General features: G+C 41.2%; 8 protein-coding genes across 16 annotated transcripts in view; 6 read left to right on the top strand and 2 right to left on the bottom strand.

Annotated features, from left to right (window-relative positions):
- Nucleotides 1-7,462, top strand: part of cntn3a.2 (contactin 3a, tandem duplicate 2) — a 34,569-nt gene extending 27,107 nt beyond the window's left edge. Inside the window, exons 20-23 of the mRNA XM_056385437.1 lie at nucleotides 459-645; nucleotides 931-1,043; nucleotides 1,224-1,392; nucleotides 2,691-7,462. Of these exons, the coding sequence (XP_056241412.1) occupies nucleotides 459-645; nucleotides 931-1,043; nucleotides 1,224-1,392; nucleotides 2,691-2,788 (567 nt within the window). The 3' untranslated portion in view covers nucleotides 2,789-7,462. The remainder of the gene's footprint in view (nucleotides 1-458; nucleotides 646-930; nucleotides 1,044-1,223; nucleotides 1,393-2,690) is intronic.
- A 1,343-nt stretch (nucleotides 7,463-8,805) lies between these two features.
- exosc10 (exosome component 10) lies at nucleotides 8,806-19,174 on the top strand. The gene is made up of 25 exons (XM_056384162.1): nucleotides 8,806-8,979; nucleotides 9,654-9,790; nucleotides 10,266-10,389; nucleotides 10,478-10,582; nucleotides 11,134-11,293; nucleotides 11,391-11,499; nucleotides 11,584-11,659; nucleotides 11,743-11,853; nucleotides 12,058-12,201; nucleotides 13,085-13,275; nucleotides 13,461-13,617; nucleotides 13,806-13,954; nucleotides 14,149-14,199; nucleotides 14,306-14,417; nucleotides 14,524-14,571; nucleotides 14,675-14,750; nucleotides 14,830-14,939; nucleotides 15,029-15,121; nucleotides 15,214-15,282; nucleotides 15,374-15,479; nucleotides 15,559-15,632; nucleotides 18,300-18,480; nucleotides 18,599-18,663; nucleotides 18,743-18,819; nucleotides 18,924-19,174. The coding sequence occupies exons 1-25, from the start codon at nucleotides 8,857-8,859 to the stop codon at nucleotides 18,952-18,954; spliced, it is 2,679 nt and encodes an 892-aa protein (XP_056240137.1). The 5' UTR covers nucleotides 8,806-8,856; the 3' UTR covers nucleotides 18,955-19,174.
- Nucleotides 19,175-27,163: 7,989 nt separating this feature from the next.
- Nucleotides 27,164-30,691, top strand: srm (spermidine synthase). Its single transcript, XM_056384170.1, has 8 exons — nucleotides 27,164-27,372; nucleotides 27,953-28,073; nucleotides 28,185-28,277; nucleotides 28,394-28,547; nucleotides 28,633-28,716; nucleotides 28,995-29,140; nucleotides 29,306-29,428; nucleotides 29,547-30,691. Exons 1-8 carry the CDS (start codon nucleotides 27,242-27,244, stop codon nucleotides 29,562-29,564), a joined length of 870 nt encoding a protein of 289 aa, XP_056240145.1. The 5' UTR covers nucleotides 27,164-27,241; the 3' UTR covers nucleotides 29,565-30,691.
- Nucleotides 30,692-33,350: 2,659 nt separating this feature from the next.
- Nucleotides 33,351-34,528, top strand: sst7 (somatostatin family member 7). The gene is made up of 2 exons (XM_056384171.1): nucleotides 33,351-33,712; nucleotides 34,049-34,528. The coding sequence occupies exons 1-2, from the start codon at nucleotides 33,608-33,610 to the stop codon at nucleotides 34,274-34,276; spliced, it is 333 nt and encodes a 110-aa protein (XP_056240146.1). The 5' UTR covers nucleotides 33,351-33,607; the 3' UTR covers nucleotides 34,277-34,528.
- A 15,624-nt stretch (nucleotides 34,529-50,152) lies between these two features.
- Nucleotides 50,153-53,687, top strand: masp2 (MBL associated serine protease 2). 2 transcript variants are annotated; one of them, XM_056384169.1, is made up of 6 exons: nucleotides 50,153-50,262; nucleotides 50,336-50,558; nucleotides 50,642-50,819; nucleotides 51,492-51,623; nucleotides 52,897-53,093; nucleotides 53,345-53,687. In XM_056384169.1, exons 1-6 carry the CDS (start codon nucleotides 50,255-50,257, stop codon nucleotides 53,516-53,518), a joined length of 912 nt encoding a protein of 303 aa, XP_056240144.1. In that variant the 5' UTR covers nucleotides 50,153-50,254; the 3' UTR covers nucleotides 53,519-53,687. The 2 variants fall into 2 exon arrangements, with proteins under 2 accessions (XP_056240144.1, XP_056240142.1); XM_056384167.1 differs by lacking the exon at nucleotides 50,153-50,262 and having other exon boundaries at nucleotides 50,277-50,558.
- Nucleotides 53,688-54,820: 1,133 nt separating this feature from the next.
- On the bottom strand, nucleotides 54,821-61,696 carry dffa (DNA fragmentation factor, alpha polypeptide). The gene is made up of 6 exons (XM_056384166.1): nucleotides 61,502-61,696; nucleotides 60,142-60,300; nucleotides 59,893-60,047; nucleotides 59,309-59,513; nucleotides 58,128-58,255; nucleotides 54,821-57,669 (listed from the first exon to the last, which is right to left on the bottom strand). Exons 1-6 carry the CDS (start codon nucleotides 61,593-61,595, stop codon nucleotides 57,466-57,468), a joined length of 945 nt encoding a protein of 314 aa, XP_056240141.1. The 5' UTR covers nucleotides 61,596-61,696; the 3' UTR covers nucleotides 54,821-57,465.
- Nucleotides 61,697-63,149: 1,453 nt separating this feature from the next.
- On the top strand, nucleotides 63,150-108,452 carry pex14 (peroxisomal biogenesis factor 14). 3 transcript variants are annotated; one of them, XM_056384163.1, is made up of 10 exons: nucleotides 63,150-63,278; nucleotides 64,460-64,510; nucleotides 82,039-82,123; nucleotides 88,464-88,589; nucleotides 90,664-90,749; nucleotides 92,880-92,982; nucleotides 96,835-96,932; nucleotides 103,202-103,293; nucleotides 105,184-105,661; nucleotides 107,044-108,452. In XM_056384163.1, exons 1-10 carry the CDS (start codon nucleotides 63,243-63,245, stop codon nucleotides 107,065-107,067), a joined length of 1,179 nt encoding a protein of 392 aa, XP_056240138.1. In that variant the 5' UTR covers nucleotides 63,150-63,242; the 3' UTR covers nucleotides 107,068-108,452. The 3 variants fall into 3 exon arrangements, with proteins under 3 accessions (XP_056240138.1, XP_056240139.1, XP_056240140.1); XM_056384164.1 differs by having other exon boundaries at nucleotides 105,184-105,656; XM_056384165.1 differs by having other exon boundaries at nucleotides 105,184-105,616.
- A 16,313-nt stretch (nucleotides 108,453-124,765) lies between these two features.
- On the bottom strand, nucleotides 124,766-199,924 carry casz1 (castor zinc finger 1). 6 transcript variants are annotated; one of them, XM_056384157.1, is made up of 19 exons: nucleotides 199,425-199,924; nucleotides 155,948-156,508; nucleotides 149,354-150,251; nucleotides 147,142-147,207; nucleotides 144,346-144,442; nucleotides 141,640-141,804; nucleotides 139,920-140,092; nucleotides 138,382-139,247; nucleotides 134,928-135,054; nucleotides 134,433-134,496; nucleotides 133,269-133,432; nucleotides 132,814-132,936; nucleotides 132,386-132,706; nucleotides 132,076-132,274; nucleotides 131,064-131,235; nucleotides 129,336-129,484; nucleotides 128,226-128,460; nucleotides 127,023-127,376; nucleotides 124,766-126,241 (listed from the first exon to the last, which is right to left on the bottom strand). In XM_056384157.1, exons 1-19 carry the CDS (start codon nucleotides 199,471-199,473, stop codon nucleotides 124,983-124,985), a joined length of 6,042 nt encoding a protein of 2,013 aa, XP_056240132.1. In that variant the 5' UTR covers nucleotides 199,474-199,924; the 3' UTR covers nucleotides 124,766-124,982. The 6 variants fall into 6 exon arrangements, with proteins under 6 accessions (XP_056240132.1, XP_056240131.1, XP_056240130.1 ...); XM_056384156.1 differs by lacking the exon at nucleotides 199,425-199,924 and adding an exon at nucleotides 170,791-170,946 and having other exon boundaries at nucleotides 144,352-144,442; XM_056384155.1 differs by lacking the exon at nucleotides 199,425-199,924 and adding an exon at nucleotides 170,791-170,946.
- Nucleotides 199,925-288,358: the final 88,434 nt, after the last annotated feature.

The following is a 288,358-nucleotide window of genomic DNA, read 5'->3' on the forward strand; positions in this document are numbered from 1 at the left end:
TCATATGTGAGCATTTTGTATTATGTATTATTGCAAGACCTTTTGTATTATTTTAATGATTAATTGATTAATCAAAAAGCAGATAAGTCAGTAGGGTAAATAATGCTTGACTTCCGCCCAGTCGTGCCTCTCTTGTGGTCGTACCTGAGTAATAGTGGAATATTCACAGGAGTTGTAAAAGTACATTCAGTCTTTGTAATGTCAGATTCACTATCCCGCTGGAAAGTTAAAGGAAAGACTGTGATCTCTCTTCAGACGATCCACCCAGAGGCGATGATTTCACAACACCACGTTTCTCTCAAGGCATCAAAAACAACCACAAATACTGCATGCGATAAAATACATGTTGTCAACATACACGTTTTGCTCCAATCCAAAGCCTCATGACAGTTAAATCCACAGTGACATGCTCTCTCTCTCGCTCTCTCTCTCTCTCTCTCTCTCCCGCTCTCAAACAGGTGGTTTACTGGGAAGACGACACTAAACCAGAGACCATGGGGAAGGTTAGGGTGCCTTGGAACCAAACCTCGGTCACGGTGAGCGGCCTGGCGGGAAACACGCAGTATTTCCTAACAGTCAGCGCCTTCAACACAGCGGGCACCGGCCCCTTCCTCCCTGCAATCAATGTTACCACAAAAAAGCCACGTAAGTAGCAGCATCAAGACGCCCCGCTGCTCAGGGGTCTGATTTTATATCCACACTGATTATAATTCAGAGGTGGAAACTCTGAATGGTCTGAATCAAGTCCTTCCTGTGTTGAGGCGTGTTTGCCTCCTCACATCACAGACGTCAGATGGACAGTAGAGACAATATTTATTTCTAATCTCTTATTTCTGCCATAAGAGAAATATGATGATTCCAGTATAATGATGTGACAGTAATATGTTTCTGTGCTGACATATAGAAATGAATTATTTTTATATCATGCAGCACCAGCCCAACCTCCGCTCAATGTTGAATGGACCCTAATTGGCTCTCAACTGTCTCTTTACTGGGAGCCTGTGGTGGCAATGGAATCAGAGTCTGAAGTTACAGGCTACCAAGTGAGTTTTTCTCTCTGCGTGTGCTTCAGAGTCGCATGATTATTCCTGTTATGTATCAGACTGAGTGAAAGCATGGACCTTAACTGTGTGGTGACTCACTCTAAGCTGTCAGGCTCTAGGGATACATATTAACAATGTGTCGACCATCTTGCCCACCCCCCCACCCCACTCCCCTTTTAGCTGTCATACAGGAGACAGAGACACAAAGACGTAAACATACTCACAACAGCCAATTCAACAGCGGAGCTGACCCTCCCCGACGACGACGACGACTACATCATCCACATTCAGACGCTGAGTGAAGGAGGGCTGGGCCCGGCCTCGGATCCCATACGAATCCACCAATTAAGTAAGCTTGTTGTTGAGGGTTCATCAAGTTCAGGCCCTTACAATAAATAAGAATAATATAAATAATAGAATAATAATAAGCAATAGAAAGTTGAAGTAATATTTTCTCTTAAGTTTGGCTGGCTCATCTGGAAAATAAAAGACACAATGACTGCATGTTTCCTGTCTTCAGCTGTCGCAGTGAAATGTGTGGGTGCCGCCATATTCCAGAGGACCGGAGACGAATTGCAAAATTTAAGATAAAGATTCAGCCGGGCCTCAATCTTTCAGGGCATCTATTTCTTTATTATTTGCCCACTCTTGTGAATGAAGTCACTTAACACTTTCTAAACCTGACAGGGACATTTTGTCCTCTGTTGACTCACCGTTACTTGTGTCCCCAGCCACCCCTGTTGGGTTCTTCCAGCCTTACGTTTTGCTGAAATATGCAGCACAATCCATCTCTGTCGCAGAGGTTGACTTCCTCTTTTACTAGATGCTATTACTGTCCTGTGGGAAACCAGCGGGGTGGGGGGGGGGGGTGGTCTTCTTCTGCTCTAAATGCTAATTTGCATTGTTGATATTCTGTGTTGAATCCCTGAAAACAGCAGTTGAGAGAGATAGATTTCCATGCTGGCTTTTCTTTTAAATTTCATTTGAAAAATAGGCTCCTTTTTTCTCCCAGAGATTCTTTGGATATTGCAAACAAAAATATGTGGGCAAAGCACATTAGCAGGCAAAAGAGAGTGCTTTGTTTACAGACACTAGTTGCTGGGAAACATCAGAAGTGGTTAGGAGGTTTCTTATGCATCAGTAATATATATTTTTATGCAGGAAATGGTTTAATATGGATTTTATGTCATTACAGGAAAGCAGTCAGAGATCTCTAAAGAGCTAATTGACTCACTTAAATCATACATGAGAAACTAATGATCAGAGCAAACTGCATTAGGTTTCTGGTCCCCTTACATCCAGCTCCCTTAATACATTTTTTACTTACAATCACAGAGACAAGCCAGGGCTTAAATGAGTTTTTAAGTACCCCTGTGAAACATAAGTTTTATGTTTTGGAAAGCCAAGTATCTCATTTTCAGCAAATCTGTTTTCACTTGTATCCACAGGTAACAGGGTGCTGAAAGTTTAAGATAAGAGTATTTCAGATGGATGTCCCAAAGTGTTGGTGCTGCTGCCTCCAGCAGGTTTCAACATCAGTTTATCATGTTTTTTTTTGTTGTTTGGTTTTTTTGTGTGTTTTGCTTGTGTGTGTGTGTGTGTGTGTGTGTGTGTGTGTGTGTGTGTGTGTGTGTGTGTGTGTTCCAGGTATGAGTGCCCGCGGCTCGAGAGCCTGGAGTGTGGACATCTCCCCCCTCTCCCTGCTCCTCGCCATTGCAGTATCAACATTGAGGTCAACGTCGTGACACAGTGACAGACTCAACGTTCAGTATTGGTATTTTTTTTATTTTTTTTTTAATTCGTGAAAATTGCCAACTTTTTTTTCTCTCTCTTTTTTTGGAGGTGACACCGTACAATTCTGCAGTGTTAGTTTGCAGGTAGGAAACAGCACAAGAATGGAGCGTGCTGTCAGATACTTGCTTAACAGTAAATGCTTGAGCTTTTTTCTTTTTTTCTTTTTTTTTCTTTTTTTTTCTTTTTTTTTTTTTACATGGGTCTGTTTTGACATTTTTGCTGGTTGGGAACAATGCTCCATTTCAAGTCTTTTTTTTTTTTTGGACTAGAATGATACAGATGCCTTACTTCCATTCATGTGCCAAAGTAGTTTCAGCCTTCTTGTTGTTATTGCAAAGATAGCTACATGCTTTCCTCAACATTTTACTCCTCACAGTTTCTTATTATTGCAGCTCTCAGTGTACCGTGCAGAGGGCCGTGATAAGAAGTTGTATTTTGTATTTTTGAATATTTTCAGTTTAACTCTCTACATCTGAATTGGCGAGCAGGAACATGTTCATTCGCCCGTGCCCGTGCCTTTGGAGATTCTTGTAACGGCGCCACTTATTGACTCTAGCCAATGATACTTAGTGTTTCAGGACATACTGCAGCCATCCTCATCTTTACGTGCTCCATTAAAAGTTGGTTGTGCCCCAGATGAAACTCATAAAATAGCCCACAGTGCCAGTGTTAGCCATTTACCTTCTATCATTTGATTGTGGAAAGCTGAATGTACCACGAGGGTTCCTGAAGGTTTTAAAGCCTCAGAGCAGTTATTGTGATAGCCCGCTGATTGATGGATTGGACTTTACTCTGCATTTACAAAGATTACATTTGCCTGTATACAGCAGTAGTGGGAGCGGTATACAGCAGCAAGTGCATTTCCTTCAACGCTAGTGCTGAAACAATCAACAGAAAATAATCAGCAGCAATCATTTAAGTCATTTATCAAAGAAAGATTGCCAAACATTCACTGGTTCCAGCTTCTCAAATATGTGCATTTGCTTCTTTTCTCTGTTTTAAACATAGGGTATTAAAACCCAGCAAGGTGCACGTTCCATTACAATCTATTTGCCCCCACAGGATCCGACTTGGAGGGTATTATCCCGCTTTATACCATAGCCACTTTCCAAAAAACTGCTATATGTCATCAAAATAAAAATATCAGTCATTCAATTACTTACATAACATCTGAGTTTTCTGCTGTTACAGTGATATCATGAAACACAGAGTAATACCTGTATCTTAAAACTGCTGCTGCAGCTAAGCAGCACACAGCTGATAGCAGGCAGAGAGCACTTTTCACAAAGCTGGGCTAAAGTGTTTGAGCCTGGTTCCACACATTCTCTGGCATGAAGTGAAACAAAATCCTAATTCATATTACATCATGTAATATCAGGCTATAGTCGAGTTCAAATCTTTACTAACTCTGAAATCACATTTAGAGTTAGATGAGAAGATCAATAACACTCTCACATCTGCCCGATAACTATGGCGGTAAAGCCAGGAGTCGATTAGCTTAGCATAGCATAAAGACTGGAGGCAGCTAGCCTGGCTTTGTCCAATGTTCACAAATACGCCTACCAGCACCTACGAAGCTCTACTAATTAACACGCTGTTTCTTCGTTTGTTGAATCAGTTAGGGGCCAGCATACTTCATCAGAACTGCTTGTGGGATTGTCGGCTCCACAGTTAATGCAGAGACATGAGAGTGGTATTGATTTCCTCGCCCGACTCCCAGCAGGAAAGCGAATAAGGACATTTCCCAAAATGTTGAACCATTTCTTTAAAGAGTAATTTCAGTGAATGCACCCAAATCACAAAATAGCACAGTGAAAATACGAGAACGGGGAATAGCAGGTTCAGTTTTTGAATGTGTGAGTCCATTCTTGACGTCTGGAAAAATTAACCTCAACTCAAGATCCACTTACTAGTTTTATCCAGAGCTTTCAACCATACACTATAAAAGCAAATTAGGTGTTTGCTCAGTTGTCAGGGATTATCATGAGACCCAAGTTCCTTACTTCAGTCACCTGACTGTGGTTATGTCAGCTGGACCAACTCTATGAGCAAACTCAACATTTGCTGATGAAGACTGTGAGATGTGGTTGAAAGCACAGCTTCAAATGGACTTTGAGTTAAGATTATTTTGTCAAACCAGCCAAACATTAGTGCATTCATTTATAATACCAAACAATTAGGTGCCAAAAGTGTCTGGTAATGGTTATCAAGCGTAAAGAGACACCTGCCCAGCCAATCAGAATCCAGAATCCTCAGTGGTCATGGTATATAGTCAGTCTTTTAGTTTTAGACTTGCTATAGCCATTGGTTGTATATAAAGATGGACAACACGTCTCCACTTCCTCCCACTTTACAAAAATGAAGCCAAAATACCCCAGACACTGGCGCCGCCATCTTGCACTGGTGATGTCATTTGGAGCCAGAGTCTGCGCAGTAGTGATCAGGATCCCACCCACCAACTCAATCGAGGGTCAATCACACCGTCAATCATTACATCACACCCCTTTTTATAGCGTCAAATAACTAATTCAAACCAAACTGAGGAGAGAAATGACCACTTGAACATAGAAATACCTAAAATGATAAAAAAACAAAACAAAACAAGCAATTTGAAAACGTCACCTTGGCCACTGGGAAGTAGTGATGCACATTTCTCACTCTTTTGAGACATTTTAGAGACTGAACTATAAATAGGAAATACAACTGTCTGATCCATCAATAATGAAAATAATCATTAGTGGCAGCCTTAGACTGCATCCATCTGGGCAGTGCACAGCTAGTGCCAGTCAACGTGTATCATCAGTCATTACAGTCAAGACAAGAGGTTTAAAGTGCTGCCGATTGTGCCAGTCTGATAATTGAAATCTAGCCACCAGCTTAGGCGTTACTTGGCAAAATGTATGGTCAGCTGTGTTTTAATAGTTTGTGATTCTGTTCTTTGTTGTCAGTTGTATTGGGCTTTTTTTTATGTGGTATATGTTGTCATTGTTCATTTATGTATTTAAGCGTAACCTCACTGCTCAGGTATTCAGACCTGCTTCACCCTATCTTTCAATCGCTGTAAAATGGCTGGAGCAGATAGATCAGAAATCTGTCAGCACAGAAAACAAAGCTCTATTTAACAGTGTGACTTGACAAATGGAAAGCCTGACATGTGCCATGATTTAGCAGACATTAAACCATCTTAATAAATTAAAGCAGGCCTGAGGGGCTTCTATGGGAGAAGGCATAGGAGTAATGGTACTAATGACACCCACACAAGACTAATATATCAGGATTTAGGGAGGACTAAATCAGGACAATCCCATCAGGATGAAACGAGAAAGATTCAAGTGTGTGTGTGTGTGTGTGTGTGTGTGTGTGTGTGTTTTGTTTGTTTCTGAGCATGCATGTGCGTGGTTATTCCCTAACCCACGGTGTCATGGGGAAGTGTTTTCAAGAAGACCGTACAGCTAAAAAAAGAAAAAAAATGTTTTATGTGCTTAGCCGTAGTTCAGGGCTTTGAGCAACTGAAAGCTTTGCGGACATTCAAATAGAGTAATACGAGGTCAGTATGGGAGGTTGAAATGTCGGTTTTTCTATCAAATTGCAAAGGATTGCCGGTGCAAAAGAGCAAGTGGGAAAAAAGCTCCACAAAACCAAGGCCAGGTCAGGTGCACCTTGCGAGATAAAATTTGTATTACATGTGAAGACAAAAGGTTTTCTTCCCCGATGAGTGTTAATACCTTTCTGAAAGCAGTCTTTGAATCCTGTTATGTTGTTCTTGTGGCTTTACGTGTGGTTAATCTGTATCCATTCTTTCATCACAGAATGTCATTGTTAAGCTAACAGGTGTTTACACAGGAAATGCATCTTTCCAGCTGATTTATTGATTATATAAACTGAAAAAAGACAACATTACACAGTTTATGAACTTGTGTCTTGGGAAGCATTGCCAGCCTCTTTGTTTTGTAACGTATCAGTACTGTGGAGATGTTTTAACTTTGATTTTCTCTCTTTTTTAATGTTTGCTATGGTTCCTGATTGTTTAATTCATTTTTTCTTCCGACAATTCTGCACAAAGGTCAAGTGTTGATTTAAAATAACAATTAAGAGCCCCCAACTCGGAGACCAAATTGTGGTGTCACACTTCCAATTCTAATTCTCAGTCAAACCCAGAATTTGAAAAAAGAAAAGAAGAAAAAAAAAAGGAAAACAGGAGCTGCTTTCACACACAGCCTTTTGGTGCAGTGACACAAACGCTGCCTGTTACAAGGTAGTCAGCCAGTGCACAGTTTGTCTTTTTATACCAATGCAACTTTACAATTTTCTTGCTACTTTCAGGATTAGAAAAGACAGAATTGATCATAAAATAAAAAATAAAAAAAAGAGTTACCTATAATTTGTAATTCCATAAGGATTATTGATAAAATACAATTACAGCTCTGGGTGACAACGCTTGGCCTTTCTGTTATGACTCCTCAGTATTTTGATGTCCAGGTGATCTCCGTGAGATCGTGGCATAAACGTTTTCACATTGAAAAGACATCAGCTGATCTTGATATGCTGAAGCTGTGCATGTATGATATCGTTTGGTGCATTTGTGTTTTCTAAAATGAGGGAGTTAATAAAAACAATTCACTGAGGATTTTGTCTTGGATTCATTTTTTTTAATTATGTGTGTCATTTTCAGCATCAGCAGTTTTAGTGTCTTCTACTGCAGAAGGAATTTGAGTGGTGCCTTGGGGCACCATCAAAGCTATAAAATGCATAATATTTCTGAAAAAGCATAAAAATGAGCATAAATGGCAACGGTAATGTCCTCTTCAGTGGATAAAGAACACATTTGCAAAGGCTTTTGCTGCATATTCTAATTGTTTTATAATAAGGACTATCATCACAGAGAATCAAATGTTTTGAATACTAACATCATGTGAAATACCTTAAAGAACACATAGTCTAAAACTAACATCAAGCAATTGGCTTTGAGCTGCAGCTTTTGCAAAGAATACTGATTCGTTTCCTCCGATTATTAGAGCATGTATCTGCTGAACTTCAGATACTTTCCACTAAAACAAAGGAATGACATGGAAAGCTACTGTGAAATATTGATTGAGCCAGTGTTGCAGAGATGCTTTTAAGATAATAAGAGGGAGAGGACCCTGTGAAGGGATCAATAGGAAGGGGAAGTGAAGAAAAGAGAGGTTTCTCCCTACACACCACAGATCATCCATAATGAGCTGGTGTGTCAATACTTCGGCAATGCCTCTTCACATGCTATTGACCACTGGATCACAACAGTAGCCCACTCTAACTTCTTTTACACCGGACACCAAAGGAAGTATCTTCATGTATGATTAGTATACCCACAGTATCACCTCAATTGCTGAGATATGGTTTAGATTGCTCTTACAGAGATATTAGTTAAGACATGGATTCTCCTCATATCCCCCCACCCCAACGCAGTGCACGTGCTGTAGCTTTGTTGCGGCACATTGCAAATGTCAATACCGCCCCCTGACGGTACCAGCGTCCTGGTGCAACACGTTGGTCAGGTTGGATGGGTGAGGCAACTCAGGGGGAGGTAAGGCTGTGTCTGCAGTGTTGCTGCAATGAATGGGTGCACTGACGACCACAATAAAGGAAGATGAAGATTAACAAGTAACATAAACAGTCTTGATTTGGATCTCACGCTGAGCGGTAGTCAACATATAGCTTTTTAAATCTATTTGATTTAATTGTCAGCTTTCTTTGTCCTTATGAACTGCACTAACCTGTATGAAATGTGCTATATGATTGATTGATTGATTGATTGATTGATTGATTGATTGATTGATTGATTGATTGATTGATTGATTGATTGATTGATTGATTGATTGATTGATTGATTAAATTGTAGAAAATAAACTCCGCGCATTTACTCCAGGCCGTCAGGTGGCGCTGTCTCTACCTCAGCGTCCCCTCTGTGTCGCTCGGGGGAAAACAGTGAGAACAGAAGCTGCTTCCTGCGGCTCACATGTACACAGTACCAGCCTGAACGATGGCTACTTCAAAGAGTAATGATTCCACAAACAGTGGCCCTCAAAACAGCACTTCAGACACTAACGACGAGGAAAAAGCCGAGCTGTGTCCAGGTTTTAAAGACGTGGACGCCTTCGTTAAAGTGAGTCAACTAACCAAACCGGAGACAGAGTTTCAGGGCTAGCAGTCAGTGTCAGTGTGGCAACGTGGAAGCTCTTGTTGGCTACGAGCTGTAGTCACATTATAAGTTAGGTGCTGGTAGAAAACATGTACAGTTAACTGTTGAGACAGGATCTTGTTTGATGTTTGTACTCGTAGGTTTCAACGCAGCGGTCGATATTAGAATTATGCCCTATTTAGTGTGCTAATTAGTTAGCCTGATAGTACGTCTAACACGGGCTAAATGTTTATCTCACGTGGGAGTACAAGTACATTTGCATATTTGACGAATCAGTCGATTTAAAATTATTGACAGCTTTTAAATTGCACACTTAGAACCAGCTTTCGCAAAACTCAAACCAATTTAACTTAGTTTAAGTTAGCTAGCTAAAGTGGTGGCTATTAAATGGAGCAAGCTAATATCCAAATATAAGAAGCAGATATTTGACGTCTGTACAAGATTCATATCTACTGCATAGGAACAACATTCTTGTTTTGAAAACCCCAACAGGACATGAAACATCAAACTATAAAGCAGAAAAAAACATCTAATTTCAGTGTTTTCCTGCTTTGCGTTTTTAGTTGTACTACATTTGATCATATTGAAACATTTACAAAAGGTACCCATTAACAGCTCAGCCTGTCTCTCCTCTGCAGTATGGATTGGGTGCCGTATTATCAGCCACCAAAGCATCTGCCGGGTTACCTCAAGCAGGAGATGAATATGATTTCTATCGGAGCTTCCCAGGCTTCCAGGAGTTCTGTGAAAGTCAAGGAGATAAGCTCCTGCACTGGTGAGTATATGGTATGCTGCTGCTTCCTTTCAGTCAGACTTTCATCTGTCTGCCAATATTTGCTCCACCTGTCGCTCATAAGACTCAAACCCCCTGCCACTGACGAAGAAAACTTATACTCTTGTCTTGTCAGTAGCTGTGGTGTTGTCCTAACGTGTCTTGACTTTTAAGACTGAGGAAAGATGGATTCTAGCAGTTTGAGGAATATTACACTACCTGACTACACACTGCGACAATACTTTCCTGATGATTTCACAGTCTATGATTGCTCTGCTCAATGTTTCCTGATTACATTTGTCGGACCCATGACATCACATCCTGTTTCAATGCTGAGGATCTGGCAATTTTATTGGCCTGAAAGCAGGTCTGACTGAGCCTTAGACATGCAAACAGAAGAGTGGGTTTGATGAGTAACCTGCCGAGTGCTGGTTTTCAATAAAAGATATTAATTCTTTTCCCTGTTTCCCTGTATCAGCATGAGTCAGATAATGCAGCACCACGGCTGCAGATCACATATGAGAGAGCGGAACAAGCTGACGGGGCTGGAGGAGAGATTTGACTTGGTTGTGGACTCCAATGATGTCATCCTTGAAAGAGCGGTATGACCTGCAGCTCTGGTGTTTTCTGGTGGTGTTTCTTCATGGAAAGTATCTGCAAACCAACCCAGTTCTTGTATCTGATTTCCAGGGGATTCTTCTTGATGAAGCTGACGGGGTGAACAGGAGCCAGCAGCCTGTTATGCCTGCAGGGTTTCAGCCTCCCAAGATTGTCGTTTCCAGCTGGAATCGCAAGGTTGGCTAATTAACCTCTTAGCTCCTCTACTGCAGATCCCAGTCTCTGTTTTGGACTGCGTTCGAGCTGAAACATTATGTGCCAGTTCTGGCATTCAAGCACTTAACTAGTGCTTTAAATGCTTGTTTATGTTTATTTTCTTAATTATTTTTTGGGAGCACTTGATAAACATTCATAAAGGGATGTCACAAGATCCAATACTTTGGTATCAAGTCGACACTGAAATTCTAAAAACATGGTGGTACTTATTTTTTGATAGAAGCGAGGGGCCATGAATATTGTAGGTACTGGAGATAATAAAAAAAATGCAAACTGTGTCACAGAGCATTTCAAATGAAAGGGGGAATACCTCAAGCCTATCTCTGCACCTCAAAGACAGGCGTCCGGATCTGGGCACAGCATTCAGGCTGATAAGAGCAGCATGTTATCAAAATGTTAATGTTATTTTCAACAGTATAATGGTACCAACTTCCAAATTTCTGGACTTGTGACATCTCTATATTCATACTGGTGCTTCAGCCCTTTTGGTAAACAATGCTTTTATTGATCAGAGTTCAGGCTCTGGCAGTCGTTCTGAGATGTTCCGACTGCTCCACGCCAAGAACGTTGCAAGGCCTCAGCTGAAATTCAAGGAAAAAGTTGACAACAGCAACACACCATTTGTTCCCAAGATCTTCATCAAGCCCAATGCAATAAAGTCTCTTCCTTCTTGTAAGACTTACTTCTCACTTTAATTTTCTTCCCATTAGTTTTTTTTCCATAACATTAATTTAACTTAAAATCGAAACTCTCTGCTTTGCAATCATAGATTTTACCAACAAACAAATCCGTAAAGAGAGACCAGAGGACCTGGATGTCCCGGCTGCCCTGGCTGACTTCATTCACCAACAGAGAACTCAGGAACATGTTGAAGACATGTAAGAGTTGTCGGTTGTGTTATATTAACATTCTGTATTTAATCATCTCTTATTCATCTAAACCAAAGCTTTTGATCCGTGTAGGTTTGCACATCCATACCAATATGAATTGGACCATCTGGCAATACCAGAAAGCCTCCTGTCTAAGCCAGAACCACAGGCAAGTTACAGTGATCCTGTAATATGATCCTCTCGTTGTTGGTGAGGCCTCTATCTAATCTGTTATGTGTGGATTATTTTTAGATGTACAAACCAATCGCTGAGACCAAGTGCTCCTTCATTGACGCCCTGGAGGATCTGGTGGCTCTGAATGAGAAGCTGTGCAGATTAACCGAATTTGCAGTGGACCTTGAGGTACAACGGTCACTTACATGATTTGATGCCAAACAACATATGGTACATTTGTGAGGCGTATAATGTTAAACCTTTGTGTCAGGAAGGATCATGCAGCCTCGGTAAATTTAGTTTGCTGTTGTTTGGGCTGCTGCACAGCTGTCCTTTCGTAGTGTAGCAGATGGATGAGGACACATTTTGTTAACACTCTGTTCTCTGTCGCAGCACCATTCCTACAGGAGTTTTCTCGGCCTCACCTGTCTGATGCAGATTTCCACCAGAGAGGAGGACTTCATCATCGACACCTTGGAGCTCCGCAGCGAGATGTACATCCTGAATGAGTCGTTCACTGACCCGACTATTGTCAAGGTAGGAAGTCTTCCACAAATTGTTTGTCCCTGTATCGTTTTCTATGACTTTAACCGCCCCTAAAGGAAAGATGAGATTACACGGCTCATTAGATTTGTTTTGAAAATGAGCAATTGCAAGGTCTGTGTGGCTGTTTTCCACTGATTTTTTTTTTTTTTCTTTCTTTTATATTGTTGTTCAGTTTTTGCAAACATTCCTATTCAGCAGCTTAATCATCTGTGGATGTGAAATCTGAGGACATGGCATCTGTGCTCAACACAGTTTAACAACAGAATGCAAAGAGTAACCACACTTGAAAGATATTATATTATATAGAAGAGATATTTCTGGTGCTGTACCTTTTTGGTTTTACTTCTAAATAGGTGGTTTAGAAAATTAAACTGAGGATATAAATATTTCTTTTATGATGACCTGGAGAATATATTTTTTTGATGACGGCCCAGACTACCTTCCAAGCATGTGAACAGTTTAATCATCCTTTTGACATTAGACAGGAAACCTGGAGAAGAAAATCTCTAAGTTTGTAATGATTTAATCTTGGCACCTCTGAGTCTGAACTTCTTTGAGGCGTCTCGGAGCCCCATTGTCTTCAAACATGTTTAATAAAGTTGGCGAGTGTCCTGTGGTGCGTGGGAGCCACCATGACTCACACACTGCGGGGCACCTGTGAGAAAGTGCGGTGCGTGGGATTGATCTACAGAAAGATGATGTGAAAATAAGCCAAATGAAAAAAATGTCACATGGTGTGTCCCCAGTTTTTAATATATTTTTGGTTGGAATATTTTCTTTATCTAAGCAGTAAAATATACATGTTTTTTTTTTAAATAAGCTGGCGCCTCATTAGATTGGCTTCAGCTGAATGAGCTTTCTTTCCTGTTCTCAGGTGTTTCATGGCGCTGACTCTGACATGGAGTGGCTCCAGAGGGACTTCGGCTTGTATGTCGTCAACCTTTTTGACACGCATCAGGCCAGCCGAGCTTTGAACCTGGCCAGACATTCCCTCGACCACCTGCTCAAACACTTCTGCAACGTGGACTCAGACAAACGCTACCAGCTGGCCGACTGGAGGATTCGGTATGGAGAAGCCATTTGACGCTTAATTTTTTTTTTTTGCCATATCTGTGGCATGTAGTTTCTTTTTAACAGGAAAATACATCATGCATTTCAGGTTGTTTGTAACATTTGCCATAAAAGAAGTAGAATTATTATTCACTTGCGGCAGTTGAAAAAATAAATTGTCCCATAACTTGGCTTTGCAGCCCTTTGCCAGATGAGATGGTGCAGTACGCGCGCACAGACACACACTACCTCCTTTACATCTACGACTCTGTGAGGGCGCAGCTCTTGGACTTCAACCACGGGCAGACTGGCCTGCTGCAGTGTGTCTGGAACAAGAGCAAGGATATTTCCCTAAAGGTGTCCACAAATCACACTTCATACACAACCAAGATTAAACTGACACTCCTATACCAATATTCTCTATCCAGTAGTTGCACAGTTTCTTTATTGCTTTCATATTTTTGAATTTCCACACTATAATCTCCTACAATTTCTGACATTTGTCATGATTCACTCTATTCCCCCCACCCTCCACTTCCATACAGAAATACTTGAAGCCTATATACACAGAGGAGTCGTATTTGGAGCTGCAGAGGAAGCAGAAAAAGTCTTTTAACACCCAGCAGCTCACTGCCTTCAGACTGCTGTTTGCCTGGAGGGACAAGCTGGCCAGGCAGGAAGATGAAAGCACCGGGTAGGCTGTTTGGAAATGGATGGACTTGCTGTTCTGGAAATCTGCACAAGCTTTTTTTCTTATATTTATAGTTTGTGCCCAGCCAGATTTTTGCAACCCCCATGACTTTGTGACAATCCCCCAGCTTTTAGAAGAATTCATAGTCTTTCCACATCTTCCTTCACGTGTTTTAATGTAGTTATTTGTGTGTTTAGATATGTCCTGCCCACTCACATGATGAGCAAGATATCTGAAGAGCTGCCCAAGTAAGTTGATTAGATGTACCACTAAATGTTTTATTCATTCACAGGGTAATATTCTTTTAGTGTTTTTATTCATAACCTCCAGCACAGTTTGTCTTTATTTACCCAGAGAGCCTCAGGGCATCATTGCCTGCTGTAACCCTGTACCCCCACTGGTGAGGCAGCAGGTCAATGAGCTCCATTTGTTAGTGCAGCAAGGAAGAGAAATGCCTCTTCTTAAGGTGAGAAAAGATGGGTGTCAGCAGTGGGTATATGATGTTTTGTCTGTGATGCCATTTCAGTGTTTGTGTGTGTGCATCTAGTCATGGTTTTCTGCACTTCACACAGGCTGAGATTGCAGCTCAAAAGAAGAAGGGACTTACACCCATAAAAAAGGTTGGTTATAAATGATTAAACCAGATGGAATCATTATCACATACATTTTGGATTCAGTTTTCGTTGAAGCCGCAACTTGATGTGATCTTGTATCATTTTCCAGCCAGAGGTCACATTGTTTGGTCCTCATGACACCTCCAGGGTCTCTGTGAGCGATCTCCCCCAGTTTCCTCCCGATGGTAATTCATCTTGTATATTATCCTGGTTGATTTTAATATTTTAACCTGACTGGCCTTAAGCAAATGTATTTCCTTTCAGAGCTGCCTGTTAAACAAGGAATGCTTTTCTCAGAAGATGAGCACAAAATGGACGTTGATCTACAGAAAACAATTGGTCTCATAGCACCACCTAAAATCACACTGTTTGAGGTAGACGTCAACTTTCAGTTTACTTTATTCAGTCTGTTGGTTCATACGAAACTGGGAGCTAATGTGAGGACTCTGCTTCCTTTTTGAAGGAACTGGAAACAAAAAATGACCAAGAGTCCCTTTCTGTTGCTCACATGAAAGCCAGACGTATCATCGAGTCTTTTGAAAACCCTTTCAGAATGGTAAGATATGACCAGTGACTCATCTTCAGTATTATTTGTGTTTTATTCAACCAGACACACAGTATTTAATTATCTTCTTTTTGGATTTTTAGTATTTGCCCGCCCCTGATGTGCACATCAACAAGAATGCCAAATTTGACCCATCTTCAAAAATATTTGAGGTAATCAAACAGCTCCATACATACTCCGTTCATTGATGTCCAGGCGTGTTTGTGTTTGAACGTTGATCACTGTACCGTCTCACGTTTACAGATCAGTAAAAGATGGAAACTGCAGAGTAGTGAACAGCAACAGAAGGAGTTAGAGGCCAAGAGGAAAGCCAAGCAAGAAGCAAAGGAACAGGCGAAGAAAGAGACAGGTAATGTGCTCTAACTCAACCTAAATGTACACTTTTTAAAGTAATGTTCCTCACTGTGTTTTAATGCTGATTTCCGCAGAGGAAAGAAACAAGGCTAAACAGAGCTACCAGGAGTCTCTCCAGGACGTTGCTACTGTTCGCCAGCAAGCAGCGGTGAGTCATTTTGCATTCTCGTCCTTCCATCTCCTCCTTTCCACCTCAGATAGGCCTTGCACTCTTGTCAACTTCACTGTTGAGGTCCCTGTTGGGGAAAGTACAAATCCATGAAAAACACGAGTTACATTTACCCATGAGTCTGGCACAGCATATTAAAGATAGAGCTTTAATAGCCAGTCTCACCCTCTGCAATGCCCCCCATTTTCTTAAGACGTGGCTGGTATTTCTGCACATAAATATGGTGACTCACAAGCCAGTCAACATCTGCTGCCAGTCTGCAGCACCCAGCATGTTATTGGCTTTTTAGTATTTATATCTATCCCCTGATGTGTCTGGGGAAGAGGAACGTGCATCTTGGGATTGGAGCATTAGAGACATGTCCTCCACTCATCAAATGCTCTTCTTTCCCCCTGGGGAACAACAATAGCTGCTTTTTCGCCAAAAGCCCACTTCTTGTTAGCTCTGTCTCTCTGGAGGGTTGCTTGGCTCCCTCCGGCTTGGTCGCTCATACACATTCTTGCCACCATATGGTGTTTCCTCTCAGAAAAAAAAAAGTCTCAGTACTTCATCTTCTGTTCCACCGTGCAGGAGAACAGAAAAGAACGGTTCCCACCATTTGATCCTTGTTTCTGTCTCTGCCGGGGGCATCGCTTCCCTTCAGCCTTTCAATGTGTAAAGCCCTGAGCCGTCAATCGCTAGCGCACACAGTAATGGTATGCACCACAGTAATCCATTGTGTGATGATGGCTCAAGTGAAAAGTAGGTTTTAGGGCGCTCCCTGCCGAAACGGCTCCTTCAAATAAGCGCGTCGGCATGCATCATAGTCAGAGGCGTTGGCAGTAGCACTTGAAAGTAACACTCGTCAACCTGCCAACTGCAGGCAAATATTGGCTGTGCGAGCTGACTGTCAGTTTCAGCCAGCACGTTGGCAGTGAAGATTTCTTGTCTAATTTCAGTTTGAAAGAAAGCTTTGTGGTTTTCCAAAGCTTTGGAAACTGCACTGATATTATGATTGATGGTAAGAAGGGTGTGTGCTGTGATCAGGCTCTAGCATCAATGGCATTCTGTTCGCCTGTAATATTTTTTAATTGGAATAAGTGATGTCAGTAAAAATCATTGACATCCTCTTATCAAACTCATAAATAAGGCTGATGAATGCTGTTGTGGAAAAAATGTCTTGGCAGATTTGTATGTCATGAAGGTGTAACCTCCGAGGTGACACTGGCGTCGTCATTAACACCTTATGCTGCTGTTGTAGTCAATACCGTGAAGCCACGCGGAAAGCCTTCCCTCGTGGATTAAAAAACAGACTGTCTTATGTGAACAGAGGGAAGCAGAGTCACAACAACATGATCAGATGAGACCCTAAAGAAGTCGTCGTTTAAAGTGAAAAATGAATGGTAGATTCTGGGATATTAGCATCAAGCTTCAGCCACTAACCTGCTGGTTTCAGAACTACAACTGTCGAACTCAACAATTTACCTTCACTAACCACAGAGTTGAATATTTTTTAAATGTACCTGCATAAAAGTGGAACATTTTAGTTACTTTATCATTATATACAATTATTTAATTATGATGTGTTTCTTCTTCATCTTAAGCCACACAACAGCCACCCTCTGTCTTCTGTGCATGTCTGACAACCCCTCACAGTGTGGTGTGTTTGCCTCATCAATAGAAATTTAACAAATCAGTTTTTTAGAGCAGAGTGAGGATTTTGACCTGTAGATGGCGGCAGATCAGGGTTTTTCAACTTGATACTGTGTCAATATAATGTTGACTTGAGGAAGTTACTGTAATACACAAGGAACATATGCACTTTTGTTTTTACTCCCATTTTGTTGAGTTGAAATAAAAGATCTAAGATTTTGTCCTACAGACAGAGGGTTTATTTTTCTTACATCTTGTTCACTAATGTGTTCAAATCTGTGTTGGTGAGCACTTCTTTGCCAAGAGAATGCATCCACCTGACAAGTGTTGCACATCCAGATGCTGATTAATGCACAGCATGGTTGGGCTGGTCACAATAAAAGGCCATTATGTAATGTGCAGCTTTGATTTGATAATGGGCGTTTGTTAGGCACTGAACTATGGGTTTGACGTCACTTGAGCTACATATGTGCATTTTTTGGGGGGGCAGGGTTTTGGCTCAGAAAACGAGTCGGTATCTGATGTGACTCATTTGTCTCATTTAGTGCGAAACATTTGATCAGGTTTTTGATTGAGGCCTGTGAAATCTTGGAAAACTCATGAAAAATGGGAGTAAAAACAAAAGTGTTGCATGTATATTTTTGTTAAGTATAATTCTTTCACTCAGAGGCCCATATGGTAGAAATTCTTAACTGTGCTTTGTTGTTAAGTATATTTAGCAAATGATGCCAGTTACTGTCAGTCTTTTTATAATTCCATTTATTTCCTTAAAGATTCCCTTTATCTGTGGGCTTCATCTGCTTGGAAAAATCAAACCCAGATCATTAAAGAAAATCATAATGAGAGCTCTGTCTGATTACTTGTACAACAAAACTACTTGTCCCATAGCTGGGAACAGTCATCCAACACTGTTCATTATCCCGTTAGTTTAATAAAGTACATACATTTAAGAATACATAAAAAAAAAAGTTTATTCTAAGTACAGAATATAATGTTGCTGATCAATTTCATTAGGAATCGGCAAAAGGAGGCGGGAAGAAAAGGGAGAGGGTTGCCAGCGAGGTTGGAGAGTCAACTCCCAAACCGAGTAAGAAGCTGATGAAATCAGCAGTGAAGCCCCAGATGACTGAACCACCTCCCCAAGACAGCTTCACACCCTTCGACTACAGTCAGTCAGACCTCAATGTCTTTGCTGGTAAGCATATGTGATATTTTTTCACCTAACTGAATAAATCACTACTTACTGTATATTCAGTTAGATTTGCTGTACATTAAACATTCAGTCACATCACTGCACCTTCTTTGTTTTACAGATACCAAATCTAAGGACAACGCACAGTTTGATCCAAACCGGAAAGGCCATGATTTTAAGAAAAAGGTAGAGGTTTGTTAATTAATTTGTTTATTCAACTGCATATATTTTATTAGTGATTGATGAATTTAAATCTTTTGCCCAGAAAAATCCCAAGGGACAAAAATCCAACTTTGGAGCCGGAAACCGAAGTATGTCGTACCTGGCTGGAAAATCTGATAGGTAAACATATACAATATACAGTCTAAGAGTTGTTTTTTTTGCCTCTGCAAATTCAGACATTTCAGTTTGGTTTGTTAACCATTCTCTCTGTTTATTTACTACAGGGGATTCCGGCACAACTGGCCCAAAAGATAGACTCTCCTCTGTATTATTTTCTGTCTTATTTTAAAACGTTTCTCTTCCTGCAGAAACAATGACCTCCTTTTTTGCCTTCCTGCAAATGAAATTCAGTATTTCAATGTTTAATGAATTTCAAAGTGTATTTTTTTCATCTGTGGAACAGTTTACCATGTAAATATGTGGAAGCACAGACCTCTCCATTAAAGATGATTTTAGAGGAAAAAGCTTTTGTCTACATTTTTGAGCTTGAATTACCACAAGTCACACAGGGAACTATAAGTTTTAACACATATTTGAAGAGCATGACAGTACATGACTCCATGAGACATGAGGCATTTGAATTGTACATATCTGCTGCTGCTACAACAACTTCTTCTGGAGAGGCTTTCCACAAGATTTTGAAACCTGGCTGCAGGGATTTGATGCCATTCAGCAATCCCAATCTGTCCCAAAGGAGGGATCTGTGCAGACCCAGTCAAGTTTTTTTTTAACACCAAACTCTGAAAACCATCTGGACATCAGTTTGTGCATGGGAGCACTGCCACAAAGTTGAAAGAACACTATTCTTTTCAATATCATTATGTGCTGTAACATTAAGATTTGCTTAAAAACAAAAGGGTTCCAGCCCTGTACCCCAGAAAAACAGCCACAGACAGAACGTGCAAGTGTGGATAAGGGTATCCACATACCTTTGGCCATATTGTGTAAAACATGGGATTAAAAAGGGCTTTCATTCAAATTGTGCAGCAGGTTTACTAACCGCAATACCAACAATTGTTTCTTTTCTGTAATGTTCAAAGTTACATCAGTATTGTATAAAAGATTATCGCCGCCGATATTCAGCATTTTGACGCATATCGGCATCGGCCTTTTTTAAAATTCGACAGCCGATAGGAGATCAATTTAAAACTGGGTTATTTTGGCTCTGATGCAGCCGCGTCTCTCTGTCTGCTGTCACTACTCTGTTGCCAGCATTGTCCCACCCACAGCACCATCTGATTGGTTACAAGCAGAGCCACGGTAACAGCCAATCAGCAGTGTAAGCGGTGCATGAACAGTCCTTACACACACGGTGGAGAAGGTCCGGAGAGCAAATACTTGTTTTGAAGGTAAGTTAAGGCAGCAGAGTTTCCCGAAATTGTAATAAAAATCCCAGTCCTCTACAACTCACAACTACTAGTAAGATTACTGTGAGCCCATTAACGTTATATAAACATAAGCGGCAGCTCTGCTGCTCGCAGTCCCTCCAGACGTGCCTGTTAATCACTTGAAACAAGGTTGCTGATAATATCGATATGTCCGGTTTTATTGCAGGGAAGCCCGTCGAGGTGAAGGCTGGTTAGCTTTTAGCGTAACGTTAACCCATCGGTCCGCGGCTCTAGATGCTCAGCAGACTGTAGCAATGGGGAGAAAGTCTGTTATGGTAGAGAATAGTGTGTGTTTGTGTGGAAGTCACATGAGAAACTCTACAACTCACGACTACTAACGTTACTGTGAGGCCCAATACGTTGGCGGCAGCTGTCTGTTCCTACGATAAACACTGATTATTAAAGTGAAGATGCTTTAGGCTATTTAGTGTTTAATCCCTTGAAACAAGGTTACTGATAACATTGATACTGAAATAGTTATAAAAGTAAGAAGTGTGTGTGAGAAAGAGAGACACAGAGAGAGAGAGAGATTGCAGGGAAGCACGTTGAGGGGATGGCTAGTGAATAGTGTGTGTGTGTTGTGTGTGTGTGTGTGTGTGTTGTGTGTGTGTGTGTGTGTGTGTTTGTGTAAGCCACATGAGAAGCTGCAGAAACTGACAGCAAGTACCGTCTGTCTGAGAGAAAACTGTAGGGCAATAATGGCTGTTTAACTACCAAGTACTTTACCTTTTTCTGTGTTGATTGAGAGATCCCAAGCAGCAGAAAATGACATATTGTTAGATGAAGTGTGTCCTGAAGCTGTCTTTGATAGTTTCTTGTAGAGAGGAGCAGGATATTGCTGTTCAAGACTTAAGACATAATGTAACTGCATCATAAAGCCTACATGAACTGCATTCTTCAAACTGCAAACTTCAGGGAACTATTTATTTATTTATTTATTTAAATTTTCAGTTAACTTTATAAGAGATGCTGCTGACCCTGGGAACTCCTTGCACTTTTTGTTTTTGTTTGAACTTAAAACAAAGATAAGTGAAAGATTAACATTTCAGTTATATTGAAATTTTGGAAAACTTTATTTACTGTGGAAAACTTTAGTGAGCTATTTATTTGTTTAAGTTTTCATTTAACTTTATAAGACATGCTGCTGAGCCTGGGAGCTCCCTGCATTTTTTGTTAGAATTTTAAAACAAAGATATCTATTGTCTAAGAAAAAAAAAACTTTAACATGTTGCAAATCTGAAAAGCTGTTAAATAAACATATGATTAAAGGCATTTGAACAAAGTTAAGTGGAATTTTTCCATTATTCAAAATTTTCACGCCAATATTTTCCCTTTTATTGCAAATAAATATCGGCTCCAAATATCGGTTATCGGCCTCCTTGACTACTAATAATCGGTATCGGTATCGGCCCTGAAAAAACCATATCGGTCGATCTCTAGTGCAGACCCAGTCAAGTTTTTTTTTAACACCAAACTCTGAAAACCATCTGGACATCAGTTTGTGCATGGGAGCACTGCCACAAAGTTGAAAGAACACTATTCTTTTCAATATCATTATGTGCTGTAACATTAAGATTTGCTTAAAAACAAAGGGTTCCAGCCCTGTACCCCAGAAAAACAGCCACAGACAGAACGTGCAAGTGTGGATAAGGGTATCCACATACCTTTGGCCATATTGTGTAAAACATGGGATTAAAAAGGGCTTTCATTCAAATTGTGCAGCAGGTTACGTTGCCATGGATACAGTAAGGTTACCGTGGGCTTCAACTTGAGCCCTGTTTTTTTTTTGGTAGCCCGTGTTTATTTACGTTTTGGAAAATGAAGTGTGCTGAATGAGCTATTTTAAGTTCCTGTTTGTTATGCACCATTGACAATTATGACTGGATTACTTACTCAGGAGCTTCTTTTTTCTTTTAAGCAGATTTATGGACGTTTATTAACAATGGTGTTATATCTGTGTGTGTGAGTCATGACTTTTTCACATATAACTTGACACTGAAGTAAGTTTCAGATGTTTTTGGAACAAAATGTGAGTGTTAGATATTAAAAAGTTGAGGCTCAAACTGCAGCTAAAGTTCAGATCTTTGCCTAAATTTGCTTAGCTTGCCCTGACAACGTTTGACCAATTTGCATTACTTTGGTTTACTTTATCCCCGGGATGTAACGTTCTAGCATCGGGCCAGCCTTACGTAAACAGACAAACAAAAGCAAACGTTTCACATTTAAATGAAATAAATAACGGCTCAATTCAACGTCAAACGCCAGAGGCCTGTAGCCTACTGCGAATGAAGAGCTGATCATAGCAGGATAACTTCAGGTTTAAACCCGGGTTTTCAGTCCTACGACGTTGGTTAACGGTTTATTCATGTAAATCACCATGGTAACATGAACGCTTAACCCTCTGGCAGCAGAGGCCTATCGTGTACTACGAAGCAGAATTTGAGGTTAGTCAGCTCGGTAACTTCAGGTTTAACCCTGGGATTTCAGTCCAGATGACGGTCGTTCACGTTTTATCGGTGTAAATCACCATGGTAACCGAACTCCGAACCCTCTGCAGTAGGTTAACTTCAGAGGATCAGATTAAAACCATGATTAAAACCTGTAAACGGCCAAACTATTGACCAATCATATCACTGGAAAAACAAATTCATAATTCCTACAGGAAGAAAAGAGTTTACAATAATGTGACTAATAATAACGAGCAATAGCCTTGACGTTTATATAAATCAGTTGAATGGTTTTGCTGTTCCACACCTTGCATGCGTCCAGTTTTAAAACAGGGCTTCTAACAAACAGATGGAGAGTTTATCACATTAAATAAACATAATAACTACTATTGCCTCGTTTTAACTGAACAAAGATTATTTAATCCCAAGAGGATTCCTGACAGTGTTGATGCTTTTACTCTCTTCTTCATCACTGCAGCTCAGAATAACATGATGAGACTTTGTAATGATGACTGAAATAAAATCTTAACCATCTGATGTCTTTTATGAGGAAAATAAAAACCGGTGTGCAATAAAACCTAGCACTTGTTATGGTTGAACTGTTATTGAGGTTGTTTGATTAAACTGAAAATTTTGCTTTGGTTTGTCTGTTAACCCAAGGCTGGCCCCGATGCTGATATAACTGGGAACACTATATCCCCGGGATAAAGTAAACCAAAAGTTAAGCAAATAGGTCATACTAGTCAAGTCGAGCCAAGAAGAATTCATTATTATATCTTGTATAGCGACACACGATATTGCAGAGTGACAGATGCAACATACTCAGTTAAAATTGGTTGGTAATCAACCATGATGATCAGATTTTGAGCAGACTTTGCTTTTATTCATTTTAATGGGTTGTAATATTTACTTCTGTTAGGCATACGATGTAAATGTAACCCTCAACAGACACTGCTAGTATCCTTTTCAAGTATACATGAAGAACATGACATGACTGGACCTTCATGATGATGATGATGATGATGATGATGATAATGATTTATCATGATAGCTTCCAATTTATATTTGGTTTCATCCATGTACTTCATACATTATTTGCCTATCTCAGCTGTAGCAGTGAGAGTGACAACAATTACTGATCAAACAGAAAGGAGAGAGTTTCTCTGCAGGAAGACAACACACCACTACATATGTGCAGTCAAATCCTGATTCATTTTCATAGTCAAATTTACATTTGTAGAGATATTGAAGGTCCAGTCATGTTATGTTATTCATGTATACTTTACAAAAATAACTATTGTACTCAAAGCTGTCTCTGTTGTAGGTTGCATTTAGCCTACCTATAACAGGTTAATAATACAACCCATTAAAATGAATAAAAGCAAAGTCTGCTCAAAATCTGATCATCATGTTTGATTACCAACCAGTTTTAACTGAGTATGTTGCATCTGTCACTCTGCAATATCATGTGTTGCTATATAACATCAGAAAAGCCGGGGCTTATCTGACTGAGTGCGCCGCTCAGCTCAGTAGGCCACAGACACTGGTCATCTCTCGCCATGACAACAGTATCACTGGTCTGACAGGGCTGTCAGCATGCACAGTTAAACTTCTGCAAATGGTCCAAATACAGTATGGGACCGGGGATGGTTGTAACATGGGTCAGTTACAAGTTCTCTTATCAGGAACAGGTTACGAATCACCTGAATCACTCTATACATGCTCATTTAATGCTTGTTATTTTATTTTTGCTAATGTTTTAGCTGTTAGCTGTAAGTTAAGCTACTACATGGCTACAAGAGTCTGGGTTAGTTGTAACAGCAATACACATACACTGACACACATAGACACACATAGACACACACAAATGTGCAATTGTTGAAGCTGGTGACCATTTGCACATTTTGTTTTATTTTTATGTTCAAACGTCTTATCACTACTATGACTGACAATAACAAACATACCTGGCTCACACACACACACACACCAGTTATGTTGAAAAGTAATTTAAGTGTTGAATAAAAAGCTTTCAATATAAAGTTTTTGTCATAATCCTTATGTCATAATGTTACATTTCCCCCCTGTGTATGTTACAACTAACCCGGACTATGAGGTGAATTACAACATTTCACTCCTTGTGTTTGAGACTAAACCATACAATTTCTGTTTGTGTTGCAGAGATAACAGCTACAGCATTAATAGCACACACATGTAACTAGTTTGTATCACATTTCTAACACACTGGCTTAGAAGACTTCCAAGATACAGACAGAAATGTCAAAAGTATAACAACCATCCCTGGTCTCTCCCTACATAAACTGCTATCAGCTGAACAGTAACTTAACAGTAGACCCCCAAAAAAAAGCCTATTTTAAAAAAAATAATAATAATTTCTGGAGCTTTTGACCATATGACATTATCTTCTTCAGTAATTGGAGTTTGCCATGTTGTCATGGATTTGTAGATGTTCAAATTAAAAATGTTCTGAGCTCTTTTAGAGACTTCTTGTCCATGTTGGCTTAGAAGTTGAGGCTGAAATTGCAGCAAGGTTGTGATCTTTGCCTATATTCTTCTTGGCTTGTCTTGACACGTTTCACCTGTTTGCATAACATTACCGGTTATATTAGTATTGGTGCCAGCCTCGAGTAAACAGACAAACAAAAGCAAACTTTTCAGAGCTTAATCAAACAGCCTCAAAAATAACGTGATTGTTTGACAACATTTACATTTGTAGAGATAGTGAAGGTCCAGTCATGTCATGTTATTCATGTATACTTGAAAAGGATACTAGCAGTGTCTGTTGAGGGTTACCTTTACATAGTAAACAACAGAAGTAAATATTAGAACCCATTAGAAATTAATAAAAGCAAAGTCTGCTCAAAATCTGATCATCATGTTTGATGACCAACCAGTTTTAACTGAGTATGTTGCATCTGTCACTCTGCAATATCGTGTGTCGCTATATAACATCAGAAAAGCCGGGGCTTATCTGACTGAGTGCGCCGCTCAGCTCAGTAGGCTACAGACACTGGTCATCTCTCGCCATGACAACAGTATCACTGGTCTGACAGGGCTGTCAGCATGCACAGTTAAACTTCTGCAAATGGTCCAAATACAGTATGTGGCAGAAAGTCTTGTTTTCAACCAGCCACAAACAGCTCATCAATCCACTTTTCATTACCCTCTGTTGGTCCTTGGTTTGCCCTGACAAGTTTGACCTGTTTGTTTAACTTTTGGTTTACTTTATCCCCAGGATATAACGCTCCCGGTTACATTAGCATTGGGGAAAGCCTTGAGTAAACACACAAGCAAACTCTAAATTTTCAGTTTTATCAAACAGCCTCAATAACAGTTTCATCGTAACAAGTGCCAGGCTGTTTATACACTGAAAGCTGTTTTCATAGTTAAAGAAGGAGTTAACTTGTTTCTTGGTCTTCATGATGGAACACAAAACTGAGTGAGGCATTTATTCTCAAAGGCTTCTCCATCTCCTCTGGTTCAGATTGTATTGGATTTGTATATCTCTTTGGAGAAATGAATAAATAAATGTTAATGTATACATTTCAAGAATTACTAATGAAACGCTATCACATCAGATAAAATGGAAAAGTGGCACATACAGTGGCACCATGGGACTGTTTCCCACATGGTCTATGTATATCCTCAGGATGCCTTGCCAAACATTAGAATAGAATAGTTTAATGCGTAAAGAGGTTTGTGTAGTTACTTTGCTGACCATCATGGCTGCAGAATTAACATGCTCTGTACATACTGTTGTGCTGCAGAGAGCAAGAAAATATGAAACAATGTTGTTGAACTAAGATTGTTGCTGGTCTGCAAGTGGACAATTAAAGTTCTGTGAAAATAACTGAAAACTGTAGCTTTCAGGACATAATGCAATAATGCAATAATGATGATAATAGATTATGCTGATGTGTTTATTGTGCCTCTACTTGCAACTGTGATTATATTTTTGAGATATTATTAAGTATCACAAGTACTGAATGTAAAAAATGTAAATGTAAAAAAGAAGGCATTGCTGGAAAATTGTGGGCAGATTTTGAAACAGTTATGACTCAGAGAATTGAAAATAAAAGACTTATAATTTTACCTAAAAAAAACAGTGAAAAATTAAGTTCTGTTATTTTTTCAATTGCTTCCACAAACATTAACTTGAAATTAGTGTCTACCAATAGTTTGCATGTGTGCAGACATCTGTAAATCGTAGCATTTGCCTATAATCTGTGTTGGGGCTGGGGTGGGGTTCTTCAATGGGCTTCTTTGCCTGAGGCCCCCTAGAGTCACATATGAGGCCCCCAACACACATATGATTGCCAGCCCCACCCCACCCCCGCCCGCTCTGTTGCCTCCAGGCCAGGGCAGGCGCAGTGGTACGCCGCTGCGATTTGTCTTCACGTGGGCGCTCCATGGATCCATGGGGCACTCTCTGTTCCTCGCTACAGGGCGGGGCCATAGGCGGTGCTGGTGGTGAGAAGTCAAACAAACTATATACGAACCGGTTCATGCTGCCATCCCATTGGCTGACACAACGGTACGTTATCTACGTCAGCAGCGTTCCATTCGTTATATGGACGAGGCAGCACGTTTAGCTGTCAGAGCACGACCAAGCGTCATCCTTGTCGTAACGTACTCACATTGCCACTCAGACAAACACGTTAGTACTACTTGTGGCTGTAGGCAGCTGTCATGGACCACATTAAAGATGGTTGGTTTACTGAATTGGGCACACTGTGGCCGGGACAAGCAATGAGCCTTCAAGTGGAAGAGGTCCTCTACAACAAGAAATCCAAATTTCAAGATGTTATGGTCTTCAAGAGGTGAGTACTTTTAGCTTAACTTGGCTAACGTCGCTAGCTGTTAGCTTCTACTAGAATGAGCAGCCTGAAGCTCATGGGGTTGTGATAAGTTTCTTCAGGTGGTAGGTACCTGGTGATGTCGGTGAGTTTTTCACTTTGCCTCAAGTTTTAGTTAAAAACAGACTAGCTAGGTAGCAAACGAGCTGTGACTTACAGGTTAACAACAATTACAGTAGCAGTCTTTTATTTATTGATTGATAGATTTCTGATTGAGAAATCTGCCCCCTATTTAGGATTAGCTCAAGGGGTCGACACACTCATCATAAATACTGGTGTCTTTTCTTCATTACAACTCCTTCAAAGAAGAGAAATCATTCATTCATTCATTCATTCATTCATTCTTTCTCCCTGCACATGTAGTGTCACACATCACAGTCTTGTATATGGCTTTGGGGATGGCCCTTGTAGCAATCAAATGCTAGACATCTGCAATTGCCTCCTGCTCGAGTTGTGTAAACATTTGGAAATAGTCCGTTTAGCTTCACGGTGTTTTAAGCTTTCAAATGTAACTCTCATACTTTGCTTTAACATCACTTTTCAGTAAAACCTATGGCAATGTCTTGGTGCTGGATGGAGTGATCCAGTGCACAGAGAGAGATGAGTTTGCCTATCAAGAGATGATTGCCAACCTTCCACTGTGCAGCCATCCTTGCCCCAAGAAGGTAAAACTCAGATTTATTGTTGGGAAATTCATGAAGCTGACATCCAGGTGTAATCTGGATGAGTTATGTTTCCTGTCATGACAGTTAAACGGCACATTTCCTGTGTTATAGGTGCTGATTATTGGCGGTGGAGATGGCGGTGTGCTAAGAGAAGTGGTGAAGAATCCGCTGGTGGAATCGGTGGTTCTGTGTGAGATAGATGAGGTGGGAGCAGCAACACTGACAAGGATTCTAGCTTCTCTCCGGAGACTTGCACTGTCTACCAAGTTTTCCCGCCTAAGCGTGTGCTCATATCAGTGTTGATGTTGTCTCCTGTGCAGGATGTCATTAATGTGTCGAAGAAGTTCCTCCCAGGGATGGCCAAAGGGTTTTTCAGTCCCAAGCTCACCCTCCATGTTGGAGACGGTTTTGAATTCATGAAGCAGAACCAGGATGCCTTCGATGTCATTATAACTGATTCCTCAGACCCAGTCGGTAAGTGCCACTTTATAAGTGTTGTAACATTGATTGTCAGCTTTTATAGGAGACAGTCCTATCCTGACTTCTGACTCTGTTGCAGGGCCTGCTGAGAGTTTGTTCAAGGAGTCTTACTATCAACTGATGAAGGCAGCATTGCGAAATGGTGGAATTCTTTGTTCCCAGGGTAAGTATATTTCAATACAATTTTCTGTTAAAAATCAGAAAGGCTCATGAGTAATTTTAGTTAGGTGCTCACTTGAATAGAAGTTTTTGTTCCCGTTTTTTATATATATATATATATATATATATATATATATATATATATATATATATATATATATATATATATATATATATATATATATATATATATATATCGACTACATCAAGATAGAACGATACGAAAAAAGGCAGACAGGAAATTAATATGCCCTCTCTTCTGCTCTTGTGTCACTTTCACAGGAGAGTGTCAGTGGCTCCATTTGGAGCTGATAAAGGAGATGTGGACGTTCTGCAGGACCCTATTCCCTGTGGTGGACTATGCTTACAGCACCATCCCAACTTATCCCAGTGGCCAAATTGGATTCATGCTCTGCGGAAAAGATCCTGTAAGTGTGCTTGTCATTCTCCATTTGTAATTTACAACACACCCAACACACCCGACTCCTATACCAACTGCCACTGAGAACAACCATTCTGTTGCATAATAACTTGTCTGCTATTTCTCTGCATTCCATCAAATGACTAACGTCCCCTCTTCCCTTTTCATTCAGGAAACAAATTTCAAGGAACCAGTGAAAGCTCTTGCAAAAGAAGACATAGAAAATATGAACCTTAAATATTACAACCCTGAAATTCACAAAGCATCATTCGTCCTCCCCGAGTTCGCAAGAAAGGTACGTTGTTCAAATAATTTTTCATATTTGACTTACATGCAATGAGTACTTGCGTGCAAGTTCAGAACTGTTGACACATTTGCTGCCTCTCACTCAGTGTCTCTTTGACCGTCAACAGGTACTCAGTGACGCATGACCAGCAACAACTGATCACCATGCTCATCCTCTACCTGGCCCTCAGACCACAGTTAAGCGACCTTATTGTACTGCTTCTCCACCTCCTCAACACACTTCAGCGCCACTGAAACGGCCACATAAAGATTTTATGTGTGGTGGTAACTAATAATCAGTGGGTGGCAACAAGCTGATTTACACAGAGAAAGTGTTAGTTCGTTCCTTTCCTTCCAGTCTTACATTCTCTTGGTGTTTTATTTATTTTTCTCGTGTATTTGGGTTTTCATTTTTACTCTGTAATTATCAGCATTTTGTGAAGAATTATTTGATGGGCTGGGCTGAAAGGGAAGCCATCAAAACTGACCTCACTCTGAAACATGGTATTGTTTATTGGATTCACTGCACCGACACATTATGCAATATGTTACATACCATATAGAGTATGTAGCTGTAATGTTTGATATCGGTTTGTTCTCATAGGATAATGCACAGTTGCCATCTGTCATTACTGTTTATTCAGAATACTAATGTGTCCTCTACACATGATCCCTATAGTGCCTGAAATTGGTTGTTTGTTGTTGAAAAAGGATTTTTTTGTTTCTGTTGTAATCGTAGTGTACCAGGCATATAGTGTCCTAGATAAAAGCTCACATGTCAAGAATTGAGAAAATTGTCCCTTTAAAATATCATCAATTTAAGATCAGGTTAATGTAATTGATGCTCAGCTTTGACCATCAGTTTGACATGGAAGACTTTAATGTTACGGTGTTGGAATGCAAATTAAGTAAAAAAAAATTAAGAAAAAAAGAAAAAAAAGTGGTATTGAAGCTTTGCAATGCAAGAAATGTCTTTTTAAGATGTGAATTCATACCGCAATTATAAGTTGCAGTATTGGGTATTGACCACTGGGAGTGAGCTTGTACTGTAGTAAGCCTGTATGCTGAGTCTTACACCAGGATGCTGTTCATTTCTCTCTCAATGGAAATCTAATGTCTCAGTGTGGTTTATTTGTTTGTGGATCTAACGTCAAACATCTTAAGTTACTATCCACATTGAATACTTGTTGAGAAATAGTGTCATACCCAAGCAACGAATTTGTGTTTTTATAAGAATTATGAACTGTAATAAATTGATAACATAAAATGGAAATTTGATGTCTGTGTTCATTCATTCATTCATTCATCCATAGGTACACATATGTGGCTTTACTTTGCAAAACATGACAACTAGACACAGGACTACATTTTAGTTGACTTAAAAACGTGATATCTTTAAAAGGTGTGGTATTTTGGATAAGGACAGTGGAAAAATTTGTTCCTGGTTTCTACCCAGTAATCCAAAACTTGTCTTACAGTTTTGAGCTAATCTTCACCAGCTCCACCATCACTCTTCAACCACATGCAGGTTAATATGTGATGTTCTGTTTCAGCTGCTCTTCATTGCAAATGTGTAACCCTAAACATAGTCTTGAAAGTTCTGGTACAAACTGTGCGGTGCCACTCTTAAGGTTTAAGTGCAGTTGCAGCATTTAGCCACAAGATGGCATCCTTTAATCTGTTAATGTATGGGCCAGTTTCATTTATTGTAGAGGTATAAAGGAATGTATTTAAATTTTGCTGTTCAAATTCACCAAATACATATTCAGAGGATATAACTTTATATTTCAGATTTCCTTTGAATTGGAACGTAATGCCCTTTGGCTCAATTAAATTGCTCAGATGAGTTGGTGTTTTGCAATGTGAAGTGTGACTGTTGCCCCCAGTTGCATCAATTCTAGTTATTGTTGTGTAAGACCACAGTCCTCTCTGGTTTTCTAGTGAATGCAACCAGCCTGAAACTATGCAGTACATTATTGTCATACTGCCTTTATAGTGCGTTACTGCGTTACAGTGGCTGGACTAGTGTTCATGAGTGTTCACGTACTGTAATAAAAGAAATAAAACGTATATCCACTGTCTTGCATTAAGATCACTGAAGGAGGACCTTTGACTTTTATCTGCCTTGAAGATGCATATTGAAATGGAACTGCAGTAACACAACTTTGGAGACAAGGTATTACTTGTCTTTTTACATTAATATGCAAGTCAAATTGAAATGTTTCCATTGCGGTTACACAGACAGATTTACCCACATGTACGCATTCACCGGTTTAATAGATAACGCTCAGCACAAGATCCTCAGATGATTTTGGAGTCCGTTTTCCTTTGTGATCTCTTTGAGAGAGTTGTCGAGCCGGTGCTGAGGGCCACAAGGGTCTACAAGTAGATGTAGTGAAACTTCCACGCACATTAATAACATATGGGAGCACCTACATAGCGGTCGTCATGCTGACGTTTCCCACTGTTTGAAGTCTCTTGCTGGGAAGGCCATTGTTGTAGATTCTTCAAACACGCACTGAATGGCCAATATAGCCATTTCCACAGTCAGCTAATCTTTGGATTGGCTGCGGGCCTTCTTCTGCTCAGCAGCGTATGAAGAAAACACCTTAAAAACAGTTTTGAAAGCACAACAAATCCATTTGAACATATCAACCAAGGCGTACTGAAATATAAGTACTGTATGTTCTCTGCCGGTAGCATTATCTAAAGACGTCAGAACAGCAAACTCTGTTAATTGTGCTATTTCAGTGATACATCCTAGAGGTTGCGGTCAGCTTCTCAAACACTTGAAACCATTTTCTCTCAGACCGGAATATATTTTATGCTGTAATCAGCTCCCCTTAATGAGTTTTGGCGAGAAGTTTACGTAATGCAGACCAGTATAATTGGGCTTTGCAGTAGTTTAGGAGAACTGCACACAAATCTTTTCTTTTATAAGCCAGAAACTACATTTAGTGATGTTGTGTAGCCATATACAGGGGTCATAATATTTGGAATATGACACATAAATCAGTCTATGTAAGCTGCAACATATCATTTTGAATAACCCGTCAGGCAAGCCAATCAGGTGGACTGGTGCCCGCAAACATTTTCTCACTCTAAACAGCTTAGTCTATAGTGTGAATTTAAAGTCTACAAAATATCTAACTAGAATATATTTCACTCTCACAGTCATTGTTGCTTTGCTTTAATTCAAGAAAGCAAATAAGATTCACTCTGCCAAATTGCCAGTGTAGAAACAAAGTTAACCTTCTTTTTTCCCTTTCCTTTCCTTTTCTTTCTCTTTTTTAACAACTCTGTTTACTCCACTAGATTGGTGATGTGCATTTCCTGAAGACACTTCCCCCGGTCATAGTGAGTGTCAGACCGTTCAATTGTAATCTGCAGGTGTCAGAGATGCACATAGAAGCACTGTGACAAGAATCAGATGTTGACAGCAGAGCGGGAAACACCGGGATGTGTAAGTGATCAACGATTGTGTTGACTTTTTTGATTGCGGCTGCAGGGAGCCGTTTTATCTGGGCGTTAAACAGGGTTAGAGGACACCTGATGATATCACACAGTCGATGAGCTGCGGAATTGCCCGTCCACCTGCCTGAAGAGGTCTTGTTTGAGACTGTCTGCCAATACATTAGTTAAATGTTGATATCAACACCTGGTTTTAGCCCAGTGATGTCATCTGCTGCAGATGTTCCCTCTGAGAATTACATGAACACAGCCACCTCACAAAGGTTAGCTGTTCAGTGGTTCCATTTGTTCTCTCCTGACCCCTTCATCTCCCCTCCTCTTCCACACTCATGTACCCCCCCCCCCCCCTCAAAAAAGTGCTCGCACACATACACCCTCCACGCTACCGTCATACACCCACCACCTTCTACGTCAGTGGCAGACAGGGGGAGGCGTATAAAAGAGTGAGGGACTTTGGAGGGAGAGCAGGAGAAACATCAGTGGTTTTCCAAATCTTGTGACCAGCAGCTGCCTCCAACTGCACTGCACTTTCTCCATCACTCTCCTCTGGATCTCTGGCTGGTCTGAGCTGCTCAGACCCTTCCTCTCAAAACACATACACACACACACATACACACACACACACTCTCTCTCTCTCTCACACTCACTCACACACTCCTGTGAGCCTCTTGCTCCTGTGACTGTAGCTCTGGTCCGTCACCTGCACTCTTGTCACAGCATGCAGCTCCTCGTGATGTTAGCAGCTCTCATGGGTGTTCTGTTCAGTGTTAGAGCAGCCGCCGTGCTTCCTGTGGAGGACAGGAGCCCCATCCACGTGAACAGGGTAAGGAGATTACTGTTGTTCATGGGAACATTTACCTAAATTTCTTTTTGCTTTTATTATGGATAGATTGATCTAGTTTGTTTTGTTTTTTGTGGGGAAAAAATTGTTTTAAAAAGAATATCTGAACTTACAATCAAAACTGCTTACGAAATCAACATAATAAATAGTGTGTGATATTTGTAATTTGCATTTGAAAGAATTTTCAATTCTTCCCATTGAATGGGAAAATTCAGCTTGTGCCCCTCAGTAAGATAACTACAAGATATTAAATTTTCACATTTTCCATGATCTCGTCTCCTTAATAATAAGTTCTCTTCTTTTCTGATTTTTGGTCAGGAGCTGAGCAAAGAGCGCAAAGAGCTGATCCTGAAGCTGGTGTCCGGCTTGTTGGACGGAGCTCTGGACACCAACATGCTGCCGGGGGAAGCGGCACCTGTGGATCTTGAGGAGCCGCTGGAGTCTCGTCTGGAGGAGAGGGCTGTCTACAACAGGCTATCACTGCCTCAGCGCGACCGCAAAGCCCCCTGTAAAAACTTCTTCTGGAAAACTTTCACCTCCTGCTAACAGAGCCCAAAACCTCCCGGCTCTGCCCGCCTACTGCTCTCCTTCCCTCCCAGCTCCACATGAACTGTAGTTGACCTCAGCTGTACATATCATCTACACCTGTCAGACATGCACCATCGATGGACTTCACTGAGACAGTGTGTCTGTTTGAATATTACTTATTTATGTATCTATTTATGTATACAATGTATGTATTTATGTATGTAACAGTTTCTTTCAGGGTCAACAATAAAGCATGGATATGATATTTGAGATGGTAATAACTGTCAATTGCTTTTGCAAATTGTTCAGCGAAAAAGAAAAGGTCATATTTTCCACCTGCTTTTTACAATATAAATGCAAAGTCAGATTTCATGCAAAAGTTATGGCTGCGGTTTTATTATGATCACAACGGTTACTGCACTAAAATGTAGATGCAAACGGTACACAGAAAATACAGATAAAGTTTTTCGATTTCTTTGTTGAAATTCAGTCAATTTTTCACTGTTGCTCTTCTGTTAACAAAAGAATACATTTAATATCCCAGGTAAAAAGAAAGAAAGAAAAATAAAAATAAAAATTCCACAATTACTGAATAAAATCCTAATAATGATGTTGTGCCTAAATGCTTTATTATATAAATATATAACAAAATATTTTAACCCCGACTCAAAAAGAAAGAAGTGTCCCTGTCTTTGTATATGTTTTATTAGTCAGAGTTAGTTAACTCCTGGTCACAGGTTGGGGGAGATGCGTCATTGACTTCACAGGTCGTTAAACATGTCAGAGGGAAGAGAAGAAAGCTAATAAATTAGGAGCTTCCCCGTATTTAGTTGATGCTGCCCTTTGACAGCAGTTAAAGGACATGTAGTCTGATTGTGAGGGCACAGACCAGGTTGATGCTCCATGTTGAGAGATAATGATGTGTTCTCACGTGCGACCCGGTGTTCGATTCTTGAGGCAAACAAGACCCTGCGTTGGCCAGCAGTGGCTCACTTCTCAATCAGTCATGACACAATTATCACAGGCTTTCATAGCCTTCCTGTCATGTACGGCCGCTGTGATACGTGCGGTTTTTAACCACTTAGTGAGTAGAGTTAGAGCACGGACTAGGTGCACTGGCTGCAATCAAATATTGACTTTCAAGGCGGGTCCATAGTCCCTTTTAATGAGCTGATGGATTTCATGTGATAAATTACATGCAGATGAAATATATCACTGTATGAGGCAGTGAAAATAAGTAGTGCTTTTTAATAGTTTAATCAAAAATTAACAAACAAACCAAACCTAGAACAGCATTAAATAAAGGACTGCTGAAAAATGGCTAACAATAATAAAAGCAATTTCCCAACTATTATTTAAGTTTGTGCTGTGAAACAATATATGACAAAATGTTCTCACACTTCTTTCTTACACACGATCCCCTTTACTGGCTCTTCGTGTTGAAATAAAAAGCGGCATTTTGTTGATTAGGTGAAGGTGTGTGTGAAAAAACTTGGCAATGCAGAATCTAATCCATTGCTTAGCAGCTGTTTGGAGGGGTATAATCAAGTAAAATATTTCCAGTGAAATCTGTGAATTCTTGAATAATCCACCATAGAAATCCTACACAGCCAAAGGCAAAGCTCAGAGTAGTTTCCACAGGCTTTCTTCAGCTGGGTTACTGTCTCATCATCTTCCCGAACAGGATGAATAGCTGGTAATGACTCATAAACGCACTTGTGTTCCTGGTGCTGAAAAGACATGAGTTAACAGAAGTTCACAGTTTCGATTCAATTACAAGTGGAACAGTAAAAGCCATGATGATGACATTTCTTCCCTTTTATTGTCGTTGTGTTCGTGTCTGAAACAAGTTGGAGAGAAAAGCTCTTTAATGATACATGCTAGTTTTTATTGAAAAAGACAATGAAAAATCCCCTGAAAACCGCACTTGATGGTGAGTTACAGTTCCACAAATTTCAAAGCAATGTAATTACATGGTTCTCACAACCGCTGGGAACTCCGCGCCGTCGCTGCCTTTAACGATGCTTGATAAACAAAGGCTCCTATGGGCTTACTTGATTGCAGTTCATCTCACACCATCTTTCATCGGTGAGATAAAAAGAACTGTATCAAAATCACACATTTCCTGTTTTACAACTCACGAGGAGAATATCTAAGTTGTGCTGCGCCAGAGTAAAAGAAACATTTTGAAGAATAAAGAAAAATGTGAAAAAAGTATTTTTATTCAAGTGCAGCACCTAATAATAATCAGTATCTCTGGGGTTGAGATAACACAAAACAATTTGATGTCAGTAGAGGTGCTGTCCACTCCTGACTTTATGCCACTGGGCTCAAATGAGCATGCAGAGGAGCAACATCAAAGCTGATGCCTGCAAGCAAAGCATTTTATTGGCTTTCCTTTTGATCTGAAGGAGGAGGGAAGGGAGTGCTCAGGCCTAACTGTGTAATTCAAATTTAAATGTGACTTCATATGTGCCGGTGTTTAAAAATAACAAAGACTTAGGTTTTGTTGGTGCTCCTCACAGGAGGAAAAAAACAACTTCAAAGTGAACCCACCATGGTTACATAAATGCAGAGGAAAGTGGTAAACTTTGTGGGATGTGACTGTATATTATTATTTAGCCTGGTGGCACATCGTGATATATGGCTCATTTATGGTTATTTCATGTTGGATCATTTTAGCCCTCTGTGTGAAAAGAGTGACCATAAGTCAAGGGAAGGACTTCTGCTGATCAAAATTAGACCAGTAAATATGCATATAAATACATTTTAACATACTGTATGAAAAGGATTGGTAGTAATATTTTCAAAGCATCTTAGGTTACTAATTAGACAATATGTAAAAATCCTGCTTTTAATCAAATCACTACACGTAATGTAATAGGGACCAGATAACCATAGAGAATTATCATAAAACTCTGCTCCTTTTTGGCCTATTTTAGCTGATTGTTTTGGTTTTCTGAACCACAAATTCATTCTAACGTTCACTCTCACCATTTTATTAACCATGTGTGCAGCTGAAAACAGACTCTAAACCGTCTGTACACCTGCCACCAAACAGCAGACATATTTAGCAACAAACCAGCAAAGAAATATTTTTCTGTGGGCTTAATGTTGATCATGAGAATGAACATGGGATTTGTTTTTTTCACGTTGCCAGAAACTCCAAATGAAAACTCTGTTTCAATAGGCAACCGTTTGCTAATATGTTAGCGATAACAATATTGAACATTTCACGGCTCTTCTGGAGTTTTTCTTCCTCTTAGTGGACAAAAATCAATTAATGCAGCTTTTAAGATCACACCTGCTTTTTAAGAGGCAAAATGTGATTTCAGTTCGCTCCAATGGAACTACCGTAAAAATGTGTGGGTGTGCTTTTGCCACGTTCATGTTACGTAAGAGAGGAGCCAATGATGACCCTGTTTACAACCTCCGAGCATCGACATCCTCAAACTATTCAAGATGGCAGCTGTCGGTCTGCTCCTCAGTCATTACTGAAGATTCCAGCTTAATTTGAATGAAACTTAATTAGCATCTCCAATCCAAACAGAACAACACAAACGCTAGCTACATTTCTTTTAAGGACATCATAACTGCCAAGCAAGCAAACTGCTAAAAAACACTGTTCATGGCTGCTATACAGGTGCAGAATCCGAACGGTGCAATGAGGGGCAGCTGTTTTCCTGCAGAGTTGGATGTGTGAAGGTTAAAAATACTGTGCTGGTTCACTGTATCTATTAAATCTCAGTGTTTAATTAGCTTTAACAACACACTTAGGCAAGCACTTCTGATGTATTGGAGCTTCCGGGAAAATTCGTCCTTCCCAGTCATTTGGATGTTGACTGTCATAAAAGAAAGTGGTAATTATGGTAACTCTGATATTATATAAACACTCTGGACTCACCAATCTACACCGCTGACCATCAGCAAGCCATCTTGACAGTGCCGACCGTGGAGGGGAAAGCAGGCTGGGGACAGTCCAAAAGGGAGGAAGCTATCGTAGGTTATTATGTGTTCTGGTTTTATGTCACTATTGGAGTATTAACTGCCTTAGCAAAGGGCAACGAGTGGCAGATAGTTATGACACAGGAGTGGATGGATACAAATACATGTATGAACATACCATCCTGTTAGCAACTGAGCTAACCTAACAACCCTTATTTTCTCTAATCAAAACTTCTTCCTGAACTGATTGGTGTACACATGAACATACAGAACAGTTGAAAGGGAAATACTTTTTACGTTTATTATTTCACCTTCATTGTAAGCTGTGTCAGCCTCGCTGACACACGATCACTGTGTTTGTCTCTGTATTTCACAGATGTCAGAACTCATTTTCATCCTGCACTTGGGAAACTTTAGAAATGGTTAACATCAAACGGCTCCCTAACCTGGCCTCGATCGGTCAAGACAGGCCAAATTAACACCCGGCGCTTGGCTGATGCTTCTGAGGAAAGGTGTTAACAGGCAGGTTGTGTGGCGATTTCCGCGCTGAAAGAAAAGGCTGTGTCCTCTCCTGTGCACAACAAACGCTATCAACAAAGACTCATGCTGAAAAAAAATCATTAACATAAAAGGGACTGGAATGATCGTTTGAAATGAGATGTTTTAGAGATGCAGGCTACTGCAGCTGATGTTTATTTAATAGAATGTGTCATGTTCTCAAAGCATGTGCTAATTCAGTGTGTACCAGAATAAATCGGAAATATAAAACTACATAACCATGTTAATTTTACATTCTAGCCAAGAAAAAATAAGAAAGGGAAAATACTTGTCTTATGATTCCTGAATTTTTATTGGATACATTATACAGTGGGCGTTCATGTTTTGTTTGAAAATCAGAGATGGAAGTTTTGTGCAGTTCGTCGACATGTACTTGTACTTTATTAGCCCAGCGACTCAGGACACAGCGCCTGCAGCAGCCTTATTCATCTCTGTCAGCCGGGCTCAATTTGTTTAGTTGTGACATTTTAGATAGGTTGTATCCAGAGCAGTGAACAAAGGCAGTATGGTTGACTAGCTGAGGCATTTTGAAGTAAAATAAATATATAAGTAACCATTTTTAAAAAATGTTCTAGGCAAAAGACATGCCCAGTAGGAATAATGGACCTGTCTCCCTGTGTACGTGACAGGTTTGCATTACTCTGTTGAGAGATCATTAGTGCCTTTTCAGAAGAGACTCTCCTCTATTCAGCTGAAAGTGTTACAGTTCCATGTCTTCCTGTCATTGATGAGTTCCTGCTTCCTTTTTTTTCAAATCAAGATTTTAGCATATACGTGAAAATGTGTAGGTGTGTACTGATAAACTGACAACAAGATGTTTCAGGTGATATGAATTATGCTTAAAACACGACATCATGAGGATGCACTCTTTGACCGCTGAATGATGCCTAGCATCGACAGAGCGAAGCATTTTAGTGCACACAACACACAGGCTAAAGTGTCTCTGATATATTTCTCCCAAAGAGTTCTCCTGTTTGGGGAGCACCAATAGGAATGGAGACATTGTTTTCCCCAGCAGGGCCTAATGATGCCTGATGGCTTATTCAGCCTCCCAGTGCCAGCGCTAAAAGCTCATCATTATAGAGCCTTCTGCTCTTTCACTGCTAAAGCCGCGGCTCAGAAAATGAGCTGTCACCAGCGTGAGGAAGGAATGCAGCACGCTGGTCACTATAGTGACCCTGTTCATTCTGGATGCCACTGTTTAGAGAAGCTGGGCAGGTCTGTGGTGTGAAAGTAAAACACAGGTTTTCAAGGATTTAGTTTAACAATGACATTTGAGTGCTGTGGGATGCAAACCACAGGTTACTTTTATTGCAGCAAACTGTAGCAGTCTTATCATTTTAATATAAGATGTCTTAAACTAGGGCTCATTAGTGGGCTCTTGAGCTTTCGGGGGGGCGAGGGGGGGGTTTGCCTTCTCAGTGTAATTAGGAGTAGCATTAAAATAATAACTCAAAAAGTTTTGCCAGGATTATCCCCAGTGACTGTTAAAACAAGACTTAAGGTCTATAGCCACGTTAAGCAGCTCTGTAAGGCTGTATGTAGGCACAGGGGAGCTAACTGCTAACTTCAGCATGCTATCTTGCTCACAACTGCATTGTGTTGATGTTTAATAGGTATAAAGTTTACCATATGATAACATGCTAATACAGCTAACATTTGCTGGGAATGTCATTAGTTGTGCTGGCATGCAGTAATAAGCCAAAGTATGGGACAAATATAAAGTTCAATTTCAATATCAGTATCAGAAATGTAGTTTTAATGTCTAAATTTACTGCCATTGATGGTGAAACTCTAGAAGAAATAGTGCTGCATCTTAAGCCATCTACTTGCTGCTCTGATACTCCACCCACAAGTTTTTTTAGCTGTGTGGCATTCGAACTTTTGCAAATTGTGAATGGCTCCCGTCTTTCAGGCACATTCCCAGCATCACTAAAGGTTGCAGTTATCAAACCCCTTCTGAAAAAGAGAAACCTGAATGCTTTGGCACTTAGTAACTATCCCAAACCTCCCATTATGCAAGGTTATTGACCAAATCAGTAACTTACTGAACATAAATGGCTACTATGACAACTTCCAATCATCAATTTTGTCAACATCACAGTACTGATACTGCCCTCATAAAGGTACTAAATGACATTTGCCTAAACAGAGACTCAGGTAAAATAACTCACATAAAACACACCTTGGCACACCTTGCTTATCTCAATGATGGGATGCATCAGGGCCATTAAAATGGTAGCACAGATTAAGCCCCTTTCTTGTAAGTGTTCATGTCTCCCAGCACTTGTTAATAGTCCAACAAAGGCTAAAAAAGACATATATGGAAATAACCCCATTATCCAAAACTCCTTAAATGTTTGTTCTCAGGTGTCCCAGGTCACCTGCCGTCGAAGAGAAGTCACTCAAGTCCTTAGTTCCAACTTTGCTGTAGTGGTGTGAGTTAACTGTTATTCCAGAATATGGTGAGCCTGATCACACAGAGCAGGTCTGAGGCAATAGACTGACCATGAGTGAAGGGCAGGGGGACAGTTATACACTTGAGGAAAAGGGGACGGTCAACTGTATGTAAATACAGTGTGTAAATACAGTTGACCAAGGGTTACAGACATGTGGTCTGACAGGATGACAAATGGATCAAAAGAGTGTTATTTTCATCTAGAGGCCTTACAGTGTAATATCTAGGGTCAACTTACCAGGGGGGCGGGTGGGACCCCCCAGACTGTATCAGTTAGAAAGGTAAAGGTATTGTAAGATAGTGAGGAATTTAGCGAGATAAAGGAAGAGGGCACTGTATGCAGACAGACCAAAATGTATATTTTCTTCCTCACTGCACACAACATACTCCAATCATGTGTTTGAACCAGGTCCTGAGGACAGGACAGTCCTCGCAACAGGGAGGGAGAAGGGTATCATCTCTCTTAGAGATTTCTACATTAATGATCACCTCACCTCTTTCCAGCAACTGCAGCAGACATTTCAGCTCCCAACTTGATATTTCTTCAGCTTTCTGCAATTGAAAAACTTTTAAGGGCTCATGTCCCACTGTACAAGCAATGGTGGTGCTGCTTTGGATAGTCTCTTGGCAATTTGACCATATATACATTTAGGGAAGACTGGTAGAATTTAAAGACCAAGTGTGGAGAACCTGCACTGAAAATGTTCACATCCGTACACTTCAAAGATGTGCACTTCACTTCTCTCCCACTGGATTACAAAAACTATTCAAAGATACTCCACAACTCTGTGTGAAATGTTTAAAAGATCAAGGAATTCAATTTCTTTTTGGTAGTTTATTAGATTTTTTTTGCTAAGGCTTTTCATAGGGAGCTTCCCCCTGCCCTTCACAGCATACTATTTGGGGTGGTTAAGTCAGGTAGAGTGAAGGATAGGCATGAAGCCCAGGCCATCTCTCTAACTACACTACTGGCCAAATGTCTGGTATGTGGCTGAAGAAATGTTACATCCACACAAAATTAGATGGGACTCTTTCAGAAAATCAAGGAACCTGTTGTTAGTCTGATTGAAAAATTCAAGTGAATGGTTAAAGGTCTAACAAGTTAAAGGAGCTAGCAGGTTTTTGTTATTGCTACATAGCCAATGTTATCCAATAGCCAATATTAGCAGTCTAGAAGAAACGTTGAGAGTTCACCATCAAACTTGATTCCTTTACTTGCCAAGAGTTGCCTCTAGTGGTGCATACAAATATTTCACACAAAACCATTGAATTTTAGCAAAGTTAAGCAACAAGGCAGAGGAGTAATGTGAAAGCAGAGGAGCGGAGGCATTGTGGTGCAGGTAGGTGCAGGGGTTGTCTTTCCGCTGACAATGCAAAACATGCAAAGATTAATTGTTTTGCGCTTCGTTGACCAACTTAATGATTCTCTACACCGACAACTAATCTCATCAGTTCATCTGATTTGACTCCTTCTGTGAGAATGTGTTGTCCAAGCAAATTATCTGTGTCTGCATGTCTCAAGGTTGCGGAGAACAATCTTCGAATCCTTCAGCGGGCTGTGAGCTCCAAGACCAATTCCCCTTGGAGTCACAGTGGTTGGAAAACTATCAAAGTTGATTGTAATGATGAGGGAAGCTGATTGGATATAAAACACAAACTGTTCTTGAAGAAAGAAAAGCATCTTTAGCACTCAAGTCATATGCAGCCATATAGCCTCTATCTATAATTTTCAATAAAAAAAAGTGTTGCTGTGTTATAGTCACTAAACTTCCATCAGAGTAAATGTGATCCATCATGATGAAGCAGTGGGAGTTACCGTCACAGTTCATTAGTTTGGCTTTTACACTGAACGTCAGACTCATGACCAGGAGCCACTTGTGTTGATAGTGTCATTCAAAGAATAGGGCTGCAGGGAGAGAAGAAAGAATCACAAGATGATATTGACCGCCTTGTTAAAGCACTGCAGTGTTCTGTGTGATGTGTACAATATAAGTCTTTAATCACAAGAGGCACACTCCTGTGATTAGCTGTCCTTGTTTGGCTTAGCCTTTGCACCTGTAATAGACTTGTTGCCACAGCACCAGATGAGGATCTCAAATAATGTTATTTTCTCCCAGTGTGTAGTGCTGCTTATGACTATTTTCAGGACAATTGGGTCCTTGTGGGATGGCAATACACCTGATTGCAGTTGCTCTAACAACACGAAATCCCTTTATGTCAAATGGTCTGGTTGCTGTACACACACACACACACACACACACACACTCACTCACTCACACACGCACGATGTCAGCCACCAAGATCCTAAATGTCACTGCAGCATTATGGGTGACAGTGATGGTTTTCGTTTATTAATGGCATGTGAAGTCCTCACCGCTGCCGACCGGAGTCGAGCCATTATTCATATTGGAAATCCATGTTTAATGTTCAGGCTGACCATCATTTTTCTCAAGCCTAACAGACCCGAAAATGTTCAATCAATTATACAAGAAATAACCCCCCATTAATATCCGTGCTGGAGTTATTGAGTCATGGCCTGTCAGCGCTATTATATAATTTCATATCAGTGATACGGGTGTGTTGCTGATGAGTGGATGTATCTTTGGTAAGGGCCTGATGACTGTGTCGGCGTGTGGAGCGCTCCTGGTCATCAGAGGTCTGAGGAGGGACAAACCACAAATAGACTATATAGTGTCGTAGATGATCTGCCGGAACAAGTCTGATGTCCGGCAGCATCACCTCGCAACTCGGATCTGCTGCTAATGTCTTGGTGCCAGATGCTACTGGGCACCTTCACAGGTATTGTAGGGTCCATGCCCCAGTGAATCGGAGCAGAGGAGCAGCAGCATGTGACGCGTGGGTGATCATAATGTTTTGGCTCATTATTGTATAATGTTATTGAAAGAAATGCTCACTGCTGATTACTTGCAGGCGTACCAAGAATTTCAAAGAGGTGAGTCATTTTCTGACTTATGAAAGCCATGCTGGATGACCAAGTGTTATTTTTTATTTTATTTTTTTTTAAGCTAAAAATTCTCTTTTGGCCTTAAATTGTAATTCAGTAGTGTTGCGCAAGAGATCTATTTGAAACATAATGAAGGGAAAGCAATGTGGTGGTGAGGCATCATAATGAAGGAAAGGATTCAGGGGCGAGAGCAGCACCTGTGTGCCATTTCTCATCATTGTTTCCTCGCACCAACGTCACTGACTGCTTTACTGCCTTATGGCAGTCCACTGAAATGCTAAAGCTGGGGCCTGTTTGAATTAGCAAGGAAATGACCATATTTGTTATCTGTGAAAAAGAGCCAGGCCAGGCCAAATTGAATGTAGTAATGGGCTTGACGTCAGGAATGAAATCTAGCACATAAAGGCTCAACATCAATTCATCAGCAGCCATTCTTGATCATTAGCATCAGAGGATGTAGGAAGCCAGCATAAATAATGAATCATACATTGAATGTTTGCATTTGGGACACTTTGTAGTAAATGCACAAAGGCTCTGCTACAACGATATGCAGTTATACAACGTTCCTCACATGAAACAATAGAAACCTTTGTTGATATATTTCTGTTGGTTTTTGAAGATGATTGAAAAAATGTTTAAAAGCTGTAGTCCGTCAACTTTAAAAAGTCCATCCAAGAAACTTTATTTGTTCACGGGGCAAATTAAATGGCACATAGAGTAGACATTAAAAACACACAAAATACACAAAAAAGAACACACAATCAGTACAAGACACACTGTACACATTGAGAGAAACAAAAAGAAAAACCCCAATGACAAACAACGAAAATGAAAAACAAAAAACAATCAACAAGGTGCAAAACAATAACCTATAATATTATAATGAGAATGGCAATAAACTATGTTACTTATACACAGTATACGTGCATGACAAAAAAGTAATTTAGCCAAGTGGAACTATTTTTTAGAACAAAAAATTTTACTTCCTAATTTTCCAATATGGCACTCAGATATAAATCATTGATTTAAATAAGCTGGAAAGTTTTGTATTTCTCAAATTGAATATCACCCCATCAGATCATTCTGTCTGATTCTTCCTTTCTCTTAATCACGGATTATGCCCAAGATGACAGCACCCATAGCATTTTTTTTCTCCATTCATTTGCATGTATATACATTCCTTAAGTCACATTTTTACATACGTCATTTCTCTGTAATCACCCCTAAAGACAGCTGTTGGTGGATAAAATGCATTCAGAGAATTGGAGTCTTTATCAAGAAATTACTATGAAGCATTTCCAGGTGTGTTTTTGTTTTCAGGCCATTAACTGTTTTCTCTGCACCCACGCTGAATGAGCAAGAACAATGGCGGTGCTAATGGAAACATTAACCAAACCTGCTGCTCCGCTCAGAACAAAGAACAATGTTAATATATATTGACGGCATTCAATCAATTGTGTTTCTTTAGCTGGTGAACGTCTGGCCACGAGGCTCAGGGCGAGGCAACTGTTTGGGGGTTTGAAAACAGAGTGAGACCCCGGAACAGCCAGAGCAGCAACGTCAATGTAAGACCTGTTTTCTCAATTCTGTGATGTTCCGCACCGACTTGAACTCAGACACTGATGAGTGAATGATTATCTGACTCTGAGAGACATCTTGGCCTGTGCTGCTTTTAAACCGTCTGTTATTTGCAGCAGGTAGTGTGCTGTGGAAGCAGAAACTCTTATCGTTTCTGCATAACTGCAGTGGACGAGCAAATTACAGTGGATTAACTCCACATTGTTCCTCTGTGTTGAGCTCAAGTGACACATCCCCACTTATTCAAGTCCTTAATTACAGTTTACAGCATGTGGGTGGTTGAGACTGCTGTGATTGCAGCCGGTGGAGAGGAGAAAGAGGATGAGAGTGAGGATGAAGATGGCAAAAGGATGACATAGTGAGGGTAAATATACTCACAAAGTGTACTAGCATGTCTGGGAGTATAATTTGTTTCTAGCACAAATTGTTCAAAGACACACTGAATCAGGGCAAAGCTGTGCTTACAGCTTGTAGAGGTCGCCACATAACCAGCAGAAAGATCTGGAAATTGTGCAGAATGAGAAAAAAAAAAAAAAAACCATGACAGAAACTCTTCCCCCTTCGGTTGACTCTCCAGATACAAAGACTCGCTGCGGTTTGAATTGATCTCAAGTGGCCTATTCCTTAGTTAATGACTGGCTGACTTCATATAAGGAAGCACTTCATTACTGCATGGAACAGCAAGCAGGTGAAGCAATGCTCCGAGGACAGCGTCTGTCCTGTGCACATGGACGTTCAAGATTTGATCATGCTGAAATCAAAACGGCCTGTGCCTTGTGTCCGTCCACGCACGTTTGGAGTGCATGCTCAGCTCTGTGTGTGAGCGAATTATCTGCGGTACATGCACACAAACACACGATCGAGTTCAGTCAGTATCTCGCAAATGGGCTTTATTCATGACGCACATGTACAACCCTTGTCCCAATATTTAAATGGGTCCCGAAGCCTTTATAATGAAAGTGTTTTGTGCTTTATTGGATGGGATGTTTGATCTGCTTGATTTCGGTCACCTAGAAGCCGTGCAGTTAACACAGGATGTATCTACATGTAGCTTTTCATATTCAGTTTTTCTGGTCATTATAGTTACAAATGCAAAGTCCTCGATGTTGCATAAAAAATCTTATCAGATCAAGTTAAAACTGGCAAACAAATTTCAGTTAAGGCTCTTTCACGTCTGCTAAAAGTCTTCTTCTCTGGTTGATAAACGTCCTTAAAGGGAAAATCCACCACACATTCCTCAGTTGCTTTTGAGCAGAAAAGCAGATGTCTACAAATAGAGAACTTCAGCTCTCTATAGCAGGAAAATAGAGTGATTAGCTTTGAATGGGTGACGTCAACAGGTGACAATTGGAGTCAGTCCTTTGACAGTGAATTAGTGAAACTTTGTTCGAGGCATTATGTCCAACCAAATGAGTATTATTCAAATGAAGGGCCTCTATGCTGTGAAAAAAAAAAAAAAAAATCAAATCCCAGTAAAACCACTTCGACTGCTGTAATGGTGTCAGCAGCTGTTCCATTATTCGCAGTCTACAGAGCTGCTCCAGGTTTTGTCTTCAGATGACATCATCGCTTCAGTCAGTCTGTCTCTCTGCCGCTCAACCTCAAGACAGACTTATTCAAATGCAGAAAGCGAGCTGCTCAATATCAAAGAAATGTTATCGTTCTTTTCTTATGTTTGATTTCTTGCATTTTATTCTTTACTTCAAGCACCTCAAACATTTGCTGAGCATTCACAAGTCGAACGTATGCTCTGATGTATTAATTGTGTTATTCTCGCTTTCATTTCCATCCATATTATTGAATCCTTCCTCGAGTCCGCAGCCAGCCACTGCAATAAACGAAAGGGTTTTTTTTTGCACCTTGAGGTATGAACTAAGGGTGTGAAAGGTATGACCTCACGCTGGGAAAAAGGTTATAAAGCTGAGCAGCTACAAAAGAGCGTGCACTGGAAAAAGATGGAAAAGGTGCCGGTGTCAGTAGCCGCAAGCATTTCAGAGGGATGCTGTTACTTTTTATATTTCAGAGCACGTTGCAGTGCAGATGACCCCCACCCTAAAAAGAAAAAATCTGTCAAGTCAATAAAACAAACAAGCAGTACATTAGTAGCAGTGCCAATCGCCGGAATGACATTTAGAAAAGCAGTGTCACCCTCAGCAAAGGCAGACCTCAAAACAGTGCTTTCAGCAAGGGAAACACAACTTGACAATATCTACATGTTCAGTGTTTAGTCTTTTTGTATCATACTACAGTATAGTTTGGGTAATCAGTAGGTAATAACCGAATCCTCTGGACGAGATAATGCTGTGATTAAAAAAATAAGGTTTCATGATCCGTCATATAAAAAATGCTGTACTTCACAAACATGAGCAAATATTCCACATTAAAGAAAACCTACAGAAACTAAACATACTGCTGTAGATTGGGCTTTGAAATTATTATCTGACTCTGAACAAAGGTTTCAGCCTGTGTTAATGCCTTATTAAAATGAATGTATTAGAATGAGTATATTATATATAATATATTAGTGTCTTCCTCAACAACAGACTGGACAGAAGTGGCCTACTCATGTTTTTGTTTGTTGTTCTATATTGAAGATACTTCACACAGAAGTGCATTCAAAATAAGGGTGAATAATTAAATTTTCATTTTTAAACAGCCACTTAACCACTTACTTCAATGTGTAATTATGTCAATAAACACTCATTTCTTGGATTATTACATCTTAATGCAAAGTCATATCAAAGTATCTTGTGTCTTATCAGCAAGAACAGTGAATTTGAAGTGTTTTGTAGTTTAACTGTGCTAAAATAAACAAATAAACAAATAATTAAAGGTTTTACATTTCACCTTAAAATCAATGCTGTGTTTATCCCACAAGTCCTTGCGCACTTGTTCTACAGGTACGGTAAATCAAGGAGAGGTGGCTGAAAGGTTAGATCAGTCTGTCGCTCTCTCGGGACCAAAGAGATATACTGTGTGGGATATTTTTGAGTCCAGAATGCAAAACACATTTGGGGCCAAAAAGAAATAAGTTGTCAGGGGGTTGATGGGGTTATGAGTGGTGATGCAGCTCCTTGGTGGGTATAAGCCCAAGTGTAAGAAGCCCAGGATCTTTTTCTATTTTCACCTTCAGGATCCCACAGAGTTCTTCGGAAATGAAAACCCACAAGCCTAAAAATGAATTTACACTCCCAGAGCCGGCGGAAATGAGACCTGAATGATGCATGAAGCATAAACGCCACAATCATTATCGATTGTTCTTTGTGTTTTGTTTTTGTTTTTCTTTATGAAGGCATTTGTTTATATTCGGGGGGGGGGAGTGATTTTTGCCGGAGCATCAGAGCCTGAGTGGCGGCTGGGTGACATCCAAGAGGAGAACATCTGCTGTCAGCACAGACAGTGTGGCTCCGCATCCGGCCAGCTCACAGTCAGGCGAAAAAGGAAAAGGTTATGGCACCATTTAAAAAGAGTACCATCAGAGAGGTCATTTGCAAAGGGAAATTAACACTGATGTTTATGTGGATAATTATTGTAATTCACTTCAATACTAGCCATTAGTGCTTCAGCATTAGGGAAAATTGGGGTTGGTTATTATATGCTTACTTATTGTACAAACTGTTGCGAGTTGAAAGGCCCCATCAGTTCTGAATAACGTCAATATCCGTATTCCATCAAAACAGACAGCGTGCATTCTCAATTCGCTCATTATAAAAGCCTGTACAATAAAGTCTGACCTGACAGCATTTGGCACAGTGAAGACATGTAACAGACATGTAAAAATAAAGAAATAAAGAAATAAAAACAACCAATCAAAGGAAGCAATCTGGTTTCATCCTCTGCTGATATACCTCTGACTGTTTTCATCCCTCATACAGTGATTAGGTGCAAACAAAAGGTCTGGGCTGGTAAATGTTGTGGGTGTTGTGTATTTATTTTTGTGGGGCTTTTATTTAACAGCCTCACAACTCAGCAATCAAGCAGGATCTGAAATAATTAGAGTCTGGTCTGATCAGCGTCACTGTCTAAACGCCTTTTCGAAGGACACAGATGAGTGATACGAGACGACAGGTGATCTTCATTTTTATGAATATATCTTCATTTTTATGCTTCAGATATTTCAATGCGAAGATTAAGACTGAGAAACTTTTGGGTGGTTTTTGATGATTCGGACAACCGAGCGATGTGCTGTCAGTCTTCCTTCATGTCTTTTGTTGGATGCGATGAATTTTAAGACAAAACTGCTTCTGAGGTGATAAAACAATCAGAGAGAGACTTTAAGAGTAAGAATGAATATAACTGATTCTGACATTCATCAGTTTGATAGATCTCTGCGACTGAGGGAGGTGGGGAAACGATGACAAACTGATCATGTGCCTGTCTCACTTTGTTTGCCTAAATGTCGGCCAGCCAGGACAGCTGGGTTCATTTACCCTCAGATCAGTGAGCGAGCCATTCCAAAACACACAATATATCTGGGGACTGTGAAGCCAGCATGACCAGGTGAGTGTCACTTAGCATTTATTTGTGCAAAATAATCCTTTAAACTGCTGCCATCACACCTAATGTTGCCCAGTGGCTGCTGCGTACTTGTCCTGTTTTCCCTCCTCCATGTCTCGCTGAGTGTGGAAATGACAGGGTTACATGGCAGCTTCACCTCCCCCGACTTCCCCCAGCCATACCCCGACAACCAGCACATAGTGTGGAACATCACTGTCTCAGACGGCCACAGGGTCAAACTCTACTTCACCCATTTCAGCGTGGAACCCTCCCACCGGTGTGAATACGACTACATCCAGGTAAATAATGCTGGAGAAACTCCCAACTCCCATTACCTGCGCTGGGAATCTGTACTAAAAGGCTTCTGACCTTGTCAAACCAGGTTTTGGCAGAGGGAAAAGAAACGTTGCGGTTCTGCGGTGAGGAAAAGAAGAACTACGAAAGCACCCCCGGGAACACCGTCATCCTATCAGCCGGGAACCTCATGTCAGTGGTCTTTAGGAGTGACTACTCTAACGAGGGCCGATTCACCGGCTTCCAAGCATTTTACACCTCAGAAGGTGATGCAGAATAGTGACATTTGTTGCCAGAAGGCAGATACGTTTTTGGTGGCTGTAATTACACCGAGTTTGATGGTAGTTTCGAGAGAAATAATAGCAGGTTTATATCACAAGTATGCACAGTAATGTTTTAAAATATTAATTCAAATTTAGAAAAAAAAAGAAGAAAGGCTATAAGCAAAATAGAAGTATAACAATAACAACACAATGGCACACAGCAGGGATAAAGTGCAACATGAGTTATTCCAAGGAACTTGTGTCGGCCATCCGAAGCAGTTCAGCAAATACCTTTTTATTGTCTTGGCATCCTTACATTTTCATTACAGACCCCTTTTTTTTTTTTTGAATCTTCCTTTTTGTATTCTGCTGCTGATGGCCCTAAAGCAAACAAAAAAAAAAAGGCCTGTCTGCAATTTCCGTTTTCATGCAATTAATACTTTTAATTGGATTTAACGATCACTCCTAGTTCATTTCAACATCTGGTCATCGCTTTGTTTCAGCCAGTTGATGGCACAATTCTGTGTGAGCAAAGAGCTAGATTCATTTAGTGTCTGCTTCACTTGTAAAAGCCAAAAATCAGGTATTTAAGTATGCTCATGAATGGAAAAAAAAATGCATATTTATTTTGTAGTGTTTCACTCTTCAACCTCTCTGTCTCTGTCTCTCTCACAGACATCAATGAATGTCTGTCCAAGGTGGGCGGGGAGAGAGCGTGTGATCACTTTTGCCACAATTACATCGGTGGATATTACTGCACATGCAGACAGGGATACTTTCTGCATGACAACAACAGATCCTGCACAGGTAAGAGCAACGCAGACCAGAGCTCAAGAGACGAGCTCAACTGAGCTCAGTCACAGCCAGTCAAAACCTGTGAAATGAGGTTTAGTGTTAAGAGCTCAGCACACAGCGTTCGACTGTATATTCATCTCTGTGAAGATAGCGTGCAGTGCAGAGTAAATACAGTGTTCAGCTCCTCACTACCAGACACAGCACGGCAGATATCGATGGCAATAAAGCAAATGTTCATTAGTTTGCATTGAGCTCTGTTTGAAGCACAACATATTTTAATTCCACCACATTTGTTGATAGTATAACTATAATGGCCAAATCTTTCAGTCGGCACAGTTAGTCGATGTGGCATTAAGGTGTTAATAAAAACGATCAACATACAAAATGTCGCTCGTTTGAGACTTTTCGAGAAGGGTGGATGAAAATGAGATCACATTACTGTGTCGCAAACTTGTAGCTACGCCTAATTATTGTAAGAAAAAGCCATTTGTATTTCAAAATGATCTCAATATTTCACAGCACTGCAGAACAAATTTTCAAAAAGCAATTTTCCGACATTTCACACTGGGCACACAGTTGATAGTGTCCTAGATTGGATTTCACTCCATCATGGCTTGGCCTGCGCTGACTAATTTCAGACCGAGAAGGCACACTGATGCATAAAGTAGTTGATCTTTGCCAGCTGGTGTAAAGCAAGGTTAATTACTGTCGATTCCTAAGGGAAAAGCAACTTCAAAATGACATTAAAAATTGATACCTGTGTGCACTGTTAATAGTGTACTGACACTGGGTAATTTATCACAATTACCAGTTGATGTGCCTTAAATTATTATTCTTTGCCAGAGGAAAAGGGTGACAAAACAAATCACGCAATGAATAGGAAAAAAAATGATTATCTGCCTACAGATTGTACTAATTATATGAATTACAGCAACTCAGCCTCTTTGCAATACTCATTTGTTTTTGTCTGTAACAACATCTGCACACTCGCCGGGGCAATAATGCAAACCTAAATGAATCCCATCATTTATGGTGCCAGGAAATGTCTCAATTGACATGAAAAAAAGAAAAATCTTCTTCTAATCAAACGGCTTTTTCATAGCCACGACCGTGTAACTCATAAAGCAGTTGCAGGTGGATCATAACACTTTATCATTTTTCAAATTAACATGCATGAGATGCAAAGATTTGAGCAGTGAAGAGTGGATGACATTTTTGGAATGTGCCCCAAAATGACCACTTTTAATAGACATTTCAATGAGTGTGTGAGTCCTCCTGCTCACAGTGCCATGCCACAGCCAGGTGTTGACCTCGCCATCGGGGGTTCTGACCAGTTCGGGTTACCCAAAACCCTACCCGCCCATGAGTCAGTGTAATCACACTATATCTCTGTCGGAGGGCTACAGAATAATCCTGGACTTCCTGGAACCTTTCGACATAGAGGGACACCCAGACGTCCCCTGTCCGTACGATATGTTGAAGGTTAGTCGTGTGAGTTCAGAACCTACCCCACACACACACACACACACACACACGCGCGAGAGAGATGATGAATAAGCAATGTATTCCTCCTCATGCTTGTGGAGGTAGTCTATCACTGACTTGTCCTCCTTGGGTGATATACTGTTTGGCCATGCGGCCTCCTGCATATTTAAGTTTGGCTGGACATCAATCAGTCAGGCATTTAATGAATCAACATCCCTGTTCCTTATTTGGTGTTCCTCTTTTTCCAGATATCAACAGCTGGACAAGAGTACGGACCCTTCTGTGGATCAACTGCACCCGCCCGCATTGACACAGGGAGTTACCGAGTGCATGTTAGATTCAGATCTGATGCTAGCGGGAAAAACAAGGGATGGAAGATCAAGTACACCAGTACAAAGGCAGAATCCCTCACTTTGACTTAAGACTGATGTGACATTATCTTAATGAATCCTTGTTATGACATTATGACAACTGTGCTACAAAGATACCCTCCAAATTTCACGCAATGCAAACAATTATTCTGCTCTGGTCCAGCTGAAGACTGAGGTGCATTTTAATGGCAGATACAATAAATGAATTCAGTTTAAAGTATTCTGGATGTGAGTCGGTCTCGTCTAAGACGCGGTGAATGCTCGTCATTTAACCTTCATACATAATTCAGCTTGTTCTGAGCAATCCCGGATCTACTCCTCTATCAAAACAGTCATTATAGGGTTCTTCAATCCCATGAAATTGCCTCTCATTTGACACTTCTCCATCAGTGTCCCACAAGTGGGGCAAAAGAACAAGCCTGATGTGAGAAAGAAATTTACTTGTGTTGATTTGTTTTTACTGTTCCTGTCACTCCAGGGTGTGATTTTTTTTTTTTTCTTATTGACCCTTGGAATCACACAGGGCCAACACTTATGTCCTGTGACTGTACAATGAACATCAGTATGTTGTTCACTTTGACTGAACTGTTATGCTGCTACATACTTTGTAGTTTGAAGGCCACCACAACTTGGCAAAGCGAGGTACTGACCCATATATCCCCTTGGCATTTGCAGCTCCAAACAGAATCCGTGGGTCCACAGTGGACATGTGCTCTCTGAAAGTCATCCGACCACGTGGGATAAGGCTTGTTTCCAGCATGAAATGTCCAGACAGTCCTCAGGGCAGTTGGGTGCTTACAGAGCAAACCTGCAGTTGTTAGCCGAGCACTGTTAACTCATAATCTAATCCAGCAAGACGGTGTGACACATGATAGCAGAATCAACTGCTCCCGTAGTGCGCTCACTTCTTACTGTTCGGCCTTGTTGGAGCCAATTCCACAGGAATTACGCACACCATGAAACCCATTAGGCGACTGTTGGAAAATATCGCTCAGCAGCATGCAGCCAACAGGCTTATAGCTAATACGCCCTTCACTATTTTGTTGACAGCACTGTATCTTGGGCATGAAGGTACTGTAATGTAAGGTGGGAAAAAAAGACATGTAAAGGAGGTGTTTTTGTCAGTGTTAATATTTCTTATCATGGTAGACCTTTCAGTAGTGAGTACTTCTGGGTATTTAGATTTACTTTCACAAAGAAGAGCATCTAGCTTTGAGCTCAGAACTGATGCTGTGTGTCACTACACCATGCTCAGCTTTCGAGTGAAGAAAACAGATTGTGCTAAATGCTCGTTTTTATGCACTTAGATACTGTATGAGTTTACACCCAAAATAAACACATGTAAAGTTTACCTTTGAGAAAAATGCCCTAAGTTTGAGGGCTGGTTTATTTTAGAAAAACCCTCCTAGCACCATTCAACATGTGTATAAAAGGTACCTTAAATCACATACTGTACAGTCACATACAGCTTCTCTGTGTAACAATTGTCGTACCTGTTTAAATACAAAATGTGAATGTGTTGGAGAGCTTACAGTACGGTTCAAACGGGGTTTAGTATAAAACAGCACTTTACTTTTTAAAGAAACTGCCTATGAGATATCTATATGAGTCCTCCACTTTTCTCTGATACATGTAATTGTAAAGTACAAACCGGTAATGACATCTCAAATCTCACCGCAGCACGAAAAGATGAATCCTTAACGCAAATTCAAATCCACCATCATTTTGTGTTCATTGTTCAAGAGACAGGTGATGAGATGACAGGCATGACAAAGGCTATCTTCTACATAACCTATGAGTCACACAGACCCCGCACATGTCGTCCACGCCGTCACATATCACACAGCCACTAGACTGGTACATAACTTTCACAATGGTGTATAATTGAAACTCTTAAAGAGCACTCGTCCAGAAATATTGGTTCTGCGCAATTCAAAGAAGAAGCTTTGTTATTCTTACCCACAATGCCAGCCATAATGTGCTCAGTGAGGCTTGCGTGTATGTGACACACATCTTATCTTGTCTTACTCTATTGTAGGAATAATAAATTAAGTCTGTGTGACCCATTCAAATTAGCTTTTACACAAATATATTTGCTCGATGTCAGCATTTGCACATATCTCAGAGAAAACGCCACTCTCAGTATGATCCTGCTCACAGTCTCTGTCAGCACTGCCTGTCATTCTAATGTGGTGCTGTGCAAGTTACTTTGGTATTGTGTCTTGTGCGAGGAGTTCATACTCATCGTTTTATGGCATTTTCTACTATTCATTCTTCCGTGTGCAGACTCCGCTAATGGTTACAGGTCAGTGAATGATGACATTTCACACCAAGTAGCACATACATGAAGGCTGTGGTGCAAAATGCCTGTTCTCAAAACGCGTTTGTGATCTTAAGTTGGAAAATTGCTGAACTCGTAGACTTTAAAACCGATTGGAGAAAAGGTAGACCTACGGGACCGTAGTGGGAACATAGCATAATAGTGTCTTTTTGCAGCGGTCACTGGGGAAGGCACAAGACCAGCCATGTTGCCAGCTGATTGAAATAAGAGTGCACTGCTACTCTAAACATCCCATCCCCTGTATTTAATATGTAAATCACATTTCAATGATGGCACATGTACAGCACACAAAATATTTTGTTACTCTACTCGAGATTGACAGGGTTTCTCTGGATAGATATATTTCCTATCTGTAGTTAGTCAAAGGTTGTTAAAAAAGGAGTGCATAATTTGTCTTAGTTGTCAATGTTTAAGCAGGAACACAATGTAAACAATAATACTGCGAAGCTGAGTCAACAGTAACAGTTTATATAAAACCTCGAAACAATAGTTCCACATAAGGGGAAATACACTTTCTTGCTGAGACTGTAGATGGATTGTGTTAAAAGAACCAGTGAGGCTTTTTCCCAGTTTCTACTTTTTATGCTAAGCTAGGGCGGCTGTCTGCTGCCTCCAGCTTCATATTGAACAGACAGACATGAGAGTGGTGTTGATCTTCTCATCTAACGCCCGGGACACACTGCTTGTGTTGCGTGTGCGTGACAGCTACTGTGGCTCGCACGCTCGTGTGTATCCACACCTCCAGCGTGTCCTTTTCCTTATAAACCTCACTAACAAACACTTTTGTAAAGATGCACACACACACTCACAGAGAGTAAGAGAGAACGAACTGGAAATCTACCGCCCTTCACCTCTTAAATTATTGACATAATATAATTAAAGCCTACATTGGGTTTCTGCTATGACGATATAACACATGTGGCCTCCACTGTCTCCACATGCAATTACTAAAATGGTTAAAAAATATAATATTGATCTTTTTTTCATGTCTGTGTCATATCCAGATTCAGTCTAGACAATGAAACTATAGTGGAAGGTGTCAGTTTAATGTAATGCTGCTGGTATAATGTCAATATGTCAATATGAACAAATCTTTCCCTTTCTATTTTTTCTGGGAAAACTTGCATCACATGGGAAAAATAGGCGAGACGCCAAAACTGTAGATGATGCGCGGCAGCCGCGAGGCTCGAGCTCTAATCTGTTAACATGGGCGCCGAAATGAAAACCAAGATGTTCCGCGACCGTCATGCACATATAACACAGGCAGTGTGTCCCGAGCCTTACTGTCAGCAGGAAAAATAACTTCCCAAAATGTCAAACTATTGCCTTAAGTTTTCACATGGATATGTTTATATTTAACTGTGTTTATTTTCACAGCATGGCGCTCAATCAAAATTAGGAACCAGTCGAGGCCAGTGGTTAATGCCAATATGTTTTTGATAAACATGACTTGTGCAAATCACTTTGCTTCCTCTTGAGGCAAAAGCATTCGAGTGGTTTGCAAGTTTTACAAAAATGATGCAAACATCAACATCATTAGCATTCATGGATTCCAGCATTATGGGTATTATCAGTAACACAGGTTAAATCCCATTCTACTGGCCCTGAGGCAGGTAGTGTGAATTCTTATCAGTCTCTGCTCAGGTGAAGAATCAGCCTAGTTGCTGTCTTGGGCTGGTGTTTCTTTGCCCTCCTGCTGGCTGCTGTTCAGCTGTGTGTTGCTCCTGATGGACTGCAAGGCCTGAACCTGCTGGAGACGTCTGGTCAGCTCGGTTTCGCAGGCCTGCAGCAGCGCTGACGTCCTCGTTCTGTCCCAGCCCAGCACCTGCTCCATAGCTTCAACCCCTCTGGTCACGACCATCTAAAGAAACATGGAAGAGCCTTCATTTCAAGCACTAGAAAATGTGAGGAAGTTAGATTTTATACTGATTTATCATTTCTGGGCACACATATGCAATTCAGTCACACCCTGTAATAAATCCTATCCTTTGTGAAGATTATAATGTTCAGTTTTTGTTGACAACGTGTCAGTTAGGAGTTGATTTGAGTATTTTTTAGCTAAAGTAAATCATACAACACCAGTTTATCACTATTAAAGTATATGGATGTGTTGTGTCAGGACTTGCAGTTTTAGGTAACTGCATAATCTTTTTATAGCTGCTTATTAGACTGGATAGGGTGTGATAAACATAAGCCAGAAGTGTCAGAAGCAATGTTACAGGAATATGATGAACCCTAACCCTACATTGTTGGGACATTGTTGGCAGCTTGGTTTCTCAGCTCCGTCTGAAATCTATCGTATCAGCTTCAGTGGAGTACCTGCAGATCTTCAGTGGAGAGCCTGGTCTCTGGGCTTGTTTTTCCTTTCAAGACCATCAGCGTCCTGGGCATGAATCCGGATGCAGAGTCCACTTCCACGCCATCCGGCATATCCATGTCTCCAGCCCCTGACACATTGAAACAGGTTCTGTCTCAGGATCATTTGTTGTATAAAAGGGTATAGTTCTAGTAAATCACTGAAGAGGTGGGATAATACAGCAGGGACAACGGTTCCACCTAGTGACCAAAATGCACAAGCACACATCTTCCCTTATGCGCCATCTACTGTAAATACTATAAACCGGCAGAGGGAATACACTGATACCAGTTTTGTCAGTAAATGTTGGAAGTGAAATGTATAAGACGAACAACATGTTAAAACTAATATCAATATACTAATATACAGCTGATTTCACCACATGTATTTCTAGCATCGTGGCGACAATATGCTTTCTCATTTGCACATACAAAAGCTCAGGGGTGTATATGAATATGTATGTATTAAAATGATGATCTACTGAATACAAATAGTGTGATTAGTTATTAAATAAAAATACATAAAAAGATATTTATGAAGAAGTCTTGTGCCAGTCCTGCATGCTGATTCAGGTTTTGTTGCAGACAAAGAACAAGCAGTTTATGGGTCATTACCTTCCTGCAGGGCTACACAATCATGGCATTATATTGATTATTTAGTTGAATGTTGTACTCAGGCTTATTGATCACAGCTATTCATTTGAAATTGTTTTTTTAGGACAGAGGAAGATATACAAGCACCTCTGGCATTTAAAACCCACAGATTTATATTGTTTTTACAGCAAATATTCTATACAAAAAAATCAATTTTATATTAACCTAATTTAACTCTCTTACATAGCACTTTTATGTCATCAGCAAGCTGTTAGAGAGAGACAGACGCTGTCATAGATTTGCAGAGGCAATAATCCAAAAGTGATATGTCTATGACTTTTGCTGTCAGATCCTCTCTTTGGTCTGACTGACACTGACATACAAAAACTAAAATACCTTTCTAACCAAGGAGTAGCAACTTATCACATATTTTATATTGTGTCAGAAAACCACAGTATAAACTATGAAACCTCTTTAGAGTGCAAGTCAAGAATAAAATGTCCCAGACCTTTATTTAGGATAACCGTTTCCACATAATGACACAGCCATACCTCCCTGGCTGGGCTGACTTGGCTCTTCCTGCTGTCTGTCCTCTTTCTCCACAGCTTTGAGGTAGAGCTGGAGCAACTCCTTGGACTGCCTCTCTTCCTCTCTTCGGTCCAAAACCCTCTGCAGTGTCTCCTGAAGGTCCTCAGCCTTCTTCTCTTGGAAGCCCAGAGCAGAGGCTAGTTCGGAGCACGGGGCATCCACTAAGGTCTGCAACAGCAGGTGATAAAACTGTACTTAAAGCAATATTATACTGTTAACATTTAGGCGACTATGTCTGTGTTGTTGCTGTGTGTGTTGTGCTTCAAAGTCACAGCAACTAAAAATAATGGAACAAAAGAAGTAAAAATTAACAGTTGCAGTGTTTAGTCTTTCCATTTGTTGACAGTAGGAAAACTATAGAATAGTATATATACATATAGCCATTAGCTAAATAGCCTTTAAATGGAAAAAATATTAAAAAGCTGATGGTGAAAACAGGGGAAAGTGGAATTCAAGTAATACTATTTCCTTATTGTTTTCTTACCTGTGCACGCTGTTTCAAGCATGACAGCACACTGTTGGTGAAATAGAGGAATAATGTTGGTACCTGTAACTCTGCCTCAGACATGAGAATGATGCTGGCCAGGTCCTGTTTTAGCTGCTGGGCCAGGTCCCACCAGGGTGCCACAGCACTGGAAGTGTCCACAACATCAGCCTCCAGCAGCACAGACTCCCTGGCCATCCAGGCTGTGCCACCATCAACTATAATGAAAAGTTAATGAGTACCAAAACACAAGGCTGGGCATTTCACTGTTAAATGATGAGAATCACTGCAGACAGAAGTAAACCTACTTACGCCTGCGAACTGGAGACCATGACTCTTTTTCATGCAACAGCATGAACTTTGTGTTTAAGGGTAAACATAAAAAGTAGGCCTGATCCTCTACTATCGTCCCATCATCCTCTAGGACCACTGTGACCTGGTCACTGGGGCTGAACCCAAGGAACTCACACCCTGTGGGAAGAAAAGAGAAATGACAGACTTTACATCGTATTGTATCGTATATGAATGCCACACCACCAGATCATCAGCAAAGACCAATGACTTCTGCACTTCAAATAAGTTATGTCCATTTAAGCTGTCACCTCCTCTTTCATCACAGCTGTTCTTATTTCTCATCCACTACACTGCTATTGAGTGGCTGTGCTGCTCCGGCCCTCTGCCACTCTAACCACAGGCTTTCCTTTTACAGTTATGTATACTTTAATAAATCCATATTTCACTTGTGTGGTTGGTGGGTTTGCCTCTTGAACATTTGTTTGTGTCCCTCAGTGAATCTTTTATGTAATGACTGTATTTTTTTTTAATTCACATGTAAAGCATCAAGAAGAGCAGAATCACAGAATACTAATGAAACCTGCAGTGATTTCATGGTTCTGCACAACTGCACAACCACTTTGGTTGTTTTAATCACCACCAGACTAAAAATGCCTGCATTCTTTGTATTTTACTGTATTTATGTTATTCATATTCTGTCTGAAACTGCTTTAAAGGGAAGGTGCATTATTCATTAAACACCTGTAACAACACATTTGATTTACACTGAGGTTAAAAATATGAATTTACTAATGGAAGTTTTTCAAATGACACCAGGAATTGTGTGATGACCACTGACCAAGACTTCAGCAGGATCAAAAATCTATATTTCCAACATGTTGGATGGTTGAGAATGATGACACAAACCTGTAGTCATAGTCCTAGAAGACCACCACTGCTTCAATCTAACAGAAAAGCTGTATCTACACCTCTACTGGGCAGACACCTTGAAAAGTGCAGTGATCTGGGCAACGCCTTCTGACTAGTATTTTAGGAATGAGCAGGACAGGGGGCAGGTCTTATCTGACTTCATGTTTGGACACGATGAAAATGTTGCTGCACAGCGCGTTAGCAATCAAGACATAAGTAAGCTCAAAGTGTGAAGCAAAATCATATTGGTGCTGAAGATCACCGCATGTACATCCTAATGACTGTGTTTCAGTTTCACATTATAGCCTACAACTACAGCTTTATTAGGACACACACCGATGTTAAAATACTAAAATATACGACTACATGAGACTGCATTTCACTTTATTGTCGGATTTCTCTGACTTTTATCCTGAACATACATAATACATCCACACGTTTACAAGTTGTAGCCAATCTGACTACTCACCTTTTATCTTCAGCTCATCCAGGGAGGGAACTACCAACCCATATGATTTCTGTCGTGTGAAATTACACACCTTACACGGTTTCCTGTCCGTCATTCTATGCGTTATTTAGACAAACGTATTTCTCTTCTTTCTCTTATCTTTACACTGACAAATACCGACAGCAGTTCCCGACCACTATCTCAGCTCTGGCAGATTCGAACACGGAACCGCTGCTTTGGCGCAACGGATTCTGGGATATGTAGTTTTGTATGTTAGAAGACTAAGATGAGAAAAAGCGGCAAAGGGACAACAAAATAGCACGACTTGCAATAGTAATCTACAGTTTGTGTTTCCAAATAACTAACTAGCTAGATAGTTAGCACTAAGTTAGTTAGTAAATTCAAATGAAGCTTAAGGAAGATTTTTAAGATGCAATAACACTGATGTGACTCCAAATGGTCTCACTTGAAAAGCATCTGTCAACCTACAGACATAATTTTCTCACAAGTCTTTATGGTCTTTAATATCTACTTTTACTACTTTTAATGTGTCACTTGAAGATGACTATGAAAATGAATATACCATTATGAACTTATGACAGCAGGGCTGTCGAAAGGACAAAGTGGACGAGTGCCCGAGGGCCCCAGGATCTCAGAGACCCCTGATTGTTAGGAGTCTCTCTTCTATTCAGTGGTAGAAGTGCTGCTTTACTTGAAAGTACCAATATGACAATGTAAAACACTCTTTACATTCCAAGTAAAAGTCCCATATTCCAATTCTACTTAAGCAAAAGTACAGAGGTATTCTCAGCTAAATATAATTAAATGTACTCTCTCTACAGAATGATCCCTGTGGCTGATATGTTATAAGAACTAAATAACTAGATCATAATAATCAACAATTATAATAATATAATTGTTAATACAATACAATGTGGCATCAGTGTGTAAGCAGCATTTTACTGTTGTGTATAGGTGTAGCTAGTATTTCAAACATATCAGTCCAATGGTCCCCATGCCTAGGGGTCAGGCAGGCCATGCAAAGGATGACCAGAGTACCATGAGTAATGAGATGATAAACGGGAGAAGAAAGAAGAACGAATTTTTAATACACAAATTTGACGTTTTTTCCCCATATAATTCATACGAATTAAAATGCATGCTTTTTTTGTGAAATAGGAGTGTAAAACCTCTCTGGGCCTCAATAGATCCTATCAGAAGTTTAGAGGGGAATTTTCTTATCTTTTTCAAATCTAAACAATGCACTGTGTTTTATAAACATATTATTTGTGTTTTTTTTTAAATTGTCATATGAAAAGTAACTAGATGTCTGATAAATGTGCTGGACTACAAAGTACAACATTTTCCTCTGAAATGTAGTTTCTGTTGTTTGGACTTAATTTGTGTATGAAAATGTAGCCCTGGAGCACAATGTTATCTGAAACATTAATTAATCAATATAGTTTTACTAATTCTGTTTATGTTTGTGTTAAGTTTATTGTTTTTATTATTATTGTATTATTATTGTAAAGACTTTTACCAGTTCAGTTGATGTTGTGCTTGCTTGTTACTTGTAAGCACAAGGGGCTCCAGGTAAATTCCTGATTGAGCTTGCATGTGGACTGCGCTGTGTTCAGTGCATAAGTTCAGTGTAGTTAATAAGTAGTGACATTTTGTGAATATAGACCTTCGTTACTCTTCAGGAGAAGCAATCGAGTGTAGTTCACTCGAGCAGCCTCTCAAACAAACGAGGAATAGGAAGATGGCATCCACTGAGCAACCTGATCCACCAACACAGGTCTACATTTATGCAACTAAAACATTTACCTCTTGGTGTCCAGATGCGACAGTGAACTCTTACAATGTGTTTATATTTCGTGACCCCTGAATGCCACCATTTTTTGTTAGTTACTTTTATAACTACTCAGTTAGCTCAGGTTAGCATGCTTGCTAGCTAGCATGCTAGCTAGCTCCTGTAGCGTTTCAAAAGTTGCTTCTCAGACATGTTTGTGTTGATAAGTGGGCACGAAGGGCCGAGCTGACATTCTTGTGCTTTACCATATGTTGTCAAAACCCATTTGGCTTGCGTACCTAGTCGACTAGCTATTTACCCTGACCGAATATACGTCCTTCCACTTGCCCATAACGTCTTGTCTCTGTCTTATTATGTGCAGTTAATGACATGATGTGAAAAGGTCACTGTTAGCCTGACAAGCCTGGCGGTTTGTATTCGGCTCTTTGCTAACGCTGTGTCGGTTTAAGTTGCTGACAAGCATTGATCATTCTGAGAAAACAAAGGCTAAGGAAAGTTGTGAGTCATACACCTTGCCAGGTGCAGCTTTGCACTTTGCTGCTTCATTTACAATGTATACTTTCAGCAAGCATGTATACCATGGGCTGTGCAAAGTTCAGAACTGAAGCATTCAAATCCCAGTTAATCACCAAGTGAATGAGCAACAGATATCTACCCCAAAAATATCTAGACCTTATTATATACATGTATCCAGTTCAAGTCTCACTGTTAATACTCAGCATTAAATGAGGCATAAGAAGGTTAGTAAATGTAATGCAAACAGCTGATTTTACGTTGTTCTCCCCATTAACATAACTAGATTTTAAGTACATTAAGGTCAAGGAATTTTTAAAGTTAAGTGACAGATGTTACTGTCCTCTTCTCCTGCTAGACTGTCATGTTGTTAGGTGTTTGAGGCTTTAAAGTACATGATGTTAAAGATGTTCATGTTTTTATTTCTATCTTGCAGATAGTCTTCAGTTAATTAAGCAGCATTAAGATTCTGAGATAGATAGACAGACAGACAAATAGACAAATAGATAGATAGATAGATAGATAGATAGATAGATAGATAGATAGATATGCCCACTGTAAATGTCATTCTAAACACTGCTGTGTGAAACCAGCAATACCCTCTGTCGTCCAGTAGATGGCGCTCTAATACAAGTATTTGTTTATCTTGTCAGCCTGGCCTTCCACCTGGAGATAGTGCAACAGCTCCCCCCAGAGAAGCACTGGTAAGGATTCATTATTTAATACAAATTACTTGACTTGAGGCAATGTGGACTAAAAATCACAAAAAAAATTAAAGTTTCCCATTTGATGTCAATGCATATTTGATACAGATGGCAGGCTACATCAAATGAGCCAATTTTGATTTAATCTCAAATAGTAAAGAAAACAGTGTTTTCTGTTTACTGATCAGTGCCTCAGCTTCGATTGCGTGTTTACCAGTAAAATCAGCAACCATTTCCCTTTTTCTTTTTTTGGAAATAATGAAAGTCTGTATACTTTTGGTAATTGATGACACATAGTTGAGGAACTTGTGTTTTTTTTATGATCTTGTGACTTAAAGACATTTGTTTTCATCTTTTCATCAACAAACCACTTTTCCTTGGCTAATCAGATGATATTACACATTCCCCAGTGAGATCAAGTGTTAAACGCTTCCAATTAGCAGCCAGTCATTTAGCACCATGCTGATGTCCCCAAGCCCATAATGAGAGTGTATTTCATGTTCCTTGTCTTTGGAGAGAAAAAGCATGTAGAAAGTTCTATTTTAGCAGTGACAATGTTTCCACAGTTGCTTTAATCATGTTTAGTATAAAACTTTAACCACATACCTTTGTTGTCCTTAGTTTAGTCCACTGTTTTTCATCCACAACACAAATGGATCCAAGAAGTTTTTGAATTTGGTTCCTAATAGTTTGTCTTTGTCCCCAATGAAGAGTATTTAAGAAAAATAGCCCTAAAAAAAACTGCAAATACTAGTTGTTAATACTACCAAAGCTGGTAACATTTAAACAGAATAAACTTCTGTTGCTTTTCAATAATCTGTAAAGGAAAGTGTTTATAAGATGAGCCTGGCCCAAGTGATGACAACGATTATAACCAGTGCCTTATTGCTAAGTGGGATGGAATACATCACAGGTACATTCACTGTCCTTGTATGGACACAGCATCCAGGTTAGAGGAGTGCTGTGTTGTTCAGTCTACATGTCTCAATGTCATTCACCACCATTCACTCTTCATCCTCCCCCCATCATCCCTTCATGCCAAGGCTAATTTAATCCTGGGGTTATTGATTGTGGGAGCATTCTCCCAGGCTTTCTTTCAATTTACTTCAATTTCATCATCCCAGTGCGCTTCAAGACTGCCTCCTCAAAAAGGGAAGAAATTCTTGTTATGAGGGTCCTGATTCAAGACTGGTTGACAAGCCCCCCCCACCCCCCACTAGCACCACCTCACCACCACCACCACCACCCTCACTTCCAACCCCTTTTCTCCTTTCTCTTTTTGATGAGCTGCTCTTTCCCAGTTAAGTGGATTATTACAGTAGGGATAATTCTTGTCACATGGCATTATTTGGATGAGGTGAATAATTGAAATTTGTGTCTGAAAGGATTTTATCTGGATGAGAGGAAAGGGAGTGCTGGCAGGGTTGGGAGGGCAGAGACAGAGAGAGAGAGGGAGAGAGAGAGAGACAGAGAGAGAGCACACACGTTTGTATAACATTTATGTGCACATGTGCGTATCAGGCTGGGGACACCAGTCATGTTAACAGGTTCTGACTCACCTCGCCCAGATCAGCAGGCCCTGGCACACTGCATGGTGTGGACTCTCCTCTGTGGCAGAGCCAAGCTTAGGGGGCAGTGCCACAGCCTCTGCCACTGACCAGGCCAGAGGTGCAGGTCTGAACCTGCAGTGCCTGTAGAGAGAAAAAATGTATGGGAGAGACTGTGTGTGTGACTGAGTGTGTGTTCCATGGCTGACTGGTATACCAGTCACTGCCAGCCGCTGCTGTTGCCTCTGGCGCTGCTCTTTGCTCGCCCTCACCCCGGCTTGCTTCTTCTTCGTCTATAACCCCCTCCCCCTTCCACCTTCCACTGATCACTGCCATGGCCATTATCCCTGCCAGTCTCTTGCCGCTGTCTCCCTGCGGTGTTCCCCTGTGCTCACCTCTAGTTTTCCCCAATCACTCTGTCCACATTGCTTTCAAATAACACATTACTACGATAATTATATGTGAACAAAGTCCCTTTGATCACATAAAAAAACGGAGGCAGATCTGCATTATAGTTTCAAGTAATCCCATGTTCTGAACTTATTTGACTCTTATGAATGAAATGAAAAATTAATACCTGCAACCAGCAATTATTTTCATTATCAGTTAATCTGCTGATTATTTCGTTCATTAATCGATTCATTCTTTTGTCTATAAAATGTCAAATAATAATGAAAAATGGCCTTCGTAATTTACCAAGTGAAACTATATGTAATATCTGATTGTGATTTTTGTCTTGTGCTCTAGGAGCTACATAAGAATCAGACTCGCTTATGACTGTGTGTCCAGTGTGTCCCTGATTTTATTTGAAGGTCCAGTGCATAAAAAAGCTAACTGCTGCCACTCAGTGAGAAACTTTTAGCTATGATGTACGTGTATGAAGGCTCATGTGGGTGTGCAGCTGATTTACATTTAAGTACTGTCCCCTCACCAAATAGGATTCTTAGTCTATTGGGTATCCCTGGTAATATTAAGCCTGTCCTTTAGTCTCTGCACACTGAAAAATCACAGGCCCCGAATGAAAAAGCATGTTATTGTGTTGGAATGCAAGCGTGTGGGTTATGTGTGCAGGAGGTGTATCTGTACCATTTTCACACCTCTGCGTGTGCATAAGGGCATACATAGTGTAAACGGAGTGTGTGTATGTGTTTAGGTTTGGGGGTTTTAATACAGCAGAGGGAGGGTGGTAATGGGAGGGGAAAAAGAATTGTAAGAAGAACATCCCCGGTCTCACAGCAACTTCAAAAGCTCCCCTTCCCCAGGATATTAAGCGACTGTGATGAAAAATTTAGCAAGCGTTAAATAAGCCGCTTTGAAGTGATCTGTTTTGGCTCTGCAGTCTCTGAATTTCCGTAGCCCCTCTGCAATAGCCATCATACAACGGGGGGGGGGGGGGGGGGAGTATGTTAAGTGCAGGAGTTGTGGGGGACCTGGCTGGTTGGCAGAGGACGTGCCAGCAGTAATTGGTCCAGCCGGTGACATGAAGGCACTACTGCTGCTACTGTCCCCTTTTGTCTTTCTCTGACTCTTTTTCTCCTCATTTCACCTCTCCCTCCCTGGCGACTCTTCTGCGGAGCCCTGTGAGTCGCAGGCAGACAGATGTTGCTCATCTGTTAGCTCTGAAAAGAGATTTCTTTTTTCTTCACTTTGTGGGTGTAACGCAAATGTAACACAGCGGTGATACCAGGAGGTCAGAGGTTACTCTTGGGTCTTGACTCAGTTATTTTTTGTCCTTAATGACTTTCCCCATGTGTTTCTGGAAAGATATGTCCTTTAAAACTGATCTGTCCTCCGTGTGTGTGTGTGTGTGTGTGTGTGTGTGTGTGTGTGTGTGTGTGTGTGTGTGTGTGTGTGTGTGTGTGTGTTTCTTCAATGGATTATATAACTTAAGTAATTAAAAAAACTGAGTTACAATACATTTTAAGTGGTTTTAATATTTTTAGGTTTACACTGCCATAAAGCAAAAATAACAAGTAGTTAATCTCATATTGGATCATTCATATTTCAATTCATTTCACATTCAACACTTTTAAAACCATTACTTTAATTTTTGAGGACTCCAGGTTTCAACACGCTCCAAATTAATTATTGGGGCAGAATAAGAAATGGGAGCCAGTAATGAGTCTGGTATGGTAACTCCATTCTGTCAAGAAACTAGGCTACCATTTAGTTAGTCAAGGGAACCTTCTCTGAGATTTTCCTTTTTTCCTCTTTGCTCATTACTTTAATTGTAATTGTAATCCTTTATTGGAGCTGTCTGCAGTAAAGGAGAGTTATGGTCCGAGTGGGGGCGCGAGCCATAGAGATATTTCATGATTATTGGAGAAGACGGTCACTAGGTGGCAGCCACTAGTTCGGCCTCGCTGTAATTACTGGGTGGGAAGTGATGGCGAGTAACTGTGTGTGTGTGTGTGTGTGTCTGTGTGCATGTATGCAAGGGTGTGTGAAGAGAGATTTCTCAGATTCGATCACACTCCTTGAAAGAGAAAAGTCCAATAAATCTGTTCACCTGCCATCTCACAGTCAATAGATTCTGTATCCTGTCATGTTGACTGTAAACATGCTACATGCTCTGCACAAGCACAGAACAAAAGGCGCGTGTGGAAATCATCTGTCTTCATACTTTTGTGGTTCATTTCAAATAACTAAACTCATTTTGAATGTTGTCTGAAAACTGTATCTCACGGTGGGAACCAATGCAGAGTGCTGTAAGATATGGAAAAGACATGGCATCACATGTATTTTCTTTCATATGCCCATAGATTTACATGTGAAACATTTGCACACCGCAGTTTGTTTCAGTGGTCGTGGTGAAGTTTTCTCTTTGAAAAACGTAAAATCTCATTTCTCTGTTTCTCAGCGCAACGTTCATTGTGTATCATGCGCTGTTTGTTTCGGTGGTTAATGATACAGGAAGAGCCCTCCATTTTATTGTTGCTGTGTTGCACTTTTTCCCCTCCTCGCCCAACCCGGCAGCCTGCCTCCTTAGAGGACTCTGTATGAATTCTCACTGTCATGTCCAAGGACGAGTGGCGCAGGGTCAGCTAATTGCTTTTATGATTATGATTTCACGTCAGATTTATTGTGCATGCTCGGAGCACATCTTCCAGGTCCTGCAGACGTTGCTGGCTTGGATGGGGAAAATGAGTTTACAGCTTCTGGCTGTGACTTCTTGTTTAAGTGCAGGTCACACTTTTTGACTCATTAGAGTTGAACGCAGGGGGTGAACCACACAGGCTTTTCCTGTAAAAGCTTCTGTTTTCTATGTCAGTAACTGTACTTGTTTTTCTCACATTTGGCCACAAAGAGCATTTCTTCACTTTGTCTTCAACATGTGCTAAAGTTTGGAGGTCATGAGTGAGGAATGACACAGACAAGGATTTTTGGTTTTTCTGTCGTTTGAACTTTTTATGAGCTATAAATCTCTCATCTTCGTTTCTGTTCACAGATGAAATCATTTCGCTTATTCCCCTCATAGTATGCCAGAATTATCAGTTGAATTCTTTTTGATGTTGCTGACTTTTTTTCTGATGGTTCCACCCACCACTTTGAAAATGATGAACACAGATGAGTCCAACCCATTTTATAAATTTTATTTATTTTGTGGTTTCTGCCTCATGTGCTGAGCCGGACCAGATCTGCACTGCCAACCCAGACAATAGCATTTTTTATCCTGGATTTTGATGAAGGCATCGAAAATCCCTTTAATTCGCTGTAAAGTTCGTGGTAAATGAGGAACAAGCTGTTGTCACTGTATGTCAATAATACACATATTTTATGTAGATAGAGTTTCATGTCGTGAAACCCGCCCGTGGCTTTTGATTTGTTGCATTAATTTGACCTCGCTCTGACCTTCCTGCCTGGGCTGCCATGTGACGAGTGACAGATGCAGCCTGGGAATATGGTTTGGATAGTCTTCCAATGCTCAGAGGAATGCTGAAGCTAGTTCTACGCACAGTTCATTTTGGAGACATATGTAAAGTCTGTGATTAAGCTGAATTCAATAAACTTTAATGAATACTTAGGACTTTATTTGTAGGGTTTTCGTCAGCAAGTATATTAATGTAAACAGCATGGTAACAGAGCTGTAATTTCCTATTCTCCCACAATTTAGTGAACTGTCATAATGTGTTTACTTAAGAAATGATAGAAATACGACACCAGTTTAATTACAGCGTAGTCATTTTGCCTCAATATACTTGGGAAAGTGGCCCTATTGAGCTGAGCTTCCTTTATACTCTCTATTCTGCTTTGTAATTACTTCAGCTTGATTTATCGTCTTTTCTTTGTGTTTATGGTTGTAAACTGCTCGAGTGAGTAACTTGGTCTGAGAGTGGCTTGTCTCCTTGCAGCGAGGCTGGAAATCTCCCGATGAATCTGAGATGTCTCCGCTGTCAAGACTGCTCACATCGCTCTCAGCCTCCAATGTCACTTTCAAGGCATAATTACACAAGTTGTGTTGATTAGTATGAGAAGCAATTACGCTGGCTTTCCGCTGCAAATGGAGAATGTGATGGGTCTTGATTGACAGGAAGCATCCTGGCTTTAATAAGTAAATGACTATGGTAATTCAGGTACTGAGACCCTTTGATTTGTCAGCATCTTTCTAATTTTTGTGATGTCCTCTGATTTTAATGAACATGAATTTGATTGAATCCCCCTTCAATTCCCTCCGTCCCTGCACCCGTTTGTCTGTCTCTTCTCTCAGACCAGCAAGTGCTCTCACAAGAGAGCCATACGGTTACACTTTCACAGCTCCTGCAGCTGATGCTGAGCTATCTCTCTCTGAATGAATCCAGTTTGTAAGAATAAAAAAAAAAAAAAAAGAAAGAAATGAGCAACATGCAATTTTGGCACACTATGCCAAATGCTTTTTAGGACATCATGCTTTCACAAGTGTGGGAATCAGAGGAAAAATTATTTTTAATTGACACTTTGGGGAACATTTTTTTCTCTTTTTATCTGGCTTCCCAGTAAGTTATTAGCTGTTAATTTGTCGGCAAGCTCCCCTACAGCGCCAGATATTTGTTCAAATGCTGGGATCCCCTCAGTGCATTACTACACTTCTGAAAATGCTGCCCTGTCTAATTATGTAATATAATACTGCCTTTTAGGCAAGTTTCTTTTAATTGAATAATATTAGTTCTAGCTAAGGGTATAAGCTATTGGAACACTTAAAACGGCTCTGTATACTGTCACTATACTGGCGTCTGCAGTTTACTAATTTCGTAAAAACACAATTCTTATAGATGTAAAGCTTTTACACCGAGTTCTCTGCATTTTAGATATTTGAATTAGGGCCAAACATTTGAATAATGCTGAGATTTGATTGGCTCTACCCTCTGTGTCATATTTCTTTCTTTGTTAACCACAGTTGGCCTAATCAAGTAATTCCCTGTTTGTCTTAGTAACCCCCTATAGAGTCATACATGCATAAATATAATAAAATAATTTGCTCTTGCACTCCATAGCCCAGCTGTAATTTATATGGATTGAATGAGTGCTGCATTGTGGAAAAGCACGAGTGGACCAAATGCTCGTTTGTCACCTCTAATAAATGTTGGAATGTAAATTATGAAGTTATGCTTCAGATGTAAATGCACTTTATTCCAGTCCTTTAATGTAAACAGCCCACTTCAATACATTAAGGGGGTTGGGGGAGGGCAGAGAGGGATCTGACTTGGAATTTTGACTGTTTTCACAATCAATAATAAACACAAAAGAGCCTAGATGGGGAACGTTATAACATATCTGAAGTCGGGTTCATAAATTATTGCATGAAAGCAGGCTTGTACACCAAAAATGTAAATACATTAATGTTATTAATAATGTAGTGACTAATAGTTCTATCAAGACTGTAATAGCAGTTTAATGGAATATGACAGCAAGAATGTATTACACTTCTTACATTTAGACGGGACCTCACATGACATTTATCAGGGATTTCTGAAACAATTTTTTTGATTATTTTGTTAAGTTAATTGCTTCTTTTCCCCCCCAACGTCTTCTCAGGGAGAGGGGCAAAAAACTGGTAATGGATATTAATTAATATGTGTCAGTTTTGTGGGTTTGATTAAAAATAATGAAAGCAAAATGCTAATGGGATTTCAGAGTTTCTCTGTGTGTGGCGCCCTGAGATTGTGGCTTTATCTGGGGAATCTGAAAAAAGGAGATAGTGCGCTACTTTCCAGGCTCAAATGAAAGCGAAATAAAGAAAATGAGACAAATTATCTTAAAACCTGCAAAAATGGAGAACTTAAGTGAGAATACTGCACTCTAATTACCCTATCTTTAGATGTATGATACAGAAGTGTGTTGACAGTAAACTGTAAAGTTTTCAGTGCGTTATAATGAAAAGTTGAGCATTGGCTTGCAATTCATCTCCTCCTCTCAGAATGACATTTCCCTCACCTGCAGCTGAAGGTTTTTTTTCCTGAATGAAAGAAACACTTGAATCATTTCTGACAAGTTGCTGTCTTGGCAAGTCTCTTTTCCGGCTACTGTGATGTGTTTCTAATATATGGTTGTTTGCCAGCAAGGCGATGTATGGACTTGTTTTTCAGAAAGGTTACAGAGCTTGGATGTGTTTTTTGTTTGTTTTTTTCCAAGGGGTTCTTCAGCTTTTCTTTCAAAATACACGCTACTCGTACATCTTGAAAATTGAGTTGCACTTGACTTGGCACTGATTATTGCGGGACGTCTATGCCTTCATCCGTAGTCCATTACAGTCAGCACGGAGAAACCCCTGCCAAGACTTCTTTGTGTCCGTGTGCAGTCTTCAGCAGAAAGAGGACTTTTAAAAGCTATGATTAAGGTGGGGCACAAGAGTAGATCAGCAGTGAAACAGAGGCTGGCACAGTAAAAAAGCAACCATAGCCACTGACACAACTGACAATTATCCAACACCTGGACTGGCTCCCCTCCCTGGCATGTGCGTCAAGACTGTCGACTTCTTGTTAATGCAGTGATTAACAGGAAGATTGCATTTGTTTTCCTGTGCAGCTCTCCTGGCAGCAGTACTTCGCTTTCTTTTTGATTAAAGTAGTAGATGGATGGATGAATTGTAGCGCTGCCATGAACATCAAAAAGGAAAAGAGAGAGGGAGATGATAGAAATGGAATAAACAGAGGAGAGGCCTTTTTGTCGTCCCTTCCACATTGTGTTTACTGTGGAATTTGGGACTTTAAGTGAGATTTTAGTGGCCTGCGATCCTGTGGAAAGAGTGAACAGTCTTTGGTTGTCCCCAAATATGCCTCAGTATCTCAGTATCTCTCCTTATAAGTCCCTGTTTTTCCTTGTTATTTACTGCCACTACGTGAATTGCCTCCTATCTGTCCCTCTTCACATCTATAGGACGTCATAGTTTTTCTCTGCTTCCATACTGTGTGGAAAGTGGTTTTAGGTATCATGGGGATGGGAAAAGGGGAAGTGAAGGGGCAAACACCCTGTACTTTTGAAATGCAGAGAGTGGCATTGTCATGTGTTTTCTGTGTCAAGGTCGACAGAAAATGTCAGAACAGGTGCACGTCTGCTGCTGAGTTGCTTGCCAACTCAGCCCCTTTGCTGTAACACGCCACCCTGTGTGACATTATAGTGGTTCACTGTGGGTTGTCTCCTCTCCTCATTCTTTTGGAGCAGCCTGGTAAAACATGTATTTTCCCCCGTCACCACGTGAGTTGATTTAGAGTTCACATGGGTGTTGACACCTAAACTTCGACCATTGCCTCTGATTGTCATGTAGTCACGAAAAGTATGGGTGCTGTGCAGCAGTGACGTGCAACATTCCTTTCTGATGAATCCTTCTTTTTTTGTTCAGATCTGAATGTCATTAAATTTTTCCATTTTAGGAGACATGATTTTGATGAAAAGGGAACCTGTTTCTTTAGAAGAAATTGTAATCATGACCTTTTTAGGAAGGTTACAGAACAATGAGTGCCTCTTTAGAAACATAATTAGAAAGAAAACAAATACAATTATAATAATCTGAGATCTAAAGAGAGAACAAAAAATGTACTGTATTATATGTAATTTAAGGCACATTCTTGGAGTTGTATAGGAGTAAACGTGTGTCGATTTATATCACTGTCACATGTCTCATGTCTATTTACAGTTTACATCAGGCAAACATGTTGCAAAACCTGATATTCTCTCTCAACTTCTCAGAAGAGGTGGATTATATTTAGGTGCGGCACATATAAAACAAATGCCACATGCTTATTTTATTTTATGACACTTAACAACCAGTGAAATCTCCAGTGTGTAACCTCACCGCTTCAGAAAGGTTGAAATGGAGAATTATTATTCGATCTGACGAGCTGTCGTGTTCGTATCCTCTCTGGCATCGGGTTAAATGAGAAGAAAGAGAACTTCTACTTCTGTGACCCTGATGATTGTTGTTTTCTGACGTTGTCAGCACCACACTCTTTTTATGCTCATCCTAGTCCTGAGGTTAGATTCTTACTGGCAGTTGGAGGCCTCCAGTAAAGGAGATTTAGCCAGCATTTTTCTTTGTCACTTAGTGTGATCAGGAACAGACTCTGTTTGGTCTTTCTCCAAAACCAAACAAAGGCCTACTGCTTTAAGTTCCCCTTTTCATTTGACGGTGATTTCATTCTGCCTTATCTGCTGCTGTAGATGTGTGGCCCATTGTCTTGGCAAGTGTGTCTAAATGTTTCTGACAGGTCTCAGTGAAAGACAGGCCGCAAGGGTAAACTGCCAGGCTTTCCGCCCCCCTTTGACTCGACCCGTACCACCCCTGACCAGTAGATGGCGATGTTAATCTTCTCTGACTCCGCTCCTGCCTCAGTGCATCTCCCTTTACACCATCCTTCTCTCCTTCTCTCTGTGGCACTCGCTGAGGAAAGAGGGGTCTCACCCCGTGTGGAGGGTCATGCCACCAATTCCTGGCCCCCTTTGAAGACCATGAAATTGCTGATCCAAGACGCACGATTAGTGCATTCAGCCTATTGACTGGAGAAGGGTTGACGTGTGATTATAATGTCACTGGAATGTCACAATCTGTCTGGTTGTCTTTGTGAGCATACTCTCATCCAGTGGCACGGTGTACCCAAGAAGGAATAATTTGATCAATAAAAGGACACCTCTCTCTCTATTGTCACTGGCCTCTCTGTTCTAGTTTTATTAGTCAATTTGGCAGGCTGGCAGGACCGCACACAAAACTGATGCCAACTCGTTGCATCTTCACCTCAGCTCCCTGCTTTATTTGCCTATTGTAATGGTTCACTTCAAGTTGCTGTGCTGTGTTTGTATTGCACGGTGTGTGTGTGTGTGTGTGTGTGTGTGTGTGTGTGTGTGTGTGTGTGTGTGTGTGTGTGTGTGTGTGTTTGTGTGTGTGTGTGTGTGTGTGTGTGTGTGTGTGAGTGTGTGTGTGTCTGTGGGTGGGTGCTGCCTCAGTGAGAGGAGCAGTTTGTATCAACAGAGGAGGATAGGCTTGTCACTGTAAGTTGCTTGTGACGGAGTCGGTTCCTCTCCTGACACCACAACACAACTTCTGTGGTGTGTCGCTTGGACACAAGCTTCACGTTGTTTGCTGCTGGTGCCGCTTGCATTTTGCCTCAATCAGCTAATTGAACGTGAAAGGCCAGCGGGCCTTGATGATATGAAGGACAACACATAGAGCAGTGGCAGTTTCAAGAAAAGCCTATGTGCTTGTTTATGTGACGGTATCCAGTTGCTTCTCCAATTTATTTTCACATAAGACATTTCAAGGAATTTATGCAAATCAGTTTATTGTGGCTAAAAACTTATTTTTTTCAAATGTAAATGTTTGATTAATTTTTATTGACTACAATGCAGTTTTTGTTTATTTTTAAAGTTGTATATTATGGTTTTCTAAGATAAAAGTGTGTGATTTGTTATGTTTTTGTGAAATGTAAGTGAGCAATCATTGATTAGTGACAGCAAATCTTATTTGAACAAAAGTTTTTATAACACATGCATTAACGACTTTATAACCACATGTTTAGTAGATTCCACTTGTACGGTTGCGTTTCTAAAATGGTGCGCACTTATACAATTTTGTAATACAAAATAACCTGAATATGTAATATTAATGGTCATTTAAGTCATTAAGCAATGATCGCTGAACAAAGTTTACATCCAGTTCATTATTTTTATTGTATCATAAAAATGTTTTTATATTTGTTGTTTTGTTTTCGGACAAAACTTTTCATGCATATTGAAACCACATTATAACCACATTATCTAGTACATTCCACTGATCCAAAGTTACATCGTGAGCACTCCTATGTTTGGTAATGCTCATTCCCCGTAAAGAGAAGCACACGGAGCTGCTTGTCACAGAATGTCATCATTGACTGTAATAGAAAAAAAAAAGAAAAAAGAAAAAGAAAAGCTTCGAATTACAGGAAAGAGGCACTGCATTAAAGAACAAAGGAGATCGATGGCAGTACATTAAATTTTATGCGAATGAAAAAAAAAAATCAACTAATTAAAATTGATTACTCCTGCTTTGTAAATGTGTTTCTGAATTAAATTATTGTATGAAAACATTTTGACCAATCGAGGAGCTGAGGAAGTATCCATTACTGGATTGCAGCTGAGAAGGGGCTGGAATGTTTTGTGGTGGCTAAGTAGTTTGTTGTGCTCTGCTGTGACTCCCCTCTTGCACCCCCACTGCTAAAGTGCCATGGGTTAATCTCTGATGACCCTCATCTCTCAGAGCGGCTCCAGACTCATGGTTTGGGCCTTTTACCTGAATTAGAAGGCATTTGTGGGCTATATAAGTATTTTTGTCCAAAGTAAGTGAAAGTGAGGTGTCACTGACGGAGTCGCTGCTCTTTAGTCATCGGGACTCTCGGGGCTCTGAGGGCCCCGCTGGGGATGTCCTTATCTAAACAGTCATCTGTCTCGCTAGTTTAGCAAGGGCAACCCCAGGCAGCACGACTGACAGTTACACATTAAGAAATGTCAGACTCGGCTTTATACCGTATCTCTCAAGCTAGTTTTGAATTGGCTGGATGCCACGTGTTTTTCTGGCGATCTCACAAGAGTAAAAGAGCCACTTGATTCATCTTTTTTATTTTAAAATGTTTGGCTGTTTGTTCATGCTGCAATGATGTGTTTTTGTTTGTTTTTTTTATCATGTAAGCAAATCCTGAAAGAAGATGAATTATTCTTTTGCAAACCACAACCTGTAAAAACAAACAACACACTTTTTGACCTATTACTTTACTTAAATTTACAATGTAAAGGAAATGAAGCAGTCACATGACATCATCATGCATACCTAGCATATTGAGTCATTAAATATGTAGCTACAGTCTTTCACACTATAGTAAAATTTCTTTCTGTAGCTACAGAAGAGAAAGGAGCAAGGAACAAGTCATTTTTTTTCCTTGATAGCCTCAGCATGACTCCCAAGGCTCTATTATCTGTGTTTATCTGTACTCTGCACAGTTTTTACAGTTTGATAGTGTCCTCGTTGGATCAAATGTACTTTAGCCCCCAGTGTTTCTTACTGCTGAACCTACTCAACTTTTCCATGTTTGTGATGACAGAGCTGTGATAGGGAAATGCTGCTGAATGGAAAGTTTGGTCTGTACGAGCAGTGGTCTTGAAAAAAGCTTGATTTCCGTCCACCAACCCCCCCTTTACAAAAATTGCATAATGCGCTTTTGATGTCATGATTGTAGCCTTGCCCATGGCTCTAACGCTGACACTGATACAGTGCTGTATGTTATTTTTAAACCTTCGCAATGCAAATGTCAATGAAGTTTTCCATGACCCTTTTTCATCTGTTGAAATGTTGTCTTTCAAAATTAGGACCATTCAATAAAGACTGACCACATTCAGAGTAAATGACACAAAAAAATACCCCCTGTATTTACTGACAGTAAAGTTTTAACACATGTAGAAGTAGGTCTATACTATCTCATAGTTTTTCAAAAGAAGAAGAAAAAAAGGACCACAGTTTAACAGCATTCTTTATCAGATTTTACTGATTCTGAAGTTCAGTTTCGGTAATGGTTTTTCATTTAATTTTCCCACATTGCAGCTTCTCCGAAAAGCACTGCCCAAAAGTGATGAAAGAAATAAACAAACGCCTCTTTTTGTACAGTCATTCTCAGAATGGTTCAACTCCAGCAGGGCCCTTGATGTAGCCTGCAGTGTCTGAACGAGTGTAGATGTGGAGCTTAGCTAAATGGTCGAGTCTGCACCTCACTTCCTGATGTCTCTCAGGGTCAATAATTTCCTATAGCAGCTCCCATGAGGCCTTGCTTCCTCCGCTAAAGGTCACATTAAGGCGGGAAAGATGTCACAATTAGAAGGGCATTTAAAGCTGCTCTTTTAAAAAGATTAAAAAGCACTGTTGGCCACATCAAGCAGTCAGGCGACTAAAGGAAATACGGTAATTGCATTAAAACTTCATTCGTTTCTGGCAGGGCTCTGGTATCAGAAAGGTATTGGGTTAAGTCATTTAAGACAGCTGCCCCTGATAGCAAATCATCCATGAAAGCACCAAATTAATATAGAGCTTCATTTTTCGCGTCTCTCACTTTCTCTCGCTTTTGGTCCTCCAAACGTGTGTTTGGGGGGGAAATTTGAGACTAGCCTAACACAATTTTTGTTCGTGTCTATCAGTGTGTTATTATATCAGGGGCACTTCTCCACAAATGTACAGGCCGGGGCAATTTGGAATGAATTGATTCACGCTGAGACTGAATCCTATACTTGCTAATGATTTCCTTTTAGCCCCTCCATTGCACCCCCTCACCCAAGTTCTAGTTCCATCATGCCCTCTGAATGTCTTCACTGTTACAGACGAAATGTGTTATACACACCTTTATGTGGAACAGTTGACATGGAAAAAAAAGTTGCTTGTGTGTAGTAATTTAATTTAAAAAAGAAAAGAAAAAAAAAGGAAAGTAGATGTGACACGCTACTTTTGAATAATCTTTTGGAATACAATGAGCCTTTGGATAAAAATTAAGTTCAGATAAACCCTGGGTTGGTAAGATGCGTAGTAGTTTCATTAAAATGTTTCAAAAAGAGGCGCAAGTATCAACAACAATCAGTGAATCTTAAAGAAAGAAAAGTCACAGTTGCAAACAATCCCCTCTTACCCTATAGCACTTTCATTTCCTAGTAATTGCTAGTGATAATCTGTGGTTTGATGTCGCCCAAATTATTAAAACTGAAAACAAGAGCCTTGAATCCTTTTTTGTGAGGCGTCTTTTTCATCTGTTGTGTTTCAAATGTTGTTCTCCAATTTATTTCACATACTGAAACTAGCCAAAAGAAACAAATGTAAGACAAACAACGCATTGCTGTTCCAGTACAGAGAGTCTGAATTTCCCAACTGCTCATATCCTCAGACTCACAACATATACCTGCAAAACATCCATGGCTCTTACGGTATATAATGTTTAAGTAATATTACTAGTTAGAGCAAAAATATACAACTGGTTACATGGATTTCCTCAGGCGTCCAACCATGCGGTTCGAACATAATTGGATTTCATCCTCATTTCTCACAATTCAAGGTATCACAGTTGTAATTTTCAGACAAGTGCAGTGCAAAGTCTTGTCCAATTCAAACTCAATAACACTGCTGTAATCTTGTCCTTTCATCAACTTCACTGTCTTTAAGTGTGTTGGTTAATGTTATCTCTTCCTATGATTGAGTTTTCGCCTCTTTTTCGGCTTTACCTGACACTTTATTGGTTATCTGGTTTACAAAGATTATTGCTCCTAACATGAAGCACTTTGGTGCATTAGCAGTCAGAGCTTTACAAGTAGCTTACACTAAAGCTTAATTGTTGTTTCAAACAAAAATGATTCACTAGTTTCCTGAAAGGAAGGAAATGCACCCACTTTTTATTGTAGTTATTTATGCTGCCAACCCAAATGAGCCTTGTACTGTTATCCATCTTACCCCCCTAAAAGCCCAGTTGTGTGCTACCCAACACTATAACTGGGGTGATCCATAAGTCAATAACAAGACAAGACTGAAATCTGTGCAATGTGGTTATAATTGATTGAGGTGTCTGGGTGGAACTTGTGCAAAGCATCTATGTCATCTGCTAAGAAGTGCACTTTTCCTCTCCCTGAAGATCTACCACTACACTTTTAACCAAATGGACATTTACCTCATTAGTTTGCCGCTGAGCTAGCTGTGGTCCTTACTAAGATGTCATACTTATGCCTATTAACATTGACACAATTTTCTTGTCAATATTGTGCTACTGAAATTTTAAGGGAATGTAAACAAGGGGTGCTCATTCAGCATATTCTTCCTCTATTAGGTCATTTCCCTCTCACAGGGCCTACATCACTCTGTTATTTACTGGAATAAATATTAGGATATTAGATTTTAGTGTGTTCATTATCTCTGCTTTCTGCCTTAACCACAAGTAGTCTTGTTGGCTCACTTACTTGAACAGAAGAGCTTTGCCAAGAGCAGGGTGATTTTTGTCTTGTTATCAAAGGGATATTTTCTCTGTGTTTTGACTGTATCTTTTGGCCCAGAACATCAGTTGGGGGTTCACCATGCAAATGGTTTAATCTGCTTGTCACAATGAAGGTTCCGGGTGACTGACTTTAATAAGCCCTCAGCATATAGAGATCCAGGAAATTCCATACCCCTTGCATAACCCTTACGTACACCAAGGTCACGGTAGTGTCACAGTGAAATGGTAGATTAGTGTCTAAATGAATTGTGGCAGCATCTCTCGGGAAGAATCTGCTACATTTTGATAAACTTCACTATTGAAGTTTCATTACTGCAAATACAGTGTACTGTGGACGCTGCACGGTATTTTCATGTGTGTACCTAATTAGAATAAACGTGCTATTAAGTTGCTTTTCAGCCTGCTGAAGAAAAGTCAAAGTCTTTTTCATAAGTTTGATAAAGATGCCTGTGCCTTGATCCTCCACTGTACTGTTTGTTTGTCACAGAAATCTAGCTCTTTACACAGCTTCTCTGCCACACCTACCCCGTGGACAAGTTTAAACTGCAATTCTTTTGGATTGAAACGGGTTCATAGTGTATGCAATGCATTACCCAAAACGAATTACCACTGGCAGGGCGCTCAATCACTTTGTATCTTTCAACACTAAGAGAAAAGAAGAGTAATCAAAACCTTTCAACCTATTAGAGGGATGACTTTTACAATTGAATCACGGGGACCACAGGTGCGATAATAAGTCATCTAAACCTCCCCTCCAGTGTGTTTCCCCTTTCTCTGTGTTCTTACATATTTATCTATTTTAGGAGGCGCCACTTCATGGCGCCCACTTCAAATTTATGTTTTAATGCCATTTGAGGAAGATTTTTTTTTCTCCCTCCAATTCTTGGAAATGCATACTGGGGTGGAAAATTAAGGTGCATCTCGAAGGAAAACATAATAGAATCGATGAATGCAGTGCACTTAAAACTACTGATGTTCTGATGCTATTTAACGTTCTAGTGCATTAACGTTTCAAGTCATTACAACATTCAGGCCGGGTGATTTGATCATGGCAGGTTTTTAACTGGAAGAATTACAGAAGTTTTCAGCCTAGGATTCTCAAGTTATTAGATACAAATGATCACCTCTGCATTAAGTATAGATTTTCTTCCACTGCGCACTTAAGAATGGAAGTTTGTCTTTAAGAGGGTAATAGCAAATTAAGCTCCATACTCCATTTGTCCAGCACTCTTGATGGGCTAATTTTATAACTGCTGATTTGGTCATTCTCCACATTTAGCTGGTGGAAAGTGGTCAGGTGGTCTTTCTTCTCACTGCTGGGTGTGGGGGCTTAGAAGCAACTATCAAATGGAATCCATTTATGTTCAATTTCTTTTTTTCATTTTTTTTTTGTCGGGATTTATAACGAACCTTTTTCTTAAAGAAGGTCTAGACTGTTGTTTGTAGTGTTTAAAAGCATGTGCAGCTTATCTCCTTCCTCTCACGTTATCTCATTGTGAGGAATTAAATCACATTTCTCTCTTCCCAGATTACCACTGCTGTAAAATTTCTACAGAACCCAAAAGTATGTCAGAGTCCCTTGGCCACCAGAAAAGCTTTCCTGAAGAAAAAAGGTAAGAGACTTTTGATTTGCTCCTGATTTCTGTTGAATGCAGCACTGAAAGCCTTTAAAAAATATATGTGGCAAGAGATGAACACACTGTGTTTTTTTTTTTTTTTTTTTTGGTAAGATTAGTCTGTTCGGGTCAAAGGTTGTGGCCATAGCTCTTTGCCCCGGGGGGGTGGGGGGTGGGGTCTAACATGGGTCGATTTTAACTTCAGAGTGCATGATTCAGGCCCTGTGAATAAATGACACACCAGTTGGGATGCTCCTTTGGGTTCAGGAAAATTAATATTGACAAACTCTCTCTGCATTTTCAATGGAATTATCAATATTGCCTTCCAGCATTTTAACCCTTTTACTTAATTTAACTGTTATCGTAAATTTGAGGCATGACGCAGGGAGGTTTTCTAAGCAGGGATGGTGGAAATGTTTGCTGGCTCCTCAGTTTCTTTGCAATTCAGTGAAATTATTTCTGACACATGGTAGAATATTGTTTGTGCAATAAAACTTGCAAATGGCTTTATTACTCCGAACTCATTTAAGTCTGTTCAATATAATGCGGCGGTGGAAATGTGCAGTGTTATGCCATGTATTTGTTACAGTCGGCCTATGGCTGAGCAATGACAGTGTGTACAGAGAGTACGTGGCTTTGCCTCAGATAAACTCTTCAGGGTTAGTATTTTTATTTCACTTCTTCACAAAAACAGTTCAGTACTTAGGGGACTGTACCTCTGCAGTGCTGGAGGACTTTGCCTAGAGTAGCCAAACAGTGAAAAGTGAGCCTAAAAGCTCCACGACTAGGGAGGGTAACCTGAAACCAAATCTATGGTTGCCGGCTGCTACTACACACATCTCATCTGGCTCTAATGACTCTTGGTATCTTTTGAAATTTCTTTGTCTTTGTGTCTCATTATCGACAACTAAGGCACGTTCACAATCTACTGTTGGTTATCTCAAATGTACTAAGGCCTCATCAATACCACATGATGTCACGCTGCACCTCATTTTCTTCTTACTTTCTGCTTTGTTGTAAACTCCACAGAGCTGCGCTATCCAAAATGGTTTGCTCTTACTGCACTTTAAGTCCATGAAATATGTATGACGCTTTAATGCAGATTTATTTAGGAATGTCTGTTCTACTGTAGATCTAAACAGGAACCCTTGATTTGCATAAGGACATTGATCTCAGGGAGAGAGAGGGTAAAGATGAGAGAAAATAGAGTAATGTAACACTGAATACAAAGTACTGTATACTTGAGTAGCACTCTGCAGTATTCATAGGAGAACTCTTGACTTGTATCTTAAAGTCATACATAAGTGAACTTGGAAATCGTGTACATTCCCTTAGTTGTTTCAGGAAAGTGCTTAACTATAACCTCATACCTCATTGAATCAAAATGTTTTGTGCTCTTCTGATTTCACTTCAGCACACTCATTTCGAACTAAGAGCAGTATTTGTACATGTTTATTTTACAGGAAATTGTGTCAGGAAAAGGTTGTATTATTATAAGATTAACCTTGGACACTGTGTAGTTCTGCAGCTGTGAATGTCATTTAATAAACAGGTTATCTAAAGTGAAAGACACGAGTAAAAAATCACTTTCTTGAAGTGATAAATCCTGAGTCAAATTAAATCATTTTGTAACGTCTCTTATGTCATTGAAGTTTTTCTTTGTCATGATGAGTTAAACGATATAAGTTTCCAATGCCCTTATTTATGGTGTTGCAGCACACGTCAGTATGAGTTTTACGTCTCGGATACATTCAGAGTAAATAATATATAATGTATATGACGCATTACGCATTACATTACAAGATGCATTGCAGTGCTGGTTCGTTCTTTTCAAAAGTATACGTGTTCTAAGCTGTAGTAACTTAGTAGACATGGTAAACTTGCATAAACATAACAGTAGGCCAATACTCACATTTCCCGTTTCTGCACCCAGCATATATATTGTCCTCTCAACCTTTTGACCTAGAAACTCAATCAGCTTCCTCCTCCCATAGTCAACCACAGCAAATGTGTCAGTCTTAATTTCTAATACAGTTTAATGTCATATTTATGTAAATACTTCTGGATTTTACTCTATATTAACAGCCAGAAATGTCAAAGCACACATAAAATGAAACAATACCATCTCCTGGTAGAGTGGAATTTAAATTGGATTCCTCTTGCTGCCAGTACTTACGCTGGACAGCTGATGAAGGGGAAAATAGGGCCCACTTTGATTACATGTTGCAGAATCTTTACACAATAATCTCGCTCGTGCATATTATTTCTCTGCACATTTGTGCCCTAATCTGCGTTGAAGGATGCCTCTCTGGTTACATCTCCTTTTTTCCAAAGAGATCCTAATAGTGTGGTTTATTTCAATATTCATTGAAAAATATAATTTTCTGTTTTCCTTCAACTGTCAATTTCAGGGTATGAATTGGCAATTATGCAGTCCAATATTTCTAGCTGCCCTTCTTGAGTCCTTGTTGAATAAACTGGCTGAAATATTGAAACTTTGTCACTAAGATGTAATATAAATCAGGATTTAAACCCAGAGACGTTTTCTCTTTTTTGCGGAGGAGTGGGGGGAAATAAATTGCATTTAAACTGTCTTGCAACCATCTTGAAGCAATTTTGCTTTACTTGTTCCTTGCCAAGATCAAGTAAATTTTATTGTGTTTGAGTGAAATATAATGTGCTACAGTCTCATCTAGTGAATTGTTCCATCTATGTCCTCAACAATTAACAGATGTAACAACTAAAGTGTGTTGGGACCCATTTTGGCAACACCATTTAGCCCAGACAATTAGCAGTTCCACACATAATTACCAAAAAATTCTAATTCTCGAGACAAAGTCAAGAACATTTTACAGCTTTCAGCGTGTCACTTTGACTGTGGCCCTTAAAATGACATCTCTGATGATCACCAGACTGAGTGCAGTTTGGGAGAGTTCAGAGTACACAGACATACATTGTTGCATTACAGGTAAATTCAGCATGTGAAACAGGCACAGTACATTCTCTGTCAGCGACACATAAATGATGGCTTGAATTATTTCTTTTTTATGCCATCCCAGTTGTTATTGACTTGAATAAATAATCCTAATAGATTTCACCCTGAGTAGAGGGCCAGTGATGGAGGGTCACAGGGAACACAGGTAGGCTGTTGGGCTATTACCATACCTGGTATGAAGGTAAGGGTAAGGTTCATCATTCCAGATATTAATAGGATCCTGTTTGTAAGTGGGGTTATGTGACTCACCTCTCGGACAAAAATGACAATGACCAAGGCCTGCACAGAAGGTAAAGGGATTGATGTGGTTATAAATTACTCCACGGTGCCACCTAGCCTAGGCCTTGCCTACTTTGTCATCAGTACAAGGCGATAAAGCAGGGAAATGAGAGCAGAGTCCGCTTTTTTAATACATAAATGAATACTCTATGAGAGCGGTCATTATTTAGGGCATGCCATTTTCAAGCAGTTGTACGGAACCAAATGACATGTAGAATCTTCTCGCCAGCACAGCATGAGAAACAGGTTGAAGTTGCACTTGACTTCTTAATAACCCATTGACCTCCATCTATTTATGACCCCTGCCATGCATTTTTTTTTTTATATAAATATGTTATTCAAAATGTAAGTAATTTTCACCCAAGGACAACTTCATAATTCAGGCCTTGGAGGACAGCAAAAAAGGCATTCACCTTTTACCACCCAAAATATTTTAGTAAGCAATTTTTATAATTGGCTGTCCGGCTTAGGTCTTGACCCATAAAGTCCAGAAGTGCCAGAATTGGAGAAATGGATTTAATGTAAGAGCCTTGCTGCCTCTTTGCCCTTAAAAAATACCCAGAGAATATGAGCCACTGAAAATAGAGCTGTAAATAACCTGACGAGCAATGGGTTTTCCTTTAAATAAATACCGATCAGGTTTATGTTGAAAGACAATAGAAAACGTAGCCCAGATATGCAGTTTACAGTATTTATAGCTGTAATATCGAGGTGCCAGCACCGTAATTTCATGCCCCAATGAGAATGGCAAGGTCAAAGCAAATGCTTTGGCTGAGCATCTGCTAATACGGTGACTCATAAACAGGCACTGCGTGTATCAGGTGCACCAAATAATACAGTATAATGAAATACAGAATAGCTTTCCATTATTGTTCTTTTTTATGGTGTCGTCATTAGGTGTAATTTATGTCTTAAAAAATTCATCTCCCCACAGGTCGATCTGAAATGGAGGTCCAGGGGTCATTCCACAGGTTTTGGAACCCATAATAAATTTCACAATCCCTTTTTTGTCTTTTCCTTTTATATGTAAAACTCACTTTCACCTTGTTCCCCTTTCTTTTGGATCTAAGGGCCCTTTCATTTGGTGTTGTCTTCCCCTCAACAATAAACAGATCAGAGCCTACAACACAACTTAGCAAGCTGTAATTTGACTAGAATATAGCTTTAGGAATTTCCATGTATTTTATTTAGATGCAAGGTAAAAAAAAAAAAAAAAACCTTTCATTTGCTGCAAACACAACTTCAAAGATATGAACAGCCATTAAGATGTACATACATTAAGCTCAATAGCATCCTAAATGTGGATTTTTTTAAAAAGACTTTACATTTCAAGGTGAAAGGAAAGACCTGAAGCATGTTTTTATTTCTTCTCATTCGGTGAAACTGAGATCCTTGCAGGTCTCATTCAATAGTCTGCCACCATGTAGTCTGCTGTGGTCAGATGAATCAGGAGTCCAGGGACACATTATTGCTTATTTGACAGTGCAGTCTGACTGCACAAACTCAGCACATGGTGCTCACCACTTCCTGGCACTCAGGACCTGCTGTAGACTACAGGCTGGCCAATATTTGCCTTCAATTATTCAACAATTTTCATGGCCATTTGAAGTCCTCGGAGCATTTAAATAGGTGACGGGAGGGACCTCCCCTTGGCATAAGCTGTGTGGTAGGGTATCAAAAGATTTCTTTATGCTTTAGGGCTGCTGATACAGTGGTAGGTTACAGTGGGATTTCTGATTCAACTGGCCATTCAGATTTGCCTCACAATTAAGCTGCTGAAACATATATTCAAATGGGATGAATCATTTAATGAAAGGATTTTGGTTATAATATCTCATTCACCTTGAGAAATGGACCAATTCTGTTGTTCGTGTTTAAACAATACATACAGTATTATTAAAACTATATGAGTGTTACTGTGTGTTTCTCTTATGAAGACCACTCTGTAGGTCAGTATCAGAGATCTGGCTTTGCGCAGTTACTTTTAATAAAAACTAAGAGGCAGCTCTTGAAACACTGCAACTGAACCCTTTCCAATTGTCTCGCAGTGTCTCTCAAAAGATGGAGGAAGCTTATTCTGGGCTTGTGTAAATTCTCCAAATCCCGAGGGAATAGTTCAAGTAAAAGGCTCTGTTACAAAAGGGATTTTCTGTCAATAAGTGAGGGAAAGGGCTTCCACAAGTAATGGTAAAATGTTAGGAAGCTACAATGAGCAGTATACAACATTATAATACGAACTGTACTGATTTTTCATTATAAGGTAACGCATGCTTATCAATATCTAACAGTTTTAATTCTTTGTTTTCAGCTTTCTCCTTATTGTTTTGCTATAAATTGGTTAATGTTGTATTTTATTGTAGTTCATCAAAAGTTGTAATGATTTTCCTTTGTTTAGGCTTAGAAGCTCATTAAAAGATGAGACCCACAGCAATGGCAGTATATGGCGCCTGAAATAAAATCCTTTCTTGCCACAAAAGGAGATGTTCATATTAGATTTTTTTTTTCTCCTCCCCTCTGATTCTCCATCAGGGAGCCCTTTGCAATTTAATCATCACTAAAATCATTAAAAAGATCTGAAGATTAAATTATATTGGCATTTGCAAAATTATGTAATACATTTACATTACAATGAAGAAATTAAAATAATGCATTTTCACTGTCTGGGGTGTATGAAATCTCCACATGGGAAATATAACTTGAGAAGTGGACAGACTCTTATTTTCTTTGCCTTTGGTGGCAGTTAATAGGCTAGCAGAGTTTCAGATTTCATTGTGTGAACCTTTCCAGACTATCTTTCTTTGATGGATGTCCCTGAAACAGAAACTCTCAATGGAGAATTCCATTGAGAATCATGAAATGAAAATGCATTTTTTAGAGGAGGGTAGGTAAAATTGAATGACGATTTGACATACATTCTCTAAATTGTACTTAAAAGATTTGTGGGGAGCTTGGGAAGTATTTAAGTATATATTATGACAGCCATGGAGCCATTTGGCGTTTCCCATTAACACAGAGCCACTGCACCTCTTCCAAACGTCTTAAAGGTGTGCATCTTGATTCCAGGGCTGACAGATGAGGAGGTAGAGTTGGCCATCCAGCGCTCTGGCAGCACAGAAGAAGTCCTGCCTCTGAGCCCTGTGGGGCCCCCACATCCTCTTCACGCAACTCAACTGGTTCCTGCAACTCACAGTGAGTGCACACTCCCTTTTCTCCACTTTGGTACCTGGTTCATACACATTCTAACTATATTTATATGCACAGTATCACCTCAAAAACAAATTTGTAGTCGAGGCTAATTTAAAACTTGGATCCCTGTCCACTGCAGGTTTGCTGTTAGAGTCTTCCCTCTTGTTTTTATTAATATAAACCCACTAAACAGGATTATCCATAGCTCACCAAATACCAGGATCTTTACAAGGCTTACAGACTTGTGTGCCATGCAACATTTGCCTTGATTATGAATTCAGACACAGGGAATACAATGTTGCACAGCACAAGCTCATGAAGTCTCCCTTGCCATTCTGTTTCAAGGGGTTCCACCCTGGCAAGACCCCACACCGCAACCTGTATCTTTATTACCTCAGGAGGTTATGAGTGCTGTCCACTGATTTACCAATGCAGAATGAAGTCCGCGTAATGCTTAACCCATATGACAATGATTCCAGATGTATTCCACCCTCATTTATTACCACACTGTCCTTGACTCCCCTGGCATCTCATGTTTTGTAATGAAAGTGATGTTGATGGGATGGCCATGTAGTTAGGGAGACTCGCAGCTCTCCGTCCATAGTGGGGGGTTTTATATCAAAACGGCTATAAGGGAGCTGCATAATGAGGTGAGAGCGAGGAGTCTTGTATGGGGGGTCATGCCGAAAAGAGGGGGCTACCTCCCTTTGATGTCCTTGTTATGGGGACGGTGCACGGGGACCCGCATCCATCTCTGTCGAAGTAATGGATACTCTGATCTCTATTTCCACGCGGTAGAAGGACAGGAAGGCCTCCACTGAACCCAATAAATTTGAGAGGAGATTGGAAAAACGGGGGATGGAGACCACAGTTCCACAGCTTAAGTGACCAAATAAAAAAAAAAAAGAAGATGGCAGAGTGGAAGTGGTAGAGGAAAAAGGAGAGACAGGAAGAATGAAAGGTCCTAAAGGGGGGGAAAAGAGCAAGTGAAGACCCCTGGTGATGCAGTGAGGCTTGTTCAGGGTCAACCACCTATCCCAAGGACTCCCAGGCCTTTCAGAAGCACAGTATTCTGGAATAGGTGACAGACTATCGCAGTTATAATGTTGATGAAGACCCAAATTTATGTGGTTACCATATGGATGTTGGAGAATGATTCAAAATTTTCGATAGGAAAGGTTACGGGTTCATGCCTGAATGCTGCAGCGGCGATGAAACATGCCCTTGAGTAAGGCAAATACAATAGCATTCACCTTGAAAATGTACCATATAGTCCAGTATGGCAGTGGGTCTCTCATTTTATTTGCATGTCAAATCACACAAGTGGTAAGGCACAAGATCAATCTGGTTTACTTGCATCAAGCCAGTAAACACGTACCACATAACCCATTAGGTGAAATCAGACCTGTAATAGAATATCAATGGTGTACTTTAGTGGCTTAGCCTCTAATAATTTCCTATTCATTTGGGCCCCACCAGAGTAAATAAAAGAAAAACTCATATATTTCCTCCTAACCTGTTTGTTGTTTAGTGACATTTTCAGTTGAATGCCTCTCTTATGTGGGGAATTTCCACTTTGACAGACAGTTGGCCTACCCAGATGACAGCTTGCACAATGACACACTTTCACATTATCTGTCACTCAGCAAGACAGTCAACTTCTAAACACAAACACACACACACACACACACTCACACACCTTTCTGTTCATTCCAGTTGTTTAAAGGGTTATGTACATATACTGTATTTGGCCCCACCCCAAATAAGTGGCGCATAATGGAGTCCTTTCTGGAAGAGCACGATAGAGAGCACCTTTTTGCTTTCTAGACTTAACCTTGCATTGTTCTGACGTTTGGTGTATATGCAATGATTTTAACATCACACAGAGATAAATTATATTACATTGTGTTTATTAAATGTAGAAGTAAATTACTAAGGCAATATAAAATTGACCTCAAATTACTATAACAGTTGTTGTTTCTTGTTTCAGCCCAAGCAGTGTCTTGAGCAAGCATTTCAACCGTATTGAAATCAATGTAAATCAGTATTTTACCACATGTTTTATCCCCCTCTCCAGGTCCAGCAGGCTACAGATGGAGAGACTATGGTGCCCTCACCATCATTATGGTGGGCATCGCCTTTGGCTTTCATCAGCTTTACAAGGCAAGTTACACCCTGCTTCTCCTGCTTCTCCTGCTTCTCCTGTTTCTCCTGTTTCTCCTGCCCTTTTGACAATGTTTCCTCACTGACTTTGTTTTCACAGTTAATGTTTCACTAAAATTTGTTATACATATTAGGCTTTGCATCCTAAGATCTGTCAGTACTGCCTCTCCCTGATATTACATTTAAATTGGTGGTCTTTGCAAGTACATCAGTTTATGATGAATTATGGTGCTAGAATAGAAGGCGCCTCTGCAGTATGTAACATCACTCTGGTCTTGTTATTAAAGCTACCCTGCTTTACGTCAAAGCATGATCTCATTTGAACCCCTTCTTTTTAACTTCGCCTTCCCTCCTCCTCTCAGATATTTTTTTTTTTATTCCTCTAAAAAATATAGTTGCTAACACAGCACACAACCATTTTTTTGCCATCCTACCGTCTAAAAATAATCACCCTGGTTTTTATCGGGCTTAGCAGCCCTTGAACATGAGCTCATGAGGCCCCTTGTCCCCGGTGACATTAATCCCATAGTGGTTGTTAGTAGTAGTCTGAGTGGCATGTGGAAGCCATTACTCTCGTTTTAGAGGAGGACAGGAGCTCTAGCAGTAGCTCTTGGCCTAGATGACAGGCCGTTCTCCTCTGTGTCTGTAGGAGAGAGAAAGGGAGCGCGAATCATGTACATGCATATGCCTACCTGACCCTGTCAGACATATTGGCTTCTCTTTAGATCCTGTTATGTCCTATTATTTCGTTCTTCTTTACAGAGCCTTTCATAAGGCTGCACATGCACATTCTGGTTCCTCTGTCTCTTCTTCCTCTATCCCTGCGGTCTTTCACTGATGAAAACACACACTGTACCAGTCCGCTACGTGCAGCAGGGTTTGCCAGCCACTGGTCGCCTGGGAGGTGGGATTCCCTGGCGGGACGGCACAGGTTGCTGTCATGTCACTGGAGCGTAGCGCCAGTCGCACCATATGTCCAGGCTTCTGCCCATACTTTATTTATGTTATGGTGCACCTTGTAAACACCACACTCCCAGCAACCCACTTATTAATTACTACGTGTTGACACTCGTTTAATCTTTTTCTCTAAAAAGTGTTTATTACTTGCGCTGGTGTGTCTGCTTGCCACCTGAGCTGGAGAGAAAACCCGGCTTGGGGAGCAACAAGCTGCAACTGGCTGCAAGGCATTAAATGATCCTTATTCAGCCTTAAAACCAAGAAAACATTTATTTTTACATTTTGAGTGCAGTTCAGTCCCGCCCCCCCGCCCCCCCGCCCCCCCCCCCCCAAGGTTAAATTGACGTGATTTTATTTGGTGAGCTCTGCTCCACGTACACACACGTACAGGACTCAGTGAAATGCACACAAGCTGCTCATCTGGGTAACACTCACACTGGATAACAAACATCCTCATTTGGCTGTCAGACATACATATGATTTGGTAGAGTTCTGTTTATTCAGTGGCAGAGAGATAATAAACAACATGACATTGTCTTTGGTTTTGGAGGACTATTTTCAGTGTTCGCCATCGTGTTTTTCCCTGGAGGCCCATCTCTTGGTTTCACTGTCCCTTTCTGGATTTCCTTCATTTACATTGCTGGAAATGTGTTTTTAGGGCTCCAACTAACAGTTACTTTCATTATAGATTAGCCTAATTATTTTTTTTATTTTTTTAGATTTACACATTAATTGTTCAGTCCATAGGCAGAAAGAATTTGAAATTTTTCTCAGAAACCCTTGGTTCAAATTTTTTCAAAGCATCTTCAAAGTGTTTTTACTTTTGAGAGTCTAAAACCCAAAGATATTTAATTAGCAATGTTTGACATTTATGCTTGATGAATAACTTTTTTAATAACTAAAATGACTAATTGGTTGTCAAACTTGTTGATTAATTTTCTAATCGACCAATGGTCTCAACATAGATGTGTGCACATACCTGTATCAGTTGCTTGGACACTGCGGTAGATATACATGCATCTAATCATGCAGTTTAGACAATTAGACATTAGTCCAATAAAACAATGCTTTTGACCCTCCAGAGCCAAGTCTAGGTGGCCCTGTCTTTTCCTCATCTTTCTGCCCCTTCCCTCTGGAGAGAAGTGTAATTTTGTGCCATGCTTTTAATTGCAGAAATACATCCTTCCCCTCATTATGGGCAGCCGAGAGGACAAGAAGCATCTGCAGAGGATGGAAAGCAACATTGCGGCAATGAGTGGCACGCTGACACAGACAGGTGAAGATTAATATCTTCATCACTTTCTCCCTCCTTAACATTTTCCCTCATTTATCTGTCGCCAAAATCGGGGGGCCCCGCACGTTTTTAACAAATGACGCCGCTGTCATTTCGCTTTAATTTGAAATTGCTTGTTTACTGTCAGGCTCGGGCTCAATTAATTACGTTTCGCTGAAAAGCTCTTAACCTCGGAATATTAATGAGGAGTTGGGAAATGACAACTTTTCTCCCCCCCCCTCCCATCCTCTCTCACTCCCCCCTTCCATCCGTCTCCCCCTGCACCAACCTCAGCCCCATCCAAACCTCCACCGCCATCATCATCATCCACCCTCTTCCCCGTAGGTGGCGAGAAAGTTCATTTTAATTTTGTGTGCGTGTATGTGTCTTTGTATGTGTGTGTGTGTGTGTGTGTGTACCATGCGTGCAGCATGGCACTGTGTGGCGTCTGGGCTCAGCATTGGCCCTAGTGTGATTAAGTGCACGGTGACAGGTGCGGCTCCCATGTTGGACAGGTGAGGAATCTCAACCTGGCTGTCAAACATGGAGAGAGAGAAAAGCAAGGAGAGAGATGCTTTCCTAGCTCGTTGTCAGTATAATTAAAAATCCAGGGAGGCGTAAATGAAGGAGGCACTCTGAGAAAGTTTGGTCTTGTTAGCAGGAGTGTTGAACGGGAGTGTTTTCACCTGAAAGGTACCAATCCCTGTTTGAGATCAGCAGCCTGGTAGAAAAATAGGCTACACTAATAATAATGATGATTATAGAAATTCTACATTTATTATAACATCAAGTTAAATCAAAGAACCAAGAGGACTAAAGTACATTAAAGGGATAGGGTAACAACATTTAATCAAACATTAAAAGCATGGTGAGTCTTGAGTAACTTTAATTGCTTGAGATTTCAGAGAGTTTCAGGGGCATATTACATCATTTTGGTCTGCTCTCATTTTTTTGTAACACGAATTGTTAAATCCAAATGTGTTTTTTAATTTAATTTCCTTTTAAATTTGAAAAGATCACAGTAATGTACATGTCCCCTGTCTGTATGAGATATCAAACAGGGTAAAAACTTGGTTGTGTTAGTGAAGCAAATGCGTGTAATATGCCAAATTATTATAATTCTTATTATGTAATTATTATTATTATAGTAGTAAAACTATAAAGTAGCAGTAGAGAGATAAAAAAGGAATCATACTTGAATCATAAATGCCATACCGTGAGTTTAATACAGGTATCCTTTGTTTGATTTTAAATCAAGTTGTTTGAGTTTACAGTTCCTGTCACAGACCAACATGGTGCAGATGAAAGTATTGCTGTTATCATTTCATCCAGTCACACCCATGCCATTGTTTTCTGGCTGGCTAACATAGGTGGAGGTTAGCAGTTGTGTGAGATTGCGTGCGAGGTGTGCCACCCTGAATCTGATTAACAAATATCTGCTCTTTTATGGTCATTTTCTCCCAACTATGCAAACGCATTTCCTCTGGCTATTTCACTGCCCATTCTTGCTCTACTTATCACTTTTTGGAGATTTGCCAACTTACAAACCCTGTTTTGTTTGTCGGTAAAGAGAGGATTTCACAGGCTGAGTCCTCCTCAGTTTTGCAGCGAGTAGGTGAGCCTCCAGTTGGGGGGAAAAAAAAAGGAAAAAAAAACCACAGGTCTTTTTTCTAGCCAGTGTGGGGAACTAATTTGCTATGACTGCAGTAGCCAAGCTGCTATTGTAGTTAATGACTGTTGTAGTTAACAGTTGGGGAGAGGGGTTGCAATTACATTGAGAGTTTTCTCCCCCTGCTTTGCCTTTGTCTTTCTCTCCCTCTCGCTCCCTCTCTTCTCGCTGCACTGAGTAATAGCGGCCGACTGCCTCACTGCTGCCAATTGCTTGAACCCCCTTTTGTTAAAGTTCATGTATTTCTCTAGTGCCGGGCGCAATGAGGTGATGTATCCTTTTGAATGGGGACTACATTAGTCTCTCTCACCAGCCTCAGCTCGAGAGTAGGGGCCTTGACTCCCATTATGATTTGCCTACAACTTCACACAGACAATTAATGAATGGATCTTGGAACTCCTTCAGCGTACCCAGGCTGTAATGGAATTGTGCGGCTGTTTGGGCACTCTCAGTCGGTAGGAGCCATATTGGTGACCAGCTGGCCATTAAAGACAGAGACAGGCCTGGACATATGTAGTGTACATTATATAGAGGTATTTACTGAATAATTTACTGAATACACAATGTGCACCGTCCTCACAGCAGCTGCAAGCCTCACACATCATCTTGTCTCCGATTCTTTCTGTCTCGCTCTCTCTCACACACACACACACACACACACACACACACACACACACACACACACACCACTGCTACAGCCTCCTTCTGATTCATGCCTGGCCAAAGTCATTGACTTCATTATTCTTGGCTTCATATCTGTGATAACTGTAGTTGAAGTGAACTGAAGTTGCGCATTTTTGTCAAGTGTCTGAGCAGTACAGAGGAGTCAACTTTGTGGAGAGACATGAAAAGAGTTGGTCTGTGAACCGTTTGGCTGAAGCGGCTGAAAAAGTGGTGCCAATGGTAATTCAGGAGGTACAGCATTACAGGCTGGCAGACTGACCCACACATCTGGATAAGCTGTTTTGTGGCGAGGCGGAATCGGAGACTAATAGGGCAGCTCTTGGCTTAGCGTACACACCCTGTCACACTAACACCTTTTTAAGCAGGGATGGCCGCGGTATTTTAGTTTTATTGCCGTCTTCAGAAAGGTTGGTCACACTCTGGATCACAAACCCAGTAACAAACTCAAATTGTTTGCACACTGGTTTTAGGACCAAACCAACCATCCTGCTCAAACTCGTATTCCGTTAGGATTCCGCAAGCATGAAAAGATCAAACGTTTCAGCACCCCACCTATATTGATACAACTCCACCCTTTAAACACAGGTGTCACTACAAGATATTAGTGTCTTTGAAAGATCAAATATTTTGTCTGTGTTGGTTTTTCAAAAGAAACACAGGCTCCAAGCCTGACTCTGTCTTTTGTCCTGGCCTGGGTTAATGTGAAAGGAGGGTTCTTTACATCCCGTCCAGCCGGCTGCAGCTCAGGCTTTTAACCATTGGCCTGACAACCTCAGCAGTGGACCGCCACAATATCTGTTGATGTTAATCCTATTAGGCTTGATTTAACACTTTACACGCCCATGATTTATATGAATGTTTATTGGTTTTCTGTAATATAATCAGCTCAGGGAAACTTAATGCATTGTTTGGTAATACACGCGTGACTGGAAGCAGGGGGCAACAAACTGTGCCCGGTGTTATTTGAAATCATACACCCTCATCCAACACCAACACTTGAACTAATTCAATCTTCAAAGTCAATGGAAAAAGAACAATATTTATTAGGATTAGGGGGGACATTTTGTCTGGCAGCCTCCTCCCAAATGAGAGCCTTGTTTTTTCCTTTGTTGATCGTTTGAGGATTTAAGATGCATTAGAAGGCAGTGTCTGGGTGGGTAATGGAAGGTTAGAGACTGTTATTTGATTTAAGTTCAGACACTAGAGATTAATATCTCCATCCTATGTGGCCCCCCCCTTCCCACCCTCCACCCTCAGTGCCTCCGACCAAAAAGCTGCGACTAAAGTTACGGGGTGTTAGCTTTGATTACAATTCTTAGAGGACAGCTTTGATCGGTGACGTGTTGAGTCTCATCAGTTCTGTCATCGTCTCTGAAAAGAAAATGTTCAGTTTTGTGGCACCAAAACAACCTTATCACACAATCTTACTTCCCTTTTTTTTTTTTTTTATGTGTTCTAAAGTTTGCGGGATTTACCAACTGTTATTCTGCTCGTTTCCACAGTAAGCCAGCTGCAACAGACGCTGGTCTCCGTCCAGGAGCTTCTGATCCAGCAGCAGCAGAGAATCCAGGAGCTCTCTCAGGAACTGGCTGCATCAGAGGTAGCTACCACCTCATCAGCAACTCAGCATCATTCACTTACCACCCCATATACTTTCCAAATTTCCAATTTGCTAGAATATCAGTGGTTGCAGTTAAAACTACCTGATTTTTTTTTTTTCTTTTTTGCACCACTTTCTCCTTTCACTGGTTTCCTGGATTAAACTTCAGATTGTAGCAGTTTGTATTGTAATGTAATTAAAGCAGATAGTAGCACATTTACCACAGTTGGAGACTCTCCTCATATTCATCCATATTCCATCTGGCATGTTAAGCCTGGTTAAGAACTGGTTGTAAATTAGTAATTTCATTAAATAATGTATTTGTGTCGTTATATCGTACTGCAAACTAACAAGATGGAGAGGAAACAACTTTACTGAGCTTTGCTGTATTTTGGACATGAGAGTTTGCAGACTGCACCTTTTTGAGGTCTGTTATGTTGAGATTTATGATTTTGAGGAAAGCTAGACAGGCAGTAACTCTGAAATTACAGAACAGCTCAGTAAACATAAAGTTGCATTTTCAAATCTCCAGATTGATGAGGAGAGAGAAAAGGTTTCTCGAGGCCTCTGTGTACTAAAATCTCTCGCGCTGTCCCGAGTCATAAGTACCTAAGACAGACAGCCTTATTATACTGTATATCATCAGAACACAAGCTGCAAAATAGTATGGTGCATCTCATCATGGGCCCATAATCTTTAACCGTATGGTCATTCCTCTTCGCCTTGATTTTTATAGACATTGTTCATAATCTACTCAGAATTGTAAGTGTTTGGGTGAATCGGATGGAGTGAGTGTTCTAAAAACTTATGTGCAGGGATGAAATGTTTTTTGCTTTTTATAACAATGCTCATAAATCGCTTTAGGATCTCTGAGCTCTTAAAAAGTCCTCGCAAGAGATGATCTTAGACAATGTTTTATGTCCACAGCTGTTAAGCACACGGGTGTTTCACTGTAGCATCTGGATATCGCAGGAAAACATATGCGGACACATCTGCTACGACACAAATGAGGAAGAAAAATATGAATCTCTTCCCCGGACAAGGTTAATCAAAAACTGACAACTGGTACCTAATTTTGTGCTGTTTAAAGTTCTCAGCCATTCAGTCTCTCTGGTGTAGAGAGCAGTGGTGGCCCAGATCAGCATGTGTGAGTACATGGGAGCTGATTTGACCCCCCGCTGGTCTGAAAGCGACCCAGCTGAGGTGTTCTGTCAGGAACACTGTCAGCCCACTTTAAACAATGAGGTCCCTCCACAGCATAAAGGGACAAGGGATGTTATTTCTTTTCATTCGTCATCTCCAAATCATAGATTGGATTAAAAAGTGTCTACTTCATTTGCTATGAGTGCCTAGTTGGACAGCAGTAGTGTATAAAAAGTATATTTCACATCAAAACACCCATTAAACAAATCATAAACTCAGCTTTATAGCTATAGTGTTGATCTTAAATTTTCCCTGCGAGTCGGCACGAGGCCCTCTGTTGTCTCAGGCCATGGGGGAAATTGGGAAATTGTTTTCAGGTCCGGGATATTTGATGAGAAACACATGTTGGAGCTGGCGAGCTACTTATCATTCACCGTTTGCGGCTTTCGGGGTTTGCCTCACCATGCTGCTCAAAGTGCACCACGCTTAGCAATTATACCTCTCAACACGGAAATGTGCCTTTAACCCGAAACACATGGAGACTTCTGTTTCCTCAGCTGCTAAGTAAACATTTCTCGTAGTTTGGAAACCGCTCAATTGCGGAGTGTGTTTACTGTCCCTAAACTGGGGACCTCATTATGGTAGTGAGTTGAGACAGACTGACTCATGTCCACACACACAGCACGTGCTGATGCTGCACATTTCCTGACTTCAGGGCCTGGGACAGTTTTCCTATTTTTCACTATTTTCTCAGTTTGTCATGACTCTTTAAAGACGTGCTGCTGTGTTCTACCGCACGTGTTAAGGATAGATGGGACTCAGGATGATTCATCCCTGATGTTAAACAGCCAAGTCTATTTCTGCTCCATTATCATTACAAATCTAACTGTTAACTGTGTTTGCCTTGCTGTCTCAACTCACTGATGGTTCTCTTTATTAGTGGATACTACATAGAAGATTAGAAACCGCCTCCTTGCTTGCGCGAGACATACTGCCAGTGGGAAAGTGCATAAATAGAGCAATTGCACTGTACCAGTGTTTCCACTCAAAAACACTCCTCTGGGGACTTCCTTTTGAAACTAATTCCATCATAAATATACATGCGTTACACGAAAACACACTGTCTGCCGGCGGAGTAACTGTGAATTAATTTGCCTTCAGACACTCTTAAACAAGGCTTGTTAAAGATCTTATCTTGTTGCTAATGGTCCACAGGCATTTATCTTCATTTAGCCAGATGCGTTGCCGTCCTTGGGTGCTGCTGGAGTTGATAATCTTTTTTTCTTTGCTTGTAATATATATGCATGTATATGTAAGCCGTATGTATGTGTATATATATATATATATGTTTAGATTTTTTTTCCTGAAGCACTTAGTTAACAGGCAGAAAGAGGCCTATCACCCCCAGGCACCCACCTGAGACAAATTAGCTACAAGGCTTTTAAACCAGTTAGAGGAAATCTTTACTATACGGTATTTACACAGTAAAAGACCTACCCAGTCAGTGCAGTGGTTTGTGTTTTTTTTTGGTTTTGGTTGGTTGGTTCATTTATTATGCCTCCACGCTATGGCCTGAGGCATTATGTTTTTGGGTTGTCCATCCGTCTCAGGAACACCTTGAGGGAATTTCTTCAAATTTTACATAAGTGTTCACTTGCACTCAAGGATCATCTGATCAATTTGGTGGTCAAAGATCAAAGGTCACAGTGACCTCTCAGAAAAAAGGTTTGGCCATAACTCTGTGTTCTATCAGAATCAGCTTTATTCACCAAGCATGTGAACACATACAAGGAATTTGACCCTGTTTTTAGTTTCATTCAATGAACGTATCGCAGAACAAGAGCAACAAAGCTCAACACAGGAAAGTCAAATCAATTGTATTTATGTATCAGGATTCCACCCTCTTCACTTCCTCTCGCTGGATGACAACCAGGATCCGAGGGCGTCCTGCTCGTCTGGTAGTCCAACACAAACTCCCAGGTTTTGCTGACATTGAGCTGCAGGTGACTGTCGTTGCACAATGTGATGAGGCTCACTATCAGTCATCTGCAGCCCTCTGAAAAAAGTCTCCAAGTGAAGACTAATTATTCACTGGAGTCATACATGTTAATATATAATTTTTCATTTCACCGAAAATACACTGAATACAATTTAATAAATTCCTTATATTAAAGTCTTCACTTCATATATAACATCTATACAGACAATGATGTAAACTTGACTGGTTGACGAAGGCATACAACTGCGAGGCGGTAATTCTAGTTTGTTGATTGTTTGTTCATGCCTGATGCAATGTGCAGCGCCAAGTATAGGATTATGCTCTCCACTGTTGAGGCCACACAGAGCCCTCAGAGCCCTGCAGCTGTACACCGGGGCGGGTGGAAAAAGTCAAACATCACACGAAAGAAGAGAGATGCTCACTCATCACTCATTTTTCTGTCTTTTTATGTCTGAACAATTAATTTTACCACACATTGCCGTCCTCAGGATGAAACCACAATGTAGTGTCATATGCAGCCTATAGGGCAGTGACATCACAACACAGTCAACGTAAATGTTTTATTTATTGTATTAGCTCCACATGCTAGGAACCAGCAAACACTAAATAGTGAATCACAGGGTAAAACATTTGGATGCATGCATTTAAATCAAGTCTACAAGAGAGTGCAATATGAAGCATTTAAGTTTCAATTGTAATTAAGTAAAAAAAATCCTTCAGTACAAAAACAAACTGATGCATGTATTTATATAGGAAATATAAGATTGTAGGAAAACGCATTGCAGCATACCAGCAGAAGTAGCGTACCTAATAAATAAATGATTTTCATGTACATACAGTGGCGAAAAAACAAGAATCTGTTATTACTGATAAATGATGATAAGAATAATAATACATAGGTCAAACTCTGCATTATAATATCCCACCTGGAAGTATCTCTTAAATTATGCCTTTGTAATCAGAGCTTCGAAATCATTTCAGAGGTTAAATATTTTGATCAGCAGTTTGATAAAACGTCACAACTTACACACTTGTGCGGTCCATTGGATACGTGTCAGCACTTAAGGTGGGGCTTTTAAAGTCAGCAGCGTACTTTCAATCTCTCCGGTCACTGATACCCCACCACTCAGCCTCCACCCAAGCACCTAGTGCACTTAACACAAGATTCTTACTCAATGTGTGTGTATAAACACTGACATAATGTATCTCAAAGCTGAAATTCAGTCCTGGCCCAACATTTAATTAGGTTTCCTCAGACTTAATTAGACATATGTCAGAGGTAGTGTTGTGTGACAAGCCTTGATGTGAGATATTATATGGTGCTGCTCTGTAGATAATGCACATTATGGATGTAGCTAGCGGTTAACAATTCTCCTCGAAAGCCTTTTTTTTTCTTATACGAAGTGATATACGCACATCGAAATCCTCAATTTACATTTGCAGAAATGTGCCATTCTCTTAAGCTGATTTTGTGCCTTGGAAGGTTTTTAGCTCAGCCTATACAGCAATTAATTTTTTTCGATGTAAAATGAGAGAGAAGCAGAATCCAGCGTTATTATACGGGTGCCTTGGGGAGGCAAGGGATTAAGATGGTTCTAATGAGGTGACGGCTGTAATAAGAGTGTCTTCAGCTGGCCTCCAATGCACCACCTCTAGAACACGGCTCCTTATCAGCGAGGTTTAGGAGCCGATAACAGCCAGAAAAAAAAAAAAATCTCCTTCCCCTCCTCGTCTCCTTTTCTGTCTCCCCTCACTTCTCCTCCTCTGCCTCCCTCCTTCCACTGTAAATGAGTCTGATCCCTTTCAGATGTGATTCAATTAATTTCTCTTAGATTTAATTACAAGCGAAAGAGTCCAAGTTATCCCTCTACCCTCGATAGGGGGTCCACGCTTCCTAACAAGCTTCCTCTGGTGAGTCAGGAGAGTCTTAATTACAGTTTTTACTTTTCTTTTATCCCACTTTTTCCCTTGTCTTCTCCCTCTCCTCCCTCTGGTCTCATCAGTCTATCCTCCTGCTAGTGCACATGTTTGTACTCTTTATTCAGGAATAGATTAAGAATGGGGAGCAATTAACTACATCACTGGCTTCTAACCATTTTGGCTTTATAGCCAAACAATGCCAACTCATGATGCTTCGTCACCGGTTGCATGTGTGTGTGAGCAATTCAACCATTGAACAGCTTCGAGTGTCATGAAGAGGTAAAACCGGTATTTCAGAAGAAATTTAAAAAAAAGTTTAAAAAAAATAAAAACAACTTATCTGGTTAATCATTTTACTTAGATTTATCTTAGAATTATCTTGAGACCTGCATGTTAGGCCTCTAAGGTCTTCCCCTACAGAGTTGTTTCCATTAATGTTGCAGTACCCATTAGTCTACAAGACTTTGCAGCAGTTGCAGCTCAGTTTTATTGTTGGGTTTGACTGTTGCCACTTGCCACGTGATGTTTTTTCTCTCGGCCTTTATCAAAACTCGTTATTTTATAGCTCCCCCTGTCAAAGTCCTGCCTATCCCTAAAAAAGTGCTGCAGAGACAGATTTTCAGCAGCAATTTGCCATTCAAATACTTTGCTATTATTCCCTGTAGCATTTCAAGCTGCACCAGTGTGTGTGATAACACATGCCTTTGATAAAAGACAAAAAGAACAAAACAAACTGCTAAGCTATGGTCTGCCTTCATGAATGTAGCCATTGTTCAAGATAAAGTCATTATCCAAAACACTGGACACTGGCATAATCTTTTCTAGATAGTATGGAAAATTATGTAAAAACAGCATGATTCACACTCACTGGACTCTCTGAGCAGTCGAGGTGGCTGAAGTATGATTCTTTGTCTTCCTCTCTGTCATCACCAGCAGTCGGCAGTTATGAGGTTGTTATGGTGATGGATGACCTGACTACACAAAAACATGTGCCTTTTAGCATTTGCATTCACCATATTTGTTTACCCTGCAGGCTATGACCTTTTTTGGAAACCAATGTTTTTTTTAGTTTTTTTTTAAAAATTATTTCATATTGTTGAGACAGAACATGAAGGAGTTGTTGAAAGACATATATTGACTTTGTGCTGTGCCCCTGCATGTGACCTGAACAGTGCCTGTGCCTGTGTCACTTGTGTTTTTCCTATAGGCATCATCTTCAACCAACCGTATCCTGGACAACCAAACAATTGGAGAGCTGAAGCAAGAGATAGTCTCTTTGAAGGGCTTACTGCTCAGCAGGTAACAGAGTTATCCACACCTCGTCACATGAAACAGTGCAGGTGGAAAAGAAAAGAAAAGTAGTACAGGTGTATGAGTGTGTGTCTCTGTTGAAGGGCTTGATGTTGCTGGATGCACTTCATTTGAACCTTTTGACAGTGTTAAACAGGAAAAAGAACCGTCAATGTGAAACACACCATGTGTTAACTTGCACTTCCTATCCAGATGTGATTTTGGCCACATTTCATTTACTCCTGACATTAAAATGCTTTTTAACATGCTTTTTTAAAATGCTTTTCCACATAATATCATACTGCACATATCAAAAAAGATAACACAAGCATCTTATTGACAGATTAAAACACAAATAAAGATTATATTATGTTAGATGTGTCGTAAGAACCAAAAAAGCCACGCAGCCTGTTCTGTGGCTCCTCTTGAAGAGTGCATATGTTGAGCATCTTTACTCATGGAACACTTACTAATGTTTTCCGGCACTTTCGTTGCTCAGTTGTCATCCCCTGACTGAAGTACAGAAGGTTGTATATAAAGGGAGATAACTCCAGTGTGATTGAGTGATAGCCTTTAATTGATGACTAATCAATCTAGTCTATAAACTCCTAACTGCTGAGGACTGTGATGTGGTAGAAAGTACTAGGTGTTAAAGAAAATGTACAAACGGTAACCACAGGATGAGCATTATGCAGTCATCTTTGCATACTCACCTCTACAGTCCAGAATTGTTGTAGATGGCCTGAAAGTTTGTGTTTGTGTATGAATAAATAAAATAGAAGAAAACATAATGTCACATTGCTCCTCCAAATTGCGCACTTAAAGCATAATCATTAATCTCAAATATGTTTAATCTCACGGGCACTAGAGGTTATAATACTGATTGTACCATTTCTTTTACTTCACAACTTGGCTCAGCCAATTAACATACTGCAGGCATCAGCTGGTCTTCTGTGTTTTACTGCCTTTATTGGTACGCAAGATAACCACACGTGCATAATTGCTCCTGTGCAACTCTCAGTCATTCCATGAATGCAAAATAAAAGACAAGAGAAATTATTAATGATAAATCAGCTTGGTCCTGATCAAATATAAAAACTTAAGATTTATTTTACTTACATGTTAATAAGAGTAAGGCATTTCACTGTTTTAAAAAGATCTCACTGTATACTGCTAGATGTCCCCTCATCCAGCTTTGTTCCTCAATTTAGTCAGGTGCAGCCCTGCTCAGCGAGGCCCATTAGCATGCATGACTATGTATCAGTGTCTATAATGAAGCCTGAAGTAAGAGTGTACATCAGAAAACCGGCAAGGACGAAAATTGCCTCAGAACTGTCTTGTTGAGCATGTTTTGTTCCCCTGCTACATTCTAATCAGTAATAATCCCTTTGTCATTTGCTTTCTTGACTTCATCCTGGCTCCCACAATGAGTTCTCTGGCAAAGGCTTGAATCACAAAATAAAGTGTCTGTATCACCATCTGTCTCCAGACTTGTTCCCTTCCTGTTCAAATGATCCAAATTATCTCCAAACAGTTTTTCAAAACACCAAGTAGTGCTGATCCTGTTACAATTCAACATTGTCTTTTTGATCTTAAAAGCTGCAGTTGGGGTAATTAAAAAAAAATCTTAGAGCATCTTTACCAGGTGTGATGAACATCTGGCTGTTTGAGGGGGGAAAGCCATTTTCTCTGCTGTAATTATGAGAATTACATAGGGTGCTTTGTGTGTATTTTGTTTGTGCATGCTCTAGTGTTATATATGTAGTTTTGTGGTTGCAGTATGACTGATTAGATCGTGGGAAAGCTCTTTTCACAAATTTTGATCGCTGTGAGGTTTTTGAGAGGCTCATCATCAGCTCTCACTGTCTTCCTCTCTCTTGTCTGTCCCCCTGCCCACAGGAGACAGTTCCCCTCCACTCCCACTATTCCTAAGATCCCCTCGTGGCAAATTCCCCTGAAGCCGGCTTCAGCATCCAGCTCGCCGTCCATTAACCACACCAACAGCAGCAGCGACATCTCCCCTGTCAGTAATGAGTCAGCCAACACCTCCCCCATCAAAGATGGACACCACAGCCCTCAGGATGCACTACTGGGGGGGCCTGATGGAGCTCACGGTATCAATGGAGATGTCGGCACCGTGGTCCTCAGCACAGTGCTGCCCCTGGACCTGAAGGACCAGGTCCGAATGGAGGTGCAGGGGGAGGAGGAGAGGAAGGAGGAAGAGGAGGAGGATGATGTCAGCCATGTAGAGGAGGAGGAGGAGGAGGAGGAGGAGGGTCTAAGCATGCAGACAGAGGATCGGCGAGGTGGAGACGGACAGATTAATGAACAGGTGGACAAACTGAGGCGGCCCGAGGGTGCCAGCAATGAGAGTGAGGTGGATTAGACAACAGTAGAAAGCACAAAAACACTCTCCAAACACCACTTCTCATCTCTGCTGATGGCTTTGTTTCAATCTGCTGCTCTCCGCTCGCACTCATTCTGTTTGTTTTTTTTTTTGTTCGTTTTTTTTTTTTTTTAAATCCATCTTCACTGTCTGTTTCCACTTGTTTCTATAACATCTTAATCTTGAGCAAAATGAGGAGTAGGCATTGGGTGTGAGAAGTCGCAAAACTGACAAATATTGTCTAGTTGACACATGGCTTACCTCAATTTACTTTTCATCATGCAAACTAAATGACTGCATGCCGAGCCAAGTACCATGTTGTGACGTTACTTTGTGATGAGAAATGACAGGCAATAGTCAAATCAGGATGACTTTAAAAGGCTGTATGCAGAACTAACCGTGTGTGACTTACTGCTTTTAATTTTCATGATTTGATCAGATAATTCACAGCTTTGCCTTGGTGTCCTTGTAATTGTAACTAAGGCTCTTATACAGACCAAAGAGGCGGCGCTGCACAGAGTATCTCTGCTGTATAGTGCAGCTGTGGGTCAGGAGTCATATGTTGGTTTTTCAGTCTCAAAAGTTACCGTGAGCTTCCAGAGAAGCATTAACACAGTTTGTCTCCCTGTTGATGGCGATAGGAGAGGACAAGCTCTTCCAGGGCCGGAGCTTTTAGCCTCTTTTATGTGTCCTTTCGCATTGGTGTCAGTCTGTCAATAATTCACAAGGCCAGCAGGGTGGCATTTGGGTGAAATAAAAGCCCTGAAATTCGAGATTAGAATGTGATGACGGGCTTTGTTCCATGCCGGTGTCAGAGTGCTCATACGCTCAAAGGAGGGGAAGATAAATGTTTTTTCCCCCGCTTTCCTTTTTCACTGAGGGCTGAATTGTGCATCTTTGCGAGTGCGTTTGTGTGTGGCAGGCGAGGAAACCCAGACTGTCTGCTGAGCTGTATCTGTGTCTCCAGCAGGGCAGCTGATTTGGTTTGTGAAGTATGTTAATAATCAAATGATCAACAAATAACAGATGTATTAGTTCATGCAGCTTGAAATGTCAAGGAGGCTAAAAGCGGAAATCTAATACAGAAAGCCCAGTTGCATTGTATTATTTTCCGTGACAAACCCTCCGGTCCAAATTATGTAGGGCCTCCCACAGTGAGTAATCTTTACAGAAAACGGCGCCAATATTTTGTAATTAAGCCGCAGTAAGACAACGAGGGCTGCCACAGATGGAAGTTGCAGAACTTCTATCACTTTTTTTTTTCTCGGTGTGGAGGTGGATGGGGGAAGTTTAAAAAAAAAAGTTGCCCCATGATTGAAAAGGAAAGCAATAAATGAATTCTTGACTTATTGAATTACTCACTCTGTCTCCAGCTAACAAGAAGAGTCCATGAGTGAGAAGGAGGGATATCAGCGCTCGTGCCATTTCCACCTCCATCACATGGCCTTCATAGGAACACAGAAAAGGTAGAGGGACGCTGAACATTTCTGTGTGACACCAGTCCTAGTCTACACATTCTTTTTTTAGTTATGTTGATTGGATTTAGGTCAAGTGTCAAATGATAACAACAATACTGCAGTATCCTGTGAATGATATATATTTTTGATTTAGTAAGAATGAATTTGTGTGGATGTATAAGGTTGGTTTAAAGAAGTACAAAATCAAGTGGTGCAACTTTTGCTTCATAGCACTGTGGTTTCAGTGATCAGTCCTCCCTGTAAGCTGCTGATCACTATCTGAGTGTAAGACAGAAGTGTACGTAACTGTAATAAATTTGGTTCATTTCAACAAGAAACTGCTTTATATTTATTTGAAACCAGCTGGACACAAAATACACACTGCTGTATGTTGCTATTAAAGGACAAACCTAGTATTACTGAGATTTTCATGTTTATATTTTACAGTTACTGTTTTTCATTTGTGTCTTTTTCCTTCAGTTACAGTGGTGATTGTAAATCCTAATAGAGTAAAATGTACATAATTTGTATTTCCATCCATTCTGTTAACATTAAAGGAAAACAAAATGCACAATAACAAACCAATACTCAAATTACACTGAAGTTATCAAGTTGTCAGTTGCTTAAGTGGGTTGTGTCATTTTTGTTTTTGCTTTTAATTCCTCAGAGTTGTTTGTATGAATGTGGTTGCGTATGTGCTGCGGTAGGAAAGTTTCCTGCAATATTCATATCAAGTAACAGTTTGTGGCATTTTTTCTGTTTGGCTAAAAAATTAAGTTTGGTAATAATAAAATGAGACCAGAGAGACTTTCCATTCTGTGAGACAAGCTTGAGCCTTATACATCAAGTAATAGCAGTACTGCAAATTACTGTCAATTTTTACCATTTGGAAAAAATCCAACATGTCTGAATGTCGAGTGATCCGCATCCAAAGGCCAATTTTAGGTCAAAGCTTCAGCTTAATCTCTGTGGTTCCTTTCTGGGTTTTGTATCACCTCTCATAAGCAGCTGTAATGCATTTGTAAGACCAGATACAGATGAGAATACTACCGTACATGTGCATATACTCTGTGCACAATCATGAATCACTCAGTAGTGAATTTTCAGAAAGCATGACAAGGCAGGGACTTTCAGCCTTTTTTCAGCTTTCCCTCTGGAAATGAGTAAGTGACTCAGTTACACATTAAACATGTGAGGTTTTGTTTATTTCTGTAGGTGGATTGTCAGTTCCTGTCATTTGGTTTCTGTAGTAGGAGTGCTGCCTTCTCGAGTCGGATTTCCTATTCCTTTTTGAATACATTAAAGATGTTAAAGATTACACACTATAGACTTATTTATTTTCTTTTTTTTTTTTTTAAATTTCTTATTTTTAAAATAAATTATTTTTGTTTAATCCAACAGTAAAGAATACTGAGGTGGAGTGAGGCAGGCAGAAAGAAGGAAAAGAAAGGAGAGGTAGTTAAATAATTGCAGAGACAGAAGGTAAGCTGTGATTGTTCTCAGTAATCTGATGTCATTAGTGTGTGTCTTCTAGATCCTACATGAAAGCAGGGAGCAGTGCCATTTATGGACTTTGAAGTGTTTGAAAATTACCTGATGAACAAACAACAACATAATAACAACTAACATAATATTGTCAAATTGATGTTTAGAAATGTTTAAATTATGTTGATTTTTATGTTTACTTTAAAATGTTCGGATCACTTTGCTGTTCTTAGATTATTACCCCCAGATGGGCAAAACATTTCAGGGCTGGTCTGAGGTGGCAGCAGTGAAAAGCCATGTTGTTGCCTGAATCAGAAGAGTTTATCCTATTTACAATGTCCATTTCAGTTTGTCAGTGTCAGCGCGTCAGGCTCAGCTTCACATTCCCTGGCTTTTAGCAGTCTGTGCTCTTCTGTGACATTCCCAGCTAAATTTAGTTCTACCGTTAACATGAGTGTGCATAAGAGCAATAAATCCTGATTATAGGTGAGCTGTAATAATGCTACATGTGGTTCAGCGTAGTTGCATTAGTATTTAGCATAGCTACATGTATTTATGTTGCTAACTTAAGAAATGAAACGCAATTGTTTCAATCCTAGTATATGTAACATGTATACTCCATTGATTTAGCGTTGCACTTTTATAACATTGTCAGGCTCATGATGGGAAGTTGATGGAGCAAACCCTAGATATCGTTTTAGTGTGTTACGCTAGTAGGCGCTAATGTAGCCTCGTGCTAGTAGCCTACTATGAGATTTTGTGAAGCTCCCTCTAGAGCCACAATTGGTTTTATACAACTTTCTTCACAATTGTTGTGTGAACTCCTCGACACTTGTACACAGACTTTAATGTGCAAAATTGGTTGAATTCCCCTTTAATTGGAATCCAAAGTGTTGGACTGACTGACCAACTGACTGAGAGCTACATGTGAAACATGGATTCATTCTATTAGCAAAGTTTATGAAACTCTCTGAGCTGGTGCTTGTTTCATGTTGAGAAACAAACCTCAAAATTTTTGATTTTTTTCTCACTGGTTGGGTCGCTGATGATTCCATGAGGCTCCCAGCATTAATAGCACAGCTCACATCACAAACCGCCACAGTTTGTTATCTTAATATGCAGTTTTCTGTGGTCTTAACAATGTCTCACTACACCTATGTCACACTTTAGATCTTCATCCTAAAAACAAATGTGGACTGAAAAAGCCAGATTCTCCTCATACAGGGAATTCTGAATATGCATAATCAACTGTATAAATTTAATTTATCAAGGTCTAAATGATCAATAGCGTTTCACATATTGATGAGGTGTATAAACTTCTGTGAGGTTCGATACCACATCCCTTTGTAATCCATTAACCTCTCCCTGGAGTTCAGGCCAACCTTAGATTTATAGGGACCTACTGTAATAAATCCACTTGTACATCATTTAGTGTCTTAAGGGATTTGCAGAGAATTCCTGTTCAGAAAGCTGTGCCTATCCTACCCTCATATTCTCATCCACATTTTAACACTCTTAACAACCTCCACTGCAGCTTGCATAGCTTTTCACAAACATAGTCTGTATAAATACACTTCTGGGTACAGCTGGTGTGTTCGCCAGTAACCAGCGCTTCTCAGTGTGGTAGTGTAGTGAGGGATTGTTTGTCCAAAGCAACACCTTGGTTTTGACACCATTTGGCTCCCCAGTTGGGAGCCTTAACCTCATCAATCTTGCTGCTAAACGGAGAGCACTCACTAGGATAGTGTATCGACGCGCTCTGAACTCCATTGTTCACTGGAACTGAGCACTCAGCAGGTTAGAGGGCTGAGTGTCTCCTTGGATCAATGCAAGGGTTGTTAGCCCATAGCAGCCAGTCAGAGGGCTACCGTGGCTCTGTCTGCTGCACCATACACACATCATCTTTACTCATTTAAGACCCCTCCTTAAGTCCTTGAGCGTTGATCCCGATCCAGCTTTTGTTTTCAGGATAATTTACATCCCACCAGTACAGGTCCAGTTCTTGAAGCATCAAGCTCCACCCAACATGGCTTCCAGACATCTCTCTCCGAGGGGGAAGTGTCGTGAAAAAATTTGCATAGGAAAGGTCATGGACAATGCAGGAAGAGGAGGCCTGAGGATGAAATGCTACTCCTTCCTCTTCCGTGTGAGATAAGATGCATGTGGCAGGCATCTGATGTAATACTTGATGTGTGACGGGGCCTGTAGAACTCTAGTGGTTGCTTTGCCCCTCTGGAAATATCCTTTTACTCCTCGGGAATCCTAGTCTGAACTGATTCTATCACCATCTGTGGTGAAACGCTGTTAACCACATTTCAAGATGTTCTCATCAAAGTCCTGCAATTTAGTGTCTGTTGTATAATCTATGTTTCTGGAGACCATGCAGATTTTAGCCACGCTAGCAGCATGGATCTAGCTATTTCAATGTCGCCCGATAGGGAGTGATGTGCGAGTCAACCAGTTGGACCAGACAGAAATTTCTGAACATTTATTGGATGGATTTTCTACATGAAATTTTGTACTGACATTTCATGTTCCCCAGAGGATGAATCCCCATAACTCTGGTTAACCACTGATATTTTATCTAGCGCCACCACCAAGTTCTCACATCCATCAGAATGACTGGCACAAAATTTTGTACATATATTCACGGTTTCCAGCTGGATTGATCGCCTGACTTTTACTTTTACATTAAGATTGACATTTGTGGTCTTCAGTGAAATGTACTGACAACCATCCGCTGGATTTCTATGAAACTTGGCACAGACATTCATGTTCCCCTTAGGATCAGTTGTAGGAACAGCACCACCATCAGGTCAAAAGTTTAATGTTTCCAGTACTTTGGATTAAAACTAACTCTTCTCATCAGTCTCATCTATACTTTGCAGTGCTAATCAGTGAATGTTGACATGCTAACATGCTAAACTAACATGGCAATATGATAACTAATATCTAAATATCAACATGTTAGCATTGCCACTCTGAGCATGCTGAGGTTAGCATTTAGCTCAAAGTGCAGTCTCAGAGAGCTGCTGGGCATGGCTGTGGACTCTCGGTCTTGTTGAAAATATTAATAGTTTTATATTCATCATAGGGTTATAATTCGGTGGCCTTGAGCCTTTCTCTGACTGATGCTTTTCCTCAATAGTGTTTTCAGTGGTGAAAGTAAGGAAGCATGGGTCACCTCCAAAAGCTTTCCGCGCCTGTCTCTCTAAAAGCAGCACACCAGCTCTGAGTAGCCGCTGAACACTGGCTCCTTCCTGGTGAAAATGAGAACATTTGACAAGCCAAGGTCAGCAGGGGGACTTTGCCTGTATAAGGCTTCAATCGCAGGGCCCAGCGAACACTGCAAAGTCATAAAGCACTTTGTCATCACTCGCTATATAAACTCTCAACAATCAAGTGGGATCACATTCCCTCCCTCCCACTCTGTGTGGCCTGTGTCACTTGATTTTCTCCTGGCGCTGTTTCAAATCCAAATGGAGTACGTGGATACTGGAAGGCTGTCATGTGGAAGGCTGTGGGTCCTCTGTTGAACCTGAAGCAAAGTTTTACCCACCTTATTGGCAGGTAAAGGAAGGCACTGGTGAGGAGCTGTGAGGAAAAACAGTGGCAGGCTGTAAAAAACAGGGAGGTGAGTTCTGGGTGGCAGTATTTATGAATGGTCCAATAATGAGCCATCAGGAGAGAGGTGGCCATGAGAACATGAAGGGGGACAAGAGGTAGAAAAAATGAATGCCCTTGTCCTGCGCTGGTGGAGAGCAGCTACGCCACGGTGAGGAGATTGGATTATCCAAGGGAAGGCCTGTCAGCCTGCTGAGGGACCGCGGCTGCAGGCGGCACAGGGGCAACAGGTGCAGCGCTCGCCAACATTTGTGCAAATTAGACTAATCACAGGACCTGACTGTGGAACACCTGAAGCATGCTAGCAGCCAGGTGGGCGGGGGAGGGGGGAATGGGGAAGGGAGAAGAAAATAAAGGGGGAAAAAGAGTCGAGCGCCGTCTTCTTCATGGCTTTTTGCATTCACAGCTCTCCTCACGCTCTGTTAGCAAGACTATTCAAGTCAAGACAAAGAAAAATATGTGAGAATCCACAGCCGTGCTAGCGACTCATAGCTGAGCTAAATGCTAATGTCAGCACGCTAACTCACAATGACTGCGCTAACATGCCGATGTTTGGCAGGTTTAATGTTTATGCCTGCCATGTTGATCTTAATTTACTAAACACACTACACAGCTAAATCTGATGGGTATGTCTTTAGCTTCTCAGGTATGTGATCATAAACCAATGACCTGATGGTGGCACTAGAGGAAAAGGGAGGGATCACTAAAGTTATTCCAGTTCTTCTGGAAGGGGCCATGAATATCTGCACTAAATCTCAGGACAATCCATCAAACAGGTTCTCAAGACATTTCACTCAAAATCACAAACATGAACTCTGTGGTGGTGCTTTCGGAAAAGTCAGAGGATCAACCAAGTCACAAGGATTCATCATCTTAGAACCATGAATGTCTGCACTAAGATTTGTGGCAATATTTTCAGTAGTTGTTAGTTGAGATATTGTGGCGGAGCGATTGAACCACCTATACTGACATTTGTAGAGCCACGACACCAACATGCCTAAAAGTAAAAACTTGATATGCACTGTTGATGTACTGTTGTGTTTTACGAACTGGCGAGGCAGATGTTGACTGTAGAGACAATGTGGCAAATTTCTGATAGCATAGCATTTTACGCATTTACTTCATTTGCAGTTCAGCAAGTTCGAGCAAGGAAAGACCAGTTAAAACCTAAATTCACACATCTAAACTACGTCTTGTGAACTCAGCTAACGTTAACAGCAAACAAATACTAGAGGATTTTTTTTCAGCCAGGTCAGATACATTGAGATACGTTCAGACGACAATCAGTCTCAAAACTTTCTAACGAAGAACTTTCACAATATTCACTGAACATCTGCCAGTCTGACGGACAGAAGCAAAGACTATCAACAGTCCAGAGTCTTTGCCAGGCGACTGAAAACGATGAGATTAGTTAAAAATTTCAGTAATGCCCATAAAGCTTTTATTTTCAGCCTGTGCCCAGAATAAATATATATTTTCAAATATTTTGAAAGTCTATGGTGAACACTTTTAGTTTTTGAAAGCCCAGAACCTCAACATTAAAAAAAAAAGAGCTTTCTTTAGCTTTCTCTAGCTTTAGCCCCTGGCTGCGTAGAGCTCCGAACTTTTCACCCGCCATGAGCCACGTGTGAGAGTTGATGGGTTAAGTAGGACGGTTTGTGAAAAGGGGGAAGGCTGCACATTCACCGACCTTGTCCTCCAAAATTGGCATGGATTGTCACAGTGAAATACAATCCACATTTTCATGCCCGTAGCGAGGAGGAGAGTAAGGGAAAAAAAAGTAATCCCAAAATCCCTCAGTGGACACCCAATGTCTTGTTTTGGAGGGTCTGCGGTACTCACAGAATTCTTTTGGTAACAGAAACCCATAGTGAATGATGGACATTTTCTATTATTAGCATCAGCAGAATCTTCCCAACCTTTGCTTCTTCCATGCTACAAATATCACATAGCTGATGTCTTCCATATTAAATTACTGAGTTTTAACTGAGCGGGGCTGTGCAGTGTCTGTTATCAACAACCATAATGTGGAAGATTAGCACACACATGATGCCCACCTGTTGCCCAGCGCTGTTTTATGAAGGTCACAGCTGTGATACTGAAACCAGTCTTTTTAAAGGCTCTCGTGATGTTCATGGGGGGTGCTGGTGATATTCAAGAGTCATTCAACAGAAATAAAACTGATTGTAATGTTTTTATTTTAAATCTGTTGCAACAGTTCTGTAATAATGAAACCAACCGACAGTAAACTCTCAAACTTTGTTCTGCTGCAACCCGCTAAGTATTTTTATGAAATCTTAAAAAAAAAAAAACACTACCACATGCTGTCTCGCAAATGCCACAGTTGTCACATTTCTGTTCAACCCGTGCTATTTCAAGTTTAACCTCACTCCCACCCAGACAGTGTCATCCACAGGGGAGCAGTGACATAAATGCTTTTTCCATATTTCCACAGCAAAAATATTCAGCAAACCACCAAAGCAGGTCAAAAGAAATGTGTTCTTTTTTTTTTGACTTGTCTTGCCTGTCTCAGTGTGATATTATTATTTAACCGCAACTAACAATTATTCACAGTCTGCACAGTTATTTTGTCACTCAGTGCAAATTTTGTGCAGGAAAAAGATCATTTGAAAACAAATATGAGATTTATTAATTATTTCTGAATTATTATATAGGTAATATAGAAAATATTATAATAATAGTCAGTTTGCTTAATCATTTTATGAGGTTTTCAGATAGCAACTGGGTGTGAATTTAAACCATGATTTTAATCATAGAATATGCAACACAGATTGTAATTTGTACAAAATCTTCTATTTCATTTTCTTTTCAAATCAAACATTTTCATCTTCATTTTATAGTAACTTCTCTCTGATGAGGCAGCACTACAACACTCACTTGTTCCCATGAACTTAAAAAAAAAAAAAAATGGTTTTACTTCCACATCCGTGACTGAAACTGCGTCTTTTTTATTGACCTTTTATTGATCCCTGTCCCAAGTCAAAAAATGAGTGACACTTCCTGCGTCCTCTGACCACGAGTGTCGGCTGTTGCTTCATCTGGTTAACTTGCTGTGCACATGCATTGCGGCTCAGAATAAGAGGAATTTATTAAGGCAGATTAATGCAAGTGTGTGTGAGTTAACCGTATGCACATACAGTAAATATCAACTTCCTTTATGTACAAACACACAAACCACTTTAAGCTACTTCAGAAAAAACAAAAAAAATCTTTTTTTTTTTTTCCACAGAAAATTACAGTTGAAAGCTTTTCACAGCATTAACATAAGAATGAGTCACACATCGCTGGTGCCAGAGTCAAACGCTTTTACAGCTCTGTCAAACACTGTCCGTTGTGTGTTCCAGTCGTCATCGCAGAGCAGAAACACCATGTTGGACCATTCCAGCTTATTGTCAGCCAATATGCCAGGCTTTTCCCTGAAAGAAAACGATCCCATTCCCCTCGGACTCATGTCAAATTAAGCAAATTTACAGCTTAGCACTTAAGAACTTCTCTGTTTGCCAAGAAAGCAGCAGCAGCAGGCTTCTCTTGCCAGTTAGCGGTGCTGCGCGGTGGCAATTGAAGTGGAATGAGAATTACTCTGGCTTCTGAGAGAGCACTGGCCCATTAGATTTTTTTGCTCCAAGCTCTCTCCTTTTGGATGAGGCTTATAAAGTGATGAAACACTCAACTCTGGAGACCTCTGGTCCAGTTCTGAAGCAAACTACTTGAAGGGTAATGGCCGTGTGGCCACGAGCCAGCCTGGATCAACCGTTTAGTGCACTTGCTTCTGGTTTATCGTCTGCTACTAGTTGTTTGCTCTGCTGGCAAAGTCGTGTTTAACTCTGGGGATGACTAATCTACGGCAATGGGAAAACTTGAGGAAGAGTAAAACAAATAGAACACAACGCTTGGTATTTCTCAGTAAACATTTATGTAACAGGGTTGACAGGAGGCTCATTTTTCACAAGCTGTTATCTTTCCACTGGATTCTGTTTGTGTTTGTAAGACGACAACTGCATGTTTACTAAATAACATCTCTCATGTAACATTACACCCCCCGCCCCCCTCCTTTTTGAAACTGTGTTCACTTCAAACAGAGCTCACAGAAATACAGGAACTGTGTTTGTCCCCAACTCAGCACAGTAACCAGGTTTAATTTTGTGCATGACAGCAACATCTCAACTTGTGGTGAAAGACATGAACACACTGACTTTTTTTTAAATTTAGAATCAAACGTCCATCAACATTTAAGATGCATCAGGTGTTTATTGTCTCATCCACGGGACATCTATTCAGGTGTGTTGACACAGTGGCTTTTAATTTATTGTTATAAAGTGCTCTTTAGCAAGACAGTGAATCCCTGCCCTCAAACACACCCTGACTTCTGTGTGGGGATGAGAAGACAAATAGGAATCAGGCTTTATCAAAGAGAAAAAGGCGGGGGATAAAAAAAAGATCTGGTTCGTTACCAAGGCGAACTGATCAGCAGTTTGCGGACGGTTTGCTCAACCTCTTTTCTGTGTGAACTGGCCAAAGTTTAATCAGGTTTTTCAGGTTTTTGAAGTTAATAATCACACCACCGTTGTTTGTTTTCACTAACTGAATGTTCCTACAAAACTGTGAGAAGAATGCTTTGTTATCTTTGTGTCCTAACAGAAGAAAAATGTGTTGAAAGACAAAGATTTCTAGATACACCGCCCTCTAAAGAATGTGAGATGTGTTTATGGAAAAAGGAGAAAAAAAAATGTTACTCAACCAGAAACAAAACACAGGTGTTGCACAAGAGAATAATATCTGATTCAAACCTGCTGAGCATATACAGAAGCAGATCTGTGCTTCACGCAGAAAAGGATCTTTTAAAAGATAATTATATATTTGTTAATGCATGAAATCATGGAGGAAGATGAAGCCAATACTCGTTTGACCAGCGGTTGCTATGTTGAAAAGCTTAACAACAACCTAGTTCTCTTGGTGTGGTTGGATTTAAAAGTGGAAAATATAAAACGGATGGAAATCTCTCGTTTTTGCAGATCTTTGTAGACCAGCTCAGTGTTTGATGTTTGAAACTATCTCATGTTACGACTCAGACTTTCCTATGGATGGTTTTAATAGTGATTCTTCGGTAGACATGGAAATTCATGTTATTTTGGTGACTGTTATGCACTTTTCTTTTCCCTTAGGTTTTACTCTCAAATGCGTCGTTTTCCATGTTGCTGCAGAACGTAGATCCTTACAGCAATCATTTCTTAGTTTTTGGACAGAACCCATATGTAACAATATAGGTCAGCTTGCCCGAATGTCTGTTAACAGACTGGAGATAACTGCACACGTCATACTTTGATCCCAGTCACACACATTCAAGAAGAACAGCGGCAGATCGCAACAGAGCCACATAAGGCAAAGCCGCATGTTACTATGGCCCTGCATCCAATAAGGTCTTGTTAATGGTAAATTGGATGAGTGTGTGTCCAATTCTCCATTTCCTCAGAGGTGTCTCAGCAGCAACAGCTGCTACCAATGGCAAAGCAGCTTTTTTCACACAGCCCCCTTTTCTACTGGATGACCGAGGTCTTTCCAAAATAAGCCCATACACATGCAAAAATAGATAAATGAACATCTATTGCAAAGGGCAACCGGATTTAAAAAGAGGTCTAACCAGGGCAGAGTGCTGAGAGAGATGAGGGAAACATCTCATCCTAAAAACGGGAACTATAAATGGGTCAATGAAGCAGTAAAATGAGCGGAGCAGCCATGTCATATATACACGACACATGATATACTGTATACCTGTGGGGCCGCCTATCTACAGCAAGCTACTCTGATGACAAAGATATGATACCGGGGCAGGTGATTCATTTTATGCAAAAGGCTTTTCTCTGTTCGTGGCCTGTGCCTCATTTTTGCATTGTTAAGATGGGAAGCCCGGGGGCATTGTTATAAAAAAAACTTTCCCTGCCGCATTCTGGGCAGAAATAGTCTCACTGGATGAGTTAAACATCAACTGCTGAAGCCAAAACGTTTTACTGTCTCAATCAGCCTGTTTTAAGTTCTCATGTTCTCAGGAACTGCAAGCAGAGAGTTGTTGTCGCCGCTGTCTTTCAGTATTTCATGACTTGGTGTATTTTCAGGGGAGAAAAAACCCCAGATGATACTGATGGCAATATTTTTGAGGCTGTTATATCCATATTATTGAGAATTATATATGGTCGGATATTTATTTGTCACATTAACATGACACTGACACATGTTTATTTTGACTCCTTAAATCCGTTTTTTAACGTAGTGTGAACAATATGCTGAGCGGTCCAGTTATTACACTTCTTTATCATTTTGCACTTTCTTGTTACTTTTGCTGCGTTCCTTTGGGATGGATGGTAAAGCTGGAAAAGATTCCCAGGTCGCTCAAGTCAAGACAGTTGTACGATTGCAGAGTCGGTTGTATGAGGGTGTTGAACACAGTGAACTGACAATCTGGCACTTAATCTAGTAAATTCGGTTTAATCACCTCGAACGATGGCGTTTGGCAGAGACAAGGCGTCTACAGTGAAGAAGATGTATCAGAGCTTTCAGAAAAGACCGAGCTGCCGGTCGTTATAATAACTTTAATGTTGACGTAAACTGTCTTGAGTCAAGATTTTGGAGTTCTTGATTACAAAGATGATCAGATTTTACCATCCCCCGCTGCAGCTACCTAGCCAGCGAGGTTGGGAGTGTTTAGATTAGCTAAAAATCACGATTTCTTTCGTCATGAACTGCTGAAAACGACTCCACCCAATCCTAAATCTGCATTACCTGATTTATTTATTTAATTATCTATTTTTTGCCACTTAGGGGAAACAAGCTGCAAACACAAAACTGCCATTTTATCACCTTTTTAAGTTGACGTGGCAAAATTAGCAAAATGGCTTATTTGCACATCCAGCAGATACAGAGCAACGTCAGTGTTCAGTTTGAGTGGCGTTCGTGATGAACCTGATGAATCTAAGTCCAACATTCACTGTCTTTTAGCTGTGTGTTTGGTGCTGCTAAATGCTCCGCTGTGTTCAGCGTCCGGTTGTTAACGTTGTCTGTTTGTCATCAGCTGCGGAGCATGTTGTGTTCAGTGGGTTTATCAGAACAGCTGAGAGTCAAACTGTAAAACTGAGGCTGAAAAGTGGAAACAGTTGAGTTGGAAGATGCTAAAAAGCTGTGTAGAGTTGAAGGGAACTGCAATCAGGTGATCTTTCTCTGTGGGGTGCAACCCCTTCCACATAAGTAATCATGTGACCCATTCTTAATATAAATATTGATCCAGCCACAAATTTCTTTTCTTTTTTCTTTTCATTCACCCGTTGAGGGATAAATCAGAGGAATCCTGTCTGCTTCAGGAACAATTTAACTTCCAGAAAGAGAAAAAGCTAAAATCATGTGTGCAGAGAAGCTTCAACAGAACTGACAGATTAACAGAGCAGCGAACAGTCTGTTTCAGTGGTGTGTGCCTGGAGGCGGTGAGTGCGGAGAGATGTGGACTAAACTGAACTGTACTGCAGACATCACATCTCACTGAAGTATCTGTCTCAGGCCCTGACACACAGCACTGGAGGTGCTCCTTCATGTTGGCAGCCGTCACACTGTACAATACGTACAGTCCAAACAGACTCAGCCAATCAGAGCCCGCGTTCCCCCGACTGCCTTTTTTCTGTAGATCCAACACCTGCATCCTCAGTTATGTTCACAATATAGTGATAAAGAGAGCAGACATAAGTACACACCGGGCGAGCTTTTCCTGCTGGCTTCATGTTGTACCTCCGTTTATAGCTCTCTAAATGGAAATGTAATCATGTGTGTACACAAACCTGCACGTTTTATTTGTCTTGACACATCTCTGGGTGGATGTACAGTATTTATGTTGATAATGTGTCATTACAATGCACATCTTCGTGTCTCAACACTTCTATTTAAACTAGTATTGTGAATATATTAATGTTTTGCATGTTATGTATGGACATTTTAGAGTTTCCCTCACACATCTGATGTTTCTCTCATTTGTCATTTTTTACAAATGCACTCGTAATGTAAAATGTGCACTCGTTTTAACATGCAGGTCACATGTTCATGATAGTTATCTTGGCACTTATAATCTTAAATCTGTAACCTTTGCACTTTTTTCTTTTACTTTTTGTTGTGGCAGTGACTGACTGTCCTCACAGGTATCATTATAGTTTCATCTCATCTTATATGATAACTCTCTGGCTTCGCGACCGGCGCATTTTTCTCTCTGAGTTTTTCCAGCTCTCGCTCTCTGGCTATTAGTGCAAGATTCGGGAACAGGCAGGCGGCGAGTCCAGGGCGGGCAAATCTCCATAAATCCTTCCACAGTGGCTACCCTCTTCAGACTCCACTGTACAATATCTGTCTTCATCTAGGAGTGCACAGGCCCAGCCACCTGCTTTTCCTCTGTTCACCCCCTCCCTCCACGCTTTGTGAACTTAATAAAAGCTGCCATTAAGCAGCGCTTCATCTGTTTGGGCCCTAATCTGCCTTATAGGCATCATGTGACCACATATGCAGTGCACACCTGTCGTATGTGCTCCCAGCCCCGACTGTTGCCTCTCCACGCTGCTCACACTCTCACTCAACCTGTTCCTGGCACATCAACCGACTGCATGTCAGCCATGGCCGGCACACACACACACACACACACACACACACACCCACCACACACACACTGTTGGCACTCGTATATACAACGTATACGACTCGGAGGTGCTTTGTGAGACGGCAGAAAGCCCGCGTCTGTCGGGAGATACGTTGTACTTTTCTTTGACATTGAAAAACACATTGACACCGAAAACAGGCCTAAAGTCGTTCAGTATGTTTTTATTTCACTGAGTGAAAAGCTCAATCTTTGCATAAGACATGCAGAAACAGAAGAAAAACATAAATATAGCACAATGAAGATGAACAGCACTGTATCCAAGTGGAAGAAAGCAATAGGACTAGAATGAATAGTAGTGCTGAGGGCAACAAATTCAAGCAGAGACTTTTTAAAAAATTGCTTCATTGTCTACTTCTCATATAAAATGTCTCATGAATCTAGCCAAATTGAACGCTAACGGGAGATGGCTTTTAGTCCAAAAGTGCAATATATTTTACAAAGTCTAAAATGTTGCTCTGTTTATGCCACTACACTGCAGTAAGCAGGCGGCTTTCATATTACATTTTTCCAGCAGTGGAAATACATCTCAGTTTATTTCCCCACCACTTTTTTATACCATCCTTTTTACTCTGTTAATTAAAACAGTAAAATGATCTGTTGTTTCAGCAGCAGTCTATGCAGGATTTGGAGGTCGTTTCCGTCTGGTTTTTGTGTAATATAATTTTCATGTTTATTCTCTTTTTTTCTGGTAGATTATATACAGGATACCAGCTGGCTGACAGATGGTGATGCCTTTACCCGTGTTTTTTTTCTCCTTTTTTTTTTTTTTTTTTTTATTAAAAAAAAACATCACAAGGAAGAGAAGGAGGAAGGACAGGAACAGCTGTAGACGAGGGGACAGACAGAACCAGCACACTGACCACTGGGTGACATGAGGGAGTGGGAGGAAAACCCAGCACATGGCTCAAGGCAAAAAAAAAAACAGAACTTGAAAAAAAAAAATAGATAAATAAATGTGTAAATGTGCCCTGTTAACACTGAACAAGACACAGAGAGCCATCTTGTTAGCAGTAGCAGGCCTCTAAATCTCCCTAATGGTCCTCAGCTCTGATCTTGTTCTTGCACCAGAAAGTCAAGCGTGAACAACGGGCGACCCCAACAACAAATATTGTTGATTTTTCTACCTGCATGGATGCAGATGTTTTGTTTTTTTTTTTCTCGTTTTTTTCAAATTCTGTGACAAAAAAAGTGTCCCAGTTGAATTTAAAGCAGAACAAAGCAGGAAAAGACGAACAAGGTCATGAAATATGAATCGAAGCTCTGAGCAGCTGGGACGGAGCCACAGGTCTGTGTTCTTCTAGTTGCAGCCTATCTGTCTCTCTCTCAGGGACACACACACACACACACACACACACACACTTCAATAGTGTCACCTACAGATAGAAAGAGAGACAGAGATTGCTGCTGTGACCTTTTGCCCTGCTGTCGTCCAAGCAGCACCTTTCCCCCTCCACACGTCACCCAGAATATCCTCAGGCTGAAGCACTACCAAGCACTACATTTGTATTATTATAATAATTATAGTTTCTTTATTTTCAACTTTTTACAAATCCTGCTATTTTACACCGTCACACACACGTACACAAACACACACACACACACACACAAAATAAATTCAAGTGCACAGCGTCTCCCAGCCCCTACAGTTATCTCAGCAAATGATGAGAAAACAAACAAATGTAGTAATGCCTCTGCTTTGCAACAGAGTCCCGGGAGACAGTTCAGTCTGTGAACGAGGCATGCCCACAGCAAAGTAAATATAAACCAAGAATTTCAATTAATGAGGAAAAAAAAAAAAAAACACACACACGCACACGCACAGAAAAATGACAATGAATAAAACGAGTCGTTAAATAAAACAGAAACATCAATGAATGAATTCAAATCAGTGTATTTTAGTTTGAGCTTCTGACATAGTTTGGAAAAAGAAAAAAAATATACTGCAAATATCATAACGGATTCTGCCAATGTTATAGTATCAACAACTTTTTCCAAAAGTCTGGGGTAATTAAAAAAGGTCACGCACACAAGCAAACTATAATGAGGCTATTTGAATTTCTAACTTTTTATTATTCATTTCTCCTTTTTACGGTTTTCTTTTTAAAGGAAGCTGTTCATCAAAGAGCATTTTGTTCATATATAGTTATTTTTTACAGAGGAAAATACTGTACAACCTTTTTTTCTTCTCAAAACAATATCTGGAGGAATATCATTTACACACATTATTATTCCCTATATAATGATCATTTATTTCCAATGCCAAGCTCAGGAGATAATTCATGATCAGTGTGTCCACTCCTCGGTCGCACATATCCGCTCAATATAAACCAGGGTGGCTTTGACAGATTTATAATTTAGTACTACAGTAAGTGAGCATTGCCATGAACTTCTTAAGAATTAATTTAAATCACAGTCCATATTAGTGTTTCTTGTCAGGGCACTGTTTTTCTGGCGCACCCGTTTTCATTTTTTTTTTTTCTTCAAACTGTCCAATCACAGAAGCAAAATAAAACCCAGTCTTAAATAAATCACAGAACAACGGTTCTTTGTCACACTAACATCTATTTGTGCATTAAAGCAAAAGTGAACTAAAACAACATCTTTAAAGCAAAATCCCTGTTAAAAGATATATATCATTTTTTTTTTTTCAGACGGTAAAAATGAACCTAAAAAGTGCAATAACACCCTAAAAAATTCTCATTGGAAGGTCACATAAATATTAAATAAAAACCGTTACAACAGGAGCTCAACCACAGCCATAGTGAATGGAAAACAAAATGCTGTTGAGACATTTTCGGTCTGTACATTTTCAACATAAAACACACTCCCTGACGCTTCCTCTGTCGCCCCCGTGACGCTGCATCTGAGTGACTCACTGTTTCCTCTGGTCAGTCTTAACCCCCCCACCCACCCCTGCCCCCACACCCCCCCCCCCACCCACCCCTGCCCCCACACCTCCCTCCACGCCCCCCCCCCCACCCAACCCCTCCCGACTCAACAGCCGTTAATCACGACCTCGCCCGCTTACAGATCGATATGCTTCTGACTAACAACACAACAAAACGACATTGTAATGCAAAGATGCAAATGGTAACAAAAATATTTTTAAATATGCTTATGAGTTATCTATCATCATCATCATCATCATAATCATCATCATCATCATCGGTATCATCGTGGTCAGCTAATATAAAAGTGCACTATCCACACACAAACTTGATTCCTCCACAGGGGGTGTAAAATTACAAGGGCTGAGCTTGGTTTTGGTGCTAGTAGAACATTTCTAGCAGAATGTCAGAGAGAACTGTCGAGACTGGCGACCTGCTGGACGCCCAACTGCAGCTGAGACCGACCGAACAGTTACTGGTCAATTCCACATGTCATTGAGAACAAAGAAAAACACCTGAGAGAGATGGGAAGAAGCACAATGTCACCCCCTTTCTCTCTGTGTCTAATAATAATAATAATTATAATTAATAATATAATATTAATACAGAAAGAAAGATCAAAGATCAAATGTTTGAACGCATCCTGTTTCCCCTTAGTGATTCACGTCCCTTTTTCTATGGATCCGCGGCCCTGCAGTTCATGTCGTCTGTGCCAGCAATTTCCTTTTGTATATCATCGTTCACACACACACTTACATATATAGTTATATAGAGAGATTTGTTTTTGTTTTTCTAACGTTTTTTTTTTCCACACACAAAAAAGTGAAAAAAATAAAAATAAATTAAACTCAAACATGCACGCACACAAAAAGACTGATGTGTAGTAAAATGCTTTACATTGCTGCCCCGTGTGTAAAACAGGGCCTAATTCTGTGTCTCCGTTCATATTTTTTAATGCATAATTGAATTAATAATGTTGGTCATCTTGTAAACATCATAATAAATCATTTTGGGCCATCATTTTCTCCACGCTGTTGTTGTTTTTTGTTGTCATCTGAAGTCTCTAAACATGATAAATGAGGCCACTTTCATTTTTGTTTTGTTCATAGTACACAGGGTTTTTCTTCAGTTCCTACAGTCACTGCTAGTTTTTTTTTTCATGGGTCAGCGTCTTGCTTTTCCAGTTGGGAAGTATCAGTGTGGTTAACGGAAGCATCAAAACTCTCATCATTGTCCTTTTCGCCGTCAGGCTCCGCCATCGAATCATCATTTGAATCAGTGTTGAGATCCTCCTCTTCCTCCTCGTCCTCTTCTTCCTCCTCCTCTGCCTGCGCCTCCTCTTCTGGCGACAGGTCGTCTTCAGCTTCTCCAGACGTTCCTGTGGTGTCGTCCTGAGCTGCCGGCAGACCCAGCGGGGGCGTGGGGTTGTGGCCAGATCGCACTGCATCGTGGTGAATCTTCTTGCTGAGGTCCAGTGAGTCGCTGAGACCCAGACCGGCTGCGTTCTTCAGGAAGAACAGGGAGCTGCTGGTGTCGGTGCCCAGGTTGAGGGAGCTGTCCAGGCTGATGGAGGACGGCGGGTACGGGTGGTTATAGTCAGACCCCAGGTCGCCTGTTGGGTACAGCATGGAGGGAGCACTGCTGTTAATGTTGTGGGACAGCACATGGAGGCCACTGGGTGAGGAAGTAAGACCCATGGAGGCTGGAGGGACCACTGACACACTTCCTCCCAGGTGGTGCATTGCTTCCTGTTTGGGTGACACAGACGGCAGCTCACCCCGCTCCTGCTTCTCATGCTTTCTCTTGTGGGAGTCCATCTGGGACATGCCCACCACCGTGTGCTTACACTCGGGGAAGGTGCAGTGGAAGTGTGAGCACTTGAGCTTATATTTGCAGTCGGGAACCTCACAATCAGCGCTGGAGCTGAACTGGCAGAAGCCAGCGGCGCTGATCACATCTTGCTTGCCGTGGTGCTTGCGGTGGGCCGTCACCTTGGTGCTGTCGGTGCAGCGGAAGCCACAGCGCAGACAGTGGAAGTGGGTGCTGTTGCCTGAAAACTGGCAGTCAGGGAAGTTGCAGCTGAGCGAGGATTTGAAGCGCTTGAAGTCATCCAGGACCAGGTTGTCCACGCGGTCGTGGTGCTGCGCGTGCTTGTACATGTGGGTGCGGCCGCAGAACTTGTAGCCGCAGTTCTCACGTGTGCAGTGGTAGTGGGTCACCTTCAGAGAAAACTGGCAACTTGAGTCCTTGCAGTTCTCATAGAGGTCATAGCGCCGGAAGCCCTCCAGCATCATCCCCTCATCCAGCATCTTACGTGACGACGCAGTCTTGCGGCGCTTGCCGAATGGTGACATGTCCTCAATGATCCAGAAGCGCTTTTTTGCACCCGTGGCCGTGGGGATGGAGATGGTGTTGCCTGAAAGAAAGGAGGGAAGCACATTAAAGAATAATCAGCTGGTTCACAAAGTAAATCCCACAAACTACAAGCAAATTAGACTGCGAGACCCTCCTGGTTGAAACTCTAATATGCGACCTTACTTAGCCCGAAGTGGTTCACAGCTGAGTAAGCACAGAGAGCAACAAATTTTTTATTCCTAACTCCCAGAATGATTAAAGGAGAGGGAAAATGATAGATTGACTTTGGAACATGACACTTTTACAGGGTGTCTCCAGCCTCCAAACAGAGGCGGAGCTGTGGGTCTTAACCGACCCTCTTATCTCCATGTTGTTTTATGAGGGGCACCCACCTTTTGAAACACCCTTGGGTCACTGCTAATGATGTGATCCCTGTTCTGCAAGACAGGAAGCAGTGGGCCTCGATAAAACTTAAAGCGTGATTAAAATGCTGCTGATGCAGCCTTGTTAATGTAAGCTAAGCAAGGCCCGGGCTTCATACTACAGGTTCCAAATTTACTGCTCTGTCTCTAAATCCTTGTAATACTAAAAGTGAAAGCACGCACAAAGGTGTAAGTGAAGTAATTATACACATTTGTTCTGATACTGTACCAACTCAGTAAGCATGCACGTTTCATCATTCCTACATAAACATAGTCTCTTTGCATGCTGGAAAGCCCCGTTTACTTTCTGGTCTTTCTACAACAGACCTGCAGAGAGGGGCTGGATCACACAGTTAAATGCTGCACAGGACTCAATTCAGAGTGACAGCTGCAGTGTTGGTTTGCGCCGGGGATAAGTACCTGCAGCATCCTGTACTATAGGGACGTCATTTTTAACCGGAGACGGAGTGGCAATGATGGGGCTGAAAGCTGGTGTGTTGGTTGGCATGACAACACTCCGAGTGGCTCCCAGAGAGGCGCTGAGCAGAGAGTATGACAGACAGGATGGAGAGAGGAGGTATGGGAGTGAGGGGAGAGGAGGTCGGAGGAGAGCAGGGGAGAGGGATGGGGCCTGGGACTGGAGACCAGGCTGAGGAGCGGAGAGAGGAAGAGGTGGTGGTGGTGGAGGAGGAGGGGAAGAAGGAGGTGCATTTTGGGTAGCGCTAGTGTCAGCAGGGGTGGTAGGAGCAGAAGTGGTGGCGGGGCAGCCTTGTCCTGGAGAGACAGGTTGACCAGAGAGAGTGAAGGACAGACAAGAGGGGGGAAAAAACACACAGACGGGTACACACACAAAGACAAGGGCCAAGTCGCGCACACACACACATACACACACACACACACACACACACACGCACATACAAACACACACACACACACACACAGAGGGATGGGAGGTAAAAAGGGAAAGATAAAAGATAAGAGAATGATACAAAATGAGGCCCATTCAAGACAAGTAACCCAAACACCCGCCAAAACAACAATGATGAGTGTAGTGGATAATATTGGCAACACATGGAGAAAAGTGAAAATCACAGGCAGGCTCAGACTCAGAAATAAGCAGAGGAGAAACCTTTTATTCAGTAAGTTTGAGGAAAAAGAGTCTGTTTCTCCTTTCCTTTCCTTTCTCCCACAATTCAACCCACTAAAAGTGCTAAAGTAGACATAAAGCCACAGGGATGATCTCTGGCCAAAGGAAAATGTAATAAGCTACATACAGTGCAATAACTCAAACCACTGATGTACAAAATGGATGTTTTATGAGGATGAGCACGCAAACTGCAAAAGATTTTGTCCACGAATCATAACAATACAGAAATGTCATCAACCTCATTTAATATGATTGATATTATTGATTAAAGTCAAACTACTAAATCCTGACTTTAGAATGCATGAAATGACAAGTTGCTGGTTTTCTGGGTAAGGTGGACTGATGAGTGTGGACTGAGCAAAGCGTTATGCACAATGCTGAATGTAAGAGTAGAAACGATTCACCTAAACTGTATCAAAGCTCTACATGCTGCCACACCTGTCAGCTTTTTTTTTTTTTTTTTTCCATAGTCTCACCTGCTGGAGAGCCATCGTTGCCTACAGGTGTGCTGGTGCAGCTCCGGTCCTGGTTGGAGGATTCGGAGGAGAGGCCCAAAGGGCTGCCTCCTCCCATGTAGTCCATGTAATCATCAGTCTCATCCATGGCGTTGGAGGAGAAGCTGGAGGTCATACCATGCTGGGACCCCATGGACCCGGACATCATGCCAGACGCATGCTGCATATCATCTGCCCTCTGGCCGAGTGGCATTACCTGGAAAACATACCATCTTCTTTTTAAAGATTTGAAACAAAGATCTTTGGATATAATGTGTCATTAATGCAGGTGTTGGCTCTTGGCTGACAACCAAGCATTTCTCAGAACATCAAACGTATTTTGAAAGAATGAAACCGGCACTTCTGTCATTATATGTAGACTTCAAAATGGAACAAAACAGAACAAACAGAACTAGAAAATCCACATATTTAAATCCGTGCATGGCACAGGATGTACTGTAAAGGTTGAGTTGGAGAATTGAGTACACTCCAGTGTGAAAAATTTCATCAATAGAAAGTCATGAGTGATTTCTCAGCGGCTGGTATGACAGGATATGAGCAGTAGTCTTCATAGAACAGGAAGTGAGATTAAAAAAAACAAAAAAACAACCAACTATATTCACGATTTTTAAAAAATCTGCAATAAGATCAGTTCCTGAACATGTCTGCACTCTGCTTGTGCGATGGAGACCTTTTTTTTTTTATCATCCTCTTGCAGCACTATTTCTACCAACTACAGCAACTGTGTGTCTTTTAAAATTTGGGAGAACAAAACATATCTGTTCCTTTTAAAATGTCTCAGGGTTTTTGGTGAAAACTTGCAGAATACTAAACTGATGAGCTTTATTAATGAGAAATAAGAGCTAAATATCTTCACTACATAAATGCATACAGTAGGTCCAAAGGCAAAGAGCCCGTACCCTATATAATCTGTCAGCTAAAGGGCGTGTGAGGTACTTGGCTTTGTTGGAATACATGTCAATAAACTATTCAACACCTGTTTTTGTTCAATGAGGTGTTAAGCCCGTATTTTCAGATAATTACCCTTTTCGGAATGGTGTGTGTCATATATGACCGTTTGTGTGTTTGTACCTGGGATGGGACTCTGTCAAAGTTCTTCCCCAGCATCCGCCTCATGTGTTTGCGTGCGTGTGAGGTCATCTGGTGTTTGAGCAGGAAGGAGAACTGGCAACCCTCGCGGATGCAGTGGAAATGGCTGTTGACCTGGTTATACTTACAACCTGTGAAAAGAAAACAGCTACAGTTGTAAACTCTCCACTTGCAGATTAATTTGTCTTGCACTCATTGTGAAGCGTCTGAGCACAGCTACGGTAGTAAATGCAATATTATCAGTGTGACGGTGTTGTGATTAGATCAAACACGAAGTGAAATATTTTTAGGTTTTTTTAATTTCATGATATAGCTCTGACAAAAGAGGGATCGGGTTTCAAAGTGTTTGGAAGTGCACATGTAGGAGGAATATTAGATCACTCCGGTGTCACACTGAGCAAGTCAAGGCTTCTGTGCACTAAACCTGTGGAGCTCTTTTATTACACTGACATGCTTTATTCAATTAGGAATTTACATAAATAAATTCTCATTTTCTGTGGGCCAATAATGCACACACCCCTGCAAACCAAAGTAAATATACAATTATTACCATATTAAATTCATTTTTCAAAGTATCTCCATTGTCATTTTTCCTTTTGTTCTCAATTGTACTGCTGTCTGCTGCACACTCTTCTGTTCTTTTCTCATGTTTTAACCGGTCTGGGTCTAATTGCTTTATGATTTCAAATTAAATGAATGTTCTGTTTTGTGCCTGTTAATCAAATACCATTATATAAAAGCAGGCAGAAATAATTGAAAGAGTAACATGCTGGGCAGGTGCTAGCATGTCAGTAACCATGGCACCCAGTTTAAGAGCACAACATGTCTGTGTCATCAAATAGCTTTCGCACACACAACGTTTTAAACACGCAAAGTTGGGCAAATAACAGTAACCCCCCTGACATGAGGAGTCTTTTGTGAGACAGAAACCAGGTAACATCATCAGCTGTGTTCAGTTTAATGTTGCTGCCATGGATACTGGCAACCCATCAATTCTTTATGACTGGAGTGCTAGCGATGGTAATCCTTTCTGTTTTTCCCCCAGCCCGAACAATACAGTTGGCAGATCAGGCTGGGGACAAAAAACAGCTGTTTAGGGCCTGTTTTTGTTTGCTTTGTTTCTGCGATCTGAAAAGCTTGTGTAACCGCCTGAAAAAAACAGATCACTTTTAATTCATTTCTGTGCGATGGCAGCGGTGGCTGTGAGGCGCAGCTTCAGAACACAAACAGGCTAAACCAGACAAGCCGGATAATTAACAAACACAAACCTAATTGCTCATTTCTGACAGGGGCAAAAGGAAGAAGAAAACAACCTGGATGTGATTGCCCCCTTTGACGTTATTGCTCATATAGTACAGGCAAGACTACCTTTGGGACTTGAGGTGCCATTGTGAATATGCAAAACACAGCAACAAAACCTATGAGGCAGACCTGTTTCATGCCTCTTAAACCACTCAAATAGCTCGACACTGTTTGCCAACACTGGTCGCTCTCCCTCTGTATACACAGAGAATATCCTCTTGCAACAGCCGCCAAAAATCAATCTACATCTTTCGCAATTTAACACCTTTAATCCACCACATCTCTGCTGGCAAAATATTATGAAAAGCCGGAGTGTTCGTGCTGACATGTAGGGTGATGTAGGGAACAACAGAAGAGAGACAGCAGGCCAAAACTTCTACATCACATCGGAAGGATTTTTTTCCTTACCCGGCCTTCCACACTCCTCCCTCTTGGTGAAATACTTGAAACCATTGGCGGCGCGGCGCTCTGCCTTCTCGTGCTTCTTGATGTGCCACGGCAGCTTGGTGGTGATGTTAGTGACAAAGAAGCAGCCGGGCCGCAGACAGTGATAGTGGCCCCTCATTCTGAACTCGCAGTGCTGCGATGGAGACACACAATTTCCAATTTCATGAGTCAAATGTGGTGAATGTTTGAAAGCCAAAAGAGAGGATTAATACGATTTGATCTTTAAAGTGAACAGTACACACAGTTTCTCCCAAAAAAACACAATCAACACCTCGCAGTCCTTTCCTCTCTGGTCATTTGGAACATCCCACATTTCTAAGTATGATTACATTTTTTTTTTCCCAAACTTCCCACAAACACCCCTCCTTTCTAACATGTATGTACACCACCATCTGTTTGTGAGGCCCCCATCCCAAAGGACCGGGCCAAATAAGATCTGCTCAGTTCAGGAGATGGAGACGAGGGGGAGGAGGAAGGAGGGGGGAGGAGGAGGAGGAGGAGGAGGAGGGGGCGGGAGCGGGAGGAGGGGGGGGACTTTTTGTGAGAGGGGTGATTTTCGACACATTAATGAATTCATTTAAACGGTTTTCCAAATACGGGCTCATGAGAGCAGGCAGGGGCTGCCATTTAGGTTTCATTTGCGAAGCATTCCCCTGATTTTTGCCCTATTCCAGACAGCCTTGTTTACTGTGCAAGTGACAATGATTTATTGGGTAATATCAGCTAAATTGGCCTTTTCTGAGAGGAGAATGCGGCAGTCAAAATGACATCATTGACATATAAACAGGCATTACTGGGGTGAGTCGACTGTCTTTTTCAGCAGAGATGGAAGACGGGGAGCGGCGGTTGTGAAAGCCTTGAGTCAAATAACCTCAAATACTGGTCTAATAGATAGCATACTTCATGCTTAGAAATCTCCGGGAGATGACAGTGGGTGATTCAGCTCCTGGCTGAGTTATCAAGTCCCACTCACCTGGTTGGGACAGAGACACTGGAGAGAGTAGTAGGAGAACTGATCACGGATGTTGACCAGGTTGTTGCTGGGGTTGATGTGGTCCAAACAGTGGGACTCGGCCTTGCCAGAAGTCTTGCACACATACTTGCAATTCCCAAACAAGCAGTGGAAGTGGAACTTGTTTGAGTACTTACAGTCAGTAGCCAAACAGGGATCACTGGATGATGGAAAATGGAAAATACAGTTTAATCACAGCTTAGCAAAAAGAAGAAAAAAGAGAAACGTGTTGTACCGTTGTCATGCATTAAGGCACAAAGGTTTGTCATACTTTTCCTGGAACTGCAGGAAACCAGGTTTGACTTGCGGCTTAGCATTCTCCAAAGAGGTGGTAGCCAGGGGAGAGTGGGCTGGCAGGTTGGGCATAGAGGCCGACATCTGAGGGATGCTGCCGGTCAGCTGCTTCCAGGCAAGCAGGGAGGGAGGAGGGGAGCTGTAGCCACCAGAGGAGGTGAGGTGTGCCACATCCATGGAGGGATTGTTGGCCATAGAGACCGGGGCAGCAGGCTGCAGAGGGGCCCCCTCACCAGACTCCTTGCCCTCGCCGAACTGAGGCTCTGACTTCACTTTCAAGGTGGCTCGGAGGTGGAAGCTAAACAACGAGATGGAAGCCCATTTTTATGTTGATCAATAAAGCTGAAAACTAAAATGTGGAAAGTAAGGGTATATTTTCCGATCATGAACCACTATGACACTCACTTAGCATGTTTTATGGCCCCATCCACAGTGCTGAAGAGTGCACCACAGTCTTCCACCAGGCAGTGAAAGTGCACTTTCTGAAGGAAGTCACACTGCGCCTCACAGAAGTCATCTGTGTCAAACCTTGACATAGACAGATAATCGAGACTGTAAATTTACTGCCCTCTCAATTAAACAACAAATACTAAAAGCAAAAGTGGTTAAACTCCTCATCTGACGGTAAATGCCCGTAAGTCTGTTTTTTACTGTAAGTCATTTCAAATTCCTGCAGAACCGGATTCTTTATATTTCAGGGGCTTTCCAGTCATACTGTATGTGAGGAATAGTACTTACAGAAAATGGTTTTCAAGATAAAGTATTTTTAAACACTGACTGCTTTCTCACTATCACAATGAATGAGTTAAGTCTAGCTGAGTCCAACTACAGCGACGATGCACTTCCTGCATGTTTTATACCTGCGGAGGTACGTCCTCCAGATCTCAGTGGGTTTTTCTAGCAGGGGCCTCTTCAGCACTCGGTTCAGATACTGTGCCGCCTCTGAAGTGTCGCTGCCGTGCCCCGGCTCCAGCTCTGTCTTCAGGTTCATGGCGTTGAAGAGGGCCGGGTTCACCTGTGACATCTACGAAACACACAGCACATACAGCACCAGCCGCTGCGTTAGCTAAACATACGTAAGCTGGGCACTTGCATATGTTAGTGAGAGTGGGAGAGTTAACACACACACACACACACACACACACACAAATGATTTGGCAAAGCAAAAAAGCGCAGCCAGATATACAAACATCCAGGCTTTTGCTTGAGTGCAGGCCAAGCGCGTTTGCCAAGCGTCCTCTGGGAGCAACTGTTAACCCTTTTATGTGATGTGGTGGCTGGAATCAAACCCCTAAAAGCTGACATGACATGAGGAGCTGTTGGACAACAGATCTCCAAGCTCCTCCACTGTCTGGGCTCAATGAGTGCTGTGAGGAGAGCTGCTCTGAAGCGAACCTCTCCCACAGAGAGGCTAGAAAAGACGACATGTGTGGAGGGGAAGCCTGAGGGGGGGGGGGGGGGGGGTCCTTGACTAGTTGGCGAGAGTAAAATAATGGAGGCTGATCTGTCATTACATCATCAATGTAATGGAAACCACTTGTCACGTTCAGATAAGATATATGATGAAGACAATGTCCAATTTAATCTTCACAACAACAACAAAAAAAAAAAACACATTTAAATTTCCATACGCTAACATTTAGACTTGCTAAAAAATGAGGGCAGCGCCTACCTGCTTTTTTCTCCCATGACTTTTTAATCAAATAATTTACAAACTCTATAAATAAATGTAGAGCAAGGCGGGGGAAGAAAACAGTATAAAGGAGGAGAAAAAATGGACGGCGAGTTCAAAACAGCTCATCAAAAAACAAACATCTCTATATATCTGGCATGGCACCCAGCTACTGCTTCATTATATTAATTTGTGAGAGGTGCAGTGAAAATTACACCGTATGAAAAATGGCTGGAAAATTTAAATGATACAAACTCATCTTATTAGCGGTGAAACATTAAAAAACAAACAGGCCCCTCCGTGTCCCGCTAATTTGTCTTGGGATGAAAGGCGTTTGATGGATGGATCTTACCTTATTCATAAGCGAGGATAAAAGAGATGTATTCCCTGGTACAGGGTGTCCGTTTGATTCATTACTGGAACAAGGAAAATGAACAATGTTTAGTCAAGATTTGCATGAGAACAGTAAATATTACTATTTATCACACAAGGTGTGCCTGTATAATGAAGAAGAAAAATGCTGTCTTCTTAAGAAATAAGATCTACTGTGAGTTGGAGGGAAGATTGGAGTTGAAGGTTTATGTAAACATCCTTCTCACACAAAAATGGAGAAATATGTTGAGGATTTTATAATTGTATCTACATGTATATAAATGAGATATTTTTGATAAATAATTGTTGTGTATATAACCAGGGCTCTGGCTGCCAAGAACGTAGAACTCACCTATCAATCAGAGAAACCTTATTTCGTTGTTGATTTACTTTGTGAATATATTAGTTGAATTTACAACAAGAATTAACATTCTCCGTATAGCATTAACCCTTTCTGTGCCATGCAGCTGTGTACCTGTGGTCTTTCTTGCTCAGGTCCAGGCTGTGCTCCTGCGTGGAGTCTTGGGAGGCCCCGGAGTCCACTGGCTCCTGCTTCACTTGAACCAGATTGAACTGGCTGGCTGAAGCCGGCTGCCCGTTCCCTGAGGATCAAGCCAGAGACGCAGAGGAGAGAAGAGACAACAAAGTTATTGTTGGTCAGCATTATTACCCTATGATGAGATTCAATCTGACTTCTGTCCTGGCCCGAAAAGAATACTCCGAGTGATAATTATTGCGAAATTATGTCAGGCCGTCAAGCCTTTTAAATGGTGATTGAGAGGCGGGAGATATGAGGGAAAAAGACTCCTTTTTCTGCAGCACTTGTCACAACTCATTTGCCAGGCTGCCTCTTAACTGGTCATTAAGTGAGATGCTAATGCTGAGGGAAAGTGGCAGTCTCAGATTGGCCACCCCCCTCCCTTCCCACCTTCCCGGGCTCCTCGTTGGCCTGACAACGGACGGCAGCCAATGCCACTGAGCATACCCACAAGGAACAGGGGTGCTATGTCGGTCAGATTGGAGCTGACAGCCAATCAGATTGGTTCAAATAGCGTGACCTCTCGATCACATTCTCCTCCAAATAGGTATTCAGTGGATGCTGTGAGCGAGGACGGGAGCGCTCGAATGAAATAAATAAAGACCAGGGAACGACATTGCGTAAAAATGCTGACAGGAAGTTGACTCTGCCCCACCCCCCCGATCCCCAAGGAATTGAAATATTAATTTGTCCTGGGGCTATACAGAGAAAGCTGGGCTTTTGGTAGACAATAAGTGGTGTTTTATTAAAAAAAAAAACGTCAGCGGGAGGGGTGAGGACCCTGGTGGAGCCGCTCAGACACTGTAAGAGTGGAGAGCACCAGCGGCCGTGATTGGTTTGGTGAAGAATCTGTTGTTTAGGAACCGGGGCTGGTGCTGAGGGATTGTGACAGGCAAGGTCATGGGCAACCAAGTGTATGCCCTTGGCCCTCAGCCTGGTGAAGCCCCTCTCCTTTTTTTCTTCCTGGGGAGAAAATAAGACCAGCCTACGTAAGGGGGAAACCGACCAGAGTTCCCCCCCGATACAAGATGACCCAGAGACATATCAGGCAGAATAGGAGTGGAAAAGCCAGTCTTGGGCCTTGTCAGCTGAAAGCTAGGAGATGGGGAAGTGTCAGTGTCAGTGTCAGTTCAGTTTGACAATGGCTGAGGTTGGAGGGGCTGGGGGCGGGGCTGGGGTGGGGCTAAAGGAAAACAGCAGTCAAACAGTTTTGCATCTGGTTCGAGGTCACCGAAGACTTACCAAGTCTCCATACAGCGCTCCCTCCCTCCCCCCAACTTGATACGAGTAAACCCAAAATTAACTAGCCAGACAGATCCTACGTTGTCATTGACAATTACATCAACTCTCAGACCAAATGAGAGCGCGTTATATCAACAGCAGCCACTCACTATATGATCCACACATGATCACCAGGCAGGGAAAAGCAATCCTTCACCAGATCAGAGGAGGAGTTGACTGTTTAAGGAGGATTACAGTGCAAAAGTCTCTTTCTCTGTTTCACATCATGAAGTTATTTTTTCTATCCACTTCCCAAAGAGGGAGAACAAATGAGTTTGACTCAAAGCAGCTTCTTTCTGGAAATTATCCAGGAATAATGTACCACCATGTAATTACTCCGGATAAGATACAGAGCTTGTGAAAGATCATTTGTACTGTGTGTCTAATTAGTAAACCCTTCAGATGCTTGAATCTCTGGGAAAAACACTTAGGGGTAAATTAGAGTGGAACATTAATAAAAAAAAAAAATTAAAAAAAAATACTGAGAAAATACTGAAAGCAGAAACGGGAAAAATGCACGATTCACATTCGAAGCAAAGTTTCACAACCGCATAAAAAAAAATAAACACTGTGAAAAATAGCCACAAACACTGTGACTTTTCTCACACCTTTTTGACAGAGAAGCACAAACCACTTCCTCCTCATTTTAGCCCCAAATGTCCTGTTCACACATTTTATGAAGCAAATATGAGAAACAAAACCACAGTTACCCCTCCATCCTGCTTCTGCACTGAGCTTTTACGATAAAATTTGTGATGAGGTAGGGCATTTTATTTTAAACCTAGCTCTGCTATCCAGCAGCTAGATCTGAGTTGCAGCCGCTCAGTGAGCCAGCGAGAGGGGTGGTGAATGCACCATCTGTGGACGCCCCTCCCTCAGTTGGGGGCCTTCCCAGTGTTCAGACTACCTGCTGGAAGCCCAGAGGTGGAGCTCATGCTGACAGCCTGGGCTCAGCTCGGCTCCCCGGAGCAGCTGCCCCAGCTCTCTCCTAGGGCCTGTCCTGCAACAGGAACACCACCAGGAATTGTAATCCTTCCCAGTCCCAACATCCGGAGATGCTCCCCCTTGCAGCCCCATTTCCAATCCGCACCCCACCTGCTCGGGCTCAACTCAGGAGGCCCCACTGCTACTTGAATGCAAGACAGTGCTCTGCAGCGCATTATCAATTTAATACTTTAAACTTCATTTTCAGAAGCTTTGTTTAGAGCAATATGATAAACAGAGACAAGGCAATTACCTCCAAAAATTATGTGAATTGTGTTTATGCTAAATAGATATTGACATGTTTTCTGGGAACAGAAGGTTTCTAGAAATTCAAAAAGTGTGTCTTTGCTGATGCATGCAAGTGTGTCTGAGTTCTTGTATCAATGGAAAAAAAAAGCTTCCTTCTCAGCTCTGGTGCATTGAGTCATTTCTGCCTGAGTGATTTCAGTTTTTTTTTTTTTTATCAGTTTGCATAGAGGATACGGAAAAAAAAAAAAAAAAACATTTTTTTTTGTTCTCGCAATTTCTGAACTTAATTTCATTCCACCTCCATTTGCTTGGAACAGGCGCAGACATAGATAAGAGACCAATGATGAGGAAACATGTTCGACACAAGCCCCGGGAGCCCCCACTCTGAACATCATAAGAGACTTTTACAGGCTCTACTCTCCCCTGTCAGCGCATTTATCTCCAAATGGATTGTGGGTATCTAACAAACGATCAACACAATAACAAGCCCAGAGCAGAGGACCATGCCTCCGGTATGTCCCTTTAAGCCTGAAAGAGGAGGTTTTTCTGCCTTTCTCTCCAATGTGGGATAGTGATAGAAATGACCTCTGAGTGCACTCTCCTGCTCTGGCTGTAGTGAAGTGAGGTCTGCACACAGAAAAAAGGATGTGGCTTTTATTATACATGCAGTATACTCTCTTGAGTATATACTGACCGACTGAGGCCAGTTTTTTGTGTGTTTAGAATTTGTAAGTGTGTTAAACTGGTTGTGTTACAGCATTAATCAAGGGGGGAAGGAATTATTAACAGGGCTCTTTTATTAATCTGTCTGATACTTTTGGATAATCAATCAGAAGTTGTGTAATTGGTCAAATATCCACACTGGGAAGTGACTGACCTGCGTCTGGGTTGTTGGAGGGCTTCAGGGCAGCAGCCGCCAGTCTGGCCATCATGGGTGATATCAGGCCTTTGCTTGCCGAGATCTTCTCCATGATGGAGGAGGTGGCAAAGGAGGTCGGGGTAGACGCCATGGCTCCGTCTGCCCCTGCTGTGGAGCAGCCCTGGGTCAGTGAGTCAGTGGGCATGGAGTGGGCCCCAGAGGATGCAGCTGATATCAGGCTAGCAGCTGGCGGAGGTGGTTGCAGAGGCAGCCTGGGTATGAGGGGGAAGAACGGGTTGGCGGCCAGGGCGCTGTTGGAAAGAGCGAGGGCCACCGGCATGTTGCTGGGCAGGGCCTGGGACAGCAGGCTGGACATACGCTGCCCTGCACTGGACAGTGAGGGTGTGGGCTTGAGGGTGTGGCCTGTTGTAGAGGAGGAGGAGATGGCAGTTGTGGGCGTGGCCAACAGGTGCGATACAGTGGTGGACTGCTGGGTCGTAGGCGAGGCACTCAGGCTTGAGTTCTTGCTGCTGATGGCCGAGAAATCCATCAGGTCGTCGTTGCTCGATTCTTCTGGCTCGTCCTTTGGCGGCAGGAAGGTGGAAGAGAGGCCCATGACGCCCGAGGAACGGATGTGCCGGCGCTCGTGTTTGCGCTTGTGGGAGGTCATCTGGCTAGTGGAGGTAAAGGTGAAGCCGCAGCCTGAACGGATGCAGTGGAAGTGGTTGGTTGCTTTGCTGTACACGCAGCCTTCGTACTTGCACTCCTCATACTTGTAGAACTTCTTGAAGCCATCTTTGGCATAAGCATCATCCTTGATGTGGTAGCTCTTGTGCTTCTCAATGTCACACTTGTTCTTAAAAGTGAATGTGCAGCCTGGGCGCCTGGGAAAAGAATTGAAAATACAGGGAAAACATGATTCGACACGATGCTACAGCTGGGAGTCATGGAGAGGGTCCACATGGTTCAAATACTTCACAATAGAGGAATGATAACTGAGGCGGTTCAGTGACACAGCAGCAGCTCATTGACACGTCGCCACCTGCAACCTTTGCCAGAGGGATTACATGAGAAGGAGTGGGGTTGATAAATCAACCAAGCGATCATCTATATCTATCAATAACAGTTCTCTGGTGCATGCTCTTCAAAATAAGAGCTTGATGCAAACTTGTGAAACCATGCACTTTTTATTTTACAGAGAGACCTCTCACCGTGATCCTGTGATGTTCAGAAACAGTAACTGGAAGCTGTTAGTTGTGATTTCACTTGTGATGTGACTGTGTGCTGATCATTTGTTTTCTTCTAAATACTAAATACACTCTTTATCTGCTGCGATCTGTTGGCTTTTGTTTTTATGTAAATCGCTGTAACGGCCTCTACCGCTGTTTGTTCACATGTTAAGACACTACACATTATGATAATAATAATTAATATAATTTGCAAGTTATCAAAAAAGTAAACAAAAGAAATTGTGAAAAAATGTGTTTTTGTGCGTCTAGACTCAGTGTTGGTTTTATAAATGTATAAAAAGCATCCACCACATCCGGCCTGTTCACCTGCAGTGGAAGTGTGTTGTCTTCTGCCCGTAGAACTGACAGCCGACTGTGCCACAGTCCTCAGTGGCACGAAATCTCTGGAAGCCATCGTTGATCAGCTGGGCGTTCTTTTTATGGAAGTTTTCATGGGTCATGACATCTGAGGTGCTGGTGTACACCTTGCTGCAGCCCACCTACAAGCGGAGACAAAGCGTGGTAATTGAAAACAAGATGCGGGCCCACAGCAGACTGAGAGTTTCAGTTTGCAAGAATGGTTTGAAAAAAGCCAACTTCTAAAAACACAGGGCTTTAAAGAGATCTGATCTACTGTACAAGTCATAGAGAAAGGAGCTCGGTGTGGTTAAGAAAATGCTAGTGGCCTAGAAATGGGTGGAAGAAGGTTTTCTCACGTTCACCATTTAATGTGTTGTAATGCACATCAGAGCAGTGCAAGTTTCAACTGAAACCCCTGCGAATTGGAAACAATCTTTTCATTGTGACAATTGGAAAAAAGAAAAAAGTGACTGAAAGAGGCAGTGGTCACAGCAGGCAGCTGAAACTACAGTACCTTCCTGGCAAAGCTGCCTTTTAGAAAATGAAATTCATATTTGGAGTGTGACGGCGCAGTCATCACACACTTTCTGTAACTCAGAGAACAAATTTCAGAGGTGGAGGGGGCAGAGGAAAGCAGACACGAGGAAGATGACTGTCTTGGTCTTTAGTTTAAAATGCTCTGGTACTTGGGAGCCCTCAGAGCCAACAGAGGGGGGAAAAAACAGGTAATGTTTGAATTAAAAGCAGCAATTGTATATCATCCCTGGCACTTTTCATCCGCACAAAGCGGGCAACTTCTCCATATTGAGTCAAACAATGAAAAAAATGCCTCTCTGTTTTTTTCCCCCCTAAATCAAGAGAGCCGATGCCAACATCTGCAGGTTCTCAGGGACTGTTAAAACAAGGGCTGAAACGTCCTAATAACAATTACGCCGTTAGAGGGGTTTAAAAAAGAATATATCTCAAGCCATCCTCCGCTGCACTGCTGCCCTGCCGGTGAGAAAGCTCTCTGCACAATGACACTTTGAAAATAAGCAGATGTAAAAAATTAAACAAATCCAGAGGGGGGAACAATCTTCAACTGGCTGCTTGGTACTAAAAGATGAAAAATGTGTAGTTTATATAAACACCTAACTGAATTTTTATCCATGCCAATTAAGGAGCGAGAGAGTGGAGAGGTGGGGAAAGCACAAGCAGCCTCACGTGTGTTCGCTCTTTTTCAATTTTCTTTTATTTACTTTAGGACACGTTTGGCCAAACTGCTCTTTAAAGACACTTTGGTGTAAATGGAAAAAGTGTGGAACCGTGATTCCATTTCACAGATGCACTTAAACTGTGTGACTCTCAAACATCCTGAAGTTGTGTGTGTGTCTCCCGAGTGGCCTCATTTCCCAGATCCTGGCATCAGTTTTATACTGTCCCTAAATATTGTAAATATTGTATAATGTAAATTGAATGATGAATTATCCATCAATTATCTTTAACATTTTTAATCAGCATATGTGAGTTGTGGGTTATTTGTTCTGTATGGAATGCTTAAGCATATGTGGCCATATTTGCAGACACGTATTCGTCTGTTTCCGTGCGTTTATACATGCGCCTGCATGCATACCTACTGTACGTGTTTGTGGGTTTTTTGTGGGTATGTGTGTGGGTGGAAGAGGAGGTGTGAGTCTGTGTAGTGTACCTGCATGCAATGGTAATGGGTGCTTTTTCCATTGAGGTGGCAGCCATGGTAGTAGACACTGCAGTCGTCCAGAGGGCTGAAGCGCATGAATCCATGCTGCAGGGAGTTGTCCCTCTTCTTGTGCATGTTGTAGTGCCTGATTACATCCTGCTTACTGGTAAACCTCTGCAAAAGGGGAGGGGGAAAAATGTACAGCAACAGGTTGCTGTTTATTTAAACCAGTCACAGATTCAGCAACAAGTCACTTTATCTCTGTGGAAGCAGCAGCTGCAACATTTAGGAGCCAATTGGCGGTTGGGGAGGGCTGTACATGCTGCAATGGAGAGGGCCAGGACGTCTTTAAATATGACGCGTTCTGTGGTTATTGATTTACTTTGCATATCTCCAAGTTGTGTCCTATCCAAATGCTGCACCAAAGGCTCTGGGACTTTCTCAGTACAAGAGATGCTTGAAATGAAACATGAAACATGAAGTATGCTCCCCATACACCCCCTGTCTTTACATTATTTTTTTCCCTTCCACCAAAATCAATTTTTTTTAATTAAGATGAATCAATTGGCATGCAAGATCACAGTTCTGATGTTTCTGACTCTGGAAAAATTATGTTCCATGCAGATGGTTTCTCAGACGTGCACAGGGGAAAACAGAAGACAACAGGAACAAACAAACAAACAAGCCAACCAAAAAACATTTTCCCTTTCAATTCGCTGAGATATGATTCCATTTTTAATTAAAGCATTAACACTCGCTTTTGGTGCAGGCTTCGCCTGTAATGATGAGTGAATATGCTAAGAGGCCCGCCTTCGAAAATTACAACATAAATAAATAAATAAATAAAAAATCCCTCCCACACCCATGATTCAAGAAGGGAAAACAGAAAAGTCACTCCACAGAGACCTGCAGCAACCAAATCTGCTGTAATTGGACTTAAGCTGATGTTACAGAAACTGTAACGGGAGAAGAGCAAATCAATGAGACAGTTCTTCAATCCATATTTATCTCCAGTTGAGAGAAAAACATCAGAAAGAACTATTCTAAAAAGCAACTAATTGCTGTACAAAGTAGGGTAATTGCTTTGTGTCATGTGTTCCACTCGCGCACAAGTAAAAAGCTAAGATCTCACACAGCTGTTCCCATGCTCTTGGCCCGTTTCCCACTGCATATTTCTGAGATGTGTGACTCCTGTAGGAGTAAACACTTCATTAGGGTTTTTAATCTAATTGATGATTGCTTTAGATTCCTCACTTTTCTTAGAAAATCCCAATCTCGGTTCTGGGCTTTGGGCTTTCCGATACCTAATAGTTGATGATGACGAAAGATAAGTTGGACTGTGGTCAGGGTACATTCGATCCATCAAGCTGTCCAAAATAGGCCATGGAGAGAGCTGACTGGGAAAAAGATCTCATTTTCAGTTGAGTGGTGATGAAGGTTGGGAGCCACTTGCTAAATTTATTTTAGGATTCCCACTAGCGTGGCAAGATGCACACTCTCGCTCATGTACAAGCCCATGAAAGGAGAATGTTAAGACTCAGCCAATCGCCCGCAGGCTGGCAGTGGGATAATATTCCAGGAGTGTGTGTCATGTAACATTTCATGAGTTATCGCTTCGAAAGGGACTGCTCATCACTGCCTGCCTGTTTTTTTCAGGGTATTGACATCCCGAGAACTGGCTTCCAAAGCATATCTGTGTTTCCACCCAACGCAAAAGCAACAGAGAAATGTGGACCTGACCGTGGAAATTGCCATGATAACCTGAACTAACACTCTAAATAATGACATGAAATGATTTTCCTTTGTATTCCTCCAAGAATGTGTCTCATCAGACTGTGAAGTGGGATTCATGCAGAAAATGAAAGCTTAGATACGTAATGCTTTTCATCACATAAACAATATTTATCGAGCGGTAATCTCTCTTGATCAGGAGCAGACAAAGGAGATTACAGATGACGATGGCTTAATTCAGAAAACTGTAAAGAAAGGAAGGAAAACACACAGCGCTAGCCGTGCATGGATTTTTTTTTACATCTTTGACAAATCTACCCGTGTTTGTCTAACTCTCTCAGGCCATATGCTGCAACAAACACGGGGTCTGCAATATGATCTGCTTTGTGTTTTTTCTCCTTCCTGTGCCTTATATGACAACTCCTGGGACCAGGACAAGATTAATAACGTGAAAGGGGATTAAAGGCAGGCCCCCGGTCATTGGCAGATGTCTTCACAAAAAAAAAAAAAAAACACATAGATAAAAAAAGAGAGCCATACTTCAAGCATATTTACAATTAACCCTTGTGATGAAAGGGCAACTGTCAAAGACCAACTGTGCTTGGAGGACGCCTGCAAACTGAATGAGTGTAAACACCTATTGCCTGTTCAGCAGACCAAAGGCCAACACACTTTTCATCTTTATAAACTTTGACTGGGTGTGACCACTAATGGAAAGATGACACGTAATCCTATTTGTTTATTCTAAAGAGCACCATGTCCTGAAAAAGAGAGATTGCTTCAAGTCACCTAACCTAACCTTGTTATGAATAAATAAAGCAACTAACTAGCTGGTTTTAACCACGGAGGGAGGCACTTCACACATTTTGGCACATTTTTCTCACTGTGTGAGAATCTGAACTGTGAGGCACAGTTCTGCATCATACAGGAAGAAATGCTAAATGTGTATTTGGATGATGCTCAAAAAAGTGATAAAGTACTCACGCTCACCTGGTAGTTACACTCAGGGTCCATGCAGTGGTAATGCTCTCTGTACTGGTAGGCACAGTGCACATGCCCACAGTGTTGACTTCCAGAGAACCTGAAAACCAAGTTACAGGACACATTTCAACAGTTACACATTTCAACGGACACACAGAGCAGCGGAGTGAGGGACGTCAAGACTGGTTCAAAACCTGGGAACACATGAAGAGCTTATCACACAGAGAACAGTCACAGGGATGAAAAACGCTGCGATGATAAAGCAGCTCAGAAAGATGTCGGTGTGATTCAAGAATAATTAACAGCAAATAAAGAATGATTAGGGAAGAAATTATTTGAAATTCCAGGAACAACAAAAATAAAACAGGTGAAGGAGTTTTCAAAGGCAATATGCGTCTCACCTTCAAAGTAACACAGCTTACACCTTCAAACTGGCTTCTGCTTTCCACACTGCTGCAACAATTTACCCGTCTGTCACACCAATTTCAGCCAAATTAGCTCCATTTATTTCCAAAGCAGCCGTAAGAGAGACTTATTACACTGAAACCCTTTCCCTTGACACACATTCACACGCCCCATAACTACTTTATTTCTCAACGCTGTGAAAACCCTTGTCAAATCAATGCACTGTTCTTTCGGGTTAACCACAGTTTTACGCTCTGAGGAAAAGGGTCAGGTATCCTGAGATGTGGGAACATCTCTGTCTACTTTTCATCCCAAACCCTTTCTCTCTCTTTCATCTGGAGTCCAAAAACCAGATTTTAGTCTGGCACTAGATAAAAAAAAGAAAAAAAAAGGCCTCTGCTTGCTACAGTACAACCACTTTTACGGTGGTGATTATAAGCCTGACGATGATGACTGTTAAAATCCTCCAATTACCAGTGAAAACACACAAATAAACATTTGCACTGCTGCTGCCAAGAGCTCCATCTGCAAGTGCAGAGGAGAGGGGGAAAAGGGGGCTAAGTAATATTTTTTCCATCTCTCTTTCTGTTTTTCCTTGTTAGGATTATCCCAGAGCTGCATTTACAGATCACTTTGCTGAGTTCATTAAGCTAATTGAACGGTATATCCACTACACTTTTTAAGTTGGCTGTGTGAGTGTATGTGCGAGTCTGTAAATGGTGATGGGAGTGGGGGGGGGGGGGGGGGGGGGGCTGTGCAAAGGTTTGATGGATCTTTTAGAAAAGACCAAACCAGTCAAAACAAGTCGAACAACCTGTATGCAATAAAGCCAACACATTAGTGTTTTCTATACTCTTCTCTCATATACATATACATATACATATGCATGCACACACACACACGCACACACACACACACAACACACACACACACACACACACACACACACACACATTTACACTTATGAACACACAAAGCCCCCCCATCCTCCTGAGGCCATGGCCCACCCCTCTGCTCATTGCCCAGCTGTATCACTTTGCCTCTGGACAATTCCCACTTGCCGCGTCAGGGGGCCTAATGGGCCGCTGCTATTCAGCAGCAGATTAAATATTAATATCGCCACGATACAGAGATTGCAGCGCATCTCCAGTTACAATAGAGATACACAGATCAAAGTGCCGAGGCAATAGTGGGTGCATGAAAGCATTTAAAGAGTGAAAACTGCAACTAAACACTACCAGGGAAGCTCTTTAAAACATCAAACTGTAGTGTGGTGAGGAGATGAAGAACTTTTTTTCTCTTTTCACGAGGATTGGGTGCAAACACGTTTACAAAGCTGGTTTTTAGTATTAGCGTGCACTCATTAGCCCCTAGCTCCGAGGAGGACCATCCCCCACCTCCACCTCCCCTCTCTGCGCTACATTTGCCCTTTTTATGAGCCCTCCTTTTCCATTTTTTTCCTCCCTCCTCTTCTTTCCTTTCTCTTTTTTTCCTAACCTCAACACGGAAATTGAAACTGTATCTGGGCTTATCTGCAGCCTCCCCGTGCATCAACTGCCGAGATGTTTAGACAAATTTTATGCATTATGCAGCGCAAATATCAAAACAGTTCTTGGCAGTGCCAGCAGAAGCCTCATTAAAAATTCCTTAATTAAATCTTCTTGCAAAATGTAATCAGTCCAAGGAAGGGGTTTTGTGTGTGTGTATGTGTGTGGAGAAGAGGATGTGTGTCTGTCAGTGCCAAGGCTTTGATTTGTGCCCTTCATGTTATGGCTTGGAGAAGTAATCATTAATGCCAAAGCCACTTTGGCTTTTCAAATGCTGTTTTTCTTTCTTTTTAAACGGAATAAACAAACAAGTGATAATCACCTTTCTAGTGTCGGCTCAAAATTAATCCAGAATGGGGGACATTGTTCTGTGTCCATTGAAACGAAAGATACCTCCCCTCCCCTGATGTTTTTGTCTGCGTTGGTGTGAATGACTGACTTTTTAGATCAGTCACTTCCTCGTGTGTTCAACAATAAACGGCAGAACTAAAGAAGAACCCGGCCTGAGCTCATATCCTCTCTGTGTCACTCACAGCAAACAGTACAGAGTTGCACAGCATTATGTTCTCCTCAGTGTTTTAGTGCTACACACACTGTGAGCATTTATTCAACCAGTTACAGTAAGCTACCATCAAACCATTTCTCTTTCATTAAACCCCCATCCTTCTACTTCCTCTCAGCACGTAAATTCTTTTCTTAATTAATTTACTGCGCACAGAACATTTTCATACCAGTCTACCATCTAGTTACATCACTGAATAAAACACACCATCAGTACATAAAGAAAGCCCACCTCTGTTTTGGGTGTATTTTTTCATCGGTGTAGCACATTGAGGGATTTGCATACCTGGCAATATATTTCTGGTAGAGGTTGATGTCGTCACCGGCGGGTTTATCTGGTGGCAGGCCATTTCTAATGCGACAGCAAACACAAAGGAGACAGGATTAATGGTGAGGTTGGGTTGCGTGTTGTTAATAAAAACAAACTGACACAATATTTACTTACAAGCCGCTCCCAAACTTTGGACTATCAATATGCATTTTCTTGTGGCATAACAGCGTTTTCACGTGGCGTATGAATCAGAGATGGAAGGTGCACACTTTGATGCATGGTCTCCCAACCAACGAGAGGCAAAATGCAGGAGCAAAGGGACATTAATCTTTTATGGAGGTATTTTGGTGAGTGCTCATATGCAAAACTGGATAATGTGGATGTGGAAAAAAGCTCCGAAAAGGTCTTTTCTGATAATCTCTGAGGGCCTTGCCTCCAATGCTGATGTCAAGTTGTCTCCATTCCGTCTGGACAGTCAGCTCAAACTAAAAATGTAAGACAACACTGATGCTTCAAATGCATATGGATCGAGCTACATGACTTAGTACCAGTTTTCAACTCAGTCAAAATCAGTTGCAAACAGGACATCGAGGGCACTTTATTGCATTACAGAGGCGTGCTGAGGAATGTTGTGTGCTCTTTGTCACCTGTGATGTGACTCCCTTCACGAAGCTGGTAGCAGTACTGTCTGTAGATGTCATAATACAGTTATTGGTTCTGCTTGCTCCCTCTCAGGAATGGCATTTAGCTCCATGTGAGCAGCTCCACACGGGGGATGACCTGAGGTTAATCTGGCCCAGAGGGGAGGATGTGCTGCCAGACATTTTCCCTAGCACCCCCTCTCCTCCCTGTATACAAGCACCAGACTGGGTCAGTTAGCCAAGCTTGCAGCTCCACTGAGCCCTAACCTGACAAAGGCCAAAGCCTGAGGGAGAGGTGCCTGAGGGCTCTTGAACAGTGTCTTTGATAGGTCTTGACTAACTAGAGACAAGGTCAAAACCAATCAAATAGACTCTGGGAGCTGTTTCCTACTGGTAGTGCACACGACTGTAGGCTAGCTCCCCAAACCCCTCGTTTGCTTCCTTTAAAGTGCACTCGTCAGGCAGTGTTTAGTCGGCCCCTGTGACTCGCCGGGAGGTTAGTCATGGCTCCAAAGTAATTAAAGGGAGAGTTGTTACACCCTAGCCAAACGAAAGAAGTCAGTCACTTTGCGATGACTGTGCTAAATCAGTCTCCACGGAGTGCTACAGCGAGTAAACACTTCATGTGCCTTCGCAACTCATCATGTCGTGGATCTATTGGGCGCTATGCGCTATTTCACACTACATTCCTGTTGGCTGCTGTGGAGGTAGCAATTACCTTTGCATTAGGCTAACTGACTCACAGTAGCAGTTAAGTGTATGTGAGCTTCACATTAGCTCCAAGGTGTTCCACTGAGAGACTATCAGTGTGAAGAAGATAGGCCTCTGAGCTTGGAATCGTTTCAATCCACCAGTATACTTGTGGAAAGTGGAATTTCACTGACAGGTTATGTGACTTATTATCAGATTTCAGGCATGCATTGTTTTGGTGTACATAACGAATGCGTTATGTCAAATGATGTTATGGGATGCATGCCTTCAGATGATGCCATGCATCCCATGTATGTTATTCCCTCATTCTTAACTTCACCAAGGAGGTCTTGTTTGTCTGTCTACTTGTTACTTGTTAGCTGGATATCTTAAAATCTGCTCCACAGACTTCAATTACATTTAGTGTGAAGTTCAGTCGCGGACCGAGGAGCCTCTTGTCTTTGGTGCGGGTAGCGCCACCATGTTACCATGTTACTTTCACTCAATCCTGCTGAAAGTACAACATCACAAAATTTACATCCCTGATCAACACATATCTATTCATCTAGGCCACGCCCATTTCTGGCTACTGAGAATTTCCACCATTTTGAATGATTCCCTTCTTATTTGACCAGTTCATCTAAAAATTAAATGATGCACCAGATTTAACAAATTAGACACTTTGAAGTACTAAAATCTTATGGCATTTCCACTATGGGTAGCACTCCAGCCACAGGATAAATTCAGTGAAAAAAAATTGCACAATTTCTATTTTTGGACGGGATTTACATATTCCCAAATCAGCAAAAATTTGTATTTTTTATGCAGACCAAAAACAAATGAAAAGTCTTCTCTGTGCGTTCTAGTTTGATACGACAATGTTTGAGCAGACTTACTTAACGGAGGACACAGTGCCCGTGGTGATTGAGTCAGTCTTGGAAAAGCTGGACTTCAGGTAGTCGGCGGCATTGAAGCTTATGTGTCCTGTCTGGTCCATTGTGAGGCCTGGAGTGATGCTGGCCCCAGCTGCACCTACAGTCGGGACACCAGGAGCTCCTGGGTTCCCCGGTGCCGAAGCGAGGACATTGGGCATCAACGAGGCCTCGGGATTTCCTGGCATCAGTTTCTGAATTGTTCTGATGTCATACTTCGAAGGGCGGCCCACTTTGCCAGTCTTAAAGGCGATGGCACCGCCCATGTCAGGGTTGCCCTCACCAGGCTTGAAGAGGTGCAGAAACTTGACGTTCTCCAGGTCGTACTTGGAGGGTCGCTTGTAATTACCGTTCTGCTGCTGTAGGCTCTCACCCATTTTCAGCTTCTGAATAAAGAAGTCATACTTGGAGGCTCGGGATGCCATGTTCTGCATGTGAGAGGGATTGGGTGGTTGGGATGTGCCCAGCTGAGGTCCTCCTGGCTGTTTGTGGTCCAGGCTGGAGGGGTAGATCTGTGCCTCTGCCCCGGGGAGGCACCCGGAGGACTGAATGATGGTAGCACTCTTCTCTTGGGCCAGTTTTGAGTTGAGGTCATCTGGTTTGGGTGGGGAAGCATGGATGGGCCAAGGTAGGGTCTCGCCAGCTTTTAGCTTGCGAATGTACTCTTCATACTTGGAGAAGCGGGCGCGCCGTGAGGCCTCCTCACTGCTGAGGGATGAGGGGTCTGAGGTAGCGGCTTTGAGCTTCTCAAAGCTGATCTTCTTGGTCAGCTCATCCCTTACCTGCTGGTCATCATAACCGAACATTCCCAAAAACTCATTCATGGTGTTGGCTGCATAGTCTCGCAGGGCAGATGCTTCTCCTGCAGAGAAAAGCAAAAGAGGGCTCCTTTGTAAGATGTGCATTCATATTTTTCCTTTTAAGACTGCCACCAGTAAATTTGAAAACGTAATCTAGAGTGACTGTAATAACACCTTTACTTGCTAAAACAGCATCTACGAATGTGATTGTTTTTTCATTTGAGTAGTGAAACTGCACCCAACTTAACTCATTGCTCAAGACGTCAGTAGCCAAATTCAGGTCACTAAATCAGTCTATAAATGGTTTCCTCTCGCCTTGACAACTGTTCCACTGTCCATGTGCTTTGTAGTCGAAGTGGATAGTCTGCAAATAATTTTTTTATTTGACATCAAATATGTTGGTTACAAATAGATTAATCTGGTAAAGTAGCTTTGTGTTAAAAGTGTAAAATATATTTTGTTCGCCCAATTAATGAAACAATGCTATCTCACCTCACCATTTTGGCAAACACGCTGCGACATTTAGATAATGGAAAAACTATACTACTTTATAGTGTATCCATTTTTCTGAACATTGGATGTTTATGATTGATGCGATGCCATTATCCTTGTAACTTCAGAACTGTAGTGAATTTAATCACAGGAAAGTGATTCTCCACTGCAAGCTACACCAACATCTGTATATGCTGTGTATTTATGTGTCTACAAAACAAGCAGTCTGAGGCGATGCTCTTCCTGTTTTGGTTGCACTATAAGTCAGTTCTGCAGAATTTGCAGGTGACTGTACCAAAGGACACATTGAAAAACTTTTTTTTCTGATTGTCTAGGCTCATCGTGCTCTGCTATTATCACATTTAATGAGAGAGTTACTTTTGAAAATAATATTTTCAGCAAATTTTCGACATGTAAGAGCATGACAGTAAAGACATTAAGGGACCATATTTGAAAAATAAATATATAAAAGAAACCCTATCAGCACAAGTAACACTATCAGCACATTTAACTGTAAATTCTTACATGAGGACTGATGCTGAACATTATTAAAATGACAGATCACTACTATCTGCAGAGAAATTATGGCATGTTAAGTGCATTTCATAAAATCCCCTATGAAGCTTGGTGTGAGGTATTTTAAAAATAACATGATTACGGTGTCACCTTCAAAAGTGAACAGAATGAATCCTTTCCTCTTTTTACACATTTGTGAACTGAAACACCACTTTCATTTTAAGAGTCCATTAAATTGGACAACTTCCCCAAGGACATAGCAAAATATAGTCAATGTATAGCTTAATTGCATTATGTGGAGATTAATTCTGGCCCATTAACTTTCATCCAGGTTAGTGCACGGGGTCAGAGAGTGGGGAAAAGGAAAAAATGATGTGGCCTGAAAGCAGTGGAGGGACAAAGCTCTGCATAAAGAGGAAGAGCATGGGGTAAAAGGCAGAGAGAGAGAGCATGTGAGAGAGAGAAACTAAGAAAAAAAAAAGAGACAGGGAGGATTCGTGAGGCAGCTTTTCCTCAAACTGTTATGTTTGCCTATCCAACTCAATGCCAAATATCTTTTATTGTGTCAGTTTGCATGTTGCAGGCAGCATACCAGAATATAGACATGCTAGTAATGCAGCTGATGATAATTTAACACGGGTCATTTGAAACCTTTGGCAATCTTAACTAATCATTGGCACAGTCACAGGACCAGAGTCCACATTCTTTTTTTAAAAAATGTTTTATTGCTTTTTTCATGACCAAAGCACACATGAGCTGGTGTGAGGTAATATCAGCTACCACCCGGGTAATTAATACACAAATATTTCTGCTCTTGTCTCAGATTTCTCAGTTATTGCTAAATCAGTCGCTGTGCCCTGCTTTTCACATCTCCTGCGCAGCATGTAAAATAATCCCCAAATTTCCATTCACTGCAATGGGGTTGCTCCTCTGCGTGGTGGATCAGTATGAAAGAGTATCTGGTGGATCGAAAGGGCATGAAAAATTTAAGAGAAATGGATCAGGTATTTGAGAGGAAATACCTTCATGTTTGCCACAGATCATTTTTTATCAGATCTACCATGTTTTCACATGTACTGAAACCACAGAGGGAAATATTGTATATGCAAGTGTATGAGTATTTACTGTCTGGTCTAATTCAATTTACCTTATTCTATAGTTAACTTTTTGGTTTTTCTTAGGCTAGTGAACTGATAAAACATGAAATGATGTTTTAAAATATTAGAACATGGAAATGTTTGGTTAAACATTCTTCTTTTACGATTTAGGTGTTTGATAACCTCAGTGCTGAGTTGGCTTTAACTGCTACTGTAATTGTAAGGGCATCTCAGGACACAGTATATCATATAGCTCTAAAGTTAGGGCCAACCCACCGACCCCAGTGCGAGACAGAAAGTGGAACTGCACTTTACTGAGTGAGGAGTGATATTTAAAAAGAGCAAGGCAGAGTAAATATCATTGGATGGGAATCATATTTCAAAATTTCTAAATTAAAAAAAAAAAATTAAAAATCACTCTCATCACTAATATAAAAAATGTCACAGTTGATTCTGTATTGACTGTGAATAGTTTCAGGCTTGTTGACTATTGCTTTGGAGTAGCTACCAAATTAAAGAAAACATGTATAATTTTAGCTGCAGAGTCAATTGATAATTATTGCAGAGAGACTCGTGGGTTCTGTCATGGGAACACAGACATCCGCTTTTTCATATTCTATTTGCTTAGGGTATTATCATCACCTTCTCCAAAAAATCAGCCGAGTCTCTTTATTCCTTCATGTGGCGTGAAATCAACGAAAGGCAAATGATTGGACTTGAAGGGATTATGACTGGGACCGACAGGAGATAACCTTTCTAAAACACCATGTAAATGAGTTTTCTACTCAAGCCCTATCTGGCTGCCTCTTAATGATGATGTGACACCAAGTGGGAGACTATGTGTGGCGTATGGGTTCAGGTGAGATCGTCCCCACCCCAATCGCTACCAACCATCCCCAAAAATAAATAAATAAGTGAATAATTCTCTCTTTTTCTTTCACTCTCATCATTTTCCCTCCCTGTTTGCTAACACATCTGACATTTCCCTCTGCAGTCTCTCTCTCTGGTGCCACCGGAAAATCTACAAAGAAGTGGTTCCTAATCTTGACACTTCAGGCAAGCAAAATCCAACACACGACACAGACCTGCCTTGTCTATATTTGTTGCAATTAGGCCACATTTTCCCTCCCTGATATGATAACAGATGGGCATTATATCTCCTTTTGGCAACCAAACATGGACATCGGTGTGGCATAGCTTCTCTACTCACAGGACTGAGAGGCAGAGGTGTTGCTGCTGATAAACGTGCATGCTAGTGGCTATATATGGACTAATCTTAAGTTTGAATACCCTTCTAATGGGTGTCCCTTTCCAGCCACACATGCACAATGTAAACCATTTGCTTAAGAAATAATAATGTGTCCGCGTTTTCAGTGGAGTTCAGTCTGGGAAAGTTTTGAATAGCGAGATTCTTTTATATGGTACAATAATTTAAATAGAGTTTTAAAAAGCAATTTGTCTTCATGTTGGTGAATTAGTTTAAGTGTGTTTTGTTTAAATGGACAGTGGTATCCTAATAAAGAGTTGGTCTGAATAAATGACATTATGTGCATTTGTTTGGACTAATTTGACACACACAAAACTGTACAGAGCTTCAAACTTCCTCGCTGTTTGCTTAGTTAATTAACAGGCAGTAAATAGAGAGGGCTTTGAAATAGCTTGAAATGAACAATAACCTTTTACAGTGAACCCAGAATTGCAAATGGAAGTCATGGTCAAGCCTGTTTGATCCATCGCTATGAGCATCTCTGTCATTGCTTTCATAGTTTTTATTCATTGGTTTTTCCATTGACTGGCTTATGAGGGCTCTAATGCGACATCTAAATTATCTAGGAAAAGTATTCTGGGGTTTTGCACTGATAGGAAATCCGCACGATGCCTCAATGTGAGGAGTTAAATGTTTTGAAGGTCGCAGTTTCTCTCATTGATCTTGCAATGTTTGTTAATTACATTGTCACTGATGTTGTGAGAGATAATTAAGCCACTATGTTTATATGCATAATTATGTGCACTCCGCATCAGCCTTTGAAAGACAGCGGCGAGAGAGAGAGAGAGAGAGAGGCGAAAAAAAATGTTTTAATTGTGAGCTGAGCAGAAACATGGCAATATAGATGCCCTAGTTACAATCAACAAAGAGCAACTCTGAAAAAAAAACACACACTAAAGACAAGATTTGCAACTGATGCAGTATGCTCTCCCTGCAGTCTTCAAACACTCTGGCTTTGTTGTGAGATGTAAAGTTGTAAAGGAGCCAGTGGAGGGAAAGGTGTAGACCTGCTACACAACAGTAATACATATTTACAGACAGGCTTTTTTATGGCATGAAATACACACAAAATGACTAATTAAAACCACAAAGCCTTTTTCATTTGCCTCTGAAATGAAACCTGCTTCATTTTCTGAGAAGCCCCTGCCCCCAATTCTGTGTGGCCAAAGCTACTGCTGTACAGTCTGTGAAAACAAATGAAGACAAAAAGAGCTTGTGCACATGACTCTGAGGTAGATACCTAAACCTAGATGAAAGACCGAAAAACTGTTAAACTGATGTGAGCAAGCACAAAACAAAACTTGTTTTTGTACCACAACAACCGGTCGCGCCTGCAAATTGCTGTTTTTTTTCTCTCTCTGGTTGTCTCTCAGGCTTTATCTATTCATATAACCGGCAACGTTTTTTCTCCTTTTTACAGCTCTGTGTTTTAACTTCTGCTATACAAAGGCCAATCTCTCCTATACTGCGTATGTGTCTAGTTTCAAGGGTCACAAAGTGTATAACTGTAAAGGGCACTTTCTTAAAAGATTGTTTGTGCAGTTAACACATTCTCTTGCTACTTCAGCGTGACTGTTGGAACTCTCTGCCAGCTTTATCTATTTGATAATCAGTAAATTATACCGAGGGAACATCATGTCACAATTAAACAGAGGTTATTATGAGTCATTTACAAGAGCACATAGTATTAAGGAATTTATTAAAATATGTTCATGTCTGCTAACAATAAATACATGGAGCCATTGTTGTTTGTGAGAAGACAATAACGTATTTAAGCGTGATATGCCACTGCAATATAACTTCCCTATTCCTGACTTTATTTGACAATTGATCTCCTGTATTCCCCAACTGTGAAAAAAAACCCAAATTCCACCAAGGCCCACTACAACTCCATGTAATAGAGGAGCTTGAAGCAGTGGCTAAGTTTAGTGAGCTTAGGGAAAAATCAAAGACTCAATATGTAATCCTGGGTGTAATATGAAGCTTAGCCTGGCCCTGCCATGCGCTGTTGGCCCACAGCTGCTGGGAGAGTGCATAAACGGCCTTACGTTGAAAGCCTACTCCATTTATGAATTTCTTCGTACAGTTAACCACACACTGACAAGTTACCCCCCCCCCCCAGGCCTGCCACTTGAATCTGTCTTTGGGGTAATAATGTCACTGGCTATTCATAACGTAACTCTAGAGTGTGTCTTTCCAATATTGGGCACACGAAAGCTTATGTGGAGTGTCCCTCCGCCCTTTATCTGAGCCTTTGCCCCTTAATACTATGGAGAGGACTGTTTTGAAGGGCAAAGGTAGTGTTGGTGTAAGATGTATAAAAAGAGTCAAGTTTAGTCTGACAGGGACGTGACACTGCACAACAGGGAGGACAGTCACAATGTACCTGGAGAGGAGAAAGGTGCTTGGCGACTCGGGGCCTCGCTCGGCGGCATGTAGGTGTCGTCTTTTGAGGGCCTGTCATCCGCTTCTTTGTCGTCATGGTAACTGCCATCCTGAGACCCCGCCACAGGATCGGCCTCCTCCGCATTGTCTTCCTCGTCGCTGCAGCCTTTGGGCTGTACCATGTACACGCCCTCAGGAGGGCCATCTTCGTCATTGCTGACTTTGAGTTCATGCTCCTGCTCGTCGTCAGGAGCTGGCGGCTCGTCGCTGTACTCGCCGTTGACCCACTTCTCGATGGCCTCGCGTCTCTTCTGGTCCTCCTCTAGACTCTGATTCAGGCTCAGGCTCTCGGGGAAGTTGGTCTCATTGTCATCGTAGTGGGAACTGCCACGCTCACTGTTTTCTGCTACACTCTGGTCTCCCTCTGCATTCTGGGAGCTGCTGTCGAACACCACCTGGCGGCTAAGCTTGGCACAGATAGCATTGAGTTTTAGGCCACCTTTCCTTTTGGCGGCCATCTTGGATTTTCCTGAGGTCGTTTCAGTGCATAAACTCCTTTCAGCTGATGGAAAGAAGAACAAAAACAAAAAATGTACAACATTAGTCAAAAGAAATCATAATAAGACTCTCAGTTACAGTTTAAGAAACATTTAAAGAAATATAACTCCCTCCAAATGAGATCCAGGTATGCTTTCAGTATCACCAGAAACAGATATGAACCAGCTTTTCCATGTCAGTGAATTAAGCTGATTTTGAACATCAGAATGGAAAAACAAACTGATATAGAACAACAGTGGCCGCTGCTATTAATAACATCCAAAAGCACTTAACAATAACAGCACAAGACTAGAAGGACACCCAGAGATACTGTACATATCTCTCTAAGTCACACCTCTTCGGTCAGCTCAGAGTTTAACGCAGTGGTGGAAAAAAAAAAAAGGAGAAAAAAAAAAAAAAGCACAGGCAGCTGAAACCACAGGCAGATAGGTATCAGACCCCCTACGGTACTACAAGCAGCAAATACACGGCTACATAATCCTTCACATGACAGCGCTATAGAGACACTGTGAAATGTTATCTTCACTCTCACCTCAAGAGGCTGTGGTCTTGCTACTGAGTGGGGGGCTGCTCAGCATTAAAGCTGTCAGAATGTGGAGCGAAAATGCTGAGCACCTTTTGGGCTTTTTGGAGCCGTGTTCTCATGTTGGCTATTCAGAGAGATTAGACTCTATAACTGTTTCTGTGGAGGCTGCTGATTTCACTTTATTAACCGGAAAATAATGCACCGTGTGTATATCAGCTCTTTTCTACTTTTACCGTTGATGTAGCCAAGAGGGCAACATGGGTACGTCACGCAAGAAGAATAGCAGTAGTTCCTGTGTTTTACATGTCTTCACTTAACAAGACATACTACACAGGCTCGACATTTTTTTCCCCAGTGTGGCCTCCCTGAACAATAGAGTATGATAGAGTGTGCTTTGGGGCAGGAATGGGTGGCATTATTTCAACCCAAGTGGGGCTATCTTTATAACATGTCCTCTGATGAGGCAGGAACAGCTGCCTGTGGCATTCCATATCCAGAGCTGCCTTTTTAGGGCAGAAACTGCACACTGTTACCTTTCACTTGATTTCCAGAGCCACCAAAGTTCACCTTCCAACAACATTTTCCAGACTCAAAATCAAGGCCAGATCTTTATCGTGTTGTAAATAACTTTTAAAAAAAAAAAAAGGAGGAGGAGGTGAGTGTGAGTAACACTGTATCTACTTGTAGATTGTAGATTCACCAGGGATCAGACAACCATGTTCACTTTTTATTCAGTAGTATGTAAAGCTTTGTCAGTCGAGGCTCTGTGGAAACTGTTAAACACAGCAGAGATATTTCTTCTTGTGTGAAGTTGTATTGAATCTTAACTCAGCCGCACTGTGTGTAAGATAATAGACTATACTGAGCTACGGACACACCATTTCAGCAGAGAAAAAATGTGCGATATCAGAGGTAACAAAGTTCTATCTTAAAGACTCAATTCACTTTCTACAACAATGAGTACGAGCCTCTTCATTTCCCTTCAGCCATAAAGCCAAGCACAATCATGTGTGAGCCATTGCCAGCATTATGTAAATCACATCGGTGCAACATAAAAGCCTGTTTTCATTTTCTTTTGCAAAGCTGTGGCATCATTAGAGGATATACAATTTGAAGGAGTTTACAGATCACCCCAACGCCAGACAATGCACCCCCTGCTCCCCACACATGCTTTCTCAGTTACTGTATTTACATTGCGAGCTTCCTCTCTGAAACAATGACTTCAGGAATTATGTAGTTTTGAGGGGGCCATATATCAGCGGCACATTACTGTACAATTTAGTGTTAGACAATTGCTGGCAGGGGTGAAAGGGTCACCTTTTAGAAGACAGCAATTTTGAAAGAAAAAAAATCAGCTGGAAAAACTATTAGGAAGTAGAAGACATAAATTTTCTAGATTTTTCTTTTTTTTTTTTTGAAATACTCTCCAAAGGAAGATTGAGGTCATTTGGGTGTTGCAGTAGAGGTGATTTTTTTCTGTTTACTGTGTTCAGTATTTCATGCTTTAACTACTGATTTCCTTTCCATTGCAATCTCAAGCTCCTTGTAGGAAATGACCCCTACGCAGTTGTTTCTTTCCATTAGTGCCTATTTATGTATGATTTTCTGTTAACAATAAGGAGCGTGAGTAGAGGACCAAGTGCTACTGGTTGAGGCGTCTAACTGAATTAACAGACATCTTAAGTGTACATATTCAGTGTTTCCTTCTAAAGGTGCGGCATGCTTTAAAACAAATTTAATATTGTGAGCTTCCCCCTGAGAAGGAACATGCTATGGTTGGATGGTTTATGGAAGCTGTCTAAACTATTATTTATGCTGAGGGTTTCTGTCCACAGCAGCTTTTTGCCATTGCTTACAATAGGGATTGCTATGGTAACACTAAGCTGTTTACCTCAAGTCGTTTGTGTGCATGATAGCGTACAATGAGATAAAATCTGTGGGGACCTACATGAAAGAACAACTTTTCCCTCTGGGACCAACTCCCCCACCTCCCTGAGAGTCCAGTAAGCATTCTGCCTTATTAATGAATATCAGAAAGAAAAACAACACTGTCACATGCATTGGACATTATTTACAGTTCTGTTTTAGCCTGGTGTGCTAATTGTCAAGGAGGAGACACCTCAGTAAGCACTGGGAGGTGGAAAAAAAAAAATAGGCAGGTTTGAATTTGAACACAACAGCTGAAACTAATTTTTCCAACTGCTTATGTTAACTGTGACACTATTTTTACTGGAAACAGTGCAGGGCCACAAAGGAGCGCCATATACTGTCTGTATAAGGCCAAAACCTGAGGAAAAAGTCAAGAAACTATTTTGACTGCATTTGGACTCGGTCTGGTTCTTTTTCATCTTCAGTCAAAAATAAGTGCATCATCAAGTTCTTTTGGGTCCTGTTTCTTGTCAGCGCTGGATGACACAGCTCGTGTTCTAGTCTAGCCTGCCGCACTGACAAACTTACTCTTCCACAGCTCTAAGCCCCACAGGTCTTGTTGGTTTTTGATGCAGAGTCTCTGTTTGTGTGCCACAATGATATCATGCCCAATCAAGTGGTGTTTCAAATCCTAATAACGCTGTTGGAAGTGCATTATTTGTGTGAACGTGCGCAGACTATAATCAAGGCAGCTACGGGTAAGGGATGTGGGAGTTAACAATAGTTGTGACTGGCGGGGCTATGGCTTTACCTCTTTCTGACATACAAGACGAGGCGGCTTACATCCAAACTACTCGTGTAATCATCTTATGGGAAATGTAAAACCACATATGCAACATATAGAAAACCAAATAACCTGACTGTATTGTTCATTCAAAGTGCAGTGCTGCACCAGGAACACACCCACCTCCTGCAGAGTTGTCAGTGTGTATGGAGCGAGCACACAGGAGGGTCCGTATATAAGAGAGGTAGATATTACTTGTTTAAACTGAGGCTAATCTCTTCACCTAATCAAACACAGGTACAGGGCTTGTTGTAGATTCCTGCTGAGTTTCAACATGACTGACACAGGGACAAACCCCCCGCAATATCAGGAGTTAATTAATACAAACAGGGTCTGGGAGATGTCTGCTCAGCTCAGGATTATTTTACAATACGCAACCGAGAGTTGCTCCAGCTCTTTAAAAAAAAAAAAAAAAAGCGCAGTTATAACTTTATGAACCTTTGGCAGATTAATCGACAAGGCTGCAGCTCCCTGTGTGTAGCTCAGTGAACCTTTTGTGTCTCCGGCTCTCAAGGGAGATGTATGTATGAGAGAGTAAGCGTGCATGTGTGTTTCAGGGAAACCACTGAGCCACACAGGCAAACATGCACAGACACACTTGAAAATTACCATGTTTTTATTTTTGTAAATTTAGGGCTCGCAGGAAGAGAATGTTTTCCTCTTCTCCCCCCCCCACCCCCACCCCTCCCCTTGCATGGTAGAGAGGTTGCGGCAGCCGCAAGGAAGTCAAGCGGAAAGCCACTGATGGACAACTACGCCACGACACCCAGACCCCAGCATCTGGCCCCTCTCTCATTTTTATTACACAAGAATAACAATAAGCGGGTCGCCGACCCCGCAGTGAGATTTTGCCACAGTTTTCCAACAGTCGGTGCAGCCGATGCTGAGAAATTTCCATTTTTCCGCATGCATATTTAATTGAGTTTTGTCCCAGTGGTGCGGAAATGATTTGTTTTTTGCTCTCTGTTCACTTGACTCCTCTTCGGAGTCGCTAACCCTGATTAAGACGTTCCCGTTAATTTCCCAGCGCACACCTTTTTTTTGTGCATTAATGGTTCTGATCGTCTAATTAAAACTTCTCAGCTCGGCTGCTGATCACCGCTCGTTGTGCCTCTGACCTGAAGTTTTAATTGCCGCATCAGAAGCGATAATAATAATTTTGAGGTTCTGATGATTAAAAACAATGCCATTGCCAACTAGTTGATAGATGGGGGTTTGGGGGTGGGCACATCTGAGGAGAAGTTTATGTAGAGAAGGGATTTAGAAACGGGGCTGTAAAGGTGGGTATACACTACCAAGGAGCAAGAAGAGCGGGGAGAGACTACTATAGGCGAACAGCGAGGCGAGGGGGGGTGGGGGTGGGGGTGGGGGGTGGAAGAGCATATGGAAATCTCCCAGCCCTCCTGTCCTTCAGAGTCTTCCTGACGAGACAGGTTTGGCTGGGACTGGGACTTAGCTTTCCCCACCTCAAATCTAAACCTGCCACTGACTGATCCACCTCGGAGCTCTACTCACTCGGCAGGTTTGCCGGGTTGGGGACGAGAAGGAAAAAGAGATAGAGAGAGCACGAGCGAAAGAACGATAAAGGGACATAAAAGATGACGACAGTCCAATACCCTCTGCTTATTTTCATAAAAAGATAATAGCACAGTAGGTTCAGTACAAAAGGCACATTGTTCATAAAGTGACTGAATGGAAAAAAGGAACCTACAGTGACTGTTGTCTCTGTCATAAAACATGATACTGATGAGATATGATACGCAGATTACTGTCAAAACAGGAGAAGTGAGTTTGCTTGTGATCTTCTTTTAAACAGTACTTTCACACTGTACTCTGCAGATCACACAAACTGCGGTGATGATAGGAAATGATTCAGGCATGAAGAGAGACTGTGCACCCAGTAAACTCGCCACCAGCACTAATCAGTCACATTTTGTTCTTTTTTTTTTCCCCTTTTTTTTTTTTAACCACTGGATTTCTAATGGATTTTTTTTTTTAGGTTCCACTACAGGATCAATGTTTTGCATACTGTACATGCACGCATGCAGGCACACACATACAGTACACAGACACATGGACATACAGTCAGGAGGTAGCTGTCTTCTCTCCGCTTGCCCCTCGCCCTCCCCCTCCCCCTGTCCCTCTCTCTCACAAATCTATTTTATTATTAATCAGTTGGTTGCACATCTGTCTGCTTGTTGTGTTTTTTTTTTTCTATCAATAAAGCACTTATTGCTTTTAGTCTAGAATGTGACCTTGCACATTGTGTGCTGTCTTTCTGGGGGTGCCGACCTTGAAGGACCCGTTTGGTCTATTTCACTTCAGCTCCGTCCACGGGCTGTTATCAAACACAAGCCCTCAGCCAAGTGCCACGCTCCCGTCACACTGCCGCAAAACACAAACAAGACGCTGCAGGACAAAGGCAGACACGAACGGCCCCAGTAACACACACACTGACTGCACAGGACAATGGCTGAAGAAAACAATGTATATTTCAAGTGCAGACGGAAGAGGAAAGACGTTGAACTTGAGGGCAATCAGGCAGGAAAGTTGAAATCTAAGGACAAATACGCCCTCCGCCTTCATCACAAACAGGGTAATTATGGTATTTTCCACAGCAGAGGACAAGCAACCTAAAATGGTCTAAGGGAGAAAAAAAAAAACAATCTGACATGAGTGACAAGAACCATTCTGACAGCCACGTACCAAAACAGCCAACTTTTATTCAGTTTGCTGCTTAGGGTAATTCATGGGACACACGGCTAACTTGTTAAAATTGTACATGAAATCTGGACTCACAGCTGGCACCAGATGACGGCTTAATTTATAAGTGTGTGTGTTGCAGGGGGCAGAAGCTTTGCTTTAAAAAAAAAAAAAAAAAAAAAAAGACAATTGCACACAGTCGGGTGATTCCACGGACTGAAACAAGCAAAATTTATTCCTGCAGCTTTGTTTTGAAGCTCAGCTCCCACGTTCGTTTTTTAAGACACCAAGGGTGCAATTTGATAAGCCAACCGCCATGGTAAATGAGCAGACGACCCCTGTGTCTCTCCCTCATGGTCGCTGAGCTTGGTGCGCCAGCAATGCAGTGTGGGTAGTACAGTGGAGAAGGGGCTCAGCGGTGCACCTCTCAAGGGCCCTTGAGCTAATATCTGTACAGATTAACTGCTTCAGTTGTATTTTGGTCACGGGGATCTCTCGTCGCCTTTGTGACTTGTTGGGAGGGAGAAGGGGAGATGTGTGTGTGTGAGTGTGTGTACATACGGCGGTCACACGAACGTTAGTTACACACGTTCTTCTGTAGCAAAGTGAACGGCCCGCACGTCGAAGAGGTCAGGAGCCCCCGGACTGGTGTGTGTCACTCCGTGTCATTATCTTCGGGGCCATATTTAATTTACCAGAATCCAGAGCCACACTGCTGAGTAAGTCATCCCCATCCTCTTACCACCACCTACCCCCTCTATCTCTCCACAGGACACACACACACACACACACACACACACACACACAAACACACACAGTGTCAATCCTCCAGGGTAAACTCAGCACACGCCGCTCCATTAGTTATCAATTAAGTCTGGAAATCTCCACCTGGCTTACACACACAGATGAAGCGGGCGCATATACATAACACCCCTCTCAACAGGAAGTTGAGGAGAGCGTGTCTTATTTGACTACGAGTGTGTTTGTGTGTCCGCGCGGGTGGCACTTTTGTCCATGAGGTTAACCTTGATATGAGGCCCTGTCAGGCCAGATAATGTCAATCAATGACAAGCCCTCACAGATAACCCCTAATGTGAAGCCTAAAAAGCAAAGCTGTTTAGATCTTTAGACATGCCCCCTTTCACCAGCATATGAATTGCATTACAAGGAAATGAGCTGTGGCATTTCTTTAATAAGACTCTTAAGACATTTTGACAGCATATAAGGCACTCTGCCGTAAAAAAAAAAAAAAAAAAATTAAATAAAGCCCCCGCTGACAAAGCCTCCTCACACAAGGCAGTACTGTGATGGGCAGATCCAAGTTCCTGTTAAGTGGAGGAGAGAAAAAGACATGTAGGAGGGGGGGGTAAAGAAAAAAGAAGGGTGGACCTTTCCCTTCTTTTTTCTCAAGCTCCCGGGGACTTCTTAATTGATTTCCAAGGTTATGTTTCAAATTTGTTTTTCAGATACGGGGGCCCTGTGAATGAGAGTGTGAGTCAATGTTTTTCAAGCAATTTCCCTAAATTCTGCCGAGCTCTTGTCTCAGATCTCGCTGACCTCCCTGTCCCTCTCCTGCCTTTGCTCTTTTTCTTCTCTCTCTCTCCTTGAAAAGAAAGAAGGAGGTGACATTAACCCAAAAAAAGCATGTATTTCCAGACAGGATGCCTGCGCTGACAACATCGATCCCTGGCTACCATTAAAACATTTGCTCTGCCTGACAGACTTTTCCTCTTTTGGACTTTATATGCGGTAGAATGAATCACAGGTGCCCGTTAAAATGTCATCCTGGGCAGGTTGTCTACCTGTCCAAAAATGACCCATGGCTCAATACAGATAGGAGGCTTTTTTTTTTTTATCACATTCTAAACTTCACTCTTCAGTGTATTCTTCTTACGAAGCACAATTAAATTTTGATCAAAATACATTCTTTGTAGGGCTAAGAGAGGAAGTGATGACAATGAGTCTTCCTGCTTGTGGGATTTGCATTTTTTAGAGCCCAGGGCTATGATTCCCCTGCCAGAACTTTAGTTTGTTATCTTTTACTTTTCTGATAAGCAGGATGGAGGTGACAACAGGGTTTGCAATGATACATGACATTTTTAAAGAGTTTGTGTGTCCGTGTGTTGCTGGGGGAGTGCGCGTACGTGCACGATCCACTGTAAACACATATGTTAAGTGGCCGGAGCCAATATTAGGGGTGTGTGTTGGTGTGCCGCACGCCTGCTCGCAGGGTTGTAGACAGCAGGGCATTGTGTGCTCCCTGCGCTCCTTCTGCTCCTCTCTGTCTAGTGGCTGCAGGTCACGTCATCTGCACTGAGACACACACTGTCAAATACGCTAGCTGACATTTCTACACACTCAGGAAAAAAGTGATCCACAGTGAGGGTAAACACACTCCTGTGCCAGTGACAGCACTGAAACAGTGTGCTTTACCAAAAAGTTCAATGTGAACTGGAGGCGGAACTAAACGTGGCAGTTTTCACCTAAAACAGGAACATTCTTGTTTCTGGGAGTTCAGTAGGGGGAGGAATGTGCATGACTGAATTTGAAGGGGTGATAAAACAACACTCACAATAAGGGAGAAAAAAAAAAAAAAAAAGACTGTGAAACGATGAAACAAGCAAAGCTGCTTTACAGGAAAAAAGAATGCTGTCTATTTTGGGTCTCAGTATACAAAAGGAAGTGCTGCTAAGTTGACTCAAACAAATAAATTTGCTTTTGATAAAACCACAGCAACTACTTTTGCATTCTACACCAAACCCACTTTGTTTCCTGCAGCTTTATCTTCATGACTTGCCACATTTGTGAGAAGCCACTCACTAAATTGTCAAGCACAAGCAGCTGAAGGATTTTCAAACGGTGCAGTGTTGACGGCTTAAAATGTAATTTTATTTTAACAGTGACATGTTAAAGGAGAGCCTCAGAAGTGTAGGGAGCGCTTGCCTATTTGCGCTGTATCCAGCTGCCCGTTTTACATTTCTGCAACATTAATATTCCTCTTATTATTATTTTAAAGTGAAAACGGATACTCTGTTGAAGTGCAAATCTGATGAATTACGGGAGCAGATTGCTGCTATTAATTATTAAAACCTATTTTATAAATATTCAGGTCTGTCATGCATCTAATAATGAACGCTTTAGAGGAGGTTACTTCCCGTGCGCATCCTAATGTGTCAGAAATATCACTTTTAATCACGCTTGTGTCAGCGAGTGCTGGGTTTGAACCTGCCGAAAAAATCTACCAAATCAAGGAAACTCAGGCAGCCTACTACTGTGCTCATCACAGCTCTTCCGTTCCTGCTGTTTCACATGATCCAGGTTCTTCTCCTGCCCCGTCTAAAGAGGTGGTGAACACCTCTCAGCTTCCCGCTGCATTCTTACTGTGGTAATTTGAATGGAGAATAATGCATCGGCAGCACTCTACCTTCTGGACACACCTAGTCCCAGCGCTACTGCTGCCATATGCTGTGTTGATACATATTCATAACACTTTCTCGTGTGTTGAGTGTCGGTGTGCAATGAGGCTTAAATGAGTGTCTCACAACTTCAAATGGGAAGAGGAAAAAAGAAAAAGAAAAAGCCGCGCACAAAGAAAGTTGGACTGCTCTTCCCCTTTTCCACTTTCCTCTTTTCTTCCTCCCTCGTCTGAAAAGACAAGTTCGGGTGCTGATGTGATCCCAGCGCTTTTATGGAGACCGAGAGAGAGGCTGCGGAGTTTCAGGACTGTCTTCAAGAAGCTGTGAGAGGCGGCGACTGTCAACAGGGTTCCATGAACTGCGCTGTCAGGTGGTCTCACTGGTGGGGCGAGAGTCCGTGGCACTGTACCACGACCCCGTACACTCCAGCAGTATATACATATGCTGCACAGAGCATACACACAACCAGACAGAGAAACACACACACACACACACACACACACACACACACTGTGGAGCACTCTAAGATTAACGCTGTCAGAGCTACAATGATACCCCTTCATTATCTGCACACGGGGCCTCCTTCGTGCGCTCGCTTGCCTCACTGTCCTCTCCACTGCTCCTCTATGGAGGTAGTAATTACTAAAGCTAACATTTCTTGCTCTCTGTGCCTTCAACTACCCTCCGCTTCCCCATTATTTCTTTCTCTTTTTGCGGTCTTCTCAAATGCCTTTCCAGACTTTTGCCAACTGGTGACACAGCTGAAGGTATGCCAACGTCGCTGGCAGCACCAGCGTGACTCACTGTGTTTGTGTGAGCGCTGTATTATGAGATTATTGGGTGCCCAGCTGATGTGCAATAAAGGCCCAGTGTGGTACCCTTAGATTCAGATAAGTCCTCTGGGTCAAATACTCATTGTGGTACAACAACAGAGAGATGCTTGATGTACTAGTGCAGTATCTGTTGTACTATACATTGTTGGTTTAACAGGCCGGGATCAGAGAGATGCTCCCTCTGGCATGGCATTTTTCATTACTAACAACGCTCTTACTCTTTGGCTTTCTTCTTCCTCTCCCACTGGAACTATGGCTTTATCAAAGGTGATAGCTTGCTCAGGCACATTTTTCTCAAACGTCTTCTTCAGCCAGCCATTTCCCAAGATGCTCTCGGGTAAACGTCACTCATAAAAACCGGGGAAGATTTGATGGTGAGATCAAAAAGAAAGGAAGGACAGCGAGGAGAGCAGGGAGACAGGGGGAAAAAGGGGAATGATACCCTCCTCCCCCATCCGACAGCAACGAGTGCTGAGGGTAATTCCTCCAAGCAGGGCCTGTGTTTTCAGACGCAAATACAACAAAATGCCGGGTACTGCCATGAGACATCAAAATGGGCGATTTTGACTTCAGAGGGTCTTCAGATGCTTGAGGAGTTGTCAGTGTCGGGCCGGTGGGACTGAACAGAGAGAACAGAAGGTACCAGAAGGCTGTTAACAACCAATACGGGAACCACGCCAGAAAGGCCGTCTCCTCCCAAAATGCCAGTCGGCACCAGATCAGTAAAGGCTTCCACCATACTGTAATATCCCACCTGAGCACTTTCATCCACTGAAAGGGAAATGGCTTGAAAGTTTATCATCTGCTGTGTGTCTCCTCGTTATTGTGCCACTGGGATAACACGCTAAAAAGTAAAAATTCCACAGGTAGGTGCCATAAAGGCAGAAAGACAAAACGCAAACCACACACAAAGACTTCTTATTTTTTTTTAGGAAGGAGACTGCGGGCGCCAACAGGTGCCTCGAAAGTAGGATTTTTTTATGTCCTTTGCCTTACAGAGAGATTTTCATCAGCAAATCAAAGACTTGCTTCGTTGTTTGGAGACCTGAGTTGTGTCGTGACACGCCGAGAGGGACGTCCGCATTTTCTCCGGTGTTGTTCTCGCTCATTCTTGGAGCATTAGGCTCACTCTAAATAGCCTCAAGGAGATTAGGCTGGCTCATATTCAAATGCACATTTCTTCTAAAACCCACTCCATGAGTGGGCCAAGCAGATCAGCACAGGAGCCTGGTGAGACGGTAGTCAGAGAAGATTCTGTCATGTATAAATCAGCTGAGAGGAGGAAAAGAGACAGAGAGGAAAAGAGAGAGAGAAAGGCTGAGGTAAAAGACAAACAAGTGTTGGCTCTGCTATATGAGTTTAGTTAGCTAGAGAGTTAGTGCATGAGTTATGGCTAGCGAAGGGCCGAGGGACGCTGTATTTATGAGGGGACTGAGTGAGTGTTAAATCCCTGGTAAGAAATAAAGTTGTCCTTGAGCGAACAGGGGAAACATTTCACTCAGTCTAAGAGGTGCCTTGAAAAAAATGAAAGCCATCCCTCTTCCAGGGGAAGCACGGCTCTGTATTCCCTAAAATTGCTTTATTCCTTAAAAATGCTATAGATCACATCCAAGTGGATTGAATCTCATATTTGAATAGAGAGGAGGATTCTCCGTGTGCATGATATCAAGGGAGTTCATGAGCCAAGCAAAGGGAAAGAATCTGATTCTTCTAAAATTGCATGCGGATTTTCTGAGGGATCTTTGGCTAAGGGGGTCTGCCAAAACACACAGTGCACTTGTTGCAGTGCAAGGGTTCATCCAAGAAAAGTTTTCCATTGTGGTTTACTGAGGAAAAAAAGAGGGGTTTTTTTCAATTCAAATATTTGAATGTAGTTATCGAAATGAGCCTATATAACATGTATATCTATCCATCTATGTATCGATATCCACACATATTATATTTCAATTCTTTTTGTCTTACAAAAAAAAACTTGTAATGTTGAGTGGAGTCAGTTAAAAAGAAAGAAACAAAGGAAGGCACATGGCCAAGGGAAAAGGAAAAGCTTCACATTGCACTTTGTGCACATCCAAGTCTAACTCAGACCTCTCTCCAAACCCCTGCAGTAGTAATAACAATTATTACTTAAAAAGGCTATATTTTTGCATTAACTTAAAAGGCTATATCTTTTTCTTCCCCTCCAGCCTGTGCGGCCTCACTTACCCTAAGTATCTTCATAAATCACCAGTTACTGTTAACATGTACTCCACAATTCAGTCATCAATCTCCTACCAGGTCAGAGTGAAAACAGAGGGGGAAATGTCTGCTTAGTAAAATGTCTCTCTCGTGAATGCTGCTACCACCACCCACTACTCAAACACACACACACACACACACACACACACACATACAGACACACACACACACACACACACAATATGCACGTAGTGCAGTAGCGTACACACACACCAGTTAAATAACAAACACACGCGCCCGGCACACAGCAACCAGAGCAGTCCTATGGGACACTGGAGCGGTTGCCAGATCGCCACGGTAACGCAAGCCAAATTCAATTCTGACTTCACCTTTCACTCGGGAAGCTGGTTCCATTTGTTATAAAAACAAATAAACAGCAAGCGTGAAGTTAGAGCTGGCCAACTTCCGCTTTGTCTTTCTTTTCTTTTTCTTTTTTTTTTTTTTTTCTGGGCCTCAACAAGAAATATCAGGCCCAGGCTGTAGCTGTTTGAGAGACAGACACCCACTGGGCCGCATGTAAATCTGTGTTTATGTTCACAGACACAGTATTTATTTAACCAAAAGGAGAAAATCTAATTGTACATGAGGAGGATTATTTCTCTAAGAACTGTGTCTGAAGAAGGGAGAAAAGGACTCTTTAGCCTTTCTTAAACAGACACTATTTACATCAGCAGAGTGGAAAATCCCTCCGATGACAAACCTCTCCATCACAACATCTGTATCTAAACAGCTAAATCAATCTCAACCAACACCGCAAATTATGTCATGTCAGATCTGAAAACATCTGCACTTGACATTAGAGCGCAGGGATTTTAGGTGCTTTTTAATTATTTTTATTTTTAGCTTTCAGAATAGTGCATTTAGATCACTTTTTCCCCTTCAAAGTCAAACTAATTATTTTTGTGTGGCCTTTAACTGCCTGAAAAGTGCTTCATAATAAATAAAAAGTACTGCTAAAAGAATGGTGAAAGTAATGTGAAATTAGTGGTGGATTCAGATCCTTCACTGAAGTAAAAGTGGCAACACCACAATGTAAAAATATTGAATTACTAGTAAAAGTCCTGCATTCAAAATTTAAAAGTACAGGTAATCGTCAGAAAAAATAAACTGAATGAATCAAAAGTAAAAGTGCCTTCATGTCATGCTGAATGGTGCTAACATGCAATTCATTAGTGTGGTAACTGGTTGAGGTGGAGGTCATTTAAAACTACTTTATTTACTGCTGGGTAGTTTAATCTATAACAATTCATTGGATTTATTCTGTGTGCAAAAATATTCATCTGATAAGTAACTAGTTACTAAATGTCAAATAAATCTAGTGGAGTAAAAACCCACAATGTTTCTCTCTGAAATGTCGTTAAGTAAAAAATAAAGTAGAAACGGTAAGTGTAAAATATAAGATGTCAGGCTGTGGAGTGCTATAAGGCACAAAAAGTCAACAACAAAACTTTTGAGGAAGCAACACACCATTAAAACTAATTAAACACATCACTGACATTCAGTGCACTATAGGTGCAAATGTGCATCTGTAATTAAAAGCTACAAAAATTTTCCAAAAAACAAACATTACACCTGCTCTGTTTCCTCACTCTCTCTCTCTCTCTCTCTCTCTCTCTCTTTCTCTCACACACACACACACACACACACACACACACACACACACACACACTGTTACTTTGACACCACCCACCACATCACTACACATGCGTGCCTGACTCATGCCAACTGCAACTAGTAGCAGACCCGCTCACCTCGAGGTAGCACTCAACTCCAGTGTGTGTGTGTGTGTGAGGGGGGAGAGAGAGAGAGAGTGAGAGAGGGAGAGAGGGAGAGGGAGAGGAAGGTGTGTGTGAGTCTTACCTGGCAGCAGACCGCCCTCTGCGCTCTGTCTCACCTCTCCCTCCTGCCCTGGAAGAATTCTCTCCACAAAGCAAGGCATTTTCTCCTCAACTGCTCTCTGTCAAGGCTCTGCTCTCTCTCTCTCTCTCTCTCCCCCTCTCCTTCTGTGTCTCGCTCTCCCTCCCTCTCTCCTTCTCACTCCTTTCCTCGTTCCCACTCTGTCCTCCTCTCTCGCTGTCTATCTCTCCTCCCTCCTTACCCTCCCCCTCTCTCCTTCTTTCTCTCTCCACTCCCTCCCTCCCTCCCTCCCTCCCTCCCTCCCTCTCTGAGCACAGATGTCGAGGCTGTGCGAGTTTACCCACTTTACCAGTAGGGGTCCTTCATCGCCCTTATCCACCCCACAGCCACATGGGGGAACAAAACACACACACACACACACACACACACAGGCCCCAGGAAGAGAGAGCCACTTAACGGGCGCCCTCCTGTCACTGCTACAATGAGAGCCCTGTGCCGAGCAGCACGGCAGTATGAGCTGTGTGCATGTGTTTGTGTGTGTGAGAGCGAGAGAGAGAGAGAGGGAGAGAGACAGGTGTGAAGTGGGTGGTGTGCACAGGGAGCTGGCCCTCGGCCCTTTCCAACCCTGTTCAGCCCTGTTCTGCTCGGCTCGGTCCTGGCTCCTAGCCCCTGAAGTGTAGTACAGTAGTGGCTCACGCACACACACACACACACACACACACACACACACACACACACACACACACACACACACACACACACACACACTCACTCACAGGCATATGAACACACAGATTGACTTACAGTGGGTCTCTCAGAGCCAGCAGCCAGAGAGAGAGAGAGAGAGCGAGGGACTGTGGGCACGCACAGGCACACACACTTTCACTGGTATACAACACAGATACCCACACAGAACAACTGCTGCTGTTTGCTACTGCCGCTGTTGACAGTGATAACATGTGCTTTGTACCCTATGTGTGTGTGTGTGTGTGTGTGCATGTGTGTCAGTGTGCATGTGCATGCACCCACAAACACACAGCGGATGCCTATCGGCTCTCGTATTTCAGGTCTCTATTCTAGTTTTTTTTTTTTTATTTAAAAAAAGAAAAGAGTTTTCATTGACACTGGCATGTTAGATTTGAAGGCTCTTAGCTAGTGTACAGTGGGGAATTTCTAGTTTCTCTCCTACTTGTGGGGCACTTTTCACATTGCAATATCAATACTGGAGAATATTAGCTGTCCTGCTGAAGAATGTCAGATCTCTGTTTGTCTTTGAATAAGGGATGATTCCCCTCGGCGAAAGAAAGGAGGATCAAACCGTCAGAGTCTAAATAAGCCTGTAATTATCTTCTGTGTGCAACATCATGTTAACAACTGAACTAAAGGTGGAAAGATACAACACTTTTAAAAGGTAGAACAGAGTGAAACCATTTCTTGTTTAAAAGTAGACAGAGGAGTGTGATGACTCAATGCAAACAGAGTTTATCAACCTTAATTGTGTTTTAAGCAACAAACTAATTCCAGCCATGAGAAAGTACCAAGATCACCACTATGGAACTTGATCAGACATTTTTATCTAAATATTGGCCAACTTTTATGATGGTTTATATTGCAGGAAAGCACTGATCCTGATCAGGATCCTAAGCTCTTAAAATATCAGAAGAGTAATTATCAGGCCAAGCTTTGTGTGAGGACTTGTTTTTCCATTTATTGCTCCCTGGAACAGGATAAGGGTATCTGCATTCCGGACCTGCTGTTGGTATCATTTGAACAGAGGGTGGATCACCTTTATTTGAGTCAAACAAAGCCTTATAATGACACAAAAATGGAAGTCAGTTCTTGACAGACAAGGCTCCAACGCCCAACCAGACTGCCGTCAAAATGTTGACAAAGAGTAATAAAGAAAATAGGACATAATAAGAGCAGGACACGGATGTTGAATAAAGCAACCAGAAAGAGTACATACTTAAAGTCGTGATAAGCTAATGAGGGAAACAGAGCTGTGCTTTTGGTTGACTTATCACTGTTTGCATCAGTAGCAAATCTCCCTTGACGGCAAGACTGAAATCAAATACAGGTTTTTAGGCAGATGAAGGAAAGTCATTTGTATTTACAGGAAATAAGAACGATGCACTCAATCATTATTCCCTTGCTGTGCTAACTGGAACGCAGCCCCTGTATTAGATGTTGGAGGAGCAGCACAAGGACAAGTAAAACATACCTTAAATAGACTACAAATGAAGTCACTTAACACCCACTCGCTTGCCTCGCCACCCCCTGCTCTGTCTGTCTTCAACAGAAAAAGCCTGTGTTTGACTATCTCCCTCTCAGGTTCATAGTTGTCTTGTGCTTTTTAAACAGGCACCTCGCCTGTCACGGTGCAGGAACGGGCGCATTCCCCTTAAATGGCTCCTTTTGACAACTGATCTGTAAATAAAGCCGGATCTGCAACTTCCCCCTTTCTCTCGCTTTCTCCCCTCTCATCTTTGCTCTCCCTCCCTCTGCCCAAACTCCTGCCAGACCCCCCTCACCCCACACACACACACACACACACACACTCACAAACACACACACAACATGAAGGTCTCCCTATGACCCCCCCCCCACCCACCCACCCACATACCCACCCCCTCACAAACTCATGCACACACACACACACACACACACACACACACACACACACACACACACACACACACACACACACACACACAGCCATACACACACATTTACCCCCACATCCCCCTCCCAACTTCCCCAACTCCATTCCCCCTGCCTCTATAAAAACACAAATATGCCATAACTCAGGCAGTGCTGCCACATAGCCTCCATCTTGCCCTGTACCGGGGAGGGGGAGGCCTCTCAGGAAGGTCACCAACAAATGGTTTTCCGATTCACTGCCCCTGAAATAATTTTGTGTATTAAAACCTGAATCTGCACTTTCTGGCCTGAAAGCTTTTCTAATTATTCCGGTGTCCTTGGGACAGACACAGATCCTTCACACGCCGGGGGAAACAAGCTATAGAGCAACCACTACAGCCACAAACACCCCTCCACCACCCTCTCTCTATCCCTCCATCTCCCCACCTCCTCTCTCCTCTCCTCTGCTCTGCTCTGCTCTCCTCTCCCCGCTTTACAGCCACCCCCCTCCCCAATCTGTTTTCAAAGCGTGTCTGTCCTTTATTAAATTGTTTTCTTTTCCACATTATCAGTTGCCATGGAGACCTCATCTCTCGGATTATTTGAATTTCATTATATCTATTGATTTGGGAGCATTTCATCTTTTTTATTGTTTTTCTGTCAATTTTCGAAACGAATAACCATCTAATTTGCGTCAGCGCTGATTACGTTCGTCCCTCAATAGAGGTCGGCAGCTGCGCCGGGGAAACAAATCAATGGAAAAACATCATAAAACTCGAAAGTACAATCAACCAGGATATGGGTGACATTCCGTGGTTGCTGAAACGAAGTCATCAAAAAATATATACTTTTTTTTCCTGCGCCTCTGCATGTGTGGGGGTGCAGTGGGGAGGACACATATGTGTCTGGGCAGATATATTACTATATTTCAGCAGATAATATACTATGGTAAATTTCCATACTGATAACAGCCCCTCCCTGCCTGACCAAAACAAAAAAATGCTTACTGTATCTAAATAATTTATGCAATTTTAGCATTTCTATATAAATTTTTTAATAAGCTGCTCGGAGCAAAGTGGCCATTAACAAAACACACAGCTGTCCAATGGGCTAAGCCCAGCAGATCAATTGCGCTTTTTTATGACATGATAAAATGCTTTTAAAGCAATTTACACAAATATGGAAAAAATGACTTCATGGGCTTCATTTATTCATAAGGACATGTATTAGAAAAAAAAAGTCTCACAAAAGCCAGACAGGAGAGATAGTCCCGGTCCTAACTGGAACGGACTTGCTGCCCTCTCCACAAGGACATAAAGTTTCATTACTGATGCACGCAGTCAAAGGCAATTTAGCAAACACAGTGTGCAAAAGAAAACATCAGCATATTGCAAGTGTTCCTGTATTAGGTGGACCTTGCATGTTGTTTTCCAATTTTTATTCATTTTTGTGGGGGCAGGGTGTGGAGGTGATGGATTTTTTTTTTTCCTCCCCCTGCCCAGTGTCACCCTGACCCAAAGCCAAGGGGAGGCAGCCTCAGTGACAGGAACGTGTGCTTTCTGGCCCACGAAACCAAGCCACACTGTGTGCCAGACAATGGGGCCTTGCAGCGGGACAAATGTGTACACACACCTTCAGCTGTGCAGTGATATACAGCACATGACACCCAGACTCATTCTGTGAGAAAACAGGCCCACAAATATTTCAGTGGATCTGATCATTTAGCATCTGAGGGCAGGCACACACACACAGGAGAGGGGTGGGGGCGGCGGAGGGGTGGTGCAGGCAGGGCCATTTGGAGGCTAATCTTGTTTCAAAGCATCCTCTCTTCATGTGCCGACAATGTGCCTGAGCCGCTCTACGAAAAGCTGCTGCTGTTGCTGCTGCTGAAGGCCTTGTGTTTGCAACACATGTCAACATTTGACAAAGCATTACTTTTGCCTCCAACAATATTCTCCTGCTCAGGCCTCTGAAATGAGGGCGCTAACAAATTAGCTTTTTATGTTTATTTGTGTGTGTGGGTGTGTCAGAAGGGGAGATCTCATTTTCTAAGGCACGAGTTCTCAACCCGAGAGAGAGAGAGAGAGAGAGAGAGAGAAAGAGAAACAAAGAGAGGAAGAGAGAGAAAAGAAAGAAAGGCAGAATGTTTTGGAGTCACGATTCTTCTCCTGATTGCCCTAGCTGTCTCAGTTGTGCAAAACATGACCCTCCCCTCCCTCAGCCACGACAGAAACATGGGCGACTGGATAAACACTATTTTATGCAGTGACTAGATGAATCGCCAGACAGTAATTACAGTCTTCCTCTCGCCTAAACAAAACTCTACTGTACAGGCTCTTTCTTTGACACCGAACTGTAGTAGCACGTACTATAAAACTGCAGGTGTGTGACATGTTTGTCAATGCCTCTCCCAACTAGATACATATAAATATTAGACCCTGTGACAACAGTGAAATGCTCTCTGCCGCTCTCAGCGATGTGTTAATAATCTGTAGCTGAAAGAGGACTTGTTGTGTGGACGGACGATGTTATCATGTGCAGTCAAACGTTGGCGGGGCTGGCTTTGTAGAGAAAGTTTGGGTGATTTTTTCTGCTACCCTTGCAGTTTGTGCTTTCCTCTCCTCGATGTAACAAAAATAACACAGTTGTGTCCCAAACTAAACATTCCCACACAGTGGCCGGTCGTCGGCTAGGTCTCTGACACCAACGCGCCCGGGTCCCGACGCCTCTTTAAAAGAGATCAAAAACTTGATGTGCTGACAAATTCGCTCAGCAAATGAGTTTAATTTGCTCATCTGGTGTTGACGTTGTATTGACATTTGGGCAATGAAGATCAGTCCTGCACCGGTTAATGATGAAGGCAGTGAAACACTCACATAGTGTTTTCTCTTTCTCTGTACTGATTCATCTGGTCATGCCGTGCCCCAAACGTGGTGCAGTAAACTATGCTGTCAATGTCCGAGCTCTAAAAAGCACAATTACAGAGGACCTCGACTGAATAATTTAAAGAGCATAATTATTGACCTCTATCCGAATTCCTCTGAAAGGTACATTAAGATATAGAAAAGCACTGGAGGTGGAAGTGGAACTGAGGGGAAGAGAGGGAGTGTGTCTCCCCAGGCCTCCCTAATGCACTCTCCTGCTGTACTCTAACTTCCTGTGGACCCCTAATGTGCCCGCTGCTCGCTGGCCTGATGAAGACTTCAGTTAATGAGGCCCCTGTTTCTGAAATGAAGTATCTCTGAAACCATCAACATGCATTACTATCAAGCCGCCACACCGCCTACCAAACCACATGTACATACACAAACACACACCAGCACCGCCATTGTCCAAAACCAGCATACACACATATACATAAACCACCAATCACCCCCCCCCCACACCCCCTCCCACTTCCCAACCTTTTAGTGCCACCATGGGTTCTGGTAGGCTGGACCAGACGGGGGGGGGGGGGGGTTGAAGTGGGGGAGACTGTGAAAGAGGGTGTTTTTTTTTTTTTTTTTGGAGGTGGGGGGTGTTTGAGGGTTAACTGTCCCTCAGGGGGCTATCAGTAAACTGGGCAGCCGTCACTACTGGTGTCCCTGGTTCTAAATTGACAACCAGGCTCTGACAGATTAGCAGCTAGTCAAGAGGAATCCACGGCCCAGGACACGTTTAATCACTTTTCTCAAATTTGGCTCTATGTATGTGACTGTGAGCACCAATGGATTTGAATAAAGCATCACAAGAGTGTGTATGCATGTGTCTGTGTGTATGTGTGTGTGTATGTGTGTGTGTGTGCGTGCGTGCGTGCGCGCGCGCTGGGGGGGTCGTTGAGAGCTGGCAGCAGGCTTGGGGGAGGATACAGCGAGATGAGGCCTTTTTAATTAAAGGAAAATATTTGTGTTTGCATACTATCGCTGTTGGAACCTGGGACAATTCAGAGAATTCTGGTTGTTTAACGTCTCGCTCTTTAAAGTGATTTGGAGCATTTCAGATCCTCTTTGCATACATGCATTTTTAAAATTTCAATTAGCCTATACATTTTTGAAGTAAGTTTTGGGAGAAGATGTTGGTTTTTCTTAAGATAAATGACCAGAAATTTCTTCTTTGAAATGTTTTAAGAACAAAATTCCTTGGATGGACCTTTTTATCAACAGACGGATGCCACTGGCTCCGCTCTATTTCAACAGGGAAGGATAGAGGGCACTGAAATAATTAGGCGACTTCTGCAACATCCTGAATGCCAAGGACAGGTGGATTAAAGTATTAAAACAATCGCATTTCAGTCTTGAAATAGTCCTGTGCACGACTCAGCACCATGCACATCCGTTCAAGTTCAGCTGCCAGCTCCATAACGCCACAGGAGAGGGATAGAAAAAAAAGCCCAATCCCATTAGCTACGTACATGCATCTCAGCAGACCTGCTGGAAACGTGAGCAAATCTCAGTGATGATTATCCCCCAAAGCTCTCGAATGATAATACATAATCGAACTGTACAGAGGATTTCTCTGAAATCACACAGCCAGTGAGCACTCATTTGGGTTTCCCCATTTGTGTTAGAATCTGGTGCTTTCCAAATGAAACAGAACAGACTGCTGCAATCAGTCGCATCTGCACCCGAGGAGACATTTAACTGCTGTCCTCCAATTAGAGGCCCGAGAACGGAGCTCCCTACATTAGGAGAAGGAAATTATTTAAGACAAAGGTTAAGACACGAGTTCACATTTGATTCTATTTACAGTGCAAAATTAATAAGAAAGCAAAGTGCTTCGTAGTGCTGGTTCACTCAAACATTTGGGAGAGTGATCTTCAATTTAATCAGGGGTGTTAAACACAGCCCTGTGCTTTCATAATCACAGACTGTAGGAATAAAATGGTATTGACAGTGTTGAAAAATGCCTGTTCTTCTGCAAAATTAGTAAAATGCCAGCTACAACATTAGAGTTAAGAATTAAACTACAGTCACTTTTCCTAATGTTTTGAAAGAGGGGTTAAGGGGACTTGTTAAATTATTATTTTTTTAAAACTCCAGTGAGCTAATTACTATCACAGGGATTTTGTCTTATCATAAACTGAACCACTTTTTTTTATTTCATCAGCATCAACTCTCTAAATTGAACCGAGAGAACAACCAAAAAAGAGAGGTGAAAAATATATCTAAATCTTTCAAAAAAGTTATGTTTTTAGAGAATAAACAATGTCATGTAGTGCTTTTTATTTTATTTTCTATGAGTAAATGTCATACGCAGGTTGCACAAGCCATGAAAAGACCCTCTTTTCTTACAATTTACAATAATTAAGGTGAGCTCTTCGATGAAATCTAAGCCTCTTAGCCGACCTCCTGCCATCTGTGGCTCCAATATTAGAGCTTAGGGAGGTTCACTCTTTCGCCTTCTGGAAGGAGCAGGGAAGAAATAAGTGCCTTCTACACTACGAGTCACAGTACCACGGTCAACCTGCTTTTACAGTCGTGTCATGGAGGTGGAATGAACCGTCTGTGACAGAAAACAAACAGGAAGCTGAAAGAGGAGAGAGGAGAGAGAGAGAGACAGAGAGAGAGTGAGAGAGAGAGAGAGTGAGAGAGAAACCTGTGCCCTTCAGTCTCTCCCAGTAAAGACACTCTTAACCAGGTCTGACAGCTGACAGCTCTTTGGCAATTGGGGTCAGTTAAAGGAAAAGTAGCTCAAGTTTTGTTGGGGCTTTGGCTTCAGAGATGTTCAGGAGCCACTGCCCACCGCAGCATCAAAGGGGATTATAGGGACAGGGCCATCTGTTGCCAGAATAAGCGTGAGCCCTTTTATGTCTCTGCCTGTATCTTTGTGTGCGTGCAGTGTGTGTGTGTGTGTGTGTGTGTTTTTGTGAGTGTGCATGTGTTTGTTAGAGGAAGACAGTGAGAGAGAAGGACAGAGGATCCCTCATGTCTATGTACTTTTAACTTAAAGGGCAGCAGAGGTGTGGGGTGCAGCCTACACTGGGGCAGACGACTGGTTTTCATCTGGCCTGGGGGCACTAAAGGTTAAAATCAGGGCAAACGGGCACATCACTATCACACGGTGGAGTCCCTGAAAGGTTAAGCATGCCATTCATGTGAAACACTCTGAGTCTATACAATCAGTGCTAATGTTGCGATGCAAGGCGGGTTCTACACAAAACAGACTTAAAACGGGGAGTGTATCGATGTTCAGTGCTCACTTAATGAAAACAGCATCCTGCTCTGATGGTGAATAGTCTGTCTTTTGTCATCCAGGCAAAGCACAGAACTTGTTTTTGTTGTGGGTTTATTGGAACACAGTGCCAACCTTGTTCCCCCTTCACCTCTCTAATTTGTTTTGGGTCCTGTTCCTGGCCTCTGCCTGGGAATGTTTTCTCCTCAATAGTCTGCTACCTTTTAGCTGAGCCGCCCAGTGCTTGACCTACTGCCGACACTTATTTTCAGCACTCTAATTGTCGTTTAATCACATATCAACCTGTCACTTAAAGACCCCCTTTTTTTTTCAAGGGGGAACATTTGCATATGTTGTAAAACTAATTCCTATCGAAAGCTCCAGTGGCTGTGAAAACGGGCGCTCTGTCTTACTCCTTTACTTTCACACCCGTGTAGACACAGTTACGCACACACACAGATGCACACACAGCCAAGTCTACTGTATCTCACCTTAACAGACAAAAACACACATAGGCAGACGCCATACCTGATATTCTCGATTCAGGTGGTTTTATCACATTTGTTAACAGTGTGTGGTGACACGTAACGTGTTAGAATAGGGACAGCGACAAGAGTGATTCAGAGTGCATGTACTCGTGCGAGCCAAAGCGAAGGTGACAGTGAATGTATGTGTGTGTTATAAAGGAAACAATTAGAGTTAATAATGTATCACTCTTCCAAATGTTGCATTCATTTGTTCACACTTAGATAAAGCTACCGCAAAATAGGTTGTGCCGGGTTTGCCTGGCAGACTACACTACATTTACATTATCACCCTTATACATCGAGGAGCCATGTTCCGCTTGAGTGGTGGCGGCAGAGTAGAGGGGGGGAGTGAGAATCATGTTTTTCGGGCCCAAGGAATGCCAGTCCTCAGGAGAGTTCCCCCTCTAATTACAGAGCTGGGGAAAGAAAGCTCTTTGTTCCACCTTTTATTATATTAATTGATAAAACGGAGCTCGGGTGGAGCCGTCTTATAGGGGAGAGGAGGAGGGGATAGGGCTTGGGGTGAATTGAGGGGGATCCTTTGGGCAGAGGAAGGTGGGAGAGAGGCTTTTGGAGCTGAGGTCCTATTTTCAGAGGACTCCTAATCCCGTTAGGGGCCCCGATGGTGGCGCAGCGCCGCCGCTCTGCTTTCCCAGAGGCCCCAGTGGCTGCAGAATTGAGGAGGGGAGTGGTGGCAGCAGGGGCAGATGATGGTGTGGTGGGTGAGAGTCCCGGCAGCGTTGTCTGGGTCCAAGCCTTAATTAACTGTCTCTTCAGGGGGTACTGAGGGCCACACTGAGACCCTATGTCACCACCAGCAAGCACTGAGACGCATTAAGAGGAAGTGGCACCTCACCCACTGTGGAATCGTGGGAAACCCTGTGGACCTTTAATATGGACCCCATACAGCGCAAAGCCATATAGATGTCGCAGGACATTAGCGGGACTATTTTATGACTGGTTATTAGTTTAGTACAAATTGCAAGTTGTTGATATTTTTAACAACATCACAGCCGTCCAATTATAAGTTTGAGATGAAACATTAAAGGGAAAATATTTTGGAGTCAGAGTTTGCTTTAAATATGATTTAGACGTTATTGTTTTTCAAAACTAAACGGACAATAAGTTCCATTTCTATTTGTGCGGGATTGGCCAATCTTATTTGTCAGCGGTTAAGTAGCTGTAACAGGCTTTGTCAAGGCTGTAATCTGCTTCTGCTGGTCCAGTGCTACCTGCAGACAACAGAAGCTGAGAAGTGCTGGTACAGGGGCCAAACTGAGTCTGAATATGTTACAGAGGCAATTAAGCATGTTGGTGTGTGTGCATGCACACAACAGTGTCAGAGGTGCTAAGCCGGGCCAAACACGCCTCATTGAAATGTCCATCTTAAAGCCACCCAAGTTCCTCATCTCCCCCCGCCCTCCGACAACCAAGATGCTTCAAGACTGTCAAAAGCATTTTCCACAAAGCTGAGGAGAGGGCAAAGAAAAAAAGGACCTGCCACTGTCACATGCATACTTGCGCGTGCACACACACTTGCGAGGCTGTCAGGTAAATTAGATCTGAAAGCTGACAATTTCTGACCATATTTCCTTGATTATTTCGAACAAATGCACACCAGCCGCTCTAAGGAGATTAAAGTGACATAAAAGTCCCGAGTGGGAGGAGGGAGGGCAGAGAATCCAGGTCACCCCCATTTGTCCCCCTGCCTGACAGCAGCTATATCGCTATCCAATCCAATAAAAGTCCCCCCCTCCTTTTGCTTTAATTAATTTTACAGCTAGCTTGCTTAATTACTTTCAATCAAAATCCTCTTGCCATCACAAAATTAGAAATGGTTCAACTCCATTAGTCTAAATTCTTCATTTACATACACAAAGACTGTCAGCTCTTGCTAAGCAAACGGCCTCCTGCTTGATGAGATTGTTTTTTTCCACACACTCATCACTCTCTCCCTTACACACACGCATGCGGCTGTGGTGTTAATTTTTTTGAAAGGAGAAAAGTAGCATAAAATTATTTGATCCCCTTACTTAAGACATTCTCTGCCTAATCAGGGTTCAGGTGAGCTGTGGTACACACATCCAAGGTAATGGAGAGTTGAGTGTGCATCTACCAACGTCGAAATTGATTACATCCACAGCGCTGTGTCAAAAGAAAACTGCTCGACCTTAAACAATGCAGCGCAAAATATATGCTGCATATAAGGGATAAACAGAATTAGCAAGGCAGTAGCTGAGAGCTCACTAGTTCTCCTCCAGGATTAGCTATTATTTCCAAAGCAATAGTCGAGCTGCAGATTACCCGGTTACACACAGTGCCCTATAAATCTGACTCCTTTGTGGCAGGATGTCACTAGTCCTGACTAGACTGTGGAAACTAGCGGCGAAATATCGGCGGTCGGCTGCTGTGAGCAAGGCAACGGGATTTTTCAGAGGGGTGAGGGCCCATGCCCTGCCGCCCGATCACTTCAACTTGGCACACAGGCATCCTCTCCATCACACACACTGCCTCAGGCCTGCACATCATCAAGAATTAAGGACATGCAGATAGGGTTTGTGCACTGACCAAAGTGAAAACCCAGGCACACAAGCACACCACCACATGTGCATGCACACACGCACACACTTTGCACACACACTAGTGCCATAATTAGGTCCCGAGATGAGGGCATTAAACTGGTATAATGCACTTACTGCTGCAGCACACTACCACAAAATATATCGACACTAAACCTACATAATCATCGGTGACACTCTCCTATTGCTTTTAATTTCCTACTCACATGCATGAGACTCAGCAGGCCTAGCGCAAAACCACACAACACAACAGCCTTTGATCTGCTGTGTTCAGATCATCTTACATCCGCTGCACTTTTATAAAGGTAGAGATGTAATGGGAAAAAAAGAACACCTTGAAAAGGAGTGAGGTAAAGGGGAATTTGTCGCATTTGTGCCACAGTCTGGAAACACTTTTTAAAATAATCCCTAACGAGTGACCATGGGTTGATGCAAGGCAAAAAAAAAAAAAAAAAAAAAGGCCATCCCTTATGGGCCGCCAGACTGAATACAATGCAGGTCTGACCTGGCCCCTTTACTCTGTGTCTGCAATCACCGGTTTCCCTTGCCCTCTTTAACCAGTGCCCATTAACACTGTTAATTATCCAAATCCATCATTCTTGGGGTAAATGAAGACTGCCTCTTTAATTCAATTTAATAGGATCATTTTCCAACTCACGTTCACTTTAGCCCCAGCTGCCCGCCCACTAGTCCCCACTGTGCCCCCCCCCCCCACACACACACTGTATCTTGAGTCCCTTGGCTGTATCTTCTATGGTCTGGCTCTCTCCCATTGGAGGAAGGCGAAGGTGATGAGGGCTAAGGCTTGATGGCAGCGATGGGCCGACACACTGTTGATCTCCCAATGTCTTGTCTTGGCTCGGCTGGTGGCAAGCAGCAGTTCTGGGTTCCCAGTCTGCTGTGCACACTGCCTGCCACACACTCACACTCACACACACACACACACACACACACACACACGAGCTCAGAGTACCAGCCATGCTCACTGGGGCTTAGCTAATCCTGTCACATCAGGCCACGTTGGCTGAGTTGAGGCCTTTAGCAGAACCACCCCTCACCCCGCCCCGCCTTGCCTCCAACCACTACCTCTATGCACCTCCACACTTCACCACCACTCCTTCACTGACTCCTCTCACTCAGTCACACACTCACTCACTTATTCACTTTCTCTCTCTCTCTCTCTCTCTCACACACCCCTTTGTTCATTTCACAAGGTCATGGGTGGCCGACTACGGCACGCGAGTGGTGAAACGGGACAGCTGACGAATCTCTGTGTGTCCCAGCCGCGCTAGAGGTGCTTATCTTATGGCAACCGCACAACACAAGTAAATACTGTGATGTGGAATAAAAATGAAATACTTTTACTGCAACTTTGTAACTTTTTCTTTTTTTTTCAAGCTTGCAATACATTTTGTAATGCGATCATATAAAAGAAATGATTTTTTTCAAAAGAGGCCATGTTAATCATTCGGGTTCAGAGACTGGCATGCATGTCACTCGCTGTGATTGCACGTCACCAAAATGTGTTTATAAAATATACAGATGTCATTTTGTCTTTTCCTTCCTGTAGTGTGTCATAGTGGTGTCGGTATCAAAACACTTTTTCCATGAAACACTGCCAGACTGTGGAAACTGGACACTCGTGCTCTTTAGTAGGACTTTCTATCTATAAAATTACAGCTATATCAAGACTGGCTTAGGCTGTGTTATATATTCCCTCTAAGATTTGCTGAGGTGCAAGTGAGACAGAAAAATTAAATACACAAAATAAAAACTTATTTCATTTTTTTTTTTTTAAAAACCATGAGCCATGACACTGTTATCCTTTAAATTCTCTTAAGAATGTGTTAAAATATTGGCTCCCCTTATTCCCATTATCATCCCATTATTCACTGTGAGGGTAACTTTGCCCCCATTTCCACAGTACACCCCCTCCCATCCCCCCACGACTAAACACACTCAAACCCACACATACACACGCACACCCAAACACACACAGCGTTCCCTTTAAATTTTTCCCAGACTTTCATTGTTTAGCCATTTGAGACAGACACTGGGAGAGTTTCAAATGATTTTAGCCATGATTTAATTTGGTTTGTTAAAGGGTGATGTCAGCACAATGGGAGACGAGCCTCTAAATCCACTACATTCACCCAAAATGCCCAGATGAGATAATCATTGGTGACGTCTACGAAAACACTTATTATATTTGCCCATCGCCTGGCTGAAGCTGTTAAAACTCATCAGCGTTATTCCCATTTTTTTTCTCTGGGAAAGAGGAAAAAAAATTAGCTCAACTTATAGTCAAAACTGTCACCCCCTTTAAAGAGACAGTGCAACATTGTTGTGGCTGTGGATAGAGTTTATAAATGGAAAAAGACAGGGCAGAGGGATATCGGGTGTCTATTCAATACTCATTTTGTTTGCACCCAATACTAATTAAATAAGACACGCACAACTCTTTAATTGGTTTTACAGAGATCAACAGTTTCAAGGAAGCTGAACAAGTATAGTATCTACTGTAGTTATACATATACATTCTTCATTAATAAGTACTAACAACAGGGTATTCTTACAGGCTAGAAACTGTGAATGAGCACTGCTTGTCCCTTAACTTGTCCACACAATTTGAAAGGGCTTGGGGCTGACAAGGCAGCAGAGGAGATAAGAAATGGATCAACCTGAGCCTTTCTCATAGCTTAATTTATTTTAAATCCAAGCCCTATTTACACACCGCACACCGGCAGGCCTTGTCAGCTCCAACTAACATTGAGATATTTAAAACCATTAATGCTGTACAGCGGCAGCCTGAGCGTGTATGACACAAGCTGTCGCTGTGTGAAACAAAGCCAGATCTCTAACTGCCACAGCTTCCACTTTTGAACACAGCACGGCAAAAAAAAAAAAAAGAGAAAGAAACACAAGCGGTAACCATGCAGTCAGATAGTATGATAATATAACAAATGACAACTGCCAGACCTTTGTAAATGTGAGATAAAAGTAAAAAAAAAAACTTAGCAATAAAAGAAAAAGAGTGCTATATTCCTCATCTAGTGAATGCACAGGCCAGACTCAGGATATCTTTAGTGCAGGGGCTAGCTCCACAGAGGCAGGGGTCAGGATATGAAACACACAGGCTATGCGCCTCCCGACAGGATATCCTCATGGATCAGCAGCAGTAGCCATGTTGACCCGCCCCATTATTAAAGAGGCTAATCTGTTCAACATGTCAATGTTAGCACTTTTAGCTGCGATTAATAAAAGAAGACCCCAAGAGTGCTGTGTGTGCTTTTTCAGTGCCCCAGGTTGTTTTCATTTGGTTTGTATTTTTAGTGGTTTTTGCTGTTTGGTAATTCAACAGTCCTATTTTCTCCCATTAGCATAAACAGTGTAAATTATTAACTTTGTTAAAAGAATTATAATCGGCCCTGAATCCTACACTCTGTAGTAGCTTTGTGTGTTTTTCCCTTTCTGCCACTGGCAAAGACTCACTATGGCATTGCAGATATCATTAAAGCAAATGTAACTTTATATTTTATAGATACCGAACTATGAGCATGTGATGCCTGACTCTGTGGCCATTTATGTGATGCTTAAAATGTATGGCCCAGTGGCTTTCACAGACTGGTAGTAATAGAACTGCTCTCTAACAGACTTGCTTTCTAAGTGCCTGGTGCTGTGTCTTAATTTGTAATCTAGTCAAACCAATTGTCCGCTAGCTAAAAAGGTCACAGAGACAATAGACTACACAGCTTCCCGCAATGTAGAGAAAGCCCAGGGTGTCTTTTGTAGCTTTTTAACCAAAGATGTAATTAAGACACCTTCATCTTCAGGGGTGAGAAGGGCACCAACAAGAGTCTGCTGGAAACACAAGAGAAAATTCACATAGCTGGAAAAGAGAAGTGAGTCTCGCACAGTGAGACAGAGCGTTTGGTTGGAGGTGAAGAGCACCTGTCTCTGCAGCAAAATGCCACCGCCGAGGACGTTCGCTAAGTTTACCTGCCCGTGCAGTCAGCGTGTGATTTTATACATTGTGACCAACGACTGTGGCGAAGAAAGCTTGTTGGGGAAAACTGAGTGATGCAAAGCAACACAGGAGAGGCAGAGGGGGGGACTTAAAGGACGTGATTTATCTGGGCTTGATTGCGTGTTAATCGAGGTTACGTGTATTAAGTGGAATCTAATTGGAACAGACACTGGCAGTCTGACAGATCGACATGATGCAGATGGATTGAGGGGGAGAGAAAGGGGGAGTGAGGGAGACAGGGAAAGGAAGAGGATATGAGAGAGAGAGAGAGAGAGAGAGAGAAGGGTAGTGTAGTCGAGAAGAGGCAGAAAAACGCGCACATTTTTCTACTATACACGGCCAGACGGAAAGAGGTTCGTGACGGCAGACGTTAAAAGAAAGCCACCAGAGCCTTTAAAGCAGTCGAATCACCAGAAAGAGAAGGAAGACTGCGTCGTTAGGCTCGTCTCACGTGCGTCTCATGATTGGCGGCTGATGAGACATGTAACCCTTCTAGAGGAGGACACACACGGGTGAGATTGTGAGTGACAGGGCACAGCACTGGAGTTTGCCCTCCCCCTCTAGATGCCACAAACATTCATTTCAGCTTTATTGGAAATGAGAGAAAAAAAAAAAAAAAAACATCCCTCTAAAAAGAAAAGAGAAAAAAAAGAAAAAAAACATGAGGTAAAGGGGCCGAGTGACAGCTGCCGGAAAATTTCTCACCTCGACGAAGGGACGAGCAACTGTTCCACCGTTCCCTGTGACTCTCTGCTCCTCCTGACAGGCGACAACTGTTCCGAAGGCCCTCTCTGCTCCCCAAATCTGAGGTATTTAGCTAGTGAGCTGAATGACCCTTTCAAATGTTACCAGAGTAATAGACCGTAAAAGATGAACACCTGTTCAGGCCAAGCAACTGCTAACTCACATCCCACAGACTCTGTGGTCAAATAATAGAACATAGTTTATGGAAAAAAGGTTCAGAGAACAGAAATTAAGATTGGAAGTTTAAGATTCGGTGTTGCATAGACATCATTTTCTATTGTAGCGTCGCTCTGAATTGGTCAGTGTGGCTATAATTGGTAACGGGGGATACAAAGTGTGAGTGACAAGAACGGCCTCAAAGCAGCGCATAGCCCAGGAGCGAAAATGACTGTCACTGTGCCATTATCTAAATCTGGGTTAAAAATACAGTAGTTCCCAATGAAAGGGTCACTTCTGCTGAGAGCTGACCCAAATGAAGGGTGGCAATAGCAAAATGAATGTTCAAAGGTAGTGGGAAAAAAAATATATATAATGTGCACACAAAGAAGAAGAGAAACGGAAAAAGAAGTAGAAAGAGGAATAGATAAAGAACTATGGGCATCATTTAGGGGCGGTTTGCAGGATACTACAGCACTCGAAACTTCACTCATCAACACAAAATGCCCAAATTGTTCCCGACATGATCCCGTCATAGCGCAGAGACAGAGGAGTTGCTTCGGTCATCCGTTGATTTGATCCATTATGACTGTTACACTAATGGCATTAATAAGGGCAAAATTGCTATTTTGAAACACAGAATTTTTCGTCCTCTTCATTTGGCTAACCTTATTGCCTTTCTCCTCTTCCTACATGGAAGCCCCACTGTCTGTGTGTGCATGTGTGTGTGAGTGGGTGTATTAGAGTGCGTCTGTGCCCCCACCATGTAATAGCTATAAGGTCATCTCTATTTGCCAGGCTTGGTGTACAATGTCGTCGGATTGCAACATTTTGCATGGTTTAAAAACAACAGCATGAGCTTTGAAACTTGACTCCCTGCTATTTTCGATAGATTGACTACAATGTTGTATTCACCAGCTGGCCCCTCTAAAATACCCTAACCTCATTTAACACTGTCACAATACATTTAGACAGAAACCTCATGTATATCCATTCATTACGGAAAAACTCAAACTTCCTCAAATAAAATGAGCAACACTGCATTACATCAAATACACTGCAAACACAGATACCAAGAGAAGTTGTTTAAAAAAATCAGAGTCTATCAAAATAAATGCGTCCTTGAACTATATGTTAAATTTACTCCAAACGTATTTGTATCAGCTCAGTGAATGTGTCTGCAAGTTTCCTGTACATTTGTGCCCAATGTGAGTATATGTGTGTATGTTCAGCCCTCATCAGCCTCTAACATTGAGAGGAATGACACTCTGTGATCAAGGACATGAATTGCTCATTGATTTTTAGGGGCCAGCTTAACTATCCATTCCAATTGATTTTTAGCTTTGCTGGGTGTGCGAGTTATGGCAGTTTTAATGTATCATCTGTATGTGTACTCATCACCCACTGCAAGAGGATTTACAATAGTACTGTGGAAAATGCATATACAACACTGTGTGTAAATGTGGGCCAGGGACTTCATTCTTTTCTGTCCCTTTCTCTATTATATCATCAAGAAGCAGAAGCTATAAAACCTATTATGTTCTATAAGTGAACAAAAAAAATGAACATTGTTTTTTTTTATATACATTCACGGAGAATAAAACGCAAAAAGCATATGAATGAACTGTAATCCCCTACAATGCCGACCAGTTGTTGTTTAGAGCATGCATTTCAGCTTGCAGTATCATGTAGCCACACTCACCAGAAAAGAGTAGAAAATTTCAAAAGGGCTCAGGCCCCCATGCAACACAATGAGACATACCATTGCTTTGCCACAAACCATCACTGCGGAAAAAACAGATAAGTTCAAGACTCTTTGAAGACTTTTTAGTTTTACAAGACGGACCTTTTCTTTTTAGGGGGTTGTTGCCATAGTAACTCATATTACCCATCAATTAACAATTAATATAAACTATGAATAATCAATGGTTTGATGATGTAAGAGACAAAGTCAGAGCAATGTGATCCAAAAGGCGGTCTAAAGTCATCTGTCAGGTAGAAAGTCATTAAAATAGGGGCTCGTTTTCCTGCGCCAAGCTTAGGTTTCACTGAGGCAGGGATACATTTCTATTCTTCAGCAAAAGGCTGTGCTCTCATATGATATCATCTCCTTTGGAACATTACTCTCAATGGCTTGTCTTTTTTTTTTTTGTCTTTTGTATTTTTCTCCAATTCAAATTGCCCTTTTTTTTCCAAATGGTTTGGGTGAAGCGGTCCTCTGTGTGAGGTAACTGCCTTTTGTTCAGTGAAAAGGACTGCATAAAGCACACTTTACTCCATCCTTTAAAAAAACAAGTCTGCTTAATTAATGTTTTACAAGTGCTGCTGTATTCTTAGTCAAAAAAAAAAAGCCTCTATCAAAGCCGGCAGGTTCAGATTACGTACGCTAATTGAAATTCTGAATTTCTAAGCCAACTTCTTTTTTTCCCTGCTCCCACTCTTTCTCCCTGCACACACAATAAAGCCTATCGTTTTGTAGTCCACAAATGACATCAAATCATCTAAGTAATATGGGCTTTTCTTTTTTTCCTGTATTCTCATGTTCTGCTAGTGGGTTCATGAGACAGCTTAATAAAGCAGTAAATGCTTGGGGAAGCCTGAGAGCCTACTGTGTGTGTGTGTGTGTGTGTGTGTGTTTGCGCACGCGCGTGTGCATGCATGCATGTATGTGTGTGTGTGTGTGTGAGTGCGTGCAGGCACGTCTGCGCCTATGTGCACACGCATGCTCTCGTGTTTTACCTCCACCAGGGACCTCAAAGCAGAAGGCAGAGCCTGGTTCCACACTCAAACAGATTTTCCCAAAGAATAAAGCAAGAATAAAGCCAATGAACAAAAGAGAATGACTAATACCCAAACCAAAGCCAAAACTAAGACACTTATCTCACAGGTTGACATTGATAGAGCCCATATTAAAGCAGTCTGAGCTGAATGAATACAGCATAATTTACAGGTTATACATACATTGGTTGCTGGAGGAAGGCAGGCTGTGTGAACAGCTGCAGGTGTTTGAGGCCGAGTCACCAAACGACACAATAGAGGAAACATAGGTTTCTACGCACTGGTGACAATGATCTGAGATGTAGTTGGAGATTGGATCAACTATGATATGAAACAAAATCTTTTCAGATCAGCTCATACTACTTTGTTTTATAGGGGAGGGTTTCAACCTTTCCTACCGTCATTGTTTATCTCGCTAGGTAGCTGTAGAAGGCAATTACATAAATTACAGAGTTTCAAAAAATGTCATCCTTGATAACCTTTGTTCTGAGTTAATCATTGCAGGGAAAGAAAACTGCTTCTCTTCTCTTCTCATTTATATTTACCCAAACTCTGTCCGTTCAACGGGGTATTATTTTATTGGCTTGTTTTGCAAGCATTATAACTTTGCATTCTTCTCCCAAGGTCAGTTGTTAGTGTGCCACGAGGACTATTTACACATGGGGCTTTTCAGGTCAGTTCCATTGTATTTACATCAAATAATTTTTGATAAGGGATGTAAAAGACCTATAAACCCAACATCATAAACGGGAGAGGTGTAGCTGAAATAAGGACAAAAGATCAACGGCTGAATTTTTTCTTATCTTAGACACGTTGATATTTTTGAGTCAACTCTCTTCACTCCCTCCCACTCAACCCCTCCAACCCCCACCACTCTCTCTCCCTCTCTCTCGCTCTCTCTCTCTCTCTCTTCACAGAGCTGAGTAGAAGCGTGGACTTGTTAGATTTAGTCCAATGGCTTCCCAGTGCGGCCAGCAAGCAAGCTCTTGTTTCATAGAGAAGTACCTCCCCTGTTATCTCCCTAGCACTATAATCACTTAACAAAGACTTGGGCATTTGCACAAATTAAAACATCAATAATGCATAAGTGCTTTTCAGTTTTGAGCTATAGTGTCCCTGTATTGGGATGAAATACCCCCTCCACCAGTGGAAGAACTCTAGCTCGCCATCTTCTGTCCCACAAACAACTAAGAGAAGCCTCGGCCCTGCTTGAGGCAGCTGCCCCCCTTTGCTTTAAAGCTGAGGGTAAAGCTGTGGTGAACATTTGGGATCTGCCTTGGTAACGGGACAAAATGGCTGGGCTGAGTGGGATGCGGAAGTTGTTTTAAAGCAAGAGGCGGTAAGTGGTGGTGGTGCATCAATGCAAACAGGCAACACCCTTGAGTGGCGCAGCGTGGCATCCTTCCATAAACAACACCACCGCCGTGTCCCCGACATTTATGATTTGTGGTCAGAATGGCAACACAGGCCTGATTCTAATCTGCAAGTCTGCATGTTTGCCCTGTCGTTACATGGCTAAATCTGCCCGACCTACTCTCTTATTTTCCCAGATGAAAACACCAGACGTTTCATATGGTTGTCAGTTGTGCTTTGACTAAAACAAGTCATATGAGAACATTACACTTGGACCAGAAAGGGAAGGGCGGGGGTATCATGGGAATGAAACTTAGTGACACTTGAAAACCAGGATGCTGCTAAGGCTACTGTTTGCTTGAGAAAAAAAAAAAAAAAAAAAAAAAAAAAAAAAAAAACCTCCTTCATATTTATTACTGCAGTTGTGAATATGAACTGTTTTGCGCTGACTCTGGAGGAGTTAAGTATTATTATTGGACTTGTAAATCCATGACCAGTACCGTTCCAACACCAATAGAGGACGAGCCATCCTATACAGATGGCCTCAAGGACAATTAGCAGTAATGATTGGTTGCCACATAAATGAGGGAAATTCTATTTGCTACTGCACTTGCTGATGATCACAGACCAAATGCCTCTGACAATAATATGGATGGCTGCTTTAAACTCTGCACAGTGGAAAAGAACATTTCTAAAGTAACTTTCTCTCTATCTTATTTAAGGAATAGAAAATAAAGAAAGGTGGAACTTTGAGGCTTATACACACACACACCACATTATCATGAAGAATAAAGAGATGAGACAAATAGCATAGTGATCTAAAATATTATCTCTTCAATCATATCCTTTTCCCCAGATATCTTCATTTTCCCCCTCCCTTCTCTGTCAGTTAGTCTGGCAAACAATCCCCTTGTTAGCAAACTGTTAAGACAGCCGCTTGGTACACAAATTGCGCTCGACCAAGCGAATTTGTTTTGCAAGGGTGACCTGTTTAATCATCTCATTTTCTTTGGCGGACATTTATTCATCTGGTTTCCACGGTTACAGAGAACATTAAGGGGCTACAGTAATAAGGCTGGAGAGTCAAACAGGTAATAAAAAAATTAACGCCATTTTCCAGCAGCCGAGGACAGTGGGTGAAATGAATCAAGGGAGAGGAGAGAGAAGCAGCGGGGGGAGCGGGAAGGCGGGGTGTGAGGGGGGGGGGCTCCAATATTGTCCAAACAATAAGCCTTAGCAGTTATTTTACTCTGTAGATCAGGTGGTGCTGTTATGGACATGACACTTTGGGCACAGAGCAGGAGAGATAAAGGTTTTAAAGTGGCCCTGCTCCTTTTTTATTGTCATTTAGCGATTACATATCAGAACAATTAAAAGTTAGCCTGAGATATCTATTAACTTTGCTCTTTTTTTATTTCTCCTGTGCTTCAGATGGAAAATTATTTGCACTCCTGGCGATGCAACGTGTCAATAACATGCAAGGGACAACATGACATTTAGATGCACTGGTGAGAAATGTTTCGTAGTCCTCCCAAGTTGAATCATGTTTTCTAATATTGTCTGTTGAACAACTGGGGAACAGCAGAAGAAAAATGAAAATAACCTCGGAGAATATAGAGTTTTATCTCTCGCACTATTAGAAAACAGTGACCCACACACCAAATGAGAGTTCAACTTCTTGCCAAATATAGAAAATTCCGGCACAATAGGGGGAACAGGTGCTGAGGGCCCATAGAAAGTGACAAAGCCGAAGAGCTGGGTTGCTGCTCGATGCCAAATAAGGCAGTGAGACACGTTGCACCAAGGCACAAAACAACCTACTGTAATGCGATTTTCTAGGTCTGATGACTGTCACCGATTCCCCCACAAAATGTCTTTGCTACGCTAAGTCAGTATTCAGGGCTGTTTTCCCACTTTAATACTAACCGAACAAGAAAAAACAGGCAACAAATTTTATGCATTACTCATTTCTCCACTCCTTCCAAAAGTATTTCTAATTGACAGCAGGGCTTTGGCACTCCTAAAATATGCACAAATGTTCTCAACCTAACCCTTAATCATTTAAATTGTCTGGTTTAACCTGTATTTGGGCATTTTACGACTTTGCCAACACCTGTCCCCCACCCTTGTAAAAAAAAAAACAAAAAAAAAACAAACCCAATTGAATTCTTTCTTTGTTTGCTGTCGTCCTACATGTATATACATTGTTCCGGAGGTGGCTCCGGAGTCACTGAGGTCGGAGAGGGAAGCACAACCTATGGCAGACAACGTGTCTCACGAGAGGGAGGGAAAGAGATGTCAGCCGACCCGGCCTCACACACACACACACACACACACACACACACACACACACACAAATGTAAGATACACACTCTAACATCAAACACACACACACATCGCTCGCGTGTCATGAGGAGCGCTCTCACATCCTCACCCCTGACTGAGGCAGGAGCCCGGAGAAACAAACTCTCGTCATACACGCAGGGTGAAATCCCCAAAAGGGGCAACAGAATGGACACAAGAGAGAGAAGAAAAAAGGCTAAGCTGTGGCTATGGGACTGCCAACTGTTCTGCTAACAGCCTCTTAACAGGTGTGGGCTCTGGAACCATGTAATCCTATCAAGTTACCAAGTAAAAAAAAAAAAAAAAAAAAAATCCAGCAAACTACAAACTCCTGTGCTCTTCCCCTCTCTCCCCCTGTTTCCCTTCTCCTCTCTATCTTTCTCCCTCTCTTTCTGTCTCTGTTGGCAGTGACAGAAATGAACAGCTGGGCTTCAGATTTATCATGTACAGACAGTAATTATTGCTGGTGCTGCCTGCTACTGACCCAAGTGAATAGAAAGTCACATGAAAAAACACACGGCAGAAGGGGGATCTGAAGTTGAGGGGTGTCTGGCTGTAGACAGTGTGGAAGATGTGTGTGTGACACAGAAGAGAGAGGAGGGCAGTGTTTAAACGTCACTACGTTCCTGTTTGCAGTCAATTACGGTACGAGGACAGGGGTATTGGCTCTGTAACTCGGCAGAGCAAACATTTCCTCGCTCACAGTGAAGGTGACAGAAAAAAAAAAGAGGTTCCATGTTTGTTTGTGTGTGTGTGTGAGTAGGTGTGTGTGTGTGTGTGTGTGTGTGTGTGTATGTTTTTTTCTTTCCTCATATCAAGAATAAAGCCAGAGACAGTCAAACAGGCACTGAATTCCTGTCAAAGAAAAGGTGACAGAGAACTGAAAGTGAGAGATGTGCTCAACACCAAAAACGGGGTTAAGTCAGAAGACAGATTTGTTTCATCACCTACTCTTCTCATCTTTTACTTTCCTTTTTTTTTTTGCCATTCATGTATGATTAACTAAAGTCACCAACAATTATTGATTAATAAAAAAAACAAGGAAAAGCCAGTGATGTCGGCCCACACAGAGTGTTTCCGTCATTATCTCAACCCAGTCTGACCCCTACCTGCTGTATTTGTTCCAGCGATAAGAGGGTCAGGAGATAAACTATCACTTTATTACCCATGTCAATCACCGTCCTTGGCATCAAATAGTTAACCCCGCATCTGCTGCTTCCCTTTATACACATGCAGTTGTACGAAAGTCGTGGTCTGTCACATTCCATATCCACTAACCTAAGTACGGGCTGGTTCACACCTTAAAGACCCCCTGCCACATTTAAAAGGATTAGTCACCACATTTTGTGCCGGCTTAATCTCTCTTTCAGCTGGCCTAATAAGTGCGCTTCGATAAGCAAAGCATGCAAATTCATTCATGGCCAGTGGAGACCATGCTTTCAGACAAACGCGCCAAAGTTTTCCACTCTGCTAATTACCTCTTCATTTTCCCCTTTTCCTCTCTTATATGGCATATCAACGACTAGAGATTATTCTTCTCCCTTACTTTGCATGAAATTATAATTTCATATGTAAGATTAGGAAATGGAGCCAGAAAAAAAAAGTTACTGGGAGCTTCTCTCTTGACTCTGCACACGAGACTACATGACACGGCATATTCAGCTGTGACTCTAAAAGCAGGATTTCTTTTCAGCTGGTTTCGCTAAAACAAGCGAGAAAGAACTATGGAGAAAAAAAAAAGACGTTTTTTTTCCCAGAAATATAATAAATGATAAAACTTTTTTTTTTTATATTACTGATAATTTATAATTCACTGCCATGCGTTTTAGGATAGTATAATTAAAAAGGATATTTTACCATTTCCATTTCCTTTATTTTTTAGCACAGCAGTTTAACAAACATGTATTATCTGTGATGATAAAACTTGGCCTGTTATATTTTAGATAATAAAGGCAATGAAGACCCAAGGTGCAACCTGTTTATCATTCTGGAATATTTCTTCACCGAGTATTAATTAGGCCATTACTCCAGATTGGTGACGGGGAGCTTTGAGGTTTTAATTAGGTGCTGGCCACTGCATGAGTGCACAGGAGTGAAGAAAGGGGGTGGTGATGCCACTTGCCTTGCTCCTGGCCCATATCAAGTAGCCCTGAACACTCTGACTACTGCGGCAAGATGCATGGCAGCCCACGTGCATCTGGAGTTTATTTGATTGTTTGATCTCTGATGTTTCCTCTTTCTGCCGGTAAAAAAAAAAAAAAAGGGCAGTTGGTGTGATTTGGGTATTAAAAGACGGGGGTTAAGGTAATTATGGTGTTGGGTGGCTTGTGTCTGATGACTGATGACTGGGCACATGCTCAATCAGGACTCAGCTGTCCCTCTCTTTCTGTCTACCCCCCCGAACACACACACACACACACACACATACACACACACACACACACACACACACACATCTCCCTCCCCTCGTCTGCTGTCTATGTTCCCCCTTCTTTCCCCCAGCCACTCTGCTAAAACCAGGCATAACACACACAGCCTCGCGTAACATCAATCAAATACTGAGAGCGGACCATAAAACTACACAAACATATACACTGCCATTTACTACTGTATTTGACACTTTTTTTTAATTGTTCTGCTCAGATGTAGGTGTAAAATAAGAAAACTACATTTACAGATAGAATGGAAATTAATTAAGGCAGGAAAATTAAAAGAAGGGATTCACTGTTGAGATACTGTTTTAAATGTAAATTTAAATGTTGAAATAAAATTTCTCTATTTTCGACATTTAAACAAAAGCTAAATAAAACATGAATAGGGCAGTTTTTCCCACCACTTACTTCAAACTGACTCAATGACAGAGATGTAAACTGTGTCAGTTTATTCAAATGAATATGTACGTAATAACAAAAATCATATATTTCGGTGTCATTTGAACAAGGTATTTAAAAAAAATAAAATCTTGAGCATATGAGTGTTTTTCCTCAGTTGACAAGGCGATACTAATCACCTCGTTGCTGAGAAGCACTCTTCCCTGACAAGGCTCCTTAGAATACAAGGATCCCCCAGGAGAAATCGGCATGAAAGAGGTTAAAGACAATGACTCGCATTTTTTTTCCTCCAAATGTCTCCCTGTTAAATTTATTTCAAAACTCTGTTAATCTGCTGTACACAACATTCCCATTAGCATAGCCCAGCCCCCTAATAAAAATTCCGGCTAGTTTAATTAAAAAATGTAAATTTACTGTCATCCAAGGAGCAGCAGAAATAGGAGTGCAACAGCATATTTTATTGCTTAAGACATCAAATTGATTCAGGTTATTGCTAAATTGTGATAAAAGGTTATTGAGGGCCTTCAGACCTGGGCTTGTTTTTCTCCCTCATTTCATTCTGGTTTTGTGGAAGGCCGTAAAAGATGGAGAGGGCCACAAAGGGTTAATGAGACAACTCAGCGAGGGAGAAGGCAATCAACATTATGACTCATAAGAGGAGAGAAAAACATTTTCCAAGCTGACGAAAAGTTTGAAATTAGGGTGTGTCACGATAACAGTTGTACTTGTTTGTTGTTATTTCAAACCATAATACAAGACACCTTAAATAACCAGACGAAATACCTGAGCCCTCACGTCTGTCTTTCGCATGGGTTTGTGAAACCCTGTGGTCATAGTGGTCTACTATACAGTCTCTCAGAGTTTTATTTAATAAGAGACATCATCGTTCCATTTGATTTATTTTTCATCAATACTGCCATATACAAGTTAAAGAGCAGAAAAGCCTATGTAGTGTCAGGACTGCTGAACGGCATTAGACAGATTAGACAGCTAGAGAAAACAAATAATTGTTAAGGGGATTCAAATAAGATAGAGAAACAGTATGTAACTGGCAAATACACGTATTACAAATAACAGCCTGGAGCAAACTCTGCTCTTCAGTGAAGTTAGAATTACATATTTTTTTCTAAAAATATGAAAAGACAATTATATAGAATAATTCTGTATTTAAATATTTTTGAGCATCCTGTCTGTAATTTTAAATAATTGTATACCATATTAAAAATAACAGACTATTTAAAAATATCCCCACAACGCTTATTAAATATTTATATACTGAACGAGTTCAAAATAAAGCATTTCAAAAATAGGGCAAACAAGATTTATCAAAGTCAGAGGAATGGCATTATGTCTCGAAAAAGTTCGAGTTTAGTTATTCAGTAGTGATATTTATGTATGGTGCAAATAATGAAATGCACAAGGACTATTAATACATACACACATGTGAAAAAGGGAAGACACCTCTCAGTGCATGCAAACACAAAACACACGCGTACATACAGAATAGTACACACGCAGAACAGAGAGAACTAAAAGTGACAATAAAATACGACTTATTTTAAAACACACACAGAAGTAAAGTGGTGAGGAGGGTGGCGCTCAGAAAGTATGAGGTGTAATCCAGTCACAACTGGACAAGTTTATCCCCCCAAAAGTACGTTCAGAATGACTGTTGTTAACCTGACAGTAACAGGTCGAATAACGTTTAAAACAATCGGCCCCACAGGTGCATTTTGATGAATGACAACAATTCTTTTTAAATATTTTAAATAAACATTGTTTTTTTGGTTAAAATTTCACCTAGCATGTACTGCATTTGATTTATCTGAATGTTTACATTTTAATGTAATATACACCTGTGTGCTGCAAGTACGTACACTAATTAGCAGTACCTGGAAAGATGTTAGTACTGCTCCTGTTCCCTTTACATGTGTGACAACATAAGCAACACAACAGTTTGTTTGCTTTGTCCCCTTGGCAACAAACCCTTAGGCCATTCACTGTACCCTAATGGCATTGCCACTACCTCTGTGGGTAAAATCAGTACCTGTATTTCTACAGTACCAAATGCTGGCTTTAAAAAAAAAAAAAAAAACATGCAATCAAATGAAGAGACTAAACAAGAATGGAAACACGGATGAAGAAAAAAAAAAAAGCCTGACAGAGAGCTATGCTGGTCTCATGTCCTAGAATAGAAATACACTCTGACAAGAGAAAATGAAACTGGCTTTGTGAACTTTCTTCACATGTGTACTGCGTGGAACACAGCGTCATGAGTCGTGTGCTAGAGAAATGGACAATCATATTTGATATTGCAGTCACCTTTGGGCACTGTCAAAGAGCTATAAATAAGGGTGTCGCAACACTTGAGTATACATAAGCACTGGCACATAGTTTAATCATGAACAACTTCCCCTCTCTGTGTATTTAGCCAGAGATAAAGGCACACCTTAAACTGTCAGCTAATAAAACATATCTGACAAAGATAGAAAAGAAGAAGAGTACTCACCATATTCAGGGAAGTCGAAGTTAAATCCTCTCAGACATGTAACTTTCATAATATAACTCAACTCTGTTAGAAAGTCATTCGAATGTTGGTTGGTGGAGGGGGGAAATAAAGCGGAAAAGTAACTAGATAAAAAAAAGGCTTCCTTCAATCATGCACTAAACTCCTTGACATGTAATCTGTCAATAGTTTGTTGCTGAGATAATGCCGGCTGCCACGAGCGGATTTGATTGGCAGCTTAGGGTCTGGCCCCTCCTTCCTGTGGTTTGACGGGGGGTAGGTGAAAGAAAATGTAGCCTTCCCCTTCCCTGCTCTCTCTCTCTCTCTCTCTCTCTCTCTGTCGCTCTCTCTCTGCCTGTCGTGCGCTGCCTCTCTCTCTCTCTCACTCTCTGCTTTGCTCCCATACACACACACACATGCTCAGACCAAGCTGTTGGTGATGTTGTCTGAATAGGCTGATAGGAAATTATGGCAGAGGAACCGGAGCAGTTTTTTTTCTCCCTCCCTCAGTGGGCTGGCCTTTTCCATCTTTGTGGTCTTCTAGCCTTTCAACTCTCTTGGGGAGGAGCCTCCACTGCCTCTATTCAAATGAGGGTAGCACAACACTTTGAAAAAAGGTTTTGGGCAGGAAAAGATTACATGTTTATCTAAATATATTACACTTTTACTGCGCAAGTATTTAAGGCTTTTAGAAGAATTATTTGAGTCAAATTGAATGTGACTGTCTGTGAAAAAACACTGACATTTTATTACTGTTTTATATAAAGCACAGCTACTGTAAGTGAAAGGATATGTTGACAGTCATGTAAGAAAGTCAACCAACTATTAAATCACCATTAAATGTCATACATTTAAGGGACATACATTTCACACCGGATCGAATATTCTTGTGCTCGATCAAGTGTTTTTTTTTGTTTTGTTTTTTTATATTTGATGAAATATTAAAGCCAGTCCAACACCTCAGTTTGAAGCAAATACGTCTTTCACTTCTCTCACAAGACAGGGATCCTCTCTATTTCAGTGCCGTGTGTTATACTTTCTTTGCCTCTCTCCCTCAGAGCACACTCTTTCTCCTTCCCTCCCTCTGATAAGCTATCAGTTTTCATTGTAATTTCGGGTGAAATGATAAACGACAGCCGTTACTAGGTGACAATGAATACTTTATAAGACAAACCCCTTATTTGCCTGGCAGTTTCTTCCGCAGTGGCATGCAAAGTGCCTCCGGACCATTTGTACATATTGTCCATATACTGTAAACACGACTCTCTGACAAGAATGTGGAATTTACAAAGTGTCACAAAATTACAAAAAAGGTCTAAACTTTGAAAGGTCACTGGATATTCCTGTTTTCCTCAACAGTTTTATTTTGAATAAATGTGGTGTGTAACTAACATTTAATGGTTATAGAAAAGAGGAAATGAACAACTTTATGGCTGTGAACCGTAATGCAATGATACATTGTCCTGGCTTCAGTTCCTGAGTGCCGTCAAAGTCCAAAGTATGTACATAAAACAGGTTTTGGTGGATTTTGAAATTATGATGACTCATCCTGGTTAATAATGGGAAAAAAACAGCTTTGTCTCCTCCTTCCTAACCCACATAAAAGAAAATGTCCTTAAAAGAGTTTCTATCAAAAAGGTTCCACCCTTGATCTAACATTGTACTGTAAACACTGTACTACTTCACTTTTTGTTAGCCATGATAAAAATCTGATTGTTTTTGCTGTGCATGACCTGACTAGGCAACCAGCCTTTCTTCCTGTTGCAAAGGTGTTGGATGAAAATCTGTTGTCCAATGTCAGGCCTGTTCATCATCACTCACATATTGTGCAAACAAACACATTTTTGTTTGGTTGATGAGTGAGACCTGGTGAGGCCTGACACCCGTGTGGCTCATTACTGCACAAACTTTAGGCGAAAACTCTTATAAATATCCGTTATTTACTGTAATGTTGTGCAAAGAGCATGAAATCAATAAAGCTGATTTATAATAGTATTATAGTGTTATATAATAGCCGCTACAAGGTATACAGACCACTAATGATCATTAACAAGATTTTAAAGTGGTGATATCTGAACAGCTTTACAGCAGCCATAGTCTTAGAAAACAGTGTATGTAGATTATTTGAATTTTATATGATTTTGATATGAAAACATCTGTCTGGGTGTAACAGAGTCAGGCGTAGCTCCGTGTAACTAAAACACATCAATAAAAAAGGACAATAAAACTACTTCAGTATCTCCAAACTTGATACTGTGGGATGTTTTAGATTGCAGGGTGAATTTTATTCATGTAACAATGTCCACAGGAGGGAGGGTTTGTCGTCCATGCATTACAGCCCTCTGGCCCTCGAGCTGCCATCTTTGGGGGCGAAACCATTACTTTTCAAAAGGAGCTGTGGGGCTTTTCGTTTGATGTGGTCTGAGGGTATTGTATGGTGCATGCGGGAGAATGTTGAGGGCAAGGTGGAGTGTGTATGCGTGTGAGTGTGAGTGCACGCTGCTGTGCGTGTGACATGGCAGGGGTACATCAGTCAAAGGGCCGCCGGGCCAGACGTTTGGCTGCCCCTGACAGTGCACTCCAGGAGGGGCTGGTCTGGTGCAGGGCCCACTCCGAGTCCTCCATTCCCCAGGACAAAAGCTCGGGCCCAGTTGAAAGATGTGAATTCAGTGGCTTTTGTGCCCAAAGCCCAGAGACATGCCGAGTGAGAAATCTGACCTTTGCCGAGAGTCAGATTGTGTTTTTGAACCCCTCTTGCTGTCTCTGGCAGTTCGGGGCAAAGAGTGACTGAGCGAATGGGAGGAGATGGAGTGTGTGATAGTTGGCGTGGGGTGGAGGTCTGTCCTAACTGGTGGAGTGTACAGGTGGGGGTGGAGGGGGGGGGGGGTTACACAGGAGGAGCGGCATGAAGCAGTTCTACTGCATCTAACTTTAAACACAACAAATTAAAATAGTTTGTGTTTTCCAGCAGACAGTGGATCAAGTTTATTCTTGATATTCACTGTCATGTTGTTAAATTGGCAGGAAATTGAACGTGTAAACGCTTAATTCTGAAGCAGGGGCTTTTAAAGTGGGATTCAACAAGAGTTCACCCCAGTGTTATTCGAGGTTGTCTGTGATGTGGGATATTATTCCCTCTCACGTCTGTTTATATTGCATTATATATTTATTTTTAAGCAGAGAAGGAGCTGAATATTAAACTTACACACAAATATAGCCAGAACAATGATGATGGCAGTACACCACCTCTTGATGATCATCATTTGCATTACTCATGACAATGATTCCTCAGGATCTCATTTGATTTTCATAATTGTTGTATAGCTGTATATATAGCCACATACATGCACTATGGAAATCACATGAAAAAATCTCATTATACAGTGTGTACACAATTGAAAGCAATTAACACAGAGTTTGTATGAGGTATAAGGTATATTTGTATGTCAGCGTGCTGCAATGTCTTACTTTTATTTGTGCACTGTTTATGATATTACATGAATTATGATATAGCATGTTGCTTGGCGGCAGTGTGCTGAGAGCAGAGATTTTGTAGATAGAATAGGCCTATGTTTTTGAGTCATACATTTTTCTTGACACTGCTTTCATCCCCCGGCCGTAATCATCATATCTCCCCCATTGCTCTCCCGGATGCAGACATCCATAATGCAATCTTCCTAATTTTGATCCCTCGCAATCTGGTTTTTAAAAGGGAGGGGAAAAAAAGGGACATATTTCTGAAGGCTCGCTCCGTAATCATTTTAGACAGATAGCCTTTCCCATCGCAGATGAGCAAATATTTGTAAACCAGCTATCTAATGGAAAATTATAGTGAAATTAGAGTGAAATTCATGACAGTGAAATCCGATTATCTGTAATTCTATTATGCCATCTTAGCCCACACAGCATATTTTTGTAGAGTTTTTTCCATAAATACCTATGCCAGGGGTCCTGCTAATCAAATAAAATTGAAATTCATCTTCCCATTAAATTCAATTAGCTGCAATTTCTAAAGCCTAACAAAGATTTTAATTACTAAATTATGAAATTCTCCCTAGCCAAATTGGGGAGAGAAAAAGTGCATCCCCTGCATCTGAAAAACAAACCCATGAAAGGAAATTGTTGATCAAAAAAGATATCCAGGGGAAAATAACATTAGGGAGAGCACTGGGGCCCTTATTCAGCGAGTCTGGGTGGGGAGTGACGTGTGCCAAGCGCTAGGCTCCTGGGCCGGAGGAAATGAACTTAGCCGAGGTTCTCTCTGTCTCTAAATGTCTGCCCTCAGAGTTATTATGCTGTAATTGACTAATTGACACCTTAATTTCATTTATGGGGCTCCTGTGTTCATAAAGCAACCTCTGGGTGGGGCAGTGGTCTTGAGCGGAAGCAAGGAAGTCAACATCCAGGACACCAGGTAGGGCCTTAGGCCTTCAGCTCTGTCCACAGCAGATGACGATTATGCATTTGATAATGAAATGGTCAGGAAGAACATACTGACTTAGCAGAGGCTTAAGGAGCATCTTACTCGTATGCTTAAATCCCTCTGATGCATGCTGATGGGTAATAATCATGCATGTCCAGTCTTACAATCTGTCACCGCAGACACAAGTGACCTCCGTCAGGGTCAGAGGAGTTTATTTTTAGGAAGTGGGGTTTACAAACTGTCAAAACGGCCATTCAAACAATGTTTTTGGCTGCTTAAACTTCACAGGTGACTGTGGGTGCATATCGTATTGTTGTGTTACGGCTCTGTGTCAGCAGAGGTGTGGGTGCATTTGAAGGCAGGAATTACAGCTGGTAACGTTTAGTTGAGAACACACTGCTAATAGGACAGCTCCGAGGTCTGAGGTCAGCCACCAGGTCCATTTCCCAGCCACCCCCCGCTCCTCACCAGTGGGCCGCTAAAATAACAGCTCAGCACCCTCTGCAGACTACAAAGCTCCATCTGAAAAGGCACCTGCTGCTGTTGTTCACTTTAGCCCCTTTGGCAGCTCACTCTGTCAGTTTAAAGGACACGTAGTAGAGAAAGACTGACTGGGAAATGATGAATTATTTAAGTATGATGTCTAATTGTTTCAAGGCAGACATCTTGTTTCTGCAAGGTAAAGGCTTGGGGGTGGGTGTGGGCGTACATGTGGGGGGGGTGGGGGGGGAACTCTTTGTGAAGAGGTCTGTCTACTGTGTAATGCCGACAGTCTCGCACTTGAAGTGGCTGGGTAAATATGACCAAACTGAAACTTTAATCTGCTTTTTCCACACCCAAGCTGGCTGGGTATTAAAGATAATCTTTTTTGTGTGTCATATGGTGGGAGATATAGATGGAGCTAATTTTTTAGAGACAAATCTGATATTTGTCAACTGGTTGAAAAAAACCTGGGGATTTTCTCCTAATCCTCCCTTGGATGTGAAGGCGCGTTAACAGCAAAATGCAGATGGTGTTCTGTGCACGGAGAGTACCCAGCACTCAGCGCACTGCATACGGAAAGGCGCACGCTAGCCTCGCTAGGGCTCAACACAACCTGCAGATAGCGAACTCCCCCACACACACCCCCCCCCCCCCACACATTCAATTAACAAGCCACTTGTGAAAGCAGAGGCATATTAGTTTATTCCAAAGCGCAAACTTTGCAAAATACATTTCTTGGTTGTTTCTCTTTACTTTTTGTTTCCTTGCTGACATAACATCCTTACTTCTAGGCTGTGTTCATCAAATATTCAGTTCCAACTCAATTCCAATAAGGAAAAGAAAACAAATTATAAATAAAATGGAGGCATAAATCTTTCAGGATCCTAATTCTAACTTTCCCTTGGAGTGTTTCTGTCTTTATTTTGTCACATTAAGCAGTTTTTCTTTCCGTTCCCACTGCTAGGCGTGGCTGATTTTACACTGGTGGAAGGAGCCCTTTATTCTTCTGCTCTCTTGTTTTGGAACACTGTGCATTTTGTGGTGTCACTTCTTTTATGCACAATTATCACTTGTGTAACTTCTGGTTTTGTTTTTATGAGAGATAGAACAATAAAACCTATGTGATGTTCTTTTTTTGGTGGCACTGAGACTGTTGTGAGCCTGCACTCCGTGCTGTCAAGCAGATAGCTACAGTATGACTAGAACCAATCGCCACAGCGATGCAAAGCCGTCCCATCTGCCTTATCTTATCCAGAGTTTTGGGAAGATATTTGCTCTGGTCATTTTAACACCAGAACGCAACATGGCAGAGCACTTTGAACGCATTCCTAGACTGCTTTGTGGCTCTGCATTACATTTGACATTGTATTGATAGTCATTCTGTGGCCTTTCACAGACATCAGGTGAAACATGTTTTGTACCACGTCCTACAAAAAGAATAAACAACAACAACAACAAAAAGCACCTCAGAGGAACATATGGTGTATGCATTGAAATACAGCAGACCTCATTATAGTGTAGATGGGTTTAAGGGTGTGTGCTTCTAAACCAATTATTGAATATATAGCTATGAGTACTAAGGTTGACAGTATGGGACAAAGCAGATTAATGTCAAGAGGACAGGGAAGACGCTGACAGCATAAAACCTGCAATAGGTGCAGAGGGACAAACCATTATGACCTGCAAACTCCAGATAAACTCAACTTGTTTGCCTCCACTTACACCCTCCCAGCATCTCTCACAGTCACGTTCATGTTAAGAACAGCGGGTGTTTCTCTCATTGCTATCAATTCCATAACAAGGGGCTACTTTAAAGCAGAAAAACATCAAACTAGAATGATATGTCTAGTTAACAAAATGAAACAATACCTTTTGTGGGTCTTGTGTCTTTATTTATCATGGCAGTCGATTTTAAGTTTGTACAACAGAATTTATGAATTTAAAATTAAAAATACCAAAGATGGACTACTCTCAGATTTTATCAAGCTGTAGTTTGTCCTTTTCTACATTAACAGCAGTAAGGAGGACATAAAAATGCAACAGGCGAGGAAGCTGTATCACTCTGCAGTGTGTGTGTGTGTTTGTTCTGCTCAAGATAAAGCTGACTTCTATTGATTGGTCCTGCTATAGAGAAAAGTTGACATTATATGCACTATGAAATTCAGCATTTTTTTAACCTTCAGCAGTGCTTGTCATTCGCTTGTTAAATAAATATATAAATATACACCAGGAGGAAGAGAAGGAAGGGAAAAAAAAAATCGCTAAAGCTCTTTTGCTGTAATTGGCTGAATAGCAAGGGCAGCAGAAAATTTACAGGCAGACAACAGTGTGAAGGGGACTCGGTCACAGTGCAAAACTAAGCCCTCAGCACCAGCAAGGGAGTAAGCAAGCCAGAGCAGGCAAGCAAGCGTCTAGGTGCCTGTCTGGCATATCTTAACTAGCATGAGGCACTTGCCTCTCCCTAGCTTTGGCGGTAAGCTGCAGATCACAGTCCATTTTCTGGACAAGTTAAGTAAATAACCCAAGCAAGCATGCAGAAGACAGTGACAGGGAAAGAGAAATCCCCCAAAGTCACAGTGGTGACACTCTACTAAATCCAATCAAACTGAGGAGGTAGAGGGAGAGGGAAGACAGGAGGAAGATATCCTCTTTGCTGCCTGTGTGTGTGTCCAACAGCATTGATGCAATAACACCTCATTCAGTGTTTAGCCCTTCTCAAAGGACAGGCAGGGATAACACTTTAAACCCTGTGGCTTTATCTCCTGCAGATTTTCCATAAAATGCCAAGCCAGGGAGCCGGGGCCATGTGACTACCATGTAGGTCAGGGCAGATGGGGGGTAGAGAGTGTGGGAGGTGAAGGGAGAGAGAGAGAGAGAGCAGGAGAGAGAGAGTGGGTGGGGGGGTGGGTGGGTTGCTGGGGGGTTGCTGGGGTTTTTCTAATGGAACTGTTGAAAATAGCAAGCAGTAACCAGATTAGATCAATTAAGATTCTGTGTGTAGCTGTTGTTGAATAGAGAAAGAGTGAGAATTGAAGCATAAAGGCAGAGAGACAGCCACCAAAAAACACAACGCAGAAGAAGAACTGGCCACTTTCTGTTAGATGTGAAGTTTGCAGGTTCTGGAAATTGTTGGCGGATTTTACACATACCATGCATTGCATCCATTGTGTTTAGTACTTCGCCTCAGACACTCGCAGCATGTTAACAGACGTGCAAAACATGGAGAGAGCAACATCAGCACATGGGATTCCCAATGTCAGTTACGTAAAATAAAACTACTAAAAAGCTGCATCCTCTCTCCATCAAAGATGTAACCGAGACCCTGAGTAAAATGTCTTCACCTACAGTTCGGTTATGGCTACGTGCACTGTGAATTCAACTAACTACGCAGATGTAAGTCTAACCATTAGATTCTTACTGTGGGCACACATTTTGTGCCGGAGCAGCTGAGCAGCTTGAAGCTGTTTTGTGGTCAGTCATATTTTTAAGATTGAAAACTCTTAATTAAATCAGAATATATAGCAACTTCCTCCTCCTTACGGTAGTCAATAATTAGACATCTTGGTGCGGCCGCTGAGCTGAAATATATTTCTGAAGATTTACAGTTTGTCGGATCTAATGGTAAAGTCGTACTCTGTGCAATTCGCCAGTGATAATAGAAATTATTGGGAGATCACTGAACATAACTAGATCTCTTATGTAACCTTTGCATACCTGACACCTGATTTACAATATTACATACATTATCTTTGTGAACCCTTTGCCTTTGAGTGGACAGCAGCTCTCATGCTTATCAAAGCAGGTAAATCCTGACCTTATAGCTACAGTCCAGAAATTCAATGCACTCCACATCTTGCCTCCAGATCTTGGTTTCTATGAAAGCATTTTCTGGTGAACTGGTTGATCATTATCCATGACATTTTCAGAAAACCGAGATATGTCAATATTCTGAAGCTCAATGGGCTTGTATAATTGAACTAAGGGCCCTTGGTTTCCATATGCTGAGGGCACAGATGTTCCCAGTGGAATACCAGTGACGCCTGATGGAATACAAAAGATGGACAGGATTAGGCTTTGTGCTGTTGACTGACCTTGACCTATTTTTTGACCTACACCCTCACTCAATCACATCATTCTATATTGATCAATAAAACTCAGGTGAATGTGATAAAAGATGTGCCCAAATAGCGACTGTTACCCTCTGAATATCTACATTTTCGTATTAGTCCTGTGCACCACTGGCTAGCTTTGTATAACCAGGCCTCAATCAAACTCAAAGGCACTATCCCTGTGAAAATAGTATTGATCAAAACTAGCATCTATCCATGCATAAGAGCTTGTTTCAATTGATTTTTCCTCTTTGAGCTGAAAAATATAATAGAGTTGATATGAATTACAGGGTGTTTTGCTTCAATTCATCAACAGAACCCAGATAACACTTGCCGTCGCCAGGGAAACATGATAACAGTTTTTGTCTGTTTTTCAACAATCAATTACTTTAATGCATTTTGTTAGTGTTTACAGAGAAACACACAGAAACAGTCTGTAGAAGTCACCTACTGTAAATATGCGGTTTACAGCAGAGACATGCAACATATGGGTTCTGAGTGGGCTGTAGAGGATCATCATTTAATTCCTCTGCAAATAAACCACATCTTATGCTAAATAAATATAATGCTATAATAAGCTACGTGAAAATATATCAATTCTTCAGCAAAAGTTGCTGCCCACTTGTATCCTTCCAAACTATCCCAGTTGTCACGTTATACTCAAAGATTTGCTGTCTCTAATTCCCAAGCTCAAGGATGATCAGTGTTATTCTAGTGACATCTCTCCTAAAGCCTTCTGACATTAAGCCTTTATAAGATAGTTATGGGTATTACTCTGGTCTTGCAACATAAACTACTTTTTATTCCTTTACCATCATGTTTAAATAAAACAGCTACAGCAACAGATTAAACTCAGTAGGCCAATAGGCTACCTCTTGAGTTGTTAACAGGCTATTATAGCAGTGTTCTCCTTGAAGTGTCTTCTGTAGGTTTTAATATTACTGATGTAGCTGAGGTGCAGTGTTACCGAGAAATATATAATGCCTAACAGTGAATTTATTTCACTGTCCCTGCCCAAATCTCCATTCATATCATTTTGGGCCAGTAAAACATAATAATAACCCCCCCCCCCCCAAACCACACCAGCTAATGGTAAAGCGGGTAAAGAGATTAAAGTATGTGCCGTGGTAAATCGAGGGCTTACCTTGCCTGTAAAGCTTGTCTATCTTGACCCCTCAACTTAAAATTATCTGCAGTTAAGAAATAAGTTGTGTTTGACTGTAATGCATTCTCATTTGACACTTTACTCTCACAAACCTTCTGAATAAGTGATCATTATGCACTGCAACTCAAATATCCCCTCACTGTTCATGCTGTTTGCACCAAAACTTAATTGCAATCACAAAATTATTTTGTAAAAAACATGACAATATATTCACTATCTCACAGTAAGTAAATAATAAAATAATAAAGAGTAACAATAAAGAGATTGCTACAAGGAGTCATACTAATCAGTGAATTGTAAAACAAGACACTACATGAGCAACATGTAGACAAACAATCAAACTGCTGCAGACTTAGGAAATAAAACTACAGGAGTGTGGAAAAAAACATAGAAAGAAGCTATAAATCTAGATGTTATTACTTTGGTATTACTTTCAATTTGGTTGACATAGAGCAGAAGAACAGGGTGCAGTGATTAAGTTGGAAAAATCAGAACATTGTATTCTATCAGCAGGAAATACTAACTATATACCATGGCTATAAATACGTGATTCTAACTGGCTGGTCAGTATGTATTATTTTTAGCCACCCTAGCAGCATGGTCTGGCCACCTTCATCCAGACTGAAATATCTCAAAACTGTGGGATGGATTAACATTACATTTTATAGAGACATTCATGCTTCCCAGATGGTGAAATCTTCTGACTTTGATGATCACTTGATTTTCCTCTGGTGGTTTAAAATTATTGTTGAATTTGTGTTTTTTTTTGTGGGATGTCACAACAACTATTAGACTGATTGCCATGAAATTTCGTACAGACATTCATAGTCCCGAGAGGATACATCCTAATGACTTTGCCTGAATTTCTATCCAGCACCGTCACCAGGTCAAAGTTGTCACTTAACCAGTGAAATCTATCAACATCTTCTTGATGCACTGGCACAAAATTTGGTTGTGACGTTCATTGTTCCCAGAGGATGAATCGTAACGACTCTGGTGGTCCCCTAACCTTTCCTCTAGCGCCATCATGAGCTTGCCTTGCGGTTTTGAGTGAAAAGTCTCAACAAATATTAGATGCATTGCCATAAATTTGGTACTGAAATTTAGTTCACAGGATGACCTGTAATAACTTTTTTCTAAAACAACATTGCAGTGCGTAGTGTGGGGTCAGAGTTCAATGAAGCCAACAGGATAACATCATCAGCAAAAAGCAGATATGCAACCCTGCCACCCAAACACAACACCGCTAATCCTCATGAAGAAAACGTTCTTGGAGAAGAATAAGAATACAGGATCCTACCATGGTTCTACAAGAGCTGGATGGCATGTAGGATGGTGTGGCACCGTATTCCCAAAGTTTCATTATTTTAAAAATGACCACCACAGCATGTCAGGGCGAATCTAATCCACCCCTGTTGCCTTTTCACTGCTGAGAAATTTTGCCTACCCAAGTGGCCACTAACAGAGAGATAGACAAGACTTCCCCCAAGACTCTGCATCCTACCGGAGGGTGTCGGTTACGATCAGGAGTTCCTCAAAGCGTTCTTTCCAACTCACAACGATACGCATTTCTGCTGAGAACACCCTGAGCAAGGCCCTGCCTCTTTGAAGATAAGTGGAAGTTGATCTCCGCCCTCTTCCAATACCTCAGTATTTTGCTTCCACAACCACAGAGGCTGCAGTCCCCCAGGCTGACGATACCATCCTGCTGAATCATAGGGACAAACGACATTGAAAAACCCGTTACCAGTTACTTAGAAGTGACCTCGTATAGGGAAGAGTTTCTAGGGAAACTCCAACACACATCTTCTGACTATCACAAAACCTGCCTGGTAGCTCTAACTGAGCTCTCATTCAGCTCTTACTGCTCCATGACGGAACATAGCCCAGCCAGAATCCAGGACTTTGGGTCCAGTGACAGTGCTACGCATGAAATTGAGGCCAACTATAACTAGGTAGTAGTGCTACTTCCAGGGTGGTGACGAACCATATCCAAACACCCTGGTGGGTCTACATGGGCTGTAGGGAAGCACAGGTGGTTACATTATAATGTGTGTGTGATAACTTATTGTGGGCCTAAATTATATAATTTCCCCGAGATATTTGGGTGCATCGTATGGCATTGTTTCAGATATTTTCCAATCAACTGTAGTATAATGTAATGTTGTAATGTTTAAAAGTTGCAAGGCTGTGGCAAATAACTGTAAATTATTATTACAGTTATTATATTATTGAGGCTGGTACTTATATCAAGAAAAACATGCATGTGTGTATGTGCTTGTATCACAGTCTTTTATTGGTCAGTCATTTTCAAGACAAGACCATCACAGCAACTTTCACATCGTTTCCCAACATAGCACACATTGAAAGCAGCAGTTCTGGCTTGTTAAATAGATGGAAAAAAACTTCAGTTATTGACAAAGTTTCTTAAAGCTCAACAGTCTCATGCTATCCAGGTCTTTGGACTGAAAATAATATGATGCTCCATCTTTCAAAGATGTACTTTTCCTAAAGCATTGTTGATTGCCCTGTGTCCATTACTTGGAAGGATTATGATAATATTCCACATTGTGCTCGGCGTGATGCACAGGAAATTCAATACTCAAAAGGTTAATGCAATCAATTAGGATGACAAAGGAGTAAAGTAAAACCCTCCTGCTCGTGGAAAAAAGAGACAGGAGAGGAGAGGGGGAGAAAAGGTATTGAAAGCTTGAATGGATCCACAGAGAGAAAAGAGGCACTTGAAACGACAGAAAAATGGCATTTATTCAACGTGTATCATCCAAGGCCAACTAAATGAAACCTACACAAAGTGCATGCACAAAGAGAGAAAAAATAGCTCTTAGATAGTGAATTGCATCATTCGGCACTCAACCAGTTGTAATTGGACAATACAGTAGCAATATTTTTGTTTGAAGGTAATAAGATACCTAAGCCAAGGAAAACGTTCCCAGCACTAGAGGCTTGAACATCGATTCATAATGCTCATAATGTTCTATGGACTTTTCCCCTGTTCTGAGTCAAGTTTTGTCTCAGCACTCTATTCCCATGTGCATTGTTGCACAGTCAGAATATTAACAGCATGACAATTGTGTATGGGAGAGATATCTTTTGTTATTTAGATAGATGTTACAATGCTATACAACACAAAGGAGTCTCATCATTGCAGATAAATGGATAAAGTTGGATGGCGGTATTGAGCTCTACAACCATTGTAATAATCCATATTACCTTTTCAGGCTCAGTCTGTCAAAATGGTGATGTATTAATCACATTTCAGCAATCCTCCGTGGCTAATGATAATGTTATGAGAGTCTGGGTGGTAATATTTCGCTAACGTCTGCAACGCCTATTTTCTGCTGATAAGTTGTGCAAGGAGAAAAGCCTAAAACCTTGTAATCCACTTAGGTAAGGCAGTAGACTTACCTACTTCTGCAAACACACAACCTTATAAATCTACTGCACCTTCACATTCTTAAAGACTGCCGAGCTTGAAAAAATACAACAGCTCCTTAATCCCACTTTGTACCAAACGAAGACATGTTTCACATTTCAAACCATTGCACAAGTCAAAGAACCTCGCATGCACAAGCCTTAAGCAATGCTCGACATGTGTCCTAAAGTCTCATTCACACTTGCAGCAGCAAAATGCCTCAAAATACAGGACCTCAGTACAGCCTCCAAACTAATATAATTTATAACACATCTTCAGCAAGTAAGCTATTTGACATTTTGTTCTTGAGTGGAGAGTAAATTAGGGAAAGAAAAAAAAAGCAGCAAAGAAAGGATTAGACTTAAAACATTGATTTTCTGCCAAGCTCTCTGAACTACAGCCTTTTTATATTCTACATTTCCCAACGTCCATTCAGCTCTACTATGAACAAATAAAGAGGTATGTGGACAACAAACACAAAAGCAGGGGTTAGGCGGTAACCAGGGCTTTATGTTCTGACCGTAAGAATTCCACTTTTTTTCAGGGCCACAACTGCTGTAATTTGACCTACATCACATTTTTCTGTTTGGGCATTTTTGGGTCTAGCAGCCACGTCACAGAAACAATGGACCAAAATGGGCTTTGAAGTCAGCCCTGAATAAAAATGGAGGGGCTGACACATGAAATGCCCTCACAGCTGGGCTGCCCCCAGTCAAAAGAAAAACAAATACTTTGAATGAGAGGGGGACACGCCGCTCCTGTCTGAGCTTCCTAAGGCCCTGAGCCACCACCGGGAGGTGGGCTTTCACGATATGCCCGTAATGATGGATGGATTGGGAGGAAAGTCTATTCACATGGAGATGTTACATCATAAATATTTACACAGGGCTGCCGTTTCCATGTAGCCTTTGCTTGTTTTGACACACTGGAAAATTTTAAAAGGAGTAAAAGTATACGAGAGAGAGAAGTGCGGAAAATGAGACGGCAGCTTCTCATTTTTGTTATTATACTATACTGAGTGATACAATAACACTAAATTGAGTTTCATGAGTTGTTGCTCTTTTTTCTCAGTGAGACAAATTATCTTTCCTAGGGCGAACTGTGGGCTTTATTTACCTTTACCCATGACTGAGCCAACTCCTGTTTATTAGAGAATTATTGCCCTCCTACACACAAACCCTGAAAAGCCAACAAAACACTAAACGAAGTGAGTCTGAATTTCAATTATCAATCCTTGTCCAACCAATTTCCTTGTTTTCCATGAGGAACTAGGAAGTAGAAAAGAACCTTAAAACAGCCCTGAATTACAAAACACAAATTATACACTCGTTTTTAGCAAAGCATCACTTTACTTAACAGTCATTCCCAATCTGCCCGATGTTTCACCGTTTTACCTCTTCAAAAAGAAATAAAAGGGAGACTCCATTCTTGTTGGTAAGCAGCCCTACAAATTTCTGCTCAGCGAGCTCAATTAAAAGCCTTGAAATCCCATGAGATTGTCCCTGGAACCAATGAAAACAAATTTGGCAGTTTAATTTTCCTCCCACTGTCTAAGAGAGGAACTCCGCTCTAGGAGTGTTCCCTCGACTAAGTCTGTGGGGGCCAAAAGGAGAGGGGGGATGTCATGCCAGCCCTGCGTCGGAGCCAGCTGGCCTTTATGATTAGCTGCATTAACATATATCAAAAGCCAATTAAACTAACTGCACTCAGTTATGTTGTTGTTATGTGGTTAGACAAGGGAAGACTTAAGTTAGGTTATGTAGTCTGCACTACAGTTAACTCGTACTTTGTTACAAGGACTTCTAAAGCAACCTGTTTAAAGATTTCTGTGTGTGTGTATGTGTGTGTGTGTGTGTGGATCCACACATCCAGCTGTGCGGGGAACTTGGATCCGTTCTCCGGGTCTCATCCTCCTGTTGCTTATTGTATCTATGTAGAAATCTGTGGATAGTGTCATCATCATGTTATAGGGAGGTACACTGGGCATGTATCTGGGGCTCTGATTGATGCAAGGAGTGTGTCTTCTTTCTGGTGTGTGAGTGACACCACCAGAAACAAAGGAGTGTGATGTAGCCCTCCGCCTCAATTCACGGCCATGCCACCCCCCAGCGATAGCGAGGGTCTCTGATTTGACATGAGACAGCCCACGGTGTCACTTCTGAATGTTTAGATCCCTCTTGACTAGGAGGCCAGGGGCAAGGGCTGCTGTATGCTTCCTCATGACAGACTCCCACATCAGCATTGTGCTCATACCAGCTAACATCATTAGCACAGAAGGTTTCATCTCAGGGAGAGAAAAAAAAGCAACCCAGTTTCTTCAAGTCACAAGTCATTAGTGTCCTCTCGAGAGTCAAATTGTACAGAGGCAGATTTTTTATCAGCAACAAAAGGTTTTATACTCTTGTTAATTTGGTGGATGTCATCTGTACTTAGATGTCTGTGTCTAATGTCTGCTACAGTAATAAATGCCATATTGTGGAAAAATTATATTATTTTGTCAAGATGACAATGTGGGATGCTGCCACAACAACATCTAGACATAAAGCAGGCATAAAAGGAGATTAAGTTAAAATTAACAGAACGTAACCTAGATAACAAGAATACAGGATACATGCAGGCAAAATTATGAGAAACTGCAGTGATAAAATCCATATTTTTATTAGGCTCCTGCCTGTGTAAAGCTTTTCATATTCTAGCTGATTATTTTCCAATGGGTTGGTCCGTCTTCATTCATGTATTTTTTGTATCTGAAGTCAACCAATCAGCAGCTGTACATGTCAGGAAACTAATAAAATGGCAGTCTTTTATGTGTCAAAAGCACCTTATTGTTCTTGTAGTTTAGAGTTGTTGAAGCCGGGTAGAGTTTCTAATACACATGGTTTGGGGGGGGGGGGGCTTTTTGCTGTGTATAGATCCCTCATAACAAGACAGACAGACAGAGAGAGAGAGAGAGAGAGAGAGAGGAGAGAGAGAGAGAGAGGGAGGAGAAAGGGAGGGAGAGAAAGAGAAGCACAGAGAGAGAGAGGCCCTCTTTGGAAAACAGATACATCAGTGTGCCTGTATAGTGTACGACATTGCTGTGAGTTAATCAGTTGGAAAATAAAACGGTGGGATTCTAATAAGTCATTTGTCAATTTTTACAACCCCCAGACACATTGATCCATGGGGATTAATGAAGATGCCTGATATTGTTGTAGATATGAACAGGGGAGATGGTGGGGACAGTAATCAGTCATGTTGGGGATTTGTCCTACCTCGTTTTCTCTTCCTGGGGAGTCACTCCACGCAGGGGCTCACTTCATCTAAGAGGGAGAGCAAAGGAGAAACATTAAAAACCCAGACACTGATTATTCCGATGCATATGCGTGCACATACATGTTCTCGAGAAAATCCATGCATTTATCCACCTCATCTCATCTACAGAGGTTGACATGATGTAACAAGCCTCAGGACGACGCCAAAGGAAAATGTGTACTTTTGTTGAGTCCCGTCTGTTTGATTTTACAGTATATGAAAAAAAAGCAAAGATACCCTGGCTTTATATCACAGCGGGGGGAAAGAGGCTGGTGATTGAGGTAGGAGACTTTAGTTTGTAAAGCCCACTGAAGCACGGCGAGCTGTTGTAGAGTACAGTTGACTATGTCTGTGCATTTTTCAGCAGTTTGCCGGCAATAATTTACTTAGAGGCAGCAGTATTAAAGTCAGATATTTTAATAGCAGCTTCCTACTTCTTAACAGAGGGTGACTCAAGACACAGTCTTGCAGAATAAAGAATAAAACAACCACAACAAATCACTTTTCTATGAAACCTCAGTAGCTAAACTTACATGGCAGGGATACAAGGAATTTTGTGGATCAAGCTCAGTTAGATAAAGAACATAGCTGAAGGGTGACAGTGGGAGGGAGTACATAGTAGTGCTGCTTCCTTATTTATACTAGGCTAAAATTATATACATGGGTAAAATATAAAGTTGATGATTACAACTATTTGCCTCCTTTCTCTCTCCTTTCTATGCAGAAAAGCGCAGTGTCTTATATGACATCTATTAACCCAGACAGTGTTACATCAGGACAGAAACTGACTTTGGCAGAACCAGTTGAGTCACTCTTAAATCCTCTCAAAAGTTTCCTAACCTTGAGAGCCCATGCATCCCCGAAAAAGTAATAATAATTCTAACCTGATCTTCCTACTTATTTTATATCTCCCCTCAGCAACCTAACTTCTTCTCGGCAACAGTGCAGTTATTAATTCATGAGGCACTAATTAGTTCTTTGTTTAATTTTGTGTTAAACAGACTGACCGGAATGATAACGACTCGCGCTGTAGCGCTTCGGTCCCATGCCACTCCTGTTTGCTACAACAAGGGAGCATCGTGCGACTAGCATGATGAACCCAATTCCCTTCTAAGTTGCACTTCATTAAGTCAAAATGTGACAAGGAGCTTAGAGGAAGAACTGGCAGATCTGATCATACATAACAATGCAGGCCCAGTAAGTTTGAGGGGAGGTGTGGGGGGTGCTGGTGCGGGAGGTGGTGTGGGGGGGTGGGGGGGTGGGGGGTAGTGGATTCCAGCATGCATGTTGATAATTTTCTATTTTTAACCCTTGGGGGCCGTCTTTCATTTTCCTTTAATTGTTTTTGTTCAGAGCTGCAGTGTCCTCTTTTTAAATTGCAGCTCCTATCAACTCCCCTGATCAACCCCCTGTGCAACATTGCAGGCAGACAAGTAAACAACAGGGTTGCCCTTTTCCATGATGTAGTGCAGATGCTACAGTAAAATGGGTGACACTTTCCCAACGCACACACACATATATATATATATGTATTTGCACCTATTCAAAAACAATAGTTGCGTGGCGTGTCAGAGGTGGCGGTGACAGACAGAAAGAATTTGAAAAAGAACTTTTTTGGCCTTGTAAGTTGAAAAACCTGCTTAGTGAAAACAAAGGTGGCAGACAAATGCTCATTCATAACATAACAATGCATCAAGGTGGTTCCATCTTCCCATATTTTACATACCGTCTTCACAGAGTATACATTTGAAAAATGTATTCCATGGGACTCTCAATTATTTATTATCTATAGAGCTGAGTTTTATGTTCAGAGGCTTATAATTGCTTGTACACAAGTACTGTCAGTACTGTCTTAGTAACCCCTAACTTATATACTCCAGTGTGACACGACAGCATATACTGTCACTTGATATAATGTCTGGGTTTCAAGAGAAGTCCATGTGCCCAGTAGGTAAACCCATCAATAAACTACAATCACTGACTTTGTACATATGGCAGATAGCACTTTCGTTTGCAAACTGGGGTATTTTTTTTTCCACAGCAATTCATCAGCTGAGAAGCTCCGCTAAGATGTTTAGCCTCTCCAAGTAGCTTCCCACTGGCTGCAGAAATGATAAAATCAAAAAGCAGACAAGTAATTACACTGTATAATAGGCAAGATTGGCATTTTCAAAATCATTTTCATGTGGATGGAAATGACATTGCATAGACTATTCTGTATTCACTGGTGCAGATAAATAAACAAGGCATGGAGAAGAAGGGGGGGGGCATACAGAACGCACAGTACAATGGCAAGCAGGTCAGTAATTAGAAACTCTGTTTGCACAGTAATAATTTTAATATATTCATCAGGAAACAGAGCATGCCTAGCATGATAAAATCCCATCAAGGAACATATCCCGACTGCCTTAACCTTTTAAACAGACTGCCAGCACATTGTTGAGAACCTCAAAGAACTAAATAAATAAATAAAAAAATACAGAAGTTAAAAAAGCATGCAGCTCCACCCATCCCCATATTTTGAAATTTCAATACTACCAGCCCCCATTAAAGAACAACAGGGATATGCAACCCCTTCCTTCACACAATACTTAAATTCTTAAATATTGATCATTCCCTACAGCTAAAGGTGCATCTGGAGCTTTTGACTTCTTTATCCGAGTGTGAACGGACTGAACCCCTCCACCACTGAAACATGTTCAGCTCCGAATGCGTGGGCGTAAGGAGCAACACATGTGTGTAACCTTGTTTGTTATTGAAGGTGGCAGTGATGATGCTATGGAAATTATTGCAAATTGCTTAAAGGACTCCTGACACGCAAAAACCTTGACCTCATGATGCCACTTTGCAAAGACAGAGGAATACGTAATTGTGAGAGGAAACTAAGGTAGAGCACAAAGGTAATAAATGATGAACAACATTTCTACATAAGTGAAAATAACTCAAACCCATTTATGTGTGAAATACACGACTGCATGCATGCATGCACATTTCAATGCCATAAACAGGGTTAATACAAATCAGACCTGCATACAGTAACGTCTCCTTTTAAAAGTTAGTAAACAAGCTAAACTGATACACCACTCTCTCAATTATTACAAATTTAAATAACAGGAACACACAAACAGGCGCTCAGCTGAACAGAACAGTTTAAAATAATAACCCTCTTTGCTGCAATGACTGCCAATCTATTGTCTGAGTTTCCTGGTTTCATTTCCCACACATAAACTCAGAAACTTACAAGTTTACGTGACCTCATTCAACATGAAACAACCTCTAATTACATGAAGTGGAAGCCGCAACAAGAATACACTTCTCACTGAATAGGTCTGTACTTTGTGTCTTCTAGTCCGTGTTTCATTCTGACGTCTTGAACACACTGCAGAGTGAGAAACTGACCATTTACTCATGCATATTTGACAGCACCTAGTAGGCCCCTTTTTGTGCTGTCACTTCTGGCTCCTATTCTCCCTTTCCCCCAGGAGAGGACAGAGTCGGGGGCTTGAGGGCAGCTACCTCCACAGTCCCGCTGTCCCCTCCTCGCCTAATTTTTGTTGTCCAGCCCTTTGAAACCTCAATCTCATGAGGAACCAAAGAATGGTGATCCATGCGCAACAAGTGCCGGTGCCATGGAAACCCCCGTTTTCCCCCCAAAATATTCCTTTTTATCCCTTTTGAAGACCTGTCACCGGGCAGAGCAGGCATCACACGACCCCAGACCCAGCCGTGACAAAGCCTATATTCTGCCTCCTTCTTGATTGATTAAAAAAGACTTTTTAGTGAAACCATGTTAAAGGACACAAAAAGTGACACACAGAAGAAAAGGCCCTTGGGGATGGCCCAATCAGACGGGTTCCCTGGTAATATCTCACAGAAAAAGGAACAATATCATAATCACCACAAAAGAAAGGTCAGGCCAAGCATGAAACTTGACAACAATGGTGATTACAATAATGATAGAAACTGTTTTTTTTTTACATGAAATTACAAATAGCATAACTGTATTTACATTAATTATATTTACACGAAGTGTGTGATTTTTCAATGATCGCTAAACTGCAGCTTTTTATTGAGACGTATCAGTGGAAAAACCTCCGTATTTACACAAGTGAGAACTTCTGCGTTGTGCCTCTGGATGTTTTATCGCCGTTAAAAACTGTGTGAACCTGAACACTCGGACTTCCTGTTTGATTAACGACACTCTGCCCAGCCGCTACAAACGACAGCATATTATCTCAGCATATTCACACTATTGCTTAATACTGGATTATTACAAATGCTTTTTGCATTAGGTTCCTGCCACACTTGAGAGAAAAATTATACATGTAGTGTTGTGGTTCGTGTGTGATATGGGATCAATATTCTATGCATCGGACATTTTACTCCACCAGTTGACCTAAGTGACAGACCATTTAAAACAGAGAGAGACTGGCTCAGCTGCTCTGCACGGCACCAAAGGGAGACCACATTATTAATTTATCTCAAAAGCACAGGTCGATATGAGAAGCCTATTGCTTACATGTTTTCTTTTTGTTGGCAGTTTTTATGTCATACACAGTAGCGTTAAATATCCGGCCTCTTTCTGTGATTTGATAGTTGAAATGGGGGTGTCAAAAAGAAACAGACATGAAGTGTGTCATGTGAAAAGTGTTGCTGCATCAGGGTCGAGGTTCGACTGCAGTAAAACAGAGAGACTTTCTAAAGAAAGAACGCCGCTTCTGTCTCTTTGTTTCTGTCTAGAGATGTGGAGCAGATATTTACCAAGACGATAGGGAGGGGTGGGAGAGGGTGTGTGTGTGTGCGGGTTGGGGGGGTGTAGAGAGGAGGAGAGGCATTAGAAGCGTCCACACATGAGCAATTAGTATTCCAGATCCTGATGGTTCTAAACACAAAAAGGCCTCACCAAATCCCCACGGCGGAGGTGTCAGACGGAAAATGACGAAAATCTGCTCCTTGACAGGGAGTCATTTATATTTTAGCTTCGTTCCATTATCTTAACGAATCCATCATCAGCCAATGCAATATTAACAGCAGAAAATCAACTCATTAGATCCAGGGGGATTTAATCAAGATTGCAATCATGTATGGGGTTCCTGGAGAGTTGGCTTCTTCTTTTTTTTTTTTCTTTTTGGTCCTTTCCACGTAATTGCCGCATCTCAGATCTTAATAAATTATTCTCGATCTGAGATTGATGCCTTTTTTTCCTTTCCTCTCACGCCATGCACTCACTGTCTCCAACTATAATATTTACCATAAACATTATTATGTCATGGGCACACAGTTTAAAATGGCCTTTAGCTAACTCGCAGAAGTAATTGGCTTCTCCATTTCTCTCTCGTTTCCTTGCTAATTGCCCAGTGATATTGCTAACAGTTCACTCAGAAAGAAAGAAAAGGCCTCTTTTGCACAAGCTGGGATGGGTTGCTAGGATTTTTCAACCTTTATATGTGGATGTAGAAAGAATTTCCTGTGTTTGATATTGCTTAACAAGACACGCAAGCAGATGAAAGAACATTCCACTTTTGATATGTAAAACTTTATGTGAAACCCCGGCATCAGAGAGAAAATAGAAAGAGCTCATATTTCAGGTGGAGATATTTTAGTCTTGTTTCTCAGAAAAACGCTTAGCAGAAAAAGAGCTGCTCCGGGTAGATAACTGTGACAGATAACATAACTCTTCAAATCTCAGACAAAAATCTGAATGTTTTATCAGGCAAGAGAACAAAGACTCTGACCTGCCCTGGAACTGTTTGCGTTTACTTATACATACATCAGATACTTAACATGTATTACTAACACTTCATTTGCTATAACACAATATAACCAATCTCAAGAATAAAAACTTCACAACCACGTCACTGTTTAAAAGAGGGGACACGTTACATTGCATGAACTAACCCAGTTGACGGTGACATAATGTACCTCCACATAACACTGCTACTGATACATCTTTGTATTACTGACACGAACAGTGAACGCAACCTTTGTAAACAAAACCAACCGTCTCCAAGTGTGAAGGATACCAAAACTAAAAATATCATATGACAGGGCTGAGGGGGAAAACAAGTCATCGGTTTGCAGGCTGCTCCTCAATATGTACGTACCTATCCGAGCAAGCCAAAATGTACATCATATAATCTATGGTATTTCATTACATGGCTTATCCTGAATCAGATTTGATTCTTTCCTCACCTGTAAAAAAAAAAATGCTAAACATGACAACTTTGTAACACATTAGAGACAAACAGGGACAAGCTACTGGCCGTTAGCTGTATCCATACTGGACCAAAACAGGTCGTGAAGAGCTAAAAGTCCTTAGACCTGGTTAGAACCAGCATCCTTCCACACAACCATCCAGCTAACAAATAAATAAATCACACATCTATAACTCCTGTTAGTTTTGCTCAAATAAAACGGTTTTGAAATCAGTGTTTGTGAACATGAACAACTTGCCTTGAAACCAGAAAACCAACCCTCTTATCAGATCATCTCAGCAAACAGCTCGGAGCTGCTTCACTCTCAGTGAATAAGAAGCTCATTTCTCCCTCAGTAACACTCTACTTGCACCCACTGTACTTTGTAAGAAACTCTTACAGCATGTGATGTGATATTTGCTGGTGCCTTCTTTTCATGAATTTATTAATGGGGCCAAGAGAAATGTTGCGAAAAGTAAAAATAATTATAAAAAAAAACAACAACAACTGGCTTGTGTATAATATAAGCAGAAAAAGCAATATCATTATCACCAATTATGTGAAAATTGTTTAGTTGTTTTGTGTGCAGCTCTTTAATGAACAAAGTATGCTCACCATTGTCTGCACCTGTCTCTAATTCGTGTGGCAACAGGGCTTCTTCCCCTCACAGACAGGATTAACTCCTAACATGTTCAACATGATCCAAAAGTGTAAAAACTGTCAAAGAGACCTTTAATCTGCCTATGGAACAAAGCCTTTTGTACAAGGACTAACCTGACCTTGTCACTGTGAGTTTAACTTGCTGCCTGTTAGGCAATATAAAGCCCGAGCCAGCCCTTCCCCTCCACTCCCTCCCTTTAAGTCTTCTTCCTTCTTCCTTCCCTCAACGCCTCTCTCTCTCTCTCTCTCTCTCTCTCTCTCTCTCCCTCTCCCTACGCATAGATTTGGGGGGGTGTAGCTACAGCACCAAATGCTGTGTTAATCCCTGTTTCTCTGAGATGGCCAGTAGTAAATCCGAGCCCTCTGTACACCAATCTCGGACTTTTTTATCTTGATTTATTAGATTACGAGTCCCGGGTCCCTGAGCCCATGCTACACATACTAATCCTAATCGGAATAGACAAGTATTAGCCCAGTTCAAGGGGAGCTAAACAGCAGCGGTGGCCAACTTTCAGTAAGAGGGAAACTACAAGCTTATAGGCTTGATGGGGCTTTTTATCCGTTTTCCTTTTTTCTCCACTTACATTAGTAGAATGAGTGTGTAATTAAATACATAAATCCTGACACACAAACCCTCAAAAGGCCTAAAACCACTGAACCCCGTCCAGTTTGGCTTTCTTTTCCCTGCACAATGAAGTTACTGAGCCAAGCCCAATCATTTGTATTTTTCTCAGATTTTTAACAGTGAGCAAGGCAAACATGAAAGTCCCATTGAAAACAACTGCAAGAATTAATTTTACATCTCAGTGAATTCAAGGCAGTGTTGTCAAATTATAAGCAACAGGGCTATGTAACTAATTTCCCTTGGTCCAGAGACTGTTAAAAAAAAAGTAATAAATCACTTTTCATGTGTGATAATAAATCGCATATAATTAGTAAGGTCTCTCCACTGTGTTTGCCTTCTGTGGGCAAACAGAGGCCACTGCAACATCAGAGGCGGCCACACTATTGTTTCCAACCTGAAACTGAAATGAAAAGGACAGTCTGACGCACATTGTAAATTGCCGGTCTCACACTGTTTTCGACCGATCCGGCCAATGTGAACGGCAACTGGGTCGGGCTGGATGGAGTCCATGTGACACATGAGGCCAGGGCTGGGGAACATTAAGAAGTGTCTGTTCACTAATGCTGGTGGCAGCTGTTAGTCTGCCAAAAACTGCAGCAGCAGCAGCAGCAGCAAGGATATCCTGAAATACTATTGAAAACCGCTAAACCTCCTCCTCGCTGATGTAAAGCTATACAGCTGCTCGGCGCCAGCACAATCACTGATCAATCTGGGAAAGTTAAAAATGGAGCCGGGTTTGTGGACTAAATCTGCTGCTTTTCAGCTTGGAGGTCAAACGATCTCTCGAGAGGAACGTTAAAGTTGAACAACAGAGAGGAATTTTTGCCTCATTTGAGAGAGTTGGTGCAGCAGCCGCAACAGATGCAGCATATGCTTGTGCATTTATTTCTATGTACTGTAAATGTGTGTGTGTGTGTGTTTGTGTGTGTGTGTGTGTGTGTGTGTGTGTGCATGCATGTCTGGTCATGTATTTCTGTCCCTGCGTGAGTATATGTAGATTTTCGTGGCATCACCACCAGCGCAGAGGCTGCCCCTGCCCACTGCCCTCAGGGGTGACAGGGGAGCTAAGGGAGATGTGACAGCCATGTCTGCTCCCTGTATGTGTTTGTTTGCCCCTGAAAATGAGACACCGGTTTCACTCCAGCCCCCTGGGCATGTTTAGCTCTGCCTCTACCACATCGCCTTCATCTGATACAAAGTGGAAGTCCACTCGATGATAATATGTATCTCCGCTGGTGGGGTGAAAGTGGATACATACACACATCAAGAGCACGAAAAAAGTCGATTGATTAATCCCTATACTTTTCGGTTTCAAACATACACTGAAGATTAAACAGATGGGAGAATGTTTTTTCTACATTGGTTGCTTGGTACTACAAATCATAATACAATAGATGGTGTCAAAAAAAAAAAACACAGCATACTTTGTACTAATGTCACCATAAACCCGGCAATACAGCGTGTAAGGTGTTATGTGATGAAAAAATAAAACTATGATGCAGTGCTTTTGTATGCCAAATAAAAGTGAGGAATGGATTTCCTTTGCTCTTGTGTTTTGTCCTTAGACCTAAGTGTCACCAAGTGTACTTTGCAAGGAATATTCATTTCCTTAGGAAGGCCTCGTCAGCCTTGTGACCCAATCCATATCCATTCTGTCCTGTCTGCCCTCCCTACTCTCTGCCTCTTTTCTGTAAGTGGCAGATATTTCACCTGCCTATCAGTTTCCCTTTAAACGTGCTGGTATATGCAGGAAAGGCGCCCATATAGGGTCACTGACTGTCCTCTACAAAGCCCTCTTTGAAGCTACTATCTTGCTGGCTCTACCTCCCCCCCTTCTTCTATCACTCAAATTACAGCGTGTAGAGGTCGCTCGTAGAAATGGGTTCAACAGGGCTGATTAACTTTGATCTAGCTTTACATATTATTGGGATGGAAAAAGTAAAAGTCTTGGGAGAGGCTCATGACTTAAAAAGCAAATCATAAATTTAAGCCTCCTTAATTTATATTTACAACAGGGAAATAGTAGCCTTCTTTAGTTTTTCTTCAGTACCTGGAAAACAGCCTGGAAGATGTTCAGCAATGTAGTGCACGCTCGACTAGAGAACAAAACTGCATTTGCAAGAGTACGTTTGTGTATGCAGCCCACAGCAAAATCCAGTTTACTACCAAATAATGGGAATCAGATCATTTCCATGCAGAAATGTGCAGCGGGAAGGAAAGCAGCTGCTTCAATGTGAAGAAGGTAGGAGAAGGTTAAAAGGAGTCAATGGAGGCTAAAGAGACAGCAGGTCTACCGATGACAGAAAGAGTAGCCAGGGACTGCAGTTCAGGACTTCTGGAAACCACATCAAACACACTGTGGAGCGCTGCCAAGACGAACACACACCAACTCTTGCAAAAAAAGGAGAGGAGAGAGGAAGAGAGGGAGGGGGAAACAAACGGAAGAGGAGAAGGTTTAGCAACGAAATAGAAATGTATGTTAGAGGATCAGAGGAAAATAAAGATAAGAGACTCGGGGGGATTTTGGCTCGCTGACAGACAATGAGAGAAAAGAGAAGAGAAATGGGAAAATCGGTGTTGCTGTGTGCTTACAGGGGGAAAGAGTCATTCATCAATATCAATTATCATTACTGTTTTCTGAAAACTGTAAGCAAGTTCTTATGTGTGAATGCACTGTCTCAGTTTTCCTCCATCTACTTAATTTTCCACTCTTTCTCAGAATAATTTTGACAACTCCCTCGGGACAGGTATGAACGTGCTGCTTTATGTAAAAAAGAGCGGTTCGAGCAGACAGCTTATGGGAACGTAATTAAAGTTTGTAAAAAAAAAAAAAAAAAAGAAAAAGATAACATGCATCATGAGGTTAAAAATGATTGCAGCTGCCCTCATACGTCTAGGTTTAACATTCAAAATGTCCTATTCCCTTTGCCACCTAAAAAGTAGCAAGCACAATGTTGACTGACAGGACAACATGGACTCAGAAGACTTTTAACCACAAACAAGTGCAAGTACATCTTTTACCGCAATTTCTTTTCTTTGTTGTGTGTGATAGTTAATTGATTTTTTTAAAGTTTTTCCACTGTGAATCAGATAAAAGAAGCCGTTTAAATAGAGATACTTTTGATACTAGGACATTGCGATTGTCATTTTTCACAATTTTCTGACATTTAATGGTCAAAACCAAATAATTGCGAAAGTAATCAGCAAATGAATCTCAAATTCAACTAATTGTTTGTTGCACGTACATTAGTAAACGTCAACTCCTGCATTTGGATTGTGTGTGTGCTGGTTCCTGAACAAACAGAGCAATTCAATATGAGTCCTCTTTCTGTTTTGGCTGAGGCTCCTGGGTATTTCTGCCAAATTGTATCCAGGAACAAATAGAATAATGACACAGAAAGCAAAGCAAAGAATTAACCAGTTTACAATGCAATGGTCTCATTTTTTTTTTTTTTTTTTTTTTTAACACAGTGTTATCAAAGCTAATTTGAGATTGATATACTGAGGTACTGTGTGAATGTTCTGCATGAAGCAGTTTTAAGGCGCTTCTTTAAAAAGAGAAACTTAAAACTTTCTTCTGTCAGAATCAGGCGAATCTGTGGCCAGAAACACGGCCCCACAGCCCGGAGTCAGGCCTCGTTCTCAGGCCTATCAGGAACCAGCCACTTGTTCAGAGGAGCACCTGACTAATACCCACTATAATGTCACTTCTATATTTGTATCCTGCTAATCTGCTCTCAGGCTCCAATCTTTTCCACTTTCTTGCAAATTTATCACTAGACTGAAAGACCGGTGCCAGATCCTAAGTGCCTCACCCTTTTAAATTAAATAGTGGCATTTGTGATAAAGCCACTAAATTCCTTATCTAACTGCCCCCGAAGAGTCTTTCAAGGCAAAGTGTCACTTTTCCTAAACTGGAGCACTTGTGACGCAACACACCCCACCCTATCCGACAGCCACACAAACACATATATGCAGGCATGCACACACCCACAGACCGTCAGTTTTCTTGTCCTTTTCAAGGACACAATCAGGTCAAAAATAGAACAAAACACAAGTGAGGCACGCTGTGTAACAGACGGCCACTTTTTCATCAAGTGGATCCAGAAATAGACAGCGACTGTGGTTTTTCAAACACAATCTAAATCTCGTCAATTTACTGAACTAATTCCTCTTATTTTCAACTAATATTTTATTGTCTGTAGCTCAACCGTCATATGAGCAGGGAGCAGTTTCAAACATGATATCCTAATGTATGTGAGACTTATAGAGGAACAACTTCAATACTGTGCATCACTATCAATTACGTAAGAACTTATTCAATTACTCAGACAGGTGATGTGCTTCAATAAGCCGGAGGCAATGACATAAGATGTGTCTGTGTGTGTGTGTGTGTGTGTGCCTCGTGCATTGTAAGTTCCACATAATTCTACCTAAACTAATACAACTAAAGTCAGTGTATGTGTCAGTCCGCAAAACCTTTCTTTTTCTCAAAGTAAAGGGCTTGGACAGCAGCTCTTTCTTAGGTTAAGTTGTCCTGTGCCTGGACTAAAGGAACACCGGCTTGTCAATAAATTTTTTGTTCACTTCCTTCCCATTGTGGATTCATGGCCTAATAAGGCTCTGTCTGAATTCTGCAGTTATTTTGAGTTTGTGTGATAATGCTCACTCTAACTTCGTCCCCTCTTTAGAGATTCTAACAGGAGACAGTTTGATTAGATACAAGTGAGAGCTTCAGGACTGTGATGTACTACAACAACAACTACTGCTACTTAAACAATAGTAACGATAACATTCATGGTATGAAATTTACACATGATAAGGGATATGTGCAAATATAAGGCAAAAATGACGGTGCAGTTGGTGTGAGACATATTTAACAAAAGAAATTCAATACATGTGTTTGGACCTTTATTAGAGCATCTGTACAAGTATAAGCAAAATAATTCTATCAAAGACATACTGGAAAAATGATTGAGTGCTTCTATTTGTTCACTGCCACATCTTTTGTTCTCATGCATTCATGTTTTTTGGCCTTTTTTTTAGTTTCTAATCTGTTTTTGATATGGTGAGATGTGACTTCCTACCCCAGCCTGTTCCATTGTTTTCCTGCATTTTTGGAGGAATGAGGTTAAAACAAACTGTTCCTATGTAGAAGGTCAAACAACATTGTTATGAAACTAAGAAACTGAGACTAAAGGTAACAGCATGAGACCAATAGGGTATTCCTGTTCCCGAGCAAGGCCCTGTAAACACCACTCTGTTGATCTATAATTAAGTGGGAAAATCTTCACTTTGGCACTGTGGGCTCCTTGCAGTGATACTTCCTCCTAATATTAGTCTCTTGTGTTTATTTATCAGTTTTCAAATTTGTACGCTGAAGGACTCCTTGATTATTTAGACAAGGCACAGGAGTATTTCCCGGGCTGACAGAGTGAAATCTCTGATGCAGGGATCCAAGCAGGCAGCTTGCTTAATGCTTGACCCTTGACCTCTCCTGGGTAATAATGCCTCCATATCTATCCTCACACACGTAGTGGCAGAGAACAATCACATATTCAGATGCTCGGAGAGGTTTCACAAAGGCGCGTGAAACAATGTCGGGTAACCGAGGTGTGGTAGAAAAAGTTTCTATTTCTAATGACCCTCATGTCATGAATTCTTTGAAAGGTGATCCATCATGGCAACCTTATCAAGGACATTTAATTTATAACTTGAAAATCTGAAAATGTTGAATCCAACATGAATGAAGTAAAAAAAAAAAAAAATATTTGTACATTTCCCATGTCCCTGTCCCTGACCTTTGTAAAATGTTTTGCCCTCCCCCAGAGCTGCAGGAAATCAGCATTTAGCACTTCAAGCAGCACTTCCAGAAATCCACATTGCCCTCTGGTTAACATCTCTGGCATTCTCCATTTTCTTCACTTTTTTCCACACATTCACCCTCTCAGCTGTTCCTCCCTTTAGTCATACTCATTTCACACAATTCATAAAATCTGCCACAAAGTCATGAAAGCAGCAACTGCAAGCTGAGAACTGTTTGCAAAAATAAAGGGCTCTCAGAATAGATAAATAAAATCTCTGTTATCCAGCTGCCCTCCCTAAATCACTCCCAACCCCTTCAACAAGTGGTCACAAGCCAGGGCAGAGCAGACTCTTTCAATATCACATGACAACCACAAAAGAGGATTCTTTTAGATTCCAAAACTGATTGCTCAAGTTTTACAAGTAAAAACTGGGCTGAATCTACATCTTTGAACATAATTACAGTTTGTCCTTGTATCATCCTTCCTGTTGGTGAAGTAACCGCTTACTGCCCTGCAAACATTCCTGGGAATAATGAAAAAAAAAAAAAACACATTCTCAAAGGGGGGAAGTGGGAGGTTTTGTCAGGCTTATTTTCAGTCAATATTTCAGGACTTGGGCTTTTCTGAGAGAGGAAACTGACTGAGAGAGCAAGTCAGACGCTGCCCATATTTCACGTATCCATCACAGTATGGGGGTTCACATGTGGAAGGAAGTTTCAATAAACCGAGAGGTTAGGCACTGTAAAAATCTGCTTGTTTTCTTTTTCATGTTTTGTTGAGTGAGACTGAATCCCACAACTACACAGCCTGCCAAAGCGATTAAGTTTTTTACTGTGTTGGCACTACTGCCTCCGTTTTCTGCAGAGCGGTCCCAAACACTTCATCTCTGAAGGCCCCCCGAACATACACTTGCAGCCACAGTGCACGAGCGAGCATAAGTTGCCAGAGTTACTTAACATGTGCTGCTATGAGCCTGCCAGATTTTCAACCAGCTGCTAATATCAGAGCATTTTAGCTTTTTTGGATATTGATCAAATAAGCTCAGAACACCCCCAGCACAGTGCAAGGGAGTTACTGTGAGTGGAATTCAAACAGCGTTCACATAAGATATGAATTATGGTACAAATGAAGTGATAACATTGTTACACTGTATCAGTCTTTCCACAAAACAAATACGGATAACATTTTCATAAGGAAATTCAACAAATGTTACTTATATGGTTTAAAAGGCTTCACAGAAACATTTTCCATCCACAGGGTAGAAAACAGTCTGCTGTAACATACCAACTCCTGTCCATATAAAGCCAAAATATCCACTTGTCCACTGCTGTTAAGGTGTTTGTGACCAGGCACACGGTATATAAATATATATATACACAGAAGCCACTGTGAAACCACTGGGTGCAGTGGTCAGACTCACCGACACAATAAATCCACAGCCAGCCCAGGGATGGTCTCTGAAATCCCTACAATCAGGCTGCAGATAAATGGTATTTTGTGCTGACTGCATTGTCTCCTGCCTCTATTCTGGTAATCTAATGTGTGCAACATGCTCTTGGTCACCTTGACTTTGGTTGCCATAGTGCTCAACACAAACATATCCCCACCCAGAAATACACCAAATAAGGCTTGGGGGAAAAATCTCATAATCAGACGGCACAGAGGGAGAGGCAGATATAACCTTAAATATATTGTAAACAGGTCAAAGCCATTCCAGTGTGTACATATCCAGTGCTTGCAAGAGGTTACTGGTGACACACACGCACACAGTCTGGCTAATTAGTATACAACAATAATTGTCCTAAGCTCAGCTATTGTTGACTCAAAGAAAATGATAATTGCATGGGCATCAACAAAAAATAAATTGAAGTTCTTTAGAATAGAGAGGTCTTTCAGGACAAGTCTGTTTGTACTGAAAATGACCTTTAAACACCTTCCTCCAACACAGAGGAATCATGCTACAAGAAGGCAGCCGTCCTGTCTAGCTGTCGACCCCGGCAGATGTGAGTTCTGAAGAGTTCAAAAGAATTCTGCATGGGGGCACCGCCATTTACATAATCCTCCAGATATATTCCCCTGCAACCTAATCAAATTATTCACAAGTCTAGCCCCTAACTATGTAGACCCCGTGATACACAGCCTTTCCATTACCAGCCTGTGAGCCTTAATCGTATCGAACCAACCAATGTCACTTTTCCCTTTAGAATGGCCAACAGACGCGGCAAACAAAGCGCGGTTGTGTCTGACACACAAAGATTTCAGACAAACAACATCTTTCCCCCCTTGTCCACTTTGTTTGGCATTTCTTATTGTCCTGGGATTTTATTTACTTTTGAAGAACAGAGCGCACTCGGAGAAAAGAGAATTTTATCACTGGAAGTACACAATCTTAAGACAATAGGACATTATGTTCAAATGATGCTTTCAAGGGAAGTTGGTTGTTGTAGTAATTAGCAGAGCAGAGTTAGAGCTATTGAGAATAACTTTGAAAGACAACTGCAGATGACACAAGGGATTTCGATAATCATGGGGTTGGGTTCCCTCAAGGCCTAATCCGAAAAGAAGATAAACAAAACTGCTGATTCAAATACAAGTATGATTTATGCAATAACAGAATTTCCGAGCTTGAAAATATGGCATGTTTTTTACTTTCTGGAATTGCTGATGAGTAAAATGTAGAAATTGTGGGATATTCATACAATTTCCATGTTGCTGCATGCACGCACTGCCTTTTTTACTCCACAAATAAAACTTCATTCATAGTTAGATCATGCAAAACAGCAGCTGTGCGATCTACTGTGTTGTTAAGTTGTCTGGAGTTGTTTTTACTTTTCTAATGAAAAAAAAAAAGAAACAGTAACTGAATTTCACTGATTTTGAAAGTGTCACAATGTACAGATGTACATAAAACATAAGTTATACCTTATAATAAGCCATTGATGTCACTGCTGCTTTATTTTTCTCGCGTCTGGCTTAGCATTGTTTAGTCTGAGGAACATCATCCCATTGTTAATCACCCTGTTGTTGCTTTGTGTTCAATCTGCTGCCAGGGGGTAAAGGGTTAATGGATCAGCCAAAGTTTACATCCCATATGCGGTCAATTTTCAATGACTTCTTTTCCCACATTGAAATAAACTATTTTATGTCTCCAAATATGCAGATCATTTTGCCTAATGAAAGATGCTTGACGTCTCAGATCCAATTAATATGCAAATGCAAGTGAGGATTTATTTGTGACATTCTGTATGGGTGAGAGAAAACAAAAAGGCTTCTTAACAGTAACACTAATTGCTGTGACTGATTGTCACATATCATCATTCACTCCAAATCTTCTAAATACCAAATTCAGATAAAAATTCTCGCATGCACATGGTTAGATGTATTTATTTTTGTCTGTTTATTAGTTTGTTTTGTCGCTGCACAGTGCATCATGTCTTGTTTTGGCAGGATGAGAGCGTAGACACTTAACCAGTGTCATCGTCTAAAAAGGTGGATAAATAAAACCAATACAGGATAAATCTTTTGCAACAGTTCAATTTGATATAATAAAACCATGGTATATACAAAAGTTCTGAACATGTCCCATCATATTGTTGGTGCACTTTAATAATAACAAATTAAAATGTGTAAAGACTGCGGCTGCTTATAGTTCCTTCTTCTGATTACTCATTACGGCTTTTTAAAATAATACTGTGAAAAGGCTGCAGCAGCACAGTTGTAATGCGCACATTAAGTGTCACATATACAGATTTTATGGCCTTTATGCGTCCTATCTCTGTTCTAACTCCTCAAAAAGCCACACTAATGCAATTCATCTTTGACGTGAGAAACCTTCAATCAGTGATGTATTTATCACTGTAAAATAAAATCAATAATGTAACTCAACTATTAAAATCCTTTAATGGATGAAGCAATATACTTAGCTGTTTGCATCATCCTCAAGCTTTAATGCCCGAGGCACTATACAGAATGGGGCTTACATTTCAAGAACCGTAAAGCGTGACTGACACCTATTGTGACATATCACTTCAACACACAGCTCAAACACTTCACTTCAACACACAGCTACTCAAGGTTTTCCACTGACTTATTTGTCTTAGGCAAGATTTCAAAATAGTGATTACTGATCCAGCACTTCATAATGTGTAATACGAATACTGTAGGTTTAAGCTATGTTTGTGTTCAGCCCTAAATGAACATAGGAGTCAGAAAAACACTATCAGACGTGAGTAGCTGCTTTGTCTACGCAGGAAAGCACATACACGACGTGTTCCCCATTGGACAATCTTTAGCCATTTTATATAGCATTGAGCGGAGCAATGATTTAGTGCATCCCAATTGAGAAACACTTCCGGGGCTGTAAAAACAACAATCAGGCTCTTTGGATTAAAGGGCCATATGTCCTTTAACAACAACCAAAAAAAAAAAAAGATGCTGACTAGCAGTAGGGTGGGCAAAATAAAATGATCCACTGACATCGCCTCTAATGCTTTTAATCTTCGTGTGATATCTTTATAGCTTTCAACCTCGCTTTGTAAGGCAAACAAACCTCCCTGCTTGGCTCAATGTTAGTTCAAAGAACAGCATTTGGATTCAGGTTTTATCTGAGAAGTTGTTTCACCGTAGACATGAAACCGTCAAATTCCCGATGATAAAAAGTGTAACTGTAATGTATCATGTATTATCGATGGCGGTTTAGACCTGATACTTTAAAAAAAAAAAGAATTCTCAGGTCTTCTGCGATGCACCAGTTCAGTGTTTTTCAGAAAATGATAAAACAAACAGTAGGGTTTGTAATTGGTGTTTCTGCTGTGATGGCTCACAATAATCGTTTATCCAATGAGCATTTGCCAAGTGTTCATGTTGTCAGCTGCAAACGTTAAGTATATTTTGTGGTGCAGGGGAAATTTCTTCTTCAATATGGAGTGCAACAAAATACACTGTTCAACACAAACATACGGTACAAAACATTTAAAGCGATATCTCACTTCTTTAGTGAGCATACCATTATAATTGCCCTCTAGAACCATATTTAAGACATATGATTTACTTTCACCAAAACCAAAAGCTATGTGTGAAAATCATCTAAAAAAAGACAGAAAATATGGATGGAAATAATATTATGTCTCTGGTTGTAACAATTTTGTTTGTGAGTAAACCATATTGTGAACTGCTGTAGTGTAAAAGCCTCAATGCTGAGGACGACATGGGATCTCAATGCAGCTAATGTTGGAGGTTGACCACAGCTGAGCATTTTTTTTTTTATCATATACTGTCATGTGACAAAACAAAATGTGAACATGTGCAGCTTTAACTTGGGCAGAGAACCTTCGACCCACATCTGGTCAAATGAGGTGAGTGGCTTGTCATCGTGCCAGCGTTTTAGTATCAAATGACAAAGTTTATTTATGGAGTCAGATTTTTAATTTTTAATCTTGTGGGGTTTTTTTTTTTGTTTGTTTGTTTGTTTTTTAATCCACAATGATCTGAGCACATCACATGAAAAAAAAAAAAATTGTGACAGATTTTGTTAAATTTCCGTTATCAAATAGTGTCTAAGTATCAGGATTCAGGTTTCTCGTGCTGCTTCTGAATCAGGGAAAGTAAAATTAGATACTCAGACCTACATGTCAGCAGAATGACTGTACTGCACAGTACACATGCAACACTAGATAGGCCAAACATATTCATGCCCAAAGCTTAACAAGACTCCGCAAAGTCTTGAGCAAACGTATTGCTTGTGTCTGAATCTGTCAGTGTTTGTGTGTGTACTTGATGTCTGTTTGCATGCCGACCTAGCCTCAGATTGCTGTTTGAGGATGTAATTGCTCTGCTCCTCTCCTCCTCGGAGTGGCCCAGGATGGATCTGCGCGGGCTGTTTAGCAGTCAATGGCCGGTGCAGATTGTAAACAGATCTCCCATGAATTGCGGGTTTAGCGGTTTTGTGAGTCTCCAAACAAGGTTCTACCGATAACGCCATTCTCTCCCTGACAAAATCAGCCACTTTGCTGCAAGGGTGTGATTTGAGAGGTGCCAGTCAATGTGATTGACAGTATTAATCCCCCACAGGAGCAAATAGGAGGAGAAAACAAACGATGCCCTTATAGAAAACATGTCCCTGTTTAAATCCTACTTTGGGTAAATATTTCACCTATCTAAATGCACAGCCAAGAACAGTGGAGGTTATTAAGAAATTAAGCTGCATAATTGACCAAATTAATATTTAAATAAAAAACACACACACACACAATCACTGTCTTGGCTTAAATGACAACCGAATCTAGGACACAAAGCTGAAGAAGGCTCAACTCCTTCACATCATATACATACAAGCCCATGCAGAAACGTGAAGGATACACAAGCACATGTGTGGTTTTCACCTCCTATAATCATGGAGGTCGGTATCTTAAATGCTACTGTTTCCATTTTTTTTGCATATTCTTTCTAAATCCATCCTTGATTTGTGTGCTGTCATCCTGATTAAGACCTGGGACTGTTGCACAGCTCTGACATACAAAGCACACTGTGACTTTTAAATTAAACATTAAGCTTTGCTGGCCAGTAGGAAAGCAAGTCATCAAGCATTAAACACACATATTAATTTTCAAAGAAGCGGTGGTAATGGGAACATCTTGGAGACAGTGATGTTAATGTCCCTGAAGCTGACAGGGCCCCCATCCTAAATCCAGCACTTCACTGCCGAAGCCAAAAAGTCTAGTTTTATGGACATATTTTAAAACTGCTTACGCCATTTATACAAAATGTACAGTAACCCTGCATTAAAATATTTGGCATGACGTCATGAGCCAATCCATGTCTAAAGACAAAACCAATGACAGAGTATTTCAATTTCATGGGGAACACTGTGGGAGCAGTGATAAGGCTGAGGACACAACCAAGACAAACACTGCAGATCTGTGGAAACTCAACGCTGCAATTCACTCTCTATAGTCAATTTGACAAGAGAAAAGCACAAAAAGAAAATTTTAACATAGAAAATTAGAATTACACACTGAAATCTTGCCTCTTTGATAGTAAACTATTTGATGCTATTTGGATTGTTTCCAATTTCATAATTAGATTTCAGCAATTAAAAGAGTATCTCTACAAAAGGCAAAGTGGCCTCTTGGTCAGATTATCATATTCACTGTTACCTTGACAAACTACAGCAGCTCTCTCAGTGACTGACAGAACGACTGACAGTTAACTCAAAAATCTATTCATTTTTATCAATTACTTGATTAAGCCAATGATTTACTCAATGAAACTACAAAACAAAACCAACATGACAAATACCCAGCACAAAAACACATCGTAAAACTGCTTGTATACTGATCAACAGCTAACGCCGGGAACACACTCACTGCATTGTGCGTTGCTGAACTGCTGCAGCTCGCACGCTTGTGTGTGTTCGCACCGGCTGTGTGTCTGCTGCGTCGCTGCTGCTGCCAGCTCTGTCTCTCTACATAGAGTTTACAGGCTACTCGAATGTTGGATTTCTTTTCATTATAAATTCATTTCTGATTAAATTTTGAGAGAAAACGTCAGTAAAATGTTTCTCTCTCCGCATGCAGCTGCTAAAATGGTCGAAAAATACATTTATATTTTTTCATGTCTGTGTCATATTCAGATTCAGCCTAGACATAGACAGCTATAGTGGAAGGTGTCAGTTTTATATTTTGAGATGTGAAAAATAGACGAGACGCTTAATCTCACGTGGCGCGGCCACAAGTGTGTCCGCTCTAACCCGTGAACATGGGCACCAAAACGAAAACCAAGTCATTCTGCAGCCGCCACACACACGTCATGCATCCAGTGTGCAACAGCTAACATACAACAGCTAGCAACACCTAAGAAAAGAACAGTTAAATTTGTCATGGTATAACAGATTTGAAAATAATTAAGAATAATCGATCATCAAAACTGCATTGCTAACGAGTTTATACACTAACAAGCACCTACTGTAGTTTTTACACTTCGTGCTTTCAAAGATAGAACTGATGCTTTCTGTCTCTACAAAGCCACCAGGGGTCGAGTGACTTGCCCATGTCCATCAGGGTCCACATGGATTACTTGCACGCAGCTCAAGCACAGTCTGTAAATGTGCAAACATGTCCGCCTTTACAGACACCCAACATAATATAAGCAGAACCGCGCAATCCCGTCCATTTCAGGGAATAACAGGTTCTTCCGTGATGTGACTCATCGTCGAAGCAACTGTGAATACACACTTTAATTAACATGAATGAACAAGCCGCAACATCTGCACAACAAATCAAAAACAATAATAGGCTGTGCTGGAAGCAAAAACGTTACTATGAGAGTTTGCTCACACAGATCATGTCCAAGTGACTTTTAGGACTGCCACCTAATGACAGACGTGTTCTATATTTAACACATACAGTAGTTACACAATTCCAGTGATCAGCGAGAACACAGCAGCACACACTCCATCATTTTTTCCCCACAAATGATGTGAAAATGGCCCATTATGGCGAAGAACAAAGAGGATAGGCCCCATGTTAGAGCTAACCCTTCACTGATGTCCTGGTGACTCGGCCAACCACTCTCCCAAGGCCTACTCCTTGATTAAATGCATAATCCACTACTCCCCATCCCCAATGATTTAGTGTGCCTTTAAATCAGCTTGCGCACACATAAAAACCTCAAATAAAAATCACCAAGAAAAACCATTGCACTCTAACTGTTCTATTAAAATGATACCCAGCCCAGCCTTTCTTCTCTGCAATACCGTTTATTCCACATGAATGCATATCTTCATTTTTTTCATAGGTATGCATATAAAATATTTAAAGTTTAAAATGTCACCGTTGAAACATCAAATGCAAGAGTCTCTCATTAATCAGCAAGGATGGAGGTTCTCTTTTAAGGTTATAACCCTTTGAAAGAGCAAAAATTACATTTTTGACCTTGAAGATGAGACAAACTCATAAACGTAAAATAATTTGCAGTTTAAAGGGGAAAGAGATATCGGTTACCTCAGCCAGCAGTGCTCTGGGTTGTCAGGGGGAGACCAAACAAGTCTCATTTTCATATTTACATCCAAGCTGTTGAGATTAATTTGAAATCACATCAAGAAAAAAAAAGAAACAAAACTCAGAGAAAACATCAAAAGGGGCAACTGTCAAACTTTCAAATCCATGTGGGCCTAGCTATCTCCAACGTGTGAAACACAGACTTTTTTCTTGCAGTTTTATTAAATGGTGCATGACATTTTCATTACTCAAGGAAATTAAATTGACTAATTTTCTTACAAGCCCTGTACGTCTGCTATTTTAGGGAGGTGCACAGAGGAGAGCAATTGTTTCAACACCTACACAAAAGAAATGCAGACGTGCATGTGCTCTCAGAAGAAAAGTGATTTCAAAGCCTTATAGGAAATTTGTTCTTTAATGAGGGAATTTAGGGGTTTTGATCTTTTTCTCATAATTAGGTTTTGATCTTGATGCCTAAGTGCTGATTCCTGTTCATTCACAAGAACATAAACACATGCAAGCGCAGGATTTACAAGAAAAGTTAGAGCCTCCATTCCTCAATAGTTTGCTACATCTGAAACTGATTATTGTAATAGGATGTTGACAATTTTTATATCCATCTATATATATATATATATATATATATATATACATACACACACACACATATATATATATATTTTCTTCTTTTGCCAGTGCTGTTTAAGAGAGAGAGACCCCAGGATATAATGAGACTGTAAAAATGAAATGAGAACTGCTCCCGGAGACCCATGGAGACAAACTGAATTTTTTGTATCCTTGAATTTAGTTCAAGCTCATAATCCAAAAAAAGAAACACAAACATTTATTAAATGACATACTTCAAACACCCATCTTCAGATCTTTGTTTTACGGCTTTGGTTGTGTCATTAATCTTGGGAGAGCAGTCCAACATATTGTCTCTGAGTGGTAAGCTTCCTAACACACACACACACTTACATCAAAGAGCATTTAAAGGAAAATCATAAAAGGACATCTTGATGTACTAAAGTGCGATAAGAGATTTGGGTCCACATACGTATAAAAGATTCAGTGCAGAAAGAGCGACGCTTCGCTCAGACAGTGAGGACGGCTGAGGAAAATATGGAGTCAGCCAGGACCTCGACAGTGCCCCTCCTCTGGAGATGAAAAGGCTGATTACCTTCACCTCTCAGGGGTGTAAGCCACATGGTTGACAACATCATTGGAAAATAGACTACTGAGCTCCTTTGGGCCCTATAACAGCTTACATTTAATGTGGGGGGGAAATTCACACTAAAAAGGAGGTGACACCACAGCCATACTCTCATATTGTTGAATACATTATGAAGGGAACCACTTATTTCTTGTTGTTGGTTGTGAAGCAGTGGAAGCGATAAAACGTACTGAAATGAACTGGCTGGTGTTGTTTTGAGTTGGAATAATGCAGATTTCACTTACTAATGACAAGCTGCGTTCCTGTTTTCACTGTTCAACAGTGTACATGGATGACTTCTCCCTGTAGAAAGAAAATTATATATCACATGCTGGAGGATTTTTGTAATATTTTTGTGTCGCTGCTGTGGATGATTCACAATTCAATTTACACTAGAATTACCTGCATAATGTACCTCTGAAAGCTTTTAAACAGACACCTTTGGTAATTTCAGAAAAGACTGTTGCTTAATTCTCATCACAATAGTTGCTGCTCAGAAATGTTAGAAGTGAATGCAAAGAAGTTGAAGCGATAAAAAATAATCTAAACCAAATTGACAATAGACTTTCAAGTCCTCCGCAGTGCATCAGTGACACATTTCAAATACCATTGGATAAAAAAATGGTGATTCCAAAATGATATCCCACTAATCCTTTGATGAATAAGCTGGAACCCTCTGTGTGACCTCTGTTCGTCAACAGCAACCACAATTTAGTGGCTGCCTGAACTCTATTTCAAAGGTTACTGAATTAACTTAAAATTACTTACAATGCTATTAAAACGCTGAGCTCTTTTGTTGTGGCTGTAAATTAATTTAAAACCTCAGCGATTTGAAATATTCTGAGACATGTCAGGGGGTAAAAAAATAAAAAAGAATGGCAGAAGTGAGGCTTTCTCAATGCTTTTGGCTTGGCAAATGCTTGTCTTGAATGATGAGAAAAAGAAATTGGGCTTAACTAGAAACATATGGTATTCCACTGGAGAGGAAGCCTTCGTAAGAGGATCATGGCTGTGTAATAAACGGAGACAGGAAAAGGGCACGTGTGGCGGTTTGGGTGAATGAGGAGTTTTTCTAAGGCGATATTGAGCCAAAGTCTTTTTTGTAAACCGTAGTGGAGGCTCCCTCCACCTCTCTGGATCAGGGCACAGAAAACTGAAGTAGCAACAGAACACTCCAACACAGACACACACATGGACACACACACACACACACACACACACACACACAGTCATCCATAGAAAAGCTATGGAGTGATAAAAGTGAGTTTCTCACAATGCCATATTTCTTATTTGCCCTTTATGTCTGTAATTGTCACTATCAGATTGATTGGCCGTGTTGTACCCTCTGTGATTTTGTCATTATAATTAGGATTTCTTGATCTTGTCTCTGTGTTCTTCTTGACACATGACTGCTAGAAGGAAATGTGTCCCAGTTAAATCACTGCGCCCCCAGATAAAGCATCATATGCCTATACCATACCAAGCACAGTGCGCAGAAGCTGATGCTATGTATGTATATTAGTGTTTGAAATCCAACCCAAACCCAAAGATAAATGAAAAATCTCCTTGATGAATTTAAGATGTATTTACATTTTCTTTAAATATCATTTCATATAATCGTGATACACTACACAATATGATATTCACAACAAACCTTCAGAGCTACGGCAGTAACCAGGATCGTTTTTGCCGGTGTTGATTTTGTATGTGTTCTGCACTAGGGCATGTGCCTGTGCTGTAATCACAACAACAATCTTTTACAGACTGCCCATAATTAGAAAAGCTCCTCTCCAAACCAGCTCCATGTTAAGAGCATGATTGCAGCCATATTGAGCAGTAATTTGTACGATGTGGACGTGGGTGCTGTGTGAGGGGAGAAGTCTGATTGTTTAATGCCACTTTTATTAGGCCTGGCTAACCTGCCTCACTCAAACTAAACACATGGACCTTTGGATCAGAATGTGAAAGAGTCTCTGTGCTGCATCACAGTGAAACAGACATCAAGCTTATTCAAAAAAAAAAAAAAAAAAATAGAAATAAAAATAAAAATAAAAGAGGGGAAAAAAGCAGAACCAGGCTTTGTGTCCTCAGTAACCCCAGGAGACCCATCATGGATGCTAATGGAATCACTTGCCCTACTATTATACAAAAACCTAAACATCACCTGGCTGTCTGTGTGTAAAGAACAGATGCGCTCATTATTATTCCACAAAGCTTATCAAGGCCATGCTACTGAGAGGTCCAATAAAAAGTGTCCTGTTACTGTACCACACACAGAGCATTTATTCTCTGCTGTGATGTTTATACTCAGTATTGTCTTTTTGAACCTGGATAAGAGCTGTGCAACTTAATCACGACCTCTGATCCAGTTAGATTCCACCTTTCCACACTGGCCTGTTAGAAAGGACATACGCACACACACACACACACACACACACACACACACACACACACATCTCTCATAAAATAAGAATCACGATTTTCTTGCCTCCAAGACTTAGTCTGTCCATCAAACCACTCAGGAAAACCATGTTTGTGTAAAACTACTGTAATGCATCTGTAAACTCCTTGTGTCTCAGAGCTTGTCATAATACACTATATAAAGAAAGCATTATGGGTGTTTTTTGCTCTTTCATATATTATTTTGTGATGAAAAATTCAGGTGGTTTCATAAAGCAGTGGTCTATCCCTGCAGTTTGAGTGCAAAGATTTTTTCACAAATGTATGAGTTTTTGACAATCTTTATTATCATTATTATCATTATTGTTATTATTATCAACAATGAGCTAATGGACACATACATTTCCCCTAGGGGTTTAAATAAAATATCTATCTATCTATCTATCTATCTATCTATCTATCTATCTATCTATCTATCTATCTATCTATCTATCTATCTATGTATTTATCTATCTATCTATAGTCATCTTCAAATCAGAAAGCTGTGCACAAGAGCACGCTGGCCCTTCTTTTTGTTTTTTTTTTTTGGTTCAAACACAATGTTTCTGTTAAAACTTGCTTTGGACAAATTTAGCCAGGTTTTCTTGATTTTGTTTGTGCCCCCTCTGAATGCAGAGTTTGTCACATGGTGTAACATAATCTGCTCGTTAATTGCTGCATCTTTGTTTATTTCATGCATTGTTATTCATTAAACCTGACACATTACCCCTAATGCAACTCAACCACTAACAGTTTGGTTGGATATGAGGCTGTGTTATTCTAGTAGCTGCTAATGTAGCCCCGAGTCTCTAGCCTTAAGCAAAAGCTAACTCAGACCCCCAGATTTATTCCATTTTCAAATTGACTCAAGTGACAGTGAGCCACAACAGGCTTTATACAACCTTTTCTACATATGCGGACTTTGATTTCTAAAACATTAGTCAACAGAGCACAGAGGTCAAACACAAGATGCCTCAGTTTAACTTTCACAAAATTGTTTACCTGCCTTCTCAACAAATTAATCGGCTAAATTCTACTGATATTATACAAACTATACATCAGAGCCCAAAAAGAAGAATAAATATAAAAATACTCTCTTAACAAAACAGGAAAAAACAACATAAAAACGAGTCCTGGATCATGTCAAATATTACATGAACAAGCTGTTTGCTGTTACTTAATGAGGAGTTAAGTACCTCTTTATAACCCTACACCATTTTTTCTTCATTTTTGTTTAAAGATAGACATTTCATAACTACAAAGCCCTTAGTGCCAGCATAGAAAACTATGAAAGCCTTGAACAGTGTGGAGCGACCAGGCAGTTGATAGACTGTATCAGCAAAGGTATGAGAGAATTTCTCTTTCACCCACCATAATTACTGCTGCCAATCCAGAGTGATTTTATAATTCCAAAATCCTGACACTTCACAAAGACTCTATAATTGCATTAGGATGGCCTTTCACACTTCAAAGGTCTATTAATTATTTTTTCCAAGGACCTGTCCTGAAATATATCTCTCTTTTTTTTCCTGAAAGCCACCTCATGAGAAGATGTGGAATTTTTCATGAAAACACGAAAAATATCCACTTGAGATCACGGCCTGGTCTCCTCTTCATTCTGCCCTCAAAAACATCCCAGAATAGAGCAATGATGTGGTGCTAAGTACACAGTGAAGCTTGAAGAATTTCAGAAATGGATTGAGAGAGGACAGTTTCAAGTCCAACAGGCTGATGTAAAGGGAGTAAAGGTGAAAACAATAACTTTCAACAGCGGTATGAAATCTCATGAGTAGGAATGAAACCAGATTTGCTTGGCATCAGAACTGATTTTCACTGACAATAATCCTAAATGTAAATCTGCTCTAAAGGGATGCTGGACTAGTTAAAGGGTGGCAGGTCTACATTAACCTACAATGCCTGCCAAAGTTCTCTGTGTCATCCTGGCCAGCTGTGGAAGTCTAAGCTACTCATATCAATGAATGGTGGGATTGGCTCAGATACATTAGGGTTTCTTGGCCAAAAATGTCCTCTCGCCACCTTGGAGCATCAATACAGAGCAGGACCTCATTTCAGGTCGGAAAAATACTGGATGTGTGGCGTGTGCATGGCGGCTGCCCATGTTAACAGAGCAGAGATGCATATCTCACCCCTTGCGGCTGCGTCGCATGATTTGGAGAATCGGGTTCTCACCTATTTTTCACCATTTTAGCAGCTGCATGTGGAGACAGTGGCATTTTAGAGACATTTTCTATCCAAAATAAATCAGAAATTAATTTATTGTGAAAATAAATTCAACATTCGAGTAGCCTGTAAACTCTCTATGTAGAAAGATAGAGCTGGCAGTAGCAGCAACGCAGCAGAGACGCATGGGGTGTGTGTGTGTAAGGGGGTGTGTTCCCAGCATCAGAAACCCAAACAAGGTACATATGCTCAGTGGATATTATGGATTACTAATCACATTTTTACATATTGTCAAGGTCAATGGGGTGAGTATGAGTCGGAGTGCAACACTTAGAAAACGCAAAAAAAAAGTACACGGTCAAACTGCTGCTGCTTCCTGGCTACCAACTCTCAGACAGCTAGCGCCTTAGCTATATAACTGGCTAATGGCAAACCACCAGCAGAAACCCTGCTTTCCAAGATAATAAAAGCAACAGCTGTTTGAAAGCAACAAGTAGAGCACACTAGTACTACCTGTACACTGAGGATATACAGTATGTGTATTTCTCTGGAAAACATAAACCCTTGTGTTTACAGAGCTTCTTTCACAGCCATGTACTGTAGGACGTGTGAAACAGCTTCTCTGTCAAGGACAACACCCATTTCTGTTTCTATATGAATAGCAACAGAGTGGTTATAGCCTTAATATGTCAACCATCAGCACAGACTGGATGTTGATAGTGACAAGGCTTTACCATTACAATGTTTAATATCATATCACTTCTCAGGTATCACAGTATATATCACAAACAGATGGGCAAGAATGACAAATTAAAGGAAAAACAAACATAAAGTGTCTGAGTAAAACCTCTTTGTTTAACTTTTAGGTGCAACAGGTGTAAATCTTTCTCTTTGAGTCATCAGATCAAATACAATCAATCATCATAAAATGTAACAGTACACATGCAAAGACAGTATCCTGCTCCTTTACAAAGGAAGCTCCGGTGTTTATCTCTACATTGAAACACAGAAGTGAATCTGTCTGTTTGCCTCTTCACAGTAAAGCGTTCTTGTCTTGACTTGTGGCAATAGTACAGAAATGTCACGTCATTGCTGTTGGGTAATAAATAAATAACTGAAATACTGTTTCAACTTAGCTTTTATGAACTGAATGTTTGCAAAAGTATGTGTTGAGTGATCTCCAAGACCCGTTAAAACCTGCACCTTCTGCATGTGGTTGTATCCGTCAGCAGCAAAATGCTAATTCTCTTTTCAAATGAATGTTATCCTTCAGGTGTTTATGAACAAAAGCCTACAGCTTAATATCAATTAACATGACTGGAAGTCTAATGACATCATTCTGAAATAAAGTTCTTTAGTATACTGCTTTCTAGCCGAGTGACAGCTTCAGATCTGCTCACTTAAGAAAATTGATGAGATCCATTGCCAAAATGGTGCCCTTGACAGGCATTGAAATGATGGCAAGCGTTAAGTTTTATGTGATGTAGTTGACTCCGACATAACCATACTACAAGTTCCGATCAACTAGTCAACCCATCTGGCGTAGAAACAGAAGCGGCTGACGTCTTTTTCTCTGTCATACACAAAGACACATTCAGTTTTAAATGCAGCTTCTCGTCATTCTAAAAAGCAAGACTGTTGTGCTAAAAGTTGATTGGCCATATAAAGTACACTCACTTCTAAGAAGTATCACAAATAGGGATACAAAAAGTTATCTAATGGTGAAAACACCAATTTATTCTGTTCAAAACTTCAGCTGCCTGATTGCTTTAGATACACAAGTGCCACACATTTGGGACTCAAGAGGGAGAGGGAGTGGCAAAAAAGTATTTAAACAAAAAGGCAAACATAAAATATTCCTAGAAGATGCTAAAATCCCTGCAGAGCACCAAAAGCATGGGGCTTAAAGATTTACTGCAGTCCTCTTATCTTTCATTACTGATGAGTGTGGAAGAGAGGCAAACATATTCTACTTTTTGCATTTCTGTTCTGATCCCAGTCCAACTCTATTAAACAATTGTGTTTCAGAGGATGCATCAACTTCATACTCAGAGCACTGCTTGGATTTGAAAAAAAAAAAAAAAAAAAAGAAAGAGGAAAACTGTCTCAGAAATTAAGTTCTTTAAGACCATCTTTCCCCTCTTCTGTTCTTAATAAGAGATCTGTTTCTTTTTGTTGTTTTTTTTCTCATAAAGCTGTGCAACGTATGAAAGCCCTGGAATGAAAGCCAGCACAATAGCATTATGGAACAAAGGCAGGAAGGAGATTGAGGGGAAAAACAGGGGGAAAATGGCATCATCTCTAAACTTAATGAAACAGCATCCTTTCATTTTTTTCTAGTAATTATAATAAAGATGGAAAAACATAATAAACGTCTCCCTGCCCCCACCTGCTAACAGTAATTATAATAGACTCAACAATAAATGGTAAAGCAGCACAGAGCTGCATCTTGGGAATTCTCAGGGGTCTGTGGATTAGCTTGAAAAGCCTGAATGATTAAAATACACTAATTAAAATTTTGTGTTCCTTGGTAACTCGTCTTCCAAGGCCCCTTGTGCTGGCAAAATGGGAATAAATGCGACAAAAGCAAATACTCTTTTGGACCTGAATAAATAAACAAGTCTAATCAACTTAGTGTTTTTACAGAGAGCGAGTTACATAAAAACTTCCTTGATGACCTTTGCTTACACTCGTATATTTCATCCACCAGGACAACAGCGAGAATATTTTGACTATGTTGTTTTAATCAAGCAAGACTTGCCAGACAGGTTAGATGTCCTATTACACTGCTTTTGATTAGGCAGTTCAGTCTCATTGTGACTTCTAATTGTTATTTAGACAAAGTTTGACATCAGTGGACAAATGACTTTGTTAGTTACTTTCTGTCTAAGAAAGACATTCAAGCCGATAACTTTGCCTCAGAATTATACAGCGCTGCCGTGAGTCTTATCCACAACGAGCTACGGTCTCTAAATGAGGCAGAACACGCAGCACATTACTGTTCTGGAGATGATGAAGTACATTTTAGATTTTAGGAGTTTCTTCATAATGCCTGGTATTTACCATAGGTGTGATAACTAAGACAAGTGCATGCTTGTTTTATACTCTGGGGTGGAGTTAATCTATAGTTAAAAGATCAGACAGGGAGGGATCAAAGCACTGGAGCTTCCAGTTACAATCAAACAACTGTCATGTAACCTTCACAGGAACCAGTATCACTCCTTTGGTGCTAGGTAATGCTTTAAAACAGGCAAAATGATATCAGAAAGGTGCTTTTTTTTTCTTTTTTTTTTAAATCGAAAGAGTCATGGGAAACAAGGGCTTCAGAACGTGCCTCTGCTGGGATTCTCCCCATGGTCCCCCTCTACAGAGAGCCTACGCTGAATCCTCTTATATTATGCTGTCTTTGCAAATAATGTCAAACTGTTGTTTAAAGTCAGCAGGGACAATATCGTGATATGAAAAAGGGATTCTCCACTTCACAGTAGACTCCTTCTCTTCGCTACCACAAATGAGGCAAATCTAATGGACACAAGTGAAATGAAGGTATTTGCCACATGTTAGGTGACCAGTATTTTTTTTTGATGTAGCCATTGGGCATCGAATAATAAATAAACTTGTTTTGACTATTTCAGAAAAAAAAAAAAATGACAACATGTGCACACACATACACATTAACGCAGAGGTGCATTACTCTCTTTGACTGGAGGGAGTGCTCTTTGTAATAACCAACAATTTTCCTGACTTTCCTACCTGTGTATGGCCACAGTAAAGAAGACGTCATGGCTCTGGGTCTGTCAGACAGCTAAAGCTTTGCCTGTTGTGAACCCTCTCCGGTCACTGGGACTTGGCCGCTTTCTGCCGGGGCGTCAAAATAGAGCTGTGCTTCAAAAACGCTGTAATCCCTGCTGGTATTACCGAAGAGGCTAAAAAGATTCAAAAAGCCTGCTTACAAATTTAATTACCTTTGCAGTTAACCAGAGCTTAGCAGCCAATGACCTGATATTTCCACTGAAGACTAGCTAAGGGGGGATGGAATGGAGACGGACGGGCCGAGTGGGCCACAGAGACTGGCAAGCGTGGCAATCCAGGGCGGCTCAGAGCCATCCGGTGGGCATACTCAGTGCCAGCCAGGGCAACAACAGCACACATGTGGCCCTATCTTCTGCTGGAGTGCAAATTAGATACAGTTGATTAAAATATCGAGTCATTTCACAGCCACTGTTGGGGGAATAAAAAGAGTGAGAGTACTGAAAATGTGCTGTAGTGTGTGTGTGTGTGTGTGTGTGTGTGTGTGTGTGTGTGTGTGTGTGTGTTTGTATGTATGAGACAAAATGAGAGAGAGGAAAGGGAAGGGGGGGGTTGAATGGAGAAAGACCGAGCTCTCTTAAATTTGAACAATGAACACATTTCTCATTTATATAGATTCCCTTTGACAAATATGCCCTTTCCCAAAGGACAACTTTGAAACACCTTTACTTGCAATAGCACAGAATTCTCAGCAATAAATCAGTTCACTTCGCAACTGTATAAAAAGTGTTGGGGGGAGCAGCATGCAGCGTTGTATACTTGTGTTCATGAGCAGCATGTTCCACAGGCACCGTTTAACACTCCTGCCCCCCCCCCCTTTTTTTTTCTTTTTTTTTTTTTTTTACTCAAGTAAGAAAAAATAACCCAAGTTCTTTGTTCATCAAAAAAGTGAATATGACTTGTAGTATAAAAACTTCTGCCTCGCTGCAATATAACAAAAGAAAATTAACACTTTGGGGTTGCCCTGGTAACCTAATTGCATCACAACAGTGCACACAGGAGCCAAAGTAACTGAATTTTGATGAAAAGGCGGTGATAATTTACGGCATTGAGAAATTAGTTGCCGTGGCGACGCGTTAATTACATCTCAAATTAACAATGCAAGTGTAGTGAAATTAAATATAAATCATATTTTCTGCATAAATTACAGGGGTTGATTAGTGCGGGCGCCAGGAGAGAGAGGTTGAGATTCCAAGGGCCTGTCACATCCCCCTCCTCCCTCACTCCCTCCCTCCCTCTCTCTCTCTCCCTCTCCCTCCCTCTCTCTCTCTCTCTCCATCTTTCCCTCCTCCTATTCCTCAATGCCACCCCCCTCATCCTGACTGGTTCCTTTAAAGACAGGGACTGGATTACACCAGAGGACACAACTCAACCTGAGCATGTTTGCATTTTTACAATAAATTAACCAATGCAGAGCGAGTATATCTGGCCTGGTATACTAGTGGATTTGCATGTTTGTGTGTCTTGTATGTGTCCACTAACACTTCTGCATTGTCAGGACATGTTTTCTTGCAGGCACATGTGCAAATTTGGTTTATAATTGTGTGTGTATATGTGCGTAGCTGGAATAATGAGATTTAAATTGTATATGAGTGGGATCAGTGTGTGTGTGTGTGTGAGTGTGTGTTTGCTTGGGGGGGTGATTTAGGGTAATTCAGCATTTTGAATCCATTTTAAAGTCCCTACACTTATGTTCTGTGTAAGAAGAACTTTCACCAACTCTGATGGATCTCTGTTAAGTGCTGCATAATGCATTTATGAGTGCCACGTAAAAATCTATTACCGGTCACACCCAGTCTTATTAACACAATGTTCAGTGCACACTAATGATCAGATTTTAATTATTGAAATCCAAGCTTTCAAACTTCAAAGGTTGCAAGGTGTACTGTATGTTTAGAGCAGAGCACATCTACAGTTTCTCTACATCTACAGTGTCTCCACATGCAGTATGCCAGTGTGTGTGTGTGTGTGTGTGTGTGTGTGTGTGTGTGTGTGTGTGTGATGGAATATGTGTCTCAGTTGGTGTTAAACTGTTTATCTGAGGTTCGTGTCAGTCTAGGAAAGACAGAATAAGGGAGACAGAAAGCACAGCACAGAGGGAAAGTGAGTCTCTCCTCCCCACGATTCCTCATGTGGCCCAACTTCCCTTTAAGCATCACAAACAAGCCTCAGGAGTGATGTCAAGGAGGCAGGGCGGGCGGTGGTGGTGGGGGTGCTGAGCCGAGAGAGAAAGCCAAGCGCAAACACAACAGCAACAGGAACCAACTTGAGCAGCCTAAATTATTCATACACCAGATGGATACGTTTCCCTAGGATTTCACACTAAAACACAGCTATTCAGCTTCCCCACGCGTTACTCTGTCTATTCAACGGACGGCGCCAGGAATCAAGATAACTATCACTTTATCTAAATCGTTTCATGTCTGATTCATATCAACTTTGAAGAGTGGAAGCCCCTCGACACCGTGATCTCACGTTTGTTCTATTCCACTGGCACAATGAAGGGGGAACATGTTCTCTTTCCTCTATCTTCAAAGACGTAGGCACTGCTATGACCTTGTCTGAAGGATATTATACAAATCAAAGGGTCCTTAGAGACGCGTGTCATGTATATCACTGACTACACCTCACCCGCTTGATGTGTGCTTGTAGGCAGCCCAAAGGTGCTGGGATTGAAAGAAAAAAGAATTGAGTTATATTGTAAATCTACAGTGATATTTTGTGTCAGCACTGCTCCTCATTCACTTCCAAAACTCACAGGCTCCTTTCACGTGTGTTAAGTTACCACGGAAAAGGCCGTTGCTTTATTTTATTTTTTTCTACGTCACAGAAAAGTCACATCAGTGTCAAGTGACTCTTTCTTCCAAACAGAAGAGAAGCTGAGAACACCCACATTCTCCGATGCAAATCTTGTGGTACTTTCAAGCTTTCACCTTTTCAGCGTTTGCAGGTAAATGAAGTCATTAATGTAGATATTAATTTGATCAATAGGACCGGATAGGAGTTTTTATATAAGTCTGAGTCACCTGAGTGGGATAACGGGAAACTGTATCATTTAAAAAGGTGACATTTGGTATTCTTGAGTCATTGAAGTTAACAAGACTCTTATTGGCCAAATGTCCTTGCTTGAATAAAAACTCATTCATTCATTCATTAATAATAGGTTAAAGTATAGTATTTTGCCTTTGAGGTTTAATATTTCTACTGTTGCTGGGGGCAGTAATGAGTGTTTTACATAAGAATGAGCTTTTGTGTTGTTTTATTGCAGCTGTCTGCAGTTTTTCACTATTAGGTGACTCAGCTTTAGCTTTAGCTTTAGCTTTAGCGGTCCAAATCTCCACTTAATAAATTCAACTGTCAAATTGCTCAATTTCACCAATCCACTCGTTCAACCATGACACTAACCACAATTGATGGTCGTTGATAGTTTAATGCCCTCGCTCGCCAATGGAGGGATGATCTTTCTGTCCACTCCCATGAGAAGAATTCTCTCACAATGCTTGCTGAAATTCTAACAGTGTCGTTATAACAACTTCATTTTTACTTCTGTCAGTTAAGGATTCAGCTCTCACATGTGACGCACTTATCCAAAAGCATCAATGTTATGTTTACAGTGTTTCTCCTGCCACAGCAAACTAATCATAAATACCTGACAACTAATGCACCACCCTAATAATTACTATGTGCTATGTGGCATTGCACTCCCACCACCCCGTCAACAAATTCAACTTATAACACAAACAGTCCTGCCTCATTTCATACAAAGTAACTTCCTGTGCTGGAACAAGAAGGTTGGGATGACCTCAGTCCCTGGGGTGCTCCGCTGCCGTACTCATCCATTTGTGAACGAAGATGACGACTTTTAAAAGGACAAGACATCATTAAGAGAATAAGTAGCCTTTCCAGTGGTCTTTTTGCACCACCCCCCCTCTGGAAGTGATTCCGATGCATTTATACAGAACTGAAAGTGCTCGAGAGTGGGAGGGGCTGCGGTTTAATGGTCCAATAATGTCTCAGCCAAAGCATAGCTGTCCTCCCAAGATGGTACAAAAAAGTAACACACTCAGACTGACCAGTTGGACGATTTAAGAGGCAGTTAAGGAAGAGTGATTACAAAAAGGATGCACTGCAAGTTCCTGCATTCAGTAATACATCTCTATATAGGGTGATACAATATAGCAGCCAAATGGATACACTATCCCCACAAATAAATGAAAATACCACGTGTCAATGTGTGGCACTGAAGATAGAGATGGTCAAATGACATTTATTTAAGTGGCATATCTTATACTGTAGATACATATGGGAAATAAAAGCAAAAATGTCAATAAAAACCAGCCTGTATCAAGCTGTAAAAGATGCCTTTGTCATCTCGCCTCATTTGTCTTTCTCCTTCCTTCGCACTCCTGCTCCTCCTCTCACCTTTCAGGTCACAAAGTGCTAAAAGTCTGGCAAACACAGCAGGCCTTCCAGACATCTCAGCATCCATCATCATACACTTACGCCACTTACTGTTGAGCTGCAGGTGTGGCCTGCAGCACCATGTAGACCGTATCAAAAACCTGTCACCACTTACCTGTCAGGGGAAATTGGCACCTATAGTTGTGATATTTGGATCAATAAGCCAAATAAAATCAGTTTCATATGTGGTGAGGTTCTCGTAAATGTCACATAACGTACTGAGTGAAAAAAGGCAAGACCTTCCCAACAAGTTTAAATAAACCCTGCAGGATAATGCTGGGTCTCCTGGGGGAACCAAAAGCTGATGGCTTTGAAACAGGAGGGAGGGTATTTCCAGCGGGGCTGCCCAGCATGAGAGATCCTGTATGTCTCACAGCTGAGCTTGTTTTATTGAAAGGTTGTTTGAAAGGCCCTGAACCCAAGAAATCAGTGGTCATGTTTGCTTGGCTTAAAGAGGGGCAGCGTTCAAAAGCTTCACTAAAAAGAGCAGTTCAAATAATAAAGAAAATGAGATGGGTTGGTGCCCACAGCAACTTGGAAACATATGCAGGGAAGATTTGCAGAAATTAATAAAATGGCCTCAATGTAGCTTCAATTACAACCTGCTACAAATATGCGCAGCACAAGCCTAGCTTAACTGCACTGTGCAAATAAGTGCCAAAACCAGTGCAGTTATCAGGTAATGGAGTCAGAGGAAGAGAGAGAGGGCCTCTGTGAACTTGACACTCCCATTAGGCCCCTCCTGGAAAGTGCAGTATTTGATCAGGAGATGGGAATTGAGCAAAAATGAACTGAAACTAGATCCCACAAGACTTATTTTCCTGTTGGCTCTCAGCTTTAGGTGTCACTCAGACTTAATAAAGCTCTCAGATTTTCATTTTATCACAGAAAATAGACTGAGCAAAAATAAAATCAGTCAGTTTTGCCTTAATGGAGCAAAGTAATGGTGAGGTGAAACTGACACAACACATTTTGTCCATAGTAATACTATCAAAATGAAAGCATATTCACTTCTGGTGTTTTCCGGGAATCAATTCAAACTGAATATTGCCCTTTTTCACAGACTCTATTTCATAATGGTTCCAACAAATACAGCACTTTGGCAATAGCCTGTCACCTCGGTGATACCAACACAGCTATTTCACCCTATAGAGTTACAGTATTCTCTAGCCCACACTGAACCTCTTCCACCAACCTATAACTCTTATTTTATTTCCGCACTTTATACATTAGAGGTACATTACACCCATCCCAGTAGATAGGATGAGTCCACTTTTACACCCAGGTGTTACATTGCAAGGTTAGGTCATTTGGATGGCTATGACCTTTGATGGCTCCATCTCCAATGAAAATGATCTGGTGATCTCCGCATTGACATGCACACAGACGCCCTTGTGCTGTACATTCACACTATGGTGATAAGGCCAGAGCAATTCACTCAGGAGACATTATGGAAATATTCATTTGGGAATTACGAATTATAATTAGAACGTAAGGCCACATTTCCTTCTCCTAGGTATGGTGGGGTTTGCCTGGTTTCACAGCGATAAGGCTGAAAGGAAATCTTTACGACAACAAGATTTTCCTGCAAGATTTTGCTTTAGCGAAGCGTATGGCTGCTATGTTTATCATTCCAGTCTTCTTTAGAGAATGCTTTGCTTTTAAAGAAGTAATTAGATCAAGCAAAGTAAGAGGAAAAATCCAACACTGAGTCCCAAGTGTTCTGGTATGCCATTAATTATTCTGAGGAAGACAGATGTTAAATTGTGTATGCCCATCAGCGCTAAGACTTTCTGAAGATTTATCATTCATGTAAATCATGAATAAAATATTTCCTTGTTGAGAGAAAATGCTACATCTGTTTGGCGCATCATTTACTCCCAACTGCAAGAAAATAAGTACACAAATCTGACCTATTAAAGCCTGGTTTCCACACAGAGTGGACATACAAGGCGAAACTGGCCAGTTAGGTGATATGTATTTAGAAAGATTAAAAATTGTTCACAGACTATATGTTTCTTCATTATCACAACTTGCTAAGCTGCGCTCCTCGGATACACACTATCAATGATTTGTATACAGTTAAAAATAACATCATCCTAAATTCTCTCCTTCAGCAACTAAATGAACTGTCTTCATGCATATGAAGCACACGTGTGCTTCCATTCTCCCCAGATGTATGAATAAATAAGTAAAAACAGTCAAGCGAGTGTGAGAGTGTCATGGGGATCACGGACGAGGCAATGGTGGTGGCGGAGGTCGAGCCACAAGCCACCGGGACGGTAGCGTCTCCAATCGCCCCTGGCGACCATCACGTTGCCATGCTCCGGAACAGACAGGCCTGCTCGCACAACAGATGGAACTAATGATGCGAAACAAAAGAGATCATTTCACCGTGGTCCTCTAGGAAGCCACAAAGAAGTTTGAATGATGGGACCATGGGACTTGCATGGGGTTAGATATGGGTAGCCCTTTTTTTTTTTTTCCTGGATGTGCAGAGATGAATAGGAAAAAAAGGCCTTTGATGTTTCTTACAGAGAGCGGCATGTTAAAAAGGCAAGTATAAAAAAATAAGAGAAATGGTAATCAACCTTCAAGTTCTGCGGAGGATCCCCACTAGAGATGGGTTTTGTTTCTGATTTTATGGACTTCGGGGATCCTGATATACAGTATATCCAGTCATGCACGGGTCATCAGACATTTGATGTAAAATTCTGGTGACTGAGAAATGACGACCAAGATAACTGATGCAGGATTCCATTAACCAATGTTACAAATAACCTCAAGGATAACTAAATACAGTAATTACAGTAAATTGTTGTTGTAAAGGGCTGAGCCGTGCTTTATGATATATCTTGTCACACATAAAGATCAGTTAAGAAAAAATCATTTTAATGCCAAGCGCAAGGCAAATGTATACAAGTTTTTAATATCAAAACCGTCCGGTGAGCAAGGTTGTAAAATGTCTTGTAAAGTAGAACTGTGTATGTGAACCACCCATTTTTTACACTGTGTTGGATAACAGTTGTAAACAAACTGCTGTGTCCTGAACTGACAAAAACAAATCAAATTTGAGCTGAGGACATTTGCATATCCTGAGGGACAGGATTAGATTTAGAGGTCATCTCTTATGAGCCAGTCCTCAGCAGACGCCAATGTAATGTTTCTATGTCAAGTACATTCAATTGAAGCCTATGTGAGCCCAGTCTGTTTTCCAAGTCAGACAGTCGGAGAGAGGGAGCACTGCTCTCTGAATACGGTATGTGAACTGAGAGAAGCCAAACACCTAGGGATGGGATTTAACCGGGATGGAGCGGAGTGGAGCCCAATCCATGCCCATCCACACATGGAGGGGATCACTGGGAAAAGTTCAGCTCCGACACTGACACAAACAGCAGAGCAAGGCCTGTATTAGAGTCAGGTTAGCAAAGATAACACTATCAGCCTGATCCCCATGGGTACCAAATGCCGGGCCTTACTGGCAAATAAAGCTACAGTGTCTTGACTCCTTGGCACATTAGCTCTGATTACAATGACCTTCATTATATCAGCTACCCTTATTACAACACGTAGAAGGCGTCTCTCCCCTGGGCAAAGCACAGTGGGGGAAAGAGTAAAGGAAAGCAGCGAGATTCGCTAGTAAGGTCTGAGCATGGAAAACCGGTGCTAAGACCTGCACTGTAATGTGCAATTAGCACCTGTGAAAACAATCATAATATTGACAACTGCTGACTAGCTGCTGCACTTGAAGAGAGTTTGGGGATGTATTGTTAAATTCAGATTTAACTGTACTGTATTTAAAAAAAAAAAAAAAAAATACCTTTAGTGTTCTACTGAGAGGTAACAGTACTTTGAATAAGCATTTGTTTTTAGCTATTCTGAAATTTGATGAGTTTTAAGAGATGCAGATTGTTTAATAATAAAAACAGTAATCAGTTAGAATTAAGTAAGCCTAAGATCTTAAAACCACAAACTCAACATCATCTGTACTGCAGTTTTCCACAGCAAATGGAGCATGACCTCATTATAACTGTAATGTCTTTCTGATCTTCAGTCCCTTAAAAAAGTGTATCCAGAAAGAACCACAATATTGTGATTTAATAAAACTTTTTTTTTTTTGACAGATTTCATTACTAAATAACGCGCTTGACTACATAAGGATTTAACAGTCCTCATCCTATGCGCACCGCCGAGCCCTGTTTAATATGTAACAATGCTGTTAACCTCAATTTCCTGCCCAGCCTGCTCCTCACCAGGCCACATTGTGAGCTCTTGGCAAACGCAGCCGCCGCGGTGGTGACTCTCATTCAGTCTGACCACCCTGTAGGCTGAGGGATTCTCTTCCACAGCCCTGCTCATCCCTCCTTCAGGCCCCTGCTGTGCATCTCGCCCTCCCTCTTTGCTGGCAGGTGACTGAAAATAACAGACGTTGCCCTGAGAGAGCCGCTTCGTTGCATTCACTTAGCGTTGCCAACACACCCCAACGCGGGACGAGCTGAACTGTGGGGGTTCTGAGGACCATCCCTTCAGCCAGCAGGAGGGCGCGATGTTTGTTTTTGTGCTGAAATACAGAGGGCGGGAGGAGGGGGGGGGGGGGGGGGGGGTGCAAATCAGCTTGTTTTGGATTAAGAACAAATCAAGAGATTTTAAGAATTACGAGATGTGCCTCAACAGCAAGTTGAAAACAAGAACACCTGTAGGAGGCACAGGATAACAACCAGCGAGTGACATGCACAGTATCACTCTCAGCCTCTCATTCACATATTTGTCAAAGTATAATTCCTGAGGAAGAATAGAGGATACAATAGCAATATAGCCAAGAGTGCACTTAACAGAATCAGAGTTTAAGCCATGTTGATCCCCTATGACAGTATGTTAAAAAAAGCAAATAAAATTGTAACTTAATTATAGATTTATAATGAGCCACTGCACCACTGCCAAAAACAAGTCCCATACCAAGGCAAACAGGCACCTGCTGAATGCTCGCTGCTCATGGGTTTTCATAGCTTAATTAATCTAGGCCTTGGGGTATCATGACTCGTGCGTGCTGCTTGCGTGCATGTTTGAGACAATTAAGTTGTTCCATGAAACAGAGGTGCAACTTCAACATGGAGCACAGACATCAATACTGAACGTTACAGGCCACATTTGGTGTTTTCTTAAGAGTTAAAGTCATTGATCCAGTAATTTGTATCCCACTGACCGAAAATGAAAATGAATGTTAATAAAACTGTGTGAAATACAACTGAATTACAAATCGCTTAAGTCTGATCTCTCAATGATGGAAAACCAATCCAGCCGAAATTTAAACATAACCTCACCATCTTAGTTATTTAAAACGTTTTTTTAATTTTTATTATTTAAATACTGGTATACCATGCACAATAATATTTGTCTCAAAGAGAAGTTTAAGACTCACTTTCCTGTTGAAGGATCCGTGTTGGAGCTGAATCCGCTGAGGAGTTATCGCCTCTGGCCGATGCTCACTCTACTGCCATCTGATTTCTGTAGATAAACATAAAACAGCTGTTTACCATCGCATGCAGTTTCTTTGAAATGGGAGATTTAAAGCACCAAGGATTTGACCAGATTGCACCAAAGATGCCATTGCTAATGTGACCAATAACGGTTTGGATGTAAATCTGTGAATCTTCAAAGAAGTCACACAAAGTCACACAAATCTCCAAACCAGACCAAACCTCTGCTCCCTCAGAACGATGATATAGATTTTATTTTCGTGCTGAACAAACAAGGCGACGTTACAGTTCCTGGGTGATAGAAATTTGTTTCCTCCACTGTCTGTACCGGAGTGATGACAATGTCACTATTACAATCTAACTTTTGATCGTGTGAGAAGATTTTTTTTTTCTCTGAGGAAAAGCAGACTGATGTAGAAGGTCAAAGTCTGACAGGGGAAAACTGAGCATCCTAACGCTGTCTTTCATCCAGGTGTGACCAAAGGAGAACCTCACATTCCGGCTGCAGCCGGATAAAGCAGAAGAAGAGGGTCGAGCAAATGAAACATGTCATCTTTAAAGGTGCTATAACAAACATTTTGTTTTTCTTAGTAAGAGGACATTTCCCTTCCTGTTGCTGCTGGACAAGTGTAGTTAAGGAAAAGCTGAAACAATGCAGATAGAACAGTAGTAGTTTTCTTGCTCTAAAAAGAGGGCAAGCACAGTGTTTGTATGTTTATTGAAAAATCTGAATGAATGTGGTAATGATTTATTGATGTAAAATACAAGAGAAATAATTGTTGACCAAAATGAATTAGGACAAAAGTATGAAATTCTCCTGACTGCTAATTACCAGTTTGAATGAGCCTGATAACTAAGGAGAAAAGGTATTAAACGCAATAATTATTACTATTGCTAATTACATTTCCAATTATGTCACTAATGAGAACGGCTTAATTATCAGCACAATGGATAAATAAGAGTTTTGCTTTCCACCCTTTGTGATGGAGGTGGTGATGTGGTTACGACATCAAGGCCAAGTCCTCAGACCAAAAACACACAAAACAAAGCTGTAAACTCTCACGGCAGCAAACGGTGAGAAAATAACGATGATGTAAATGATATGCATAATCATTTATAGATTTGACCATGCCCTCGCCCTGGGTGAAACTTAATCTGCTTTCAAACAAAGTTATCATAGGTCAGTAGTTTGGCCTCCGAAGAACTGCCTTTATTACTCAGTACAAAGTATGACGAGTAGTTTTTTTGTTGTAATTGAAGGTTTTTACTGGCTGCCTTCTCAACATAAAAAAATAAATCAAACTAAACTTGATTTGAAAATTTCATTAACAGAACTTTCATCTTTCTAAGATCAAAGAGACTTCATCACATTAGCAGGAGGCCAGATGGAAAAGTACTGTAAATGTGGAAGTTCAGTTTGTTCAAATCTTATTTAAAATGTTTGGATGCACTTATTGTAAGTATCAAATTTTTGATTTTTGCCAATTTTGAGTCTTCATTCAATGGTTAGTAAATTTCACCACAATGAAAAAGGCAACATTCAACGTGTTTCACCTAAAATTACCCAAAAAATAAAAATAATAATAATAATAATAATCTGATGTGCTTTTAATAATTGGAAAAACAATACTAGAGACTTTACTACAATGAACTCATTCTGCACGAAACCTGCACAATTCCTGAAGTGAAACATATAATATTAATGTTCACTGTATTACAAAATGAAAAAAGGAATATGAGAGTGTGTTTGGCAGAGACAGGGCACAGATCTACAGTTCAGTTATGATGATCTGTCTTGTGCAGCTGAACCAATCAACTGTTTGATGACTTTTTTAAGAAGCACTGTAAGACCGTATCATAACACTCCTTCCCACACACAGTCCACCTGCGACCCTCCCTCACTGCGCCCTGTGTGGCCGTCAAAATATTGCTGTATCACACTGTGAGAGTCTCAAAATGCTGTTGGTATTTCTCGCATTCCTTTAGGGTGTTGCTCTACCTTTAGGAGAGCGGAAGTGTTGCAGAGGACTGTGTCTGAATGCCAAGTAAAGGCACAGTGGATTAGAGTCATATCTTCCACATGGCTGCTTCCTAATCCTACCATCTGAGGTAAACACAGGACCAGGTGAGGCAACACGTTGTCTGAGACACCTCTGGAACACAGAGGGATCTCAACACCCACGGGACCGCTGCTTCCGACGAGCGAGGAACTTGTCCACAGTGGGTTCCGGTGGTAACTGGGACAAGTCTGTTTTTGGGGTTTATTGCTGATAACTGTACCCTTTAAAATCACATTTTGCAGAAGGAGCAGTGATGGCGGCATTGGCTCGACACGCTCAAACTTAAAGACAGACAGGCAGAACATTCAATATCAATTGTTTAAGTTAAAACATAGCACTGACTTTACACCAAAACGTAAAAAAAAAAAAAAAAATTTGATAAAAAATGATGAAGTAAATCATCAAGTAATATCTGGTTACACTCTTCCAGCTATGCTTGATATCTGTTTTCAGATCAGAACTTGAACATCTGGTTCAGCTCTTTGTGCTTTTTAATGTTTTCACAAAGTGAGCAATAAGGTGATACTTCTGTGTCTGTGTCACTGCCAAGGAATGTTGCCAACTTTAGTTTCAAAGTCTCTCCCTTTCACCTCAGAGACACGAGAGGAGGAACAAAAACAAACAAAAGCAGAGAGGAACATTCATTGTGTGTTTTAAGATGGGGCTGATTTTTAAAATATCTCCATCATTACGTAAAAACAGGTTTTGATACGTTATGGCATGACTGTTTTTCAATACATTTTTCACACATGACCTCGCAACGTGAAAAAAAATTGTACACACCCATGGAACAGGTACTTGAGGTAAAAAAAAAAAAAAAAAGACTAACAGAAAGCTTCAGGAAGATGGGTATTTCACAAGTAAATGGAGTATGTACTTTGTGGTATTTGCCTCAAACAGGTATTTTCCATTACAGCGATGCCTCTGGGACAGTAAAGAGAAAATGAGTAGGCAATGCTACAAATGTATCAGGATATATTATATCAGGACTTTTTTTGGTAAATGATATGCAAATACTATGCCAATATTTTTGAAAGAAATAAATCTGGTTCTACACATATACAGAGCTCTTTCTGTGATTGTGTGCACAATATTAATTTTCACACGACCTGATAATGTAGTGGAAGAAAGGAAGTGAAAGGAACATGTATAGAACAAATACTCAGTTTGCATTGCATTAAGTTTTTCTGTGTGTGTGTGTGTAATAGTAACAGTTGTGTTTTTATATGGTGATCTTGTTATTTTCTGCCAACCCCCTTGAAAAACAATGTTTAAGTAAAAACACGATACACTAAGGTACACGGTAACATTATAAACATAAGCCGGAGCCAAGCCACTTGTGAAAGCCTTGTCAGAACATGTGAATGAGGGAAGGTTCTGAAAAAGTGCATATTTTGATTTTGGTGATAAAACAGTAATCACTGGAGCTCGAACGTGTTAACTGTTCACTGACTGTGGATGCTGAGCCCATGTGAAGGCGTTTCATCAGGTGATATTTCATAAATATTTGCTGTGTGATGAAAACGTTTCATTAAGATGAATTCCTTTCACAGGGGAAACGTCTTTCTGTGTGTTTCTCTAGCTTCGAGACTCAGTAGCTTTTATGATGCTCTGCAGATCGGAATTTAAGATTTCAAAGAAGATCACTCACTATAAAAACAGAAACTGAAGTTATACTAAAAATGATTTATGAAAATTAAGACTAAGTCTGCCAAACTACCAAAAAAAAACACACACACACACCTTTGCTTTGAACTCTCTGTCAAACTGCTCATAAAGCAAGTGCATGACAAAAACTGACAATCTGAACCTGAATGGTGAGATTTTCTGAGGTTATGTTACTAACACTGCCCCCGGCCATACGCAGGAGATAAATATACCGTACAATACACACACACCTTTGTCACGCAATGTGACTTGAGCAACAAGGCATCCAGGGTCATCATCGCACTTCCTCTAAATGTAACGTGCAGCTGGCTCACTTTACTTTTTATGTATGCTTTTTTTTTTCACTTTCTTTGCAGAGAGAAAATAGCTTTAAAGAGTCATACTCATGGCTGTTTGCATTAGCAATAAAAAGGTGTTGTACAGGTACATGTAGGTTTCTTTCATGAACGTGAGATCTATATGGAGTGCATATGTTTTCAGGGTTATTAGGCTACATTGTAGATAAAGACATCGTCTATGCCAGCACCACACTGCTCAAGTCATTACTCCAGGTCTCGTAGTTTCATTCATGCTTTTGATTTCTATTGTCTTCTAACCACTGCTGGTTTAACTTTTTGAAATAAATCCAGCTGGCTAGTTTCAGTGTGTGTGTGTGTGTGTGTGTGTGTGTATCTGTGTCAGATGAAAGAACAGAAGCAGAATCTGCCTTTTCTTTCTGTGCTCTCAGGCCATTTACTGTGAATCAGGACAAAGTGTTACTCCATTAGATTTACATGTTAGTTTGTTTAAATTTCACTCAGACTGCACCAACTGTGGTGTCGCCTGTTGACTTCTGGCTGCTCGTGCCACTGTGCTGAGATTTTACAGCAAGTGTTTTTCTTATTTTTACGGATGGGTGTATGGAAGGATCCATGATTGCAATGGATTCCAACAGCATCAAGTTTGATGCTATTGAAACCTAATGTACTTAGACCTATTTAGGTGGATCTCAACATCACTGAGCAGACATGTGGAGACATGGTTTTCAGTTTTATGGATGTTTTTTTTTTTCGGTGAAAACTTTTCCCCATTAGGATCTATTGTAACTGATATGAATACAACCTGACCACAGCCACTTTCCCAGTGAGGATAAAAACTTTTTTCCAGCGACCTTTCAAGCCTACACAGGGTGGTACATGATACTCCAAAGATAGATTTTGGGTGGAATATCACTTTAATTGCATCTAGGTAGCCAGGCAATTACAAAATGCTATTTTAAAAGCAGGTTATTGACTATATTACAGGGAGTGGCATTTTATACTGCACAGCATGGCTCCATCTGTTTTACGCTCCAACTGAGGGTATCACAGTGACCACATCGCCCAGGACGACGACGTTCACTTCACCAGGCTTAGATTTGGCTCTTTGCCTTCGTGAGGCAAAATCTCAATCATCCTTATAGTCAAAATCATACGTCAGCAGTGATTTCATTTAATGGCGCCATGATGAACCTCCTTCTCAAACACATCTCAATAGTTCCCCACATCCGCACAATGACAGTGTTCTGACATGCCTGGACAAACCAAACTTATTGGGGAAACCACTCCAGGGCTGATAAACTGCTCTAAATGAACTCAAGCAAACTCCCATTTCATCTTCATACAGCATTGAAATATGAGTTCTCGAAGCCATGTTTTTTTGCCTTGAGGACATTTCCTTTTGGGCCTAAAGCACTGATTAGTAGAGGTAAAGCATATAGAAACAGTTTCGAAATTCCATCAAGCACACCCAATCTGTTGATTGAGTGAGGCTGAATTGGTGTGACTGTTGAGTCCTACCAATTTAAAGAGATTGTGCGAGTCTAGAGTGTGTACTAAGTGTGGACATGTTGATTATGTATGCTAGGAGTGGTTGAGTCTTTTATTGGAAAATTTACACCCGTGCAGTGATTTATATAAATCAGTAGTGCCCACAAAGCAGTAAAACTCTAATTGTTTCTTCCATTTTGAAAGTCTAGCGTCCATTAAGGATGCAGTGAGTAATAAAAAGGACTTTTAATCAATCCTCTCTTGTTGATGAGTTGATGTGTGAATGGGCTATCCTACCTGGCAGTGCTACCATATGTTGATTTCTTATAGCCAACAAAGAGATAGAGGGAGATTATTTAGTTGTAGCTGGCTGCATTTTCTATATAACTTTATTTTGATAAAGTTACAAAGAGGGTAATTTATCTGTATTATCTTTTTTATCTGTTTCCTTATCTGACTAAACAAGTGCTGAATGAGCAAATTCGGCTCTTTTTGCTCCAGTCCAGCTCTTTGTGAGTATTCACTGAATAAGTCCTGAATGATTCTGATGTTCAATATGCTCCTATCCCCCCAAATAAATAAGCCAAATGAATACAACCCCTCTCATCTTCTCAATACGAGCAACTCTCATGATATTATGAGGCGGTTTTGAAGCAAGTGCAGCAGCATGCCGTGTTACTCCCTTTTGCCCACACTGCAGTCTCTGTAGTGACCCTTTCATTGTCAGATTAGACTGGCCAACCCCTCCTCGACCGGCTGGCATGGCCACAGTAAATCCTGGAGACTGCTCATGCTAGGGACCTCGGGTAATTAATAAAATCCCCATTACATGCCTTGTGCCCGTTGTTTGCTATTTCAACACCCCATTTGTGCCACGATTACAGTCATTATCAGTCACCGCCATTAATTCTCTACCCGATGCCAGAACTGCATACTAATAAATTGGGCTCTAAAATTTTTTTACCTTTCAAGGAGTTGGTGTTGGAGCTGGGCCAGGAAGTGCCACTCCAGATTAGGAGTCATCTGGTGACTCGGAAAGAGCCCTTTGAATAGAAGGCTGCTGCATCTTTGGAGATAGTTCAAATTTCCCCTTTGATTATTTTCCATTCCCCTCCAAAATGAATCTTTATTAAGCTTAAATCCTGAATAAAATGAAATTAGCAGACTGCAAAATATTGCTTTCTTTTCTGACTCTATTCCCTTGTGCATGCATGCAAATTATAATGCTTATTTATGCAAATGAGGTGTCGTCTTTAATTAGTTTTGCTTGAGGGCATTAAAATACATGTATTCTTTCCCCAAAAATGATTTGTTTTGTTGCTCTGTTCAGTTTAAGTTCAAAATGAATGATTATGCCAACTAAAAAGGTTTATTAATGCTGTAGTTTTCTTTTTTTTTTCCCCCCCCTTCTTTTGGAGAATTATCTTCTCCACCCACTTTCTGGTAAGAGTGGATTCTCTGTGAAATCGAAAAGCCTCTTCAGGCAGTACTCTGAGCACTCCTCCGACAAGCACTTGTAAAGGTCCCAGGTTGAAACCACATGGTAGAAATGCATTTCCACTTATCAAATCTGAAAGCCATGCTCTTCAGCAGTTCTCTCTATACATATGTGTTGGGCTACTTGACTGCTTGTATAATGATCCGCTATTGAACAGGAGATCAGCTAAACTGTTGTACGTCTACGCTCGTATATGTATCCTAATGTGCTGTTTAACCACTGGAAAGAACAATGTGCTCCAATCATGTGTTGGATTCCATTTGCATTTTGTTCATACATCACAGACTTATACACTTAGAACATAGGCAGTCTTGAGAGTGAAAGCTGTGTTATTAATCAAACGTTAATATCGATGTAAATTCAGACAGCCTGTCAGCTACGGCGGCCCAGCTCAAAAGTGAAGTGAGCGCGACCTGTTAAATGGCGTTCTGGCTGATTTGGGTCTTATTTTAATATTTGTTTAAAAGGATTTGCAGTGTTACGATAAATCTTCCACTATGCACTGTTTTTATGCATTTACTGGTGATTTACGCCCCTTGTTGAGTGGCTATTGAACAGAAAACTGCTTTATGTCTTGGTAGAAGGTGTTGGGTCAACTTCGGGTAGAAGCAGCGACTGTGTCACGCAGTATTTCAAACCACTTCAGGTTGAAAGTGACCAACTGCAGCCCCAGTTATTGTTCAATATCATATCAGTATTCAGCATCCTTTCAACTGCTCAGATGAGCTGAAATGGCAAGTTAAGATGCCCCCTCCCCAGCCTCCAAGCATGATTTATGGAAAGGAAGCTAAAACCATTATAGCATTTTTATTATTATTGTTCTTTCAAGGCTAATGCAACAATAGATTTTTGCATGATTGATGCGTTACACTAAACATTAGAGGATTACATTAACTTTGCATAGAACAGCTAAATGACATGAGATTACTTATTGTTATTTGTCCTCTACATGAACATACTGTAAACGTACATATAGTATTTCTTGGCACGTATTGATTGCTGTACAGTACATACATACCGGGTAAACAGTGCGCATTAATGCCAACTGTCTTATGTGGCTTCGGTTTGTCTGGCTTTTTAGCGAGAAATTATAAACTGCTTTCTTGTTCTAGAAAACTTAGTGAATGGCAGCGCTTCAGAGATTAAACAAATGTAAGTGACTTTGATAGCCTCTCATCTGCCCCCTTCATTCTGCAAATTATTAAAACTCCGGGCTCTTGTGGGAGGGAATATGGCATCAATATGCTGATACTTCAATCAGCTGGGAGGAAATTCCACATGTAATAAGGAGGAATCGCTGCTCTCTATTCTGCACTTCCTACCATGAGCGTCAGCTGTCAGAGCACACAGTACAGCCAGAAGTTCTCTTTCATGGCATGTGTGGCAGAAAAACTCTTCGGACCACATCAAAACTCTCTCATGATTCTTCGCACATTAAGCACATGCACAGGCTATAGATTCAGGCCTGACTCTGCCTTTCATGAGGTGTCCTCTCACTCTATTACTGGAATAATGGGGTTTTTTGTTGTTTTTTGTTTTTTTTTTTTCTAGTACATCCTCTTGAAACCAGGCAATTTCACTTTAAAACAGGTACACTACTTGAAAAGATACTTGACCCAAAGTTTTTTAGGTCAGAACATCCTTTGTCACTATCTGTGTTTGGAACTCATCCACGATAATGTGGATAAGCCCAGTCGTGTCTCACATACAGTTTTTCATGAGCGCAACATTGTTATTATTATTATATAAAACCAGAAGACTGTCCTAGTTTTTTCATCCAAAACTGTCCTGTAACGCTGCTAAAAGACAACTATGTTTTTGATTCAGCCTGGATCCAAAGTCGTGCAGAGCCAAGACACATACTCCATTAAAATGTTGACGCACACTTTGGGGGCCTTTTACAGGCATTTGTGTGTGTGTGTGTGTTTATCATGTCCAGGCCATACAGGCAATGATGGGCATCCAGCCAACTGATACTTCCCCCAAAGTGCTAATTTGTGCCACTCTAGTGTGCACAACACTATAATTACCTGAAAACGTAAACTGGAAGCTATGCCTGACAAAGACAAGAAACTGTAATAAAATTGAGCTTTTGGAGCTCAGTTGTGGTGAGTCTTATAAGACATATTAATGGGATGTTTAAAGGATATGGCACTTTTCCATTTGTCTTGTGGAAAAATCTTGGGCAAAACACCTGGCGCACTAAGTGCCTGCAGTCTGAACACTGAAGAGAAGCTAGCAGTCATCATGTTCCTTTATAAAGCACTGTCACATCCAAAGCATTTTCTATTAACCATGCTCTGCAGCTTTATACCGGACTTGTCATTCCTTGATTGTCATTATTTGGCAACTTAATGTACTACGAAAGTCAGATTTCAAAGCCTTTTACCTTGTAAATTGGCTAAAACAATAAAATAGTCATCTGTTTAAAAACACATCATTCAATTCAGTGAGTTCTTACTCTTCCACAGTAATGGCTAATGTGATCTCCGGATTTTTTTCTTACCAGTGTATCCGCCGTATACATTTATACAAAATGTATATAGCCCGCCGCTGCAAAATTATTAGATTAAACAATTACGCAACAATTAGGCAATTACCCGACTCTGCAGAGAGCTTTTAATTAGACCGATGACGACTACAAATGTCTAACACCCAGGTACAACAATACCCTTCATAGTCAGAGTGGCCATCAGGCATACTGGGACAAATCCCTGCAGGTGTGTGTTCTGGGACTGGGCTCATTTAACCCCACCCTCCCCAACCACTGTGGGCCAAAATCCTAGCAGAAACACAGGTATATTGTGCCAATAGTCAGTTAATCAAAATTTGTATTTGTATTTGTATTTGTATTTGGATCTTGTACAGTAGATGGATCAGGAGCCCTTTAGGGGAAGGTGAGGTGAGGCTTCACTGTAGGTTTGACACGTCAGCATCTTTAAAGCTTCAAACTCCAAGACCACATGGGAAATACTGCTCTGTCTAGGCGTCAGGAAAGAAATGAATGATTAAAAAGACGTACATACTGGCTGTGATCAGTGAGAACGCTGTTTTTTGACCTGTACTCAGTTCAGTGTAGTCTGAGTACTTCAAATGGGAACACAAGGTTAAGCTTTTGATGTGTGGTATGTTTAAATTCCATGTCACTCTATGAATGAGACAATACCAAAGTAAAAATGTTCTGCATAGGAACTCATACAGCATGTGCTGTAATAACTTGTAGGTGCGGCTGCATTTCTCCAAAAACGCAGTGTAAGTTTTTTTGGTTTTTTTTTGATGACGTAAATGCCAGGAACATACTTTTGTATGTCTTCTGTGTCTTCTGAAACCGAGCATACAGTATGTGTGGAATGCTCAGACATGCCTCTAAAAATGACTCCATGTAGAAGATAAGGCCTTATTTTTAAAATCTTGCCTGGATTAACCTGGTGGCCAAATTCAAGTGAGCTAAAAAGCTGTGTAGCACTATTGCTGACAAAATAATATCTTTCTCAGCTTTCATATGACTAAGGCCATTTCAGTCCTTTTTTCACACTGACTGACTGAAATAATACAAAATCTGGACATGTGTTGTGCTGAATGGGTGTTAATAAGTCACAACTCCTTCAAACCTGGCAGAAGAAACAATATGTTCCAGTTGAGAAAACTGGCCCTGCAACTTCTCCTAGGTAAGAAAACAGACAATTTATGCGGCGGGGTGTTTTAGATGTGTTTTAGAACACGCAACAGGACAAACAGGTTGAACTATTATTTACTGTACGGAGATGCAATTATTCTAATAAAACTGCTCAACAGTCAATACATTCCATTGATATAGAGTGAAGTCAAAACTGATGCCAAGATTAGAAGAGTGAAAATGACTGTTGCTCTTCCTATGTGGGTGTGTATGACAGAGAGAAAGAGAATTATGTTTCTCCTTCAGGATTTTCTCCCAGGAAAAAAAAAAAATACATGTGGGAAGCTCTGAAAAAAATGTTTGTTTCTGAACCCACGACACATTTAATGACTTTGGTGACCCCATGTTTCCCTCAGCGGTAGCGTTGGGTGACAGCTATCGCAGAAAACAACCCAACCCACCTCCACCCAACATTCACACGCATTTGGCAGGGAGAAGACACATTTATAGAAAAGCTGCTTTGAAACAAAACTAGGAATCTAACTCGTGTTTTATTTCATTCTTCCTGGCCACCAGAGGCGGTGCTTCAGCACTGGTTGACTGTTGGAAAATAAAGGCTTGTCCAATTGTAAGTGTAAGATGTACGGTAAGATAAATACGCATAAATGTCTAATGTGTAACACGACTTTCTGTTTCTTCAATCAGTCAAAATGGCTTCATCAGAGCTCACACCAAAAATCAGAAAATGCTCCAGTTCTGACTTAATATTTCAAGATTTCATGCCAAGACTATGTTTTTAAGGAAATGAAAGTAGACAAACTCTGGCAATTACTATCCCCACATATGGGCCAAAACCTTGGGCGTTCAGAAAACACGTAACCACATAATCAGACCCCACATAGAAATTCCTATGAAAATATTAGTGTGCAATATACTGGACATACATATGGAGAGCAGCAACCTGGATTATGCTGTAGGATTGGTTTGAGAAGTTTTTATGGACATTTGACATTTTAAAACTGATCATTACGGGGGGGTGTCAATGATTTCTTGAACATTTTAAGATTTTAATTCCGGAAATGTTCAAGCCCTTTTTGCTGTCTGCATTCCTAATTGTTTTACACATATCTAAAATGGGAAAGTTAATCAGAGTGAATTAACTTTTTCGAACTTGGTCTAGATCTCACAAAAGCCACAAGAATCTGAGAGAAAACAAAATGCCTGGCAGGGCGAGCATACAAGAGGCAAAGGGGGAATCTGGCATGGCCTAAGCAAAGTCATAAAAATATTTTCCCTTTTATTTAATGTCGTCCATAATTCATTGCCAGGAAAAGCTAATCAATAGCACCTTAATGAAAACTTGAGCCATATTTTATTTTGCCGCAGAGAAATCCCGGATCAGCATTTGTTGCCTTGTTATGTGCTGGTTTTCACCCTTGGGCTGTTTGACAGATGTGCATCACATTTGCAGATACCTTAAATATTTGCTCTCTTCAACCACATTTGCTTTATCAAAACACACAGAGTAGGGGGGAAATTTCTGATGACAGCAAAGAAGAGTCAAGAGAAGAGAAGGGATCCAGAGCTGTTACATATTTTAATGTTCTATCCTAGATATTACCTAAGCTGAACATGGGAACATACACTGCAAAACTGAAGATGGACACGAATACTGACTAACACATTTTACTTATGCAAATAACAACAATTTAACAGTGATATAAAATTACAAATTGTTCACATTTAGTTTTGTTGACCAGTGTTAGACTTTGTGTTAAAAATATTTCAGTTGATACAGCAGTGAAGGCTCCGATGTTGTGTTCTGACTACGTATATGTATATAAGGAGCGAGAACTGTTTATAACTACTCTTTTTTCATACATATGGTGTATTAGATGCAATTTAGTACATTTAATAAATTTAATATTGTATTTTTCTTATTTGTCTCACTTATCTGTCACACAAAATCAAATCAGACTGGCATTTAAGCAAGAAGGTGTAAAGACGTGGTAACTGAGAGCTGCTTGAGAACTGACTGGTGAGATGCAATGCTAATTGTTTCCAGTGATCCTTGTTAACGTACAGTATGCTCTGGTTCCAGTCAACTATCTATGAACTCAGACTACAATTACAAGGGAAAAGGTCATTTTTCATGCTCTGAAAGGCATCCTAATGAACTGGTTGCCACCTATTTAACACTACTCTCCAGTCCACTAAAACAGACTTTCCATATCCGCTGACAGCACGCTTCACTTTGCCTGTGAACAGGATGAGATGTTTTTGTTTTCGCCATTTCTGTCAGGGGCAATGACTCCAAACCTTGAGGAAACTTGTTTATTATTGTTTATTACAGTTATTCATCAAAAAAATAATAATGCCTCAAAGGTCAGGCCATAAAAAACAATATCTGCCCTCTTTCCATTGCCTAGTGCATTAGTTACTGTTAATGCCATGCAGAGCGCTTTGATGGCAAGGGATTGGGTTAAAAAAAAAAAAAAAAAAAAACAGCATAGAACCTGAGAGTATGGAGAGTGTGGAAAAACTCATTCCACTATCAAAACAGCAAAGTGTCACTGCGAAACGGACCATCGCTTTGATGATCAACTCACACCACACATACAAGTTTTTGTATCCATATGGAATGACACGAGTGTATACAGAGCTGTCCAGTGGCTGCACATCGTTTGCCTGTATTTGCATTGTCAGCTGGAGGTGAGAGGGTGGAGACCTGCCAAGTGTAAGGCTCTGGGCCGATGCCATGACAGCTGACAACTTGGGCAGGCCATGTGCGCAGCGTTGCACTTCTAACAGCCAAGATCCCAGATCAAGTAAATCCTAATCAGAGAGTTAATATAGTTCTAATATGAAAATTCATATTTCTACTCCCAGCGTTTCATGTTCAAAAGGGAGCACATGTCATTTGGCATGCCTTCATAAAACACTAGGGCTTCCATCAGTCACTGATTATTGCAATGAGGAATTAAAATCCCTAAACACAAAGCAACCAGCACCACACTGCTTTGGCTGTCAGAATTAACTAGTGAAAGTGACCTCAGCCTATACGTGCTGAAGGAGGAGCAATCATATTCAATTAGTCAGATCGAAGTATTCGATCAGACGAGCATTCATTGCTGATTAATAAAGATACAGATAAGCGCATTCCGTTTTATCAAACGCCAACCCCGTCCTTAGATTCTACACATATATCTGGTTATTTACACGTTTGAATACCTAAGGCAAGTGACACTGATAACCACACTGTAGTGCTCTGTTCAGCTACAGCCAAGCTGCAGAGGGGCTGTCTAGTTTGTCAGTGAAGACTGGCTGAGGAAGGCGGTGCTGAACTGTTAGTCTTCCCCCTTATGGTACGCTGTGTTTACGCCGATCCCTCAGGCCATTTGTTTGCAGCACTTCCTTGCCCCACAGCACCATGCATAATGCAGGAATGAAAATGTTAACAGTGGCAAATAAAATCGGCAAGGTGCCCCCACAAATCAGGGCAGTTTAGGAGCACATTTAATCATCCTTGCGTTGGGGACAACGCATAGCAATTAATTGTGGCATTTCAAAGAAGATCAGGACCCCATTTTTCCAGGGCCCTTCAAGCTTCTTGCTCAGTTGCCCCATCCGCTGCAGACCATTGGAGGCAGGCTCTGTGCATCTCTTTGAAACACCATTTTGGCCCAATTATGTTTATTATCTCTTCGCTCTCGAGCAGATGAGAAGACAACTCTTGTAGCGAGTTGCGCACAATTGCATCAACAGAGCCCACCCAGCAAAAGAAATAACAAAAAACAGGCATTGTTTGAAGAGGGTCTCCCATGTATACACACAAGTAATCCAGTCTAGGTCTTGCATTTCTCCAGTATGCTCCAAGACAAACAAGTTACAGCACCATATGGTGGTGTCAGGAAAATAAATAATTTAGAGAAATTCATGTGCGGTGTGCCGATGAGCAACCACATAAATACCAACAAAGGCATCCTCATACTTAACCCTTCTAATAAAGAGCCCTCAGCAGGGGGCCACAAAGAGACAACCACAATATCGGGCCTTAACTGGATTGAGAACTACTTTGGAATCTCAAAGAGTGGGACTGGTAACTGTCTATGGACGTAAGGACAGTATTTCGTGCAGATACAATCTGCAGTGCCTTTCAGCACTTCCTGAACACGAGACAGCCTAATCTAATGAACTGGGGGGGCAGAATCTGCTCAGGCTTTTAGCCTAGTGCCAGCATACCTCCTCTCACATCTGACTGCAGTCAAAAATCCACTTGTTATTTTTATTTCCACTGTATTTTCCCTGAGGTGTGCTCTGTGTGGCTTGAGTCATCATTGTTCAAGTCTTTATAGTTGGAAAAAACACACACACACGTGCACGTGCACACACACACACACACACACTCACACACACACACACACACAAGCTGGTGGCAAGGTTATAGTCAGTCAGACAAGGGGGCACTCGTATTCTGCCAACCCCAGGGAAAACTCACAGAGGGCTCCAGAGAGAGGGAGCAGAGATGTGCCGTGTTGCTGACATGGCAGCCGTCACGTCACACTAACCGGTAAGAGTGATGTGCACAGACAGCGCTGAGATTTGTGAGATACAGTAGTGGCTTCAAACCAAAACAGTGAGGGGTCTGTGGATTACATGACCCATGGTTGCCTTCTTCATACCTAAATATCTGCAAAGGAGCAAAGGCAGCAGACACAACATGACCACGAACGTCAAACACAAGAGTGATGGCTTATTACCTCTAGGGCAATCTAAAGACTCTTATTCATCAGATCCCAGAGCTGAAGTGTCGCAGTCGGATTGATGTATAAAAAGTAATATTAAGTAGTTAATATTTGTTATTTGTTAATCTAGAAAAATAAAAACAATACCCAAAATAAATGTATATATCTATAAATTAATTTTCACATCCTTTGATCAATGATAAGACCCGGCTTGTTGCCCCTGCGCTGGGTGTGGATCACTGAGGACAAGAAGCAGCTCCTAACACATGTAAAGTAACAGGTGCCAGTCAGGCCTGCAGAGAATGTGTGAATTACACAGATAAGAGACAGAATAAAGCAAATAATGAGCAAACGGCCGGAGTACTGGAGCAGATGCAAAACACGTACCAGGCTTTTTTGATAGCTCTTTCATCTCAGTGACAACGTGACACTGAGGTGACTGCACAGTCAGCAATTTTCTTTTCTATATAACAGTGTTTTTCTACATATCTTTTTTCTTTCTTTCCTTTTTTTTTTTTTTTTTAACTCTGTGGGTGATGGCCGACACTATTTACCCTCTTAAGAGTTAATAAAGAAGTTGAATTTAATGGTAATTGAGGTGCAATAAATTAAGAAACCACTTTAAGTCACAAAATGATAGGCTTGCCAGGAAAAAGGTTGACTTCTGAATTTAAAAGCTGGAATGCGGCTGATGAAGGAATCTTGAGTATTGCCAGTGTAAAACATAAATCCTCAGCAACACAACATTGTACTCTGAATGACCCTGACTTGATGCTAAATTCGCAGCCCTAACCAAATGGAAAGGTGCACCACAGACCACAAGACTGTGTCACATCTCAAACTATTTTTAGACAGTTCAGCTTCTCTTTGTAGCTTGACTTTGTAATTAAAGAGATCAGAGGCTTCACATCCAATCTGTAGCATTACCAGAGAAACTTATTGATTATTTTACATCTTGAAGAAACACAACAGATGGAATTTTGTTTCCAGTTCATAACAAACCAACACCATCGCTGCCATGGACAGTAATACAGCAGCACAGAAGCTGGGGGGGGGGGGGGTACAGCTATCAGCTGATCAGCGTTGCAGGACAGAGGCATTACAACATGACAGATCTTGTGACAGGCAGTGACAGGTAACATTTCTTGCGGCACAACATTTGCTTCCATTAAAGGGTCATAAGAATATTCAGGTTTTAACGCCAACCTACAAAACCAGGTCATTTAAATGTCGCAGAAAATGATTTGAGTAAAATCTACTAAACTTAACTAAAAGCTGCGTGAGTCAACAAAGCTTTCCCTCAGACATCAAACCAAACCATCGACTGGATCTCTTGATAAACACGCTCCGTTACAGCCCGTGATATCACAAAAAATGGAAAACTGTAAATGGGTACGAGAAGCTTTAAAACTTTAAAATGCTGTTGCCATTAATCGCTCTTTCTTTCAAGGACCGCAGGTACAACAATATCTGCTGCTCACATTTTCACGACTTGTGAAACTGCGGGCTTTTAACATGATGCTTCTCTCTTTAATGTGCACATCAGGACAAAGCAAGCTAAGAGAATAAGCAAAACAAAAAAAGGTGGCCCGAGTTGCTCCACATCCATGATAAATCACTGCCACTTTTATAGCCTCTAATAAGTTGATGCAAAGCCATTTTTCTTCCTGCCCATCGTTCAAACATTTAGGGCATATTTACAAGGAACTTGTTAAAATATTTAATAATATTTAGTGGCAATTTCGGAGCAGCCTGTCATGGTGAAATTTATTGCCTTTAAGTGTTTAAAAAGGCGATGACATGAATAACAAACTGTCAAAATTTCCTAATTTGCATAGACAGGCCATAACTCCTGATACCTTGCATTAAAAAAAGAGGTTTTTAACAAAACGAGTCATAAAAGAAGCATTCAAAGTGAGTGATGGCGAAGACTCTTCCACAAAGTCGCACCACAGAGACAGCTCCCCCCCCCACTACAGATGCTTCCGAGATCAAGTCAGCCAATAAAAGGACATATATCCTGCTGCTTTGACTTATTTATCCTGTGTGGATGAGCTCAAGATGGAACATCTCCTATAGGCAAGCTTAATTAATTGTGATAAAAGGGCTAATTCAGAGGCTGCACAAGAAAAGTGAGCCAAACAATAATATTCCCCACAAATCATTTCAGCCCGTCAAATATTTCCTCCATAACTTTCTAATTCAAAGTCCTCCGGACGTGAGGCTTTTGTTAAGGAACCTCACGGAGCCAAACAACCTCCCACGCATCTCTGCCACTCTCTGCCCGCACCCCTGACTAAAACGATCAGATGAAATTGCAGCTGCTCAACGTTAAACTCTCTTGTCCTTTGTTTGACTCAACAAGACGGTGGCCATGTTTGATGCCGCTTCTTCCACCCAGATTCAACGGTTTTCATGATAAGACTCAGTGACCTGGGCCTGCCCCGGCCGTCCCAGTCAGAAAAGGGCCCCCGTTGACACTGATTGCAAGGCTATGAGTAGTCTCTCCCCTGTGCCCTCTCAGTGCAACTCTAATTAATAGCCAATTCATCTTCTCTGATCTGAGCCAGCACATGGAGTAATATATCGTTAGTTTGGCAAGCAAGCTATTAAAGTGTAATAACCAAGTACCAGCACTCGATTTGGAAGAGTAGCACATACTTAACCATGAAGTGGAAACAATTAATTTATTGGAGGATCTCCTGTAACCAATCATTTACTAGCACTCACACTGTGATGCAAAAGCCATCTCCTGTTGTGTGTGGCACAAGTCAATGACATATTTCGGGCTCAGCGCCTGAAACCTCTTGCAATACGACCAGTTATGTAAGCCTCATCTAAGCACTACTGTCACACTTTCTGCCATAAAAAACCCCTCAGCTGGCCGTCTGCGGGGCAGGAAGTTCATTACAAAAAGAATCCTGCTCATTTACAGGTTACCTTATCACAGTTACCAAGTATTGCTTCAAGGTGAAATACATTTTGCACTTAATGCTGCAAATGATCTGACACACTGCTGATACTTTGCCTTGCAGTTTAATGTGAAAGAGCCATACTGCTGAGATGAATTAGGATTTATGCGTTAACAGTATAACTTGGCGCGAATACAGGTTCCTAAAGAGCAGGATAAGGGTTAAGGGTATAAGGGTTAAGTTAAGGGATTTGAAAGTTGATCTAGAATAATTTTTTTTGCTTTAGAGTAAACTGTTTTTACTGTGCAAATCCCCAAAGTTACAGAGGAAACATCAAAATAACTGTTAAAAGGGACAGAGCGGACATTTTTGCGACATATAAATGAAATCAAAAAGACCAGGTGAATAATACAAATGACCAAAAATTGCCACCGAAAAGCAACCGAGCAGAGCAGCTTCACAACATTCAACCCAGCTTTGTTAACTTTGGCTCAACCCTCACAGAGCATGACAACACGTGAGAAGATGCAACGGCTTTTACATGCACTAAACTGATTCAACACAAACATAGCATAACAAGGCTTATACTTTACTGTGTGTGTGTGTGTGTGTGTGTGTGCGTGTGTGTGTGCGTGCATGCGTGCGTGTGTGTGTGTGTTCTCTGCTACACAGAAGTTGGCATGTATTTTCTCAACTAGCTAACTAGATAATCAAATATTCCATCCGTCACACATCAATTGTCACACCCAGCAAAAACCAGGACAGGATAGAGCTTTCTTTTTCTACTAATACTAATTACTATCCAGTGGAAAAAACTTGAACTGGGAAAGAAAAAGAAGACTCAAAAGTAAAGACATTTGGCAAGACCATACAACCAAGTAATGCTTAGTACTTGAGTTCTCTGGTATGTTCACTGGTATTTCATTTTAAAAGTGTGCTGCGGGTGAGGGACTTTGCCAAAGCAGTAGGAAAAAAGCATAAGGAAAACCAGTATACACTGACATACACACACAATGTACTGTACAATACACAGAGCCTACTGTACAATACACATAAGTCTACATCATCAACAACGACTTCACTGGTTCACACTATGGAAATTGAAAAATAACATGTTTTACACAGTATTATTCAATACAACAAATTTTACTCGTCTTCTCTCAGACAATTAACATACACAGTTACTTAGAAAAACAACCTATGTGTGTGCTTCCTCCATCATGCACCTGAGAACAATAAAGCCTTCCTTCAAACTTTTATAATTGCAGGAAATAAATGAAAATACATAAGACTCACTCTTGTGCTTTTGGCCTTCCTCTAAAGCAAAACCTTTAAAACCCATTATTCTTTTTGCAAGAACTAATGACGTTTTTTGTCTCTTCAGCTTAACACACTAATTGACAGTTTTTTTGGAGGATAGCCCAGATGGAAAAATAAGTACCCCCTTAAAGACCCAACTCCCTTGCTCATTCCCGTAGCTTTAAGTCCCTTATTAATTAAACTTTCACCAAGTCAGGAATTTTTATTAAAAAGATAAAGTCTGCTGTACCGTAAAACAGAACTAGCCTATTGTCTCTGAAGCTAAAATTTTATTTCTATAAATAAAAGAGACTTTTTAATACCATCATTTGCAGCAGAGGGACTGGGACCGGAGGATCCACACAGTACAGTAATTAGAGGGAGATTTTCATCCCAACTACTCTAAAACTGGTCAGCTTTAACCAATACCCTTTGCTCCAACTGAATAAATACTCTAAGACTGTTCATTTTAGCATCATGGGATATTATTTACTGTATATTCAAATAGAGACAGTATCATCACGCTCAGGAGAGACTTAAGTGTAAATATGTGTTTTGCCATTGCTGTGTGTCTAGCCATACATCTCAGACATCCTGGCACACTGTTGTTCTGAGGGGAAATTAAGCTGCGGCCAAATATTGACCGCACTTTTATGATCAGTCATCCACTTGATCAATCAAATCCCTCTTGTGTCATTAACTTTGCAACAATATTTGTCAATCAACATCATAAGACAGGATCCTCCTTCCTGTCACTTTTACCAAAAACAAAATCTGTTTTGTTGTGTATTATTAAAAATAAATATGCTGATGTGTTTTTGAGAATGCTGACTTGGAGATAACCACATGGTGTTTTGAAAATGTACAAAAAGGAGGACAACATTTTTAGTTAAATTTAAAACATTACAATGATCAGACAACTCAAATACACTGACTGTTTATCGTATTACAGTGGTCATTCAATAAGAGTATTCATTTCATAACTGGAATTATTCAGCATTAGACAGACGGTTTGAAGGAATTCATGGAAATGTTCGATCATTAACAACAAAACATGGTCAGTGACCCAGATTTCTTAAATGGTAATCTTATCAAATCAGAAAAGAAAACTGACATAAACTCTCTTTTGATTATTGTGAGAAAATATCTTAGGTACTTGAAGTTTTAGTGTTTTGTTTTGTGTTTTTCAGGCCTACTGTGCTCATAAATGAGCTTCAATAATAAGCATCACAGACTGTAAATGTATTCAGCTGCTTTCAACCACAAATCTGCAGTGAAAACAGGGAAACTGCCTTCGGGAATCGCTGTGAAAGACCTCAAGGGGCTTTCTCTAGATGTGAGTATCTGCAGAGAAGGTGGATGAGGTCAACATCTCATCTACTCATGTGCAACCTGTACTGTGCGGGTCAAAACAATTGTTATGACAGTCTGACGCTGCTGAAGGCAACACTTAAACAGAGGACTGCGGATACTTGCAGTATTAAGGTCCGTTAAGTTGCCAGAAAAGTCATGCGTCATCCACAGAGGATCACTCTGCCACTTCCACAGCGGCTGCTGTACAGCCAGCAAATCACAGCCAATTAACAACCCTTCAAACTTACAAGTCAAGCATCACTTGTTGTGCTGTCCATAATGGGGTTTTATGGATATGAAGCAGTTGTGATGGCTGTATTGGTCTTGTGATGAATGTTAAACTTTACAGGAAATGTGGCCTGAGTAAGACTGGTGTTATAACTAAACAGATCATTTGGTGCTTTCAGTTTTTTCGGGGGCAGACAGGGAGAGGATAAAAGAAGTGCTTTAGGAGCTGCATGTATGATCCAATTCTATCACTTCATGAGAATCACACTTTCTACTTATTCTGAGAGATAAACAATTCAGGCCTGTTTCCCAAATTTTTTGTGTCAGTTTTCTGTTTTCTGCTAACGAGATGTCACTAATATGTACTGGAATGCTGTGTGAATAGACAATTTGATTGGCCACGAAGAACTTAATGATGTATACCAAATGTGGGGGGACAGCTTCCAAGCACAGATTTTTGTAGACAAACATAGCTGTTGACAACATTTTCCACCCAGTTTGCCGTTTCTGTCAGGCTGAAAATCTAAAATTAAGAACATAATGTTTCCAAGGTACCACAGCCGTTAACAAATCATGTCTTATTAGCATGTTGCCGCAGTTGGTCCGATTGTAGGGACACATTATGAAAAAAAAAATGCCACTTAGCAAGAGGAAATCGTAATTAAAAGAAAAACAGTATTCCAGCACGCATGCATATGGAGGAAACAAATCCAACTGTGTACCTGAGTTCCTTTTAACTAATCATTTACATAAATGCATCCTCCTATTGTGATGTGAATTTTTTTGTATTGTTCCTCTGTGCACATAGAAGCTTATTCAACCTTAATTTGTGCCACTGTGTCTTCATGTGAGCAGACCCCAGTAATCTTTAAACGGCTCCATTTAAAATGCAATTTGATTATCTGCCAAATTGCTACCAAGTCTTTCCCTCTGCAGCTTGGGGATGGGGGGTAAAAATTTTAATTAGCATTTGTGCATAAAAGAGAGGTCTTTGTTGCATTTTGAACACAGCATCCCAGAATGACCACCACTTTCAAAGAGTCATCACCCAAACGATTTCAAACTAATAGATCCAAAGGGAGAGGAGCAGTCCTGGCACGGAGGGGTGGGGGAATCACAGAGGTCTTCAGTGGCACTGAAAAAAAAAACCCACAGGACCTGGCATGTTTAAATAATCCAAAACTTTTCTTTAATCATAGTTTAGAAAATTGGCTGGGACCTTCAGCAGGAGACAGCTGCTCTGCCCCATAGCCATTTAATGAGATTCACTGAGGGTTTCCCTTAAAATATTTACGCTGTCCCATGGCACAGCAATATTGTCCTAGAATGGGGAGATAAGAGCCAAGGAGGTGTGTTGAAGTTCTCCTAATCAATTTGCTAATTACTGGAGCAGCTATAGGAGAGGAGAGAGGAGTCCCTTCTGGCAAGCTGTATTCTAATAAACGCTGAAAAATTTATTTACTCCCTTAGCCAAGAGGAATTCTGAAGTGGGATTACAGCAGAGAGCTGATTGAGACAGAGCTGTGTTGTGGTTGAGGTCGCAGTCAGAGGAGCAAGGAGAGGTCTCTAAACATAAAAGGATCTCTCAGGACGTGCACCTTTGCATCTGCTCCGGGAACGGAGATGGCAGACTCTTACAGACTTGGCACGAAAAGACCTGACTGCTATAGCTACATATCAACAAATATTAATGAGACTCCTGGTTCTTGCATAATAAAGTAGTTTATTGTGGGAGTTAATGCATATGTATGCAGTATAGACACTGTGAAACTGGCTCCAAACCAAAAGAAATGTATGTATAAAATGTATGTACAGAAATAAGGCAAGACAAGACAATCACTAATACATAATATCACAGGAGCTATGGAGCGGTATCCTACTCAGAGCAGAGGGCAGGAGGCCCGGACATTATGCCAGACGTTAGGGTTGTGTGTTTGAAGTAACCCTTATGCCCTCTGGCACGGGCTGACCCTCCCTCCCAACCTCTGGGACTGAGGGCAACCCTGGACCTGTCATAGGACACAGCCCACAACTTCCTCAGGGTTGGGGGCGAAATCTGCTCCACCTCTTCAGTGCCACGTTATCTATCAGCCCCCTTTCTTCTCTAAAGGCCTGTAGCCAATAGCATGTTGCCTGGATCAAGACAGGTCAAAGGTCAGCATAAACTGGGAGCTTGAAGGGCACTATCACTAGATAATCGCAAACCACTGTGGCAGAAGAACAGTGAAGCATGGAGCAAGTTACACCCTGGTGGGGGGGTTGGAGAGAAATACTTTCTTCCGACCAATATTGATCAGATTTGTTAAACATACTGCCAAACTTTCAGGCAAATTAAACCACCTTCTTATTATAAAATATTTCCCCATTTTCAATAATCCGATGCTGATTAAATGTGTGATTGTGTAAAAGTGTAAAAGGATATTAAATTATTATAAATACTGCTGGTTTTGTTTAACTCTGGGCTATGCCTATTTGAGGAATCTGTAAACACTTTTAATCAGATAATAACAATGACACTCCCTCATGACGCTTCTTTTGTTTTTTTTGCCCTGATGCTCGGCACTGAGCACAGAAAAAAAACAGAAAGACAAAAACACAGACTTATTATTAGTATTTACAGTCTATTTCCATGTCACTCTATTCATTTCTCCAATCAGCTTGTTTCCCTCACTCCCACAGTCTCCCCACCAGTCCCTCCAGTGTAACTGAGCGCATGGATCTGAGCACAATCCCACCGAGAATTGAGGCAAAAACAAAAGCAAAAAAACCTGTTGCTGTGACATTTTGTTCCCTCTCACCTCAACGCACGCCAGTCACAATGGACCGGTGTGTGGGGGATCTGTGTTCAGATCACCATGGTGATGGGTCTCTGCCTCCCAAGGCTCCCTGGAGGGGGGGGGGGGGGGGGGGTTGGAGGGTTGGTGGTGGGGAGGAGGGGGGCAGTAGTGGAGAGCAGGTTGCCAACCATGCCTCAACCAAAACACAGTGGAATGAGGAGAGCGGAGAAAGGAGAGATTTTCCCAAAAGCATCATCCGTGTGTGTGACGTGGCGACATATTCAACCCCGTTCCCTCCACTGTCCGACTCAACGCAGAGTCCAGCAGAGCAACTGTGCAACTTTTACGCCTTAACCTTTAAAAGGGCAAAAAATAGAACAAATGGTGCAGGTTCATGAGCGAAGGTCTGAGAACATCTGTCTGTGGGTAAATCATCCTTACATGACAGAAAGGCACAGAGATGGTATTACACTGAGCGAGACAAAAGGGCACCCCACTCTACGCCATCAGCTCCGATTTCATTTGCTTATTTGACTGTTGTCCCTTTCTTGGACAATAAAGCCAACACATTCCCGAGAGGATCTACAGAGTCATCGTGAAGGATTCAAATACGCCAGCAGTATGAAGCTGGAGACGAGGACAGGGAATAAATTTTCTTCCAACAGTCAACCAAAATCACAGATAATAATTCGACAACCAAAATATTTATAAGAAAATAAAGGTCCCCCCCCCCTAGACTATAGGTAAGGCCGAAGATCCCAATAGCCTGTGCTGGGTTCGAAAAATAATCTTAAACTGTGCCAACTTTTATTGCAACAAATGGCTACACGTTCATGTTCGTGCACAAGTTCTGTATTGTTTCCTGCAGGAGGAAATCTTCTCAAACAACATTTTGATCACGCATCACTAAAACTCCTAACTGTAAATCTGGTTTAACTAAAATCAATAACGTCGCCGTTAGGACGGAGTAACCAGTGGTGCATATTTGTTGTTAGGAAAAATTGTAGGATTCATTAAAGCGGTGGGGAAAAAAAAAAAATCAATTCCCATAAGAATCATAATTCTTATCTTCTACAATTCAGAATTAGTTCCCTGGTGCGTTGCAGCAGAGAATTCCCCACTGCTGGAGAAACAACGTTAGTCACAGTACAGCAGAGTGCACTTCTTTTTTTTTTTCCTTCAAAAAATGATTTTAGCCAGTAATGATGCTCAGTAAATTACACTTTCATTTAATTATTCTCATACACACAGAACATTGCGACATGTTCCCAAGTTATAGCTGTCAACTTTTTCTAAATAAAAATGCTATGTAATCTCACACACTTTTCTCTGCTTTTTTAGGTTAGTCAGACAGAGACTTTAATCAAGACCATTTAGCTTAACTGCGAGCAGTTTCATATTGCAATTCAGTGGACTAAGAGCATGAGTACTTACACTGGAGTAAGAGCTGGAAAATTGTGCCCACTTGTCTATTAATTGAATCGCAAATCAATTTTGAATCGAATCGAATTTTGAATCCCACCACTAATTACCACTACTAATAAAAGAGCTTTTCAGTTTTTGCACACAGTTGTATATACTTGTCTTTACGATATACACTTTTCACTAAACACTTCTATAATTTCACACGCAAGTATCACAGGTGCTTAGACTGCAATGCTTAAATTTTAAAACAAGGCTAAAAGATTGAAAGAAAACACACACTCACTGTACTAATTACTGGAAGTATAAAAATCCCCTTCTGGTGTGGTTTCACTGTGGACTAAGATTAATGTGCCAGACGTGTCTCACATCTGATTTGATTAATGAACAGGAATACTGTAATATTACTAACACTAGAATGCATACGGTGACACAATACTGGACTGTAAGCTTAGTACAGTATATAAATAAATAGTACTGCATTGGATTTCCATTAAAGCAACATGGTTGAACAACCACTACAAGTGGCTGGCAATTTGTTAAATGAGTTAATTGGTCACCAGTTCATCCAATTCATCTTAATGCTTGTTTCTGGACCACACCCAAAGAACAGTGAGTTAGGCATGCGCAGCAGCCAACAGTTACTTTGAGTAGAAGACTGAATCCCTTGTGGGGAATGGTGCCAAAGTCAAAACTGTCCTATTTAGATTTTTAATCACGCTTTGTACTCCTCACCAGTTCTTTTTTTAATACAGCCTTCACCAGGGCTTATGGCCAAATACGTCTGTTTTTAGTCCGATGCAGAACTGTTTACTCACTGAATGCCAGGTGGCGCAGGCACTGAAAAGCTACAGGCTGGGGGAAAGGGCCTAACCTTTAAACAGTGTCTAAACGTCCTCACTTTCTCCTTGAACATCTATCCTTAACTGTGCTCCTCTGGTCCCCTCCCTGTCCCAAAGTGGCCAGCTGGGAACGGTGCGCATGTGCTGACGTCCCTACTAACCTTGGCCAGTGTAAGGATTACCGTGCATTTACACTCAGTGCTCCTTCTTTCCTTAAGACTTATTAAGAATGATAATGAGCTCGGAGAGGGGCAGCATGTCCCTTTCTCAACTCTGTGAAAGCTCTTCTCTCTGTCTTTCTCGCTGTTCACTTGTCTTATTCCTTTCTCTATTCTTCCTCTCCACCCTGTCTGCATTCCCTCTCTCTCCCGCTCCCCCAGTCCATGCCTCTCTCTCTCTTTCTCCATCGTATTGAAAGGGCCCAGGACAAATTACCAAAAAGGCCATTTTCATCTATGAACTGCAGGATTTAATCGATACTTATTTCATGCCTTCAAAATCAACCCTATATTACTGTTGTCTGTGTGATTTGTTTATTTTGCTCTGGAATATTCCTTCAGTCGAAGGGGGGAAATGCACGGGATGCAATTCACCTTGAACCTCCATTATATTGGATTTCTCTACTGGCTGATCAAGCATGCAAAAAGGACATTTCCTCAGCACTAAAATAAAAACAATAATGATGATTAAAAAAACATGTGTGCTATTTGAGCTGGTATAACAGTACGTGTTGAAGGCAGTATATTTTTACAAGGCAAAACACTACGGTTGTGGTAGTAAGAATTTGTATACAAAATCATTACACTGAGGACAATTGATAAAGCTTATGTGCTGGGAAACAAAAGTAATGGCTCCTGCAGCCTGTCAAATGCCGCCTGGGATTACTGACGCTTATTTGACATCAAAGACCTGAGGTCCACAGCCAAGGTCAAACAGAAAAGGAATACACATGGGTTTAATTCTACACACCCCTTGACAGATGCAGATGGGTACTTATGAGACATGAGGCATTTCACTGACTGATAGGGCTGCAGGAAATAAGAACGTTGGAGGCATTGCACACTGATTAACCAATCAGATTCTGAACTAGTGGAGAGAACCAAGAGCACAGTACTACAGGCAACATCTCAAGTACCGTTTTAGAGAGAGCGAGAGAGAGAGAGACCCAATCAAAGGGCCTAAAGGACCACATCCATAAACACTGAACTAAACACACAAACCCAATTGCAATTAAAACAGCACAAATGGACAATTAGCATCTCTGCTTTCACAGCACAGGAGATTTACCCAGCTCTACTTCCACCTATAGTGACTGTGAAAAATGATCAAAGAAGGAAGGCAGAGCCAGCCGGCGAAAGAGAGGTAGAGAAAGAGGGGCAGTATGTTTGACAGATGGATATTGCAGTGTCTCATCAATGCCGAAGAGAGATGAGAACCTGTGCCACCGGTGTGACAGAGAGAGGGGCTGGCTGGTGTGCAGCTAGAGATGGACCTCCGGACAGCAGTCCCTCACATTCCAGAGGTACACAGGATGAAACTGCTTCAGTTGATCACTTTAAAGCTCTGTTTGGACAGAATGCATCAAGGCACATGTACAATGCCACTGCAATGCACTCAGGTGAACTACTGTGCCATGTTGTGTCACCTGCTGTTGGTTATTATTTTTGGTGACCACAGAAAATAGGAGACCCCACTAAAGTAAACTTACCTTTAGTCTGGCTCATGCTTGCTATTCAAATCACACAAAATGCATGCTGATTTCATGTCGAAACATGTGTTTTTTAGGCTCGCCTGTTTAAGTGTCAAGTGTGTGCTCGCTTTGCATGCATGAATACATCTGCAACAGTTAGGCTGCACAGCTGCTGCATTATGAGGGTATTATGGAAAATACCTCAAAAGCACACACACACTGTGCACAAAATGCATCTTGTTACATGATAAAAACAATTAAGTCCACAACTGATTTGTAAGACAAAAAAAATCGAAGCACAAAAAAGGACATCAAAACTGGAAAATTGAAAAAAACTTTCATGTTTACCTTGTGTTGTACTAGCAGTGGCATTTTTAATATAGAAGATGGCTTTCCATGAATGATCTGTTTAACCAAAGACAGGAGGGAGAGAAAAAAAGATAATTAATTACTTATGTGAGCTATTGCACGGGAGAGACAATAAACCTGCCTGGTCGCCATGGATATGACATATTTGCTCTGAAAACAACACAATAATTAGCAAAGGAGAAAGATCCGGCGAGAATATGAGAACTCCGGGTTTAAAGTGCCAGTGATCTATTCCTGTCCTCATCTTCATCCCTGCAAATAATAACACAGTGGCAAGCACAGAGCACACACATTTATAAACGCACAAGAGCACAAACACTGACCCTTTACAAAAGCATTAAAGCATGAGAAATTAAATCTCACATCATAGTGGTGTTTTGTAAAGATCACAACTAACCAAACACACAGAGTATGTTTGGTAAGTTTTTGAACAGATTGTTTGTTCTAGAGTAGGTGGAAGTCAGAAAACCTGCCTTACAGCCACTGAGAGCAGGAACTGCAGAAAATTCCTATTTATCATAGCAAATACAGTGTGTGTGTGTGTGTGTGTGTGTGTGTGTGTGTGTGTGTGTGTGTGTGTGTGTGTGTGTGTGTGAGTGTGAGTGTGTGTCAGAGAGATGTATAATCTGCCAATAGTTGACACAACATTTTGAGAAAATGGTCAGGTTTTCCACACGGTTTAATAATCATGTGATATTTAAGATGACATTTATTTATGATATTTATGCAGAATCATCTGCTGAAACTCCAAATAATTAGTAGAGAAAATTTCATGAAGTCGTGCATTTAGCATGTTACAATTTTTGGCAACTGTTTGACTCAGCCCCACTTCATCTAGTAGATATGTAAGACAAAAAATATATATAAAGTGATTTACTGACACTCTACAACAGCAGAACTTCCGCATTTCAGTCTTTGAATATTGATTGCATTTATAGTAGTTCCTCAATTTACTGTAAATGATACTCGATGGGGATACAGCCTGTTTTATGGCAACCAGTGGAGTTTCACTAAGTTTTTCTCGACAAATACTGGGACGTCAGGCGCAGAAGTCGCACCCGGTAGTCGCTCATCTGTGTCGTTTTTGCAGCTTTGGAGAAGTGTCAGCGGACAGTAACAGCTTATACCGTTGGTCTGAGCTGCTGGACAAATAATAAAATATCGCCTGTCAGTTTTGTTTCCACGTTGTCTCCTCCATGCTTTATATATTTGAGAATGGGAGTATTTGAACTCGAGTTAACTGAGCAAAAAGTACGAACTGAGGGGAAAAGTTGCACCTATCTGTCTCAACTTTGCAACGGGGCCGGTGTTTGGTCGCCTGTCGTATTCATCCGGTCTTTGACGGCTTTCAATGTGACCGCTGTGTGAATTATTAAAGTTTTAGGGAAAGCCTGGTCCTCTCGCCGGTATTTTCAAAGGTACAGTAGGTTCACTAGCAAGACTGTGCGAGTCGCTCCAGACCTGCTGCTGCTGTCGGCGCTGCTGCTGCTGCTGCCGCTGCATCGAGGCAGGGAGTCACACCGTCTTTACCGACAAGTCCTCACATCAAGTCTCTATCGTTTACTGCCATTTCCCTAAATGTTTACAACTGCTGCTCGTGCTCGTTTTCATTGTCACTGCTGCAGCGGGAAACACTTTGGTGTCGCTTTCTGCAGAGAGTGATATGTTTGGAGATGAAAGGAGCATGTACAGTAGTTGAGAGGAAAAGGAAAACTCTTACCTGTGGTACTTCGCTGTCTCTCGTTGACCTCCAACTAAAGAGAGTGTGTTTACGCTGAATAGCGTGAGACCTTTCATTATTAAAGTTGCCACATTTTTTTCAGTTTTTCGGGTTTTATTGTAGCATTTTCTAATTTCTTACTGGGCGAGTCGCCCGGAAGATCTGCCCTGGAGACCGGCTT

Source organism: Seriola aureovittata, chromosome 9 (genome assembly GCF_021018895.1).
Source record: "Seriola aureovittata isolate HTS-2021-v1 ecotype China chromosome 9, ASM2101889v1, whole genome shotgun sequence".
Classification (NCBI taxonomy): Eukaryota; Metazoa; Chordata; class Actinopteri; order Carangiformes; family Carangidae; genus Seriola; species Seriola aureovittata.

What these genes read in the sequence shown, in the direction of transcription:
- exosc10 (XM_056384162.1), top strand. Translation starts at nt 8,857, where the DNA reads ATGGCTACTTCAAAGAGTAATGATTCCACAAACAGTGGCCCTCAAAAC. An exon ending in GCAAGGATATTTCCCTAAAG is followed by an intron (nt 13,618 to 13,805) that starts GTGTCCACAAAT and finishes ACTTCCATACAG; the next exon opens with AAATACTTGAAGCCTATATA. An exon ending in CATCTTCAAAAATATTTGAG is followed by an intron (nt 15,283 to 15,373) that starts GTAATCAAACAG and finishes TCACGTTTACAG; the next exon opens with ATCAGTAAAAGATGGAAACT.
- srm (XM_056384170.1), top strand. Translation starts at nt 27,242, where the DNA reads ATGGACCACATTAAAGATGGTTGGTTTACTGAATTGGGCACACTGTGG. An exon ending in GATGTTATGGTCTTCAAGAG is followed by an intron (nt 27,373 to 27,952) that starts GTGAGTACTTTT and finishes ATCACTTTTCAG; the next exon opens with TAAAACCTATGGCAATGTCT. An exon ending in TGATTCCTCAGACCCAGTCG is followed by an intron (nt 28,548 to 28,632) that starts GTAAGTGCCACT and finishes ACTCTGTTGCAG; the next exon opens with GGCCTGCTGAGAGTTTGTTC.
- sst7 (XM_056384171.1), top strand. Translation starts at nt 33,608, where the DNA reads ATGCAGCTCCTCGTGATGTTAGCAGCTCTCATGGGTGTTCTGTTCAGT. An exon ending in GCCCCATCCACGTGAACAGG is followed by an intron (nt 33,713 to 34,048) that starts GTAAGGAGATTA and finishes ATTTTTGGTCAG; the next exon opens with GAGCTGAGCAAAGAGCGCAA.
- masp2 (XM_056384167.1), top strand. Translation starts at nt 50,325, where the DNA reads ATGTTGCCCAGTGGCTGCTGCGTACTTGTCCTGTTTTCCCTCCTCCAT. An exon ending in CAACAACAGATCCTGCACAG is followed by an intron (nt 51,624 to 52,896) that starts GTAAGAGCAACG and finishes TCCTGCTCACAG; the next exon opens with TGCCATGCCACAGCCAGGTG. An exon ending in GTCCGTACGATATGTTGAAG is followed by an intron (nt 53,094 to 53,344) that starts GTTAGTCGTGTG and finishes CTCTTTTTCCAG; the next exon opens with ATATCAACAGCTGGACAAGA.
- dffa (XM_056384166.1), bottom strand. Translation starts at nt 61,595, where the DNA reads ATGACGGACAGGAAACCGTGTAAGGTGTGTAATTTCACACGACAGAAA. An exon ending in TGTCTGAGGCAGAGTTACAG is followed by an intron (nt 59,514 to 59,892) that starts GTACCAACATTA and finishes CTGCTGTTGCAG; the next exon opens with ACCTTAGTGGATGCCCCGTG. An exon ending in AAGTCAGCCCAGCCAGGGAG is followed by an intron (nt 58,256 to 59,308) that starts GTATGGCTGTGT and finishes TCAATGTGTCAG; the next exon opens with GGGCTGGAGACATGGATATG.
- pex14 (XM_056384163.1), top strand. Translation starts at nt 63,243, where the DNA reads ATGGCATCCACTGAGCAACCTGATCCACCAACACAG. An exon ending in ACTGGTTCCTGCAACTCACA is followed by an intron (nt 88,590 to 90,663) that starts GTGAGTGCACAC and finishes CCCCCTCTCCAG; the next exon opens with GTCCAGCAGGCTACAGATGG. An exon ending in AGGAACTGGCTGCATCAGAG is followed by an intron (nt 96,933 to 103,201) that starts GTAGCTACCACC and finishes TTTTTCCTATAG; the next exon opens with GCATCATCTTCAACCAACCG.
- casz1 (XM_056384155.1), bottom strand. Translation starts at nt 170,869, where the DNA reads ATGCCTTGCTTTGTGGAGAGAATTCTTCCAGGGCAGGAGGGAGAGGTG. An exon ending in CCCATTACCATTGCATGCAG is followed by an intron (nt 140,093 to 141,639) that starts GTACACTACACA and finishes CTCCGCTTGTAG; the next exon opens with GTGGGCTGCAGCAAGGTGTA. An exon ending in ACAACACACTTCCACTGCAG is followed by an intron (nt 139,248 to 139,919) that starts GTGAACAGGCCG and finishes TTCTTTTCCCAG; the next exon opens with GCGCCCAGGCTGCACATTCA.